At 44.4% G+C, this 263629-nt stretch overlaps 2 protein-coding genes and 1 long non-coding RNA gene across 13 annotated transcripts; 2 read left to right on the top strand and 1 right to left on the bottom strand.

The window, feature by feature from the left end:
- Window positions 1–13312: 13312 nt before the first annotated feature.
- LOC135448408 (uncharacterized) lies at window positions 13313–17920 on the top strand. The gene is made up of 4 exons (XR_010440436.1): window positions 13313–13398; window positions 13880–13927; window positions 16380–16471; window positions 16842–17920. It is a non-coding gene; the product is annotated as an uncharacterized LOC135448408 (long non-coding RNA).
- A 46171-nt stretch (window positions 17921–64091) lies between these two features.
- TSPAN18 (tetraspanin 18) lies at window positions 64092–185321 on the top strand. Of its 9 annotated transcripts, XM_064714393.1 has the most exons (12): window positions 64418–64519; window positions 76005–76078; window positions 89219–89321; window positions 125482–125612; window positions 158311–158400; window positions 163641–163732; window positions 164481–164675; window positions 170148–170222; window positions 176477–176575; window positions 177802–177981; window positions 180826–180909; window positions 181842–185321. In XM_064714393.1, the coding sequence occupies exons 6-12, from the start codon at window positions 163670–163672 to the stop codon at window positions 181887–181889; spliced, it is 744 nt and encodes a 247-aa protein (XP_064570463.1). In that variant the 5' UTR covers window positions 64418–64519; window positions 76005–76078; window positions 89219–89321; window positions 125482–125612; window positions 158311–158400; window positions 163641–163669; the 3' UTR covers window positions 181890–185321. The 9 variants fall into 9 exon arrangements, with proteins under 9 accessions (XP_064570466.1, XP_064570461.1, XP_064570463.1 ...); XM_064714390.1 differs by lacking the exon at window positions 89219–89321; XM_064714395.1 differs by lacking the exons at window positions 64418–64519; window positions 76005–76078 and adding an exon at window positions 64817–65053.
- Window positions 185322–186135: 814 nt separating this feature from the next.
- TP53I11 (tumor protein p53 inducible protein 11) lies at window positions 186136–209199 on the bottom strand. Of its 3 annotated transcripts, XM_064714400.1 has the most exons (8): window positions 209054–209184; window positions 196068–196146; window positions 192441–192809; window positions 191826–191884; window positions 191205–191253; window positions 190677–190773; window positions 190037–190138; window positions 186136–189121 (listed from the first exon to the last, which is right to left on the bottom strand). In XM_064714400.1, the coding sequence occupies exons 3-8, from the start codon at window positions 192567–192569 to the stop codon at window positions 188988–188990; spliced, it is 570 nt and encodes a 189-aa protein (XP_064570470.1). In that variant the 5' UTR covers window positions 192570–192809; window positions 196068–196146; window positions 209054–209184; the 3' UTR covers window positions 186136–188987. The 3 variants fall into 3 exon arrangements, with proteins under 3 accessions (XP_064570470.1, XP_064570469.1, XP_064570471.1); XM_064714399.1 differs by lacking the exon at window positions 196068–196146 and having other exon boundaries at window positions 209054–209199; XM_064714401.1 differs by lacking the exons at window positions 196068–196146; window positions 209054–209184 and adding an exon at window positions 195364–195571.
- Window positions 209200–263629: the final 54430 nt, after the last annotated feature.

Raw genomic sequence — 263629 nt, 5'->3', positions numbered from 1 at the left:
AGAAATGAGTGGATGCCTTTCCTCAAGACCAGTGCATTCCCAGTCACTTGGGAACTGAGCACAGTTTTACACAGGATTTTACTTCAGTGCCTGCATGGCAGCAGGTGTGTCCCTGGTGTCACGTTGGTGCTTGGTGGGAGCTAATGTCTCCTTGTGTGCTGAGAGGCTGGGGAGAGAGGTGGTGGAGAAGCTGAAATGATGCAGCCACTGCTACTGTTGTGTGAGGTTTGGTGGGTGGTTTTGAAGAGGTTTTTTTTGTTTTGTTTGGTTTTTATGTGGAAATGCATGAGTACTAGGTCAGTATGAACCTGTGGAAGTGAGGTGGTGTGGAAGGTGGGCTGGGGCAGCCTCTGGAAGATGAGGTGTACTCTTAGGAATGAACTGCCTAAGGAGGAGGGGGAGGCCTTGGCACATGGTCTGGAGGTGAGGGAGGTGTCTGGGACAGAGAGTGGTGGTGTGGGGCTTGGCCTGACAAGGCAGTGACAGGAGGAGCCCCCCCAGAGCAGTGCCCTGCCCTGAGGAGCCAGCCAGCATGGCCAGGTAGGTTGGTTTGCTGAGAAAGTGCCAGGCTGTGGTATGGCCATGAAGGGTAGCAGGATGAGTTGCAGCCAGCCATGGGGGGGATGCAGGAAGAAAATTTCTCTGGAAGAGTTGTTCTCAGGGGACTGGGACTTACAAGACAGGTAGGCTGCATTTCAGCTGCAGCAGTATTTCAGTACTGAACTACTGTTTTCATTATTTTATCTGCTGTCAGGTGTCAAAGCCACCTGACAGTGAGGTTTGCCACACTGGTTCTTGCCAGCAGTGAGAGATGGATGAACAGAACCTCTGTGCCTGATGTGAGCACTGCAGTGCAGGGCTGCTGTTGTGGAAGGAGCCAGCAGGAAATGCAGAAACCACAGCACCTTTATCCTTAAGCTGCTTGGTTGCCGTTCCCATTAACTTCAGGATCAGTTTGAAACCAGTTGTTTATAAAACAATCTGTGAGGTTGCCAGAGTAGCCTTTTGAGTAGTTCCAAGTATTGGCAGTCTGTCTGTTGCCTTATACACTCTCACCGCAGATGTTATGAAAACAATCTCCTGCCTCCTGTAACACCGAGATTGAACATTGGTTCTCAAGCTTGCTGCCTCTTCCTGGAGTCCCCAGCAGTTCCTGCTTTGGCTAATGAATACCAAAACTTGATGAGAAGGTTTGGCTGCAGGATGCTGTGGGGTCCAGTGTCTTGGCTGTAAGCAATCTCCTAACACTGGTGAGCTGTGAGCAGAAGTGGGAAGATGTCCTTCCAGGGACAGAGGTATGTCTGGGATTTGGGAACCTTCTCTTGCTTTCTCTTAGATTTCCCTCAGTATCCCTATGGTCATTAGTGAGGAGCTTGCACTTTGTTAGAGAGTAGTGAAGCTGGTTACACCAGCTTTTATGTGATGAGAAGATACAGAGGGCACATCACAGTTCAGATGGCTATCATAAAATAAAGTTGGCAGTTTCATGCCTGGCTATAGTGGAAGCTAATTAGCTCAAGTCTCTCTCATCTGAGCAAGGCAACAGCAGGATTATATTGTCTTCCTATTAGGCAATAGTCTTGCCTGACATGAAATGAGATGTCTGGCGATTCTCATAATTGCATACAGCTATTTACTCTTTACCACCACTCAATTGTCTCACTCTTTAATAGGCAGCAAAATTGTAATGAGATCTTCTCTCCTCTTGAATTCCTCACAAGCCATGCTGAAGACTCCTATGCTCCAGTAGCAAAGGGGAGGGTAAAGCAGAGGTAGAGGAGAAAGCAGTCTCTTTGTCTCTACCCTGAAATCAGCTTGGTGGGAAAGGTTTGTCTGCTAGCTTCTGACATAATGATGGAATCTGCTGAGTAACTGCTTCATGCTCAGCCCTTTATTCTCCCAGAACAAGAGAACTGGGCTGGGATTAAGAGTTATCATTCTGTTCTGCCTTTCCTTGCCTAAAGGGCAAGAATAAAGGCTGGTTCCGAGAAGGACCATCGATATATAGGTGCCAGTCAGGACAGCCTTAGGTGAGGCTAGGCTTGGAAAGCATTCAGGAGAGTTTGAGGACTAAAAGGAGTTTTGGAAATTTATCCAGGATTTGTAGTTTTAAGAGAAAGGTTGGTGAAGGTTTTGGTAAATGCATGAGGCTTGATGTAGCAAGTGGTTACTGGACTGGATTTAAAACTAAGATCAAGAAAAAAACTTTGGCATGATCTAAGGCTTCACTTCAGCCACAACCTGGTCTGACCTTGATGTGGAAATCACACCCCAAAAGCTTATATATAGGGTGCTGCAGAGTCATCAGCTGTAGATCTTGTCACCATTATCCTACAGTTTCAAGTTGAAACTGCTTTTCTGTGAGTCACACAATATATGAGTGCTGATTCTACTCCTTGGAAATCTAGAGTCAGGCTGTGTAATAAATGAGAAATATTTGATCCTGCCTTACTCCAATTATACAATTATATTTAATTTCAGTTTTCCATTGTCTAAAATGTCATTGCTTTGTCTTTTAGCACTTTTTCTCCTTTCAGTGCTTTTTCTCCCTCCCTCACCTCCCACAACTCTAATCCTTCTTAAACTAGGGACTTGAAGAAAAAGGAGTCTGAAGGCAGTGTTGTTAATAGGATAAAATATCCCATTTTATCCCATATTTAGTTGCAGACCTAGCAGCTTGAAACATTTTGATTTCTTAAAAATCCAGGGAGTGGAGCTCTTTGGCAGAAATTTATCTTTTCTCATTCCATGAAGGTTTCCAACTCCATTAGGCCTTGGAATGGAAAATGCACTTTGGAGGCCCTTGAGCAAGTTCCTTTGATAGGAAAAGGGCTCAAGTTCCTGTGATCTGTGTGTATGAGGATTTCTTTCTTGGAAGCAGTTCCTCAGACCCATGTTGCAGAATGCCTTGTCATCCTAGTGCTCTAATGCTCCTTTCCAGAATGCTCTGAGGGGGTTGTTTTGTTTAAGGGGAAGAGGAGGCAGAGAAGGGAGTTTCCCTTGTGCTTGCCAAGGTAAGAGGCAAACCTCTTCTGAAGCTACTGCCAGTCCTCATAACCCTCATCACCTGCTATTACCAGAGAGTTTATGAACTTCCTCAAGGGCTCATTTCAAACTAAAGTGTCCATGTTCCTTCTAGAGCCTACTGCTTACCAGCTCCATCCCAAATTCACAGGCACAGGAGAGATTCTCAGAGCTTCTAACTCTTAGCCATAAGCTCTCAGCATACTACATTAAATGCTGCCACCAGCTTCAATCAGAGAATGTAGGGTGCCTCTCAGCAAGAGAAGATGAGGAGCTGGTTTAATTGGGACATTCGAAGATGGGGGCCTAATTAGGTGATTTTGTTCATCTTGCCTGGGGATAGTAGGCTTCACTGCAAATAGCCAAGGGAAAGTGTTATGAGAACAGTTGAATATCTGCTGCATCTTCTTGTTCTTTCCTCTGCAGGCTGGAGCTCCTCAGACTGCTTTCAACTGATTTCAGGATTTTTTATCATTTACAATTGCTGCTCCCATCACCCCTTCAGCAGCCTTGTTCTACTTGGCTATTTCCCAATTGGGAATGTGCGTTCCCCATCTGTGATGCATAGTGGAGAGCAGCAAACCTCTGTTTGGGTCAGATACTTCATCTAAGGGTGAGGTGATTCCCAAACTTTTCTCATCCCAGAAAAACTCTGGTTATGTCATCTTCCAAAGAGGTAGAGAGCTTTGCTTTCTTTTGTGATTTCCTCTTTCTGGCAAAAATCTGTGATCACTTTTTTATGTAAAAGAAGCTGTAGGTTTTTATTCATGTTGAAATGCCTACAGATTTTTCAGTGAAAATTAATAAAATCTGGAATTAAAAGAACAAAGGGGATGTGCACTGAGTATTCTTTCTATTTTTCAGTAAATGAAAAATCTTCAAAAGGAATCTGTTGCACATTGCTCTTTGTGTCTAGAAAAAACAATTTCTTGTCTAGCCCCTGTATGTATGTAAAACACCTTGCCCTTTCCCCTCTCTAATGTTAAGATTTATAGGCCTCCTTTCCAACTGCTCGTCTTTCTTCCACTGAAGGAAAATAAAAACAGCAATAAATTTCCAAATTCAGTTGCCAAAACTAATTCATCATTTGAACATAGGCACCAGCTCTGATAAGATATGGACCTGCAATCATTCAGCCTATTCCATGAATTTTTATTTAGTTACTGCTCTTACTCCATTGGGAAAAAAGTTCAACTGAAGCCAAAAATTGGTGGGTCATTTTCCATCTAGCAGTTCCATATGTTACCTGCCAGACCCCCATGTGACAGAGTTGTGACTATTTGGGAGCACTGTTCTGTTATTCTGTATTTAGCTCCAGTCTCAGTACTGGGTATATAAAATTGAAATGTGTTTCTCCTTTCTTCTCCCTTTTCATTTATAGCTTTATAAAAATCCCCAGCCTATATCCCAAGGCCCACTAAATCTTTAGTGTCTTTTAAATCAAGTACACAAACATTCGTGATAAATAAAATAACACATTTATATGAACTATCTCATTCTCCTAATAGGTCTCCCTAAATTAACTTATGTCACCAGTAATGTGTTAGTACATACATTTGTATTCCTGATTTTCTGTAATATCTTCTCAGGAATTTCAAAGATGCAAGTCTCCAAGTCTATCAAACTTACATACTTATTTTTCTTAAATGTCTCTGTGAAACATAGATGTATAACTTTAATTTTTAGAAGAATTGTATAAGCATGATAGAAGAATTGTGTCACATGGTAACCCTCTTGCTGTATTTAATTTTATTTTTTTTGCTAGAAAAATTTAGCTTCCTTATTTCTGTTCTGACATGACCTGAATGGTATTCACTCTTCAGCAACCATCTATCTTGGCACACTTTGGATTTAACTAAGTGAAGAGACATTTTCTTTCATGCTCATAATGTTTCTGCGAAAATTGGTAAACTAATCCAGTGGTAGTGGGGAGAGAGACAGAAGTAGAGGCAAGACAGGAAGGAGCCATAAAATTCAAAGAACCTTCTTTCAAAGCCAAGTGCTCCCCAAAGCCCGCTTCATCTCTCTAACTTTGGGAGCCCACCTGGGGTGCCTAAACTGACAGCCTAGTCACAGCTGAAAACCTAATCTGAGCTGGGAGGTGAGCCTTCAGTGGCTGAGCCTCAGACCAGAGATCAGAGTCATTACTGCAGGGCCCTTGGTACCTCTCTGCCCCTTGTCTGTGGAATCTAGGCATGGGTGACTCCACTACACTCACCACACACTGTTACCCTGCCCTTTGATTAATGTCAGACTTGGCAGGTTCTTCCAGGTTTCAGATCTTGAGTAAGATCTGGAATGTCTCTTGGGCTAAGCTTGTGGCAAACATATGTAGGGGTGTAGACCACATGTGTGGGGGTGATGGGGGAAAAAAATAGTGTGTGGAAACTTCTCTCTCTCCTCTCCACCCTCTTCGTCACCAATCCATTTCCATGGTTTAACATTTGTGATCTGAGGAATCTGTTCCACAGGCCCTATTTCTGGCTCATTCTGCAAATTATTCTGTTTAACAGGCCTTGCCAAAAGTGGTTGATGATAGCATGAGGAGAACTCTAATGGCTTTCAGCTACACTATTCACATGAAACCCCTGCTACAGAGCTGACATTAAGTGAAATTACTGCTGAAACAGAACGCTCTCATCTCTTTCAGTGAAACCTATTCTTACTGAGGTGTGATATCCTTCCCTCAGTGGCAGTGCATGCCATTAAACTGTTGAAGATCTACAGATCTTCTCAATTTACAGGATTATCTGGCAAATGGTTTTGTTTTGCTGAGTGTACTGGAGATAGGCTCTTTCCACTTCACTGAACTTCACTGATCTCAGGCTTCTAGTTTGGGGTGGGTTTGGGGTTTTTTTCTTTTTGGGATTTGTTTTTTTCTCACTGTAGGTGGCTTGGATCTAGGCACCTCAGGTTAAGTGTTTCTCACATTGCCTGTGATGCCTGAAATCACAGTGTTTCCAGCACTATCAAAAAATGATTGCAAGGAGACTCCAGAATTTCTTGAGGAAAGCAGGCTGCTGGCAATGCTGGTTAAAACTGGGGAAATGTGTGAGAAGGTAATGAGAATTCATTACTGGGAAGCAGAAAGGTAGGAATGGGGACAAGGTCACATAAGCACTGCTAATGTCTCATATCCCTGGCTCCTGAAAGCTTAGGTGCTCCTACTGGAACTCCAATGGGCAGTTTCAGTGCCAATACCTGGTGGGAGTGGGCACCCTATGTCCAAGGAGAGCAGTTTTGCTGCTCTGGTAGGGTCTAGATCTAATCTCCTCACTGCTGACCCATTAAAGGGCAGAAAACTGGAGCTTTTCTTCTGAGATCCTTACCAGACTGCAATTCTGATTAGCTGTGGCTGGGCAAGAATGCCAGGCTTCTTTAGAAATTTCATCCTTTTGAAATTCCCCAGGAGCCAAGCAAGGATAAAAGAAGCATCTACCAAACAGGGGACAATAATGAGCATGTAGGCTGCTGGCAACAGGCTGAGTGAGGTACATCCTGGTGCTGCTCCCTAATATTCTCCATTAACAGCCCACAGGCATCCTGGGGAAGGAAATACAGCAGACCAAAGGCCAGGGAACAGACAAAACAGGAAAGGTACAAGCATTCAAGACCCCTTGCAAATGAATCTGATTTATTAAAATGTATCCCACCTTCAGTCAGAAGCTTTATCAGGTGCCCTCCTGACCCTTTGTCCTTCTGTCTCTTTGCTTTAAGCCTGTTGTCTAGCTGGGAGTTCTGCCTTGGCATTTGTAACCATGTCATTTTATCAAAATTGCTTGTTCTTTGACTAGATCCTTTTCTCATGGCTCTTCAATTTGAGCCAGCTGAATTTTGCTCGGTCTCCAGTAACTATTTCTTTTTCTGTTGTCAGTGAGTATGGGAATGGAGGAGTTTGCCTTCTTTTTGTCATTTCTCTAACTCCTTCCAAGCAGCTGGAATTTATTTTAATAAAGTTCATTTCAATGGAGCCTGGAGCCATAATACATGAGGCTGTGATCTCAGACGAGCTCATAAATTAAGAAGGGTCAGCTCTGGTCGCTGCATGCATAGGAGCCCTCCAAGGACACCCTGTGTGCTGCTCAGCCCATGCCAAGGCTGCAGTGCCTGCCAGGCTGTGCCTGCCCAGGAGGCTGTCTCCTTTGGAATGCTGTCTCTGGCCACTGCCAAATGCTTCAGAGGGAGATACACGATCCCTGCATTTGGGTGGGTCGTTCTGAACTGATGTTAATATCCTTCTAGACCTTTGTGGCACGAAGCTGCTGGTCTGCTGTCTCCTGCGTGCAGGGGTAGCTGGGGGTACTGGGCTCTGGCTGCTCACACAGTGCCTGGGCCACTTGCTGACAGTCATACAAAAGGTGCTTCTGCAGGCTGCTCTGCTGCCAGCCCCACCCCAAGCCTCTCTGAAAGGCTTGAAGGGTGAAGGCACCACAGAGGTATCTTGACTTTGTGAGGGAAGGAGCCAACTTGAACATGCCCTTTGCAGTTTTCCCCCTGAAGCTAGGAAATAATAAATATGTATGTGTTTTTACATACAAAAGATATATAGTCATGTCAAAAAGACTCCAAAAGACACTGACCTCCACTGTTATGCTGTAGTAGTTCTGACTTCCCAGAAATTTCAACTTATTTAAATAAGAAAGAACTTTTCTTGTTGAACTTGCAATTGTTGGTTCACATTATGTCTCCGACAGAAAGACTGAAACGCCTGTCTGCTTGCCTCCTCCGCTCATTAAATGCTTTTCTGTGTGTAAATCCCTATATTCAGCAATTATGTCACCTCTAAAACTTCTCTTCTGTAGGCTGAATTAATTGGATAGAATAAGCCTTACATTTGAAGTCTTATTTTTCAATTCTTGTGGTCCCTACTACAGATAGCCCTGCTCAGCGATAAAGCCTGTGAGCTTTGATATCCAGCAGTGTGTTTTTAATTCAGATTACAATAAAATCCACTGATTAGCAGTAAAATAATCCTTTAGGCAACGCATGACAGTGGTTTTTCTTCATCAGTGAACCTACTAATTTAACCTTTCCCCTCCCAAGTCAAGGAAACTCCCAAAAATACTAGGCATTTTTTCCTGTTAACATTTAATGGCTTTTCTAATACCCTGATCTTGACTTAGTGTTTAAAACAACTATGAGACATAGTCTCTGTTTTCTGGAACAGCACAATGTGGAAAGAGAGGCCCTCAAAGAGCAGGAAGGCCTCCAGGTCAGGAACTTTCAAAAGCTGTCCTGTGACCTTCCCACTGCAGAGGGATGTACCAAGCTCAGGAGAACCCTCTTCCCTTTTTTTATAGTCTCTGGTGGTGTTGAGTGAGATAGGACTATTTGTTTTCCTTCTCTTGTTTTTCTAGTCTCTTTTCCTCTTGCCATAGTGTGCTACTTCACCAGCCATGGAGTCAGAGTTTGCATAGAGATATTATTCACCAAAAGATTAAATTTGTACCACTGCTCTGCTTCCTACTTCTCTTTCTTGGTGCCTTTTCTTTTGCATAGTTTCAAGATTATCTCAAAACTTTGGAAGAAACAAGCTAGAGTCAAACACTGTTTGAGCAGGCATTAGGTGGGTTTTTCCACTGACAAAATTGATAACATTTCTCATTTCTTAAAAGAGATTAATTTTGTGACTGCCTTCAGGTTTTTTTCCTCAGCCTAGAGATCTGCTATCTGTCTGGAGTGCCGAGTGTTTCAGTTTTTATTGCTTTGAATGTGAAACACATCAATAACAGACAGGGAGATGCTAATCTCCGAGTCTCACTTGACTTTGAGTTTGTTTGGTGTCTGAATCTGAGTCTGCAAAGGGACTGTGACGAAACAGTGTTAATGCTTGTCACTAATTAGCTTCCTCACCTTCTCAGTGTCTGTCTGTGCCATCACCTGAGAATATTGCCTGCTTGGTGTCACAGGAGCGGCAGATACTCTGAATCTGGATACCAGTGCTGATGTACACTCCTGAAGTCCTGTCTGGACAATGACAAGGACTCAGCCAGATGGTTTTGCTTGAGAATGACTCGATATACTCTGCAAGGCTTTGTTTTATTTTCTTCCTGCAGCAAAGAAGATACTCCTCAGCTTCCAGCCTGCATTTAGTTATAATCTTTCCCAGGGTCAGTGTCCAGGGCGTATTGCAATATCTCTTGTATTTTGTGGTGTTGGTATCAGGAGGCTGTCCCTGATTTCAGGTGTGCTACAGGAGCTTTCTTAGTAGCTATTAGGTGTCCTGGATGAGTGTGCTGAAGTGGCAGAGACTGTTATGCTGCTTATAAGGTTGATGCAGGAGAAAGGTATACTGAGTTGAGTCAAACCAAATGGAGAGTGGAGGAAGTTGACTCAGAGATTCTAAACATGCATCAAGAAGGAAACTTCACACATTTTTCTCTTTCTCTTTTGCAGAAACAAATAGGATTCTGTAATGACCTCAGATGTGTTGTGTGAATGGGTGTGGATGTGGGTGACTCCATGAGTGTCTCCATAACATGCTACAGATGTTTTTCTGTTTACTTACTTGTTCTGGACATTTTGTTCAGTTCAGCTTTGTATTGTTTTCCAGACTGTTATAAAATAACTCATCCTCAGGCACTGGGCAGGTGTCCGGTTTATCTCGGCTGTTTGAGGGGCCTGGGAGGCCCGGAGGTGGCCCGGAGGTGGCCCGGAGGTGGCCTTGACGCAGCCCGCGTATCAAAGGACGAGAAGAGGCTTCAGTTCTTCTTTCTGGTTTTATGTTTATTAATTGTTTATCTAAAAGATGTTCTTTCAGCTCAACAGAGATCCGCACAGCAGTCAGCCATGGGCACACTGTCCTGCCCTCCGGGGCAGGCACCTATCTTTATACCCATTATGACGTATACAATATTTATCATTTTTCCCCAATACCATCTATTGTTATAACTCGGTGTACTCTCAGTAATAACCAATAGAAAGGTGCCACCGTGGCCAAAGAAGATGGAGGAGAGAAGGAAGAAGAAGGAGGACAGGACACACCCCAATTCCTCCATCTTACTCCTCTAAACCCCCCTGTACATAAATCCTAAACCTTGTGTCTCATCCTCTAATTAGCTAATCCCTTCACCATTCACCCGGTGAAGCCCTCATCCTTGTCGTCTCCTGTGCAGGGTTAAAGTCCAGCTACCAGACACTTCTGGCAACATTCCAGGACTCCCGAGACCCCCAAAGTGGTCTCGGAGGCTCAGAATCTCAGGGCTGAGATTTTGAGATCCGACAGGCAGGCACTAGTTGGTCGAGGTATAGCATCCGCTCATTTCACATTTACCACCTCCTGAGATTAGGAAGAGCTGCCTTCCTGCGCCAGAGTGCACCAACAGGCTCTGTGACACTCCCTGCCCCTAGCGAGGGCTTTGGCTGCCTGTGCCCAGGGGCAGGGCTGCTGTGTGCAGCTGTAACCTGGGGTGAGACGCTGTGAAACAAGCTGTGTGAGATCTGTGTGGAGCCTTGGCAAGGTCCCCCCTGGAGAGGCCTGGGAGAGTGGTGAGAGGCACTGTTAAGCCCAGGCCCCTTGTCCTTGCTGCAGCTGTGTTGCAGATATGCCTGACTACGTTCCTACCCCCTGGTCCCTGACCCGGTGACTGGAATTCACAGCCTGGCTTGAGAGCTGCCTTGCCTTTGTGGACTTGTGTGGCTACTGCTGGCCTGAGTCCAGCCCTGATGAGAGCCACTGGACACGCTCTGCTGCCTGCACTCGTGGGTGGGAGCACTGCCCTGCTGCCACCCTCAGCCTTTGCAGAGCAGCCCCTCCTGCTGCTCTGACATCTTGCATCTGGCAAAGCTACAGCTGAGATATGCAGGGCATCCCAAGCTTGTACTAATAAAACCAACATCCCTCACCACAGTGTAGTTTTGGAATGCATCCAAGGGGTTAAAGGCTTCATTTGGAATACTGATCACCTCCTTTGCACTAAGGCAAGCTTTTTTTGGTGGTGTTCAAGCTTCCAGGCAAAGGAAAACTCTACATCAGAGATGGAGGGAGACATTGGAAAGACAAGATTGGCCTTTCATACGTAATATCACAACTTCAAAGTCCACTAGCTAGCACCAGTAGCACATGATTTATTTCAAAATAGTTCCACGTGATAAAGTATTTTGAGTGATCATATGTGCCTTTTGTGGGGATTGTTTAAATGTATTTGGTTTATGGAAAGTCAGTTAACAGCAGTCCCAGCCTCAATGCATTAATGAGTGATGCAAACTGCATAATAGGTACAGCATCTCACATGCATTCACAGGGTTCTACACATAGAGTGCTTTAAAATAGAACCTCCTTATAGTTTTTATTTCCAAATCACATTGACAGCACTTCAGAGATCTGAAGTTCATGTGAGAGAAACCTTCCAGCAAAAAAAGGGAATTGCTCTGGTTGTCTTTCATGTGAACTGGGCCAAACTTACCACAGCCTTTAGAAAAGTAGTTTTCAGCTGCTTCTGTTTTTCTGACCAAAGAGACTGAAAACAGAGAGTGAAACAAAAGCATCTTACAGGCCACTGGAGGAGATAGAAGGAGGCCATGTGAGGAGGGATTTTCTGGCTGTGATTCCCTTTTTTGCTTCCAAAGCCCTTGTCATATTCTGTATCCCACCTAATCCCCCAGATTCCAGTGCCAGCACCACTGGGGCATCTGTGTGTCCTCTTCCAGTCAGCAAATGGGGTAGCTTCCTACCTGGGGATGACTGACTCCTGCTGCTCAGAGATTCTCTTGATATTTCCCACCATACTGACTGAATGGACTTTGCTTGGAGTAACAGGCCCTGACTGATGAAGCAGGTAAGGAAGGAGGAATACAGCAAATGATCTGATTCCTGACTTTCCCACATGCAAGTATCCTAAACTGTGGGAAAAACTCATCCACACTTCTTGAAGCCTCCACAATCTCTTCTTTGTGTCCTCTTTCACAGCAGAACTGACAGGAACTAAGTGAGACAACAATCAGCCTGTATACTTAATTAGTGCAATTTCCCTCAAGTGGCTTGCTGCTTTCAGGCATAGATATAATCTGCTGTGCATGACATCCATATCATTGATATTTGGAATAAAAGGTGGGAAAATATCTCCTTTTTCTCTGTGCTATCTCATCCATTCCTCATTGGTCACTGGGGATGTCTTCTACAGTCAAAACAGGACTGGGGGAAAGTACTGATGGGAGCTCAAAGGCACAGCCTAATGAATCTTGCCAAAATAAGTACCTGAGGAAAGGCACAGAACTTCTTCAGTCTCTGTGGCCCCCCTTCTATGCAGCAGAATCTGGGTGAGTGGTTCTGTGTGACTGCAATTGTAAGGTCCATGCCTGTATCTACAAGGAAGTTCTAAATACCAAGAACATAAACCTGGGAGAAGCTTGAAGTTCCATGCACATGTGGCAGGACCAGCAACTCAAGAAGCAGTTAGAAGTGCATCACTGAAGAAGAAAGTTTATTATATAGTGAGTGTTGCATTTGTTTAACACTGCAAACAGACACATAGTATTTTCATTCATAGTATGAAATCAGGCACTTGAGCTGCCTCCCAGTTCCCCAGACCCACTGGTTTTACTGCATCCACACTGCTACAGACCCTCAGCTGTCCCCCTGGGCAGCAGAAGAAGTCAGCAGAGTGTGGACATGGATGTTCCCTTGCTGTGGCCTTGCAACACAGGACTAGGTATCAAAGGCCTTGGGTATTTCCTTGCTTTTCCCTGGCTCCTCTTGAAAAGCTGCCACCCACTGAGCTTTGCCCAATGACTGCAGTACAAAGCTATAATTTGTTTTCTGATAATCTCCTTCTTAGCCATTGGGACCATTTTAGAGTGGAGTTATTCACCTGTTCTCCATTATTCTACATGCCTCAAGAGAACTTGTATAGATAAGGCCTTGAGTCTTATCCACAACCTGGGATGTTCCTGCCCATGGCAGGGCGAGACTAGAGGATCCTTGGGGTCCATCCCAGCCTCTTAACACCCTATGATTCTATGATTGTTAAAATTATTTTTTCATGCCATATTCTGGTCCCTTTCTACAAGAAAATCACACCAAGCTTCGTCATCTTCGAGTCTGGGGGTCTGGGATCAAAGCAGCTGAGATTGATCCTGCTCCTATACATTAGCTCTTTTGACCAATGCTCAGAAGAGCCTATGTGGAGGGATAGAATGCAAGAAAATATAGTGCAGAAGGTAGTCTCACACCTGAGGAGTTGCAACTGTACTAATCCCCAAAGATTAGGAGCAGGCCTGCCCTTAATAGACGACAGCTGTGTCCAATAAGAAGATGAGTGCTACAAAAGAGTGAGTTAGCTGGGTGAGGAGAGTGTTGGAGTTTGTTGGTTGTGCTGTTAGGAAGGAGAAGTCATCAGTGCTGTGAGGAGCTGCACATGAGAAATTGCTGGGAAGGTATGGGAGCTTTGCAATAAGATGACAACAAACCTAGTTCATACAGTTTAGCTGTATTTGGACATAGGAAGGTGAGGAGGTAGCTCAGCTCATCCTGACTCAAATGTGACTGTAGTTTGTTATGATTCTACACATCCTGCTGCTACTGTCAGAAATGGCAAATTCTATAATATGGTGTCAATGGCTCCACTTCTTTTCTTATCTAGTACTAGCCACATTTCAAAAACATGGTTTCTTAAACTCTGCTTCCACTTCTCAATTACTGCCATTCCTGTTTCAGAGTGTAACCTGCGTTGTCATAAGGAGCTGTTGAAAACTCCAGGGGAAGATTAATCACAACATTAATTTAGAAACCAGTAAAATATGAGTGATAGTATTGCTTCCCCTGGGGCTGTGGAAGAGTTAACAGTTTGAAGACAGTCAAACACGGATTCTAAATGGGGCTGCAGTCCTTTCAGAATCAACTGTTCTTTTTTGATAGGTTTTGAATGGGAGGACTTAAAGAGGCTTCTAAGCAGCAATTTGGAGGGTAAGTATTAACTAATGGTTGATACTTTATTACAGTGCTAGAGGGCACTGTACTGTTGAAGGTACTGTTTATGGATCAAATATAATAGCTAGAAGCTAGACAGTTTAATGGCTTGAGATTCCTTTGCACGTTTTCTTAAAAAGACATGTTAATCCTGACAGTGTTGTAACTCGTAATAATTGCACTCCCCCTGCCGCAGACACTCTCTCTGTTAAATTCTTTGTTGTCCTGACCCTGTGCACTCCTTTCTTCTGAAAGTGTGCAAGAAAATGCAAAGTGCTGCCATTCTGGATAGAAAAGCGTTCTACATGCAGTTTGCACTGTTGCAAATGTCTGTATGTGATTCAGGCCACGTGAAGTCTGCATTTGCTTTTCTGAGTACAACTTGGGCAGCAGCCCTCCATGAAAATGGTTTTCTATCCAGTTAAATCAGCTTTGGAGTTGATAGATAAGGATGAAATGCACTTCTAACTGCTGTCAGTTTAGATAAACACAACTTAAAGCCCTTTTTACAGAATGCCACCAGTTGTCTTAGAACACTATCAGAAAGCTGGTGTCCATCTCTGTGACTCTAAACAATTCTCACCTTGTGCACTTCAGTGTTACGTGTTTCTCTGGGGAAAATTTGTGTCATCTCTGCTGCTGGACTTTTAAATTGAAAATAGGAAATAGTGACACTATCTGAAAATTCATACCTTGTCCACAAAGTTCTTTTTGAAAGTTTTGTTCATGCTTCTTTCCCTCTAAGATGTGTTTTCATAAACAAAACATTCATGCATTTGTCTAAAATATTAAAATAGTTTTCTTTTTAGATTAGCATTCAATTTCAAAATTAAACAGGAATATTCACTTTTTAAAGCTTGTCTGTTTTTTTCTCTTATTCTCACTTTTATTTTTTCTTACTAAAAACAGAAAAGAGGACGTTGAGGGTTTTACCTGCTTTTTAGAAATATTTGCAGTTATCGAATTTCCTACAAGTATTTATTTTTTTATAAAGTTTTGAAAACCCAATTTCTAAGTTTTTACTTGGAAATTTACTTTAAAGTAACTTGACTAGTTCTCTTTCTGAACTTCAGTCAGTGTTATCGTGTAAGTTCTTCCTGTATAATCAAAACATGAGGAAAAGTATGTTATTGCTGTTTCTGGCCATCACCAAAAATATCAGTCGCAGACAGTGATATCATGACAGCAAAGCAAAACCTTGAATGATGAACAGTCTGTGCTTTTACATGGTTCCAAACAGAAATACACACAGTCAGCAGACCCGTGAAATCTACTGTCCAGAAGATTTGTGGCAATGGTTGGAGTGTCTTAGGAAAGAGTTTTCTGGCGGCAAGTGTGTTGTGGGTTTGGTCTTGGGTCACTGCCCAAGTGCACTGAAGGGACAGCATGCAACTGAAGGTCAGGGAGACCCAAAGCTGTGAGGGTAAGCACCAACAGGGCAGCTGTTCCTATACCAATAATAACTTTTATTGCCATTTTCTTTTACTGCAATTTTCTTTTTCTTTTCCAAATTGTGTGTTTTAACTCGGAAGAAAGAAGATCACACTGAACACCTGAACTGTCTTCAGTAGCCTTTCCTACTTTCCATTTCAGAAAATGACTTCTTTCTTCACCTTGCATGGCTGTGCCTGGAAATCCCATCTTGCACGTTCCCATGAGCCTGTTTACCGTGCAATTTCTGCTTGGCAATTAACTGCTATTTTTTCTGCTTCCCCTCCCATCCCCTGCTCTTGTTCTAAGCAGCTGTGAGGTGGGCTGATCCTTCTCAGGAAAAAATCTAGCTGCTGGTCTGTCAAAGAAAGAGAATGGGCTCTCCACACTGCTCTGCATCCCATGGTCCTTTCTTCTTTCCTTTTCCCTTTCCCTTTTCCCATTCATCTCAGCTTACCTTTTTATTTCCCTGCTGCTGCCTTAGAAACGATGGTGCTCTCTCATTTTATTTTCTCCTCACCCATCTTCGTGAGTTGAAGACATCAGAATCACAAAGGAAATTTTTCCAAGTCCAAATAATTCTTTTGCGAATGACTGGTAATTTTTTACATATTGGGTTTTTCTAGGGAGATACTTTACAAATATGCTGGGTTTGGTTAAAATGGCAGCTCATATCAGAAAAGTGAGAAAGGCACCAGCATTGTCCGACATTTACCTGGAAGACAGACAAGGAACTTGAAGGTGGATTTACAACATTTCAGGGAGTTTCTTCCAAGTCCTATGCATCTCCCTCTCTAAATTACAAGAAATGTCAATGATTCCCACATATTAGAAAATGGTTTCCTTACTAGCTGTTGCACATCTGTGATTAGTTTATAAGGGTTTCATTTTGGTCCTAGCTCTTTATCCTACAGTACACTGAAGTGTTTGAGTTGTTTTGTTTTGTGACACTGCCAGTGGCTACAATCTTTATCCACAAAATCTTTCTTGTAGGAGTTCTCACCATTGTGTTTTGCAGTGGATGGCGCAGTCTTGGGTGCTACAAGAACTTGCAAAACTACAGGACTAAGACAAGGAAGATGAAGATTGATGCTCATTAGAAAGCCTCAGGTAACAGTGACTGCAAATGCTCCTCATTAAGGGATGTGTGTTCCTGGATGTCTGGCTTACTCAGCCCCCTTACAGCACAGTTGTGTGCTCCTGGGTGCCATTTCAGTGCTATGATTTACCCTTTTCTCAAAATGTAGTTTAATAATGGGATGCTGGCCAGCACACAGGGAAGCAGGCTAATGGCCGAGAGCGGGAAATAGCCAATTAAAGGATCAAAGTCAAGGAAATTAAGCCTTGAGAAGAAAGGGCACAAATTAGGGTGGGGTTGGGAAGAGCAGGGCAGTAGTAGCCCTCAGGGGACACACCAGAGTAGGAAATGGGACCAAAATCAAAGCAGCTGAGGGCAAAATGCAACTGCTGTCCCTTGTAGGAATTGTCTTGGAAGGGAGAGAAGCAGCTCAGGAAGAGAGAAACGGAAAAACTGTAATATGTACAACAATTTTGAGAATTGTTTATCTCCTACACCCTCAGGGGCACTCCTGGTGAGCTGGGCTGTGCACACAGGGCTTCCCATGGGGTTCAGCACCTGCATTAGGTGCCTGCAAGCTCCTGCTTCCCTTCTTGGCACTACTCCACTTCCCCTTACTCTCCTTCCCTGCTGCTGGCGCCTGCATCCCTCCCTCACATGGTTCCTCTCTGTCATTTTGCCTCTGCTTTTGAAGTAATACTTACAAACGTCCTTACTGATATTCCCCTGCTTTTGACAAGCTAGTTCCTTCATTTTAAAGCCTTAACTATATGTAGATGTGACCCTACTAAACTAAACCAGCGATTTTCAGCTTGGTTCAGCACGGCAGTGAGAACATTCCTACTTTGGACTAGAGGGAGGCTGCTGAAGCCAACATGAGGTGGCTTGAACAGCACTGAAATAGGACATTCCAAAGAATGTGCTCATATTGTGCACAGAGTGAAGTTACCCGAGAGACACTTCTGTTGTAAAAAGGTTTTTATGGAAAATTAGATGTTTACAAAACAGGGAAAGCACTGAAATATTTGTTTGGGTTGATTTTCCCCCCTGAATCATTTAAATGGCAATATGCAAAGCAAAGTAATTTTTCTTGTATGTCACACTGTTTCATTAAGGCACTAACAGAAGACACTTGATCTAGAAATTAAGATAAGTTGCTTCAATCAGTACTAAGTAGCAGGTGCCCTTAGTGATTAAATGTAATAGAGTATTTCCATTATTCTATTAAGCTTTATGTCAGCAGTTGTCATAGTTCCTCTCATGTACTGAAATACTGTGAAAACACATTCAGAACAATATTTTGAGATCTTGGAATTAATGCTTTCTGAGAGTGTAGATAAATAGGATTTTCTTTGCATGTAAAATTTACAAAATTTTTGTTGGATCTACAGCAGATTAAAAACCAGGAACCAAAATATTTTCTTTTCCTGTGAAGGATGAAGTATTAGGTTTAACAATAGAGTATATTTCTGACACAGTGTAGGGGTTGTTTTGCTTCTTTATTTGCTATATTATTTGTGAAGAGCACAGAAGTGCCTTTCTCTGAGGAGTGTGCTCTGTACCTGTCTCAGGGTAGTGTGCTCTTTCCCTGCTCTTTGGTGCTTCTCACTTGTATGGAGGGTGGTGGGGATAAAACTAAACCTATTACACAGCAAGATAGTCTCTTACTTAGGTTGGAAAAGACCTCTAAGACTACCAAGTTCAACCCAGTCCTGCCAAATCTACCATTAAGCCATGTCCTTTAGTGCCACACCTGCTAAATGCCTCTAGGGATGGAAACTCAGCCACTTTTCTGGGCAGCCTGTTCCAATGCTTGATAACTCATCTGGGAAGATATTTTTCTTGTTATCCAATCTAATCCAAATACAGGGAGACAATCACTGCCCTGGTCCTGCTGGCCACACTGTTGCTGATCCAGGCCAGGATGCCATTGGCCTTCCTGGCCACCTGGGCACTGCTGGCTCACGTTCAGCTGCTGTCAGCCAACTTCCTAGGCCCTGCTCTGCTGGGCAGCCTTCCAGCCCCACTTCCCCCAGCCTGTAGCGCTGCTTGGGGTTGTTGTGACCTAAGGGCAGGACCTGACACTGGGCCTTGTTGAGCTGCACTTGGCCTCAGTCTGTGGATCCAGCCTACCCTGATCTCTCTGCAGAGCCTTCCTATCCTCTGGCAGATTGACACTCCCACACAGCTTGGTGTGATTTGTGAACCAAGGGTACGCTCAATGCCTTTATCCAGGTTGTTGATAAAGGCATTAAACAGGACTGGTCTCACCACTGAGCCCTGGGAACACAACTGTGACTGGCTACCAGATGGATGTAACTGCAGGCATCACCTCTCTATGGGCCTGGCCATCCAAAGAGGTTTGTACCCAGTGACCAGTGCACCCATCCAAGCCAGAAGCAGCCCATTTCTCCAGGAAAATCCTATGGGAAATGGTGTCAAAGGCTTTACTGAAGTCCAGGCAGACAACATCCACAGCCTTTCCCTCTCTTTTTAGATGGTCACCTTTGAAGACCAAGTAAGTCAAACAGGACCTGCCTTAGAGCAGCAGATACAGAAAGAGGGAAGCAATAGAAAAAATACTGATGATTAGGTCAGTACCCTGGGCTTTTAGCTGCCATTTAAATTTAAATATGCGCTGCAATGAAGTAAATAGGCCAACTGGGTCTACAGAGTGCTTTGGTGATGTGCAGCCTGAGACATTCATAGCAACATGTCTTTGCAAATGCCTGTGGTGTGGCTTCTTGTGGCCAGCCACTGGGAGTGAGTGGCCTCACACACACTCCTCTGTAATGTATTGTGTGGAACAAAATGCAGCTGTAAACAATACCGTGAGCTGGGTTGTTGAGGTAACACCAAGGGGGCTCATAGCTGGTGCACTGATCTCCCTCAGCCCCCTGAGTCACATAATGTCTATATTTGATACTGACAATGTCTTTTCAGAAGACATATTGTATTACAGAACCTGACAACTGTAGAATTCCAAGTCTGACCATCTTGTGAGTTAATAATGGACTTTTTTTTTTCTCAAAGTAACAGGAAGGGAGGCATAGACAATAACTTATCTACTTAATTGAAATCTGAGGAGTTCTGGTTTTATTTCTGTCAGCACAATCCCAGGGAAGTCAATCATATGGAACCAAGTGTGCAATTTAATTCTAAAGCATTTGTTATATTCAGGATGCCTGCGTCCACATGGGGTGGGATCCTACTAATTCAAACTGAAACAATTTGATTTCTTTCTCGGCTGAACTTTCACTGATTTAAAAAGCCATATTTTTCCAGACAACTGGTGCAAGACAGGTGAGGTAGCAGTTGTGTAGGAAACAGGGGTGGGATACATACACTCCCACACCCCCCTTGAGAAGTAGGGGAGAAGGGGGAAAGGCTTGTGATAAGACATGAAACTCATTTTGATTCATCTGCTATCAAAACAGTAATGTGATTCTGTTAATTTAGATAAATATCTAAGGGCCTGGTTCTATTCTGGCTTACATCAACTGTTTATTATACTAATGTGTAATACATATACGTGGCCAATTCTGAGATAACAGCTGTAGTTCAGTGTCCTTTCTGGCTGAATTAATGTTTAGAGAAACATGCATTTTCTCAGAAATGTTACTGAAAGAAAGAAATCCACAGGCCAGGGAAAATGGGATTTTTTTTTTTAAATGTTTCTCATATCTCCAGCTAGGCCCATGCTGACTGAATTCAGGTGGACTGATGGGATCCTAACTGCTGTTCCACATATTCAAAACAAAAAAAGCAAATTCAGCAGTCATTTGATGGCAGGAATAAGTTCATATTCCCTTTCCCATACTCCCTCTGAGAAGGCTGGTCCTCTTTCAAGAAATGCCTGACTCAGTTAAATAATTCCCTGGCTGTGGTCAGGACAGAGATCATTGACTGAAATATAGATACCTAAACTGCTGGTTTTGAATGGGATTATCTTGCATCAGCTGAAGAACTTTGACTTTTTATTTCTTGAAACTCCAGTAAGTTCCTCTGGATTCATTATTCTGGCTTGCCAATGTGCCTTTGAGTAATAACCCTGTCCTGTAACACTGAAATTTGGTACCATCCACAAACTTGCTGAGGTGCATTCTGTCCCAAAGTCCATCTTATTAACACAGACAACACCTGACATCAAAAAACATTGTTCTCCATATTGATCCCTAGGGACAACCAGTCACCAGGCACAACCTTTTGAGCCCAGACATTCCTTCTGTTTTTCTCTTCATAGTCTACCTATTCAAACCAAATGTCCTCAGTTTGACTATGAGGATACCATGGAGACCATGTCAAAGATATTTCTGTACTTAAGCTAAAACAGTATTTACCACTGTCCTCTCATACACAAGTAAAGCATACAATTTGCTAAAATAGCGGTCCATTCATAACAAAATCCAGTCCTTGGGGAGAAGCAGTGCCGAGCATGTTCCCAGTATTCCCTGGCTTCTGCCTTCCCTCCAGGGGTCTCCCATGTATGAGATCAGTTCCAGTACATAACTTCATTCTTCCAGTGCCCAAAGCCATACACGAGTTTCCCATGCAGAACTCAGCTTCCTCATGCTTTCCTTCTCTTATTAGCAGGAAGGAAGGATGCCAAGAACATGGGAACGTGTGTCCCAGACCACAGTCACATGTAGGAAGTTTGCTTTTGGCCTCACTTGATAGCATTTTGTTTCCTTTGAGTCTCTGTGCATAAAGTGAAGATGATAATGTTTTAGTGAGCAAAGCATAAATGCTCTGTGTCAACCTGATAATCTCATCTTATTTTGTACACTCAGCTAGGGATGTTTCTGTCCCTCCCTCCCTCCCTTTGTCTCCTAGCATCCTGCTAAGTGTCTCTCCCATTTTTCTCTAATGTACTAATCAGTGTGATCTTTACAGAACACATTCAATTATCATTATTGCTAAGGTGTCTGGATGTGCTGATGAAGTTCATGATGCTGCTATAGCAGGTTGTATCCAAGCGTGCTTTACCCAGAGGTTTTTTAGCTAAGTAAAACAAAATCAGAGCAGTGAAGCAATTTGCACAATATTGTTTAAATCAGGTGCAGAACCAGGATCCACGGATTTAAAATCCGTTTGATCACCTGCAAGATCACAGTTACTGTAAATCCATGTGGTGGTTGTCCACATGCCTGGGTTGCTTGTCCAGGTGACAGAATGTTTTTTATATTCCTTTAATCCTATATCCATGCCCCAAAGTTATTCAGCTCTTCCCAACACCTTCCAAACATAAGGTGATATAATTCACCTCAGAAGAGCACAGGACTTGTGTAAATAAATCTTAATCCCTGTTCTTCCAGCAATTTCTAGAACTCCAGTCCTATGCATACTGAGTTTGACCTCTGAGTGCTTTTGTTTGCCTTCTCAGTCTCCTGTGCTGTGATTCAATGCCATGAATCCCCATGCTATAAATACCATATTCATCCTCTGATCTCAGGAAAAGCTGATGCTGAAAATGTATGGATTCTCTGGTGTTTGGCAGACCAATTCCTCCACTACCTGCAGAAGAATGACTTCTCTTGTTGGTCTTGCCAGTACATTTTTCTTCCCTTCCAAAATTTAAATTGCTATATTGTGCCAAAATTTCTTTCAAGTAAAATTGAAAATATTCATGGTACAGTGTGATGAATCACCGGAGCTTTTTGCTAAGGTGTGCCCTCTGGATATCTTCCTATAATCCCTACAAAATCACCCTTGATGTGGCAATAAATGCAGCCTGCATTCAGCCACTGAACTAGTGTCCATGGAACCCTGAGTAAGGGGAGCTGGAGTGCTGGGGCTGGATGTTTACCCTGAGTTATGGGTTTGGCTTCTGTAGGACCTGGAGGTGGATCCTGGCTGAAGAAAAAAAAGACCCAAGAACATGTCTCTGCTGCTACCACAACCTTGATGGGCAGGAAAACAAAAGTGAGCAGGAGACCAGGCTGGCCTTGAAATGCTGAGCAGGCTTTTGGAAGGAAAGGAGAGGATAAGGTGCTTGGGTTGTTTAAACAGCTGCAATGAATCAGCAGCTCTCTTTCCCCAGTCCTCCCCTTGCTGCACAGCAGCCCCTGCTATGCCAAGGAAAACAAAGCAATCCCAAAAAGTGCAATCTACCTCAGCACAGCCGAATCACACTGTGGGACACAGCCAGCCCTGAAACTAGAGAGTAAGAGAAGAGATGTTTTCAGATGGGGCCTAACAAGAACTGCAAAGACTTGTTGCAGGAGCAAAGGAGAACAGGAGGAAGAATGGAGAGGAAAACACTGAAAAGGAAAGGGCCAAACTTGGCTTTGCTGTAAGCAGAGCCAGCTGGGCTAATCACAATGAAAGTTCCTTTCAGCTGTGGCAGGGTGAGATGTGCTGCTGCTGCCACCTGTAACTCATGGTTCCTGCCATAGCTGGTCAGCACCACCAGATAACAAAGCTGCTGCTAACCAGCAGGGCAGCTTCTTTCTCCCGAGTCTGAACAGCTCTCTGGGACCTTAGAGCCTGTGGAACCATATCCAGGCCACAGCCAGAAGGGTTGAGACCTTGTAAGAACCACATTTGTTACAGAGAGAGCTTGGGGGCTGCTGTCACACGTGGATCAAAACAGTGTTTTCAGGACAATCCCCAATGAGAGGGTCCATAGGAAATCTGCATGAGAAGCAGGTGAGTGAAAGTTGCTCCCACTCAATGCAGCAGCAGCAGCACTCGGGTTATTGTGCAAGGCATCCAATCCTCACCTGCCCCTGCAGCCGCGGGCTGGGCTCTCTGCCTGGCTGGGGTGTTCAGCCAGTGCCCATTTAAGGATAGTTACTGCGGAGTGCAGCCACTGACTTTGTAATTGCTCAGCTGATGCTGTAATGGTCTCTCTGAGGATTCAGCCCAGCAACGGTAATAATACAGCTGGCCTGGCTTGCCTGATGGGATCATTTCCACTTTATTATAACTGTGATTTTCAGCTCAGTAATTCCAGAGTATTTTTAGACCTTTTGAGATGAAAAAAAATCTGCTGAATTTGCAATGTTGGCGCTTTTTTTTGTTTGTTTATTTTGCTTTGTTTTTTGTTTCCTCTTAACTAGTGACCAGAAGAAAAATAATTTTCCAAGGAAAGTCAGGCAGGGACTACCCACTTGAGCTTTCTTTCCCCTCCCTTTCCCAAAACCAAGGGAACTCTCAGTAAGCTGTGGAAAGAGGTCAGTGGAAGGGGTCAGTATGTTTTTTGGGATGAACTGGAGGGCCAAGGCATAAAATGAAGAGGATTTTCAGCCAAGACTACCTTCCATTCTGTTGCATTATGGAAAAAAATCTTTGGAGAGAAGTGAGGTGAACTTCACTTGTCTATTTAAAATTAGACCATAAGAATCTCTGACCAGGAAACCTCAGCAGACAACAGAGTCCTAATTGTCAGCACCAGCACCCATCCCTGTCAGCCTCCAGTTGCTAGAATCACAAATAGCTGTGTCCTTCCTCCAGGCCATTTGTGTCCCATGAGCCCCCAAAAGCAAAAGTGAGCTGTTGTCCTTTGGCAGCTCCCAGGGACACTTCTTCCTTCTGGCACACACCAGGGTACCACAGCTCTAAATTGTTTTTCTTGCACCTGCTTGATGTGGGATAAAGCCATGCCCTGTTACACCTCGGGGAGGGGGGTACAACTGTGAAAGCTGTTTCTCCTTTGTTATGCATGGGTCGGCAAGGGATATCCTGTCAATTGTCATTTCTGTGAACGTCTGCTTCATGTTCTGGTATTAAAGCTCAGAGCCTCAGGCATTTATTGGATTTTGTTTAAATGCTTTATTGGATTTTATGAACCTCTGATACACCAGACAGAGCATAGGAGACATGTCATGGTGCTATCCACAATAACCAATTAAAATCCCAGCCATGTTTTAACTCCATTTTCAGTAAACTATGGAGACACAACCCTCTTCTCTATAGGGTGAACAGAGATCTCATTAACTACATTTAATTGAGAGTGCCAGCTAGTGGATTTTATACGTTAGGGAGCACTTCTGTAGACATTGCATCTTTCAAATGCATACACTGAAAAATTATAATGAATCCCATGATCGATACAGAATCATCTTTCTTGTTTCCAATGTGGTTTCAGTTCCAAGGTTACTTGAATAGATGAGTTTCAGTTAATAAAATTCACATTTTCTTCACCTTACAATATTTTTTACAAACTGACTCCAATTCCTTTCTTTTGGCATCATCTTTTATAAGCTGAGCCTTCAAAATAACTGAAAAAATTTGTCTTTCTCATCTGCTTCATTTTGAGGATTTTAAAGCTCTCAGGATCTGCAGACAAGATTCTTTTTAAGTGTCTGATATGTATGATATTGTGTCTGTGTTAAAGAAAGATTAAGGGAAAGTGAGGTTAGGTGTTTCCCACTGTGGCACACACAAGGGCAGTGGTTAAGCTGTAAACTGAGATGTGAAGCCCCAGGACTTGAGTACAGCACTAATAAGGACTTGTCTTTCCTACATAATTCATTAGAGATTCCAGAGAAGGTGTGTGAGCTTCTTCACGTTATTGAGTGAGAGAACACAGCAAGAATGTCATTTGAGGTCAGTGATCCACTGACTGCAAAGAAAAAGTTGCAGGAAGAGCAGCCATATGGCATGTGTGCTTATGTGGAGACATTCACACACCCATACACCCACTGACTTGCCTTCCCCTACCTTACTGTGACTCAGCCACAGTAATTCCTTGTACCACCTTCCCTGGAAAACTGTATGAGTGGGAAACAATGCAAAAAGAAAGTGTATTAAAGACTGTTTGAGATGGTGCAGCCTTTCTTCAATGGACTGTGCTGACCCACTTAATTCAGTGAGAGGCAATCATGGCTTCGGTCATTTCATGCATGGTCTTTAGAGAATCGTTCACCACTGTAGGTCAGCTTCATCCTGTGGGTTATCTCTTCTTATGGATGTTAATTCCCTTTTGAGTGTGATAGCTTTGTAAAGGTAGTTGCACACTTCCTTCAGGACTTTCTAAGTCCCATTTTGATGTATGTGCAGAGTTTTTTAAACATCTGCTTTTTGACTGAAATGCTTCAGGCTTGGTGTCTGTTTGAAGCTTAATTGTTTTGGAAAGTTTGAAGAAATTTGTTTCTTCTGGTCTTTTTTGTTGTTGTTTTTGGTTTTGGGTTTTTTTAGGTCATGAGAAAATGAATGTCTTCTTGAGAGTCTAGTAATAAGTAATAACAGTATTCCACTGGGGACGTGCAGGTAGCAGATTCCCTCTAGCAGGGGAAGGATTGGGAGCAGGAGAGCCAAATTGCTTCTTCTACCTCTCTTCCTGGTCTTCTGTGTCCTCACTGACTTCCCACCTCGGAGCAGTGACAGGAGGTGCATTTTGTGCTTAGGAAAGCTGGGGCCAGAGAGGCTCCCTGGCAGCAGAGAGGTGTGAAGTAGCTGCCAGGCTCTCATGCCTCAGCTCAGTGCCTAGTTGTTTGTATAGCTTTGCCTTTCCCAGTGATCTTCCCCGTGTCCTGTGTTCCTCATGTGGTTTCCATTAAGGTCAGGGTGTGGGGGAAGGGAAGCATGTGAATTACTGCAGTATTTACTCTCACTTATCATTCCAAAGCTCGGAGTGCTCTGAGCTACAGAGGCTACACAGACAATGCACAGAGGCAGTGTATGGGTGTTAACTGCACCGACTGAAAGGCAGAATCTGCCTCTTCCATCCCTTCAAAAGGCCCCAACCATCTCATTTCTTACTGCAAGCTGCACAGCAATGACTCTAAGGTGCTTGAGGACCAGGTCCTCCATCCACCTGCAGGGAACATGACAAGCTGAACAAATAATAAGTAAGGGTACAATTTCCAGATGGGAGGAATTGAGGCGGACAGCAGAACTGGCATGAGCTCATCCAAAGCAGCTCTGATCTCCCTGTCTCCCCTTTGTGTGCTCTCTGGGGCTGGCCTAAGGACCAAACTGTTCAGTGGATTTCTTCCTGAGAGATGAATTTTCTAGTAATCATGGAATCTCTCGGAGTATCTCAGTTGTCACTCGGCCCCATCTTTTGCACAGTATTAACAATGCCTTTCAAACCTTTACTACTTACAACACTCACTTAAAGTTACTTTCAGGTAGCTCAAGTAGGTTTTCTTTCCCCTCCTTTTCCCTTTCTCCTTTCTATGAGTGAGCATTCCTTGCCTTTAATGCCCGTGGTGTGGGTCACTGGCAGAGTAAATTGGCAACTGGCACTGTGGGGCTGCCGATCAGTCAGTACCTTTGTGTTGGAGGTGGGAGGATAGTCAGTCCTCTCTTGGGATGAAGTCTGATGCTCCTCTTCTTAGATGTGGTTCCCAACGGTGTGCCTCTCCAGGTGTTTTGAATACTCTTTTATTGAGCAGAGTTGAGACTGGAAAGGGTGCTGGATATAGGTCAGAGATGCAGAGCAGCTTGATACTGACAGATGTTAAGAACACAAAAACTTAAAAGAGAGATGGTTTTAGCCTGGCAGATCCAGGTTAGATCCTGGCCTAGACAAAATCCCCATCCTCCTCATGTTTAGTCTTTACTTTGATGGTAGAAAGAGCAGCATAATATGTATGAAGTGATTTTCTTTCTGTTACCTGGAGAAGTTTCTTTCTGGGGGAGGTTCAACAACTTGCAGGAAAGAAAAAACTGCCCAATGTAAAGATGGCAACAAGGAGGGAAAAGTAGATTAACTGGGAGCTTTTCCCTTTGCCAGAGACACCTGAAGAAGTGGTGCAGTCTCTGTGTATGGTACAAGCCTCTGTAACACAGAGGGATTGTTCCTAAAGAGTGAATTGTGCCTCCCTCCTGCCTTCTTGGGCAAAGGTTACCATGGAGCATTTCAGAAATTGGACTATCTCTGCCCAGGCCAGGAAGAGGGAACAAAAATCAAGGAATGGAAGGCAGAAAAGGTCAATTTTTAGTATCTGTACAGACTAGAAATGAGCCATGAGGCAGACACAGCTCCAGTGGTAGCCTATGTATCGACTGTTTTATATAGTGAACTTCACCTTGTGGTGGCAGGAATATCCTGACATTTCCTTTGGAACAGTTATGGAAGTCTTCACACTCTAGGGCTAGAGTGGTGCAGCGTTCTTTGTACAAAGATTAACATAGAAGCTATTCACAAAAATGGCAGCAAGCCCGGAGCAAATTGATGCTCTGGGTCTGGAGTGCATCTGGGACTTGGCACACCAGTGCTTGTACCCGTGAGGCTGCTGTGTGCCAGGGTACCACTGAGGTGGGGTCACAAGTGGCTGCATCACTGGGACTACATTGTACCTGTAGGTGGCAAAGCCAGCAGCAAGCTGAAATGATCTGTCAGTGCTTTCAGCCTATTCATGGTGCTGGTTTCCAACTGGACTGATTTCGTGTTCTTAACATTTTCTGCAGAACTATGGTTCTCTGTGCAATAGCACCCACATGTCTTTAATGTTCTGTGAAAATGACTGTATGTGTAAAAAACAATCAGCTGTAAATAACTTTAGCTGTGAAGGAATGCAGGTGGGTCTCCAACAGGCAGAAAGGACAGTACAAGCTACTGAAGGGATAGAAGCCAGGATGTTTAGGTCTCAGATTCAGATCTGATTCTGCTATTTCTCTGGTTTTTTTCAAGTAAAGATGCTTGCATGCGTCTCTAATAGTTGTAGAACATCAGTCATACAAAAAAAATTATTGCTAAAATTACATTGTTCAGTGAAAATCTGGTTTTAGTTAACATTATAGCTCTGCAAAGCAATCTAATAAAAAAAACTAATAGTCACATTGGGCTAGTGATGCCTGGCTTTCTGCAATTCTCTCAAAATTGACAAGGTTCTCTGATGTGTGATAACAGGCAAGTAGCTTTCAAAGGTGTTCTCATGGTGGGAGCATTTATAACAGTGTTCTCTCCCTCAGAGTCTCTGGTATCTCCTAAGTCCCAAGCTCACACTGCAATTTTATTCAGCACAGGATAGATGCACTTGGCAGGGTTTCTCTCCTACACCCAGACACTGATTTTTTTTTTTTCTGAACTTCCATAAGCTGCATAGCGTGGGGACAAAACCCCCTCTTCAATTTGGCTTAAACTAGCCAGCAGAATCAAAGTTTTGCTGGGATGGTAAATGGACAAAAGGATAACTGTGTTTCTTAATCCTTGTTTCCTTAGTAAACCAGGCTAAAAACAACTTTGAATGAAAAATTCCAGCCAGCTCCAGTCACTACTTGGCAGACCATCAAAAGCTGTTCTGCTGTAGAGAAACAGGACTTCATGGCTTCATGAAGCTTAAAGAATACACTGAAGCCATCACTGTTGTATAGACTATATTGTCTCAGGTTCACATTTTTCAGGGTCACCAACAGTAGAATAAAAAGACAATACCTGATAACAGGTTTTTTTCTGGGAATATTTCTGAGTCTTTATTAGTGTGCTGGCTTGAAGGTGGGAGGGGATGAAGGGTGCAATTTTATTGTTTTTAATATTCCTGGACACATAGGAAGACACCTGCAATTTGTTAGCAAGTCAGTAAAGGTAGACTAGAAGTTTTGACCTTTTCAGTAACGTTAGGAATGAAACCCATAACTAAGCACAGCTTATGGAGAGGATGTGGTGATGGTTTGTCATGGACTGGGCCTGTGCCTTTCAGTATGAGATTCTGCAGAGAGTCCAAATTCCCCAGAAGGCAGCAAAGCCTTGTGTGTGTCTCACACATGATGCATTTTCCTCTCACATCTCCCAATGACGATTTGCTTGGTAAAGGAGAATCTCAGGGATGAGACGTTTGCTTGCAGGTCCAAGCTTTTGTAGGAAAGAGCTGCTTGCACATCATTAGTTTGTGGTGAGCTGAGTGAGCTAAGCCTCATGGTATCCCAGTCCTTGTCCAGGAACCACTTGATACAAAGATGGGATCATTTTGTTATTCACCAAAGCTTTTTGTATGTCTTCTTGCAAGTGAAGGCAGACTCCGTGCCCTGTAAGGGACAGTGCGGCACTACCCCAAGCCTAGGCACCCTGACTAAACACTGATTTGGCCAGGAGGGTCCGAGGTGGCTGTTTCACAGAGTGTGTGGCAGCCTCTTCCCAGCACCTCTGAGCAGCCCCAGACAGGCAGACTGCAGGCAAACAGGGCTCTAACAGGGATGGAAGATTGGTGGCTTGTAGAGAATCAATTACATGCACTCATAGTTGCTATTTGCAGGGGGTAGGCATGCTTGGAAAGATCCTACAACATATTCCTGTTTAAGAAGAATAGAAAGGCTTTATACTGAGCTGATTCTGGCAGGCCTTTGATTTCTGAAGGAAACACTTCACTAAGTCTTTTGTTTGTGGTGGCTGCTGGAATTTTCAAGGATAGTGAACCTTTCAGTGAATTTAGAGATCATCATTATAAGACATAGATCTGTAGAGCATACTTTGCTATACAAAATATATACAATGTGTAAACAGATGCCAGGCAGGTTTCTCACAACCCGACCTTCATCACCACAAGCTGCACAGGAGTTTGTGAGACCCTTGTCAGGTGCTGAAAGCTGAATCAACTGTTCTAGGGCACTCAAAGTTTGTGAGATTTTCCAGCATGTTTTAGTGGTAGTTTTTTAAGCTCTTAAGTTTTTAAAGCTTTTTATAGAACTGAGAAATCTATCCACGTTTTTTTGTTTAAGGGTCTTCTACCTGCCTATTTCATGCAGTAATACTAAGACTTCAGTTATCCTGGGAGGAAATGCTAACTATTTTATTCATTCCTTTTTTGGAAGAAATGCACCCTCACCGGAATTCAGTCTATATGCAATTTCTCTGAATCATGATTTCAGAATTTTCTTGTGTGAGGTTCCTCTATTATAAGTTTGCTTCAAAAAGAAATGAGGATTAAATATCACCAGGGAGAATTAAAGACTTTGAACAGAGTTAAATATCATGTTTCTCTGCATTTCCAAAATGTTCCTGAAAGCATTTCAAGCCTTTCAAATGCAACTTTAATATGTCAGTCCAGGAGAAACAGTAGTTAGGTCATGAGGTGTTTTACACATTGTTGAAAGCAAAGGAAAGGTGTCTTTCTCTGGGTTTTAGAGACTTTGCACATGGGCTGAATTCACCAGCCATTAGAAACTGAAGTTTTAAGCCTCCTGTTTCCAAACCTAAGATGTAACGAAAATTCAGCAGACAGGGAGATAGTGGAAGTGTGAAATAGCATTTCACCTCTGCAGCTTTGGGATTAGGCTTTGACAAGTTCATGGCAGGAGTTTGTTTATCTGATCCTCTCAAAGTGTCCTGCTGCTGCAGACTCCCCCACAGACACTCACGCTGTTTTGCTACAGTCAGTAACTTTCAGTCCACTGAGACTTCGGGCTGGAACAGAAACAAAAGAGCTCAGGACTGGATCTGAAACGAGCCAAGACAAGTCTGGGGTGCAGGAAGTCCAGTCCAAGGGCAGGGTCAGCCTGTGTGCCCTGGCTGAGCTGAGGCACAGGGTGCAGTGGGCTCTGAACTGGAGCAGTGAAAGCTGTAAGGACCCAAGCTGAGCTGCACAGCAGAGCCAGTCTCTGTCTCAGCTGGTTTCAGACCACACTGAAACCACCCTTTCCTTTCATTCATTTGCAATGATGCAAGGTTTTGAATGTGAGTGCAGGGTGCCCCAGCTCCTGGATAGACTTACAGCAGACAGTGGCTCAACCTCTGCATGTGATTTACAGTATTCTGGGCCAAGAAACAGCTGGTTTGCTGCTTGGATGTTAATCTGACGTCTTGGTCATCTGAGGGTTTTGTCTGTGGTTGCCTGCAAGGCTCAGTCTTTAAACTATGGCCACAGCTTGTGCAGCCACTGCCATCTTTTCTTGGTTCAGTTCCCTGCTGCTTCCTCCAAGCCTCCCTCAGCCATCCTGTGATGGACACCACATGCAATCTCATTGCTCTCAACCTTTTTTGCTCCATTAGAATAAATATGCCTCTAAAGGCACTTCCTTCAGAGGAGCCTTCTCTGCAGTTGCCCTCAGCACTTGCAAAGTCTCCCCTCCTCACACAGGACTTCCTTTTCTATAATTTCCTTTATTTGGGGGAACAGCTGGAAACTCCAGCTGTTTCCCTCCATGAGCACTTTGGGAAGTGAGGTGATAACCTCAGCCCTTCTTGAGCCTTGAGGTTAGCTGGGGGAGGGTTGCAGGTTAAATTAACAGTCTGCAAAATATTTGAGGTTAAGGGCAGAGAGGCTGAGAACCAGTGAAATTTTCCATCTCACCTGGGCTGTGTCCCTTTCCCCCTGTGCTTCTTGTCAAGCTTCAAGGGAGCACAGCTTGCCTATTTTTTTCCAATTATTTTAATTCTAACACTACTCCTTTGGTAGTGTTAGAAGGGGAAGCCTCTAATTAAAACAGGGGCTTTGCACCTGAATTATACTTCAGGGGCCAGCAGGATCCACTGTCAGAGGGGCAGCACATTCTGGGGGGAAGGCAATACTGGGAGATGGACTTGCTCAGGTGCAAGGCCTCTGGATTTCTCTCAGAGCACCAGTACTAAGGGAAGGGTCTGCAGGGTTACTTGCTGGATAGGATATGCAAGTTAAAAGAAGTTTCTTTGCCAGTATAGCTCCAAAGTGGAAATAATGTGGATCTGATCCACACTTAGAAAAGACAAAGAGCATTCAACAGCCCATATTAGGGCTTTGAGGCTTCTGCTTAGACTCTTCTTTTGTATGCTAAGAGGTAGTGATTAGCATAATTCAAAGAAAATAATGCTGAGGGTGAAATAAGTGGTTTTGGAAGACACCTTTTATATATCTAAGATGTCACCAAAAGTAGAGGAAGAAGGTGACTTATTGTGTGTTTTGTAGTTTCTGACAGCTGTCAGAAATGTATTTCATCTTCTGGAAGTGTAAGGGATATCATCATCTGTCAGGTGATACTCTGTGGCTCCTCGATATGCAATGTCATTTCTGGAGTGCTGGGAGGTCTGGAAGGAGTCTGGTATGACCTGACCTCATACCCTGCCCCCTTTTAAGGTCATGACCACTGTGCCACTGCTCTCAGGGGGCAGATACTGTGGCAGCATTCTGTGATCCTTGATGGCCTGAGCAGCAGCCACCCCATCTGTCCAGGCTGTTCTTCTTTTGGGAAGCACATGACTCGTGCTGTCAAGAATCTGCCTGGAGCAACATCAGACAGGCTGGAAGTGGCCTGCTTTCTCCATGACTAAGGGTACATGTGAGGGAAGATTACTCTGGTTACTTACTCGTCAAAAAAAGGCTTAACAGGTGGCAGTGTCCAAATGTCCTCTATGGGCACAGTGAATGACATGATAGTGGTTTTCTTGTGGCCTGTCTATCACTGGGTTGTTACTTTTACATGGTCAGTGAAAGGTAACTGAGGAAACAAACCACCTGACTGGCACTCACTATGTAGGGAAATTAGATAGCAGCCTGCAAATTAAATTTCCTTTTCTTTGGCTTTCTGGATTGTTCCTCAATAAAAATTAAGGGGAGAACAAGCCTGTCTGCCATGTCATCCCTCTTACTCCTTTTTTTTGAGAATCTGGGGTAAGTATTTGTGTTCATAAAACAGAATAATGAGGGTTTAGCAGTGATGCCAGCCATGATCGTGTGGAACTACAACACACTACTGCTGAATGCCCCTCACAACAATCTGAAACAGATTATGAGAGTATGAGTTGTTAATGGCCCTATGACTAGGAGCCTGCCTTTGAGTTCAAGCATGACTTGTTTATTTGCAACTGGAAGTTCCCAATGTGTTTGTTGCCACAGACATGAGAGAAGAAAGACACTGGTGAATCCAGGCACCTAAAAATGGGAGCAGAGAGGGTTTTACTGAATCATTGAGAAAGATCTTGCCTTAATTGACGACACTGCTTCTTTCAGGCCAGTGTTATCATTATGTGAATGCAGTCTAGTTCATATTTTTGCCATTAATATAATAATTTTTTAATGAGGGTGATCAGCAGGAGGCAGGACAGCAGAGGAGATTGGGAAGGTTTTATCTGTAACCTGCCATTTCAAATCCAGTTCAGCTCAGCAGTGACTGGTGGTTATTAGTGTCTTATATTTCTTGGTAGGCCCTGCATGAAATAAATTAGGAAATCCTTCATTCAGTTGCCCCTCAGAAAAACATCATCCATAGCTGACACTAATTAGATGCCTTATGGTAGTCTTGCAGGGAGAGCAAAAACTGGTAGAGACCATGCTGTCATTTTCCCTTGAGTTATCAACACCTTCAGGTACAGGGTCCTTGCAGATCAGGTTGGTGACCTGAGCAGTAGTCTGGAAGAGCTTATCCTGATGTAGAGTTAAATGAGATTTAGATTTCCCATGCTGCAGTGAGATTAACACTGCTTGTAATACACCAAATGTTTTGTTTGGCTAGAGAGCTGGCAAGAGGCACAGCATCCTACTGCTGGTGCCAGCTCTCTGGGAGCCTCTTAATCCAGGAGTAAGTATGTAGATGGTGAGCATCTCTTTCTCCTCCAGGAGCCCAGCTGGCTCAGTCTCAGCCAGACCAAAGAACCACCAAATATTTGTTCCATGAATGAGAGTTACGTGATTTCCAAGGGAGATGAGGATTTCCTATAAGGGCACACAAGTACAGACTCAGAGGCTGATAAGAATGCTGCCAGGTTTTGGTTCTTGGAGAATACTCAATGAGGCATGGGAGAGTCCTTCACCTAATAACTGAAAAGGTGGAAGTTTGGAATTAGCTACCAGCAAGTGATAATTTTTTCCTTACAGACACATTTCTCCTCCTGCCTTACCTTGGTGGCTTGCTTATTTCTTTAGTGCCTTTACAGTGCAACTGTGGGATCCCTTGGAAAGTGTCCCACTTACACACCTTTTCCCTAGGATATGAGTCCCAGGGGGAGGCTTCCTGCAGACTGTTTGCTTAGGCACCTGTGTGCTATAATGTATGTCTAATTGAAATTGCATTAATGGTATGATTCCATTACAGCTGAGCAAGATGCTTGCTGCAAGAACACTCCCAGTGGGCCTTGAATCAGTTGCAATAGATAATTTATAAAGTGCTGTGGATCCGCTCAAAGCTCCAGTGTTAAGTACAGGAGACACAGGGCTATTCATTATTAACACGGCATTATGCTTTTTGCTCAGCAAAAAGTCTGGGTCTGGGTTGAGCTGGGCTCTGTCAAAGGTGAGGTTTGGGACTCTCAGTTTGACCAAGCTATTAGACACTGCCTCTAAGTCTGTGACAGCTTTTGAATTCTCATTGAAAGGTAACTCATCTCTGCTCTGCCGTGGTAGTCTAAGTATTTTGTAGGTGGTCTTTAGATTCTCTTGGTTCTCATTGTAATTTTTCTGAAAGGAGCCAACATCTGCTTTGAGGTAGCCTGGTGCACAGCCTCCAGGTACTGCACACCTCAGTTTCTCTCCTCACTTCCACATTTCTGCTTGCATTTCCTAGTCTGCATCCTCCAGAAGCTTTTGCTATCACAAACATAGACTACCAGTGTTCTTACGGCAAGAAAAGGGTGGAGGGAGGAATGGGGTTTTTGCCATGACAGTAGGGTAGGGAAGGGTGTTTACCTTAGCAGTGACTATCCGGACTGAACTATGGTCCCACACTATCAAACTGTCCAAGTGGGAAGAGGGGCAAAAGAAGAGGTGAAAGAAAGAGGATGCCATCTGCTTCTGAATCTTCAGCTTCCTCTTCCTCTTGCTGTCATTCTTTCTCCCCAGAACCTGATGTCATCCATGCCTGGATAACACTGCTCTCTTTGGCAGCTCCCCTGTCTGAAGCAGAGCCCGGCTTCCCTTTGTGGGAAGTTCAAAAACACAGACACAGGCAGCACTTCCTGAAGAGTCAGAGAGTGTGAAGGGGAGACAGACGAAAAAAAAAGCACTAGAGGCAAATTTGCCTCACTATGTCTTGCATCCCTTCTCTCCAAAACTCTGTAAGTGTGCCTGTTCCCCTGCATTTTCTGTTATTATTCATTCTAGTATCCTGTTCTTCAAGACAGCACTGGCAGGAGCTCTTCATATGGATGTACTTTATTGAAGTGTATAAAGGTATATTAGCAACAAGAGCTGCTTCAATTTGGAAATTAAAGCAAAATTCTGTGAAAAAAGGACTTTCCAAAAATGCTTTGTATGCCTTTGTGAGGAAGTTCTGGGTTATTAACCCTTTTCTCAATAGACTGTAGAAAACATTACATGTTTTAATCTTCTAAAGACAAGAATAGTCTTTGCAAAATTCTCACCCTCTTGACCTCTTTGTAATTAGCTGTACTAGCAAGTCATTAGCAGTTATTTTTACAACAAAACTTGAAGTCAGAAGTGGAGAATCAACATGACCTTTTGATTCTCCATTCATCTCTCCCCTCCACTCCACATGTGTAATCAGAGCTACCACCAATGCTTTTAGTAATATTTTATTTTTAACTGTGTGTTTGTGAGGAGAAGAAGGGAGGTTCTTTTGGCACTGAATCCTCCAAGTCTACGCAGAGCTTTGGGTATCTTGGCAGGAAGATGTGCATTTTTAAGGGGTCACAGATTGAAATTGTCAGCAGACAATTTGCCCTCTAAAAGAAAAAAAACTTAGAAAAAAGTTTTGAGGCTTTTAAAATGACTTTTTCTTTATAAATAGAATGAAAGTACAGGCTTCAGAGCTTGAGAACTAAGATCAGACACACACCAGGAAGCATGGCCTTTTCAGTTATTTATTGAGTTGCATTTTTCATTTGTAGTGTTTGATAGTTGCTCATTATGAACTTCTTCCTCTCCTCCCACTGTCTCTTCTTCATCTGCCCTTTACACAGCTTGAATACTTGTGGGAGCAGCTGGATGAGCAGCTCTAGAAACTTGTAGAGAGAAGGGAATGTGTGCATTTGATGACTCCAGCAGCTGAGAGTCTGATGCAAACTCCTCTAGAAGTCAAGGAAAAGAGGAAAGGATTGAAGTAGGGTCAGAGGAGCACAGTGCATACCAGGTCTATCCAGACAAACACCTGCATCTGCAGAACCCTCTCTGCTGGCCTCCTGACTCCCTCAGGAGATCGCTAGGGAGCATGGCTCTATGTCTTTATATTGACTGTCTGATGTTGTCTGCTGCTTGGCTGGCCAGTTGGATGCTCATCACTTTGGATTTTTTTAAGATTATTGGTGTCTTTTGGCTTTCTGCTTTGTTTTTTCACGTAATCTATCAACACCAGTGGAATGAGCAGTGAAAAATCTCTAAGAAGATCAATGTGGCCTTCCTTTACCACCTGACATTGAAAAAAGCCCAGATAGGCTGCTATGAGCACAAACAGGTTCAGAGGCATTTTCACTCCTCCTGCTGAATTGGTCTTGTTTCCTCTCTCCCATTAAAGCGTGAACATGAGCCAACAGGGAAAGAAAGACAGAGGCTTGAGTGTGGGTCTGCCTGCAGCCCAGAATCCCACCCTGGGAAAATGCCAAGCAGCAAAACTCTTTGTCTTCCATTAGATCAAAAGCTGTAACTTCCAGTGGCTCAACTTGAAAAATGCCATCCAAATGCCTTTGAGTTTCTGTTTGTTTGTTTGTTTGTTTCTTTGTTTGTTTGTTTATGAAGCAGACTTGTCCAAGAGGCTCAAAGTTGCCATGAGTTTCCTGTCAGGCCTGCTGCTGCACAGCTGGGATCCTAGTTCTGGTTGCTCTAGCTCAATCAGGGCTCCTTGGCTTCCAGGCTTCCTGCCAGGAAAATCTTTAATATCCCAGCTGGAGCTAGGTTTGCCATGTTCTCAATTCTGCGCACTGATCAGGTAGACAGGAGAACCTGTGAGGAAACAGGCAGATTTCTGCCAGAAAATTCAATTAAGCAAGTACATTCCCATGAAATAGTTTGATTCTGTTAAACTGGCATTTTTCAAATGGAAAACTGTTCTATCTGAAGGCTTATGTCCAGCTTTGCTCATTAGTGCATCCACCCATGAACAAAAGGTAGGTTGTGCTGGAGACCCATAATTGAAATGCTTAAATCCCTTCCATCAAGAGCAGAACAGTAACACTTCAGTGTCCGGTTGCATTTTACCAGTTTAATTTTTTCTGCAGATATTAAATCTTACAAGACCCCTGTTAGACAGGGATTAGTGTTCCCCTTAGCAGACAGAGACAGGACTGAGATAGATAGGGTAAGGTATAACTTGGTCTTTATAGAGAGTCAGTGGAAACTGCAGAAGCATCCAGTCCTGACTGTTTTTAGAAAAAGAGTCCTTTTCTTTAAAAGGTTCTTCAGGAAGACTTCTCAGGACACTAAGATTTTTGGGTTTTTTTTTTTTTTTTTGACGTGGTATTCGGAAGGAGTCTTGCCTCATCCCCTTTACTCAAGGCTGAAATTGTTTGTCACACACTTTCCACGTGAATCACATTTCCATAGTGACTCTCTTGTCTGATTCTCTCAGCTGCCTCTGTCGTTGTTTGCTGTCTTTACACCCTCCAGCGGAACTGGATCACACACTTCTTTGTGATAGGCCCAGGGCAAGAATTGGAATGGGAAACAGGAAAGATTGAGCACGTAGCTCCTGTTGACATCCCACTCAGCACTTCTATCACTGGCTGATTTAAGTGCTTCTTGTTGGAAACTACTGCTTTACACATTACAGCTTTGAGAGATTTCTTAATCCATTTCATCCTGATTGATGGAATATTGCATATGAAGTGGATGCAAGACATGGGAGGAAGGGCATATGAGAAGGGCCTCAAACCAAATTGCATGTGTGTAATGAAACTGGCTTTATCCTGCTACTCAGATTTTGTGCTGCACCAGTTAACAGTGACATATTGATTCCCCACTGCTGCAGAGAACTGAGAGACTGTAGTGTTAAAAGCATCAGGACTCAGCAACGTTGAAGATCTAATTTACCAGGCTCAAAGGTAAAAGGCAAACTCTTCCCTGGGACTGCAAGCAGAGATGAGGAGTGGGACACCTTCATGACTTAACACCTTGTGATTTTTACATCGATGCAAGCTGCTACCGTTGTTACTTAGCATCACCTTACAGTCACTTTGCACCGATGTAAATGACTGCTGACAACTGATAGTCACACCAGCCATCCAAGCATGAGGTTAGTAAGAGTGTGTAGGCAAGTAACAAAAGATTCCCTTTGTTTTCTCCTGTCTGGAGGAGAGTAGAAGATGGACAGAAACACTTCATCTGCAAATAAAATCAGCCTCACTGAACATTTGCTATTGCTCCTTGAGGAAAAAAATCAAAATGGGTTCTGGTGAGAATGATGTTGATTATTTCTAATTAAGATTTATTGGCTGGTTACAAACACACAACTAGAAATCAAGGCATTTAGTTTGGTACAATTGCATTTTAATTTTGCCTTGCTGCATTTTAAGTGCTCTTTAAGTGGCGCATAGGTTTTGAGTTAGGTTGAATTTCCTAAATAGGATATATCAGCTCAATACTTTTTAGCAACAAAGTTCCTGTTTAGGGAACAGGACTCAGCAACATGTTCATAAAGCTTTATTATTCCTTCTAGAGAGAAGGGATAGCCTTCCTTCCCACTTGCTGGTGTTCTTGTACCAAAAGCTGAACAGAAATGTTTTGCCACTCTTTTTTTTTTTTTTTTTTTTTGTTTTTCCCTTTTCCTGCTTACTTTCCAGGGGACTTGCTTTATAAACAATAATATAATAGGGCTGTGAGGCCTTATACACACAGAGATTGGTCCCAGTGAAGACTATCTCCTCCATATGGCAGCATATGTTTCTGTGCATTTCCTGATAGAGCAGCCCTCTCCCTGTGGCATTTAAGCATGGTATAATTAGCTGTGTACAGCAGCAGAGTGTTGATAAGGTTCTGCTGGAAGAGTGCCATCAGCGTGCCTGCTCTCGCTGTTGGTTGCCGTCAGTAACGCTGTCTGCAGAGAACACTCACTGCAGATCTGTGGGCTGCTCCTGCACACCCTGAGCTCTTCCATGATTTTATCATTAGTGCTGCCTAGAGAGCAGTCCTCTGAGTTCTGGATGCTCAACAGGAGAGAGGTTCTGGCCTGTTTGTTTAGCTATGTGTCTTCTTGATTGCAGTTTGACACGATTAAGCCCAACTGCAGATTGGTATCACAACTGGTCTACTCCCTGATCCAACATACTTACTCCCTGTTCTCTCCCAGCTTCTCTTGGCAGTACAAGAGTTGGGAAAAAAGGAAAAGTGAAAAAATCCAGGAATATTTCTCCTTAAAAAGTTCAGTCTCTTGCAGCTCCCTGCTTTCCCTACAATCAAATCTTCCTGTCGTTTTGCCATTCCATGCAGACAGAAACCAGGGATTATGGAGGACCATGCAATAACTACCCAGGGTGAGATATGAAAATAAGATACATGTATGTGAAAATAAGCCTGTCTCAGAGAATACCCAAAAGCAGAGTTCAAAGAAGAATGCAGAAAATGTAGGGTCACCAATCATGACTAGGGCAGGGCAATTTCCATTTTCCTGTAAGCAATTATAGCTTGGTTTATAGGATTAGAACATCTTTATCCATTTTACGCTGTTTACAATAACCTTGCATGTCCCATTATCCATGCAAGCATCCTGTTCTGAGTATTCTCAATCTGTTGACTTCTGTGATAATTGTAGGAGTCAATCCCAACAGCTAATAATCTGATGGTCAAAATATTTTCTGATCATAAATGTGCTGGTTTTGGCTTCCTATTTCTCAATCTGTAAAATTTCCTTCTGTGCTTACACATTGCTCAGCTTTCAGCAAAGCTGCTGAGGCATGTCTGTAACTTCTGTGGGGAAGGAGGCAAAGAGTCACTCCTGAGTTCTGAACGCACAGGTCTGTGCAGCAGAGCACTGTGATGGTTCCCCTGTTTATTCCCTTACCAGTAGCTCTGAGTGCTGGGGCTGTGCTCCTCCTGAACCCCAGCTAATTCACAGCTTTGATGCCTCAGAGTGCTGTGCTCTGGTGTTTTCAGCTCCAAGGCCATCAGGCAAGGTGTGGGCTGGGTGTCCCCATGCCAGGGGGCATTGATGTCCTGCTGGTGGCAGCTTTGTTGGCACCAGTTCCTCAGCTGAATGCTCTTTAGCACCAGAAGTAATGCCAGTTCTATTCTGCAGATAGCAGGGCAATATTATTTCACACACAGCCACAGCAGGCACCCTGCTCAACAGACATTCTTGTGCACTACATTGTCATTGGACAATGCAGATGGATTTTCGGAAGTAACAAAGGAACCAGAACTTTGGACTGGGAAAGGAGTTGTCTCTATTCCCCTCCCTTCACTTGAAATATGTCAGGGCCTCCAAAAGAAAGCTAAAGATCCAAACAGGTAGTTTCAGCTCAGAAAGGCTTACTGAGGCTGAGGAAAGGAAGACTGAGTCCTTGAGGACCAGGTAAAATCTATGCAAAATGTGTTCCATTTTGCAAAATGGTACAGATTTTAGAACAGAGTCCTTAAATGTATTTTGCTGAGGTAGTGGTGACAAAGACAACAGCAGTTCTTGTGTCTGTATGTGTACTGGAAGAGGCTTTTTTTGTGCTATGAGTTTTCTTGTGAGTTTAAAACAAACTGCATCACACCAGAGCTTGATACCCCAAATAGTCTAGATAGTGTATGGAAGAAGAGTGGCAGGGAGCATATGCCTACTTCTCTGTTTTATTTGTAGTCTAATCCTGGGGGAAGCATTTATTTTGACACCTTGCTTGGCTTGAATTTGGAGAAGCTATCGGGTCAAATGGGTGCAGTATTTCAGTTTGTTTTCTGTTTGTTAACATCTTCTGAATAAATCAGCACCCAGGAAGACCAAGTCTTATTGAATATTTTGTCTGTAGATGTAGATAAATTTGGCCTGACCTTTTGTGGTTTTGCAGTATTAATAATGGTTTCTTCGTTGCTGTGCATGCAAATGTGAGTCTGACTGCTTCTGTGTTCTCTGTGGTAGGTACATTTGCTGGTGTTGTATGTTAATCCTGGAGTTTCTGCAATTTTTTTTCACTTTATTCCCCAGCCCTTTTGTAACTCTAGAAGCTGAGAAAATTAACTTTTAGAGAAAGTATGGCTGCAGCCTCTATAACAACAGAACAGAAAAAATAGTTGGAAAGTATAAGATACTTCATTTTCTCAGAGGTAGTCAGTTCCTCAGAAAACCCCAGGGGTGCATAAAATTCTGCCTTTTGCTAGCAAAATCACTAAAGAGATGCCTGGGATTTGTGAAGCCAGAATGAAAAAGCAGTGTTTTGGGGATTTCTGCTGTGACATTGACTGGAAAGCTCAGGAAAGGCAAGGTCAAGTCCTCCGTGTGTTCCGTGTGTCCTGTGAGGCAGGAATGCAGTCTGTGTCCCACCCTGACTTGTGTTGGTCTGGGCTGCTGGTGTGGAACAGCCACGAGTGCCCAGGCACACTCCCCTTCCCTCTGCACTTGTCCAGCACTCTCTGCCCACGCAGCCTTGCCCCAGGTTGGGCTCCCTCTGAGGCACGGTCCTTGGTCCCACCATGGCAGGCACAGAGGTACAAAGAGATTTCCGGCCTTTCTGACCTGCTCTCCTGGCAGGAAATGCAGTGGAGGGAAAGATAAAAACAACAAGGGAGCAAGTGAGGTTTTCTCAAGGCAGGGTTTCTCTGCCTTGAATTGGTGCAGATAGAAGAATGGGAGGAAGCAGCCTTTGAGGGCTGCTGGAGAGGCAGGCTTCTATTAATAACCTTGTTTATGTGATCCCAAGGCATTGTTAGAGGAATTTCTGTAGGCTGCAAGTTTCTTCTCTGGTTGCTGAGGATTTACACACCTCAAGTTTTGACTTTACTCCAAGCAGAGAAATGTTAGAGAGCACTTCTTTGGAAGAGACCGTCTTTATCTCCCCTTTCACCCACAACCTTTGGTGTCCTCTAAATAGGCATGAAAATCCTCACATTGCCTCATACTAAAACCTAAAAGAGCTTCCCTTTTCAGCCCCATTCCCAGCTGAGAAGATTCCCTCCTTTCCGCTGCAGAGCAAAGAATGTTGGCATGGAATTGCACAGCCTTTCCGTGCCAGCTCTTCCCTCACCTGTGCTATTTGCAAGCAGGGTTTCCTTTGAGCCCTCCCTATTTGTTCCCACCATAGCGAGCACTCAGAAAGGAATTGTGGTTGTTTGTTCCACATCCTTGTGAACTGCCATTGTTTGAAGCAGCCTTTGGACAAAGGCTTGGAGAATTAAAAAAGAACATTCTGCCAAGTAATTTTTGGCGGTGCAGTAGAGCTGCTTTTAGGTAGTGATAGTGTTTAGTGGGATATATTCTAAAGTATTGAGTTTGGGCCCTCTTTAGCCCTCTCAAAACAAGGCGTCTGTGATAAACTACCCTGTTATCGCTTTATTTCCCTTTTTCTGCTCTTTCCCCTTCTCAGAACAGTGATATATTCTGCTATTCTGTTATACTCCACTGATTATTACTCTATATGCAAAAAGAAAAATGTCAGTGATACACCACAGGGATGTTCTAAGCAAGTAACAGGGTGTCTCCAAATCACAGCTCCCGAGGAGTCTGTGAGTATCCCTTGTATCTGCTGCTATCAGACCAATCCCTTCACACCAGAGCAGGAGGAGTTTTAACCCTTCCCAGCAAGTGACTGAGGGGATGCAGAGGTGCACAGCTGTACTTGAGCATTTGAATTTGGTAAGAGGTCTGTAATCTTCAAGTTGCTGCTGGAGAACTTTAAACACAGTTGAATGAGTTGGAAAAGACGTTTGGTGCTGCTAGAATGGGAGAGCTCTTCTGCAGGGCTTGGATTTTTGTTTTTAATCTTTGCTTTATATTTTATTGAGATACTTTCTGTATTAAATTAAATGGGCAGCCTCATTTATTCAGACATGCAGCTTCCAGGAGAGGTCCCACAGCCACAGGAGTTTCTCTCTGCATTGATATCTATGTTTAAAGCTAGGCCTTCTCAGCAACTTCTAGAGAAATATACTGTATAATTTAACAGAGAACAGAAATGTCACAAAACAAAGAACTATGGTATGAGAGAGAAAGGAAGGAGAGAATATTAAGAAAATCCTTTAAAATAGTACATTTTCCCCAGAGTGAACTAGAGGAAAAACCCTACAGTATGCTCATAGCCCCAGCAACTATGTAAATTTGTGCCACTTTGAGGTCTGCTGGCAGCAGCTTCTTTTCAGTTTTGAAAAACTCAGAGATCCAAAGGCTGACCCAGCTGTTAGAGAATGTAGGCAGGAGCATGCTTATAGCACAAACTTGCTATATTAACTGCATCTGTTTTCTGGTGACCAGACTTGTACCTGTGGTTTGGTGTAGTATGAAAGGTGAATCCGTGCAATGTGGACTGCAGCCAGACCTACAAAGTTAGAATCATCTGCTAAAGCAATTTTTTTTTCCATGCACCTTTAGCTACAGCCAATGTGAAGGATTTTCAAAGGAAGACAAATATGTCTGAGTGCTGCCCTTGACTCAGTGTAGTGAGTGGGTGGCAGATATCTCAGGAATTCTTCCACGGTAATACTTAAGATTATTTTAGAGTGCACCTGTAAAGATCTGGGATATCAGAAGTCTCATGTGTGTCCTCTCATGTGCCTCCTAGGAATCCCCCATGTCCTAAAGGAGTTGCCTGTCTGAAAGGTTTACAAAAGAGCCCTTCCCCTGCAGCCTCTGCAGGCCTCAGCCAGAGCAATGTTCTGCTGGGTGTGTGCTCTGTGCCTGGGCCCACAGGGAACCTCTAGGAAAATCCTGCCTTCCCCTGCTAGTAATGAGTGAGTGCTGGAGGCACTTTCCTGTATGTATTGATGCCACGTCCTTTGAAGCTGCAGTTCCCACAGTGCATAAAGGCTCTATCCCTCCCTTTGATGCCAAATGAAGGCTAGGGTCACTGTATTTGACCTCAGTAACTCAAGGTTTGAAATGGAACAAAAAAGAGTCAGTAACCACTCGAAGTGGCCCGTGAGGTTTGATCTTGTGTAATGTAATACTCCATGACAAGAGCTTCGACTGTTGCCAGAGGAGAGTGTGACATACCACACAGGCAATCTCAGTTCTTCACAACAGAGAACTGGGGCAAGCATAACTAGAGAGACTCAGAGATAAACATCTCCCCTTATCCCATCTATAAATCCCTTCAATGTGATGAAATTGCCACTACAGGTCCAGTAGCAGAATGTGCAAAGCCATCTGGCAAAATTAATGAGTGGGATTTTCTCCTTTGTGCAAAGAAAATGCCTGTGCACCAAATTCCACAGTGCTGTTTTACTGTTTTACATGGGAGAGGGCTGTAAAGGGCTCCCTCTCCAGCTGAAAGTCTACTAACTGGCAGTGCTGACTTTCATTTCTTGAATAAATCATTCTCATCTGGGTGATGATGCTTCCCTGGACTGTGGCATTATGCCATCTCATTTTCCATAAGCCAGCCTGCAAACACAAAAGCTCTGGATTGCTGGCCAAGTGTTGAACAAGGAGAAAATCAGCAGTATAATGTTGAAATTATTGATATGATTTTAAAGCAGTCTTGTAAATACAGTGGAATTAGTCCTGTCATCTCAGTCAGAGCAATCAAAAGAGTCATTAAAGTTTAATAAAGTTGAGTGATTCATCTTCTGCTGTAATATTTTCAAATAATTATCCTACTTAAGGTTTAAGCTCCTTGATAGTGTAGAATCTAGGCAAATGTGAGAAGGGCTGAGAAACTCTGAATGCAGTGTTACCTCCTGCTACCTATTCTCTTCTAAACTTTGTACCCTTTATTCCTACTAATACTGTTTTGCTGTGCTGAGAGTTACAGGCTTGTACTTGGTGAACGTGTTCAAGAAGCTGCAAAACCCAGATGAGTGCTTGGCCTGAGGAGTCTAGGAGCTCATCTCTGCCAACCCCCCATCACCCCATGCCTCCTTGTGCCCTCCTGGAGGCAAGCATGCAATGCCCAGGACTCCTGGGGAAGTCTGCAGCCCTGTCACAGGCACAGTGGTGCCAAGCAGGCGCTGCCCAGAGCCCTGCAGGTGTGGAAGCCAGCCCAGGGACACCCACAGCCTGGCAGAGGATAGAGCTGCACACCTCAGCTCTCTCTGCAGCAGATGGCAACAGCCACTGCTGTGGTATCTTCAATGGTTGGATGTTTCCAGAGCCTCAGGCTGCTGCTTTGCTCGGCTGAATTCCTCTTTGTGAATGTTTGCTTTTGAAAGAGATTTATTTAGAAGGGGGAAAATATGGCACAAATAACTGTAGTCACCAGAAGAAAGGAGTTTAAAGGCAGGTCCTTATTTCCATCAACAATAAAAAGACTCAGCAGGTTAGCTATTATTTCTGTGTATTAAATAAAGGCATTCTCTGTGAGCAGTGTGCACACTTGCTTCAGTGCAGCTGATAGACACTCATTAAGCTGTAGTGACTGATTTACTTACAATTGTTTCTCCAAGCCCTGAATAAGAGGCTTGCAAATTGCTAATGCCACACCTTCCTTTCCTTGGCCTAGAAAGAAGGGCTAAGACACCAATTTATCAGACACAGGGAAAGCAGCCTTGGCTAAACCTGAGTTAAAAAGCACACCTTAGATCACAACTAGGCTTTTCAGCTTTTTCTCAGCCCAAATAGGAATTGAGTTCATACAAAATTTTGGTCACAGGGTCAAAATGTACTTTCCAAGTTTTCCTCTCTGTGTTATACATACTCCTTGGTGAAGGATCCCTAGAAAATGTCCCCATATCTATTTTGCTCTAATGGAGGCTTCCTCTGGAAGGAACCCCATGTGCTTTTTTTGTGCCCAGGCTGAAATTACATTTGTTGTAAGATGGGCTTTTAAACACTGAAAATCTGTATTGTTTTCTAAGAAATGGCACAAGGCATCTTGATAAAGGCTGGGCAGCTTATCTTGTTCCTCAGCACCCCAGGGTAAGCAAGATTCAGGCACATGCCCAGACCCTGTAGTACAAATCAGCATTGCAGTAATGACTCCAGCTACTTTGATAATGATTGTAACACACAAGGGCTAAGGAGTGACTGAAGAGCAGGTGGAGTGGCTTGTTCAGACCCCATCTCAGCCATTCTGCTGTCACTGAGGCACCAGCCTGGCTGGGTATGATTAACCACTTAGAGCTCTTTCTTCACACTGATGGGAAGTGATTCAGAGCTGCATTTCTCCCCTTTGAGTGAAGTAGAGAAAGTGGGTGGAGAAAACAGGCACCGCCTTGTTGTATTTCCTGATGGCTCCACAAAAATGGAGCTGCCTGTGAAAAATGTTCTACCAAGAATGAGGGAGGATTTGGCTTCAAATCACTCTGGTAAGGTGCTTTAAATCCCTAAACTAGATGGTCAGATATATCTGACACCATGGCAGTCAGATACTCAAATATGAGACGTCTTTCTTTGAGAGCTGTGCATCCACTCTGCTATTCCAGGATTATCTAGTATTATATTGGACTGATAATGCAGGAAAAACACCACTCTCTTACATGGGCCTTGAGCTTGACCCTTAGCTAGAGAATTTTGTTTTTCACCAGGGAGATGGCATCTTTTCAGGTAGAATGGAAAATCCCTTTCTGGGGAAAACTGGTTCCTCAAATGTCAGACCTTTGTGTTAAGACAGAATTAAGACACATCCCTGCAGCTCACACAGAAATTAAGCAGCACTGGATTGCAGTTATCTAGCTTTCCAATGGTGAAAAGCACTGCTTTCAGTGAAAATGGAAGTCTGTAAAGGCAGCCTCTGGACACATGCATTTCTGTATTCCCAGTGCCTAAATATTTGCCATTTCCCACATGGGAATGCTGACATGGCATTAACTTTCTGCAAACATTCCCTGAAATGGCAGTCTGGGGATATTCAGCAAAAGGCTTAGTCTGGGTTATGGAACTGAGTGTGCTGTGGTCTGGTGCTTGAATCAGCAAGAGAAAGGTTTAGGTCCATTGTCCCCACACAATTATTTTTTTCACTTTGTGCAACATGTGATTTTGGCAACTATATGCAAAGGTGAAGCTTTCCAGAGCAGTTTTAGGGTTTTATCTTTATTTTCAAATGTAGGGGGGAAAAGAGCAACAAGCAGCTGAGGATGGTAGTCCAAGATTAAAACTTAGCATCAGCTTCTCAGTTCTTGTTCTGTAAGGGAATTTGCTGGGTAGCTTGTACCCTTGTACCTTGATTTGCTCCTAGCAGCTCCCATAGTTCTGACTTTGATGCTGTCCCAGCATATTTTCCTTTCTTGTCTCTCACCAGGAGGCAGAACATTTTGTCAAATGGAGTTTGGTTTTTTTTACCTCCATTGAGGGATGGGTAGAAAATGCGGAGTTGGAAGATTCAGCAGGAACAGCAGGCACCAAGCCTTTTCCTCCCTGATAAGCACCATGAAAAGGAAGTAATCTTGACCCTGTAGAAGAATGGCTGCACCATAAAAAGTGTCTGGAAATCCTTGGCCCAGCAGCAGCAAGTAGCATAGAAATATTCCTGCTGTTCACTCAGAACTCCTCCCCATGTGTTCAGCTGGCTTTTTCAAAAAGCAGAGACAGCTCGGTGTGGTGCTTGAGAATTTACCCATACAATTCCAAAAGAACAGAGACAATTGTACTAGGAATTGCAGGCCCAATATTTATGTTCCAGGAATAGATGAGAAGAGAGAGTGCTTAGCAGTGCTCCCCATCCCTGCCTCTTGCTGTACCCTTAGCTTCCATATGGTGGTGTCTGTTTATTTGACACAATCCAGAAAATGTAAACAGTTGGTTTAAAATTAGATAGAAATCCTCTAGGGGAATGATGAAATAGAAACATCCTAGATGGCTGCACTTATGATGTATGTTCACTTAGTAAAAGAGGCACAAAGATGAATGCAGTGGCTTGTTTATCACTCACTAAGTGTACGTGAACAACTTGATGAAGTGACACAAGCATGATGTGCCCCTTGCTAGCAGTCAGCTGAGACTGCACCCTCCAGTGTCTCTGCCCAACAGAATGCAGGTTGGAAGTAGATGGTCTTCTTTAATGTCCCATCCCACCCAAATGGTTGTATGATTCAATAACTTTGAGAATTTATTGAATATTAAAATTTAAATTTAATTATTAATTTTGGTAGTGGAAAGCAAAAAATACCAACATTAAAACAACACCTTCACCTGCTCTTGTTCAGGCTCATCCTCACTCTTTCAGTGAAGAAACTGAAGAAGCTGGTGCTGGGACTGAAGTGATGTCTTGGTCATGAGTTTTTTGTGTTGGTTTTTTTCTTCATCCACTAACCACACCAGAGCCACCCTCACTGGTTGCTAGGTGATATTTTCATTATGTGGAGTCATCATTTTGTGTGAGAAGTGGCCTGAGCAGTGAACCTTTGAGAGAAAAAGCACAGGAAGCTGTGTGCAAGGGATGATAAATCCAGGGAAGCGAAGTAGGCTGGAGACAAGAGAAATATGCCAGTATCATGAAGAGAATGATGACTGGCAAACTTTTCCCAAATTGCCTGTTAGCAGATGTGTAGGATGAACACAGGTGTTTGGATCTACTGAAGAAGAAGATTGAAGATTTACTGACATCTGAACCTTGGATTCCTGGTGGGTACAGTTATCCTCTTACCCCTCTTCAATACCCCTTCCTTTTAGCCTGTTTTCAATCCACCCCTCCAAACCTATCACATCCCTGTAACCACCACGATTTCCTTGTCATACTGTATCCCTGTCAGTCTTATCTCTTGACTGATGCTTCAGCTATAAGATAAGATCTTTGGGATAGGAGGACATGGGTTTTATCAGTGTAATGCAGGGAAGGGTGGCACAACCCACAACTTAAGACTTCCAGAGGATGCAGCACTATAAAGACGAGACTGAGTCCAAACTTCCTGTAATTCTGCATCCCCATATCCACTCATTGGGGTCTACCACTCTAGTCCCAAAAAAGCTTGTCATCTTCAACTGAAAAGTCACAAAATCCAAATGTAGTTTCTAAATTGAAAGGTCGTGGAAAAGCAGCACTAAGAAAGCAGCCTGCCGAGCTGTGACTGTGCAGATAATGAGGGAAGTGAACCTGGCCCCTTTGTAGCTCCCTTATGCTCTTCTCTCCATCCAAAACCCAATAATATAATGGCATGTTTGTGGCAAGGAAGTAGTAAATTACTTTTTTTTCCACCCTGAGCTACAAGCTGCAGCAATCAGACCCCTGGGAATTCAGATTTCTTCTCCAACTCAACTGGAAGGATTAATGCAGCAGACTTGAGGGGGTTCCGCTTCAAATCCCAACTCCCTTGCCTGCCTAATTACTTCCATGTGTATTTGTGCAAGGCTGCATGTTGTCTGGGGTCTGCAGGTGGCACAGTGACCTTTGGGCTGTAGGTGAGCTTTCCATACCTTGCCATATGTTTCACGAATGAGCCAAGCAGTGAGAAAGCAATTGCAAGCATCCACGGCCAAGCAATCTCTCTCTGTACAGTGACTGATGGGTTCTGTTCCTCTAGCCTCACTTCTCCTTTATGCTTTCTCCAGCTGTGAAAGAAGGAGGAATTTCTGGCCTTAGTTTATAATGTTTAATTAAAAAGAAAACTTTCATGCAAAGATAGCTTGTTTCCACAGCTTTGATGTTGGTGCCTGTGGGAAATACATGAGTTGGAACTGCATTCTGGGAAACAAAATGCAAATGAGCAGCTTCAAGCATTCTTGTGAGTTTTTCAAATCTCAGAACCCGAAGAGCCAGATCAATATATTTTTCCAGTGAATTCTGTTGTGCTGGTGCACTTGTACTACTGATGGCATTGCTTTCTTCAGCTTTCTTAGAGGCCTTTGCAGAGGGCTCCACAGCTATATTTTAGTTTGTCCTCAGTGAGGCAGCTGCACTCCTGTGTGTGTGCTCTGTAGGGAATGTTGTGTTTGTGGGGAAAAAGAAGCAGCAGTGGGTGGAATTCTGCCCATAAGTGGTCCTAGGGATTACCCTGTCCCTGGGGAAGTATCTAGCTTTGCAATAATTTCCCAGTTATGATGGGGTTGGATAGTGCAACAGAAATTCCTCTTTGGTTTTTGACCTTTTTCATCTTTCGAAGTCTGACAGAGAAAAAAAAAAAAAGGAAAAAAAAAAGGGAACATGTATTTTGGAGAATATGGAAAACCTGTCAAGGGCTTTGGGGGCAAAGGAAGTGGTTCAAAAGAATGGCTCATCTCAGAAGTTTGGAGTGCTGGCTACTGATTCCAGTGGGACAATTCACATCTGCCACACTGGGATATGTATGTCATGCCTTTTAGGCAGCCTGGAATAGAAAACATGATAACTTCTAATTTATGTTTCTCAGCAGTTTCTTCAAATATATTCTGCTAAGATTTCTGGTCTAGCTTCACAGGATTTCTCTTTTCACAGTTTTGTTAAACTCACCTAAGGCATGTTTTATACATGAAAACAGATGTATAAAGGGAATATGTTCACTGCCTTTGACTCTTCCTGGAATTAATAGTTGCCCCTGGTTTGCCTCCTTCCTGCTGTAAGATTGCCTCCAGGAGGGATGGGGCTGAATGAGGAGGACTGCCCAATAGGTCAGAGAGACTGCCCTCAGTGGGCATTGCCACAGGAGACAGTTCAAGTGTCCTCCTGTCTGAATGGCCACATGGAGAAAGTTTTTGGGATGGGCTGTGCTAAGATAGATTATTTTTTTCCTTAGTGTCTTTGCAGCCTCGATAGCTACCTAGTTGCACAGCCCCGATTTGAAACTCCTGTGTGTGTCACTGGTCCTACAGCCTATCTCTGGAAATGTCCTCGGAGCACCACCCAAGAGCTGTCTTCAGGCAAATCACCATCCCCAGATCTGATGGCAGTGCTCTTTGAGCCCTCTCCTTCCTGCACTGGCTCTGATCCTCTTCTGCCAGGCTTTCTCTGGGAACCACCCAAGGAAGGCTGCCTAAGATGTGCTGCCCTCTGTGTCCCAAGGAAAAGGGCATTTCTGATTTCTGCTGGGGACTGCTGGGTCGGGACAGCCACCAGCTTCCCTCTGTGTCCATGTCCTGTGAGCTAGCAGGGATTGTGCCTGGTCTCTTCTGGCTAAGAGAAGGTGGAGGATGGGAAATGTATCTGAATAGGTGTCAGGGGTGCCCAGGAATTACTGACAACCTCAACTCAATGCTTGGTGTTAGAGGAGGGCTCCCAAACAAGTCTGTGCTGTTTATGATGGCAGTAATAGGGGCAGCATCTGTGTCTGTGCCAATCTGCCAGCAAACTCCCTTCTCCTCATCACAGCAGGATTCTTCTTCTGACAAGTCAGATGGGGAATCCCACTTTGATGTGGAATTTCTTTTTGCTAGCATGCATCCTAGGACAGATGTAGCTGACCAGTGGGCCCCAGAAATGGAAGCACTGACAACTTCCCCGTGGTGTAAAGGAAAAATCTTCACATATGGAGTGGCTGAAGTGATTCAGAACCTTCCAGTCAAGGTGCTGTGCTTTCTGCTCTGTGATTTATATAAGTGCTTTAGGTAGTGGGGTTTGTCCAGACTGCAAGTGACAGTATACTGCATCACCTCTGTGCATGGGAAAAATTGAATGATCCAAGGTTACACGAGCTTTTTTCCTAACATTTCAGCTGGGGCGTTCTTCCCCTTTCCTTTAGAGCTCAGCAGTGGAGACAGTCATAAAACTGGCCCCAAAAGCACTGTGGAAGCCCTGTAATGGTCTGTTTGATGCAGGCCCAGGTCAGTGATACTCCTGCTCTGCAGGGTGTCGGGCTCCCCACTCCCCTGCCGACCAGATGGGATCCTGACGATGCCCTGTTTGTGTTTGTGGGCAGGCTGAACTGGAGGGAGCAAGCACAGAGAAAGGACAGGGTCTGACTAGATTAGGGCTGTTTCAATCCATTTGTTTTCAAATGCACCATGTTTGGTTTGGGCCATGTGGGGTTTGTTTGATAAAGGAAGAACCATCCTAATTGAATTCGCTGGGTCAGTGGCAGTTCACCCGAGGGGGAGGGCAGGGACTCTGCTGGAGGGATCTGCTATTTGACAGGAAACTGCACGAGCTTGGCTTTTCATCCTGGCAAAACTCATGGGACTCATCCCCCAGTGAGCCTCGCGTAACAGTGGGAAGCCCAAGACCTCAGAGACTCACTGCATTGCAAAGGCCTTTGCCTGATGCAGGAGGATAAAATGAGCTCAGGTTGAGCCTCTGAACTGCTGGTCCAGTTTTGGTCATGAGGAAAGGACCAAAGGCAGCTGAAGAAAGCTCCTTAGGCATTTCAGGGCCAGTCCCTTCCCCTTGCAAACCTGAACAAAAGGAGTCTGGGGAGCAGCAGCAGCCCCCCTTCCAGACTCCCTTAGCACAAAGGCTCTGTATGCCTGCACCACTTGTGAAGAGAGTAAGGAAATGAATGGAAAAAAAATCAGGAAAATAGGGAAGAAGAAAATAATTTGTCTCTACCACAGACTGGAGATGGGATTACTATGACTAAAAGCAACAAGTGATGCAAATCATTATTTAAAAAACCCAAACAAATGAGAATAGCATCTTTCATTTATCTGCTGGAAATTGCCACAGGCTATGTTCAAAGGCAAAATCTATAACTCTGCGTGTGCATTCTAGTGGGGAATATTCCATCTGCCCCAGTAACCTTTCTTAATAGTCCCCACTGGCTTCAGGGGAGGCTGGCAGCGTTCACTGAGCACAGCTCTTGTCTGATGTGATTGCCCTACAAATGGGAGGCGAGTGGAGAAGCAACGGGGAGTCCCTAATTACTTCCACAGAATATAAATCCATGATGGTTTTGACAGCTTCTGGAGCTGAGGGCAGTATCCCACTGCCTGGCACACCTCGTGTCAGAGAACAGCTGGCTGCAGTCCCACCTTCATCAACAGCACCATCAACACCCCAGGAGGAAAGGGCAAAGCGGGAACATGTGAACAGCGTGACACTTGATGGAGAAATTGCCTATTAGCTATAGCAGTTCTGACCTTATGGATCCTGAGGCTCTGACACTATCTGGATTGCAGTGAATAGCTCTGCCTTTCCTACTTGGCCTGTGATTTGTGCTCAGTTCCCAATGCTTCTGTGAAAGGCATGGCCTCACACGTGTGGAGAGGCTGTCTTGCTATTGTACTATCACACTCAAATGTGAAGATGTTAGTCACCCATTCCTGAGGACTCAGCCTCATTAAAGTGGTGGATAAAATTCATCTTCAGGACAAATCCTGGAAAATGGCATGTCATAAGTCTGTACTCCTTTTCCTCCTCCACAACTGCCCTTTATAGTCATCCTGCTAAAGGAAACAAGCTTTAATGAACACGCCTGATTGATGAGGAAACCCATTGTGAACAGAGAAACAACATTTCCTCCTGCCTGTTTTGGGAGCTGTTACATCTTCCTCAGGTACACTGACGTATTCCAGTGCAAATATGCAGGTAGCAATAAATTGCTTTGCTGTAGTTTTATCTTGAATTCAAGGAATATGTTATGACAAAGCATTTGTGTCACCTAACAGTGTCTGCAAGTCATTGTTGAGACAAACTGCAGTGTTATAGAATCATAGAATAGCTTGGGTTGGAAGGGACATTAAAGATCATCTCATTCCAGCCCTGCTGCCATGGGCAGGGATGCCACCCACTGGACCAGGTTGCTCAAAGCCCCATCCCACTTGGTGTTGCACACTTCAATATGTGCAGCAAATGTAGCTGTATGTAACAGGCCAGTATCTATCACAGAATCATGGAACTGCTTAAGGTGGAAAAGCCTTTTAAGATCATGATGTCCAAACAAGGCAGCAGCATCAGGCTGGTATCTCCTGTTTGGAGGGCACTTCAGTGCTGTCCTAGGAGCTGTTTCCAGGTGATAGGATTAATGGTTGCTGGAATGTGAGATCAGGGTGCTACAGGAAGAGTGTCTTGCATTGTTCTGGGAAAATTATTTTAGTGACATGTACTCTCCAGATACAAACAAGAATGCTCATGTCATCCATGTACGGAACTGATCTCTTGCCTTTTTTCCTGTAATAAAGGATTATTGCTAAATTCACTGACCAAAATTATACTGAACTACTGAATCCATGCAGCTTCTTGAATATGTACATAAATCTCATTTAGAATCACAGAGTTTGGGCACATCTCTAATGTGGTGGAGTTGCTTTAGTCTTCACTGAAATGCGGCTTTTTTTGAGCAAATCACAGTAGACCAGCAAAGCAGTGTTAAATGACACTCTGGCAGGAAGTAAAGAGGATAATATTTCACTGAAGGAAAATTGCAGGAAGTCAGTAGAATGTCTGTTATCTTAGCTGGAGCTGGCATTTGGCCTGGTTACTAAAGATAACACCTTTTTTTCCCTCCAAGACTTGTCACTTGCTGCTTTATGACCAAGTATCTTGATTTGCATCTCACTCAGAACACCTCCAGCTGCAGAGCATCACCAGTGCCAGGGGGTGACTCCAGGCTTCTCCATAGCAAACAGAAAGTTGAATTTTTCAGCCCTCAAGATGAGGGACTAGTGTGAGTCTGCTGTTTCCACAGGCAAGAGAAGAGTAGCAGGAAGGAGTGCAACCATAATTGCAGGCTGAAGAGGTGAGCACAGGAGAGCTGGGATTGCTACAACCACTACTGCCAGACACCTGAGAGAGATCAGGTAGGTGACTGCTGCATCTGCTCTGAATAACCCTGACTTCTGTCTGAGCAGCCACAACCAGCCTGCCTTTGCAGAGCTCCCACAGAGACTGAGCAGGCACCGTGGTGTCCCTGAGCACATTGCTGTCCTAGGCACCTCTGTTTTCTTTTTTCTGTCACTGGCATCACGGTCAAGTTGTGAATTCTCATCTGGCATAAAAGAAAATGTCTCATCTGACTCATAGCAGTTGTTGAGATCTGGATTTATTTTCCAAGGCCTAGTCAAAGGTAGATGCTCCTTGATTTCCAGGATCTAAAGGGACTGCTATCCCCAAAAGACAAGTAGAAAATGTGCACATTGATCAGCTGGATGCTTCTGATAATTTTTAGCAAGAATAGTAAATAGTCAATTTTCTAAATTGTCGATTATGGAAGGAGGTGTATTTTGTGAAATGCACACTGCCTGTCATGCTGAGCACTAAGCAAATACCACTCTTGCTTCATAAATGGTTGATGGGGTTACCAGGAAAAGTTACTTGTCAAGGGACATGCATTTACTCCACAGCTTGGAAAGTAAAAAGGGTCTATCTCCAGCTGATGTTCTTGTAAATCAATTTGTGACCAAGTCCCTGCTGACTTTGACAGGCTGTGATGTGAACCTACAGCTTCTATTGGTGGCTGAGGGAAGTTGCTTCATTTCTACCACAAAAATCTCTACTGACCTTGACAGCAACTGATCTTGGATGACTGATAACAAAGAGTTTAGAACTAGATGTTTTTCTGTTTGTGTATTTTTGTTCACGCTCCTCTTCTGAACTCTTTTCCTCGTTTCCTTGAACTTCTCTCTGTCTGCGAGAGAAGTCATGCCAAAACGTCATGTGTGCATCTGAGAGGCTTTCCAGCTTGCAATTGCAGAAGTGGGTCAGTCCTCATCCCTGCACATTTACAGTCTTTAGCAGATGCCCAGGCACTCAGCACAGCACTGGGAGAACTTCAGCAGTGCTGTCATAGCCTGTTGCTCTCAGAGGTTCACAGTATTGCCAGCCAGCATTAACTCTTACATTTGTTCTCTCTGACTGTCTGTCTACAGAAAGAGATCTTGTAATGATCGCCCGACTAAGGATGAATTATTAATTTGAGATGCTGAAGGAGATTTGTGTCAGAGCCCAGCTTTGGATGGGTGACTTGCACAGAGCTTAAAAGCATCTCTATCTCATCCCTCTGCCTCATTCTGCATTCTGTGCCATTTCTCTCACTGCCTCGGGGCAGAATGCTTCAGAAAGTTGGAGTGGGAATATTTTTATTCATCCTGTTACATGAAGTTAATCTCGTGTAGCAAAGCAGCTGTGTAATGTTTTGTATTAAATCTCATGTCTTCCCTTGGGTATGATTAAAATTCAGGTGAAGGGTTTCTTTAATTTTATTTTATTTACCCCCTCCCAGGATTCTCAAGGGGCCATTAGGCTTCATTCTTAATAGCTTGCCATCCCTTTGCCTCTGCTCGTCCTGCTGCACACACAACTGCACTTGTCTGACTGATGAAGGGTGAAGGCTCTTTAGTGACTTGTGCACATGCTGCACATTAGTGAAGACATTTCTAGCTCAGGTGAAGGGATGGCTGCTCCCTGGCACATGGAATAAAGCCTTGGTTGGCAAGTTCCCTATTTGCTTGATTATAGCCCTGAAACACAGCAAGTCCCAGTTGGAAGGAGACCAGCTGCTCTACCAATACCCTGGGCTCCCCAAAACTATTGCTTCATTTCAGTGGCTGCTTCCAAGAAAGGCAGAGTTCCCATTCTCATCCTTTCTAACATGTCATTATTTTTGCTTGCAACAGAGGGATTTGTCCCCATTTGTCTGTTTAAATAGGCAAACATCTTCTGACTTTTTGTGACCCCCATTCCTCTACTTTCTCTCTGCTTTGTGTCTTTACCTGTAGAACCAAAATGAGACCACCTAGAAGACAACATAGAGACCTGATAGTGAGGGAGGGCTATCACAGGGATACACAAGGGACAGTAAAGAATTCAAGAGCTTCAGAGAACACAGCAGGGCTGGAGACACTGAGAGAAAATGAGCCTAGAGAAGTGGAGATGAAAGCAGGAGAATGACATGCACTGAAAAGGAGGAAGATAGACTGGGTTGTTTAATGCACAGCAAGAGCTAACCTGAGGGCTTGCACTACTTGTTCCACTCTGCACCTCTTCTAGAGCAACTGGAATCATCTTAAAAGCAGTGCTGCAGAAGTGGTTTGGGAAAACTCCTGTTTCCCTCTAAATTCCCTAGTCTTGACTCTGCTGTAGAGGATTTCAGGAAAATCCAGTTAACAAATTCTTCTTAAAGCCTTTAACTTTCACAGCCACATCTGCAATTTGATATATTGTCCAGGAGGATCAGAAAGTGTCAAAACATGGCATGAAATGTTGCATAGAGGGCCTGGTTACATCAAGAGAGAGGTGCAGGAAGCTTTAGAGCCTTTGCCAGGCTTTCCACAATTCTCAGGTTTCAAGGGCTTGGTGGATTCAACCTTTTAGTGGACTGTAAGTCTACAGGACTAGTCTTGCTGATCCTTCAAACAGAATCTGGATTCTGAGTCCTCCACTGAGGGTAGCTCAGAATACAGGAATCAAGAAGATGGTTCTTTCCTCTTGCTTTGCAAGCTTTTGTGATGTATGTACAATAAGTTAAATGCAGTAGGTGGCTGAAGGCTACTTAGCTAAGAGAGTGTGTCCTTGGCATTGTTTCATTGAAATCAGTCCAGTAAAACCAGGGGTGAAATTGCCTCCAACATTTAATAAATCCACAGTTTATCTCTTCCTGATAGGAAACAGCAGCTAATAACTCACAATGTTGTTTAAAACATTCATAGCAGGAATCAGTCAGATAAGTGACTCCCATAGTTCCAACCTGTGTTCCATGGCGGTCTACAAAAATCCACATTTTAAAGCTGCAAAATAACATTATTTGTATAGCAGTTGTTCTGACCAATGAGTGTCTAGCCAATAAAGGATTTGCATCTTCAGATAAAGAAAACTCACATTTGAAGTAACTGACAGAGGTGCAATCAAGTTTTGATCACAGATTAGGAGCCCTAAATTCTAGTAAATCTAATCCTACTGCCCACTTGGCGAAATCACTGCATATTCCTGGCATTCATTTGCTCTCACTTGTAAAAACGGAAGGCTGATTAATTAGTGCCTGGTGAAGGGTTCCCAAGGACCATTAATTTTATGACTACATTTTTAAAAATAACTGATCTTGCCCTAGTACCGAGTCAGCCTCAGTCCCACTATGGAGCATTCAGGAATTCCACAGCTCCCATACCCCGCATGGCTGCTCTGCTCACTTACCAGCTCCCTTTTGTTGACAGAAGAGCAGGGCTGCCTTATGCACAAATGCACAAAAGGACTCTTGAGATCGAGGATAAAAGATGCAAAACTTGTGCAGTTTTGTTCCTGCCCTCACTGTGTGTATGCTTGGAAGGGGTGTGAATGACAAGTGAAAAGAGGTCTGCAGAGAAGTACTATCTTTTATTATAGAAAGTAGCATATCTGAGAAAAACAACAGAAGCCTCAGGAAACAAAAGAAAGCTGTGTAGTTTCTGACAGCTATCCCAATGAGGTTATAGTAGCATCACCATCCCATCATTGCTTTGTGGTCCTGTCAGGATATGTCATCTCCATTTGTCACTAGAGATCAGTTCAGATCTGGAAAGCTACATCCCACTTAGGGCATGGAATGTGATCATGAAAAATTCTGGGATCATGTGTCATGTCCAGCAACCTTCGCACCATGAAAATTGACTGTCACCACTCCAAGTCATGCATTTTACAGCCTGTCTGAAATCATTTTACACAGCCATGAATGTTCATCCCAGTGTTTAGGCATTGGGCAGTCCATTTTTTTGGATGTAATAACATTCTATTTTGTGTGATAGTGGGAAAAACATTAGGTCCTTCCATGCCTGAGGTCATTATTTCAGCAGTCTCCCGGCTAACCTGGTAGTGCCCATGTAAACTGATCTCTGCAGAATGGGGATCAGTTTTGCTGCAGAACCCCGTGCTACCTCCTTCCACCTGAGGAGGGGAATGCCTGCTTTGGAGTTCTGGTGATGTGCTGTTTTATTTTTCTCCTTAACCACGTCACATGTGCTTCAGCAGAATTTAGTTGGATAGGACCTTCTCCCAGTTCCACTTTTCTGGCTAGGGATTCCTTTCTACATATAGACATAGGAATCCTTTTCTTCAGCTGGCTCTCTGGAGGGAGTCATTTGGGGAGAAGGGAAGCAGTGAAATAGTTTGATGAATGGCATCGTCTTACATCCCCCAGGAGGATTCCATATGTTTTTAGCAGATGTTTAACATGTTATGGCAACACAACTGGCTGTGTTGAAACAAATTGCAGGGTGACCATCTAACTGTTGTCAGAAGTGAAATTTTCAACACTTCCAGCTCCCCCCTGGCAGTTACTGCTGCTTTCTGTAGTTACCTGTGAACTACATACCACATTTTTGACAGGAAAATTGTGAAGAACTTTAACTGTCCAACAAGGTGTTATTTAATTGGAACATCTCAAGGAACAATAAACCCTGAAGCTACTTTTGTTTGTTTACCTATATTTTTTTTCTTTTTTAAAGGAGAAAGGTGGTTTGTAAAATCTTCTGAGCATAAAAATAGCTTCTCAATTTTAGTGTCATCTGGAGCTTTAAAAATGCATTTGAGCCTCCTCCCTTAGTGTTACAAGAGAAATGCAAATGCCAAGAAGAGTCAAAACATTTGAGGATAGATATTTGTGTGAGTAAGGCATTTGTCTGTGATCCAGGATCTCCCAGCTCATGTCCTGGAGCTGACACAGACCTCTAGTACTTCTTCAGCATTCATTCTTCCTGCTTCAATTTCCTGTTTGTAAATGGGGATGACTGTTCCTCTGTGTTTGTCTCTCTTGTCATATTTAAACATGTAAAGAACTGCAATTCCTGGTACAATGGGAATCTCCATTTTGCTTTTTTTTAGTGAAAATTACTAAAAAGTCTGTGAGAAACAGTTAGTTTCCATAAGGTTTCAAGGAGCACAGGAAAATCTCAGCTGCACATTTCAGAGGAAATGTGAATGCTGAGAATTTTCTCAAAATATACATAGTTGGAAATGTTGATGTTTTGGTTTAATCTCCATTTTAGAAAACTTCTGGGGAAAAAAACCCCAAAACCAGGATATTTTCTGGGTTTTTTCTTCCCCAGTGATTTACAGCTTTACCTGCTGTTAGCTGTGGAAATGGCTGTCATCTTAAATATGTTCATTTTGCCTTTAAAGTATCTCTTCAATGCTACAGATTAAAATTATTACAAAGAATTCTCTTAATTGAGATTTTTCTGGGCAGAATCCAAGGGTTTGTTCAGTCATTGCTGCTACAGTTTTGAGTTTAGGCACTGCTGCCAGTTCCTTTGTGTAATCTTACAACTTCAAAGACAAGGAAAGAGAGAGGTGAGAAAGCTCACCTCTCTTTTCAGCTCTTTTCATGAGCTTTTCCTAAAAGCTCATGAAAGCTTTTAGGAAAATTATGTCTACCTATTTGAGTATCTCAGTGAGCATAAAGTGTTGTTCATGGGTTGGATAATCTTAAGAATAGCATGTCTCTTGCCATGGAAGCCTGCTTCCAATCTTGTGGTCTGTGGGTCAGAAAGACACGAGGAGGTGATATGTGCAATAAAGACAAAACATGATTTTTCACTTCAGAAAAACATGCATGTATGTTACCATGTGATCAAGGGAATATGAAAACAAAGCTGGGAAAAATAAATCTGTAAATGAATATTCAAAATGCAGCTTAGTTCTTGATTTAAGAAACGAAAACAAAAACAACATGGCAAAGGGAGGGCCTGTGATTTTTTTTTCCTCCAGAATGTTAGCTGTTGCTTGGATAAAAATGATTGGGATATGCTGATATTGACAAAGAAACCAACTCATAAACAATTTAGATTCAGTTTTCCCAGCTGAGCCTGGGAAAACAAAACTGGGTTGAAAAATACACTGGCAAGGTTTTAATTATGATTTTAATAATGAAGCTTGAACAAACCTCTCGCTACCAGTACATCAACTGCCCCCTCATGCTGTTTTCCCAAGCCTGATGGAGGGGTCCTGGAAAAGCAGGCTGATGGCAGATGAGAGAACATACTGATCAGTGTAACTTCAGTCAGCACTATAAGTGCTTGACATTTTGGAAAAACAAGATCTCTGACTTTGCTGTCTTCATCTGGGAGCAGGTGATCAGTTTCAGACAGTCAGTTTGTCATCCTAAGCTCTTTGTGGCTGAGACCTTGTTTGTTTTGTGCTCTCAGAAGTGCCATTCAGTTTCATGGCAGAGTTAATAACACTGTGTGATTTCTACTGAGCACAGATTGCTCCTGGAATGTGCTATGGTTATCTGGAAATAGATTGGCATTCAGGTTCCAGCATGCAGATGCCAGAGAGTTTCCTTCTGCCCATCTGTCTAGGCAATGAGCTGGGCTGTGTGTCAGTCCGGCTCTAGGAATCACAGCCAAGCTGGATCGGGGTTGTATTCCTGCTTTATCTGCCTTCACAGCAAATTGAGAAAGGCATTAGTAGAAATACTGAGAGAATAATAGGAAAAGAAAGAGAACAGTCTGAAGGCAGAGGAAGCAGGAGCAAAGCTGAGGAGGCCAGGGAAGGAAGGAGCAGGGAAACTGTGAAGTTGAGAACTAAGATGTGAATCACAGAGAAGAAAGCTTTCATAAGTAATGGGTGAGTTCTGTAGAGTGAAATTTACCTCGAAATCCATACAGTTACACCTATGACGAACCTGCCATGATTTGTTCATGGTTTCCCAATATTGCACTTTCTGCTGCTGAAACTCAAGCCTATCAGAAGTGTAACAGAGAGGCTGTTTGGATTGTGATGCATATGATGTAATATTCAAGGGACAGATCCTTCAGACAGTTGGAGGGCTGCAGCTCCAAGCTCTTCTGAAATGGGAGAAAGTGACTTTAGTGTTCTGGGCTAAACCATGGAACTCTTTGCTTGTTCTGATTTCCAGTCAATAACCTATTTATCAGAAAACAAGCAAAACAGCCCTCTCACAAGTTGATCTGTCATAAAATTGGCTTTATTCGAGGTTGCTGTTATACTTAAAGTTCACAGAGGATATACTATATTCTTTACACATAACAAAGAATGTAAACCCCAGCTTTAAATGCAAAACTCGGTTCAGTGCTGGCTGGGATTCACAAAGCAATTCCTTCATGACGGTGAAAGTACTATGAACTCGGGAAGCTAATTTTCAATAGTGGCCCCTTAAATTGCACAGTTGAGCATGTAAGAGCACTATTGTGTCTATGCTAGCATGTGGAAGATTTGAAAGCTGGGGTCACATATAGTTGACTTTTGTTCATTTACAAAACAGTTTCATAGAATCAGGATGGAAAACAGAAAACACATACAAGTCTTTGGATACATCACCCTGCACTTTTTTTTTTTCCAAAATATCAGAATAATGATGTCACTGGAGAGGAAAGGGGTGGCAGTTGCTGGAAAAAATGCCAAGAGTGTTCCGTGATGAGGAGAGGATCTTGTCTGTAGAATCTGGGGCTGTTTAAAATGGTGGTGTTCCCATCAGGACTAAGCCCAGCCAGTTTACTGGAAACCCTCCACATGAGGTGTGAGCATTAGGCCCTAAAACAAAAGTAAGTGTTGGACAGCCAGACAGATGCACACACTCTTTCATGGCTTATTCACTGGTACAGCAGAATTTCTTGGCATGTGGGGTCCTGCAGCAGTCCTGGAGGGGTACCCTGCAGGGGTACATATGTGAGATTGTTATGGAGGTTGCAGGGGGAGCACCAATGGACCCAATTTGGCAGGTCTGTAGAGCAAAAATGTAATCTTTGCCTGAAAGAGCTATGATCTGCTGCTTAAGGGGCATGACAAGCCAGCCTCCTGGAAAATAGCACTGTGAGTCCTTTGCAAAGGAATCAAATAAGGAACAAGGCTATTACCTCGTGTCACACTGTGTCTAATAAAGAAATGGAAATCCCCTACTCTGCCACAAAGACCAAGCAGAGCTAGGATCATGCTGTGTGACACAAATAAATGAATAGCAAAACAGAAATGGAAAAACATGGGCCCGAACATTACAAGAAAATATCAGACCCTGAAATGATTGCCTGTCTTAAGCAATAGACTATAACAAAACATACGCTTCAAATACAGTCTGGTTGTGTAATCTAGTTTTGCCATAACACAGAAATAGATTTGGGACCATAACTGTTACATTCTATGTGTATCTCCCTATTTTTATTTCACATCAGGAAATAAAAGAAAGCCACCGCCAACAACTATCTGCACCTGGGGAGCCTTGTAACTGTTCATTACCAGATATATGGGGCATTAGCAGAGATTATGCAGGGATGCTGGCACATCTCTTTTTCCCTTGCATTGCACTGTTAGACATTCCTGTTTTCTCTTGTTCTTCTCCAAAGCTTTGAGGGTGAAAATCTGCATCCCCATCTTGCAAAGCATCATGAGATAAGCAGGGTTATCAGCACCAGGACACATCTGTATATCACTTGCATGATCTGGCCCATGTAGGATTGTTCTCTCTGTTGTTGTATAAGGATATAATGTCCAATTTACCGAAGTCCAATTTACTAATTCTGAGCTATTGATTGTTATTAAGAGTAACAGTGTTACTTCTGCACTCTTTTTACTCTCAGTTTCTTTTGCTCCAACCCGGTAAGGACTTCATAAGTATTAGGAACAGTGAAGAGTAGTTTTCCTAGGGGATAATTGAAATGAACCCCCTTGTGGATTCCCTTGTCACATGCTGTTGGACATGAAATACAGTCACTCTATGTGCAAGAGCAGTAAAAAAGATGACCTTTTCTAGACAGTTATCTATTTCTATGGAATTTGTAGCTGTCAAATGCTATTGAATTTTTTTGACAGGCTCAGAAGTTATTGGTACGCACACACAGCACACACCACACAATGGCACAAGCCTTATTTCCCTAGGCTTTTCCCATGTTGCAAACATAGGCTCTTCCTTTGGTTTGATATGCATTTTGGAAAGGCTTCCCAGTCCCTCAGTGTCATCCTTTGAAGTTTCTCCGGCAGATCTTTGAAGGCATTTCAGCAGCTCTCACTGAGGTACCGGTACACGAGTGACCTCTCTCCCACCTCCCAGGTCTCCTCCTTTTGCGTTCCAAGGATCCGCCCGGAGCATCAGATGTTACCGGGGTCACCCTGCAGAAGAGGAGCAAGAAGCTCTCCTTCCCACCGGCGCCTGCTGCGAGCTCAGCGGGCTCGGGGCTGCTCTGGGGTCCCAGGTTAAGCTGTCCCTGGGCCGGAATTCCTGCACCCCGAGGGGCCGAGACACGGTACGGGAGGGACGAGTCACCCCGGGCTGCCCTTGGCGGCTCCTGCCGAGGGCACCCGGGAAGTTTTCCGGCCAAGGAGAAGGCAGACGAGAGGCACGGGCGGGAGCGGCGTAGCGCGGGCAGGGGCCGAGCCGTGCCGTGCCGGGCCGGGCGGGGGCGGAGGAGGGGGCACGGCCGGGAGGTGGAGCCGGCTGCGCTGGCGGCTCCGGCGCTCCGCGGCTGCGGGCACGGGGCGCGCACGGCAGTGGGAGCCCAGCGCTGCCGGGAGCCGCCGCCGCTCGGTCCGGCCGGTCCGTGCCCGGAGCCGCCGCCGCGGGAGCCGCCAGGTAACGGGCGGGGCTCCCCTGTCGTGCCCGCGGCCCCGGTGCCGCTCCGGCTCGGCGCCCAGCGCCCTGCCGTGCCCCGGGGTGCTCGGGGTGGCACGGGGGGCTGCTCTCCCACCCCGGCGCTGCGCTGTTCCCTCGGGGCGGGAGGGTGTGCGGGGGCGCCGTGACTCCCGGGGTGCTGGGCGTGCAAGTTTGCGGGGCTGAGGAGCCAGCCCAGCCCAGCCCAGCCCAGCCCGCCAGCACCGCCGGCAAGGGGGCCGGGGGAGGGCGCCCCGGCTGCCCCAGCCTGCTGGACTCGCCCCGCTGGTAACACCTCCCCGGGGTCGGGCCTCGGGAGCGTCTTGGGGAGCCTCTGAGCCTGTCCTCGGTGTTTCTGTGTTCTGCTGCCTCCGCCCGGCACCCCTCCCTCCGGGATCCCTCCTACGGGCAAGACGAGCGGAGGAGCCGGGGAGCGCGGAGCTGCGCCCGGAGCGCCCTGCGCCGCGTCTGTCGCGGGCTGGGGTGTGCACCGCCCCCGAAATTCGGATGAGGAAGGTGGGACGGTTCCCCGTGCTTTTCACTTCAGCCCGGGCTGGGAGGAATTTTCTCTTTCACACTTTGCTGATCTTCCATCCCGCTACCCTGGGTCAATGCCCGCTCTTTAATAGAGATTTGTAGCTGCAGCACCATGTTAGCGAGGTACCACATGGGGGTTTGGTAAGCTGAACTAGGCACTTCAAGTTTTGTCTTAACTTTTGTATTTAAAGGTTATAGTGAGTGAATAAATAGCATTTTCATATGTGTTGTACTTGGGCGGTTTTCTGTGAAGTATGTTTGATAATCATAATTTTTTTTTTTCTCTAGCACTTCTCTCAGCAATTAGTAAGCTCGGCCTGATTACTGTTTGTATTTCTATAATAAGAGCAAATTTGGACCCAGTTAATAGACTCTAGGCACATAATTCACTGTGCTACCGAAGCTGGTTGGGCAGAAGTGTGCTGGAGACGATTGTGTGCCTGACAGGGTACATGCTAATTGTGACCATGGGCTCGCCTTGGACTTTTGCTAGTGGGTAAAAAGTTGGAGTTGTTAAAGAGTTGTCTTAATTCAACAGGATGTATGCAAGTGTTTGATGGATTCTACCAGTAAAATGCTTATTTTGATACTCAGTGGTTTTGTAAGGAGCCGCAGTTGTTCTGTCACAAAAGTATAGAAACAGAATAAACGGTAGGGATGTCATTTGGAGAAATGGGTACTTTCTTTGGAGTTTTTTTATAATTTGGGGAGAATCTTTCAAATTCGACTGTGTAGCATAATGTAAATATGCGCTTCTTTATCATCTGCTTTCATTGAAGCATTTTTATAGTATGTTAAAATGATTCGAATGTTTGACCCTCCTTGGAAGGCAGTTAATGTTTCTGTATTTGTTGTGGCCGAGGTACAGCTTTTGTTGGCGCAGGCTAAAATACCATGTGATACAGTTGCCACGAATTCAAGCGTAGCGGGGTGAGGAGAAAGGAAGAGCTTTAACTTCTCTGAGATGTTGCAGACTGCCAGCAAAATCCACACAAAATCCCACCCTTTCTGCAGGGCAGAGCTGTGCCCCGCTCGCTCGGCTCCCCGCGCTGTGTGCTGTGTAAGCCTGCGAGATGCGCAGGTGAGCGCGGAGTTGCTCCTTGGGGCAGAGCCCGGGGGAGCCGCGATCAGTGGGGCTCGGCTGGGAGATGCTGAGGCTTTCCACGAGAGGGCTTTCTCGCCGTGCCCTGCCAGCCCCTCCCCTCGCTCCTCCGCACGGAGGAGCAGGATGGGCTCGGGGGTGGTTTGCGCTCGCAGGGTGTTTCAGATTTCCTTTGTAAATTACGGGGAAATCCCTTTATTGCCCCTGAGGTGTAAGGATAAGACATCCTGGGAAGAACACCAGTCTTCAGTTTCCAGGCTCCCTTAAAAGCCAGAACGATCCCAACAAGTTAATTTCCCCACAGTGGAAACCGAGAAGAGGCTGAGTGTGTTTCTCACAAAAGAGGAGAGGGGTTACAGTGTTTGCATCCTCGTCGCAGATGATGGCAGCGGAGTACTCTATCCTGCCGTGATCTCATTTTTGGCTGCTTTAACTTCTATTCTACTTCTCAGGGTGGAGCTAGGCGAAAGGGAAACGGGAATCATTGTGTGAGTGAGAAAATGCTATCTGTAAATCCTTTGCCAAGTTGTCTGTGTGTTAGTTCAAATAATTTCACACGCACAGCGTTGCAGGTCTGTTTTAAAAGGCAGAAACTGTGTCTGTGACTAGTAATAATATTGCAGTTCATAAAACATGAGAAACATCTGTTACTGTGACTCCAATTTGTTTCTCTCTCCTTGGAATAACGGAGTTGACAGCTCAGTCAGGTTTAATGTCCTGTGCTAAACCTTTGGTCGTGTGTCCCACGGCTAATTGTGACTCACAGAATCAATAAACCCAGCTCCTGCTTCTCTGCAGCGCCTCAGCGGGGGAGTGGGAAGGGCTTCAAATCACAGCAGCAGACCACGGGGGACAAATACGGGTTTTTGCAAAGCTAGGCCTGTCATGTGCCCTTGCCCCTTTCAGGGCAGCAGAGCTGGCTGGGGTCTCACTGTTAGGGGCTGAGCAAGTGAGGGAGAAGGTCTGCACTGCTCTAGGGACAGTGTTTTCCCTCACAGCACCTTTTGTCTTGCCTTAATCTGTCCCAGGTTGGATACTGTAGGCAGTTGAAGCAGAGCCATCTCATGCTTTGATGTGTGTTTATTGGCTTTAGCATCTCATTCCCTTGCCATGTTGTTTTTTGTTGGTTTTTTTGGTTTTTTTTTCGTTTTTTTGGTTTTTTGGTTTTTTGGTTTTTTTTTTAAACTGGGTTGCTCTCTTTCCACCCCAGCCCCCCAAACAAAAAGGATTAGAACAGAGGCAAAATGTGAATGAAGTGACTTTGTACTTTTTTGTGAATGGATTTTCTTGCATTGCCCCTGCCTTCCTTGCTGCCTTCTGCAAGATCATTTCATAATTAAAATATTATGACTGTGCTTATGGTAGCCCTTCACTCATGGCAAGGATCCTAATTTGACGTCAATGAAAAAAATAGTAGTTTCTGGCATAAGGGCAGATGACATTTCATCAGCTAGTGCATGCCCATTTTTTTCAAACCACAGTGCTAAGACCATATGGACAGATAATGAGTTTAAGCTGATAAACAGCTTACAGATTTGCCCAACTAAAGGACTTTCTTCCTAGAAAACACATTTTCCTTTAAAATAAATAATGAAGTTCCTGTGTTTTTATTTAATTATCTTGAGTCCTGTCTGTTCTCACCAGGCTGCAGGAAAACAGGCACAACAGCTCTGGGGACAGAAGCTACTGGATTTATGGGCCTGTAGGTCTTAGAGGAGAGGAAGGACTTGAAAAGAAAAGTTCAGATGCTACAAAATTGAGGCCTAAGGGGCCTGAGGTATCTAAAAAAAGCAAATGGTGGTCCAAGTTGTATTTAGAGAGTTTCCTGAGGTAGTGCATAGTTCTTGACATCTTGAAGATGAGTCATTGCATGAGGTGGTAGTAGGTCTGAGGTCTGTTTGGGAGTTATAATTTAAACAGATGGATATCTATACTCCTTGCTAACCCTGTGAGGCTGCTGAAGCAGTCCTTGTCTGGGAATACTCTTGCGAGACAACCCCTGCTTTTACTTTCTCAAGAATTTCTGACTCATTTCAGTACGGTTTGTTTGTTTGTTTAAATTAATAATTGACAACAATAAAATACATCCATTTTTCTTGGTTTTTTTAGGGGGGAAAACCCCACAAGTGGCACAGCTAGAGTTGAAAGTACCTTGTTTGGGAAGGGGTGGTCTTTAGTTGTCACTTTAAAATAATGACTCAAAAGCAAGCAGTGTATTTGCATGAGAGGGCAAAGCCTGTGTGTTCCTCCCTCAAGAGGCATAGAAATGAGCTGTTTCAGATCTGAAAGTGCTCATTCCCTTTTTAGCTGTTTCTTATGTGTTCTCTCTTTTTCTTCTTCTTTTTTTTCCCCCTGGAAATAATTATTAATTTTAATTGGAAGTGGCAAATGAAGGAAGAAAATAGTTGCACAGAAAAATCAGTACAGACAACTCCATTCTTTCTCATGCTCCTTAGTCCTTCTAAAGCTTTAATGTTTTGTGTTGTTCTTTCCCTTCACACTGTCCACTTCTCGGCACTGGGAAGATGATTGGACTTTAATTGTATTTCATTTGAGGATATATTCCAGATGGCCAGAGCTTAGCTTTCGGATGGTCACTGCTGCCTCACTGGTAACTGATGTGGCAGCCAGGTTCTGTTTGGTCCTACCTTGGCTCATGACTGCACAGTTCAGCATTCCACCTGTGTCCATTCCTTCCCCTACACCTACACTTCTGATTTTCTTTTCACTGTTCTTTCAGTCTTGAGCTTCCAAACTGGTGAATGAGTTAACCCATCCCCTGGGAGTTTCAGGGGACTTGGGTGAATTCAGTGCCCACCAAACAGTCCGTGGGTCTCCTCCCCATCCAATCTCTTGTCTTGGAGCATTTAACAGCTGCTTTGCTGTTTATCATTTCTGCACTGGTAAATATCTGTCATGGGCTAATGCAGTGTAAATCTTCTGAGACTGAAAGAAGTGGCTATAGGAAGGCAGTGCGTTGATCTTTCTGTGTTAACCACACCATCTGCTAAACCAGTTTGTCAGCATGTTTTTATTTATTTTTGCACAGATAAAATTTAAAGAAACAAGCTATTATTAAGATGTTTTGCTCTTACAATGGGATTTGCTTTTGCACCTCTGCCGCATTCTGTTCTTTACCAATGGGCTGCCCTTCACTGGTCTTTCTCAGAGCTAGAGGCAGAGAGTCTCACCACCCTGGTGAGCTGTGTATGTGCAGGGTGTTTTGGATTTGGATTGCCTCTGCAGGTGTCTCGATACAGGAAGCTCTGGGTGACCAAGTGCCTGATCTCAATGCTTCTTTTCTGGTGGACTGATATGCAGCTAATATTGTATTACAATTGGGAGTAGTCATGTGGTGTCAATTTATCCCCACCAAGCTAATTTCAAAGAAAACCATAACCAGTATCTTGTCATTGTCCTCAGAGGTGTTGGAAGTGGGGTTCTGACTGCCTGGATTTTTAGTAAGGATCTTTTTTCTGCACAGGAATCTTCCTGACTGTGTAGCCCTTCCCACAAGGACTCCAATGACTGATAAGTTTCTGGTGGTTCTTGTGTTTTGGGCTTTATTTATTTATTTATTGCTATCAGGATCTTCCCTTTGTTATGTATTTACTAAATAAGCCTGGTCTAAAATGGATTTCCTGTTTCTTGAGAAATAAATTAAAATCACTGTAAAAGAGTCAGTTTTTAAACTCAAATGGAGTTCAGATTTTTTTAGACTAGTCTATCACTTCAGACAGAAAGACAGGATGCTTTTTGATGAAATAAGTTGTGCTGAAACCGAATCTCATCTGTGTGCTTGATATTACTTGGTTATCAAAATGCTACATTATTATGTGAATTAGAGTTTAGGTCTGAATTTGCTTAGTAGCTTAGCTTCTGATCGACCGTGTTTCTTTCATCTCTGTTCCTGCTTTCCTTGCCCTCATTTAGTTGGTGCATGGCTGTGTTGGAGAAGGACTTGGTTGGGTCATATGTGGTGCCAGCGTGATCTGGAGTTTGCCCTGGTTGCTCTTCTGGAAGCAGGATAACCATACCCTCCGTACTGCTGTTGCTGTGGTGTTACTGTCAGGAAATAAACCTTCGAGTGGTTGTTGGTTCCAGGGAAGTGGAACCAAACCAAACTGCTAATGTGAAAAGTTGTGTAGTACAGCAGAGTTAATAACAGCTCTTATATTTTCTCAGGCTCCTCACTTGAGCTGTAAACAGCTTTAAACGCATCTTATGCCATCCCAGATGTCTGGAAAGCCCACAAGACAGAGGACTGGAATGGGGTATGGGATTGTATGGTGACTGTGGGTCAGTGGCACAGCTTGGCAGGAGTTCAGGAGCTTAGAGGCCCTGGCTGCAGCTTGGGTTCTGTATATTGTGCATGATTACTGTACTGACTGTTCCTGCAGCTCTGTGCTGCTCCTAAGGCTCAACACTGAAATTGTAATGCTAGCAGCTTTCTTTTCATGGCCCAATGCCCAGTTTGAAGAAGGGTGATTTTGGTCATGTTGCTAGACATACGTATTTATGGCCCTGTTTCATCTGTTGAATTTAATCTGTTGGGGTATTTTTAACATTATTATGGAAACAGTTACTATATTTACTCCTTACAGAAAGCTCAGTGTAAGACAGTCTATGAGGAGAGTGTTCTAGAGTAATAAATATTGCACTAAATCATTGTGTCTACACTTCTTCAGGAAAATGGCCCAAATGAACTGACTGGCATTTTGCCTGTTCCTGAGACATGGACCTCACAGGGCACTGAACTGGAACACTCTATGCTGGGAAAGCAATGATAGTTTGTTCTTGGCACATCTTGTTTTCTTGTGGAGTGAAAATAAACCAGATCTTGTTGTATAGAGGGATCTTGTGCCTGTACTGGACTGCTTTCTCAGGCCTGCTGAGAACCTGTTTCCCATGGAAATCTTTGGGACTGTGGACATCTTTTAGATTAAGTCCTCAAAACCCGTTGCCAGTATAAATGAGACGATGGGATTTCCACTGAATGGAAATTCTGTGGATTTTGGAGTGGGAGTCACTGTCGCTGTTGATATGTTTATTTCTGTGGTCATTTGAAACCATAACATGTTTTAATGTTGGTCTTGTTGATAAAATTGATGGAGCTTAATGGTGATGATAATGTCGTGGGTACAACATGGACATGTTTGAGAAATGATGGCAAATAAAGGGTTGAATGTCTCAGAATATCATTGAGAGGGGTGAACTTTAGATATGATGTACTTTTAAACTTCTGACTGCCCTTTTTCCCTGTTAATGTCAGAGAGGATTGTCAAAGCTGCTTAAGTTGAGGCGCTTATTTTGTGTTGATCAACAAAACTTCTCTTTCTGATGGGAATATGGCATGTAACATGAATCTTCTAGAGTTACGCTAAGCTGTTTTTTAGAATAAGTTACAGGAAAAACTGAGAGATAATTCTGGAAGTGCTTGAGGCACAATGCGCGAAGCACCAAAAGATCTCTTTGCTTTGGCAGCCTGAGAGTTGACAATGTAATACCTTGCTGATGTGACAAATCACTCTGGGCTCATAGGATTGGAAAAAACCTGCAAAACTGATAAGGATTTCAGCTTACAGTGATGCTTTGTTAATTAAGAACTGTTTTTCTTCTTTTAAATGTTAAGGGAAACATCAGTCAGGAACAGCATTCTGATGCGATTAAGAAAGAAAAATCAGAGAAGACAGAAAACAAAAGAAAAAATCTAGTTAATCCAGCCAGTCTCTTGGAAGTCTTACTCTATCTCCTCACTATGCTGAGGGGAGCAGAAGGTTTCAGGCTTTTCAGTTTATGTGTTCATATTTTGATATTGCAGCGGGGAAGGTTTGGCAGGAGAAGAGTCGGAGTTAGTTTAAAAACATTAATTTTCTTTGTTAATGCTGCTGCAGATAGTTCCAAGTTTCAGTTTATAGAGGATTTCTTACAGTATTTCTGTAATGTGATGCTCTTTGGGAAGTGCTTTGAAGCTCTGCACTAGCCTTGGGGAGCAGAGGGCTTTGGGAGGGGGGTTGGACTCTCTCTCCCAAGCGCTATCACGGATTTTAGTGCTCAGAACTGAGGTGGGTGAATGCCAGCATTCCTAACATCAGCCTGCTGTACACGCTCCTTAGCTGTGGGAAAGTTGCATTGCTTTTCTGAGCATCTGTTTCACCAGCTGTGAAAATGAAGACAGTACCCTCAGCACTGGGTATGATGAACATTCTTGTTAGCTAATCTTGCTAAAGTGCATTGGAACTGTGAAGCGTTGGGGGTTGTTGTTTGAAAGTGTGAAGGTTTAAAATGGTGTAAGCCATGAGCTTGCGTCTTTGTTAGGGAAGAGAACTATCAGCTGGGAGACCTTTGGCAACAGGCAAAAAGGGTTTGTGGAAAAGAGGAGAAATTTGCCTGTAATGGAGGGACATGAGTGAGAATTATGCCTCATTCTAACCATTTACACAAAATCTAAATGGATTTTTTTGGAGCTTTTTTAAAGCACCTGTCCAGGGTTGGATTTTTCCCTACCACCAGTTGCATTTCCTTCTGCTGTTTTTGCAGCCCCCCTCTCCTCCACACACTTGCTTTTTATGATCAAAGCTCCATTCTTTAAAGATATGCCAATGCCTTGTAATAATGCTCAGAAGGTCCCCTATGGACAGCAGTTCTGATTAGACACTGAAGAATTCTTTAATTCTCTTCATACTTATTAATGCTAGGAGCATTGTGCTGATAAAAGGTGTGGCTTTTCTTCCCATTGCTGTTACTACTTTTTCTTTGGCTCCCCTCCTCCCCAGACACTGCACTTATTCTTTAAGCTTTCACATTTTCTTGTCTTGTATAAAGTTGGTTCCTTGGTTCTTGCTTTCAATTCATTCTTTTATCTTCTACAGCACTCAATGAATGCTTAAAAATAATAAATATTAATAATAGGGCCCTTTGAACCAGCAGGTTCTTTGCAGCTTAAACTCACCTTTCCCTGCTGCTTATCCCCTATTAGAAGTTGCTATAATCTGCAGATTGTAGCTGTAATAAGTTCTGAAGCAGTGGCTGGGTTTGTGACAAGCGTAGGATTATAGCTCCAGGTGGGGAAGTGGCAGCAGGAACAGAGAACCTCAAAGGCACAAATATGTTGTTCCAGTTGAAATATTCTTAGCAATAAAGGAAGAGAAGCTAACAAAATTTAGTGTGGGAATAGAGCTATTTATCTAGGTTTCCATGGAGTGTCAGTGACCTATATAGGGTAATCCTGTACTGCACATAAAAAAATGCTGTGTTTAGAAGTAGAAAAACATTTTTTTCTGGAGGACACATTTTAAGAAGACTGCACCTTTGGAGATTCTTTCAAACCATTTCATAGGAAGTGTCTTAAATCAGCAAGACAAACTATGGCATGCATCTGTGGTATTACTGTGTTTGCTTTGAATTCCTTGTAGAGACAGGTTTACTATTCCTTAGAGCTGCAGAAGAAAAAGATGCTGTCTGCCCCTGGTGAGTAAAATTGACTGCATCATGTACAGCCCAGGCTCCAAAGCTTTTGCCACACACACAGGCACATGCTCTTTTGGATATCAGCAACATTTTTACAGCCCCAGACTAAGGAATGAATAAAGTAAACACGAACAGAGAGCGTGAGGTTTTCCCACCATACCTCCTTCCCTCTGTTTAACAAGGCAAGCTACTGGACTAGGAGGAAACAGCAGAATCCTGAGTTGGCAGGGCAAATTTCATGAAGCTTTATTTGCTTCTTCTACACCATGTTGCAGTGGCCCTACTCAGGGGAGACAAGCTGTTCCTAGGCAGAACCTCTGCTGGGTGGGTTAATTCCAGGCTTATGTCTTCAGCAGAAACCACACTGCTTGCTACTTGAGGCTAGGACTTGCTAGGAGTCTTCAAGGAAACAATTTGCCTGCAGAAGATGCTGATTTACTGAAATCATTCTGCTTTGTGGGAAAGGATTGGTCTCCACTCAGTTCTCCTGGGTGAATTTCTTGCATATAGGATAAAATTTCTTAGTCAAAACAGACAGGAGCCAAGTGGTTTGGGGTTTTCACCTATGCTGTCACAAATCCAAAACAGGGTCCTGAAAGCAGCTTTCCTACATGCCAGAAATACCAATGCTAACCACAGAGCTGCTGTTCTAGAGCACATGTGTTTATGTATGAAGGATTCCAAGGTGTATTCCAAATTTTCATCCCTATGTGAAATAAAAAAAAATATTTCAAGTCTCAAAAAATGTTGTTCCCTCTAAAAACTGAGTTCCTATCCAGGTGTCCTTGTGTCTTCTTCAGTGGTCTTACTGTCTTTCCTCACTGGTTCTGCAGGTTTGTGTCTCCCCTGGATGTGCTCTTATGGAGTGGAGCAAAGAATCCCTGGAGACCGTGGCAAAGCAATCAGCTTGTCAGTGACAGGAGAGCAAAGACTGACCCTGAAGCACTGCTGGTGTATTTTGTCAGGGTCAAGGCTGTACAAGGATATATAACTCCTAAACCACTGCTGCCTCTGAGGAATATTATTAGAGACTCAACTTGAGCAGCCAAGGAAAATAGAGCTGAACACTGCTGCTATGTTTGGGCCATTGTTATTGGGCAGGGTAGGAAAAATAATGCTTGGGGCAAGAGAGGAGCTTTTTGGAACAGCATGAAACAATCTTGTGCTGATTTGATTGCAGTGAGCCCAGCAAAGGCAAGGCTAGCACATGGTTTCAGTAATAGGCCTCTTTCTTCCAATTTCTTCTTTCCTTGTGTTTTATAGAGAGGAGGAGAAAGTAGTCCTGTCTTGATGCTTTCTTAATTCTCCTAGGAGAGTAAGGAGATAGCAGGAAGAAAGTCAAGAGGGGATCTCAGCTGAGCTGGGGGTGTGCTTAGTGAGGGTGTTTGTTCTCTGTGGTTGTGCTCAGTTCCACCAAAGACCTGAGTCTGTTTATTCCAGGACAGCTCAGATCCCTGAACCATGACGTGCTCTGTCCTGCTTGGCTGCCAAGGGGACCTTTCAGGGGATCCCTCTGTAATAAGAGGTGGGATTGCAAAATTGAGGTGCACACTCTAGTTCTGACTTTATGGGAATGCTGCTCTGCCTTTACTCTGTATTTTGTTCTTGCCATTTTTAGAAAAAGGAGGGGAGAAGGCTGAAGGTTGAAGCTTCATCGTTGCATAGAGAAAGACAAAACACTTCTCTTAAAGGCAAAAAATTCCAAGCCCTTGCTGTGTTCTTGAGGTTTAAATAATGGAAGTTGCCTGTTTCAGGGAAGCCAAATTCATCCTCAGATGGCCTCCTCTAACCTGTTTTAAGAAAACTTCTGTTCACCTTGTGGTGGATGAGGACTCTGAACTTGCCCTTTTGGTTTCACCCCTTCTTTTCATTCAAGTTAAATGGGGAGGCATAAGGTGTGTTTACAGCACACAGGAGCAGCAGTGGAAGGCCTGACCTGGTGGAAATCAGAACCAGGATTACCACACAGCTTTTTTGGATCCAGCATAGCATTTGGATCCACAACAGCCTGCTCTGGAAATCATATCATGTCAAAGCAGTCCTGGATATGAGATGAGGTCCACTGTGTCTGTCTGCAGAGATGCAGACCCCAGATACACAGTGTTTGAAAGAATAAATTAAAACACCATAAGCCTTGCTTTTATGGTTTGGTGGGGGGTTTTTTGTTTTTGGTCTGTTTGTTTGGGTTTTTTTTGTAATAAACAAGCAATACTTCTTTTAAAATATAAGTTAACAATAATATCTTAATAAGTGTTCACAAAAAAAAATACCTAAGAAAATATTTCTCTTAAATTAATCAAGTCTAGGACTTCTAGGGCTGAAATGACAGCAGATTTTTGGTCTTGCTTTTGGTTACAGTCATCAAAGGAGCCTTTAAAGGAACCTCTAGGAGGCTGATTGCTAAGACTCCATAGATCCCCAGGAAGACAAAGGTAAGCTACTACCTTTCTTCAGAGCCTTCAACTGTGAACCTGTTCTCTCAATGATAGCTGTAATATGAGGCCTTTTCAAGGACTGCATCCTTTGCCCTATAAAGTCAGTTTGCATCTTCTAATCACAGAATGACCTGACTACTTTGCATCCATTTCATGTCTAAATTCTGCCCATTTTTTAAATACACCTAAATTATTGGGAAAAGCAAGCTATTGATGTAAGATTTCACTCTTTTCTTCTGAATCGGGGTTGGTGAATTGAAAAAAATGTAGATTAGTCTGAAGATAGTTCCAGCAAGCTGAGGTCTTGGATGTATGATTGAGCCACACTCTACATTTGTCCTGTTGAAATAAAGTCAGGCTGCACTGGGATAGTGTTGTAAAGGGTTTGCCATAACACAGGGCAGGGCTGCATGCTCCAGCTGTTCCCTGACACGGGCTTGCAAAATCCTTTTTGTGGCTGGAGCTGTGTTCTTGTGGACTTCAATGTCACTGGCTAGGACTTAAATTGAAAGATGAAGGAGCCCAAGAGAAGCCATGCAGTGGATCTGTTTCCCTTAACATCCTACAGGATTACATCTGTAGACTGTGCTTTAACAAGAAACTACAATCTTCACCTGTAATCCTGGATTCTTTATGGAGTGCAGCAGTGTGGAGTAGGAGCAAACACTGATTTTTTTCTAAAGGGAATATGATTAAATGTTAGACTACTTGAATCTGGCTGTCTATAGCTTCATAGGTAACTCTTCATAGACAAGATTTGTTTCTTCCTTTCCCCTTTCTTCTCTACTATCCCTAAGCTTTATTCCTTGAGATGAATTCTGCCTAAGTGAAGCAGAGATTTGTCCAGATACACTGTTGTCTAGCAAGGAGGTGGTGAAACAGATGCAGTTGTTGGAACTGATGATAAGGTAATTTTCTCACCCTTCCAAAAGCTGCAAATGTGTTTTTGAAAGAGGATTTGTGGTGCTGGTAGCATTTGGTGTTGTGTGTGCACCCTGAGATAGAGATCAGAGATTGGCTGCTGGATAATGCAGCAGAGCCCTGTGGCTGCAGGAACAGATTGGGCAGGCATCTGAACTACCCTGGACTGGCCCACCACAATGAGTCAGTTGCTCAGAAATTTTCTGGCAGATGCAGCCTCTCTGTTTCATGTCACAGCAATTATCTACCACTTGTTTATTGAGTGTCTGTGTGGTCCACATTATCTGAACCTCTCACAGTTGCAAATGGCTTGTATCCTTGTAACACCTTTTTGAGGCAGAGAATCCCCATTTTACTGATGTAAGTGAAATCTAAATAACTTGCTGAGGATATTATGGGAAACCTGTAACACACTAGAAAATAACAGAACAACACCTATCCAAATTTTGCTCCTAGGAAAGACAGCTCAGGTTTAAAAAATGGGGAGAGAGTATTTCCTGTGTCATAAGAAGATGTTTCCTAGCTAGATTTATCCCTAATAAATCACTTGCTTTGCTGTGCTCTTGGAGCTAAATGTCCCAAGTAACTCGAGGATATGTTGATAAGGCCTTTTCTTCTTTTTGCTGTCTTAATTGTGCATTTACTAAATTTGGATAGGACAACTTTTTCTCTGTAAATGAAGCTCAATTTGTGAGGTGTTTGGAGTTTTTTTGCAGGGGGAGGTTAGGGGCAAGGCTTGGTTGATTGGTTTTTTCTCATAGAAAATAAAGATGTTCTGAAGTTTTAAGGAAGGAATGGAGTTAGGGGTGGGAAATTTTTACCTCAGCCAAAATAATCAATATTTCATGGTTTGGGATATGCACTAGAGTGTGGGAGACTACAGGTGGTGGCCCTGAGATCTGGACCTTCTTTTCTTCGTAGTACTGCAGTGCATTCACTGCTATTCTTTCTTTCTTTGGAATGTCAACTTCTTGCCTGTTAAACTTCCTTAGAAGTGTGCAGAGGTTCATAACAAGCATTTTCCTTTGAACAGACTGGTTTTTCAGACTGATTTCCCCCAAAAATAGTGTTTGGGAAGAGCATATTATCAGGCCTAATAGCCCTTAACAAGTTAGTGACTCCTTGAGTCCTGTGCTTTAGTGGTATCTGAGGAGTGATGTGGTCCTGCAGCATCTGCCTGTTTTCACTGCAGCAAACCTAATCAAAGGCACAAAGCGAGATGGCCTCTTTCCCTGCCCCAAGGCACTCCCGGGTGCTTCCTTGAGAAAGCAATTTGCTTTGGAGTTATTAAAACAGCACATGCTGTAAAAAAAAATAACATCCCAGGCACAGGTGGGGAGCTGCTGAGTATTAATGCCAGTTGTGCAGTTCAAAATCACAGCTTTGTTCTCGAGATTTTTTAACACTATTAAAAAATTCAGCCTTGATCTTGATGAGAGCTCGAGTCCCCAAGCTTGAGTGGAATCAGGGTCAAGGTTTATAATTTGTTCATTCCTCAGAGATGCTGAGCACCTTCTGTGGCAGCTGAAATTAGTGGGAGCTGTGTGTGCTCAGCATTTTGGAAGGAAAACGGCGTGTGCATGTGTTGTGAGCTGTGATGTACAGAAGCCAGGATCTCTAGGGGTTTGCAGTATCTAATAAGATGCCCCCTACAGTTGTTTCTTAATTAAGCCCCAGACACCTTACATGGCTTCTCTTGAACTTCAGGACTCTGCTTTTCTTGAGCATATATGAGACTTCTAGCCTGGCAACTCCTTGGAGCTTTCTATTAAGGTATTAAGGGGAGGAAAACCAGTTGGTTGCCTCAAGCTGAGGAGGAAATGCTAGACTTGAAGGATTATCTCAGTGCAATGAATTTTAAAAACTTTTTGCTATACATGTGTGGAAAGCTATCAAAATGCTAATGGTTCTGCTGTCTTTTTTAACCCTTTCAATATATGGAGCTGATGGAGGGGAAGTGAGAATGATGACATTCAACTGTAAATGGATGGTTTAATCAGAAATTAAGTTTTAAGTAGCTTTTCATCTGTTAGCCACTTCTCCCAGTGATAAGGAGGACTGTTGCACCCATCATCTGGATAGACTGATTCTGTATGAACAGTTGGGCCCACCTGCAGCTGTTGTGTAGGCCAGGTACTCCCTGCAGCCAGCACCCTACAGGAAAGGCTGAAGAGCTCACACTGGTGCCCCTCCTGCCCCCCACCCGCTTTGCAGGACATGCCTGCACTGCCAAGGACACCTCTGTTGTGGGGCAGGTCTGTCCCTGCCACAGCAACTCATCCAGTCCTGCACATTGCTGAGGGCCCTGGGACAGCACGGATTGATGGCCTCCCTGCACAGATGGACCGCGAGTGTCCTACCGTGGCACAGGACACTGTGTTCCACCGAGGAGACTCTGCTTCTCCTGGGTGCCTTGCCTCACCATCCTAAGGCAGGGAGGACACACGGGTTGGGAGTGTTTTCTCCATGGCTGCCCTGAGCTGGGCAGCAAGGCGTGTCTGAGGCGCTGAGCAGGTGCTGTGTTTGCAGTGGCTCTGCAGTGCTGGGGCTGCCCTGCTGCTGCTGCTGCTGCTGCCATAACTGGCTGGGCTGGTGAGGTCTGTGCAGGAGCTGCTGTTCCCTTTATTTAGGTTTTTGGCTGAAGTTTTTGACCTGTCAGGAATACCTCATTCAACTCTACAGAGATTCTGTTAAAGTTCTGCTTTGGAACCAGGTAAATACTTGGCTAGCCAATAATATAAGTGGCTGAAATTGTGTATTATTAGGCTCATGAGACTCAGTCATTCCTTTAGCAGTCTCGGAAATATTTTAGAGCAATGGATCTGTCTGTGCTTATCTTTTTAATCAGGACTAGCCAGGCAATTTCAGGCCTCAGGAGAGCCCAAATCACTGAGCTGCAGGGATATCTAGGCCATTAAGCTTATGGCTTTCAGTTTTCTGTGAACCTGTAATGTTATTTATTTATTATTTTTAAGGCATATTTACTGTTAAATAAGAGCTGCCAGCTTATTTCAAATCTTCAAAGCATCAGTCTTTTCCATTTTGGTTGCTCCTGGGGGCAGGAGCAAGGGCAGGCAGTATGGAAAGGATTGCTGCAGGGATTTGTTTGGGCTTGGGACCTAGGAGACACTGGATGGAGTAAGGTAAAGAGAGCAGATAGCACTGAGACACTGTGGAATAGGCTTTTCCTTTCTCATTTGCCATGAGTTTGTTGAGGTGTTGTATAGCTTGGGGCATCCTAAAGTAGATTGGATAAGACATTTGGGAAGCCAGCTTTAGGGAAAGCTGTTTTAACATGGATTGTTCTAAATAATGTGAAGATATGGCTGGTGCATAGTGCACTAAGCATCATGTTGACCATGGTTTCCTGTTTGGCTTTCAGCAAATTTATTACTTTAGTCAGTGTGTGTGTGAGAAGAAATAGCTATTCAGCCCATCCCCTTGTGTTTTTCCCCATCATAGACAGTTACAATTCACTTGCCAATCTCATGTATATTAAAAGGCTGTTTTCAGTGGACTCTTTTTTCTTTAATTCTTACATTTCTCAGTGGGTGGCTTTAGAAAATTGCAAACAATATTTTTTTTATGAGAAATGGTTCCCCCTGAAATTTTTGTGATCACTGGGAAAAAAAAAAAGTCTCTACCTTTTTCTAATTCTTATTTCTCACAACATGTGCTTTTCACTTAATCTTGAAAATTTAAGGTTGCATGAATAAACAGGTGTCACCTAATGTGTCCACAGTTGGTTTGCAGACATGAATTTTAAACTGTGCAACTTCTTTGCATTTTCCATTTGGGTTTTTGTGTGTGTGAAGAGAAGGGAGCTTGAGCTGTATTCTTCCACCACAATCCCTCCTTGCATGCTACAAGATGAAGGTGTTGGCAGTGGGAAGAGCAGGATTTACAGGGAGTGTAAGTACGTGGCATGTCAATGTCACTTCTGTGATTAAGTATGCAGGTAATCTCTGCAGATTAAATGCTAAGTACCAATGCAAAACAAAATCCTCTACTACGTCTGAAGGAAAGTGTGATGCAGAGTCAGGCTTTTGGATGAGCCGGTGAAGCAGGTTGCTGGACTAGCCAAAAGGGCAGTGGGATATGCAGGCATGGTCTGTAAAGGGTATTTATTGGAAGGAAATGGGTCACCCTCTTTGATAGATGGCTTCTGACTTTTTTTTTTCTTTTACATGCCTGCTTGGTTCTAAAACCATCATTCTCCTTTCTTTTGACTGCATGAGCAAAGAAGGGGTGTGGAAGGGATGGTTAACAGCAACCAGAGTCTCGATCTTGCAAGTTGCCATCTTTCAGAAGTTGGCTGTGGATCCTCTGCATGTACTAGTCTATGTTTCTGAGGTGAGAAGGGTTGTAGGAGATGCAGCCATGACAGTAAAGAGGCAACGTTCCCTATTTGCTCGTACTGGACATATCTCTGCTCTCTTCTCAGAGAAACTGACGTGGTTTAAAGCATTGGAGTTGTTGTGCTTTGAAAGATTTCAATCTTCAGTGTAGCAATAATTATTTACACCAAGAGTCTTTGTGTTTCCAAATTCCCAAGGCTGAAGATACCTTACCCCAGGACATGTAACAGCATGATGGGTAGAACACCTTCTGGGAAAGAGAAAGTTCTCAGTTCAAATATTGGCTTGAACTTTAGGCAAAAAGTCTATACAAATCAGCCTGCAGTACTCCAGAAGCCAGGCACTCAGTCAAATTACTTGTTGGGTGAGCTATGGTTGTTGTCCATGTGTGTGGTCTTAGCCCATGGCAAATGAAAGGTAATGCAATTTAACTAAGCTCTATCACTGCTAAATTAAACTACGTCACATCATCTTCAGAGGATGAGCATGAACATGGAGAGTTACCACAGCTCAGCTGATGCCCAGCCTGCTGTTACTGCAGTGCACCACAACTTCACAGGGATCTCCACTGGAGAGTCCCAATGGGCAAGCAGCAAGTAATAGCCAGTTGCAAAGAGAAGGAATTATAGCTGTGCCTCCATTTGGAGAATATAGTCCCTAAATCTCATCACATTTTTAGTTTGGGAAGTTCAGGTGGCTTTTTTTTAGAAGTTGATGGAAAGAAAGGTTTTCTTCAATTGCTGTACTCACTAAAAAAAAAAATCATAATTGTTGTTGACTCCCTTGCCTGTTCTTTTGCTTGTAACAGGCAGTGGTGCCAAATACATTTTTTGTTCTCTTGGGAATGTGTTTCCTGAAAGATTCCTTTCATCTGCAATGAATTCTTGTGCTTTAAACACAGGAAATATTAATGGGTTTTTTTTCCAAATATGTGTGAGAACTTCTTTGTAAATGAATTGAAATTGTCCCATTTGATAGCAGATGAAGCAGCAGTCTGTCCTCACTTTCAGTTGCTTTGTCTCTGAGATCAGTATTCTTTGTCTAGGAATACCAAGACACACTGAATAATCTGACCTTGCCATGGATGATCCAGCAAGCTTGGCAGCCTGGAGATGTGTCCAGTTTGGCTGCCAAAATGGGATTTGAAAGGGAATTGCTGTCAAGTGATGTTAGAAAGGACACAGAAATAGTTACTTTGGCTCCTTGGCCTTTACACTGCTGTTTTGGTTTAGGGCAAATTTGGGAGGAAACCTCCAAAGGGATCCTCTAGAAAGCAGATTTAAGCAGCCCTTCCCCTAGCTGGTTTGGGAAAAGATTTCCTTGGAGAAAAGTAGGAAAATACTGTTTATTTAACAGACAAAGCATTCAGCAGCACAAAAAAACCCCAAAAAAACAAACAAAAAACCCCAATATGAAACAATAAAACCTCTTGCCTATCTAAAGAGATGACAAACTCAGAAAGTCCCCTTTGTGGGCTGTAGCTCAGCTCACTCAGTCTGCTCTCAGGTGTGAGCTGCTGGTGCTCCTCTGGGTGTTCTGTCCAGAGTAGGTTTAAACAGTTCCAAGAAAAAAGACAACCACAGTCCACGGAACTTCTCTGCCTCATCTAGCTAAAAACTAACTATAAGAAAAGGAGAGCTCTGTCCTGCTGTCTGTCTGTCTGCAGACAGCACAGCTCAGGAGCAGGATGCAGGGAGCAAGTGCAGTTTCTGACAACAAACTCCGCACTTCTTCTTCCCCACCTTCACTCTCAGGACCAGTCTCAAAGGTGCAAAACTTATTTCTGGGCTAAACAGATGAATGGGGATACAAGCATCATAGAGACACCCCAGGACAGCTAGGAAGAGACAACTTTAGCAGAAGCCTCTGCAGCCAGTCTGTGAACTCAGCCTCAGGAGACCATGGCAGGCAATGCCTTCCTTCTGACCTGACCCCTGGGGCTCATGGTGAGAGGGTGGCAAGGTGGGCTGTGCCAGCTGCAGAACCTCTAAGAGGAGAGGGGAACAAGGGTTTGCTCAGGGGAAATGCTGAGTCTCTTGTCCCCAGAAACTTATTCTGGCATTGACCCTGATCATGGTGATGACGGACAGTGCTTTCTGCAGTCCCAGTGGTGTCATGAGAAGTTTGGTAGTGGTGGGGTGATGCTGGCAGCACCACTGCACCTTGATTATGGAGTCAGGGTCACAGGTGCTTCTGTGTCCTTGTGACCTGCTTGTTCATCCTGTTTTCTTCCAAGCCAGGACTGAAATCTCCTGTTATTGACTGACTAAAACTTTTGTGCTGAAAATTTCCTGTTCATGCAATCTCTCAGAAACCCTCCCAGTGTGACAAACTCTTTCTAGCTCCAGTCTCTCTTTTGCTGTGATTTTCTGTAAACCAAGGCTGCAATGTGTTTCTTAAACATACATGAAGCTTAGGTTGGTGACACAGATCATTGCACATGGAAGAGTGAACGTGCAAGTTCATGTACAGCCTGCTTTCACTGCACAATGAAGATGTGGGTAAATGGGAATTAGGATTAATACTGGATTTAAGATTCTCATAGCTGGCTGGTAAAAGCCTAATCTCCTCAAAGGCTGCAGGCAGGCTGGCAGCATTCAGCTCAAGGCCAATGTTGTTTGCAAGACCTGAAAGAAATTGAATTTTGATTCTTAGAGCACTTTAATCATAGCCTTTCAAGATAGGGATGGGAAGAGCATATACTATCTCAAATGCAGCCTTTTAATTTCTTTAATGTATGACAGTCACCTAGGCTTCTAGGTCTGATGGACGTTTGACAGTAATATTTTTCATTTCCTTTTGTAAAAGCTTAGGGATTCTGATTGATTTTAGAAATGTATAAATTGCATTCTGAAAGTTGATATGCCAAAGTCTCTGTATAGGCAGAGTGAGATAAATCCAAGCAGGGCAGCAAACACTTCCCAGTTTAAAGTGTTGAGAGTGCTAAATGTCTTTCAGGTAAGCAGGCTCAGGAGACCGTAGATGTGTGGAGCTCCTGGGTGTGATGTGGTCAGCTCAGACCAGCCTGGTTTGTCTTTTGCTGTGGTAGAGATGACTGGTGAGAAATGTGAGAAATGCATTGCTGAGTCTGTGCAGGTCCTAAAATGAATCACTACATTTGACATTAAGGCCCATGTTGAAAAATAACATGTTTTAACATGAAGTGTTGATGCTTCTCCTGTTTATTGTGGCTGCAATTCTTCTGTGTACCTAGTCTTTTCTGAAAGTCAGACATTAAGTTATCTAAATAACTTGTTTTTCAGTTAAATCTTAAGGTAGACTTTATGTAGGCTTTGTCCTGCATTGTCGAACAGGACACAGGTGTGTCAAGTTTGCCTGTATAGCTACTCCTGATTCCTTGTTCCCAGCTTTCTCTTTGATAGCAGTTTTGATTGGCTCTGCTGGTGAAAGCCTGGCAAAGTGTGTCTGCTTTTCCTTTGTTTTAAATCAACAGCCCATCCTGTGGATGGGTCCCCTTTATGGGGGTATCAAAGATCTCTTCAGTATAATGATGGATGCCACTGTCAGTCAAGAGGGCTTTGAGCCACTGAGGATGGAAGGAGCAGAGACACATTGACTGGATTTGAGTGGAAAGCTTGAGGAGCGCTGCTGATACAATTCAATATCCATGTTGCTAACAAGAATGACTTTTCTGCAGATGATGCAGAAACATGGTGATGAAGTGCCTTTAACTAGACATGGATCCAGTCTTATCAATTTATTTTTTCTCAAGCCTACATATTCAAACTCCACCTAGATAGATTTCTTTGGATTGCTTCTCTTTCTTTCTGTGCTGGTCTTCCTTGCTTAGGCTGCTTTTCCTCTCACTGATGCCTTGTGCAGAACCTGTTATCAAATAATCCTATTACTCTTTTTAGTAATCTCTAAAACACCATCAAGCAGGACATTTTTTCTGAGGTGTGAAGTTTGCTTGCATACCTTAAGTGACCTGGCTCTCAGCATGTGAAATTGAGAAGTGCACTGAAGGTTGTCCTTTTCAAGGCTCAGGGCCCACATGATGACCTGCCTAAAATTTGAAAAACAGTGACTTTATTTAATTTAATAATGGATGTCTCTGGCCCCATTGTTCTCAGGGAGAACATCTCAGCCATTAGGCCAGATGGAATTCAGGTCTCTACTGGGGCTCCCAAGTCCCTAAAAGCACAAGCTGGTTGGGGTCACACTGATGGGAAAATTTCTGCTCTGTTTTGTAACAGTCAGGAAAGTCTTTGGTCTTTCAGCTCTACTCCCTTTACTCTTCAGTAGAGATTATTGGTAAGGAGCAGTGGATAGAGAGGGAACCTGGGCAAGCCTGGCATCCAGCAGCAAAGGTCAGTAGAGATGCCTGAGCTCTGCCAGCACAAGAAGATTTATTTCAGTCTGCAAAAATCATCCAAGCTTTCGTTGACTGAAAGAGACCTTATCCCTCTGCAGAAGTCAAACAGCTTGGTTTAAAGCATGCAACAATTCATGGAAGTGCCTTGTGAGCATCTTAAAACTGTTGTTTTGTTCAGTATTATAGCTGGCTGGGAGGTTTGGTCTGTGGTGTTTCTGGAGTGCGGTGGGAGTTGGCAAAAACTGCTTGGAACAGCAGTGTGTAATGAGACAGTGCCATGCTGGGTGAAGCTCAGGGATTTTTAAGCCTATAAAAATTCAGGAGAACATGCATTAATGCTATTGCTTGTTGTAGCCTCTAGCAAGCAGATAGGGAGCTATTAAACCTCTCTGAATAGAACTAAGGGTGAGGGGGAATATCTGATAACTTCAGCTTGTATCAGTTGTACAAATTACTTGGAGGAGAGCAAGCACAGGCATAGCGATTTAAAAAAGAAACAAACTACCAAATCAAACCAACAGGAACAGCAAAGCCCTCTCGACACATGTCAGTGTGTGTCTACCAAAAGGATACAGGTTTTCATGCTGGCTGAACTATGCAAGGGGGAAGAAAGTGCCATGCTGGCCTGTAGTTGCATCCTGCCACGTAGGTTAGGCACTATTTGAAGTCAATGAACTTTTGATTGCTGTTTTGGCCAAAGCCTTGTCATTATAAACAAGCAGTTGTGCTGGTAGAGATGAATGGGTGTGAATAAACTTGTGTCTTCTTCCTGGTACCTTAGAGGGCCCAGTGATAGAAATGCACCTTATGATTCCACAGCAGCGATTTCTTATTATCCACCAATGAGTCCCCTCTGTGCTCAGCACTGAGACTGGCAGAGGCCCTTCACCAGCTCTGAAGCTGCACCTCAAAGCTAAATCTGCTCGTAGCAGATCCCACTGGTGATGCTGTGCTTTCCAAAGCGTTTGCAGCCTTGCCTCTGGAAGGCCAGCCAACATCACCACGGCTAGTGCTGCTCCTCCACTTTTTCTCTCAAATTCCCCAGCTGTGGCCAGGAATGCACAGCCCCTGCACCCTGCCAGCCCGGTGTTTTGTTGCAGATGAATGCGGTGGGACGATCTGTAAACACTGCTGTGTGTTCTGATGGTGAATGTTTGCAAGCTGTTTGCACAGCGTTACTCATTTATCCCCCCCTCCCAGCCCCTCCAAGATCAGCCTCGGCTTTATCGCTCCTGATAAGCTGGTGTGTGATCCGAGGCACAGCCACCAGCCAGAGCCGAAGGCAGGCAGGAGTCCCGAGTGCATAGTTTGGGGGCAGCTCGGTTTCTTTCCTGATAAGCCCGAGCCTCTTGCGGCAGTACAGTGCACACTCCTTTTAAACTGTGATCATAATCCTCTTTGCAGCCGGCGCTGCTATCCCCACAGGAAGCATTAGCAATATCACAAAGTGCGGAGACTTCATTGTTTTCCCCTAATCTGCAAAGGGAACTGAGACAGGACAGAGGAAACTTTAACCTATTCCATGCCTCAGTGGCAAATAATTAGTTTCTTACTGAGTGAGAAAACGAGGGAAGCCTCTTAGTTAAGATAAAGTAAGCACAAGGCTCGCAGGCTTATCTTGCTCTGTGGAATTCGGGAAAGGACATGTCCTTGAATTCGCCTGTCTGGCGTGCCCGGATTTTGTATTTGGGAGTAATGAGTCTATGAGAGCTGCCCTAAGTGATTGCTGGGTATGAGACACCTCTTGCCAGGAAATGCATACTTTTGTTTAAGGACCTGAACAAAAGGCTCTGGATGCTTAATAATGTGCAAATTTGGGTGGGTGGGATATGGAGAAGGTTAATAGGGCAGGCTAACAGAGGAGGAGCTGAGTTTGAGAGAGGAGGAGAAGAATGCCGAAGACATGGCAGCAGACAGAGGGAAGCAAAACAGAAAAGGCAGCCCCTTTTTGCCATGTTAAAGTTAACTTAGTCCCCACAGAGATTTTTGGGGTAAGTGTAAGCTGTGTCTGATGAAATAATATTTTCAGCCATGGCTGTGTAAGAGGTCACAGTGCAGCTCCGGGGGCAGTCGGTGTGCAAGTCTGAGTGCTGTGTACGTGCTGTGCAGACCCTGACCCATCACAAGGAGTGACTGGCTGTGAGGATGCTTTTGTGGGTGGGAATTCACTTTGGGTCCATGCTTTACCTTTGCAGAACTCAGCATACTGCCTGTCATGAAATTTTTCTTGTCGTGCTTGGGTCTGAGGCTGGGCTGTGCTTTTGTTGAAAGGAAAAGCTGAAGTGGGGGGAGTTGCCCTGGCCTGGCATGGGGGGCACAGATCTGGAATGGCGAATGGTTTGCTTGCGCATGGGCTGCCTCTGTGAAAGTCCTTTAATCCAAAAGATGACAAGAGCAAAGGAACAAAAGAAAACACTCTCAAAAATAACATAAGATAAGGATCTGGAGAATTTGCTTTTTATTTTGCTCACGAGTCCCTGGAGACTTCTTCTTTTAAGGGAAGAAATGCAGCTTTCAAGGTCGAGCTTTTTTTTTTTTTTTTTTTAATATGCTCCCCCAACCCCTCCCACCCCTCCCTTTTTCTTCAGACTTCAAAGGCAGTCAGCTGAGAGCTTCCTAGGAATGTTACATCTGTTCAGAGTAAACGTGGATTGGTAGAAATCCTTCCTCCAAAGTGTCCGAAATTTGTACACAAATTTTCTTGAGGCTGTGGTAAACAAAACCCAACCTCAGTGGGGTCAGGGCTGAGTGATGTGCAGTAGTGAAGGGTGGAAATCCGGCAAGTGAGAGTAGTGTTCTGCAGAGGCATTTAATTTAGACACAAGTGGGGTATTTTTCTTGATGCCTTAATAGAAAACAGTTTAATGTCTGTTCCTTTTAATAAAATTGTTTCAGAAATTGAAACTGTACAAATGGACTGAAATGTGAACCCATGCTTGGCCACTCCTCCTCAAACCCTGCTTGTGCTAGCTGTGTACCTGCTGGCATACCTGCCTTATCAGTTTGCTTTCAATCTTCATCTGTGTATCAAAGAGTGAAATCAAAATTTTGCTTTTTGTGTCTAGTGCTTGGTCCTTCACCAGCTGATCCAAAACCTATTGGCAGTGGGGGGGTCTTATATCAGGGACTTGATATGACACAGAAAATGTCACTAAGCCTGGAGGATACAGCAGGTGGATGTAGGAACTGGACTTAGTTTAACACTGCTTTGCCTGTTATGGATGGGAATTTATTGCTGATTTTGATGAAAGCTGATGAGTGGCGTTGCTGGGAACGTTTGGAAATCCTCTCCACAGTAGGACTGATGGACACGCTCAGGTCCCAGACAGCCTTGTGCATAACTGCCTCTTCACATCACAAAAGTGTAACTGAACTGTAAATGGTTTTCACACCAATTATTTCCCTCTTGTTTTTGAATAGAACCGGGAGGGGGGTTGTTTATCCCATTTCCCTGGTGCAGCTGAAACTCAGAGCAGCAAGCCTGTGCTGAAGCTGTTGTTTCCTCTGCGTGTTTCCCATAAGGAGGCCAAGGAGTGTGAGATTTGTGATTCAGTGTGTGGCTTTGTCACATGCCTACCCAGGATGAAGATGATAGAAATCTTGGTGCTATCTCACTTCAGGTTGGGTAAGTATATTATGTTTGTTGCTTTTGTGGGATTTTCTTTTAAACTAGGCTTCTTAAATGAAGAGCAGCAATATTTAAGCTTGTGTGTAAATAAGCAGAGAACCCTGGCTTCATCTTGTTTAATCTGTTTAACCTTCATCAACCCAAATATTTACTCTAGGCATTGACTATCCAGGCAGTGTAACTCTGATGCTAAAATTCATGCCCTGAGAATGCTGTAGATTGACTAATCCTGCAGAATTCCCCAAATCCCTGTCTGTATAAATAAACTTCCTATATGAAGGATTATAACTAAATGCTGTGAATTCAGATCAGCAAAGCAGTACAGCAGTTGGCCTATTTCTTCTGCTGCTTACTTATGTATTTTTATAAGGTTATTCATCTTGGTCTAGATAGATGTGTAAAGAAAACTGCAAATACTGAAGCACGATGCTGTCATATACTGGGTGAGGAAAGTTTAACCCTCTGCCTTTTATCAGTTTTCAAATCACCATCAGCTTGATTTACCCGGATTGTTGAAATTGTTATTCCTTTCGGGTATGGCATTTCTGGTGAATCTGTGGGGTGTCTTTTTTGGTCTTTAACCTCTTCCTGCAATTGTGCAATGTAAAGGGTTCATTAAACGGTACCAGCTCCGTTGCTGAGGGTGTCCCCACCCCTCCACAGGCACATTCCCAGCTGCAGAGCAGAGCCTGCAGCATCCGGATTTACCAGCTTAAAGCTGACATCTCAGGGCTGCTGTGCCGTGCCCACTGCAGGCAATACTCACAAGACCCTGTGTAAACCTCTTGGTATAGGCATGGTGCAAGCCACCTTCTGAGCAGCTAGGCTTCTGTCCTGTTACTGTATTAATTATCTGTCTTTGTGAGAATAAAGTGCAGACTTATTTGGGATCCTTATCTCGGAGAAGTTCTCTTAATATCCCATCATGTTGCCCTGTCTATTACTGTTCATTGTTCCAGACGTGTGAAGGCAGTAAACACTCTGGGGACAGGAGTTAATTTGGCTGTTTTAAATGGAATAATTAAAAACAATGAGATCAAGTTACAGAAGTACAATCAAAACCGTTAATGGAGGATTTCACAACAGTATTGGTCATTAGGTTCATGAGAATTTGTACTTTCTGAGAATTTTGAGAGTAGATTTGAAAAAATTAAATAACACAAGAGCCAACAGGATGAAATTGTTCCCTATTGGCAGGGAAGGGTTCCAGCCAGTTTTACTCTGTTTTTTGCTTTCAAGATTCTAACAGTTGGAGACCAGAGGGAACAAGTTGCTCAGCTGCTGCAATATCAGGAACATGTCTAGCCTGGAACCTGTGCTGTTCATGGTCACTGGGTCCTGACAGATAATTCTCTTTGCTGCTCTTCTCTTTGCTTCTCTTTGCTCATCCCTGCCCAAAGGACTCGCAGGGGAAGAATTTCACCTTACTTTACTTGCCAACAGGCTCCATAGAGAAATTCCTTCCTTGTCCCATGCTGGGTTAGTCAGAATTTAACAGTGTATCTGGGTAAGAATCACTGCAGTTAGGCCGCTAATCTCATTTCTGTCCTCAGATAAGATTGTTATCAGAGTAATTGTCTGTTTGCTCCCCCTTCTGAGTCTAATCAGAGTGGATTGTACCAGTGCCTCCTGGGGCAGAGGAACTTGGATGTTGATTACTCTCAAAAGAAAGAGAAAATCCTCAATGTATATTTAATGTAAACTTCAGTTTTGTTAGATGTTCACTGGAAAATCATCTGGAATTAACTTGCTCAGACGTGTCTTGGGCTTTTCACAGCAATATATTTGTTCTGGTTTACAGTCCAAGTTTAGTCAGGCAAGTGCATGTAGTGCATGATGTGGTGAGTTTTTCAACAGATAATGCTGTGCACCAGCAAAACTGGTATTTTCTCAAGCCCTGGGCCAGAGCAAGTTCATGTCTGCAGAGAATGCATACTCTTAGGTGCTGCAGCCAGCAAATAAATCTGAACAATTAGTGCTTTTCCCCTTATTTCAAAGCAAATTGCAGGAGTGGGTGGATTTTGCTGGTGGGTATAAAGGAGACTCAAAGATATTAACTTTTCATATATATCCTTCAAGTTGGGACTAGAACTTGTCTCTTGATGTGCTTACTTGAGGAAATGTGCTGTTTGGTCTCTCTGTGGGAGTGAGCAAGCCACAGGTAACGCAGCACTCCAGTGAGATACAGAAATGGTGTGTGCTGCCCGTGGTACAGGGTGAGAAAACTGAGACTCAGAGGTACCATGGGCTGCTATGGGAGCTGCCAAAGCAGAGCTGTGCACATAAGGTCTGTGCCAGAGCCACACTGCCAGTGGATGCTCCTGATTTCTGGTCTGGATTGCCATCTCCCAGCTCCAATCACCAGCACTGCAGGGAAAACAAGACGTGGAGCTGCCCTTAGTGGTGTTGCTGCTGTGGAGATGATGTCTGGCTTGATCAGACCTGTGTCCCTGGATGGTTTGAAGATTCTCTGGAACTTTTGAGTGTGATGCCTAAAGCAAGCTCAAAGGGCAAGGGCATACAACTGAGGAGTGCTCAGAGCTGCTGAACTTGCATGGCTTGTGTGTGAGAACCATTGAGACTGTCTGATTCAATCAGGTTTAAAGGATGTTGAATGAAGAAGATTCTTTCAGGCACAGGCAAATTTCGTTTTGGGGACCTTGAATTTGGTATGACCACAGCTGCTTCTAGCCTAATGTGTACTTAGTGTGGATATTCTCTGTAAGTTTTACAGCATACTTTGCTGCTTCCTGCTCCATTAGACTTCAAATCACTAATTGTAGTGGTAGTTTCATGGCTACAGTGTCCCTTTCAGCAGAAACTGTAACCACTTTCCATTTGCTGGATGACTTAACTGATGTTGCACTTCTTTCTACAAAAAGAGAAACAGACTTGCAGAAAGAGAGGAAGAGAGATAAAATGAGATGGAAAAGCTGTTTTCATCTTTGCCTATATTGCACTTAAGAGGTGCCAGGGACAGTGTTTAGAAAAGTGCTTCTGCACCTGGAAGTGATACAATGGTATCAGGACAACCAGTAAACAGAGCCTTAGATGTGTAGGGTGCTGTGGCCATCCTACTGCCTCCAGAACTCGAGTTTGCATCTCCACACAAAGCTGCAATATCGACTAACTTGGACCTAGCTGTGGTGTGTTTGACTTGGCCCTGCTGAACATGCCACAGATATCAGTGTCCAACAGTAGTGCTTGTGGTCTTGAGGGCCCCTTTCTATGCTTTGTGTCCTCATGCTAAGGAATTTTATTTTTTTTTCTCTTTTTCCAGTACATGTGTTGCTTATGGTTTTTTTGGGGTTTTGTTGTTTTTTTTTGTTGTGCAGTTATGTTTTGTTTTTTCACTTGAAGCATATTTTTGGCACCCCTTGGTCCTTTAATGGGCTCTCATGTTATCAGACACCGCAGCTCTACATACATTAGCAGTTCTTTGTTATCTGGATTTCTTTGTGAGCCATTCATATTCCAGGATCTTGTCTCCAGCTGTTCTTTCTCTGTAATGATCCTGAAGAGAGTGTTGTAATTTACTCAGCTCCTTCTGCTGGCAGAGCACTCCAGAGCCATCCCTGATTGGATGCATCTCTGCCCATGTTGAGGGTGAAGTTGCACATTAAGGAGCTGTTGGCTGATTTATGAAAAGCATGCTTTTGGAGGCTGGGAGCAGATTTCTCTGGAGGGGCTGGTGAGCTGCAGTCCCTGCCTGCTCCCTTTCTCCAGCGCTGGCCCTGTGCAGTGCCCACAGCTCAGGATATAACCCTGTGTCTGCTCCCTCCCCTCCCTCAGCTCATGGCTCCATCTGCCCTCTTTATTGCTACCTTCCCATCTGGCACCCACTGCTCTGCTTATGCAGTCCATAGTAATGATTTTTGATGCCATAACTTTAAATATCAGTCTATAGCCCCTTCGTGCTGGACCTTGGACTGACCCACCAGTTTTCAGAGTGGGGAATCACAGTTACTCTTTAGCAAAATTACAAGGCTGGGCTTTGAATCTTTTAAGGTACCTGTCCCTGTCTAATCTGGGCATTCTCTAATGGGGTCTACCCTGAAAATTTATGGAAGTACTTCACTAAACCAAACACTAGCAAAATAAGTGGAGCATGAACCTGTCTTAAGTTACTACTATGGCTTCTGTCAGCTACCATAAAAAGCTTTTCTAGACTCTATTAACAAGAGATGTCACCGAGCTGTCAGGCCAGACTGTCAGCCTGGTCTTGCCATGCTCAGGAGTACAGGATGTGACTGAGGAGTTCCTCGGTTGAAGTTGATCTGAGGACAACTCTCTCCCTTGACGCCTCCAACTGCTATGCTGCCTTTCAGCAGCAGTTGGAGATGCTGAGATAGTTGAGAATTCACCATAAACAAGTTCTACTTAGAATAGGCATGCACAGTGTGAATAGGGGTAACAAGTCTTGATAAGCAGGAATTTTAAGAGAGAATACATAGAGAGATTTATTGTTGAGGCCAACAACAAATCCATGTGGGAAGCATAGTATGAAATAGCAGAAAATAAAAGAGTGAGAAGAAATATTTTACTTGTAACCTCTTAGATATGTTGCAGGGAGATTTGTCTTCATTTATCTATGATAATGATCTTTATTTCCTTGAATTAATCCTCAGAGGATCTGTGAGAACTATGGACAAACTTTATATGCATACACACCATTTCAGTTAAGATGGCTCTAGCTTGGAGCTTGGTAGAAGAACTACAGCTGATTTCAGTGAGAGCTTCAGAAGGCTCTAGCCTGCTTTTGAAAGAGAACTTCAGAAGAAAGTATTTTGTGTAGGTGGGCGCTTGAGTCCTACAACACACTTTCTTTACAGAAGTTGCCTTTTCCGCATAAAGGTCAGGAGAGAGGAAATACGTTTTCAACTAATTACAGGGAGGCATCAACAGCACATGGGAAAACACAGGGAACAGAAAACGGCTCAGGTGATCTGGGGAGTCAGGATTCTTTTGAAGTGAAGCCAAATGTAAACTTTCTGGTTACAACGTGTCATGGTCTTTCCAGGTGGAGTTTCTAGCCTTGCTTCCGATTAAGCACATCATGTTGTGAATATTTAAGACTGACTTGTGCCTTTGGGTGTTTCTCAAACGACAGTTGCTAAAGAACCCTCCTTTCTTCTGTTGAATACTAGAAAGGGACCCAGTTTATCTTGTTTTTCCAGATTTATTTCTCTTCCATTGCTTGCAGCAGTTTAGGTCTGTTAGTAGTATCACAGCAGTGGTGGATCACAGCACTGGCAATATTTGCAGCCCCACAGATCACAGTTTGTTCCAAGTGAATGTCTTGGCCACTTGAGCTCTGTTCCAAGAGAATTGTGGCAGAGAAAGTCTTAATGGAGCCCTGTCTTCCTCCTGTGTCCTTCTGCAGGGATCATGATTGCTGCCATTATTATTAGTACTGAAGCCTCCATAGGTTAAACACCACACCTAGAAGTTTCAAGTGAAGCTCTGGCTTCCCAGAGATAGGAGTACTGGTAAAACGTGGCTGTGGGTCCCAAAATCATCCAGCTTTGACTTGGACACAGTTTGTAGGAGAATTCTTCAGTAGTAGGGAGAAGACTGATGCTCTGACAGACTTCTGAATTAGAAATGCTAGACTAGAAGTTCCCCAAGAACCTTTCAGTAAGGTCCCTGATTCCTCCAGTAATTTCTGTGCTCTGTTTTCTGCTCTTGCTGCCTTTGAGACTTGTACCTGAACAAAGACTTTGTTCACCCCATTCAATTGTAAAAATTGGCAGCTCGGTTCCTGATGGCTTTTTGCTTCATATTTGCTGCTGCTTCCCATCAGCAACAACAGTAAAGTGCCATGGGGTGAAAATCAACACTAATTTGGGAGTTAGATTGCCTGTGTAATAAGCTTCTCTGTTATTCTTTGGCAGGAGCAACAGCTAATATAAATTTTTTACTGTCACTTCTGCATGGGCCATGTACCAGCGTCAAAGTTAATCCCTCAAAATTATGTTCCATTATAAATCTCTCTTCACAGATGAAGTGAGTGCAATTAGGCAGAGAGGTACAGAAACATTACCAAACAAAAAAAAGCTCTGAAGGGCAAAAACAGTCTCCCTGTGCATCACAAAATGATGTAACACCTTGCCAGTGACCTCCAGAATACAGAAGCTCCTTGGCCACAGTGTTCTTAGGGCTTGCTTTGGCAGTGAAAATATGTCAGTTTTCTCTTATTTCTTTTCTTGCAGTAACACACAGAATGTTTAATGTCATTATTCCTGCCTGAGCCCTGGGAATTCAGAAAAGATCATCAAGACCTGAGTAATAGGCTGAAAAAATCCCCAGCATATATAATTAGAGATTATTCTTTTGATGTTTGGGTTGATTTTGAGGTTTGTTTTTTATCAGGTAACTCTTGGGTAACCCTCTGTATACAGAACAACTTCCCTGCTTTCATGAATGTCAAAGACTCTCAAGGTTTAAATATACTGGTGTGGTTAAATCACTTTCATTTTTTAAGTTTCATGTTGAATTCTTTTTCATTAGAGAAAATGAAAATATCCCTTTACTGTAACATTCTGAATACTCTGGGCAGGGCTGTACAATGTTGGACTTCTTACACCCAATTTAGAAACCCAGCTTAAAATTTGTGTCTGCTGAAAGATCCTTCTTTCCCCTTTTTATAAGGAGATAAGTGCCTTGGTTCCTGGGGGTGAGGTTTTTTCTCCTTTTTTTCTCTTTTTTTTTCTCTTTTTTTTCTCTTTTTTTTTCTCTTTTTTTTTCTCTTTTTTTCTCTTTTTTTTCTCTTTTTTTTCTCTTTTTCTCTTCTTTTTCTCTCCTTTTTTCTCTCTTTTTTCTCTTCTTTTTTCTCTCTTTTTTTCTCTCTTTTTTCTCTCTCTTTTTTTCTCTTTTTTTCTCTTTTTTTTTCTTTTTTTTCTCTTTTTTTTCTCTTTTTTTTCTTTTTTTCTCTTTTTTTCTCTTTTTTTCTCTTTTTTTTCTCTTTTTTCTCTTTTTTTTTCCTCTTTTTTCCTTTTTTTTTGTTTTGGGAGGATTTTGTTTGTTTGTTTTTTATTTTCCTTATTTGTTTGGATTTTGTGTTGTTTGTTTGGTTTTTGTTATTTTTGTTTGGGTTTTTTTTGTTTTCCCTTCTGGAATAATCCTTAAATATATTAAATTAAGGTCCATTTCTATTCTTAGGGAACACAAGCTCTCTTAGATCCTGATTGGTTTTTTTTTTGAGTGCTGAGCAAATCTATCAAGTTTACATTGAGAATGCACTGTCTGTGCAGAGAAGTGAGAAGTTTGTTCCAAGGTACAGTAGGGAGAGTGCCCTATTAAAAGTCCCACATGTGTGTGGCTACATGTATTATCTACCCTTTTTTAAGTGTGAAGCTTTAGAGACATTGCACATCTGCTATAAAGCCATTGAACTTTACTCAAACTTTTAAGATCAAAAATGATGATAATATTTTGCTGTACTTTCTGTTCGCAGCAAACATTCTGAAAGGTCTTACTTTGAGCAATATTTATTATTTCAGTTTGAATTTGATAGAAATAATTTCAGAAAATCTGCAAAAATGTCTCTGCTTGCATGGCAGTCAAACATGAGTTACAATGCCGAGACAAGGATGAGGTAGACATGAGAAGCTGCATCCAGTTTTTGTCATAAAAAGCTCAACACAATAATCTGGTTTGCCAGAGAAAGCGAGAAAGCTCCTTTATTTTGATCATATCTGGTCTGTTGAGCAAATGTGGGATATAAATTTATAAATGAGAATGGCTTGCACATGAAGTACTTACTATTCTGCACATCAGTCATCTGTCATCTTGTTAAATTCAAGAGTACTAAAGGTTTGCTTGGCGTGCTCTTGGCTCTGTTCTATCCTCCTCCATGGCAAGAGGGTATGTGTGTCCTCCTCTTAACTTACATGACCTCCAGAGGCTCAAGCCTCCTTCAGGCTGCTGTTTTCTCTGAACTGGGCAAGCAATCATCACTGATCCTTCTTGAGAATCCAGTGGCTGCTCACTCCAGAAAAGCCTCCTTGACTCCTCTTGCTGTGTTTTGTCGAGTACCAGGGCGAGCTTGCAGCAAATGATTACAGCCTGCATGTGCTGTTCCTCTCCACTTTGCCTATGAGTTTTCTCAAAGTGTTTTCTCCAAGCATGCTAAAATGTCTAAAGAAAGGGTCAAAGTTCTTTATATTAGAGTAAAATTGGGTTGAAGTTCTTTTTCTGTTAGAGTAAAACAGGGCTGAGGTCACCACCCATTTCTTACTGTTGTCAATTATGACTTACTGCATCTTTTGTCAGCTACATGTGAGAAAAGTGTAGGGAAACTAACTGGGGTTTTTGTAGTTGATAAAATCTCCAACTGTGGCACTGAACTACAGAGTAAAAAGCCGACTAACAATGCACTGACGTCAGGCTGCCTTGATGTGACTGAGAGAGTTTTTGTCTGCGAAGACAAATACTGGAATAAATCACTAACTGGGTTTTAACAACTGTGGTGGTTTTGGCCTGGTTTCTGAACTTGGAGATAGACAAAGGATTGCAACACAGCATCTCATTTTCAATCTCTTTTGACCAACCAGCAACAGGGTCCTGTGTGTGCTGGGAGTCTACCAAGACACAAATCTTGACAAGGTCCAAACCAATTAATTACAGTTGATAGCTGATGCTGGAATATGGGCCATGTCAATCACAGGAATGGTCTCCTCCTGCTGCTGTACCAGAACAACTCCAGGCTGCTATTTGGGGTGGCAGAGAGAGTTCAGCTGCCTTCCACACCAGACAGCTTGAGTGGTGAATAGCTTTTGTACACAGAATCCATCGTCTCTCATGAGGGATGTGACTGTGAAGTAGCTGACTTCTGAAAGCAGATACTTTTTTCCACCCAACAACAAAGGTCTTGTTTGGGAATGCTTTTTGGCTGCAGTCTTTGTGACCCCCCTGGGAAATGCACTGTGCATTTGACTTGCACTCACCAAAGGAAAAAGTGAAAGTAACACAGCTGTAGTGATTTACTATGAAGTTTTGAGGCTAATTGCCTCATATGTTTAATTAATAACTGACACATTCTGTCCCTCAAAGAGCTTGGAGAACTTCCATCTGGACCCCTAGTGATTACAGCCTGGAAGCCATCCCTGTAATTAAGGAGCAGGCTATAGGAGGCCTGTTCCCATTATGGGCAATTATTGTACTTGCTACTTTTCCCCTCCTTTCTTACAAAAGGACTCAGAAAATAGGGCTCAAAGACTAATCTGACATAAAACCCTGACTAAAGAGGTGCTTTGTGCTACACCATGGTAGAATGATGGGTTATGTTTTGGTGCCAGCACTCTTTTTTCCAACAGGCTGTCAGGGGACAGGTTCTCCAAAGAGCAAAATGTGCCTTACACCAAACTGAAGGACATCTTGGTCAATATTAACTGCCAGTGCAGGAGGATTTTTGCAAAGAACCAGGCAACTGAGTATTTCTACTATTACTTCTCTATCTCTCCCTCCCAACTTTAGACTTCCACTAGATTTGACAGCTGCTCATCTGCAGACTCTGGCTAGCTCAGGAGCCCTCAGAGTAGAGGATGCTGTGTCTTTAAGCCTTCCATACAGTGCTGAAATGTTATGACAGAGCATCTCACAGGGGGATGCGGTTTCCATGGCAACCCCACACTGTAAGATAAGCAAACTGGATTATTTTTTTTCCTGAGAGGTTCAAGAGCAAGGAAGGAATGAGGCGATCTGTCAGCAGGCGAGACTTGAAAAGAGGAAACCATGTTCATTAATCCTGTAGCCCTGGCTGCTTTGTGTTTTAATTAGAGAATGTTATTATGGCAGAAAGCATGGGTGCCTCACCCTGTTATGGGGTTTTGAGGACTTTTTTGTTTGAGGACTTTTTTATATCTCCAATTAATAAAGGGCAAGGGGTGGCTGGGGGGAAGGAGGAGTAAAGAAGATTTACTAAGGCATAAAATGAACTTCTGAAATAAAGAGCCTCAGGATCCCTGTTCCACAGCTTGTATCCCAAGCCAGATATAGGAGGCAGTGGGAATGAATCTGCTGTTCTCAAACTGAGAGTACATCTTAAATTTTTTTTTCTGTCTTGCTGCTGTGTGTAGCAAAAATGGAAATCCCCCATACCCTTGCATCCTGCACATGTAACCATGTGAGTGTGGAGTAAAGTAGGGGAGTTGTGAGTTGTTCTTGTCTTCCACAGTCTGCCCAGAGGCATCATACATCAGAGCTATACTGCCTTCCCCTGCCTTGGTTTTGGGGTAGCTGATAACTTTGGGATCACTGGTTACCCCTACATGAGAAATCCTCCACTTCCTGGATGCTGCCACTTGTGAGAATGCAGGGCACTGTGCATGCTGAGAGATGTAAGGACAAGGAGGGGAAATGCTTCAGCCCATCCTGAGAAGGCAAGCTCCCACACAAGCTGCAATGGCATCTTAGTAATCAGATAATATCTTGATAGCAGCTAGTGCACCAGCTGGGTAGGAAACTGTGCTGGTCTTGTACATGTGTTGTGCGTAGGAGTTTATTATGGAAAATATTTTGACAACCTTTGTTATTTTCAAACACTTGTATGTGTCACCAGAAAATTAGAGTTAAAGTAAATGTTAACCCAACAGCAGTCTTGTCTGCATAGTTTCCATGTCCATCCCTTATGGAGTATTCCCTGCTCCTTTGCAGGGAAGAAGAGTTCACTATAAATCTTCATGTGCAATGAAAAGAAAGTTATTCCAAACTTTTAGAAAGCAATATACCAAGAGCATTCCTTTCTACTTTCCTATAAGCAACAGTATCCCAGTCTGGTTTGCAGGGGCTGGTGCTTACGAGGAATTCTTGTAAGTAAATGTAGTTCTCCCAACTTTCCTGTCAATGTCTTCTTCAATGTTCTTGAAGAGTTCAGCAAAACAAGGTGCAGAATCAAGAGGGCCAAAGAGCCTCAGAACCATTGTTCTGGATTTGAGTACCTCCTACCCAAAATAATTTTCGCCTAAGGGAATGATCCATAGGATCCAGCAGGAAGAGTTGTTAGCTAAGTCTGAAGTTGTGGGCCAAGAAAAAGTGATACCTTGTGTGGGAATTTAGGGCTAGGGCAGAATGATACTTAGACCTTTGTTGAATGAGCCATCAAATGCTCTAATTGACAATAAGCAGGGCTGCAGGCAGCTTAATTTCTTTGGAGACTGCTCTCTTTATTCCTTTTTTCTGGCTGCATAGACAAATTCAACACTTTGGTGTTGATATCAGCTTTATTTGATGATTTGAGCTAAGCTGCCCAGAGATGACTTTTTGGTTTTACTAATACAGAACCTGCTTTTGACAGCTTAGGTCAGTCGTGCTTCACTGCCAGCCGGCACCAAGTGTCAGGCTGGGTTTGTGATCCTGGTGGCTGGGGCAGAGCTGGCCAGCACAGCTTTCTCTGCCCCTCAGCCCTCCTCTCAGGACCTGCTGGGCCTGCCTGTGCCCTACCAGAAGAACCCCTCACACATCTGCTGCCTAATGGGGGCTTCTCAATTCACACCGCCCTGTGGTCTTCATAGTTTGCCTTGGCCTGAGTGTTGTTAAACCCTTGAACATTGCTTGGGTTTGTTGTCCCTTGAGGCACTGCCAGATCTGAATCACTGCCAAACAAAATTATTCCACCTGCTTCTTGGCTCTAAGCATTTAATCACCCAAGCCCAGCAGAGTTTTGTTTAGAGAAGAGAAATAATTGCAGTGCTGCACTGGTTCCCAGCAGAGCCAGCGGTGTCCATGTCACCTGAAGAGCTGGGGAGTGAAGCAGTAGCTGCATGCCTTGTTTCTGATGGGAATATTGCTAGGACTGACTCTCCTGGGCCTGCCCCAGCCTTTTTGGTCAAAATTAGTGCCCCTGAGTTTATGGTGGAAGGGAGCAGCTGGAGAGTATTAGGCTCTGCTCCAAGTATGATTTTGAGCAGGCCAGTGCCTCACAGCTAAAGCCAGAGGTTTTAACCGGTTATTTGCTGACTCATCACGTCTCCTGGTTTCTTTCCCACACCATTTTAATGCCACACCCTTCATCCTAGAGATAATGCATTACTTGTGCATCTCAGTAGCTCATTCTTGGATAATTCTTCTAGCTAGTTCTGTTTCACAGTCAAACCTTCTCTCAGTTTTTCTCAGCACCCCAGAGGCACCCAGAAACTGGACGTTTGATGATCCAGATGTATCCCTTCCAATGATTCTAAAGTAGATAGATTTCTGACCATGATTGAAATACAATATCTTTTAAATCAACTAATGTTATCCATCCAAGCTTTTTCTTCCTTGACCTGCTTGCCAGCCAGAATTCCTTAAACAAACTCTACAGGAAGAATGCAGGTCCTTAAATCCCTAAGCCTTTCTTTTTTACCTTCTGCGGATGGTCCTGAATTAAGTGTGTGTACCTGCACATCCTAAGGAGCATAGTGCTGTTTTAGGGTTTATCATAGCTGAGTTGGAGAAATCTTGCTTACTACTATTTGCATGCTATCTTCGCCTGGATGTCATTTAGGCTTAGAAATACAGAATTCTGCTTCTACTAATAAAGAACTGTCTCCAAGAGGCTCGTTAGTGGGGCTGCTGGCAGGCACTGCCCTGGGTACACAGAGACCAAGCATGTGGTTGCAGAGTGGAAGTGCAGGGATTGCTGGGCAGCCAGAGACTTCTGAGCTCTCTGTACTGTCTTCAGTTTTGTAAAAGCATCGCTAAGAGAGAATACACATAAAATACTGTAATCCTGCTGCAGTAAGAGAATGCACAGTCTTGAAGCAAACTTTTCTTTCATATATTTTGTATTTAATTTCAACACATGCCATACTGGTGCATCCTATTTACATTCAGCTCTCTTTTAGATATCCGGCATAATTCAAGAACACTGTAGCTCTGCATGCATGCAATGAAAGTATTTTCATACTCTTTTCTACAAAATAATCCTTGGGTCTGCAGTTTGCCAGTTTGTGGTAGCTTCAAGGCTTTTCCTAGAGTACAGAAGTTTTTGAAAAAGGAAAAATGTCTGGGAGTTGTATTTATGTTCTACAAGTTCTTATAATAAAAGAGCACTAATTTCTTTTAAACCTCTCCAAGCAATTTCCCCAAAAACTTCCCTGTCCACAATAGTTTGTTGAAGTTTGTGTGAATGTATCTATGCTCTTTAACAACACACTGAAGAAATATTTTGGTGCTAGCACAAACTAGGACCACAAATTAAATTAGATGAAAACAACTAGGTTGATATGTTTCATGACATAAATGAAAGATGCTTTGGAAAAAACAGAGAGGCAGTATTCCTTCTGGATAAGGCCTCAGCATGAAAACATGAGCAGCAAATGAGTTTATTATTGAAGACATGTACATCAAAGCCAACTTGACTGAGAAAGTTTTTGGCCTAACCTACAGTTGTTGTCTTTGCTATTATGAAATGTCATGTGTTGGTGAGCAGCTAAGAAACCAGGGTATTTTTCCCATCTAGAGTTTTTAAAATCTGATGTAAATGGTCTTGGTTTCAAAACCCCCTTGATCTTTGCATTAAGCCTGTAAGTCTTCAGTGAACCCCAGACCTCAGGCTGGCCTCTGCCTGGGGTGACTTTCACTCTTACAGGGTGATGGTGCAGAGCCACAGAAAGTGGGGAGGCACCAGCTGGAGGAGAGAATGACCTCAGGGTCTTTGGATTGTAGGTTAGCGAAAAAGAAATAGAGCATTTCCCTAAAACAAATATTTTCTTTTGACTATTCCAGTTGATGGCATTTGTAGGGGGAAAAGGCTTTCTTCAGACAGAGCAGAGATCAAGCGTTTGTCTCTATTGGCCTCTTACTAACATCAGACTGTGGAAGTCTTTGAGACAAGTTTATTTTCTGCAATTAAAAATAATTAAATAAAGCCAGGAACTGATCTTGATTTTCCTGCTGCTAGAGCCTGCCTATGACCCAGACAGAGGTTTTAGATTTAGAAAAATTCTCAGACCTTTTTTCCTCAAAAACTGTTCAACTTGAATTTCAATGTTTTTGGGAGGTGCAGTGAGGAAGGGGGCCTGCCCAGTTTCACGCACATTCATTGATTACAGCACTGTAGTGCTCAGCTCTTCCCAGACGTCTAAAATCATTGTAAGTAATTGAGTTAAAGTCAGAATTTATCATACTTAGTTAGCCCAGATCTAATCGTTCTTTCCAGAATTGTTTGCTGAATCGCTTGGCATGTCTAACCTTATCGGCCCCGTTAACTTCTTATCCCCATTTGACAAATCTAATCTGTCTTTACTTCTGCAAGGAGAGAGACAGGAATCATTAGAGACTTCTGTGGCTTGCTGTGCAGCCTGCCAAGAGGCATCCCAGAAATGATTGGGAAGATGCTTGCAGCTGCTGGAGAAGATTTGGAAAGGTTTAAGGTTTAATGGGCATGGAAATTAGGGTTTCTTGTCAAGATGGTCTACTCATTTACTCATTTTTATCTATTTTAAAAACAGAAAGTCTGCTAAAGTTAACAAATGTCAGCAGTCAGAGATTGCTACACCGAGCCTAGGGTGAAGGGTATAGATGGTGTTTTGTGCCTTTCACAACCCACACCATTGTATCTTGCTTGAAACACTTTCCTCTAAGCTTATAAAATCACTCTTGGCTCTAGTTATTTTCTGAGAGTATGACTGAACCACTTTACAGGAAAACACTTACAGTGTTGTGCCTGAGTTGCACACTGGGGACCTGAGATTTCCCTCCCTCACAAAGCAGAAGTGACACCACCAAAGCAAACGGAGCCACAGGGTTGTGAAACTGAAGTCAGCAAGCAGAAATCCAGCTTATATTCTCTAGTGTATGCTCATTGCTGGCTATTTTTGCTAGGAAAATTTTTTGTGAAAAGGAGGGTAGGGAGGAGATAGGAAAATGCAAGGCCAGAAAGATATTCTTTGAGGATTTTAAGCAGTTTGCAAGCCCATGCTGAAGAGCTAATACCTGCCACAACTGGGAGAAGAAGTTGGATGTCCTCATCCCCTGTGTGTTTGTGTGCATAATTTTACATAATTCATGTTCTGATGCATAGTGCTGTCATTTGCCACCCTGGCTTCTGGTGTGCTTGGTTCAGCTCAGTGAGTTGGAGGATGTTGTTACCCTCAGATGGAAAGGACGCTCACATCTTCTGCACACACTTGGCACCTTTAGAGGATTAGCTGTCCATGTGCTGGGTGTGATGATCATTAAGTACTTGCTTTGCTACACTGCCAGTTGGGACTCCAAATTTCTGTGTGCTTCAGCCTGCTCAGAAAGGCGAGGGCTTAATGGCTGGTTCGGATTTTCCGAAGGGATGTTTGCCCGGATGCGAGCATTTCCCCCGAGATCGCTCGCTCACAATGGAGTTCTGCGTCAGCGCTGGGCTGGAGGCCCCGGGGATGGAGCCTGGCCAGCAGCGCTTGGCCCTTGCCTGCGTGACTTGGCATCCAGAGACACTGCCTGCACCCAAATGTAAACCTGAAATCACAATCTGAAAGTAGCCTTGAGTCCAGCTCTGTGCTGGGCTGCTGACTCTGCTGGTGGCTGTCCTCTCTCCGGCCGCTGTGGCTGGGCTCAGGCAGCACCCTCTGGTATTTCCTCTGCAGAGATATGGGTGGGGCAGAGGCCCAGAAGTCTCTTCTTTCGCTGCCTAGAGGAGAGTAGAAATAGGGAACACAGTGTGTACCTGCTCAGCTACTGCCTATCTCCCCTTTGACTGCACCTATGGAGTGTGCCAGGGCTGGGCTATGTCTCTTTTTAACTTTTAAATTGACAGCTTCACACTGATGTGATGTCACATTGATGTGGCTGCCCACAGGCACCTAAGGGCATACTCCCCTTCCAGAAGATGCTGATGAGGGTAAAAGCCACTACTTCCAGCCTCTCTAAAGTGCCTGGCAGCATCCATGGTGCTTGTGCTAGGAGAGCAGGCAACAAACTCAACTCAGTTCTGCCTAAGCTGGCTAGGTAAAGTGGCATAGAGCTATAGGAGGGACAGGGCAGTCTTTCAAATTCAGAAGCAACATTGGGATGGGATGGGATGGGATGGGATGGGATGGGATGGGATGGGATGGGATGGGATGGGAAGGGAAGGGAAGGGAAGGGAAGGGAAGGGAAGGGAAGGGAAGGGAAGGGAAGGGAGAAGGGAAGGGAAGGGAAGGGAAGGGAAGGGAAGGGAAGGGAAGGGAAGGGAAGGGAAGGGAAGGGAAGGGAAGGGAAGGGAAGGGAAGGGAAGGGAAGGGAAGGGAAGGGAAGGGAAGGGAAGGGAAGGAAGAGAAGAGAAGAGAAGAGAAGAGAAGAGAAGAGAAGAGAAGAGAAGAGAAGAGAAGAGAAGAGAAGAGAAGAGAAGAGAAGAGAAGAGAAGAGAAGAGAAGAGAGAATTGCCCATGGAGTAAACCCAGTGTCTTGTGAGAGAGTAAAAACTTCAGGCTTTTTGAACTTCATCCAGTCTGTCTCTTTTCCTTGATCTGGGCTCTCCTTTACGTATTTGAACAAAGACCACAGGGGGATAAAAATCTCCTTGCATTGCAGCATACTTTCTTTTTAGTTACTCTGCTATCCATTTTTGCTCTCCATGAAATTAAGTCATTAGATGTTTTGCCTCAGAAACAGAGGAATTTCAATATGTGGAGTTCACAGTCAAGTCAATTCAGCATAGCTGTTAGCTACTCCTGAATGACTGAATGATTTCCACAGAATGGGAAAAACTGCTGGCGAAAAGAGCCTTTGTGTTCAGGAGGAACAGGAGGTTGTTTGCATTCTGACAGCACCATACTATGGGTGTTTGTAGCTGTGGTCTGGGCATCCAAAAACTATATGCATAAAGGATAGATATGATTGTTAGAACCAAAGAAGTGATGGAGAAAATTGTAGCAATGTAGTCAGCTGCTGTGGCTGCATACATGGTTGGATCTCTGCTTCCTCCAGCTCCCTTAAGTGGGAATTGAGGCAGGTTTCCTTTCAGTAATGTTTAAAGCACTTCCCTCGGGGTAGATTTCCCCTTGTGTTCATTCTTGTGTACACATTATCACAGACTTAACATCTTGGAGATAAAAACCAGGTGTGTTTATTCCTATCTACCCTATCAGATGAAGGCTTTAGCTCATCCTTATCTGTGGCCAAGAAGAGAGAAGTTTGCTTTTGCAGCATGGCTTGGCGCTGGTGTGGCTCACAAAGTGGAGCAAGTCATTGAGATTGCTGGCTGCCATGGGGGACTGACCTGGCTGCAGCTCAGCACACACAGGCTTGGCACATCAAGGTGTGAGAAGTGCTACTCATTTCCAAAAGTTTAGAAAGGTTTATTACAACCTGTGCTTATCAAAAACACAACAGAAGACTGAATAGAGAAAATGTTACAGTGCCGGGAGCAAAGGATCTTTCTCACCATGTGCTCACCCACACAATGGATGTTTTGACTTTTAGCCCCTCCCAAAGTTCTGGCTGTTGACTCCTTCTTCTCTGTCCAGTGGTGGAGTGTACTTCCTTAAATCTTGATTGGAGTTCCAGTGTTGCCATAGTAGCAAGCTGACCCTCCCAAATGTGCCAAATCCAGGCTGTTCCCTGATAACAACACAAGGGTGGGTAAAACATAAGTCTATAGAACTCCTCTTAACATATATACATTATAATTGCCTTTTAATTGTGAGAGTCAACCATCGCATTACTCGTCCATCACAAAGGTCACTGCCTTGGCTAAGTCAGCACAAAGTTTCTTTCCATTTACCTTATCCTATCCCCATAAATTGAGATACATTTGCAACTAAATCTGCCAAATTTGGAGTGCCTCATGGCAGCCCTGCAGAGGGTTTCCTGTCTCTGCTTCTGTAGCAATCACATTAAAACCAGCACCTCCTTACCAAGTGAGGATCAGAATGCTTCGAGCTCTGCTGGCTCCTCTTAAGCTGTGCTCTGTTAACTCCAAATATTCTTTGAACACTATCTTCTTCAAAGCTGCTTTTCAGGTAGAGTGAGTTGAAAACCAGGAGAGATTACCACAGGGTGTTTTTTCCTCTCTCATTTTGAGAGGAAGTATGAATTCAAAATGTTTTGACCAGCTTTGTTTTCATAAAAGAGTCCCTAAATGTAGCTGTGTTCTCTTTAGTATAAGAAAGGTAAAAAGGATGCAGTGCTTTGACAGTTATCTGTCTGCTGATTGCCACGTGTACCAAGTGTCAGAATGAGATTGATGGCCTTAGAAAATAAATCCACCGAGGCAGGAAGAGTACCTTCCTTTGCTTTTTTACAATACTAAGTGTGTGTATTGTCTGTGCTGAGCCAGTGCTGAATAATAATGAGTGACTACAGTTAGTGTCTAAGCTAAGGGAATCCAGGCCTCCAGCCAGCCTGGGGTTAGGAGCTCTGCTGATTATTCAGTTTAGTTTGAGCCAGTGATATGCATTTTGCCTAAATGCCTGAGTCTTTTCTTCCCAATTATTTTGAGGTCTAGGAGGATACACTCTTTTCTGTGGAATTTCTATGAAGTCAAAATGTTAAAATCTAAAACCTGTAAGATTAGTGTTTTAATGCTTTGAGCATGTTTGTTTGTTTGTTTTTAATCTGAGAAGAATTTTGGCTAAAAAATATCAGTTAGACTTGTGATTGAAAAAAAAGGCAATCACTAAAACAAACAAATAACCTCTCCTCCTTCCAACTTGCTTTGTTTTGAAGGGGATGGAGTGTGACAGGATTTTGAGTCTGTTCAACATCTGAAATTCAGGAACTGAAGGTTTCTTGCAAAGTCTTCTTTCCTGTCCACCTCTGTTTTTCTAGCCCACACAGGTCCTGCTATTGTGCCTGTGTCATAATAGGGCTCATCTGGTCCATCTCTGGGGTGCCAGTGAATTTGCATCCTGTCATCTAAGGAGATGACTCAGGTAAGGAAGTTCTAATTCCACTTCTCAGATCTCATTTTAGACATCCTTGAAAATGGATCTCTGGCAGTCCAGGATCTGACTGGAGTGGATGGAGGAAAAGGATCAGGGACTCTGCCTAATCCAGCTCAAAACTCCTGACAGCACCCAATAAAAATGAGACCCTGGCTGCTTTTGAAGTTTCTTCCCTACTCAAAGGAAGGATTTGTCCTTGGTGGCCACTGTCAAGTACAGAGCTGGAAGTCTGTGTCCCTGAGTGACTCTGTGTTTCATGGCTACTTGGGGCTTTGTTAGTTATGAGCTCTTTATTATCAGTGTTTCATTTTGAAAAGAGGATTGACCCCCTGAAATACAAGGCTCCCGTTTCCTTTGGAGAAGGGTGCTTGGTAGCAGGTGGGTTTTGGCAGCCTGTTTTCCATTCAGATGCTTCTGATTTTGAGCAGGTTCATAGGTGCCTGTTGTAAAATCCTCTTCTCATTAGGTTAAAGCACTTCAGAGTTTCAGGACCTGCTGCCTTCTTCTCTTACCCCTTATGTCTTTTCCTCCCCAAGCATCTCCTGCACTGTGCTGAATGAGCCCTGCTGCTCTTGCCTGCACCTGGGGGCTGCACCTGTTATCAGCACAAAAGCCTCTGGATGGAGGAGCCCCAAGGAGAACAAGCTGGAGCAAAGATGTGGTGGGAATGTTTTGCTGGACAATCCAGCTGGGTCATTTGGCTCATCCTTGCTTGGGGGAGTGAGGTGGCTGTTTCTATTCCTTACCTTGTTGATATCTAATGGGAATTTTTGCTGCTTTGGTTCAAAGGGGAGGCCACCACTCTGAGAGTTTCCTGACTTGGGCACATCAAGCTGTGCTTGCTGGGTGCTGTTTTAGCATGGAAAAACAGGAGAGAAAAATCACCTACCTTCTGTTAAAAATGCAATGTAATATTTAGAGTTTCCTCCTCCATCTTATTTTGAGGATTTTATTAGCTTATAGGAGTTCTGGTGCCCGTTGAAGTTTGGAAATAGGGTATTACGTTCTGAAAATGTAATATTTTGCTCTAAAGCCAGTGTGGATAAAACACAGAAATTAGAAATGAATTTTTGAGAGCTGAATTTCTAGTGGGAAAGGAATTATTTTTGCTTGCTTGCTAGCTATTTCTCCTGGACTAGGAAGACAAATTAAGGTGAGACTAGACCAGCAGAGCTGCAGTGGGAGGAAATGAGAGGACCCTCTTTGATCCCAAATGCTCAATCAAGAGTCATTTGCCTGCACTGTCAAATGAGATTTGTCAAGTCCTAGGTAGAGGCCAGCGGGGCCTAGAACTGAACAAAAGGAGGAGGTTTCATACTATAAATTTGGTTTCAACATATTCAGAGTTAATCTTCCTTTACCTACATAATATGAAGGTTATTAACCTGACTGCAAATGGACCTACTGGGGAGTTAAGTGTCACGTGGACAGGATTACTACGTTTTGAAAAGAATTTGTGCTGGTGACTGTAACATAATAAATGTAATAAGTGCCTCTTTAGATCTTCTATAAGTGGTAAAGAATCATTGATCACCCTGTGGGATGGGGGCTGGGGAGCTTGTTTTTGATGTTTTAGTTCCAAGTCAGAAATGAAAGCTCAGAGTTGTTGATGAAAAGAGCACATAAATTTGTTATTATTATCATTATTATTATTCATTTTTCTGTCTTAAAGAGACCGAGAGGGAGTTGGTGCCAAGGGGTGAGAAATAAATCATTAGCATCTTCACATTTGCACTGCAGATTAATCTGGGGAAATGAGGCTAGTAGTTTTTAAGCCTCTTGCATATTTGCTAGGTGAACTATTTAACTTGATCTCTCCTTTTACTTTTTTTCTAACCAGAGAGATTTCCATGTACAGATTTAAAAGTTCACAAGGTTAAGCAGAAATCAGAAGCTGATTTATTGCATAAGTACCCTTAGCAGGCATTTTGGCCAATGCTGTATTGAAGTTTGTTTTAAATTAGGCTATTTTTTTTTCCTTCCACTGAAATATGTGATTTGGGTTTTTTATATTCCTGCTCCACTTGCCTTGTGCTCACTCTGCTGAACCTGACAAGGTTCTCAGTGCAAGAATGATGTTCTGATTGTTTCCGAGTAAATGCCCAGCTCGGAGGGCTGGTGGTGGCAATTCTGACGTTATTTTATGCTGCCCTCAGTATTCACACTTGATTTCTCCTGCTGGTCAGTATGAAACAGGTGAATCCCAGAGCTGCAGGAGCGGATGGCAGCTCTGAGCAAGGCAAAGGAAAGTGGTGGCTATAGCAATGCAACACAGAGTGAAAGCTCTGGCTGAGGGAGCTGTGTTGGGTATTTAGAAATACATCTTTAAAGGAGACATGAAAAAGAGATCTGACTGCTTGTGAGTACTAGAGATCCCCTAACACGTGTTCCAAAGCAAGAGTCTTAGCCAGAGTATGGGAGGTAATTAGTCAGTCTGCCTGCATTCCTTCTGCAGCCTCAATTCATTATGAGGCTCTTGCTAACTTCTGGATAAAACTATTCTGTAGTGGTGTTAGAGGATGTTAACCAGCTGCCACCTTCAGTTTCCATTGATGCTTTGTAAATATACTGTACAAAGGACTTGAAAGCAAGGCCTCTTGCTTGTGAGAGCCAGCTCAGCTCCTGCTGATTTCTTCCTTCTTGAGCACTTGGTCTAAGAGGAGGAATACACAATTCTACCTGTACTGGTAGAAATACAAATGCTACACCAAGAAAATGCTTTGGTATGCTTCGAGGGGGAAGCTGTTGCTTTTAGTGTTTCATCCTTTATTGACTGAAATATGAACACAGGCCGGAAGAGACATGTAAGCAGATTCAGTGGGAAGAGTTGTACTGCAAGACAACTATCAACGTCAGTGTCTTGGATAAGGTTGACAGGGAAAGTAGGTTGGATCTTTTATTAAGTCTATTGATACTGTTGGGGGAGGTGGTCTTTTAAACATGTAAATGTGGTTTCTCATATCTGAAATAGAAGCATCAGGCTTTTAAACTAAATAAGTACATGTTGAGAACACTTTCCCCAAGTTTAGCAAAGTTATGTTAATCACTTAGACCATCTGCTGGAGAAAATGTAGTTGTGAAGCCAGGATAGGTTAGTGGCACATTAGTGAGAGAGGAGATAATAAAATTGTTTGTTGCTCTACGACAGAGTAAAGTTTTTGAGAATTACTTGCTTTTCCTGGTGGTGTTACAGATCCTTTTTAGAAGTAAAAAAGATGTTTTATTCATTTTTAAAAGATTAATTTTCTGTGAGGCTCCAAAATTGTGGTATATTGGCTTGGTGTTCTCATGACAGCGAAGTTCCTCAGTTTAGCAGCAGGATGAGGTTAGGATCTTCCTTGCTTGTAGCCCTGCCTGGGCTGGGAGATCTCCAAGGGTTCCTGGGCAAACCGTGCCCAGCCTCTGCAGCTGGGGAGTGTGAAACAACTACACTGCTACTTTATCCTGAGAGGCAGGAGGGCAAGAAGTGTACAGAAGAGTTAAAGTCAGTCACCCCAAGAAGTGTGGCTGATTCCTAATGGCCTGAGCTTTTCAGCCTGACAGCATCTCTCCTCCTTAAACACATTGTGACATGTTGAAAAATTATTTGGATGTCTTTATGACAGTGGCATTTGCTCAGGAGGAGCTGTCTGTTTGTTTAAATACAGCCCCAAAGGAGGTGCTTGTTTTCCTAGGATTTCCTCTAACTGCTGACCCAAACAGGAGAAGAGAGTGTCCAGGGAAGGGACATCACTGAAGCCCGGCTGAGTGCTGGCAGAAGTGTGATTAATCTTGACTAGACAAATGTGCCAGAGCCTCTTCCAAAGTGCTGGACTGCAAACCAAACACACAGTATACTTGTGATGACTCTCCTGTCCTTTTCAATTACTTTGTCTCTCTCTCAATTCCAAATACATCAGTCTTGTTTGAAGGCTTCATTACACCCCACTGATGTACTAATGCAAGTTGTAATCTGTCCTTGTTACAACACTTACTGCCAGTAAACCTCATGTGGACAAGGAGAGGTACAATTGCAGGGAAAAGCAGTATCTAGCAAAAAGTAACCATTTTCTGAAGTTGCCCTCCTGCTTTTTGGGAGATATCAAGATACACCTGAGAGCAAGTTCTTCATCTGGTCTACCACCTGACTTGAAGTGAGCAGTACAAATGTTTGAGACCACTTGTAAAACATTTGGGGAAATGCAACAAGTCTCACAGTTGTTACATTTCCCCAAATGTGTAATTCATGGAAGGCTGTGGAGATATGCTGCACTGCTGAGGTGTAACAAGTAGAGATCTAAACGTTTTAGGAGGGGCAGGTGGTAGAACCCCAAATGAATGAGAATACATGACGCAATGTAGAATCCCAAAACCCTCAAACTGTGTGGGAGGGAGGTTGCTTCCGCCCTTCTGCTGCTCTGGTTTCTGTGATTTAGCAAACTGGGTTATTTAGTCAATGTGATTCATTCCTCTCAGACCATCCACTGCAGTGCTCCTAATTTCAGGTCAAGAGGAAGGAAGCAAAGGCTTCTGTGTGAAACAGAGGATGTCACGTACTGATCTCCATTGTTACAGCAGTAGAGGAACTGGTGTAATAACCAAACAAAGATCAAGTGAAATTCAAAATTGATGAGAGAAGCAGAATGATACAATAATTTTAAAATGCTGCAGAATCTCTGCAGCAATGTTGGCTCCTGCATTTTATTACTGAGGTTAAGGAAACCGAGTGTTTTTGCAAGATCTGTGGCTCCAGGAATTCTCCTTCAGAATAAGATCCTTCTAAAAATGTATTTCCTTTTTCTCCTGGAGTAGATCTCATTAAGTTGAACAGGACCAGCTTTCCTTGTATTCCACAACCTGCTGTTTTCCTCATGAACTGGGAGACTCGTGAATTTTCCATCCGGAACTGCTGCCATGAACCTGGGGGACTGAGGCTTATTGGTGACTGCTTGCTGCCTCTCCATATAGTATTGTGGTAAATTCAACAAATAATTGATTTAGCAGTGCAGGAAGGTCACCAAATCTTCTTTTTACAGCTGTCATGTACAGCTTGAGATCCCTGTTCTGCAGCTCTCAGCTCTTGGAAAATACCTCGCTAGGAGGGCTTGTGGTCTTTTTTTTTTTTCCCACATCACAATGGTGGCAAATCAGGTGCTTTAAATTTTTAAAGGATTAAAGAGGGCTGTGCTGTGTATTGAATCACAGGTCATTGCTCTTCTCCAAATCAAGAGAATGAAATTGTTATCTGGTATGGTCACCTGCAGGAATGAAATTGAATAATAACATTAGTACATTCAAGTACAGATTCATTGACGTCAGATTTTGCTTAAATTTGGTGAGAGCGAATCAGATTACTCAGCCATCAAGTTTCATCATCGTGTCTCCATCACACACTAATGGCTTATTCCTTGGGGATCAGCAGAATTATAACTAAAGGTATTATTCCAATGCACCTGATTGGTTATAGAATATAATACAAGAAAGAAAATGCCTTTTCAACCCCTGCTATAATTACTTATGTCTTTTCATGATGAATCATAAATGCTCTTTTGATATCTACATGATAATTTGTAGAATTTTTAAAATACATTTTTATGTGAGTTCTTCTATTGACAAATTGTCTACAAATAACTTACTGACTTTTCAACTGCACAACTTATTTGAAATTATTCATAGATTGCTTCTTGGTTTGCTGATTGTTTACAGGCAATTCCTTTTTAGTATTCAGTGGCTGGTATTCAAGTGTTCAGCTTCCAGCTGCACAATTCAGTTTGTATTTTGACACATAGGTCACACAATAGTATTTCTGCTCCCTGACTAAATGCGTATAATTCATAGGATCTAGCTTCTTGCACGAATATTTGCATTGAATTACAAAATTCTTATTCTGCAGCCATTCTTTACCACTTGATTATCAGCAGAAACTGAAACAATCCTTTTTAATCTTATTTACAGAGTATTTATGGAAATGCTAATGCACAGTGGACATTACCATAAATGAACAAATTTGCTGTAAAGCTTCAGCTATGCGCTCAGCTGCATTTTTATTAATTTCACTGTCTTTGTCCGTCTTCCTGCTATGGTCTCAAAATATTAATCATTTAAATATTTATTTTTTGGCATATGTGAAATTAAATAATTTTATGAAAAATTTATGCATATAAATTGTTGAGTTATGAACATTTCCTGTGGAAACTGTATATAGTGACCTCCACCCTCAGAGATGGTTGCAGAGTGCCCTATATGTGCCCTTCCATCTGATTTTGCAAGACTTTTCCTGTTATACGTTGCTAGAACTCCACAGTTGTGTTTAAAAGCACAATACCATGAATACAATATCAATAGACAAATAAAATCCAACACTAACTGGACCAGCCAGAGCCGTTAAATGAGCAATAGCCAGCTGCTCTTATGGGTCCCAATCTCTGGTTTGTGGTCCCACAGATCCCTTTTACCCCTGCTGTCCCCAATTGCTCCTTGCTCTGTAGAGATAAAATGATTGCAAATGTGGAGACATTTCATTCCAAGGATTGCATTGGAAAGCAGAGAGCATATTTGAAATTCTTGTACACATTTCTAAAATAACATTGAGAAACATATCCTTCTGCTGTTCAGAGATAAAGGAAGACTGCCCTCGAAGAACTAAGGTGTCCAAAATAAAAAATATCATTGCTGTTTCTTAGTATGGTCCATGAACCATTTTGAAAACACTACTATTATTTTTCTTCACATATTAAAATAACCACAGTGCAAGGCATCTGGCCTCTCTGGATTCTGTTTGCTGTGTTTCCTTACACCTCTCACTGGTCCCTGGGGGTCAGGAGGGTGTTTATTACAAATGAATGTTTAATGTCTGCCTTGGAAAGCTTCTTGTCTGGCTTGGAATTTCTGGTTGCAGTGGAGAAAGGCCCTGTGGAGCATTATCCGGGCCCTGAGAGTAGTTCCTGCATCTTGTTATTGCTTTTAGCGAGGCCTTCCTTGTCTTACTAGTTGCCAGCTCATTTGGCAGAGCTGACACTGATTATTTTGTTTGACGTTCTTCATTTCCAGTTAATCCCTAGTACAGGAGTCCACAGCAGTGGGAGTGAGCTGTGGAGACAGGACAGTCAAAGGAAATCCCTGACTCAGCTGCCCTGGTTCCAGCAGGATGCTGTGGCAGCTGTTCAGAGGAGACACTGAGAAAGCAAAGCCCAAAGTGATCCAAATACTTCCTCCATCTGTCTTGCTCCTGAGGTGAGACCCAAGAGGGGAAGAAGTCTTTAGTGTAGACACTTGTGCCGTAGCATGGCTCTGACTGCTTTTACCTGGGATGGCAGCTGGTGACTGAACCTTCGCTTTCCTTCCCACCTGCCTTTAATTTAAGTGCGGCTGGTTTCTGCTGTAGCTAGGAGATGGAGTGTTCTGAATGCTCTAGCAGCATGTAAAAACTCTGGCAACCTCCCTCTGAGGTGTACTTAGGTGAGGGATATGCATGCTACACCTCTCCTTACTGTCTTGAGACTGACATGCTTGTGCCTTGGAGGAGCTGTCTGGTAATTTGTCCGGATGGGCTGGAGCTGTGCAAGTGTTGAGAAAGCTTTCAAAGGCTGTAAATCTTGATTGCACCATCCATCGGTGTGAAAGAGCAGGGTTTCACAGCCTCCCAAGGCTTTGTCATTTCTCCCAGTTGCTGTGCTCACTTTCCATGCTCCAAAATGCATTTTTCTGGTAGATAGCTCGTCCATGTTCCTAGCTTGAGCTCTGTGCAGACTGCTGTGCCTTGCCAGCTGGTAGCTAGACATTAGAGCTGACTTAAGTAATCATCTATTATAAGCAGCAGCTTTCCCTTAGTGAGTCAAAGGGAACAAAAGTTTCCCCATGCAGGAGCTCTCTTTGGCATCTTGCAGCTAAGAGCTGCTTTCTGAGGGCCTTTAAACACCTAACTCCACCCAAAATGAAATGCAGCTGTCTGTCCAGAGCAGCTGTCTTAGGAGCTATGCCACAGCTCATCTGGAATTTTTGTGTGCTTGTGTGGCCCAAGAGACCAAGACAAATAATGCAGGAAAGGGTTTTTGTGCAGTTGTTTCCTTGTCATGTTTTCCTGGTGGCAATGCCTACCTAATTAGTTGGGACGTGTCCTCCTCTAGATTCTTGTGGAATGCTGCAGTAAAAAGCTAAGTACTAGTAAAAGCTCTTGTTGCCAATTGTAAGGCCAATAGGCTTATATTAGTTCACACTGTCTTTGCCAAACTGTTTTACAAGTTGTGTTGGTCTTTTCCCTGTCTCTCAGTTTCCTGGTGCAAAACACTGAATTGCAGATGCGCCCTTTATTGAAGTGCTGAAAAAAAATTGAAGCTGATAGAAAAAAAGCACAAGGGAAGGTCAGGCAAAAGATAAGGCCATAGTTATTTTCAAGACATAGCTTTGCAAGCAGCTCTGTAATAGGAAAAACAGAATGCAGGGTCTTGGTTGGAAGGAATAACCTTGGGTCCCCCTTGTCTGGAGGAAACGTGAGAGTCAGAACCCCTCTCTATTGTTCAGGCTTGTAAAAAGTTGCATTTTGGCTTCTACAGACTATTACATGATCAGGCTTGGAAAGACAGGCATATCAGCATGCGCAGCATTTTGGGAATACTTCTAAAATTGTGGGCTAATGAAAGAGGCAGAAGTCTCACCATTTATGTCAGTGACATCTAAAGTTTTGAGAGGGGGACAGATTATTTTGGTTTCATTTGAAACACTTCCAGAGGGCCAAGTTTTTCAGAAACAGTTAAGTATTTCTTGCCTCAGGAGGCTTGAACACCCAGACTGAAACATTTGTATTGATGCATCCCCAAACCACTGACCACTTCTAAAACTTTGTGAAGCTAGCCTCTATACATCTGTTTGGGATATGTTTATGCTGCTATTGCAGACAGAGTGCTTTGCCCTCAATTTCAATGGAATTGTAGTTTCCCTTGGCATCCCTCCCTCTCTTGTGTTCAAGGCTCAGAATTGCTCCTTCTCTAATTGACTGACTTCTCCAAAAGGGTATTCACTGACTATACAGTGTTTTTAGAACAGAAAACATTGTCTCACATTTTAATAAGTGTATTAATAATTGGGAAAGCTAGAGAAAGATGCTTGTTTGCTGACACACTGTGACAGTGAGCCAAAGAGCTTGATTTCTGCGGCTTTCAAAGGGGTAGCATCCCATTGCTCCAGTTCTGGGAGATCTTTTGGGATTCATCCAGAGTTCTTGCAGAATCTTCAGCATATTGTGCCATGTAATAACAACAATTGTCCTTGATCTAAACTTCATGAGCAACTCCACAATTACAAGTTCCATTACGCTACACTGTTTTTGATTACTAGCTCTTTAAACAGCTGAATGAGAGGACAGAAGAGAAAAACAGTGGGATGGGTTGGGGGGAAAGTTGGTGATGAAAAACATTTGCAAATAGGGAAGATTCCCTTGTAATGAAAGCTGGTATGAGTCCTTAAAAGCACCATCAGCAGAAAATACCAGCAAGAAATTAAAATCTGCCTTCTCCCTAGTCAGTCCATTCTGATGTGCTATAATTCTGCTGAATGCCATGCAACTCAAAATGGCTGTAAGGTGCTCAAACAATTGAGCCTTAACTAAAGAAACAATTACCTCATCCCTATGTTTCTAACATCTGCTGGAGTTGCTAATACATTTACTGATAGTCATGTTGCTTTTGAACCATTGAGAAGTTTTGACCATTTTTAACACTAAATTCTGGAAAAAAATTCTGTCAGATTTGTTCTTTCCTGAAAGATTGGCGGTCAGAAAGAGTATTGTATTGGGGTTTGGGGTGGTTTTTTGTTTTTGTTGTGATTTTTTTTTCTTTGTTGGTTTTTTAGGGGTTTTTTTTAGGTTTTTATTTGTTGGGTTTTTTTAAAACGTACAGAGAGTAGAAGGGAAAAGAAAAACACAGCTCTTATGGCAACTTTTTATTTTTGCTTTCTGGGAGAGGAATAGAATGGATGTATGTCTTTACCTGGCATTAACTTAGAGTTCTTTATCTTGCACAACTCTTTGTTTGGCTGATTCTGTATGTTCTTAATTTCTTCCAGTTACAAGAAGGAATTTCTGTCATTAATAGGTGTCTCTCTCTTGTACAGACAGAACAAACCCTTCTGAGGCCTTTAAGTTGCTAATAGTATTTACATTTTGGCATCTGATTCTTGGTACTTGAAAATCCAGGGGCTATTTCTGTAGGGCTCAGCTCTGCCTTTACCCAGTTTTCTGCCATGGACAGCCCTATTGTTCAATGACAGCATGATTTCCATCCTAGCCAGTTAAACTGTACTTCCATGTGTGGTGTCTGACTTTGCTGGCTTTCATGTTCCAAGGAAGTTTATTCACTGGTAATTTTTAAAGTTGCTCTAATTTTGACTTATGCTGGTGTATTTGCACCGTAGTCTTCCATGATAGCCTTTATTCAGAAGTAAAGTTCAGTAATTTGCAAGAATCAAAACTTTATTGTGGTTGCTTGTACCTGTGCACAGCCAGAGGTACCCCAGACTCCAGGAAGAAGCAGATAAGAACAGTACAAGTTTGGACACTGATATGATGCAGAAATGATGTAACATGTGGGCAAGGAGACCTGACCTGCTCAGTGGGGAATACAGAGAAGAATATGAGGGGAGAGGGTGGTTTCCTCCATGTCTTGGAAAATCAACTTTCTTTTTCTTCGCAGTTGGCAATTTGATTTCATGTGCTCATCACCAGTTTCATTACTTTGAAGGACCAAAACCTTTGAACCATGAGCTAGATGTTGGGAACATGATGAAAATGCCAAGATGTGCTATAGAATGGCTTTGTTGCTGTGGTCAGGAGGATTTAGGTGGAGTAGCAGGCACTGGAATGGAATTTTGCAAGATTTAACTCTTCATTTCAAGAGGATAATGGAACAACATTGCATGTCCTTTTCCATAACTGACTGTGACTTTCTCTTTGGCCTTTATCACTTGATTATTGGGTTTTGTGTACTTTTTCCTCTTGAAATACTCCTGCTAAGCCCTTTAAAATTATTGTGTGTTTCAAGAAAAACAATCGGGACTTAAGAGACATTTTTTTGGGAGTGGGGGAATCTGTAGTTTGTTTAAAGAAAGGGGATCTGAAGAAGATAAAACAGAGATATCAGTTATGCAGAACTAATGACACATTCCAAAGGAGAGTTGAAGAGCTATACAACTCCATGAAGTGCTCCACTCTGTATTAGCTTTTTCACTGGGAAATCTTTTGAAGGACCAGAATCACACACACATGTATTATACATAAAACTCTGTAATACATGAAAGTATATTTGAATCTAACCCTGCACGAGGAAGCCCATGGCATTCTCATGGAGCAAGCAAACTACACTAAATTCCCTAGGCAGGAATCAAAGCCTTTCCAAACTAACCTCATTACCAGCAGATGTTTGAATTGCTATAATAGACATACACCCTTGCTGCACATGCAGTGTGTGCTGCTTTGAATATCTGGGGTTCTTTCTCCCCTTAAATGCTCCTGTAATTCTGGGAACATCCTGCCCAAAATTTTCAGTGTTCCTTCCCAGGTGAATCTGAGGAAAAAGCTACAAGAGATAGATGAGAGCCTTTAAAAAGTAGGAGAGAAAACTGCCAGATTGTAGAGCTAATAGAGCGACAGCTTGAGTGTGAAAACCCAAGTGCTGTGCTGCAGTATCCCAGGGATCAGCCAGCCCTTTATTCAAGGAAAGAGGAGAGAGCTGCAATAGCAAACCTAAATTAACAATTCAGGTTGACAGAAAGCATCATTTCTGAGTCAAACAAGAAAAAAACTTGAAAAACAGTTAGATTGACTGTTGTTTATGCACTACAGATATTTCAAATTCAAGAAAAACTGAAGAAGTACTGATGGTTGTTAAATGATGATTTAAAATTATTTGAAGTAGCTATTAATATTGCAAATACTTCTGTTAGGCAACCTGCTTCCTTGGGGCAGGTAATTTAATTCTATTGCTCAGAAGTGCAGTTGGTTTCTTTTTCCAATAGGTTTAGGGCACAGAGGGCATTTGAATTAATGAGAGGCAGACATAGTGGGGAAATGCTCCATTATCCTTAGCCTTTGGTAAGTCTGGCTAATTAGTAAAACACTTGAAAGAGATGTCTTTCATTTCCATGCAATTTCAAAATATTTTTTTCATCTGGTAGGGTTATCATGTGTGCTGACTGGTAACACATGGGTAATATATGAAACATCTACCTTGGAAGTACCTGCACTAGAGTGGTTCTGAGTTGGTAAACTGAAAGCCCCATGATTAAGTATATTAAAAAACTTCCCAAAACTGCACCTGCTAGCACTTGTTCATTTAAGGGGATGGGGGGCATTTGGCCTCTTTGGGGCAGTATTTGGGTGCCAGCTAAGAATTCCTTGTGACTATTTACATCAGAATCCCTAAATCTCCTCCCCATAAAATGAGAAGCACCAGTAGCCCATCAGCTTTGTTTTTAAGGGTGAACTTTACAAGCTGTAAAAGGAACAAATTTGAGTGAAAACCAGGAGAACAGGAAAGGAAGAAAGAAGTGATCTCCCCATTGAAGGAATAAGCTTCAAGACTGAAGATGTTTTCTTCTCAGTTCATTCACTGGCTTCTTGCCGGATCTTTACAGCCAATGTCTCTCTGGATTTCTGCTTCCCATCTGTAACAAGGGAAATACAATTTTTTTTCCTGCTTTTTATTTGTTTAGTCAGCTAGCTTTTTGGGCAGGGAGCTCTTTTATGCTGCACACATTAAGAAGCTTGGTTCTGTGGGACCAAGGGATTATCACCTCTTGTGATATCAACAGTACCAAAGGTGCAGGAAGATGTGCAAAGGCATGTTTGGGAAAGATGGCTAGTAGTTCACTTTTTTTTTCCCCCCTTTCTCTTTTGGGATGAGGGGACAAATTCCTTTGCCTTAGTTGCCAGGGAAGTTAAAGTATTTCTGAAATGTAGCTTTGAATAGTTTGTCACAGTTCAGCATGGTGCTCAGTAGGCCACATAGCTTCTTTGTGGTAGGAACCCCAGTAGCAGGTGGTTACCATGAATATGATTGCCATTCTTGTAATTGTTCCCAGAGCAGGTAGTTTTTCCATTTCAGGGTATGGGGAAAAAAATCTGTATTATTTTGTTAGCATTAAGAAGTAATTGTGAGTGTTAACAGTTGAGCAGCCAGTGTGTTGGTGGGAAACTCCTGGGTGTGGGGCTCAGTGCAGTGCTGTGGGTAGAGATGCTGGGTTTGGCCAGTGTCTGATCGTGTCATTTGATGTGCACCCATATTTGTGCTGGCTCAACACAGCATGTTGAAGAACTCTCTCACACACTTGACATATCTAAACTCAGGTGTCAGAGGTGAGTCAGATTAACCTGAGGCATTGGATGTTGTGACCTACAGTCCCCCTGGGCATAATTTCTGTGGGAAAAAATTATTGTGTAGGTAGATATGTACCTTTAGTTTTCAGACATTGTCACAAGACTGTTTTCAGCAGGGCAAAATGCATTTTAGTTTGGTCTGTAACTGGAGTTGCATCTGGTGCTCCTGGGAATGCCAAATCTCACATCTGATCTGAAATGCCAATGAGCCCATATTAAGCTGTTAATGTTTGTGTGAGGTTTTTTAGTCCTCATTACCAACCTGATAGAAAGATAATTCCTCAGCTGTTGTTCCAACCTGTGGGATTTTATCCACTTAATTAATTTTCTTTCTTGTTAAGAAAAATCTCTTTATGCAACAATGAGCTGCACTTGACTTGCTTTTCAGAGACCCTTCCCATGTCTGTGTCAAAGGCACAGAGGCCCCAGAAATTGGAGGGTGAGCCCTAGGGGCAACATGCTTGTGGAGGCTGAGCTTGGGAATGCTGCCTTGTGTGCTAAGGGCAAGCTCCTGGAGGGAGTTAAGTCTGCACAATGGAGGGGATCCTGGTTCCTTCCCTGCTCCCCTCTTCTGCTACCACTCAGCAATAAAATGGAAGCTAGTGACATGACCAAAGGATAACAGGCCACTTGCTGAATGCCTGCTGAGGGTTTAAAATGCCAGCCTACACCACCCTCCCCAGCCCTTCAGCATGTCAGCAAGCTGTCTATGTAAATAAATACACATATCAAACAATAAGCAGACGCCTTTTTAATGCATGCACTGTTTCAGGCTGAGATACTCAGTTCTGGTGCAGCTCATCTCAACATCTGTCAAGCTAATGCCAACTCCACAGCTCTCTTTCACTTGTATTTAATGCACAAAGATTTGTGTTGTGTTAAGTAATGAAGAATTGGCTTGCTTTACATCTGTTTTGGTGTTATTTCTGATGCATAAAATGTTAAATGGGAATGCTTTGTGTTCCTCCTGATGTCTGTGTCAGTGTGTAGTGCAAACTCTCGTTGCTTATGCTTGATTAAGTGGCTTAACACAACCATGTGTGTGGTTGTACAAGTACACAAGGAAGAAAAAAAAGTAATTTGCAAAACATGCCACCACTGGGGCCCCAAAGCATAGAAACATTGAGGTGGGGAGAAAGCTGTGACGAGGGTTGGACTTAAAAGAAAACTTTTTTTCAGAAACTAAATTCCAGTAGTTGTGCCCCTTAAATCAAACTCAGGAGCCACACAGTCTAAAGCCTCAAGGGTGTGGGGCTCCGTGCAGTGCTGTGGGAGCAGCACCCGTGAGCTGCTGGCCCAGGTCGGGTCATGTCTAATCCAGGGTCTTGTCTCTGATAGCAGCCAGTGCTGATTAGGGAGAATGTGAGACTGGGGCAACAACTGGGTGAAATTCCACATTGAGCTTTTGTTTATTTTTGTTTTCTTATTAAAAATGTATTGAGCCCAGATGATCCATAGACCTCTATTGAAAATTCACCTGCAGGCTAGAGGAGTGTTGGATGCTCTAGTGCTGCTGTCCATCTCTGTCCCTCCACATCAGCCTTGGAGAAGAAGCCTGCTTTTTATTTCCTTAATTCACATTTCTCTCATGCTACTGCTTTTACTCTGGTGAGATACTAAGGAATCACATTTTTAAAAAAAACAAAGCCAGACAGACGCTTTATGCATGAAACAAGTGTTTAAGACAGCTCTCTATCAGAATTTTTTGGAGTCTGCTGAGAAAAAGAAGAATATTCCTGCTGCCTGAGACACTTTCAATTGGATTAAACAAAGCAGAGGGGAGAGGAGAGGCATGATCCTCCACTGGAGAGGAGGATTTATACGACCTGATATATCTTGTGTTTCTTAATGTTCCTTGAATAGAGATGATTGAAATCTCTCATCTGAGCAAGCACACACAGAAGACAAAATACATTATTAGTGACCCTAAATATATGATAGCTTCTGCTTCTGATCACAGTGGTGCATCAGCAGGAATAGTAATAGGGGATGACTGGGGCTTGCTTACATGGATAGGCCTATCCTTCCATAATGGAAAGGGAAAATTGCTACAAAAATGCCATTGAATCAAAATTTTGATGACTCTTGGTATGCCTGCCTGGGCCACTTTCCATGTTGTGGTTTCAGATCACTTTACAAACTTGAATAAACTTTTCCCCTCACTGTCTTCAAAGGCTGGGAATTAATATTCAGTACCTTATGTCTGAAAGGACTAGGACTGTGTGTAACAGGATATGTTTTTGTTAGGCAGCAGGCACTTTGTCCTGTGTAGAAGTGTATGGATGTGCATTTTCTGCATACAATCACTTGCACTTCACAGATATTTGCCCGTCCCCTTGAAAGAAACCAGGATGTGGCTGGTATGTGTGTATTTGAAATGCCAGGATATACAGAGCAGAGGAGTTTTGTAAACAAACACCCATGGGAGGATGAACCACCCTGAAAGTGCTGAAAGAGTCCACTGGAGACACAGGCACGGAGAACTGCCCAAATACCATTTGGTGGGCCCTTGCTCTGCTCACTAGACCATGCTGCCCCTCTATTGCATGTAGGATGGATGTCCAGGGTGCACAGCACTCCTCACCAACGCCCCTGTGCTCCCACTAAAGTCCCTCTCTCATCCTGGGCGAGTGTGAAATCACACCTTTGTGCTGGGGAGCAGGGAGCTGCTGACAGAGGGCTGATACCCCGTGCGGGGGAGGAATTTCCTTTCATGTGGTCTGCTGTGACATTAGCACTTTCCAGCTGGCTTGTAGGTGGCTTTGTAATCCCTGATTGACAAATGGCAGTTCAGCTCAGTATGGCTGTCATCTTCAGACAGCATGACAGAGACTGGGAGCTTGACATGTCCTCTGCAGCCCTGCCTCAGGGAGGAGTTGCTGTGACAAGACCCTCTCTCCCAGCTTTTCATCTCGATCCTGAAGGAGGTGCTAAGTGTTGTGTGATGCAGAGGGGTTAGAGATGCTACCTGATGTTTCACATGGACAGTTGGTGTTGGCCCCGAGATCTGGAGAGGCAGGGTAAGGCAGAGGATTTGGGCTTCAAAAGAAAGCAAATCAACAAGGTAGACTAGAGAGGAGAGAATTAATATCATGAAATGGATTTACATGGCGCCACCTTCATATCTGAACTGGAGCTGTCAGGGAGAATGAGATCCAGACTCGCTGCTGTTCTCCAGAGAGGAGCTGCTATGGAAGGGTTGCTCAGTTAAAGTGATGGCCCCACCTCTGTGCCCCGTGTCTGGCTGATTTCTGCAAGTAGAAAACAGATGCAATCTGGCATGATCCCTTCTCCTCTCCCACCGCCCTTTCATGCCGTTCTGCAGGCTCTGAATTACCTTCTTTTGCTTGCCTTATTGCTTTCACCCCTTGAGCATCTGTTGGTGTTTTCCTCCCACCCTTACCTGCCTCTTAACTCCATCACCTTTTTTTTTTGATCCTCAATCATTTCTGGCTCCCTCCATTCAGAATAAGTGGTACTTTAGCATCTATCCAGCAGGTGAGCAGATGTGTGCACATTTGTTGCCTACAATATAGAAAGGGTGTGTGTGTGTTAAACTACCAGTGTTTTATCACACACCACTCCATCCCCTGTTCTGGAACTTGCCTTTTGGGACACGCTGCACCTCTTCCTGGGCATGACTCTCCTCTGCTGTGCAGAGGAGTAAGAGGGGAAGATGCAGAGCAACTTCATTGTTTCCTCCTTATGCTGCTAGAAATAGTCCTGTCCTCCTATTGCCTTCCAGTCAAAGCCCTTTTCTGGTCAGCCTTATGAGCTGGAGAGTGGGGAAGAAGATTTTGCCTTTAGTCCTGACCTTGATAGGGTCTTCATGGTCACTAGGAGATGCTTCCCCTCATTTCTTCAGGTGTACAAGAAAGAGTTGGTCTTTCCCAAGCAGGAGGAAGTAAAACAAGGTGGCAGACTTCTCCTCAGGTCCAGTATGTGTCTTATGTATTTTCCTTGCTGTTTCTGACAGGTTGACCGGCCTCGATCACAGTGTTAGAGACCTGAAGCAAGGATCCTGACAGATGCATATGCAGTACAGCCTGACTTCTTGAGGAGAACAAGTATTTCCCTGAAAGTCTGTCCCCTCAAAGCAGCACACAGGTAAGGCAGACAGTGCTTCTGATGCTCAGGCTCACTTGCACTGGATTGAGCAAATTACTTTTTCCATTCATTTGGCTCAAGAAGGGCTTTGTCACCACTGCCTGCCACGTTTTCAGGGATGAAAGCTTACAATGCATTTACAGCATGGGGAACGTTTCTCAGCAAAAATGTACTTTCAGAGGATCAAGACTGCCCATATGGTTGAGATAAATATAGGTTAAAAGCGTGGGAGGAATGTGCTGAAGAAAGAGAAATTTGACATATGAGGGATTAATAAAGTAATACTTAGATTTTGTATTCTAAACTAATTTTGTATTGAAAATACCTTAATTTAAACAGAAAACTTTTTAAGAAAAAGGAATACAGGAATGTATGTTGTGGGGAAAGGGTTTAGTAAGAAATTAATTTAATAATGTTGTTTTCAACTCGGAAAGATGTATCAGGTCATCCGTAAGTCGAAAAAAACAAACACAAAAGCCTTGCAGTTCTAATTGCTATGACTCATGGAAACCAGATCTAGAAAAAATTAGGCCCTTTAGTCCAAACTCTTAATCCCCTACTAGTATGTAACATCATTCCCAGCAGCGTCTACCAGCCCTGATTTAAATGATGGGATTTTCCTTTGTCCCCTTGGGATACTATTGCACAGACTAATAGAATTAATCTGCTTACTTCTCTTTCAACCCCTGACCGCTGCAGATGCAATTAGTAGTAGGTGATGGGGGGATTCTGTTTCCTAGGCTATATTTTGAAGGCTTAGGGCTGTATTGTGTTAAACCAGACATCAGTTGCAAGTGTGTTTGCATGAGCGTGGCTTATCTGTCAGTACTCATTACAGCCCCATAAACGTCTCTGAACTACATTTCTCAGACTTAGGAGCTTTTCTACAGTCGTAATTCAGGATCTGATAAGGTACAGACTAATGTATTTGAATGCCTGTGAGAAAGATAACATGATTGGGAGCTAAAGTGAAATGCAAAGTCATATGCTGCCAGTGCTAGAGACTTGCAGAGGCAATTTACTTCTGTGCTTCTGGAGTATTCTCTGGTCTCTTTGGCTTTTCTCCCAGACAATTTGGTAGGATGAAATTCCTTTTTGCTGTGTGTGGTGCTGCTGGAGGTACTACTGCACCTTTCCATCTGTGAATTTCAGACTTGGCTTAGATGAATGATGTGGGCTTCTTCTAATGTTTACTGAAAGGCTCCAGTGAAATAACCAGATACAGTCAAATAAATTTGAAATGGAAAACCATACCTGGTTGTATTTAGTTAATACAAAGTAGAGCATCTTTCTGTGACATTTCATCCGGGTTTTCTTCCTCATATTTGGAAAAGTTTTATTAGGGAGAACAGTCAGTTTCTAAGACAGATGCATGCTGGAATGCAGATGACCGGGTTACACCTGGAGACTACAGCAACAGCTGAGCTGTACAAATTCCTTGTGTGGATTCATCCACTTCCAAAGTGATTTAAAAACAACATCCTAATAGAAAAAGCAACTGCAATTTAATTGCCATTGGATGTTTGAATGAGGCTTCAATGTGAAATGGAGCCTGGGGGTCCTGAAAAACTGGGCATGTGCCAGCCTTCCACATGGGCTCTGTCCTCTGGCACTCAAAGAAGGAGGTTACAGTCCTGTTCCTCCTCCCTCTCAATAAATCCTGGCTCTAAAATGCCATAGCTTTTCTGGAGTATTTCTTCAAACAGAAAGCCTAAATATAATCTTAGCCACTTAGCCACTGGTGCAATCTTTCATTATCAAGATAAGTTAATTAAACTTATTAAAATCTGACTAAGTTGCCTGTGTTTGTCAGATACAAAATTCTTACACGCTGAAGATTTTAAAGCTTTGATATGCTCAATGATGAGTCCTGCTCTAATTTTCCCATTGTTTTTAATTACTTGAAACTCTTTTCCAGTGTGGTGCTTGGCTGCTTCACGTGGTTTCATAATGTGCTTTAAAGCATGGGGAGGTGGAGACTAAAGCTGGGGGTAATGATCCGTGGCACTCTGGATCATCTGCAGCTTATGTTGCCTGTCCCTGCTTTGCCAGGCAAGCTTTATTCCAGTGAAAGTGTCAGTAAGCCCAAGGCAGATAGGCACTGTTCCTCCTCTCCCCTTCGCTTTTTCTTTACCCTGAAAGTTTATCTTGCGCTCGCCTTTTAAAAGCTTTGCATTAGCTGGGGGGCTGTGAAGTAAAAGGCATGCTTTAAATACAGATGCTGGTGATAGTCCTTTCAAAACTGCATTTCTCAAGCTGAGAGCTATTGACCCCTTTCAGTGCAGTCACAAAGAAATTCAAGAGGAAATGGAGGGTGAGGGCCAGCAGGGAATATATATATATATATATATAATTTTTTTCCCCCAAGTCTTCTTCTTACTCCACCCCCTGCCAAGCTGGCTATTGTTTGTGCCTCTGCATGGGATACCAGTGGCCATATAAGGAAAATGGCATAATGTTACATTCTTTCTAAAAATCGATTTCTTTCAGTTACTTTTTCTTCCCCCCTTGCTGAAAGTTGTTCTGTTTTGATGCAAGCTCTAGGGAAAAGGAACGTACACATGGTAGCTCATGGTACACATGGTGTAGCATCTTGGGTGTGCAAAAAACTGTCTTTGTTATCTCAGTTCAGGTGATGAGTCAAAGCAGCAAAATGGCAAATGATGAGGTCCAGCTACTATGACAGGAGGAGAGTATGTTGCATTGTCCTGCATTTTAAACTCAGTACTAATGAGTAATAATGATGTTCGTTTTCTTGCCTTCTTTTTCTTGCTTAAGAGGATGCTCAGGCCATGGGAGAGAGGCATAGAGCACCCCTCTGCATCCCTTTTCATTCACAGTCTCCCTTCATATTCACAGATGTTTGCAGCTGAAGTGCTGAGCGAGTGGCATGCCCCAGTTTGGGCCAGCAGCTTGCTCTCTGTTGGATGGGCAATCCCACTGCTGGGGATGAGCACAGCCTGATATCCCAGCAGGCAGGTGAAATCCTTGAGCCACAGGAAGCCAGGCTGAGACTAGCAATATTTCAGGGGTGAAGTTCTGTGGGTAGCACGGGTCAGTCTAAACATGCACCAGCTCAGGGAAAGGATTCCTCAAGTTTGGGATTTTTTCCTGGTGCAACTGACACTTGTTGATGAACAGAAGCTGCCTGCTTCTGACTTCAAACACATCCACTTAGCAACTTCTACAAAGGAACAGCTGGAGCAACATGAGCACAAAAAAGGCCGAGTCCCTTGATTCCAGAAAGCAGAGGCAGAGCCTGGGGTGGGAAAAGCATAGGTTTGGGAGCTGGGAAAAAAATAAATCTTGGAGAGGAATGAGTGTGTGCTTGTGCATAAGATTTGGGCACTCTTCCTTTTGCATCCTCTTGTAACCTCATGAATAGAAATGCAGTTTTTAGTTGTGCTTTCTATGGTTGCTATCACTTCTGGTTCCTTGTGATGCTCTGCTGGTTGTCCCCATAAAAATATGTTCAACAACTGATTATGTTTCAAACTTGTTAAAAATTAAAGTAGAAAAAACCCAACTCCTTCTTAGAAGAAGCAACAAATTTTGAGGTTCATTTACCGCAATTATGTCACAATACTCAATATGTGTTTTGCTGAGGTGTGATTACAGAAGTGGAAAAAGGGAAAGTAGTTTCTATAAGCACATTTTTGGGCAGAATATTAATAGTTCAATATTATTATTATGATTATCAGTGTGTGAAGTGACAACATACACTTTTTTTCCTTAATAAAATGTTGAACAGTTTGACACCTTCTAAAGAAACTGTAATTTTGTGAGAATGGAGTAAGAAGTTTTTAAAGGTTCAGAGTTTTTATATAAGCCTGTAAATGGAGGCTGCATTGACCAAAAGAATTGGATATCATACTGAAAAAGTTCTAATTTTCTTTAATTTTTCTTTTGACTGTGAATTAAATTGTTTGGAGAAGCTGTGCTACTCTCCAATACCTACAAAATTAGTCTCCAAGAAAATCTTCCTCTGTCCTAAATTGTATTTATACTAAAGATAAAGCTGGGGAAGCCTTCTGGGCTTTACTTTACTCTGAGCTTGGTAAGCAGGGGAATGAGCTCACATAGCTTTCTCTTCACGCAAGGCAATTTGGTGCCTCCTAAATGCTGTCCACGGTGGTATCAGGAGGAGCTATCACAGCGAGCGGTGTGGAACGATGCCATGCCCCGTGTGCGCGGTTCTCAAATTACCAGTGAAGCGGCAAATGGCTTCTGACGTGTACATGGCTGGCATGGGACGTCTGAGTTCGCTCTGCACAGATAAATGGGATGCTCCTGTTCCATGCTCCCTGCAAGCCCCCAGGCCAGGGGTTTTGGTGGCAGCCTGCTCGCACTGTGACTGTCCCAGGAGCTGCCGTGGCCGACGTTTGCTGTGCGCGCTAAGCAGGGAGAGAGGAGCGTCGAGGGTGAGTGCCAGGTCAGCCATGCATCCTGAGCACCTTCTCTGAGGAGCAGAGCTTGTGGTCTCAGCTGGGACAGACGGAGGTTTCAGCTCTTCTGCTGCAGGAGGTTCTCATCAGGCTGTAAGTGGCTGCTGACAATGTAGCATGGGTTTGCCACTTCTGTGTCTAATGGCTCTAGAGGACTCAAATGTTGCTAGAGCTGATTCTGCCAGCAGTGGGTTGACCTTTTGGGAGGTATTCCCAGGGACTTGGGAGCTAATCCTTCTGATGCTAACAGTGGGGCATGTGGGAACTGGTTTGGACTATGTTGTTTCCCTATGAAGTTGGGAGCTTGTGTAACCTGGAAACAACCATGACGGAAGAGGAAAGAAATTGTCATTAGAAATATAACAGCTCCTGTCACTTACATCGAATGCTACAGAGTAATTTAAAGCTTGTTTGACTAACTCTATCATGGGTAAAGTGCTTTGTCAAGAGAAAAATTAGGTCTACCCAATGTGACAGGACAGGAAAGCAGAGCTGCCTTTCACTGTTGTGCCATGTCCTGGGTGGAGTGGCTGAGATAGGGTGTCCCTGAGAACGGCAGTGAAGGCTTTGCATTGCTTATTTTGAGACCTACAAAAGTACCGTATCTTTTGATTTATGCATTTTGAAAATTATTGAGTAAAGCTGGGACTTAGTTTAAAAGCTGCCAGAACTATTCTCTCACTGTAGAGACTTCTCAGGAAACAGATACATAAGAGGGGTATATGTGCGTGTATTTGAAGCTTTTATTCTTGGGCTTATGAGTAAGAGCTGGGATCAGTGAAAGGTGATAACTACTAAAATCAGTAATAAGGATAGTATTACACTCTAAGTAATGAAGTGGTTTTGGGGAATTTTGCATTCAATTATTAGCTCTGTGCCTAGACTGCATACTGACAGTGGGAAGTAGCTTGATTCCTCTCTGCCTTCCTTCCTCATCTATATAAAGACAGTAAAACAGTTGATAAGATTTTTCTTGTAGGAAATGTATTTTATTTTGTGTAGAAACCAGCTTTGTGGAACTTTGCATTCCCCTTCATAGAAGTCTGATGATGAAAAAGTTTTACTTCTGGAAGGTTTATCTTCCTGTTTTCCCCCATTGTTCTTCCTTTCTGTGACAAAACAGGAACGGGAAGAAAATATTAAAGGACTTATCCAGAAATTCCCTTTCCTCCCTTTTAAAACTGCATATCAAAAAATTCTATTCAGCTTACATGAAAAAGACAATAAATTGAAAACTAGTTGATTTTTAAACTTGCAGAGCATGAAAAAGGTTATTATTACTATCAAGTGCCCTGACCTGTTTTAAAGCTGAGGTTTCTTTCTTGCTTGCATTGATGCATCTATTTAGTCAAAATCTTGAGAGCTCTTTTGAGAGAGGAGCCTACACACAAGTCAGCTGCTGGCCAGGCTTGTGCACTGTAGAGATAATGATAATCTAATGTCTGGTTTGTCCTTAGTAAGATGACTCATGCTCCGGTTACCTTCTAATGGATGGGAGTTGCATCCTTGGCAGACATTACATTTGTTGACAGCTGTTGGCAGATAAAAAAACAGGAGCAGCCTTGGACATGCTTGTGCTGGACATTCAGGGCTGTTCTCCTCAGAAGCAAGGGTCAGCAGAGCTGAGGTGGAGAGGACATGCAGGCATTTAGTGGCTGGATGAGATGGAGGGGGTTGTAAAGGCAGGGCTCTGCCTGTATTTTAGTGTCCAGTGCCCAGCACACAGAGGTCTTGAGCTGAACATTTCTGCAGCTGTTCCTGTCCCAAAAGCATGGAGCAGAGCACGCAAAGGAGTGGACCAACACCTCCAGCAGCATGTACAAATGTATATTTCACAGTATGTTTAAGGAACATAAAATTCCTTTTTTAATCATCTGTGAAAGGTTTATTTTCGAATGTCCAATCACTAACGAGGTGCTAATTTTCAGATGGACTTGTAGCGCTGTCTTGACATTTTAAAGTATCTAGGAGCATTAACAGGCTTAGTCCCTCCCTGCAGCATGGCTGGAGCCAGCCCCTGAGCACAGGAAGCTGGGAGGAAGCTTTTCCTGTGAACTGGCCTTGTATAATTGCCACCTGGCACTTTTCCCTGGTGACTGTTAATGACAGGATATTAGAGTTTGTGGCTATCCAACCCACTGGTTTCCCCACGCTCTGAAGCAGGGTTATCACACTTGGGCATTCTTGCTGTTGTCTAGGTAGCACCTTTCTGTGCTAGAGAGGGAAAGATGGAGACCCAGTGCAGTACAGAGAACATGTTTGGCAAGGCAGAATTTGTCACTGACTCCTCAAACTGACCTGGACCATTTATAGCATTTCTGGCTGCAAAGTATATCCAACAGTACATTCCAAGAAAGCTAAAAATAATATCCTCAGCCTTAACTTATTTCTCCCACAAGGATTCAGTTAACAAGAAGGAAAGAGTTTGTTCTTTTTTCCCCCCATACTAAAGCGCTCAGCTCTCAGAATGGAGCTATAAGTTTATCACAATTATTGGCCTGTGAGTTGGATTCATGTATGGATCACGTTACTGGAAAGTGTGTTTATTTGCCAGGACTGCCTTTGCTTTTCCATTTCCCTTTCCATCTCCCAGTTCTGTATGCTATCTGGTAGCAGCACTGAAGGCCAAAGTCTCTGAACTGATTGGAACCAGGAGTTGGCATTCTGCTATTCTGGGCCCTTCTGCCAAAAGCCAGTGTTCAAAGTAAAGACTGTAAGTACAGACTACTCACATGAGCACAATTTATGGTTGTTTAAAATACCTGAAGATCAGTACAGCAAAGCTCTGATTCTCCTGGAGACTTAGTGTGACCACACGGTAGAAGAAATTGTGTGTATTCCACAAATCATCTCAGGAAATGAGGATAAGTGATGGTGACTTCTAAAAAGCAGTGATGAAATGTTTTCTGTTTTTTGGTTTTTTTGTTTTTCTTTTTTCAAGATATAGTTGGAAAAAGAACTAATTTGGAAAAGTGCAAATTAACTAAATGTAAATCCAGATGTTTAGGACTAGCAATATAAATCCCCAGAGGTACTCAGTAGTCCTGAATGTTAGATGTACAAAGCCAATCTCAAAGTGCTGCCTGATCTCCTTGGGATCTTGGTCTTTTGCTCTGTGTTTTTTCTATTGATCAGTAGTAATGACAATTGATGAAAAGTTTAGTGTTATGATGGTTCTTTTCCTGTGAATAGAAAATCAGCTGTGCATATCAAGTGTGTGAATCACATCTCTGCAGTAGACAATTTTTAAGAAAGACAAAAATTGCTCAAACTTTTATATCCAAGAATCTTCACAGAGACCATACATCTTCATAAAATCAAGTTAAAATTAAGTAAATAGATTCAATCAATAGTAGGGCTACATATATGTATATATGTATATATATATATTTGTTAACATTAAAATATTTACTTCCAGATTTTTTAATGCAATATATTTTTTGTTTAGAAAGGCCGAGGCTGATCTTTTTAATATCGAAAAATGAAACGTACATTTTCCTATTAAAATTAGATCCAAACATTTTATAAAAAGAGGCATTGTGTGGTATTTTGTTTGGGGTAGTTGATGGTTTTTAAGTTAGAAAATGTAAAAACTAAAATTTCATCTTAGATCAAAAAAAAAAAAACTTTGGGGAATTAATGTGAATAATTTGTATTATTTTTGTTTTAGAAAAAAATCTTTACCAGTTCAAACTGAAGCAATTCTTCCCATCTGGTTTGGCCTTTTATTTTTTCTCTTTTTGTCATCCAAAAACCAGAATCTTTTGATCATCTATGTTCCTTCTGAGTATGATGTAGAGTACTCTACTGATGTAGAGTAATTTTCATTTGGTTGGTTTTTTTATGATATAAAATTTCTTTTTGTGCCCCATTTCTGAAAGAGTTTGGGGCTTGTCTGGCAGGAAAATGATGATTAAGGCATTACTCTTCCTTCTGCTGATGAGTTGCTTTTGTCACTCTTAGTGGCAGGGAGACTGCTCTAGGTTTTCCTGTTCCTAATTTCTCGTCCACCTCTGAATTACTGAATACTCTCAGCTGCAAGTCAAGGAATAAGGCACGAATGCTCATTGTTATCATTAAATGTTTTCTTTGCTAATTCTCTTTTATTGTGTCCTGGTGACTTGCAGCTGAGGATTAAAATAACTGCCTTCAGCACCAGCAGTAGGCTCTGTTTGGAACCTCCAAAGGGCATTGTTTATCTTCCCTGTATCCCTTGTACTGTGCCTGCCCAGGATGAGCAGCACTCCCCTCCCCATTCCAAACGGTTCTGTTACTGAGGAATGTTGGACAGATACCATTATACACACAGTAGAGGTGCCCCCAGATTTGGGGTTTGAGCTTGATTTAAAGGGGAGGAGGATGGAAGGGAAGGGAATGTTTGTTTTTTTCAGGAGAGACCCTGGCAGTAGTGCTTTGCAGAACTGTTTTAAATGTGCTCCTCAGGCAGGGAGGTCTGTGGGTGCAGGCGAGCTGTTCAAGTGTTTCCATGCAGTGCTCAGGGCTGCTGTCCCAGGCACGTACTTCATTATTGCTTCAGGGAAAGGCAGTCTGGGAGTCATCAATCAGCATCACTCTGGGCTTCTTCTCCATCAGAGCTCCTCTGATGTGTCTTTCAGTGCTGCTCATTTTGTTTTTAATTTCTGAATGAGGGATCGATTTGCACAAAACAGCACCAGGCAGAAGAGTTGGGTTTGCAGTGGGTGAAAGCATCTGGAGTATTTCCTCCAGAGCACTTAAATGGGTATTTTAAGTTATAGGTCCTCAAGAAGACAGTGGTGGCAGTGCTTTGCTGAGTGTGCTCTGAAGACCTCAGTGGTTTCCTAACGGAAGATGAAGTTGTCCCCTTGAATCTTTGCTGTCATCTCTGATCTGGAGCACATCTTGTCTCAGAAAGGACCCCTGAGCTTCAGCTTTACAGTGGTGCCATATCACTGTCCAGCCCCTTTATTTATCCTTCTGTCCTTCCATTTACCATTCCTCCAGATCCTTTGCTGCAACTCTTCTTGCTTTAGCTGAGGCAGTGTTGCAAAATGGGCATGTCGGGAAAGGGAAAAGCTGTAAAAAAGATTTACGTGGTTCAAGATAGTCTTTATGTACATAAGACTGTGGGGGGAAAAGCTTATCTGATTTAAAAGCTAGAAAGATTTGCCCTTCCTCTGTCAGTGGGTAAACTCAGATTGAAATCCAGGACACCTACCTGGTACACAGGTCCCACCTCACCCTTCAGACTTAAGCAAATTGCTGTAAAATTGGTGTAGCTGGTTGGGAAGCCACACCCTGAACTGCAAAGGATGGGAATGGCATGCCCTGAGTTAATCTCCTCGAGGACATCTGTACAAGGTGCACTTAGGCCATTATTTTCTGATGTTCCATGCCATTGCTCACAAAGGAGAAAAGAAGGACTGTACTTACTTTTCCCCAAAGTTCAACTGGAGTTGAAGGGAGGTAGTTCTTTACCTCCCTTAATGAGTAACTTTATACTGTGCTGTCTCCTACAATAACAGCTGTCAGTGCAAGAAGGAAAATAAGCTATTTGCCAAGACAGTGAGGCTGTAAAAGTTGGTAAGAGAGAAGGAAAGCTATGGGCAAGGAGCTGAGATTGCAGCAGGAGTCATGAGAATTCCCAAGCTCTGAAGAGTGCTCCTGATTTTATCTTTTCATACAGCTCTGGGGGTAGTGTTTGTTTAATGTTTCTAGTCATGGTGAATGAAAGTAAAAATCCTGACTGGACAGTGTATTAGTACTGTGATGATGAGGAAGGTTAGGCTACCTGTTGTGTTTGGTGTGCAGTGTTATTGTGTCACAAATTATGTTTACGGCTAAGAACCTCAAATGCTGACACAGCATCAAGCAAGGTAGGAAAGGGCCATTGTGACCCCTTTTTCATCCTAGACACAAGGTTTCTTTGAATTAATCCTGGTTTGGATCAGATTATTTTCATGCAGCAATTTGTCATACCTTTTTTATTCATGACGATTCTTCCTTGTATATTTTGCAATTACATAATGTCCATATGGCAGGTTGAAGAATTGTTTGAAAGGCAACTGAACACTACAGAAGCTCTCTGAGCATATTTCCAGTTCTTTTTCAAATAGCTTCATCCTCTGCAGTTCATGTTTTGTATATCAGAAGCCTGTAGATTGTCTGAGAATTGAAGATGCTTGGGGACCAGGTTTGTCTATAACTTAGCTCATGTTGTTCTTTGGTCTTTCCTCAAATATGAAATCTTCATCAGACTGTCCCAGTCTCTGTCAACATCAGCTGAAGCTGGAGGCTGAGTGGAACAGTGCATTATGAGTAAACCTGCCCAAGGCACTGTGTATGAAATCTGAATGCCACTGGAGTTGGTGTACATACTCCCACATATCTCTGTGGCCCAGAAGTTTATCCCTTTACTGATGAAGAACTCTTTGTGAATATAAGGATTGATGAATCATCTGTTCTCAGCTGATCTTTTCCTCCCACAAACCATCTCTGAAGCCTGGTAATGTGGGTGCATGTCCATTAATCATGACACTGGTAGGGTCAAAACATGGCTCCAGGAATTGAGACAGCTGCCAATAAGGTGGCTAGTAAATCTGTAAAATTCCTGCAGGAGGAAGAGGTGTACCTAGGTGAGAACATACAGAGCACTGAGAAAGAAAAGAGAAAGTCACAGTAAGTTTTATATCTTCCCAGTGAGCAGTGCTGGGAAAACAGGCAGCCCCAGGGAGACCAGGCAGCCCCAGGGAGACCTTGGAACCTGCTTTCATTGGCAGAAAGTAGTTTGGCAGCTTGTTTTACTCTCTGCTTTTTTCTTTGAAACTGAAAAAGCTCTTTCTATCCCACACTCCATGAAGTCTGGGGAGGCACCTGTCCCAGCTTCTCCTGTTGTGCATTGCAGAGGTTTGCAGAGCCTCAGGGTTGCCTGTTGCCTGGAGACAGGGCAGTCCTGCATCTCAGCACCCCAGCCAGCCCTGCGAAAGCAGAGGTCATGGGGGGAGAGGTGGGCAAAGTAATCCCTGTGCTCTTGGAAGCAAGAGCACAAAGTCCACCTGATGCAGTTTGTAAGCTCAGAGCTTCCCTTTACTTTGCTGCTGTTACTATTATTTATCATCATTATTGATAGGAGGAAAGTGCAGCCCAGCTGCTCGGCGCAGAGATCTGAGGGCTCCCGCAGGGTGAAGTGCTTGGTGCCACTTAGCAAAGCAGCCACTGTGCTGTCTGTGGCGTGTGCACTTTATTTCACATGCTTGTTCTGAGCCTCCTGCTGCTGCTCACACTACAGCTGCTGACAAGTAGCCTCCCTGGCAACACGGAATCACAGCCTGTGGCTTGAGACCCTGTGAGTATAATACGAAGAAGGCACTGACTGCTGAATATTTAAAAATAAATTATTTCATCTTAAACATGAAAATGCTCTTTGCAGCTCATACACATCACTGCTTGGTGACAGTGACTGGCCAAGTCATGCATTATTCTTGTGTTCAGAGGGTACTATGCTGACTGTAGGGCAAAAACCTCCTCTCTCCTTTGCTGAGCACATGAAAGCTTATTGATTGGAGGATGACCTGTTGTTCGGCACATGGGTAAATATCTATAAACTTCACTGACTGAGAGAAACCAAAAATAATTTTTAAGCTCAACTAGTTTAAATTTGGGCTATTTCATATTGCAATGGGTTTTGCTGTATACATCTGTAGAGCATTGTGCTATTTCAAACAGCACTTAGGAACTGTGTCAGTAGTGGTAATTAACCTTTAGACTGAGAGAGCATGAAAGATGTCAAATAATGGATCAGGGTCCTCTTGCTCAAAGTACAGTCAATTTCCATGACAGGAATACTACCTGATCTATGAATATATACTGCCTGATCTACTTTAATATGTGAAAACAAATTAGTGTAATGAAGTGCCTGTGGCAGGGAGATGAACACCTGAGCAAAGTCACATGAAAGATTGGCTCGTCTTCATTGCTGAAGGAGGACAGCACCAAACTTTGAAGTAATATTAGAAACAAAACTGTTCGAAGTCTGAAAACCTGAAGGGTTTTCAAGACAAACAGGAGAAGGTCAGGAAATGTGGAGCAGTTTTTCCTAGGTCTTTAGAAAATCTTATTTATGAAGGTATTTGCATCTCTGCAAAACGGGTGCAGATGATTCATGACACAAGCGCATTGTTCTGAGGTTGCAGTCCACACTTTGTGTTTCTATTTACACATGCATGAAGGGTGTCAGAGGATGAGAGATGGGGCTCACTGAGATTCCTTGTGAGGCAACTGTTGAAAAGCTGGGCTGAAGGTGAATGTGCTTTGTCTTGGCTCTGTGTGTGTGTGTATAAATATATATATATACATACATACATATATATGTATGCAAATATGCACACAAAGCCACTGATTGTCAGTAAATAGCTATTCACAGAAGGCTAGTATCTATTGTAACCCTCTTCTCTCTACTGAAGGTGAAGTTACACATTAAATTGCTATACTTTGGTACAAGGGTGTTGTCATATGAATTGTTTATTGCTCTCTTCCTCCCATCTTCATAAATAAATTTCTTATGTGTTTTACCTGATTATTTATTTAGGTAAACCAAGTATATGCTAACTAGAAAATATGCTCAAGAAAATTCCATCTCCTAATCAAATTTTAGTATTAATATCCCAACAACCTGTTGGATTAAGCACTTTACACCATATAAATATTTTTGTTTAAAATGGAAACCACTCCCCTTTCTCCTCCCCAATTTCTATTTTTAGAACTAGAGAAAACATATGAAAGGCCTGTGTAATTGGAAAATTGAAATGGGAGGAGTGAATGTTCACTCTGGCTCCTGCTGAAGTCAAGAGTGGATTAACATTTTTGGGAACCATATTAGTATCAATTAATTTGAAAAAAACGGTGACCAGAATGGAGGTTGAAATTCTTACCTCTGTACACAGATCTGTGTGACTGACAAGGCTGGGCTGAACACCAGTTTTGTTGAGAGTGTAAGGAATTATCACTACTCAACCACCTCTACTGGGGAAAACAAAAAACATAAATCACAACATGTAGGAGGACAAATAGTTAAAGAAGTGCAAGAAATTCTGATTGAAAAATTTTTTGAAAGTTTCAAATCAGACTTAGGTATGGCACACCACCTCTTCTTCCAGCCAAATAACAGTAGTAACTGGAATAGAAATTAAATTGTACATGTGCAGTATTGAAATACTGAATTTAAAATAAAACCCCAAACCAAAACAGAAATAAAAAAAATCCAAACCTGATTTCAAGTTTTGTTTTAAATAAGTGTTGGGAGGTTGTTTTCCCCACAGCATAGGCAGACAGATCCAAAATCTATAAAAACTTGTAGTCTAGTCTCAGATTTTTTGTTTAGTGAATCAGGTACAGTCTCCACTAAAGAGTTCACCATTGCATTGAGCTTTAAATCCTTTGGGCAACTAAAAAGATGATTTTTTTTTTTTTTAAGGCAGCACCAAAAGAAGCATAATTATTTTTATAAGGTTAAACAATTAACCTCTCCTTCTAAATTTAGCACCGTCCAAAACTGAAAACCTTAACTAATGAAAGGGAAATGGTACAGGATTAGTAAACTGCTGTCTTTCCCTCCAGCTGTGGGACATCAAAGATGTATAAACCTTCATGTTCTGTTGCTTTATTGAAAATTCTCTCGTATCCTTCTGAGTGATGTGGAAGGGATGGGATGTTACAGCTGTGTTTTGACAGAGCCTCAGTGCATTTTGCTGGTCTTTCATGGCATTGCAGAAGTTTCTTTTGTCTCTTTTTGATTTTTATTGTTGTTCTTTTGAGACAATTTTCCTGAAAACAAAAGGTCATGGTGGCCTTCAGTGTGACTTATGTGGCAATGATGAGTTTGCAGCAGAGATATCATGTGCATACATTTGGAGTTGGCTTAAATAAATTAATTTTTTTAATGAGTATGACAATGTATCAGCCTAACAGAACCAAAGTCACCCTCAAACCACTGATTAGAGGAAAATAATTAGGATTGAATGATAAATTTAAATTCAACTGCAATTTACAGGAGTGTTTGTTTAAAGAAGAGCCAACAAAAAGAATCTTGGCTCTGAGGATCACCAGGAAAAAGCCTCTTTATATATTACAGCCATGTAGCAACCAACTCCAGAGATGAATTGCTGGAAGTGACATGTCTGATTTATTGCCTACTGCAGCTTTGAGAGTGTTTGCAAACTGAAGTGTTATGGTTAGGATGATTATAATTGGGGTTTATTTTATTTTAGAGAGAGGAAGAAAATAAATATATCTTTGTGGCTCCTGGATGTAGATGACTTCAGTGGTTACTTTTGGTCCTCGTGTGCCTTTTCCCTGCAAAGGGAGCTGAGGCTGGGCAGTGGGAGGAGAGCCCCAGCACTGACCCCACTGCAGTGGGACAGCAAAGGGGTGCACAGACACGGGGCTTTGCCAGAGACAGGCAGATCTGGTAGGGCGCAAAATGACACTGTTATCCTGGTGTGAAGTTCTGATTGGATTCATGGATTTGTCAGTGCATTGGAGTTGGAGAATAACTCTCAATGTCTGGGCAGAGTGGTCTGTATAAGATGCTAAGATCTAACTAGTTAGTTATTTTATATACTATTCACTGTGTTACTATTGTTCATCCTAAATTCCCCAAATGCTTCCTAACTTGTACACAATGGAATTCCAAGTGGCCTTTTGAGCAAGGACAGTACCAGACTTGAAAGATCAGGACCTTTAATCTGTGTAGTACATTGCAACTTCTGTAAGTTAGGTTTGTGCAGAAAAGTGTGTTTTTCATCTAATTTTAGCTCAATAGCCTGGTTGCTTGTGTTCCCTGATGAGAACTGGGAAGACCAAGAATGTCAACCTGAATCTTCTGTCTCCCACGTTCCTGCCCCATTGACAACACCTCTGGCTAGTTCTAACAGTCTGTCCTGTTTTGATTAGAAGTTCCATCCTAGATTCACAAAGATATCACAAAATTCCTGGGTTTGAGTTTTAAAACAAATCCAAGCAGTAAATGTCTCTTCCAAACCAGAAAGAAATTCTCAGCTCAGACTTAGGCTTCATCTGGAAGGTGCAACAAGCTCTCAGGAAGTCCATGATATTCCATCATGCAGAATGATAGGTGAAAGTGAGTAGCCATCAGAATGCAAAAATACAAAGAATTCAAATTAGAAAATGCCTCTCAGAGATTGTGTTTTCAGCTTCTGGCTAAGCTGTCTTACAGAAAGTATTCAGTTCAAACCTTTTTCAATTGTTTCTGTTTGTGCTGAGAAAAAAGAAAGAAAAATCCAGAGAGAACAAATTCATTCAGACCTGGTTCATCTCTTTGTGCTACCTGTATTGCCAATGTGGGTTTGTGCTTTGCAGAGACCTGGATAAAATTAACTGGATATCCAACACAATCAGGGAACATTCTCACTAAGTAATAATGAAGAGGAGATGAACTATCCTCTCACTTTTCTTGAAACCCTCCTATTTTAATATCCTTCTCATCCTGCTGGCAAGACGCTGAAGCAGCACCAGCCATCCAGTTAAAACACAGAGTAGTCAGATGTTTCAATCAACTCAGATTTCCTTGAACACTTACTCAACATTCACTGCAACTCTTATAAAAATGTCTAGACAAGTCATTGCTTAGGATACCAGCTCATTTTGTAGCTGCTGCTTTACAACATTGTGATTTTAAAATACAATTTTACAAGTGTTACTTTTACTGAGTACATATTCTTTTTCACTGTGCATTTCTACATGCCAAGAGTATGAGCAGGCTGGAAAAGGGACCAGTGTTGTAACAGGTAATACAGAGCTCTGGACATTCTTGATCCTGCTACTCTTAAATATATTTCCTCTGTTTTGGGTGATTGCATATCATAATGCATATCATGAATATTCAAAATATATTGAAAGCAACTCATTCTTTGGGAAGAAACATTCTATGTTTGGTCAGATTGCCTATAGCTAAACTATTTGCTGGTCCGCTAGCTCTGGAAAAGAATATTCTATGTTCCTTTTCTGAGAAAAGTTGTGTGGATACAGCAAAGTATTTCTGGTAAATCAGACCTGCCCAAGAAAATGGGAAAGCTTTTACCCTACTGACACTTTCCCCTTTCACAAAGTTTCTTAGTCTGAGCATCCAGCAGTGAAGTGGGTGCTTCAGTGCAAGTCATGGATGTACTGTCAGCCAAGAGTGGGTGAAATGTGGAACCAGAAGAGGAAGGATGTGGTACAGGCACTGAGTGCCACAAAAAGAGCAATGTGAAGGTGCCCAGAGTGAGACCTGTCCTGGGGATTGTGGGAGATCCTCCCCTTGTTAGAAGTGCTGAGAAAGTCGTGGCAAAGGGGGATGCATCACAAAGGGGGCTGGCTCTGACCCCATTGCAGAGAGCTCAGATAGTGCCTTCTGTGCTTCATATCCCCTGCTTTCCTGAACAATAACTTCCCCAGGCTCCCCCCACAAACCTATGAAGAAAAATAGAGGGGAAAAATTATTTATTTAAAGTCTAGTACTTTAAATAAAAGTACTTTAAATGCAGTGAAGCTGCATTAATAAGCCCGCATGCCTAGTAGAAGAAAAACCTCCCTAAACATGATGAAAAATAAATCCCCCTGAGTCCTCAGCATCCTGCTTGAGTCACTAATTCCCCAGGGCAGAAAACAAAGCAGGCAAAAAAAGTTTGTTTTCACATAGCAAAGCCAAAACATTTCCAGTTCTGATTTAAGATGAGTCGTGGGAGCCGTCTCCTCTTTAATGTAACATGGGGCCAGTATAGGTGAGTTGATAAATATACAAATTGATTTATTTCCTCACCCTATAGAGAGCACCTATTCCTTTCTGTGAGACTCATGTCTGCATGTGTTTTTTTTTTTTTTTCTGAAGCTGCCCCAAAGTGCAGGGGACAGTGACAGCCAGCACTGGGGCACAGGGAGGGCTCAGATGCCTGAGTCACATTTTCCACAAGCACAGCTCCTCATCTGGCTCCAACAGCCAGCTCCAGTGGGATGTTGTCCTGCTCCTTCCTCTCTTCCTGGCTGCCTGCACAGGCTGTCCCATCTCTCCTCTTCTGATGCTTTTTGCCTCTTTGAGACATCTCTGGCAAAGACTTCAACATCCTAAGGTTTCTACAAATAGTACCTGCAGCTCCTGAGGGAAACAACAGAGTACTCCCCTGGTTCCCTGAGGCTTTATAAATACATTCCCAACTAAAGGCAGTTTATAAATCTACTCAGCCACAGAATTGCACGTTTGATGAATATTCTCCACTTATGATGGGATAGGAGGGCAGAGAGTGAGACTTTGTGCTAGCAAATGGTCCCTGGCTGGAAGCAGTCTGCTAATACTTTTTCAATGAACTACTGCTCAGGGCTTGACCCAGAAGCACAATAGAAGGTGCATGATTATAGCTGTTCTGATTAGGGCTGATAATTGTTCTGTTCTCATTCATAAATGTAATGGTTTGTTAATAACATCTGATTTGGGAATATAGTATAGTCTATCAACTAAAGGTGGCATAATGACATTAATAAGGGTAATTGAGGTGCTTCTATGATCTGCTTGCTCTTTGGTTTGTTAATTAGAAATTACTTTTCTTAATATATGATAGAAATGATATTACTTCGCTGTGAGGCCTGGGCATCTTGTAGGAAAAAGTGTTGTGTCAGTCTGCACTGTTAGTATGTTGCTGGAATATCTGTAGGGTGGTGAGCACAGGGACATGAACCAGCCTAGTATGTGTCAGGTATTGTGTGTCTGTGTTTATATTTTGTATAAATACAGCATGTGCTGTTACTTATGGCTGCACGTGTCTCTTGCTGCAAGACTGGGTGTGCAAGGCTGTCTGGGATCCATGGATTGATTAAAGAGCTGTTACAGGAGGAAATGGAAATGAGAGACAGACAGGCTGCTGAGCATTTAACCCTGGAGAAGAACCTTGGCATTTCATCTTCTATCAACGTTTGCCTGTAACTACTATTAGCATTAATTATGGAGATACTTAGTGAACACCCTGTTAGCCCTAATTAGAGCTAATGGAAGATATGTGTGGATGTTAACAGGACAAGAGACAACCAGGCTTCCATTTCTAAGGTTAAATATTCAGTAGCTCCCTCTTAGGCATAACCAGCATCCTATAATCATGCAGTCAGACTCATCCAAAAGTAGAACAGTTTCTCCTGTCTTTTTTTTTTTTTCCTCTCTCTCCAATTATGGCCACCTTACACTATTTTTGCTTAAATTAAAGAGCGAACAACAATGTGGCAGTGACCCCAGTTACCTTTACTAATGTAATTATGCTACCTCTCCTCTATTCATAGTGCATCTCAGAATCAGTCTTTATTAGCAAACCATTTGTTGCCCCTTTTTCTATCCTTTTAATGAAGGCTAGTAGAGGCACTTAAGTGGAGCTGTAAGGACTTGGCTTTGTTCTGAACAGAGACCCTGTGACAAAGAGCTCAGGGCCTGAGTGCTTGAGTAGGTCATGCAATATCCAAGGTCTGTAAAGCTCCTATCGCTGTGTTATTGTTTGAAGCTGTAAACACCTTCTCCTTGCACCCAGTACCTTTGGTATTTTGAAAACCAGTGTTACTGAAGAATTGAGGCTGCAAAATGTAGAGGCTGTGTCATTACCCTGCTGTTGGGAATGATGGCACTTCCCTGCTGCTAATCTCTGCCCAGCAGGTGAGTGTCCTCATGGAAACTGTCTTTTCAGAACTGCCTTGGAAACCTGACTTGGTAACTCTCCCTGAGAGCCCTAAGCCTGCCTTGGGTGGTGTCACTCATTAGGGTAGGGTGTGCTCCTCTGTGGTCCATTTCCTTTGCCATGGACAAATGTGGTGATCTTGGGTAGTGTACTAGGCAAAAAGTGCATTTTTTTTCCAGACAATCTATTATATAGTTCTGGGGTTGCCAGTGCAGTGCCACTTGAATGCTGCATAGTTGCAATCTTATTACCTACAACCTGTAGTTCCCAGGTAGTTGCTGGCTGGAGCATCTAGGAAGAAGTTCCTATCACTAGATTGACTGATATGCTATCAACTGATTTGGAAAATAACATTAGAGCTTTGAGAAGAGAAAGGATAAGTTGTGGTGTGTCCTTGACAAAAAATATCCCATCCTTCCCTGGTGTATTGAATAATACTAAAAATAAACACAAAAACATGTACATATTTCTCTCCTTCTGAACTAACGGCACTACATTTCTCAGTTAACCAATAAAAATGCCAGTGGCTGCCTTCCTGCAGGATGGTGCCCTGTAAAAGGTACGTTGGATAGATGACAGTGCAAGGCACCCTGAACATCTTTAAAAGGTCACTTGGGTTTCAGAAGAGCTTAGTGTTCTAAGGAAACATGTCACAGGTGTTAATGGGTGCAGTGTGTTCTTAAGAGAAAAGCCATAAAGCAGTGTTACCCCAGCTTTCCAGCTTGGTGGCTTTCTCACTTTTGATACATTAAGTGTATCTGGAAGCAGTTCTAAGCATAAGCACATCTGTGCTTGGCCCAGGTGCCACATTTTCCCTTTTGCAGTAAGTTCCCATTGTGAGTGCTGGCTGAGGATCCCACTCCCACCTGGGGCTCATCTGGGGCTCAGACAAGGCACCTGACTTCTGGGGCTGAGTGGGAACTTGGTCTCCACTCATGTTTACCTGGAGGATGAGTTGGGGAAAGGTTAGTAGATTTTGATTTTAGCTATTTTTGGTGTATTTTCTTAATGTTTCTACCTATTTCTCCAGTTGTGTAGTTATAAGAGCCTGTTTCTCTTTGTGGTGGTCACAGAATCTGTTCAGCCTTATAGTTAATGCCATTTTCTTTAATATGTAATGTGTTCACAGGTCAGACCTACATGTACTTCTTTTAGTGGCCATGTAAAGGCTAAAGTTCCTATATTTAAAACAGGGGAGCAAAAAGGCTTTGGTAAAAGGCTGATGGTATTTTTCTTCAGAGTTTGGAGTAAGTTCATTGATTTAGGAGCTCTTGTGCACTGTATGAAGTGGACAGATGCTAAGAAACCTTATGCTATGTTATGCAGGGTCGCTAATTAAACTCTTAGGTGTACAGTTAAAGTGGCAATATCCCTACTACAATATGGCCTACTCCAGTTTTTGGGAAAGAATATTTTTTTTCTGGTGTACCTCCATTTAGATCTTCTAACAAAAAGGATAGATACATCATCTTTAAAAAGGAGAAAAGCACTCACATTATAAAGTTTCTATTAAATTGCTCTCTAAGCCTTAAGGTACAGTAGGAAAAAAACTGATGCTGTAAAGGGAACAGAGTCATGACATATCACTTTATTTCAGCTAGAAAAATGTGTCCTTGCTTGGAGCAGAAGCTGCTTCCCTGATGAGGCCGTGGCCTGCTTGTGTGGTTGGGAAAATGAAACACAGTCTGACTGGAGATCTTGTCAAACCCATCGAGGTTAAGCACCCTTTGCCCCAGGCGAATTCCCTTGTTTATATGAGTCACTGCAGCCAGGCTGGAAAATGCAGGTCTCTAAGCAAAGCTGGGGTAGTAACCACAGGTGGTAACTTAAAGCTGCCTTCATGAACTAAACCCGCATTTTCAATCCTTAAAAAAATGAATGTGTAAAGTAAATTCCTCCCTATCTTGCCTATGACTCATATAAATGTATCATACTTCTTGAAGCAGATATTTAAAGTCTCCAACCAAAACCTTACACATCTGTGCCTTAATTAAAATCAGTTTATTTTGTAGGTTAGTAGCTTATACCATACCCATCAGTGTAATGATTTTTTTTTTATTAAATGGCTGAATGAAATCTGACATTACAGGAATATCCCATCCTAGAATGAATTTTTTTTTAAAAAATCTCTGGACCAAATAATGGTCCAGTTGAAAGGACTAATTTCAGATTCACTGAGCCAAAAGCAAAGTTTAAGTAGTGACAAAATCATTATTCTGGGTGTTTGATATAGATTTAGCAGTATTTCATTGATTTACAGAAATTCTTTCCCGGGGTTGGTACTGATAAGAGGGTAGTTACCTCTGACTGTAGTTTTTTATCAGAAAAATATCCTGGCTTTTACTCCAAAATACTTTGGAGTCACCTAATTTATCTGTAATCTTCCCAGGATAGCAGGGAAAGCTGCACATAAGTATTAGCTGAGACACCTGAGCAGTGTGACCCTGACATAATGGAAAGATAGCATATTATATGAGATGTCATCTCACCAACAAAATGAATTTTAGGAGCTGGTATTTCATACAGGATACATGAAGTGCTTAAATGGAAGCTTAGCTGGCACTCGCTTTTGTTCTCTCATTCTTTTTGACTCACAGATTTGTTAGGATACTTCTGAGCAAAATCAGATTTTCCAAATGACAACTCATACGCAAAAATCAGATGACAAAAAAGATTAATATGGTATTGAGATATGGTAATGATACATGGCTAACAGTGTCAACACCGTGCATTGCAGAAGAGAGGGAAACTTAGGAAATAAAAGGTAAAATAGAGCCTCTCAAAATCTGAAGCACGAGGAAGAGAAATACAGACAAGCCTGTGCTTGGAGGAGAGGAGGGGGGACAGTCCAGTCAGTCAGGGCAAGGTGAGCCCATGCTTGTTTCAGCAGCTGCAAAACTTTGGGGAAAGGTTGCACATCTCTGTGTGCTCACTCTTTGGGGTTCAAGGGGCTGAAAGGGGAGAACTTGGCTCTGCTGGTGGGGAGTGCTCAGCTCCAATGAGTTGCAGCATTTAAACAGTGAAACTGGTGAAGGACAAATGGAGTCAAAGCTATTCTGCAGGGTTTTCCACAGTGGGCCAGCATCATCACCTGCTTTCCCCTGGCCCATAGGGAGTGTGCAGGCTCAGAAAAGGAGCTCAGCCTATCAAAATGATAGATCCCTAAGCACATGTCCTCCTCTCATATTTCTCTGTGCATCTCTGGTACTTCATCTTCCATCTCATCAGAGTCACACTGCACTCACCTCTAGAGCACCTGGGTGCACAGCTTGAAAGGATGGAGGTTAAGAATGGGCTCAGAGCTGGAGGAGGCTGGTGCAAATAAACAGAAATACTGGAAGGCCGATTTACATTAATGCATCCTGTATTCAGATTATTGTGCTTCACCCAAAAGATGTAAGAACAAATCTGTTTTTCCAAGCCATGCAAGTAGCTGATCCCTTACTGGGGGAAGTTTTTCAATGCAGCTTCTGTGCTATGAATATGAGACTATTGGAAGTGCCTGCTTCAAATTCCTGATTGACACTGTGCTGACTGGAAAAATTTAGTTTCTGAGGTACTTCTGAAGGGACTACATTTTCCAAAAATGTCCCCATGCCTTATTAGCAACTGGGGCTTCCAGGACACTGATCCTTGATCCCAAATGCCCTGAAGACTCTCCTATCTCTGCTGGCTCCCTGAAAGAGCTGGTTCACACCACTGTCAATGGGGAACAGCATGGAGGGTGGTGTGTGCCTGTGGTGCTGAACATGGAGTTTCAAAGTGCACTGAGTTGGCAGTGGCCCTGCAGATGTAACCAGGATGCTCAACCCCTGTGATGTGACCTCTCACTGTCTGGGGGCCCTGGTGGTGCTGGTTGGTGTGGGACCTCAGCTGTGTTGTGGACAGTGTCCACTTTTAAGATTACAAAGCTTGCTGTGTATTCATCCGAAGATCCTTGACTTGCGGTTCTCCCAGTGAGAAATTTCCTGGTATGACCTGTAGAGGAAACTTAAAGGGATTGTCTGTTTGAGGGCTGCAGGAGAGCATTTTTGGGGGCATCAGCTCTAAATGTATATTTCTACAGTTTTAAGCACATTGTTGAAAGGAATGTGGAGTACAAACCATCTGACGTTTTGTGGTCCATATGAAGGACCCCACCTGGGGTTTTTGTACTTGAACAGTTTTAAAAAATACTAGCAGTCACTCAAAATACTTGTTTTCATCTAAAAATGACAATATTTTGAATACTGTCTTCTGGGTACATTTTTTCCTGTTTTCAGTAGAGGCAGCCTGGCGCTCTCATAGGATACCAAACTAAATCTCTGAAACCTCATGGGTGACCGATAAGTGTTGCTGTTAATTATCCTAAATACAGGGGGTGGTGGAGGGTGATGAACACCAGCTTGAAATGACTTGCTAACGTCTGTGAGTTTCTGTGAGAGATGTTAGCAGAAGTGGAATATTAAAGTCGTTTGAGCACTAGACAGGAGACCACAGAAGCTGCCCAGGACACCTGCTGGGTATCCTGGAGCAAAGCCACATCAGCTTTATAGAGGACACAGCTTCATAAAGGGCTTTCAGACTAATGTGGAAAGCAATCTAAGGCTTAAATGGTATTAATGTTCTGATGCAAGGTGGTTTGTGCATCAGACATGAGGAATGGTAACCACAAATCTTGTAATGAAATTTGTCATAAAATTTATTGTCAAATGTATTTACATGGCATGACTCCTCAATGTTTTCAGAAAGATTCTTCTCCCCGTGCTGACTGCAGGGATGGGAGAAGAGGCTGTTAAATGCTGTGTTTCTTGAGACAACTTTTCTTGTCCTTAATGCAGAGCAACTCTGCAGCCTGCCTAGGAGATTGTCCCCAAAGGCTTGTCTCTCTGTGCTCAGAATAGTTTGAACATCCTGTTGTTTCCTATGTTTTCTCAGCCTTAATCTAGGCTGCTTTGGCTCTTTGCTCTGCAGAGCAAATATATAAATAGCAAAATGATGTCAAAAGTATCATTCTGATACTTTTAAAATATGGAGGTTTTAGCTGAAATGCAGCATTTCTTTCAAATTGCATGCTGATCAAGAAAAGAGGCATAGAAAAGAGACATAGCAAAGTGTGGGTATAGTGAGCTCTAGCCACTGAAAACTGGTGTGATTTTGCATTCAGAATTCAGCCCAGTCCTGACTGATGTGGAAGTTAGCCTGTGGAGTCCTGTTCCTCATAAGAGATCTGGTTTTGTTCTGCCTAAGAAGGTTGCCTAGACTTTCAAAATCAGAATTGCCCAGTTGGGTCAGAGTGTGTTTGTGCTTCTTTTGGGTGGGAAGAGGAAGGTACTCATCAGTACATCTACAAATTGTTTTTGTTCTAATTTAAGGCCATGGGATCAGCTTGTGCCTTCATCATTCACTGACACATTTGTAATTGTTCCAGCCCTTCTGATTTGAATTAGAAAAGGTTTCATGTCTTTAGTTTGTAAGTCTGACTTCCAGTGGGTAAAATAGAAGTGAAGGCTGAGTAAAGCAACCGGAGTATTTCCATAGTTACATTCGCTGCTTCAGTTTTGAGAGTCATTAGGATGCCCTGTGAGTGCATGCCAGTTTTTATGTGTAGGTTTAGTTTTTATGTTCCAGGCTTTGCCCCAGGCTATACCCAGGGCTCTTGCAAGCCATGCTGGCAGTGAAGTTTCCAGTGCTGCTCTCATGTGTTATTTAGGTTACAATAGAGCTAAAAACCTACTTCACAATCAGAGACTCAATCCTTTCCCCCCAAAGCTCACAAACCTTAAAACAAAGAGTGCCTGGGGAGGCTCTCTGGCACTGTATTAAATATCCTTGACAAGAAAAGGTTTCTTACAATTGTGGCCTTCCTAATAGGCACCGTGGGTAGTATCAACACAAAGATATCTGTATTACATGGTTTGACCTGCTTTAACCTCAGCCAGTCTCCTGGAGATTTAGAAAATATCTGTTCCATACAAAGGTCTTGGCTTTCAGGCAAAGTAGAAGCAGCTTGTTTAGAGTCCCAGCTTTGTGAGAGGAGATGTTATGCTTTTTGTGGGTGAAAGTCACCCCACTGAGGTTGTCTGAAAGCCTCTGGATCCATGTCATCAGCACGTAAACTGCTGATTTTGTTTGCAAAAATAAATTACTCCCCAGTCTCTCCAATTAAGACTTTTACATATACACTGTGCTCAGGGAATAGGGATATTTTGAGAAAGAGGGTATATTGTTCATAGTGTTTCCTTTAGGGGAAAAAAGGTACAGTCTTCTGACTTTTAGTTGCTGTGGAATGCTTGATAAAATCAAAACGAAAACTAGAACCCCAATTTTGCAGGTTTTTACATCCTTTAATTCCCCTTCCCCTGCCCCCCTTTGGAGAAGTTTAAGTCTGTCAGCAATATAAGTGGGATTTAGATCAACCTCAGAGCAGTTAAGTGGTAAGGAGATTTCCATAAGGTTATTTGGGTCCCCTCCCACATGTGGAAGGATGAGGTCACGGAGGGGGAAGTGTTGTAGGGGCAATGGAAGCGAGCTCCCCCATACTGGCACCTCAGCAAGGTAAAGCTCCTGCCTCCTCAGGTGTCCCCAGCCTATGTGGCCCTTGCTGCCCATTGTTCCTGCAGCGTGACAGCTCCGGGCCGCAGGGTGAGGAGTGCAGCCGTGTCTCAGGGCTGTGTGCCCCACACCGTGCCCATGGCAGGGCCCCGGTGGCTGCAGCAGGGCCCTTGGCGAGAGCTGCCCGTGGGGCTGTCGGCGCTGCCTCAGAACCGCGGCTGCCAGCGCAGGCAGCTTCACTGGGTTTCATTCACCTCTTATTTCTTAATTTCTGCCAGAGCTGAAGCCGCTTGCCTGGGCTGAAGGGCTGCCAGGCTCCCTGTGTCTGATGCTGGGAGAGGTGGCTGTGTTGCTATGGCACTGGAGGTGTCTCCAAACCCCACTGCTCTGGCAGCTGAGCCGGCTCCCAGCAGCATGTCCTAATTGCGGCTGTGCAGCAACAAAACAAATATTCGGAGATTTCCATAAAGGCTGTAATCAAAGGAGCATCCCTTGCTTTTTAATATGTGCTGAATGGGTTCATTTGTAAGCTTATTATGACTTCAGAGAGAGAAGCTATTAGGATGATCATTAGCTGCCTGTGCAAATAACAAGGAAAACCGTGGCATGTTCCAGAATAACCCCCTTTTAAAGGTCTGCACTTTCAAATGCATTAACAATAACCAGCCATGCTGTCTTTCATGTTTACCATGCCATGAGTAGGGACAAAAGAGAAAGGAGAAGGGGACAGTGAACTGCATGCTTTCAAAATACATTCAGGTGGAGAGAAAAATGAGGTGTTAAGAGAGCAGCAAACTCACTAGTATGACATTGTGTGTATTGATGCAGTATCTGTTATCCATTGGGAAAGCAAAAGCAGCTGGGAGCCAGCCTTTGAGTCTTGGCTCATATCTCACTTGGTCCCTGTGCTCCTGTCATCTGTGTATGAATTGTGCTTGGGGTCTTTTGTGTGCCTGGAACCTGATGGCTGCTGGAGCACTTAGATTATATGTCTTGTGGAGGAGGAGAGAACATTTAGAAACACGTATGCCAAGATTATGGGATTTATTAACTCTCATTTATTTTCCTGCAGAACATCTGAAGCCCTCTTGTGGGCTGTGGCCATGGTTCACTCTCTTAATCTGAAATCAAAAATATGTGTAGTAAAAGATGTTGAGTGGTTGGGTGTTCATACCTTAATTGGGGCAGGTGTGGTTCAGATCAGTCACATTTACCTTTCAAACCACATTAGCTGCAATTTTATGTGCTAGAGTAAGTTAAAGGTGCTGATTACAGTGAAACTCAGTTTAGATTTGCACATGAAATATTTATGAGATATGTATCAGTTTGACTATAAGCAGGGTAACTTAGACTTCAGGTCTGCCTCTCCTTCCTAGGCCATTTCTCATGTCTTTTGCTGCATTCATGTTTTCCTGCACATATCACACCTATGCATGTATTTCCTACAATATCCTCTTGTGTTTAGAATTCATAACACTTTGGGATGCATTATTATTCTTCTCATTAAAAACATTTAACAGATGACCAGAAGCAGATAAATAAGCTCTCAGATTTCCAGAAATATTATCTTCTGGATTATTTACTATTATTGAGATCCCTCATTTAAGATCTGCTTTTCTTACAGGCCCTTTTTCCTAATCTTTGCTTTTCTAGGCTGACTAAACCGATTGTTTTGTTTTTATATCTGAGTAGGTTGTTAGCTTGAACAGAGAATTTGCTAGCTTTCTGGGGTTTGGGGGGCTTCTGTCTGGTTTTGGTTTGGTGGGGGGTTTGTTTGGGTATTTTTGTTGTTGTTGTTGTGGGGGGTTTTGTTTGTTTGTTTTTTGGGTTTTTTTTGTTAACAATAGTTAATGTGTTCAAAGTTCTGTTTGCGATTTCTTTTTAAAAAGGAATTAAAGTTATTACTTCCCCAGTCAGATGATCCTAAATAGTGGGTTAGTTTTTCCACACCTCTGCCTTATGAGAAAACACTGACAATAAACACAACAAAAAAAAGGTAACCTATTGATCTGCAACTCCGTTCTGCATTAAAACAGATGATACAAGCAGAGATTTCAAATTCCCTTGCCCATGGGCCCTTGCCTCTGCCTCTGCTCAGACAGTCATGGCTTCTTTTTCCTGCTAGGGACATCAACATCATCATCTTTCTGATAGGACAAAATAAGACCTGTGGCTTATAGTAATCCCTTTCGGTACCATCCTTACTTTAAAATATTTTTTCTCCTCTGCCTTATTTCCCTGAAGCCTGCAAGTATTGGGAAAATTCTTAAAATATTGAAAATCATGGTCTGAGGAGGACAAGGTTGCCACAGCAACTGCCCAGTGTTCCTGAGATTTATTCCTGCATCTCTCAAAACCATCACCAATGCCACAAAGTGCTGAGGCACTTGCTGCAAACAAAGCAGGGCTATAGGAAAGGAGAACAGAAAGGAGCACTGAGGAGCCAGTTGTTGTAAAGGTGAGATGTGGCAGGCTCAGGGAAAAGAAAACGTGGCAGGCATTTGGACTTTGTGTTAAATCCCCTCAGTGTCTGCAATGCTGTGCAAGTGCACGGAGTGCTCCAACACGTGTCAGTACCTGACATGACAGTGGGTAATGTCACTTGGCTGTGTTGCAGCTCCGTGATCCACTCTGGAGGGCGACATTGATTCCATCCGGAAGGGAAACACTTTCAGAAAGAGGAGGCCAAAGTTAGCTGCCTCCCTTTGGGCTTGCTAAGTAACAACTCTCTGGGACAGGAGATGCCTGACAAAGAGTGCTGCTTGTCAGCCAGAAGTGATCATCCTTTTCATGGGTTGGGACTGGTCTCAGTATGGACTAATGAGCAGAGAGCTATATTGGGGGTCAGGAGGTTTAGCACATCCATTCCCCTTTTAGCCCTGGTTTTCTCATCTAATAAACAAAACTAATGTTGTTATATTATCAGTATATATAATCTCTGGGTCATCTGTGTAGAAAGGCAGGCAATTGGTACCATATGGTTCCACTGTACTGCAGTTAATACAAGAAAAATCCACCTGTGAGCTATCTGAGGGCTCTTTTAAAAGGAACAGAACTCAAAAGAATTGCAGGCTATCAGATGTTTTGGTTCTGTATGCAGGATCTTCTTTTCTGAGACAGCTGGTTCCTGTGTGTGAGAAGCTGTACGGAAGAGCCAGATGTGCTTACCTATGGAACTTTCCTTGGGAAGGGGCCAAAGTGAGCAAGCAGTTCATGTTTTGAACAGTGCAGTGTGCACATTTGCGCCAGCTGAAATGGAGTGGTCTGTGGCCTGAAGGCATGCTGGCACTTCAAACACATAATCTAGCACTTTTCAAAACATTACAGCATTTAGAATTGGTTCTGCTCTGGGACTTCTGAATTTCCATTCTGAATGTCTCTGCACGTGTGGGAGATTTTACCTCCATATGATCTCATGTATTCTATGCACACATTGTGCAAAGTTGCAAATATAAAACAGAGGGTAAGAGTTGTATTAGTAGCTATGTTGCAAAGTTGGTGTTCTTTATTTGAAAATTTAGAGGGCTTCAGTCCAGCCCTCTTTGTCCTCCTGTGTGAGACTGATGTGCTCTTACACACACAGACTTTTGGTGGCAGAAGTGTGCTCTGTTAGCAGCAATCAGGATGAGATGAGACCCAGCTGCTCTGCTTGTGTAGGAAACTTGGGTAGTTTTGGAGGCAGCTCCGATTCATTTAAACACTGTCACAAGCCTCATATGCTTTTAGTGTTATCAAAGCCAATCAGGTTGCTGTTTGCAGGTATAAGATGCCCCTAAGGGCTTTGCTCACTCAACTGTACCGAGGAACTAAATGCTTTGAGGCAGTGCAACAGGCTCATTCACTCCAGTGCGGCAAGGCAAGGCGGTCATGGCTGGTAAATGGGCCCATGTTGCAGTGATATTAGCATTTTAATGCAACTAAAGAGAAGGTAGATTGACTGTAATTTAGTATCCAGTTGCAAGGCCTTGTGCAGGTCCCCTCATGGCTGCTCCACAGGGGCTGATTACAGCTACACAGTGCACTTTGGGATCTAATTGGATTTACATGAAGTAATGTAGTTGTGTCATAGCAACGATTCTGCTGCACAAGTGCTATGAGATTCCAGAACAAACACTTATTTATGCTGGAGCAATAGTTACAGGGTAACACATGGGGCTGACAGCTTGTGCCAAGGTCCAGCTCTAAATCAAAAAGTGTTTCACCTCTTTTCTGAAGCCACTGCAAGGGAAGGAAATTATTCTGATCCAGCTTCCACAGAGACGTTTCTCCTCACCTTTCACTGTGAAAGCACTGACTTGACACAGAGATCCAGCAGGACATGACTTCTGGATCAGAAGTCATGATCCAGCCATTGATCATGGGGCTGGCATGTGTTTAAGTGTATCTCGACCCTGCAAATGTATTGAACACAGGAGACTGTGGCTAGAAGTCCTTGTGACACACAACAGTTTTAAGGGGTTCATCTGGTGGCCCTTTCCTCTAGTCAACAAGCTGAATTTCTCACAAAGACAGGTCTTGCTTCTTCATCCTGCACACTCCATTAATTTCTCGTTTCACTTGCTGCCTGTTGTCTGTTTCAACCCCTCTCTGTCCCATCCCTCTTTGCTCTGGAGCTCCAGCTGCCTTTCTTGCAGCCTGATACCAGCAGGACACACATGTTTAGCTGCTGTTCTTTCATCAAAGCCGGCTCCTCGATGGGCTGCGCTGTGAATGTGAAGAGAAGGCAATGCCAGCAAGGAGAGCTGATGTGGTGGCTGTGGACAATGTGCCAGCCACAGCTGGCCAGCCCAAGGATGAGGCTTAGCCTCAGCTGTTGCTCCTGCTCCCACTGTGTTTCCCCAGAGACTGTAATTAAAGGCATCAGCTTGCTGGAGTCACAATTAGGCATGGTGGGTTTGCACTTTGTGCAATTCTCCCTAATGACAAAATCGTAGCTATTAACCAAAGAGAATCTGTTTGGCAGGGACTTCCTCTCCTTTAAGGCAACAGTCAGGTGGATCATTGCTGCTGCTTGGCACTAAATGCAGTCTTTCATCCCTTCTGACACGGTACCTGCTGGTACCTACTGAAGCATTTAAACTCTTCTTCTCTGAGGTGCTGTAATGTCTTTAAAATATTGTGACTTATGATGGATAAAAAAATAAAACTCCTCTCCCACGCAGACCTCTGAGGGCTTGTAGGAATGTAATTATATGCACACACAGTAGGAGCAGGAATCCTATCATTCTGGTTATTTTCTTAATGATAGGTTTATATGGCACAGTGTCATCTCTGCTTTAAAGTTAGAACCAAGTTCTCTTGGCAGCATCTATCCCAAGAAAGTGGCATCACAGGACAGGGCAACCAAAGAAATTGTCTCTCAATCACACTTGCACTGCAAAGGATGAAGCTTCCCTGCACACCACAGAAATAGATACAAAGGTCAGCATGGGCACTGAGCTCTGACTGCCAAACAGGGGCTCTCTGCTGTGAGGCATTGTCCCCTGTCCTAGATGTTCCCTCTCTTCAGACCTGCTGAACCTGCTGCAGCCACCTCCCAGGCAGTCCCATGGCACCCTGTGAACTTTGACACTGGTGGAAAAGCTGTACTGATTGGGAGCAGCCCTTGTACCCAGCATTGGGAGGTAGGGCAGCTCAGCCCCTGCTCAGCTCATGCCTCCAGCACTTCCCAGCAGAGACAGGTGGATTGGCACAAGATGTTTGCACCCTCCAGGTTTCCAAGGGGAAGCCATCCCTGTCCTTCATCTAGAGATGTAGGTTTACAGTGACAGAGGAAGGACATTAAATGTGAGGGATTAATGCAAAACAAAAGGTCTATGAATATTCATTGTATGGTTTATATTGTAATAGTTTCAGCCACCTTGAAACTCCTTGTTTGCTCCCTGCCAACAACAAATGATAGACTTTTACTCACAGAAGTCTTAATGGCAGGCAATTTTCAAAGGCACATTTACTAATGTTTGTGGGAAACAGATGTTAAATGCACCCACTCCCAGAAATCATGATGAAATGCTGGCACTGAGAAAGCAGGAAGAGACCCAGGTGACTTATCTGGTGCCTCTCAGGGAACAGCAGCTCCAGCAAAGCTGTGAGAATGCCAAAACCATGTTTGAAGGATGAGTGAGTGAGTTACAGTGCTGGGTCCTAAGTGAATATTAGACTCTTATGGCATGGGGTGCTCTCTGAAGAGTGAAAGACTGCTCCTTCCCCACAGGCCCTGCAGTATGGAGTTTGGGCTGTGTCAGATGTGTGGAAAAAGCAATCTAGGAGCAGGTGCCCTGAGAAAGCAAGAGTCAAACGTGTGTGCCTTGCACATCAGTCTGTAGTCTCACCTCACCTTTGCCTAGTCAAAGGCTCTCTTTAGCATTGTGTGGGCAGAAATTAAAACTTACTGAGAAAACTGTGATTATTGCTTTGAGGACAGTGGCAGTCTGCACCTCAGTCCCTCTGCCTGCACCCCATATCTAATACTTTTGGGTGGCCAGGGCTGTGGCTTTGCTGTTCCTCTGTCGCTGCTTTCCAGGCAGTGACAGTGAGGGAGAGGAAACAGTTTGTTCAACTTGGCGTGACAGCTGGCTGGAAGAACCAGGGATAGCACCCAACGTTTATGCTGCTGCTCCTAATGGCTGGGCTTCCCTAAGATGCATTCCATCTTCCTTCCTGCCTTTTCCATTTTCCCAGTAAATGGGCTGTAAAGTCACAGCAGATTAAAGTTTGTCTAAACCTCCTATAAAATATTGAAGGTGCAGCTGGTATTAATCTAGTCCTCTTGTGGTATGAAGTGCAGGTGTAATGGGACTATACATTTACATGTGGTCTGTGGGCATTTAAAACACCCCCAAAGATTGTTACAGAGATTCTGAGGAATTGAATCCCTCACTGGGTATTAAAAGCTCTTCATTAGTGCTAATGTACACCAAATTAAGGTGGCAATTAGACTGAGCACTTTCATCAGGATGGTGTGTTTTAATAAATTGCGTATTTAACATGACTACATTTTATTGACTTCAGTAATTGTGTATTTTTCTCTTACAGGACAAGCTTGGATAGAAAGAGATACATGGGACACACAGACAATTAAACACTAGAACAGACACTGTGCTTCAAGTCCCAAGATTAGTAAAGGTGAGTGCTGTTAATGGCTTGCTCTTTCTGAATGCCAGGTACTTCCTCTGTATCTCTGTTGGAGCAGCTTAAGGGTGGCTATGGTGTGCTGGAGGCAATAAGAAATACAAACTCATCTGCCACTGTGTCACCATTGAGGTACTGCAGAAAGTCATCCTTCCTTATGAAACTGCCCCTAGTCTCTGTTGCATTTAGAGGAGCAGACAGTGAGAAAATAATGCTCGGAGAGGATTTTCTGGAAGGCTCTTCCTGTTAGGTATGTTCTCTTAGGAGATCCCACCAGAGTTGAATATTGCTTGCGGGTAGTGAACCCAGAAATCCTCTTATGAGAGGTGTACTTGGGAAGGAAGGCAAGCGTGCTGAGGCAAGTCTCCATGCCTGCAAGCCAAAGGGTGGTGATGCCACAGTGCTGGCGAGGGGACACCATGGAGCCATGCCAAGTGGTGGTGATCCTTTGCCACTGGTGTAGCACAGAGCTTCAGGGATTTTTCCAGCAACATCTTATCTGGGACAGCCTCTAGAAATCAATACATTTACTTGAAAGAGATTCTAGTCCATATTTTCTAATACCTTTAAAGGTACCTGGTACTGATTCTGGAGAACTTCAAACACATGCGCTTTTAGCTGGTGCATTGTGAATGACTACAAACGTAGATGTGAGTTGGCATAATTTCCTGCTCAAGCCATAGGCTAATGGCTAATGTTCTGTAGGAAGTACTGCTGAACTGGTTCTGACATTTTAGAGGAAGCAACAGTTCAGCACCGGTTCAGTGGACAAGTTCTTCATGCATGTTGACAGCAAAGAGATATTTATGTTGAGAGAAGATATACACAAATCATGTGATAGAAGAGCAGTGACTAAAACAGTGATTTGCATAAGGGCAAGAGAACCTGTAGACATCTCTCTCAATCTCAGTTATTCTGTGTTTTCTATCAAGTATTTGAGATGGGGAGACTGTGATGAGCAATCAGTCAATCTGTCTGAATTTCTATACTGAAACACAAATTGTCTGCAGTGGCCTGCAAGGAAAATGGTTCACATACTTGATTTCAGTAGAGGGTAGGAGTGACAAAATGCAGAAGATGTGAGGATTGAGACTGGTGGAGATACGGTGCTCTTGAGAATTCTGACAGACTGGCACATCCATGAGATGCTCTTGTTCCATTGTCACCAGGTAACTCAGAGACACCTTGGGCAGCTGTTTTGAATAGTCTTTTTACCAAGGAAAGTCATCAAACATTGGAAGAGGTGTCCAGGGGGATGGGGAGACTCAGCCCTTGGAGATATTAATAATTTAACTAATGTGACCCTGAGCAGCATGCTCTAACTTTGAAGTTGGATCAGATTTGGAACTGGCCCAGGCTGGAGGCAGTGGGTGCTTGTACTCAGTGAAACCCAGAGGTCCTGTCCAACCTAAGTTCTTCAGTGATTCCTTCTTCAAAGCAAAGGTAAAGAAGCAATCTAAGTGAATCCATAGGTTTCAATCCAGTGTTTAAGGAATATGGGGGTTGAGGGAAATGTCAGTGGCAGCAAAGAGAAAAATTGGAGGCCTTTTGGAGGGGTATGGTAGGTCAGCTGCCTTTAGAAATGTGAAGTTCAAGGCAGCTGCAAGGCATGCAAAGCAAATGACAAAAGGAAGGAAGTGGCTGGAGAACAAAAAAATGCATTGACTTAAAAACTAGACTTTATTCCTAACTGATTACAGCAGCTGGGCTGTGTTTCCTGGCTACACTGCTGGGGACTTTTAGCCTCCCATCCCTTTCCAAGATAAAATTAATGGGGGATACAGGGGAGAGAGAAATGTAGAATGATGTGCCTTAGAAAAAGCTGAACATTTATAGCTACATTTCAGACAAAAACAAATGCATCTCATGTGTCTCACAGGTCTGGGATGGGACAAGCCAGGGAGAGCATCTGTCAGCCTCTGTCTTCTGCAGTTCTGACTGTTCGTGTTTGCTTAGCTTTAAATGTCTCCTGCAGAGAAGAACTTAATCTCCCACAGATCTGGGGCCTGAAGGAAGGGGGTAAAGGTATTTTTAAAAGGTAGATTAGCACATAGGCATTCAGTTCTTATCACACTTGTATCAGTGTGTAGTAGGAGTAACTCAGATAATTTGCTCTTTGTGTGTGTGGCTTAAAAAGAAAAGTAGAACGAAAACCCATCTCTGTGAGTCAGGACTGTCCTTTAATGTCAGTTATTTTAGCCATAGCGCCTGTCAACTGGGATTCCAGGTACCTTCAGCTAATTAGCAAAGCTAATTAGAGGCTTGCATTGAGTTCTTCTGATGTGGAAACTGATACGGTTTGTTCTTGGCTTTACCAGCCCAGACCTCACAGTATTGCCTCTGTGCTCCATTTGCTCATCCTGAGTGGAAGAAGTTTGGAATCTGAAAGCCTCAGTGAGTGTGGTCTTGATCTGAAGCACAGCATAATGAGTAAGGTTGTACTTAGTTATTGCTTGGCTGTGAGAAGTGTAGTGGGTTCTGGAGTCACAAATCTGAGCCCAGTACCACTGCTGGGGACAATCTCTTTCCCAAGCAAACAAGAAGGGAGCCCTTGTTTGTCAAAGCTGAGTGTGCATGTGTTCATGCTACTCCCAGGTTTTTGTGACTGACTGGTTTTTCTGGACAGTGAAGTTTCCAGGATCTGATTGCTCATTGGATTTAAAATCTCCCTTCCCTTCTTATGCCTGGAAAACACTTTAACATACTGAGTGGATGGGCAGGCAGGAGAGATGCAAACAATCATAGCCTATGTTTGTCTTTGTAAATAAAAGTCGACCAGTATTCAGCTCATGTAAATCAGAGCAGTCCCAAGGGAGCTTGCTCACCTTACAGAGGAAGCTGTCCTAGACATGGAAAGGAAAGTAAGGCAGGAAACTGATTTATCAACACTACAAAGCAGCAAGACAGTGTTAGGCTTAGAAACTGCTGCTTCTTGCTTGGACCACAGGCATTGTTTTTTGTGTGGGTGACTGTAGTGGGGTGTGTGAATTATGCATAGTGTCGCAACAAGGCTAAACTGTTTTGGGTTTTGTTTTTGTTTTTTTTTTAGCAAAGTCTACTATAATATGGATCACACAGGTGGGTGCTTAAGGCAGCAGGACTTTGAAATTTCTGAGATTACTTTAAGACTTTGGCTAATTTACCAAGATTTAGCCATTCTATGTTTCACTGGAGCATGAATTTTTAGTATGGTGATGGGAACATCTATGTGACACTAATTGTGGGACTCTTGAAATCCCAGTACCCTAGTGATTTGTCTGTATTTTCATATCCCTCTCTAGTGTCCAAGTCATAGTGGAGCTGAAGGCTCACTTTTCCCACAAAACTGAAGAATTCCCTGCCCAGCTCCTTAGCCTTCTGGACTACAAGAACCCCTTTTCTCTGTCAGATTTGCAGACATGGCTTTAAACAGTGTCAGGGAGCTGTGGGCATTTCCTGCAGGCACACATCTGAGCTCTGTGCCCCACCCCATCTCCTGTAGTCACCATCTTGTCCTTGAATTTCTCTGGGCAGAACAATTATGTACCAGGGGTATAAGAAAATAAACTTTATAAAGAAAAAACATTGTCCTCACTCTCAGGTTTAGATTCAGGTTTGTGTTTCTCCAGAGGTAATTCCTCTAGCAAAGAGAGTTCCCTGGGCAGTACCCAGCCAGCAGAGGCACACTGCTGTTCTGCCCCAGGTACAGGCAGCTGCAGAGGGAAAACAGCCCACGTGAGCTCCTATGAAACACCATTTGTGTCTCAGCCTTTCAGCTTTTTCACAAAGAAGGAATAGATTTGCTTATAATCAAGTGAAAGCAGTATATCCAACACACACTGTGTAACAAAAATCTGTCTCTTACCTCAGGCAGCCCCGTGCTGGGAGCTCTGCCTGCCACGGATTATCTCTGCTCTTTGGCTAAAGCAGAGCAGTGCCTATGGTCACAGAGGAAAGCATCTCATGAGGCTCTAGAGCACTCACAGATTTTGTGGTTTAACAAAAACAATGGAGTGAAAGGTAGTTTTATTTCTGGCCTGGAAAAGATCTTGAATAATTTCAGTTTTTTATTTTAAGTGAATTAAATGGACTTTGCTACCATAGCATATCATTAGATACATGTCTGTTAGGGAATGGTATTTGCAGTGGAGAAAGGGAATGAGATGCATTAAGAAGCATGTGGGCTTTGGGAACGCTCCTCTGGGGAGCCAAGCAAACCTGTGTCTCTGTGTTTGCAAATGTATGGCTCCATCTGTGCACAGTGCCATGACTGCGCTGTTTCAGTGGAAGTTTTACTATTTAATGTATTTATTTGTCTGTCCCTCTAGGGTACTTAGTGATGTACTGGCATGTTTGGACACACAGTCACTTCATTACATAAATAGCAAGCATGAACTTTCCTCCAGCGTAGCCTCACCTGGTCCGGATTTATTGCTGCTCTTCCAACAGAAGCGCTGGCCAAGGAGTTTGTTGTCTAAATCAGACACTGAGTTTCAGAACTGGTTAAGATTCCTAAGCATTTTTTCCTGGCCTCAAAAGCTTTCCAGCATCGATCCATGGGTTCTTGCAAAGGACCTGTGCAGTGTGGGGCATAGAGCAGCAGGATCTCCCTGGCAAGGAACATCTCGCACTGCACGGCAAGCAGGTGCTGTGCACACTCTGAGTAACCATGTACGGATGTCCTCCTTGGTCCCTGCCATGTCCTTGCATTGCTGTCATTCCAAGCCCGAGTGTCTACAAGCTTCCCTGAAGCTGTTCATGTTAGTGTGGTGTTCGTTCTCTAGAGGGAGATTGTATGGAGATAGCTGTCCCAAATGTCTTTGTGCATCTTCTAACTGGGCACAGCTTGTTCTGGCTCCTGTTTCAATATGACCTTTTCTCAGCATGAAATAGACAGGTACATCCAGTGATTCTCACACTTGACAAGCTTTAAGGAGTGGGGGAAAAAAATTCTTCATGTGTAGAGGCATATTTTTTCCCCAGTATCTCAGTCTGCAAGTAAAGCTAGACCTTTGGTCTCCTGCAGCCTTCCCCTTCACTTCTGTGTTTGCCTTCTGACCTTAAAGAACGCAAAGGCACCAGGCAGCAATCATTATCTCTTACTAGCCTGTGCTGTGTTCCCCCTTCAGGTAAGAAAAGAGCTCTTCTCTATAATGAACTCCACAGGGTCTTGGGGGAAATACAAATAGATTGGAGATAGGATTGTGTCATTCCAATAAAAATGAGCGTGCTAAGAAAGTGCTGTTGTTTTGCAGGAGGAATTGGACAAAGGACCCTGAAGACCATGGAGGGAGACTGTCTGAGCTGCATGAAATATCTGATGTTTCTTTTCAATTTCTTTATATTTGTAAGTATTTGGAATTCACTTTCTTTTCTGGATCCCCATTTCCAGCAGCCTGCTGTTGCCCAGCAGGATAGGCTATAGTGGTAAAGATGCCACAATACAGAATATCCCCTCTGTTGTGCACTAGCAATCACTGAATGTTTTGCAGCATCCAAAGATGCCCAAACATTCAGCAAGGAAGCACAGTGGTCACTGTTGTCTGAGTTATTGCTGTCCTTGACAGGGGAAACCACAGGGAAAGCTGTAACTAATGATGCACATAGTTCATCCTTGAATGGCAGAATAAATTGTTTTCTAGTCCTGGGTGCCCTGCTGAGGTTTTCACTCAGGAGCTGTAATTTCCCTACCACATATGGAGTCATTCTTAGCTGGTTTTGTTTTTGAAAGGAAGAGTGGGAGTGCCCAGCCACCCTGGCCTCTGTGGCAGGTATGGTTCATGTGAACCCCTTCTCTGTCCTCCACAGATGTGGCAGCAGACCAGGACTGTCTTTCAGCAGTACAGAGGGAGTAAACAGTTGGTAGAGTGGCGTGTCAAGAAAGAAAGGTGTTTTTGCTGCAAATGATTCATTTATTGAGCAAGAGATACAAAGAGCAGCATGTCAGATGTCACCTGCACAGCATGCTTTTGCAGAAACACAAATTCCCCAAATCAACATCTTTGATCAAAAGATAGCAATGAATCCAGTTTTTCTGTAGCTGTTGTTTTGTGTTGACCTGTCTCCCTCTCTCTCCTGTCCTTGTGCTGTGACAGCTGGGAGGAGCATGCCTGCTGGGACTCGGAATCTGGGTCATTGTGGATCCCACAGGTTTTCGAGAGATAGTGGCAGCCAACCCCCTGCTCTTCACGGGAGCGTACATCATGCTGGCCATGGGAGCCATGCTCTTCCTGCTGGGCTTCCTGGGCTGCTGTGGTGCCATCCGTGAGAACAAATGCCTCCTGCTCTTTGTAAGTGCCCTTGCAGTGTCTGTTGGCCTCTTGGTGCTTTCTAGGGGTGACTGGATAGATGATGCTGGGATAAGCACAGGAATGGGTGTCTGCTGTTGTAGCCATTATTCCTTCAGATGATAAGTAGGCTTAGGATACTTTTACACGCTGCTTCTAATACAGATAATTTGCTTTTTCACCTATATAAATTTGAGCCCAGTCTGGGAATGTATTTTAATCCTTTTAAGCTTTCATTCTAATTGACCCCATTTGGTTGTTTGGTCTTTTTCTACATCTATAAAGTGACCAAAAATGATCCTTTCTTGGCTACTCAAAACCCACTGTTCCACTTGTAGATTCTTTCCTTGAGGGTTCACAACAAAGGAGAGAACACTGGGGCACAGCCCTGTGCAAGGGAACCCCCCATGCCAGCAGAAATGCCCAGCCCAGAACTGCATCGCAGCAGTCATTGCTGTCATTGCTGTTCTCAATAGCTGGTCACCCCCTGATACAGCCTGCTCTGCTCCTAAAATGAACCAGATTTGATACCTTTGGACAAATTTTCCCTTGAATAACAGGATTAAATTTCAGCCCGTAGTGGTCATCAATAGTCACAAAGAGCTAAAATAAACCACTTCTGCCCTTGCTCCCCACTCCTCCCAAGTTCTGATGCTGAAAGATTTTCAGCCATTATCTCCTGCTGGAAATTGCCAGTTATGTATTGAAAGACAAAGACCGTTAGTTTTCTTTTTCTTTTCCTTTTCCTTTTTTTTTTCTTTTGGTGTGGTTCTTTTTTCTTTGTAAAATGTGGTCTTTTGTTTCTCCCAATGGGTCTGGTGGCACTTTGGGTTTGTTGTGGGTTTTGGTTTGGTTTTTTTTCTTTTTAAAAAATCTCAGTCTTACTGTATATTCTTAGGCTTGTGTCTTGCACAGCTGCTTCATGGTTCAAAAAAAAGGCCTGTCTCTAACTTTAAACAGGACAGGAAAGTCCTCTTTCTTGACTGCAAACCCATCCTTTCCTAGAGATGAGCGTGGCTTCACTGAGATGAATTCTCTCTGGCCCTTGGCTCCCATATGCCTTGAGTTCATAGCCTGCAAATGAGAGCCCTTTTGGGGAAGCCACTCTGGGTTTGATTTCTAGTGATTCATCTCAGAAGTAAATCAGAAAAACAAATGTATCACCTGTGAAGCCTGTGGAGATCTGCCCAGAGGAACCTAATAAAATGGAAAGGATGAGGCCAAATGAGCCTGAAGTTACTTCAAAGCCTGTCCTTGTCAGATTAAGAAACTAAAAGTGAAGTTTGATGAGAAATGTTGCTGTAAGTGAAGAGGAGAGTAATATTTTCAGTCTGCTGCACACAGACTGGTGACCTGGTTGGAAAAAGGGAGCTCTGGGCCATGCTCTTTCCTGATATACCAGCATTTACAGGTTTGAATGTTTCTCCATGTATTTTAGTTATACTCCAGTACATTCAATTTTGTGGTTATTACTTTTCTTACTCCTAGAGGTAGTTCTGAGCCCTGCTGCTTTATTTATTTACCTTCATTATTATTTTGAATGAAATGTGAGAAAAATATGAGCTGGAAGTAATGCCCCAGACTATGAGAAACTCTAAAATTAATTACTGGATAAGGAATTATTGTTCTATTTTGATCTGTCAGATTTTCAAGGGCTTTTTGTATCAACACCAACTTAGCTAAACAGCCAGCCATCTCATGTTCAGCAGTGTGAAGCACTTGGATGAGGACCTGGGAGAAGAAATATGTTTCTAACTTCTTTTTTGGGGCCACAGCAGCTGATATTAAAATCAGCCAATCTTAAAACATCTGTGAAACACAAAGTCTGATAGGAGTAAGTTTTAGACACTGAATAGGGAAAAGATTCATGACTGTATGCCAGAGGGACTGGGAACACTTGCAAAACAGAGAATGTAAGTCTTTGTGGGTGTAGTACCTGGGGAGAAGTTGCTAGATCAAATCAAGTCCACTTACAAAGTTGTTAAAGAATTGATGAGCCAGAGAGTTGCTTGAGTGAGATTTCAGTGATGCATAATATATGCCTGAAGCTTTTAGTCCAAATGTAAACAGAAGATAGAAGGGACAAGAGAGATTCATGTTCCCTAGGTTCTGGTTTCAGTGTTTGCAAGGACTTTTATTTTTCATTAAGCTGCTTGTATTTTGGTGAAAAGTAACCCCATCACTATGGAACCTAACATGTTGCATTAAGCACAAGGCTGTGAGGATTTCCTGGCATTTGGACCTGACTCACAAAAACAAAAAGGAACAAACAGTGGCCTGCAAATCATACATTGAATGACTTGTGCTGAAGGTCCTCTAACTGCAAAACAACACTGTAAAAATCAGAATCCAAAGTACTATTGAATGTACAACATTGTGTACCAAGGGACTGAATTCAGCTCTGTTAAAAGAAGAGCCCGTGTTAGCTTCATTTGGCTTAGTTTCAAATGCAGACATCCTGTTTTGCACTCCTGTAAAATGGATGTAGTAGCCCCTTGAATTTCTCAGCATGAGAATGCAGGTCCAGGTCCTTTGAGTTAAAGACAGTTGATGCTTTTTTGGAACAGCAGTTCTGAAACTGGAACATAGGATGAGTTATGAAAAATAAACACAAAGCATTAATTTGTGGAAACTTCTGATAGACCACTTCTGTGAAAACTCCTGCAACCATCACTTGGAGCTGAGGCAAAATTTTTGACCAGTATGAGAGATTCCATTTCTCAGGATGTTCACTTTGGATGTGGGGAGTACCCATGTTCAAATGTCAAAAATCAAGCCTGAATTTAAATGTGAGGTTATTGTGTCCCAGGCATTAACCAGCTGGCTCCTTTGTGCTCTCACATATCAGTAATCAATTTAATTTTTGGAAGGAAAACACGTTAAGCAGATTTTGACCCTTCAAATGCAGAATGGGAGCAAGTTCTGAAACACTGATGATCCATCTTCTTCTCATCAACCCTAATGGCTGCTTGTGAGTTTTTTCCTACTGTAACTTACAAATCTGTAATGCAGAGTGCACAATATAAGTGTAAATCAGTTTGGGAATGATAATGAAGCTTATCACAGATAATCGGGGAATGACTGCTTCCACTTCTGCACAGACCTGCGTTGGAGCTTGGGTGAACATGTGCTTCCCAGTAATCAGTAAATGAAATGCAATTAGCAGGGTGACGGGATTAATCACTTGATCACCACCTTAGACCTTAGTGACTATGCTGAGATCCCTTGATGGATGATGATGTGAATTTGCAAAGCATCGTTCATTCTCATCACTTGTTCTTTGCCCTCCTGTGGTGAAATTAAAACAGTCTCTGAGCAGGAAAAAAAAGAAGCCACACAGAAAACTCCAGCATTAAGAATAAATTAGAGAGTTAACTAGTTCAGTAAAATCAAGCAACAGCATGCTGTTAAAACCCAAAAATCCCTGCTCATCTGACTTTTCTTGTTTTGTCATTTGAGCCCAGGCTCCTTTTCCTTTTTTTCCACTGCAGAAGCAGGAAGACAAATGTGATAGGGTGGTGCATGTGCTTTTCCAAATCACTTAAAGCTCTGATAATTGACAACAAAACAACATTTTGCCTATTCCAAGCATAAAGTTTGAATTCTTTCTCCATTATTGAAGTGCACAATGCACAGCCTTTCAGACAGTGTTTATAAATAATTGCTTGGGGATCACAATAGTACTTCTGGCCCTGTCTGCCTGTTTTCTGTTTCAGAAAGACCTTCTATAAACTTCTCTCTCACACACACACACAAATCCAGACTTCTCTTGTGTTTATTTTTACTTGTTGCTTCATCTGTCTTCACTGGTAACATGCACCAAGTTTATTACCCTCTACATGATGTGGTCTTAGAGGGTTCTCCGCTCACTTTTGCCTTTCTCACACAATGCCAAAATCTGAGTTAATGCCTTAACATTTACTCAGTTCTGTAAAATAATCTCAAAGTCTGTGAGCAAATTCTCAGCCTGTTTGAATTTTAGGCAGGCTGATTCAAATGGTAATTTCTCTTTATGGCAATAAGAATGTTAAAATTGTCCACCTAGTTCAGACTTATGGTTACTCAAGTCCATGATTTTCTCTACAAGAATAAATGCCATTTTGGGAGAGAGTATGAATCTATCCACTTTCTTCTCTGTTCCTATAGCTATTCCTCAGCATCAGCATTCATTGTTTTAAGGATGTTAAATGGCACATCCCTGTTGGTTCTTTTTACTGGTTTGTAACGATTGAAGCAGCATCAAATTAGCACAAGGCATCAGTGTCAATGAGAACTGGACACAAGAGCAGGCAGAATCTGAAGTGGAAGCCCACAAGAGTCCCATCACTCTTCCTGGGCTGGAGACACTCCCGAGTACCTGAGTGTTCTGGGTAGACAAGGTCCCAGGAACAGCACCCTCCCAGCAGCATGTCAGTCTCTGGGGATGAGACCTCTGAAGTGCATCTGATTTACTTCTCTGGGGTGGGGGGTGAAGGTACAGTGCATCACCCAGGCTTGGTAGCCTCACCTAAACACGGTGCCTTTGGCAAGACTGAAAACCAAACTTTTAGATTGAAGCAGCAGAAGGTTGCAAAGGCAACAGAATGAAATATAGTTCCAGCTTAGATTGGACAGCCATGTGTCTCTCTATTTTGCTTTCCTTCCCTTTTTGTAAAATTATGATTACATAAGTGTGAAGAGTTTTACTCCAACCTGGAGGCCTGTTTCCTTTTTACTATCTTTTGATGGGCAGGCTGTGCTTTCTGTCAAGTCTGCAGCATGCCCTTATCTTAAGGATGTGAATATGCACACTTTGGATACCATACAAGACAGGGATGATACTTGCATAACCAAATTAAATTATTATGGTGTGTTATCAACTTTCTGTAGAGGTCCTGTGTGGTTAGTACTTCACTCAGTGCAACCCCATTGCGTGGGGAGGATATTAACCAAGGCTAATTTTGTCCTGAAATGAAAACAGTCCATTGTAGGTCATAGGTATAAATATTTGAGGGTGTGTTCCACTTCCTTCTTCCACACAAGAGAAGCTGTGATTATATTACAGTAAAACTGTGTTGTTTGTATTGTAATCAGGGGTGTGTGTGTGCATTGACATGTGATACCTATACTTGTGTCTGGACAGCTTAACCTCTGTGAACATGTCCTCAATTTATGTAGCTTTTCCATCAAAGCAGGCTTTACTGTTTTAACCTGGTGCAGGTTTATCAGGGGATGCTATGGGTTCTGTAACCTTATACACTTTTACTCATTAGAGCCAGGCAAAAGTGTCACAAGCTCCCATGTCCTGTGATGAGGTCAGAGAGGGAATGTCTGCTTCAAGTGACTCTCTCATACAGTTTCTTAATTGTCAGGGGGGAAAAACAAGTTTCCTCAGTTATTTTTTCCATCTATTGGTGATCAGCAAAACTCTGTATTCCTACTACCTATTGCAGACATTTAATGCTATGTTTGTGGTCTTTATCTTCTCTCTTCCAGTTCTTCATGTTTATTTTGCTAATCTTCCTGGCGGAGCTTTCAGCTGCAATCCTGGCTTTTATATTCAGAGAAAATGTAAGTATCTGATGGTGGGCAATCTCTGAACCCCAATGGGTTTATACACAGCTGGAGCAGAGTGTTGACAGTGGCTGATTTGTCTGTAGAGTGGCTGTTTCAAACATATCAGCAAACCTTGTTCATTACTAGCCTGTCTGCAGAACTGCCAGCACGTCAGGGAAAGTCAACTAACCTGGCTGGTGCAGGAGGGGGAGTTTATGGTGACACAGTTATCCCTGAAGTTTTTAGAGTTTTTTAAAGTCTTCCTAACTCTCTTGCAGCCAAACCAACTGCACATTCCATCAGAGAGAAGTTTTATCATAAAGTCACACTGCAATTAAAAGCAATTCTTTTCCTTTTTCAATATAATATGGGTTTAATATTAATTGTTGGAAACGCCTGTTTTCCAGACAGAGCTGATGCTTGCTCTGCAGTGCAAAAAATCTCTTATGAATCTTCTAATCATATTCATTCTTGATCTTCCGTGTTCTGCTGCTCACCACACTCCTACCAATGTTGCTTGTAAGATATCCCCCCAACTAGCCCTAAGCAAGTCCCACCCCACTTATTGCCCTGCTTAGATTTGTCTTTGTCTCCAAAGCTTCATATGATGTAGCCTTTCTCTATTCTTCTGCAATGAATATTGTTATATGGCCATCATCCCTGCCCTGGGCTAGTGGTAAACTTCTATTACAGTAGTAGTAACCACAGTCTCATTTCTTTCTCTAAACAGCAAAGGTCTGTGGACTTTTTTTCATGTTCACAAGTATGCAAAGGAGAGCCTGACTGAAGTAGGTCCATCCTTCTTGGAATGATGGGTGTGAAAAAACATTGGCTGGTAGAAGGGGTCACTAGTGACTGTTAATATTTGTTTTGCTTATTTTGCCTCTGCCAGTAGCAAGAGAACATGCAGCACATATGCTGTACTGAGCGTGAGAGAAATGTGGCAGAAGCAAAGAAGGGCCATGTATAATGATGATTTTCTTAAAGCACTATATGCTTCTAATGGTATTCATTTTTGATAGAAAAGAATCAAAACATGGGAAGCTCACAGCGGGAGAGTGTGGTATTTGTGTAGTAGGATGGGCTTGGGAGGAGGTAGTGAGAGGGCTTTCTTCTATTTATGAGCTGGTGGTCTTTTGTCTTTGCCTCAGATCTGAAGGCAGTGGGGAAGAGATGGCACTCTGCACATAGAATGGGTACCCCATTCCAGTTTAGGCTTTTAGACCATGCTCTTATGGAAACACCTATAAACATATTGCAGTATGCGGTGTCTGGTGGTCATTACAGCTCTGCTGTTGGGAGTTTTTAGAGAATTCCTTTGTGACAGAGATGGAACACGGTCCCTGGGGAGCAGGGGCTGGGCAAGCAGCTCCCAGCTGATGCTCCTACCTCCCCCCTTCTCTGTGGGAAACTGGTAAAAGGTACAAGAAACTGCCCAGGCTTGCTGCAAGTCCTGGGATTGTCCTCCTCCCTTACAGCTTGCTTCTGGGCAAAGCATTGGTACCTTCCACTCCCATGGGAGCCACGGGACATGTAAGATCATGTTATCTTGCAAGATAAGGTCACAGTGGTTATTCTAGACTTCTGTGGCATCTGGCAGTGTTTTGTGAGATAAGACTTGAAGGGGAACAAACTTCTATCTTTCTTGAGCTTGTCTCCTTGTTTGTAGCACCAGCTTCCCACTCTGTCAGAATGATTGACAGGAAGGGCTTAAATGAGAAGGAATGAAGAACGTCAGATCCCAGCATAGCTGGAGATGGCTCTATGCAGAAGTCAAACTTGATCTGCGAGTTCTTGTGGTTTGTTCTCTCCTCAGAGAGAAAAAATGCACCATTGTTTTGGCGTTGCTGTATATCGTGGTGGTAGCTTGTCTGACCTGGAGGCTACTTGGGGCCAATTTAGCTGTCACCTCTGAGTTAGGGTGAGCTATACGGATGTACAGAGGTGGTCTTTCATTGATCCCATGGTGGGAAGAATAATTCACAGTAGCAATTTTAGGCCAAGATCAGATTTGCTTTTCTCTTTCTTGCAAAATATATTACTTTCCGGGCATGTGATGGCAAATGCACACTTAGCCAATTTAAATTTCTTCGAAGCTTACCAAGCAAGATTCTGTGATGGTTGCTGCACCAGTCCTTATGGCTGTGGACTCTATGGGTGTGTAAAATGGGACAAAAGATACACTTTATCTGTTTGCTTTACAGATAATGTTCAGTGCAGCTTTCTCTTGTATACTTTTACTACCAGCTCTTTTACTACTACTCTTGTATAGTTTTACTCAAACCAGCTCCCAAATACTCAGTGGGGTTAAATTATTAACGGCTAAGGGAGTGAGAGAAAGCAAGAGACAAAAATAAGGGAGAAAAGAGATATTTTCCACAGAAATTTGACATGAGAGGAAGAGTCAGTGAAACAGAACGAGGTGGTGGGGTAGGTGAAGGTGGTCACAAAGGTGAACTACTGTGATCTGCAAGTCCAGCTGCACTTCCAAAGAGCTATTTAAAAACAGTCTCTGAAAAGAAGGCTGCTGTTACTTAGCTAGGTGATTACCGGAGTTTATCTTCCTTAGAAAAGGAGGTTTTGGGGGTGGAGAATCCTTTATCATCAAGAAGATTCTCCATAAAATAATGACTTTCATAAACACTAGACAGAGACTCTGAAAGAGCAATAGGAATTGCTCTTTATGTGCCATTGAGAGGTCTGGATGGGAAAAACCTTGGAGGGATATTTGATTCTTAGTGAACTGTCTTAGCAAGCAAGAAAGCAGGATGGTAGTAAAGAGAAGAGCCCAGTGGCAGGCTTTGGGTGGAGTCCAATTGTTTGGATTTTTAGCTCCAGTTCTAACACTTAATAAGAAAGCCGCCTTGGACACTAGTGCCTCTATGTCCTCAGACATAAGGCAAAAGCTAAAGAACGTGAACCTTCCTCAGCTGAGCAGAGATGTCTCAGATGGAAGGCATGGTAGGAGAGGGAAGTGCAGCACTGGTGACTGCACCTCCATGCCCTGTACTGTGCCAGACCCAGCAGAATACTACAGGCTGATGTAGATGGGCAGAGTGTGTCCTGTTACCCCAAGCAGGCACCATGATGGCGGCTTCTTGCACAGCACTCAGTATCCTTGAGGAGGCTGTGACCTTCCTGGGCAGTGCCAGCATGCCTGTGTTGTGCAGAAATGCCCTCCTTTTTCTAAACCCCTTTTATCTGGCTGCACTAATCCCAGCAAAGCTATTTTCTGGCCAGTGTGACAAAGCAGTGTCGCTTCATTCAGTGCCATGTAAATGTATGCGTGCATGTGCTGCACTGGAGGCGCCCCGCCCAAAACACAGCTGAACAGCTCCTTATTGTTCATGGCTGTGGCTGCCACCACTGTCTTGTCAAAGCCTGTGTGAAGCTCTAGTTTTATCAGTAGATCCTGTGCTCCTTTCTGAATGGTTCTTGCCATAAAAGTCCAATGTGCACTGATCTCACCAGGGCCGGTACTTGTTTCAGCTAGAGGAGGGCCCTGGGCATGTCAACAGGACTGTCTTATTTCATCCTCCTTTGTCAGCAATTTTTTAAAACAGGATTTTTTTTCTTTTTGGCCCCATTCTTCTGAACTTGAGATGCTCAGGATAAGCAGTTTAGGACCAACAAAATGGAATCAGTTATTTTCCCGGCAAATGTACTCTTCCAGCACTAGGCTTTGTTTTAGGCCAAGTGTTGTAAAAATCACACACAAACTCTGAACAATTTCCTCTGGGATTGCTGCTGTCAAAATAAAGGTTTCACTTTATATTTAAATTACTCTTTTGTTTTAGACCCCAACAAAGGCAGCCGGCTAGTATTATTACCAGCAGTAATATCAGTTTCAAAGTGTGTGCTTCAGGAACAGATGAGCATGAAAAAAATGTGCTGCTGTCTACAGGGTTGGGTGCTGCCTGGATAAAAGTACTCAGAGAAAGGGAAGGAAAGGAGAATACTGAGGACATATTTCATATTTCAGCATCTTCGAACCTCACCTTCCTTCAGTGCACCAAATTCCCAAAAATGCCATGTCCTCTGGTATTTTAATGTTCAAAAGCAAAAAAATTAGTTAATATCTGTGACTAAAAAGTAATTTAGGAATTAAATGGTATAACTAATTAAAGGTAGTGAGATTGAGCTAACTGCATGATTCAAGCATTTGTGACAAAGTTTTACCCAGTACTGATGTAGTAATTACATCTGGCCTTTGTTTGTATTTGTAAAAGAGATGCCAATATTAGGTGGTATCCAGGGTCTTTTAAGAAGTCACTAAAGTGGGGGTTTTGTCCTTAAATTTTGTAATACAAATGAAACAAACAGTTTTGTGCTTGTGCTTTTGTGCCCACCCATAGAGCTCATACATATGTATGTGTATGTGAGATATTTCACGTTGCATATCAAGAACCTGAAACCAGCTTGTAGCAGTCTCTGTTACTGTGTCAGCAGTGCTGTAAGAACAACAGGGGGGAATAGAAAGGGTATTTTTCAGGCAGCTTAATTCCTGATGCTACCAATATGCAACATCACAGCAGTGCTGCAGCCAGCCAAGGCCAGCCCCCTTCACTGTGGCTTTTGCAGCGGCAGAAGATTTTGTCTGTTTGGATCACAAATCACAAGACATTTTGGAGAAGGGACCACACAAGTCCAGATCTATTGGGAATGTGAAAGAGGATTTCTTGAAGTTTTTGCCCTGAAATGACAAAGGCAACAAGATTGAATTGGGATGTTCAGTTTAACATGATTATTAGGATTTGACATGGTTTAGGGCAAATTTGTTAAAGAATCTGCAAAGGAGGGCCCCTCCAGAAAGCCAAACCCACACGGCCCCTCCCCCCAACTGGTTTGGGAAAAATTCCTTGGAGAGAGGTGGAAAGAACCTGTTTATTTGACAGACACAGCACCCCCCAGCACACAAAATGAACAATACCAGATGACACCGCTTTGAGAAAGATGGCAAAATCAGAAAGTCTCTTTCGGGGGTGGTTGCTCTGTTCTCAGTCCCTCCGGCGCTGGGCCAGCTGCTGCAGCCAAACCTTCGGTGTTCCCGGGTCCCAGTCCGGAGCAGGTTCGAGATGGTCACAGGAACAGGAGAGGAGAAACAGTCCGGGAAGGAATGTGGACTGTTTAGCTAGAACTAGCTAATAAGCAGAGGCCAAAGCAGAGCAGAAGCAAGAGCAGAAAAGGGAGCAAGCAAAGCAGCAAGCTGAAGCAAGAAGTGAAAAACAGCCCTATATACTGCTCATCTCTGTGTCCCTGATAAGAGAAACCCAAACAAAACTTCCACTCTTCAGAGCCGGTCTTAAAGGCACAGAACAGATGAATGGGGATACAAGCATCATAACGTCACCCCAGGACAGGATTGTATGTTCACTATTCCTCCAGAGACTCATACTAAGTAAATGTAATTTCAAGGTGTCTAACTTCTTGAGAAGACTCTGGAACAAATTGTTTGTGCATTTAATCTGTTTCACTGTAAATATAGACAGGGGTAAATGAAATTCCAATAATTTATATTGTTGACTTTTGGAAAAATGTTTACATTATCTAAATATAAAGAGGGGGTTTTTCTTCATGTATACAGATAGTTTAGATAATCAAAAGCATTGTCAAGCAAATAGCATTTTTTTCTGATTCATAAGATGACTTGACTAGTGGCTATTGATGAATTTTTTTTTACTTTTTAATTTCTATAAAGTTTCATGTTAAGACTTCATTCTGCTTTCTCACATATTGAAGTAAATCCAGAGCAGTTCCCCTATTGATAGTAGGAAGTTAACTGGTTTGACTGAAAAGTGGAGGGGAAAATCAAGCTTTGCCTGCAGACCTCATGAAGCACAGCAAGTCAAAATACAGTTTGGATGTGGATTTGACAATCTTTCTAAAATCTGGTTCAGGCCTGTTTCAATTTATTAAATACTTTCAAATAGTGCTGAAAATTAAAAGAAAAAAACAACAACAACAAAAAACCCCAAGAAAAACTAAAACCAACCAACATTTAAGTGTAAATATTATTTTAGAAGTACAGATATAGTTTAGTCTCTGACTTTAATGAGTGACAGTTGTATTGAACAGGTACCCTTTACCCTCTACATAGATATGGCTCAGCCAATGGCTTTTCAAATGTTTCTTCTCTGAAGTTTGCAAAAAAAAAAACAAAAAAACCAAAAAACAAAGAACGCCCATCATTCACAGAAGGGGGCTTTGGGAAATGTTTGGAAAAGGTGTTGGCAATAGCCTTTACATTTCTCCCTGTCTGTGCATTTCAGCTGACCAGAGAGTTCTTCACCAAGGAGCTGAAGAAGCACTACCAGAGGAACAATGACACGGATGTCTTCTCTTCCACCTGGAACTCTGTTATGATCACAGTGAGTCAGACCACACCAGTCCCATTCTGCCGTGGTCAGTGGCCACCAACACACTCCTCAGCCTACACCCTCAGCTCTCCTGGGATCAGCCTGCTTCAACCATCCTGTCATGTCCAGCCTAGCACCAGGGCTTGTGGTTGAAGGGAGGTGAGACTTTGGCTGGCAGTCAATCTCTCTCAAATGGAACTGCCGCCAGTCCTGAGAGAGACACTCCTAGTGACTGCATCAGGGTCACCTGATTTGCCAAAGCCTTAGGCATTGGAGTACCCTCACTTTTCAAATATTGGGCACAGAGAGCAGTGGAGGTGTCTGCAACTGGGTATCACTGCACTTGCTCTGGGCCTTTCACTTTGCAGACTGCTTTGAAATTATTCCCAGCCAACAGCAGCCAAAAGCTGGCATTAACTTGTGTTTTGTAGTTAGCTTAGGCAGGAGTGTGCCTAATTATGTATTTTCACTACAGAAATATTAGCTATCAAAACTGACTTTGCTATTACACCTGTAATTGGGCAGGTTACAGGTCGACTGTCATTGGAACTGCAGTTGTTATTACCTACCACAAGGAATTCAGTCTGTGTGTGCATGTGTGTGTGTGTACACACATGTGTTAGTGCTCTGTACACCCCATGGTGTATACCCTCAGGAGTGAAAAGCAGGATGTCAGCTTCTGCAGATGAAAAGTCAATTTTAATCTTAAAAGGAAAGGATGATTGCTGCCCTTCATGCTGATTCAGGACTTTAATAAAGACATTTCCTTTTGCTGACTGAAAGGAGACGGAGTCAGAGTATGACTTGAATCCTTAAAAAGCATCTGACTGGAATCCTAAAGAGGGACCTTACTCAAATCACCTAGCAATGCCTTTGAGCAGCAACAATTCTGGCCATTAGCTATGAGGAGAAAGGGTGGTTGGGAGCCTGGGTCATACTGCTGGATGATCTCAAGTCATTTTGGATATGCCCCAAAGCCCCGTGTAGTTTGCAGCAATATTCCCAGTAGCACCTTAGAATCTACAGTATGCCATAGAAACATTGGGACTTCATAAAGCTTCATTGAAACAGAAGCTCCAAGGAACAAGCACAACCCAATTCTTTGGAAGCAAAAGCTGTTTTGTCCCTGCTTTGACTAAAACTTCGATCCCTACAGGAACAGGTATTAGATTTCTCAAGTTTGCTTTGAGGGAAAAGTGTCACTTCTGTTTTCCTTTCTTCTCTGTGCCTCTCTCCAGTTTGCCTGCTGTGGGGTGAACGGACCAGAAGATTTTGAAGATATTCGTCACCTGCCATATTCTTCTTTGGAAAAGTCAACACCAGAGGCTTGCTGCCAGCGAGAGCTCCAGAGCCGGGAGGGGATGTTTGTCAACAAGGAAGCTTGTCTAGAAGGCATTGAGAGGTTTCAGAACCGGCAGGTAAGGGAGGCTGAACACTAGAAGAAGGAGCTTCACAGTGGGCAGAGATGGCTGTAGTGGTCTTGGGTAGCTGGTGAATCTGGCAGGTCCTGACTGTACCTCACATCCTAATTACACTCCTGCTGACAGCTTTTGAAGTGATGGCATATGGCTGATTTTGAAAATCTCCTTTCATTGCATACACTGCTAAGTCCATGTTGTCCTCTATCATCAGAAATACAAATATTTTCCTAAGGGATTGAGTGGTAAGGTGGAAATTTATATCAAGTTCTGTTGTGTTTACGAAGGTTAGAACTACCTCTGAGAAGTTAATTAGCAAGCTAGCACAGGTCAGGTAGGATGGGATGGAGTTGGCTCTTGCTGCAGGAATGGTTCCAATTTAGTTCACAAAGACTCCTAATCAATACATACAATCAAAATATCAAGGGTTAAACAGCCACAGAAAACCATGTCTGTTTTCTAAGGAAGAGAATTTGGAAAGCTTCATTTCTCTGCTTCTTTACTCTTTACTGCAGAAAGAGGGCATTTCATATAGCTGTCTTCCAGTACCTGCAGGGGGCCTACAAGAAAGATGGAGAGAATTTTTACAAAGGCATGAAATGATAGACCAAGGAGGAATTGCCTTACACTGAAAGAGTGTAGTTTTAGTCTAGATATTACAGAAGAAATTATTGACTGTGAGGGTGGTGAGATGTGGAGAAAGGTTGTTCAGAGAAGTTGTGGATGCCTCATCATTAGAAATGTTCATGGCCAGGTTGGATGGGGCTTTGAGCATCCTGGTCTACTGGCAGTGGTTTGACTGTAGCAGAGGGGTTGGAACTAGGTGATCTTTAGGGCCTGCCCAACCCAGACCATTCTATAGTTCTAATCTATGATTCTTTTGCCAGGCTTCTCTACTTGGCAATTTTTTGCAGTACTGGATTATGATAATACAGTTCATCCTATTGATGCAGGGTTGAGTTTCTTTCCAATGTCACCAAGACATGATGTTTAAGAAACTTTCCAGCAAAGTTCCTGATTGTGTTCACCACAGCATTAGTTAAACCAAATGAGCTCTGTACTGATCATATGTACAAGCCTCCTTCTCCCTCCAGACTAGGCAGTGGTCCTCTTTTCAGCACTTAAGAGCAGATTGAGAAAGAGAGGAAAGGATTTTGGAAGCAGCATGTGAACTGTTCCCTGACTGGCAGCTGGAAATGGTTGGCAAAGGCACTCTGGGTGAGAGATCATAGCAGACAGCACCATGCTGCTTCTGCCAGGTCTGATTGCTGGGAATAGATGGGGAGGAGAGAGATGACAGACAGCAGGGAGGGAAAGATAAATGCATTGTGAGAAAGGGGGTTAAAGTTTTCCCTGAGTGGTAATGCTGAAGCTTACCGTTTCCATTGAAAGGGAAGGCTTCCTGCAAGCCCATGTCACCAGAGTGTTGGTGGAAGAAGCTGTGTACACAGCAGGTGTCATCAAGCACAGAGTGGTACACTTTGTAAAACAGGAGAGATAATCCTAAGCAACTGAGAGCTGAATTGAGGCATTGCTGGAGTAAAGTCAAGCTCTTGGGCCACCATGCTGGTAGGACAGTGCTGACACATTTGTGCTTGCTCGGGTTTGTAGCCAGCTGAGCAGAGCATGCTGAAGGCTGGGTTAAGGTTGGAGGTCTGGCAAGCACACAAATATTTGTTGCTGAGCTGGATGCTTTTCTCTGAAGATTTGGCTGAAACATGGCTGGAAGAAAGCTGATGCTGAGTGGTCTCATGTTGGCAAGAGCATGGTTTTAACAGCTCAGTTACTGCCCCAGCAGTCTGGGTTCCCTGGGGTAGCCTCATGAATGGATCTTCTCCATGCCCTCCATCACTCTCCACCAGTTGTGCCTCACTCACAGTGAGCAGGGTGTGGCATGGATACAGGTACATAACTATTGTGCTGTCTTTGCAGTTCCAAGACTTTGGTGGAAGGGAAAAAACCAGGTGATTGAAATATCCTAGCAGTATAGATAGGATTAAAATGTATGTGTGAAGTGTATTCTCAGTGGAGAGGAATCTGCTTTTCATATTGGACAAACTCCAATCTGCTTTTATCTTTATGTTTGCAGAATTTTCTTTTTTTTCTTTTTTTTTTTCTTTATGTTTGCAGAAATTTCCCAGTGGGTTGAAATTCTAGGTTGGGAAAACTGAGGCCAGGGTAAGCTGGTGATTTCCAGAAATGTCCTGTAAACTTTGCAAGAAGATCTACCTGCTGTTAATTGTATTAGCAACCATAAATTTAATTAAGGGTGATGGTGGCTATGCTTCATAAATGGAATAATTACCACAGTGCATGGTCCTGAGTTCCTAATGAAATTCTTCTTCTATAGCAAGATTAGCAGGTGTTCAGCCAGCCTCTTTGGGGGGAAACACAGAGAAAAGGTCCTGGGTTGGTAAAGAGCTGCTGGCTGTAAGAGATGAATCAAGAATTTCCTACCTTGGCTTTAAATAAATAGTCCTTTTCTCTAGCCAGTCTGGGATGTCTGTCACCTGCAGTGTGTCCTTCCCTCTGTGCTTAGTCTCTGCCCTTTGCAGATGGAGCTCCTCTCTGTGCTGCTCCTCTCTGGCCTGCAGGAACTCACAGTTCCTCATGGTCAGTGAGGGGTGTGAACCACTCCCAGTACACTACAGCAACACCTTCCTCTTCCCCTGCACTGTCCCGTGGACCTCTGCCTCCTGTGCCTTGGGGCTGGGTGAGGTGGTGAGAGGGGGCCATGCTTGAGGTGCCTGGTCTGAGAGCACCTCGTGTCCTAGCAAGGGCTCTGCTGTGAGAACACCACAATGTGCTGCTCAGGTGTATCTCACCATGTTTTGTCTTCCCTAGGGCTGCTACACCGTGATCCTGAACTCCTTCGAGACATACGTGTACCTGGCAGGAGCTCTTGCCATCGGAGTGCTGGCTATTGAGGTACTGACTGTTGTGTGACTGGAACAAAGCAGTGTCAGTAAGGTGCCGGCAGCAAGGCAAACAGGCAGCTGCTCCCCCTCGCCAGGGAAAGCTGCTCTGGCAAAGTGCAAGCAGGCTATCAACTTGTGGGTTTAATTGCCTGGAAAGAGGCTTCTTGAGCCTTTGACACAAAGGGCAGGGAAATAACGGGTGCCACATGCCTGCAGTGCCACCTCGTGCTGGGCCTGCACAGAGCTCATGCCCTGCCACGCAGGCCGCAGGGGCTTTGGGGACCTGGTGCTCTCCACAGGGCCCTGCACAGCCACTGCTCCCACTGCCACAGTGCCCTGGCCAGCTGACTAATCTGTCACTTGGTTAATGTGCTCAAACCCTGCCTGTGCTTTAAAACCTGTTTAGAGACTGAAAAGATGGGCTCCAGAGCACTTTCATTGTCCTGCATTAGTACCCACTATTTTGGTGATGTCTCTGGAGAACAGGCATCCACCAGACATGATTTTAGCCCAGAAATTATGTCTCTGTGGCATTGTAGAGAAAGGCTGGGTACTTTAAAAGCCCCCCATCTTGGGCAAAGGGGAGATCTGGGCAGAGGCGCAGCAGCCTCCCACAAAGGCTGTGCTGTGCCCATGCCAGGCAGTAGCAGAGATGTGCAGAGCAGGGACTGTGGATCCTGTGCCCCTGTGGCACCAAGGGCAGTTTGGGAATGAAGTCAGGCTGCTGCTGTAGCCACTAACAGTTTGGGGGGCAGGGAGGGGCAGAGGAGTTTTGCCACCGCCTCCTGTGGGTGGTATGGGTCCCCCTCTCTGCATCACTGACTGCTGGGTAGGAGGAAGCAATGGGGGTGGTCCCAGGGCCAGGGAGGGCTTTGCTGATCTTATGGAAGATGCCATTGATGTTTATGGTTCTCTGTTTTGTTTTTGCTCTCTTCTTCCCAGCTGTTTGCCATGATCTTTGCTATGTGTCTCTTTCGAGGGATCCAGTAAGTGGCCCATGAACCACCATGTTCCCCACATGCTCAGAAGAAAGAAGGAAAATCCGAAGAAACAAAGCCTGAAAACGCCCAAAAAAACTTTATTTTTTTTAACAAAATGGGACAGGGATAAAAAAATAAAAAGAAAAAAAGAGGGTTGTAATATATGAATGACCAAAAGGATTGTACTTCAGGGGCTGGAACTTTGAGGTGATGTGCACTACACTGTACACCGGACCCTTGCCCAGAGCCACCCGCAGCAACCGTGGAGCAGGAGCCCAGAGCCGCCGATTGCACTAGAGACGGATGGAGCTGGTGGGGGTCAGGGAGGAGGAGCACAGCTGCCTCTCACACCAGGCTGAGCCTACATTCACCACTTCATCGTGCTTTAGACAACAGAGGACCCAAGAACAGACACGCAGGGGCTGCATAAGGCAACAGGTTGGCCTTGACCAGGTGGGTTTGAAACAAGCAGTGGTGGCTTGTCTAAACAGGTGTAGTCAACATCTGCAAGATTATGGCTTTAATTCCCAGCCACAGGATGAGAACACTCATTCTTCAGTGGAAGCATTGCCCCTGTCGTGTGAAACTTGTCAGAGATATCAAGCACTTCAGTGAGGCTGGCTTTTCTCTGGAACTCCAAGCAGGAGCAACGTGATCTAACTTAACAATGGGACTCAGCTAAGGCTGGCTGAGGGTCAAGAGTTTGGTGCCTACCTTTCGGTTTTTACTAAGATTTATTGTTCACTGTTGTGAAAGAGACCAAATGGTTCCCTGCTGTGTTCCCATCTCCTGTGGAAAAATGGCTCTGGTCAAGCATCGTTGATACCGCTGCCTTCCTGAGAAGGGAGGATATACTATTTAAATCTTGTCAGCCTTTGCCTTTCCTCTGATACTTGCAAAAAAATGGTTTGTGGTGCTCTGTTAGCATAAATATTTGCAGTGGTTTCTGCATGTTTTTCCAGCCTTCAGGAGAGGTCCAGACATGGTGCTGGATTGAAGAGGCTGAAGTTTGTCAACCACTCCCATGCTGGTTTCCTGGACCAGTCTGGTGGAATCATTTCTGGTCAGAGAATTTCCCCTGAGATTCTCCCATGGGCTCATGATGAAAGTAATCAAGTCAGAATTGTTTTAGTTGATAGTGTTTCCTCCCTTGAGATAGTTTGGTATTTAACTAACATGTCACCTGCTCAATCATTTGGAAGTGAACCTGAGAAAGATGGCTGGGACTGGACCTTGGTCAGAGATTAAGCTGGAGCTATTGAGACCCCAGGCATGATCCAAGAACACCCTGTGTGCAGCCACACTGCTCCAGCTGCTGCTGTGGATATTGATTTGCATAGGTGACTAGTTTCTCATCTGGAATCATCAATCCCTGCTGCCTTAATTGTTCATCTGGTCACTTACTCCCTGATTCCAAACTCATTTTACTGGGGAATGACAGAAGGGGATGTGGTTTCTTGTTTAGATTTACAAAATTTTTACAAATTTTATAGGCTCAGATTATGGGAGCACTTTTATATAGGCTCAGACCAGCTCCTCGGAAAGCTGTAATCTCTGGCAAGGAAGGAGCAGAGCATTAAACTTTGTGCCCAGGTTTTGCAGCAGCAGGATGTTCATCCTCTGGCTGTTGCCTTACACCCCTGAGGCTGTGTCCCTTGAGCTCTCCCAGTGGCACTGCACAGACTACAGGCAAGGAAGGAAAGCAGCAGAAAGCTGGGGCCACAATAGACAAAGATCTAAGTATCTAGGTTAGGGAATCAGGATACTAGGGAACAGGAAGGAGGCATTAGGAGCTTTTCCAAGCTTCATTTGAGAACAATTTATTCAATGGCGAGGGCTGGGCAGGTAGAGCTGCAGCCTCCCCATGCTGCAGTCAGCATATTCCAGCAACAAAATATGTTGCCAGGGCTGCTGAGCAGCATCAGATGTTGCATTAAACCTTCTGGAAATCTGTTCAGAACTATTTCCCTCTGGACCTCCTTGTAATGAGGCATTTTAGCATTAATCTCTGGTCTGTTGTTTAATAAAGAAAAACAGTTTTGTTAGCCAAAACCCAGCAGTATTTGTCCTGGACAGCAGGTGCTGCACTTAAGATAAGAAAAATCTGTTCCATCTACCAGTCTTGTAGGGAATCTGCCGAGCAGAAAGCAAGCTTATCTGTTCTCCTTCTGCCTCAGGAGCTGGTGTCAGTGACTGTTCTGGGACAGCAATTCCCAGGGAAGGAACAAAACTGTCAGCAGTGTTGGTAATTTGGCTGGAGGTGATCGAAAGAAGCAGAACTGCCTCCCCCAGTCTCCAGTTTTTTCCTTTCCCATCAGTTTATTATGTAGAGTTCTCAGGTCAGGGCAAATTATCCTCATTTGTGCATGGTGGGTGGCTGAAGGGGAAAAAAGCCTAAAAGCCTTTTCTGCCACCAGTGGCATGGGGAAAAAAAACCTGTTAGAGATGGGGGAACCAGACCAAAGCAGCCAGAGCACTAAGTACTAAATACACATGCCTGAAGTATGATCTTGGCTGGCTTGTTTCTCTTTGGCTTTCCTAATTCTGTACTCATTGCTTTGTCTGTTTTTAGCTTTCTTGCTTTCCCTCTCTCCCTAATGGTAGTCCCCTGTATCTTCAAAAGGATCTCTTCTTCATCTGTTATTCTGGGCTGTGCACAGCTGTTTCTCCTCTTCTACCTTTTTTGATCCCCCACTGCTCTTTGCTGTGCGAAGACTTCAAATCCTCTCTGCAGGCTGGCTCACGTGCCACTGGGAACACAGCTCAAAAGGCCAGGCAGCAATTCCAAACAAGAAATGGAGATAGCTGTAAAGATATGTGCAAGTCCGAGAGGATATTTAGCAGTTGGTAACAGGCAGAAGGAATTTCCTTGGGGGAACTTAATGAACAAGCAAGCCCAGAAAGCAGACTCCCACTCTATGGTAAAGCATGTAAATTTGTTGGTTTTGTCCCTTGGTTTCGTGGCTGTCCCCTCTGTGGTACAGTAGTTTTCAGAACTGTAGGCAGGAGAAGCAGTTGTATTTTTGTATTTGTTTTTAACAGCTCTGGTGAGTATTTTGGGGCCAGGGGCTCAAGCGACTGCTGGCTGGAGAACTCTGGGCAGGCTGGAGAGCAGAAGGAGCTGCTGTCTCCTTTGCTGTAGCACTGTGACCATGGCCCAAGCACCTTGGAGGGAGTAGCAGAGACCAGCCTGGGCCAGCCCCCAGCCCCTCTCAGCATCCCTGCCTCCTGGTTGCTATTTAATGCTCCAATGACTATCACAAATGCCTGGGAAAAGGGCTGCGTGTGAAATAATGTTTGAAATATATTTTAAAAAAATGTAAATGTTCTTTTTATTAGATAGTGGAGCTAATTTATCCTGTATTCCCTACTGTAATCATTTTTTATATTGAAAGGAAAGTTTTTTTTGTAATATAAACCAGAACACAAGCCTGAAGCACTCTCTGCACGGTTTCTGTGTGCATTTCTTAAAAAAAAATCCCAAAAATAAAGAAAGATATTGTGACAGTGAAGTGAAACAGCTTTAATTTTCACTATTTGCTTGGTGTTAAGTACAGTCACTTTCTTACCAGAGGAGAAATAAACTCAGGTACAGCAGCTAAAATGAGGTATAAATTGAAGTGTCCCATCCCCTGCACCACCACTCCCCACCCACACCCTCCCAAGTAAAAACCCTTGACCAGAAAAGAGGCCAGCTTAGGACAGACAGAGCCTCTCCTATGTCACGAGCTCCAGTTTGCCAGATATTGGTTAGATGCAAATAAGATGACGTAGGGAGTTATGTGAATGATGAGTTTTCTTCACCCTCCAAAGTGAGGGCTCTGTGAATGCAATGGTTTGCGTCCATCCCTGGCAGAGAAAGGGGGTCAGCTTTAAGTCCTGGCCTGGGCCTGCTTGGAGCACAATTCTCTGAGGAACAGACCCCCAGTCCTGCACAGCATTGTACAAATGCAGGAAGTTCAACTGCAGTCTCCCTTGGGAGATGACATCGGTCCAAAGCTCTCTCACAATGTAACAGATAAGGAAGCTGAGGCCTCTGGAGATGGAGTTTTTTTGCCAGCAGATCAGTAGTCGAGCCTGAAGTGACACCTCAGGCTTTTTGATCCCAAATTATGTTCTGAACTGCCACCTGCAGCTGTGATGTCAGCACTTCCATTCTTGGGGACACAGTTCTGCACAAAGGTGTGGCATCCTCCTCCCTTTCTCCCCACCCACAACAGCGAAGAGTGAAGACAACCAGGTGCAGCTGGTTTCTGGCAGTGCTCTGCCTGGCCTCCATCCTCACGCCACCCTGAGCAACTCCCTCCCAGGCCTCACCTGCTACACACTCACCACCTCCAGTGGGCCTGGCAATGTTTCTCCTGCAGCTCCTCGCTGCTAAGAAGGGACATGCCAGGAACCACAGCTTAGTTGTAGAGGAGGTGTAGAGCTCTGTATTTTCTACATGGTACACTTATAGCAAGATGGAGAAAGAAGCATCAAAACAACTTCATGTCTCCACTTTCAGGACTAGGTACCAAGTAGCATGAAATCTTTTAAGTGGCCACTCCCCCAGGCATTGCTCTATGGTAGAGCAAAAAAAACACTGACCACCAAACCTAGAAGTGGCTGACCGTTACAAGTTTTGCACAAGCAGCTGCTAATCAGGGAACCAGAGAAATCTAATCTAATCTTACCTTATTTAAAGCTACCCTGGAGACCTGTAACTGCTTCCCCCACCCTCCTACCTGATCTAACCATCAAGAAGTCCTTGGAGTACTGCTCTCACATAGTGCAGTAACTCATTTCTCTCACCTATGGGATGACATTTTAAGGTAGAGTAATCAGACCCGAGTCATAACTAAGTTCATGGGACCTGTGGCCAACACAGATGGGAGGCAGCATGAAGAAGACCTCCCAATTTCTTCTCCTGTAAGACTGCTTTTTTTGCTGTGGTAGGTTCTACTTATCTGTCCTAGAAACATAATTTCCCACCCCCACAAAAACCAACCATCACTCTGTGTATACATTCATGTGACACCCCAAAACACAAAGAATCAAGCTTCACGTACCTATACCCACAACTACAGCCAAAGTGCCACACTGAGGCCACTGCAGCTGCCCATGCAGGTGATGCACAGGGAGAGAGCAACAGCCACAGCATGCCATGCTCCAGCTCCTGCATGCTGCTCCACTTGGTCTAATTTCTGATTCTCTCCATCCTGCATTTGACCATTATCTGCCTCACAGGGAAAGGTTTGCCTCTTAGACCCCAATTCTTCCATCTGAACAGGAACACTCTTCTTAATTAAAAGTTTTAGTTGCTCAGTATCATTTTTGGATGTGCTGAAAGCAGCTTGACAAGCGTGTATTGTTGTGAGGCTCCAGAATTTAGCCTGCTGTTGGATGTTGCCTCTCCCTTTGATTTACTTATTAAGCAAAAAAACTAAGTTACAATTGTGATGTTTCCTGATTTAACAATTTCCAATATTCTTATGTGACAGACATTTTGCATGGCCAGTAAGTACAATGCACACAGTGTCCCAAGCTTATGCAGCTGCTTCTAAATGCCAAAAGCACTAACACAACATACAATAACTACCCACTACCTTCTTCTAACTCTACTAAGATATTAAACAGCAATAGCTGTAGATCCCAGTCTTACCAGTGGCTTGACGACTGTTGTTTACACAAGCAGTCCTGTTTGTGTAGAAATCTTTCTACTGGGATTTTGGAACATCAGCTATATTCCAGGGCGTGCTTTGATCCAGTCAACAGTAGTGCATGAGTAACAAGTCCATATCCTGTACACAGACTTTCTGGCTTTAGTCCCATGGAGAATAAAAAATGCTGCCTCAAGCTGTGGACAGGGATAATCCACAAGGAAAGCACTAGGAAGCAGGGCAGGCAATGCTGTTAAGCCCAGGAAATGTTGGAGAAATTGGCTAGTGAGTACTAAAGCACATTCAGTCTGTCCTTGCCATCATACGCTCCGCTCCTTGCTGTTCTTCATCTCAGTTAAATATTTAATATCTTAATGCTACAAACTTTGGTCTTCTCTTCTCAAGGTCAGAAGAGATGTGATGCAGATATTAGCAGAGTTGGAACACCATCTCCCACAGCCAGAGCCCATATCTAGAGGCTATTCACTGACCCAAGCATCTGTGCAGATGCTCTTACTGTTACAGTCCTCTGCTCTTACCAGTGCTAACCACAACAGCACTCCAGCTCCTGCTCAACTAATCAGATAAAGCTACTGCACACTCACCACTGCTACTACCGTCAGTAAAGCTTCAACTGTAGGAAGTCTTCTGGGGTGAAGGGGACAGGACCCCAGCCTAGAAACTTCATGAAACACCCCAAATGAGGGGATGTCTTTGTGCTCAATGGGCTATTTCCAATAGCTTACTTCAGTTCTCACATCTTGTAATTCAAGTTGCTCCACCGTTCCCAGTGCTGTCCCTGCAGAGGGAACAACGAGGCGTCTCCCTCTTCTTTTGCTGTATCTCCTGCCAAGCCCTACACAGCATCTGGTGCAATACTATGAACTACACAAAAATGCACCTCTGGCAGAGAGGAAAGAAGAGCTGTTTGCAAAGCACTGAACTTGACCCCATCCAGCTCCTGGCTACCTGGACAGTCAGTACTTGCTAAAAGAGGAAAGGGCTATAAACCAGGGGAGGTGCAAGGCTTACCAAGTAGAGTAGCCGGTTCCTTTGTAGGTTGTCTTATTGCCCTGTCTCCTCAGGGATTTGGTTCCAATATGCTGGCCTTATTTTGTGCTTTGTTACAGTGGGTTCAGAGCCTGTGATCCCATCAGCCAGTACCCCCTAGAAAACTGGCTTTTTTCCCTGAGCCTGCCAGGCCCACACACTTCCCTGAGCCTTCCTCCCCACTGTTCCTCACCTCCTGCAGAGGGGCTGGGGGGGTCCCACTGATGTTGCTCCCCCCATTTCACCTGGCAATGCCACCAGCACTGGGTTACACACTGATTCATGCCGGTAAAGAAAGAAACTCCTTTAGAACCAAAAGGGACTAACAAAAAAAAAAAAGTTAAAAAAATTATAATGCAAAATTACCGACACAAACGCCCCCCTCCCACCTTTCCCATAACAAAAAAGCCCAGGAACTAGACTTTCTTGGGACGACGTCCAACTTGGTAATAATAATAAATGCTGATGAGGATGAAGAGGGCTCGGCTGACCAGGAGGAGCACGGCACCTGTGGCTATCCGGCTACTCTCAACCAGGGAGACAGTGGTAACTAGATAAGAAGGAGAGAGACAAGGCAGAGGTTGGTGATGCAAAACCAAAAGGAGACAAATGCACAATGCTGTTTTCTGCTGCCCTCTAACGAAGAGCTTTGGCAGGAACTGCTGAGCCTTGCAAGCGCAGGAGCTTTCAGCACAGGCTCATTCACATGCACAGTGAACCCATGGCAGAGGCTCTTCACTGGCTTCTTGTCACAGCCTTGAGGCTTGCCATGGACCCCAGAGCTCTCCCTTACAGAAGCCCTGCTTTCAAGGCAGCCTCACATTCAGGCAGCCTGAAACAGTCACTCAAGCAGATGTGAGTTTCCATTGTGCTCAGGCATTAATCTGGGAGTCACATCCTCCTGAGTTTGCTTTGTGGCTTGAATGCTTCAGTGCTGATAAACATTTCTCAACTTTAGGAGCATCTACAAAATATGCACAGTCCACACACATTGCCTGTATTGAACACCTCTCTTTTCTGGCCACCAATACATAGCTTGTATCTAAACCAGCTACACACTGAGCTACCGACACACACACAAGAACTCCCTCCATTGTTAAATATAGATAAGCTCCCTAGAAACAAGTTAAATGCTATGCTCTGTTTGGGTAACACTAAACATCCCCCTTTTTAGTGTAGGTTGCAAAAATCTTTTCTTGTTAGACCCTGCATCTAGGCAGCCTGCTCCAGTAATGACTTGTGTTGGTATGAAGCCCAGGACATTTGCAGGGAGAAAAATTAATGAATTGTCAGAGGGTGATGTTCAAGGAGCAGCTCAGGACAGAGGCTATTCCATGGAGGAGAAAAGAGGCAAGCAGCTGGCAGGGAACATGCTCCACCGCTGCCCTGCCCACCGTGGATCCCGCTTCCCATCATGCAGTCTTCACACCTTCCTCCTCGTCCCGACCGACCCGCAGGCACTCACCGAGGAACTGCACGGCGAAGTAGCAGGCCTCGGCCAGCAGGCTCCAGCGGATGATGGCCTTCTCGGCGGTGTACAGGGCGTTCCACATGATGAGCGCGATGCCTGCGGGCAGAGCGGGGCGCGCTGCCCGAGGGCCGGGACAGCTGCCAGGCCGCGCTTCCCGCCCGCCCCGCGCGGTGCCGCTGCAGGACGCGGTTCGGGCCCCTTTCCCTTCCCACACCGCACCTCCGGCTCCCCGCGCCTCCTTGTCCTTCGCCCCCTTATCCTGACCCCTTCCCGGGACGCCGCCGCCTTCCCACGTCCCCTGCCGCTCCCATGGAGCCCCAGCCGCGGCCCAGCGCCCCTCCCCGGGCCCCCCTGCAGGCTCCCTTTGCTGGGGTACACGGGGCGATTCCCCAGGGATTCGGAGCAGGCACAGCCCTTCTTACCCTACCTGCAGCACGCCTGAATCCCTGCTAGGAAAAAGCAGCAGTAGCCAAGCTTTTCAAAATACCCCTCAGCAATTTCTTAGCTAACAGCAAATGTTCTGCTCTCCAGCTGCAGCAGGTGTCCAGCTGGGCACGGACTTTGTCCCCTGCTGCCGTTTTGGCCACCTGTCCCCTTACTCTGTGGGGCAGCAGCATCCCAGTACGGCACTCACTGAGGAGGGCTCCTCCATAGAGCCGGATGGGAGTCTTGCTGCTCACCGATTCCTCCTCAAAGATGGCATCGAAGAGCTGGTCAGGGAAAGCGAGGGCCTGGCAGAGGCGAGAGAGAAGATCAGCAACCTGAACTGGCCGCCAAAACATATCCTCTTGGGCAGCAGCGCTCCAGAATCGGCCCTTGTGGGATTGGAGCCGCTGGCCAGGAAACTGGCAATTAAGGAGGCGCAGAAATATCACCATGTCAACTATCGGTTGCATGGCTGGTTTTTGTGACCAAGGCTGCCATTCCTTGGTTTATGGGCCCTGCTAATGAAAACAGACTCGCAATGGGAACAAACTGCCAAGGACACTGTCGGCAAAGCCCATTACTGAGACACAGCGAGGGCAAAGGCCTTGCAGGAGAAAGTGGTAGGAGCTGCTGGAGGCAGGGGAGGAACAGAAATGCCAGGGACTGAAGGGCCATGCTGGGGCATCCCTTTAGCAGACAGGAGCTGGTTCTTGCCATGACCACGTCCCTCACTCACCATGACAGCAACCCCGGAAAACATGACGGCGGAAACAAGCTGCCAGACCCTGCATGAGAGGGAAGACAGAGGACCCAACATGAGCTTGGAGATGACCCCATCACTCATACTTCACAAAGCATTTCTAGCTGCCTGCTCATTCATCAGCCTTTATCCTTCCCCCATGCACAAGCAAGACAGCCAGAAACCTCCCATGAAAGGACTCAGCTTTCCACATCCCACTAGCTCCAGCCTCAACATGCAGACCAGCCCTGCTAGTGAGACAGACCAGACTCCCCCTCATCCAAGCAAAGAAGAGAAGTGACCCTGCCAAGAGGATGTTGCAGAGCAGGGTCCTCACAGGACACACCACTCCGTCACACAGTAGAACAGAAGCTCCTTCAGCCCAACACAACCCTTGTAGTTCTCTGCACATGCAATGAGACAAGAACTTGAGGGTCTCAGGCTAATTAATGGGGAGAAGAATGCAGAGCTGGTCTGGTTCCACAGCTTGCAAGAAGCCCCTGCAGGGAGCAGTGATGCTGGCACACCAGCAGAGCTGGTGTCTTAAACCAGACCTAGCAGGAATGCTGTGGCCAAGGGGCCTCAGATGACCCAGCTCCAAGGTGATCAGTACCTTACCTGAGTCCCAGTGGTTCCCGGACTGCAAACTTGATTTCATTTCCCAGTACTTGGCTAATCTGAAATTGAATTGAAAGGCACAGGTTAAGCAGATCCTTCCCCAGTCTTTGGGCAGTACTCAGCAGCCCAAAACCATGTAATCTAATCCCATATGGGAGTTTATCTCAGAAGGCTAGAAAGAGGAGGAGGACAAAGGATTCAGCTGTGACTTGTTTGTCCCAACGCCCACCTTGATTTACATGAGGAGCTGCAGCCTCTACTACTCCCCTACTGGGATCAGCTACCTGCAGCATTCAGCTGGGAAAAGGTCAATACTAACTCCTGTTTCCTCTTACCTATGGAAGAGAGGAACTGACTCCTCACACACATCACCTGCATGTTCCATCCTGATGGAGCACAGGTTCCAGCAAAGCCCTCAGTGTGTAACAGTATCTGTCCTGATGTCACGTGCACGCTGCCCAGAGCTGCTCATGTTCATGTGAACATGCTCACAATGCCTGGCTATAAACCACATAAATGCCCCAAACCACATGGATGGGCAAACCCTGGTTTGCCCAGCAGAAGGTCCCTTTTCCACCATTACTGCACATGGGCTTCCTTCTCTGCTGGCCTCACCTTTGAGCGATGGACCTCGCCGTCATCATCCTCCCCGCCGACGCCCAGGATTTTGCGTGTCTTCAGCCTGCTCACCAGGTCGGTCTGGCTGTGCTTCTTCATCAGCGGCGGGGGCTGCTTCGCCGCCATGGTGCTGGCCCTGCCCCACCAGCCCTTGGCTGCCAGGGGGCACAGAGAGGCTGCAGGAAGCGGCTCTGCTGTCACATGAAATTTCACGATGTTTGGGGAAAATAAAACAACCGCTGCCACAAGGTCTTCCTGTTAGGCCGGCAGATGGCTCCTCATCCTTGCAGGGCAGGGAGCCCTGGCAACAAGGCCGGCCCCACTTACAGGTGGCTCATCTCAGAATGATCCTGCTGTCTCCGGGATCTGCCATGGGAGGGGAAAGAAAAAACTCAGAGCACAGTGGCTTTAGCCTGGACATTTAGTTAGAAATGCTTTTGACCTACAAACCATAATCTTGTCTATCCCAGCATGAGGCAGTGCCCAATAGAACCTCTTTGCTGTTTTTCAGATTAGGGGAATTAAGTGTGTCTCAGACTAGGGGAATTAAAATCATTAAGTAATTCTTGGCCTTTTTCCTTTTCCCATTCAATACATCACATTCTTCAGCTGCCATTTCAGGTCAAACCCCAAACAAGTATCAGTTACTTATTTGTGTTTCCCCCCACTCATATGCTGCAGTCACCAGGCTGTGCCAGAACAACATATCAGCCCCTGAGCAGAAGAAGCCAGAGGCACGATTTTCCCTGAAGATTCTCACTTTGCTTTCAGGGAAATTATGGAAATTAGAAATGACAAATACTATCTGGGATAAGTAAATACAGACAACGAGACTTGAAAAAGGTAACTTCTGCCCTGACATGTGTGTAAAGCTACAGGTATTGAGTCCCATGAAGTCACTGTCTCATCCCACAAACATAAAACCCTGGAAACCCTCAGTTCAGAAAGCCTTTTCTTCCAGTTCGTCATAATTTTATCCTGGCTCAGCTGAACACAAACACTTTTTTCTGTTTGCCACTTGGCCCTTCCAGAGACTCACAGAAATTTCCCCCAGGCACCACGCACAGCTAATCCAGCCCAAGCAAGTGTAAGGCTCATGCCCCAGCTGAGCCTTCCCAGAGCTGCCCCAGGAGGAGACAATTTATGCTGATGTCTAAAGATTTCACAAGTCTTTGGAGAGTAATAAAATGAGTACAATTATTTTGGCACTGTGCATGCAAATGTTGTGCTAGTGCCTTGCGAGGGATTTCCCTCTCAAAGGAAAACCTTTCCCTGTGGTTGTTCAGACAAGAACAGCCAGTCCTGTCTGCAAGTGCCCAACGTCACTCTTTCTTTAAGGCAAAGTTAAGAGGTCTTGCTGGGATAGTGCAAAAGGTGAGCCCCATGACCAAGGGTTTAATAAGATCCTTTCAGCAGACCAGGCAAAATGCTTTTCAGTGAGCCAGTTGAGCTACCCAGTGCTTTGGAGGTACTTCTTTTGGATTGTAGCAGGGCTTGTTCGGTCGTGGGTTTTTGCTCTTATTCCACTGAATAACTAAGCCCAGGTTCCTGGAAAGGCAGCACGAAGTCAGATGCAGCAGTCAGGATCTGGAAATATTTCAGAATTGGAACAGTGGAAAACACCGCCACAGGAGGAAGATAGAAGCTGTATACTCAGGCCTACCTTTGAGCACAAGGCAGGAAGCTCAAATGGTAGCTGACAGTAGAAAAGTTTGGAAGATTTATCATGTCTGGGGTTTGCCAACCTAAACTGTCACAATAAATTGTGTGTATTCAAATCTAGATAATCTGCACACAAAATCCAGGCCAAAGCAAGAGTGATGTGTCTAAAAGAAAAGCTCAATGTCTAACTAGCTACAGTTTTTGCAATTTTTTCTGCTCCTGGCTGCTCCTGACTAACAAGGCTGGATGCTGGGTGGTTTCCCACCAGAAGTGCTGAAACCAGAGGAAACATGTTGCTGTGGTATTTCTAGCCCAGCATTTTCTGATCGAAGCCATCCTTTCCAATCATGAAGCAACAGTCTTGTAGTGAATGCTCCTCTCTCTCACTCTGAGGCCATCCCATATCTCTGAAGTTAGGGGGAAAGCCTGGCAGAAGGCCCAAGCAGGAGCATCCTACTGGCTCCCCTCAGGGATAAGAGACCTGAGGCTTGCTGGTCTTGATAGGACTTGGGGCACTGAGTGTGCTGGCCATGCCATCCTGGTACTTCTGGATCGTTCCTGGTTTCTTGCTAGGGGAAGCTTGATGGCCACACCTTCTGCTCTGGCCTAATGGTCAGAAATGCCAGAGGAAGGGAAGATGGGAAGGGGGGTAAAAAAGGAAGGAAAGGGAAAGGAAAAGGAAAAGGGAAAGGGAAAAAAAAAGGAAGAAAAAAGGAAGGAATAAAAAAAAAGAAAAAGGAAGAAAAAAAATGTAATAGATAATTTCTCCTGAGACCAAGAAGCAAAGAAAGGTGGGACTCCATGACTCACCAATGAAGACTGCACTGAATAGCTTTGTGGTTACAGAGGCAGTTTAGCAACTGGCTCAAGGCCAAAAGATCAAAATTTGCCTTCATCATTTGTCTCGCCAGTTACTTTCAGGGCAGGAGTTGGTGGAAATTTATCCACATCATCATTAACACTGCTCTCCCATTAAGAGTTTCCACTAATTTGTGGTAAGCCACTGGCCAAGAGCTGGGACAACACAGGCCAGACACAAATGCCAATAAAACAATCTGGTGCATAAAGCCACACTCCTACAGCACAGCTAAGGCACGGCCCTGCAGCCAGTCCCACATCTTATTACCCCGTGGTCCAGAGACAGAGCCAGCCTAACGGATGCTGAATATTAATGGCTAACGAGATAATGAATGCAATTAGTGCTAATTCAGTGACATTCAGAGAGAAGATGCTGAGGATTTGAAAACATTATACTTACATTAATGTATCCTGACACACTGGCAGTTTAGAGGATCGTTTCTATTAGCCTGTGAGTTTGCAAAGGGAAACCTCCACCTCCTTTTTCTCCTTCGAGTCTCTCCTCCTTAATCCTTTTTCCAAGCATCCCAGGGACTGTGCAGATCAGACACCATAAACAGGCAATTCCTACTCCCTGCCACAGCTCTCTGTGATGGGCAGTGCTTATGTGCAGCTGCAAGAGGGTTTTTTCTTCCTAGATCTCTTTTCTTTGCAGGCTCCTTTCAGTGTCAGCTCTCTTGCTCAGCTGTTTAGCATACTGCATTCAATTTTGATAGCTACTGCTTAGTGGTGCAAAGAAACCTCACTGGTGCCACACCAACGATAGCTCAATCTCTCCCACCTCCACAGCTCTTCCCCCAACGTCTCCGCTTCCCTCCCAGCGTCTGGAGAGGCGAGCTCCGCAGCGTGGGAGAGAGGAGACTCAACTGCACACGCCACGGTGCTGCAGCAGCCAGGGCTGCGCACCCACCGCACAGTGCAGAGCCAGACCCTGCTCCAGCAGCACCCGGAGCTCACTGCCTACAGCTCCTGCCAGCCAGAGCCTGACTGCTCGTGGGTGGAAGCTGCCTGCCTGCGAGGACATGGCTCCCCAGGGCCCTCAGAGCAGGGATGCTGCCCACTGCTAAGCTGGATGGTACTGTCATCCACAGTGCAGCCTTTTACCTGACAAAGCAGTGGTGCTTGAATTAAAGAGGTGGCACTACAGAACTTCTCACTCCAAGGGTTTGATGGCACTTCCAATCTGCAGGCAGAGGAAGAGAGTATGAAACTAGAGCCAAGCTGGGACGATGAAATGTTTATACATATTAGCTGGACACAGTTTGTTCAGCTCTATCACGTTCAGGCCGGGGAGAGGATTCTTGCTCTCTGGTTTTAGAGTTCCCAAGTCAGTATGTCCAAGACAACTCAACATCTTGAGTCCGCTTTGATTTGTTATGCCCAAGAATTATCCAAGAGGATGCAGTGGATGTCTGCACTGGATGTGGATGTCAAGCCCAACAGGGCACTTGCTATGCCTACACTTGCCTTCCCATCTTCTACAGAGCACAGGCTGAGAACCATACTAATACTAAGTAGGAAGCAGAGGCAGTGTCCCTTTCCAACACTGGAGTTCTCTGGGAGCAACCTGGCAGAGCCCAGGGGAGTTCCCCAGCACTGCAGCAGCACAAGGAGATGTGCATATGAGAGGGGCATCCACCATGGTCACTGTGCTGTACCAGCCCTTATAAATGGGCTGACACCCGCAGCATTTCTCTTGCAAGGGCCCAGCAGCTGTAATGGATTTGTCCAGCTCCTCTGGTGTTCCTGCAGGCTGTGTCAGTTCTGTGTCTGCTGCTGAGGACAGTACCAGGTCCCCAGCAGCTGCTCTGGACCCTGTACCTCATCAGCCACAGAGCTGTTGAGAAAGCCTGGGCTCAAACACATGCTCACAGTAAAGAGGAGCGGCTGTGGAAACACAGGTGGATTAAGGACAGGATCCACAGACCTATCAAGTACCTTGGTCCTTGCAAACATTACACTGTTGCCTAATCCCATGGGACCCAAGACTCCTTTTTTCCCACCACACACGAAGGTTCAGTCTGCTCACTTTTATGTTCTTAAAATGTGTTCATAAACAACCTCAGACACTTCAGGACTCTGAAATCCTGAGGCATGAGGTAAATTCTCTGTGTCTAACCCAAAACCACACCTGAGAGTCACAAAACATCTTTGTGCATCCTATCTAAATGGCCTAGAAAGAGTTTCCCCTGGAAGCCCGTGGCACAGCAGACCCTGAGCCAGAACTACCCATGTCACTACCAAAATATAGCTATTTTCATCCTGTATTTCTGCAACTGCACATCCCAAACCCACAGTGACCAAACCAGCTCCCTGCCTAGATTTCTATCAAGCGTGGAGATTTAGACTATTAGAACCTCTCTACCACCAGCCGGCTGGGAATTAAACTTGATCAAGCCAAAAATAACCTGATGCTCAGGCAGTAAAAACAATTAGCACTCAGCCACCACAGCAGCAGAATGCGGCGGCTGCTCCCGCTCTGTCTGGCACAGTCTGTACCCCTAAGCAACAGGGAGACTTCAGATTTCTCACCTGTAACAAGCCAGGTGCACAGGACTCTGTTCCCACATAAACACCAGCCCTTTCAGCACAGAAGGCTCTTTGCAATACCAGCAGGAAGCATGTCTTCACAGAGGCTCATCCCCAGCCCTGCCACAGCCCCTTAAACAACTCTAAAAGACACAGGGAGCTAAGCAACTCTAAAAGGCACAGAGAGATTGTTATCCCTAGGGAATACCCGCAAGCCTGGGCAGTAGGTTCCCTGCCCCTAAATTATGAAAATGCAAAGTAAGATCCTTAGGTCAAACGACATCTTCACTGGTGCCTCCAGACCATCTCCCAAATCATCTGCAATGCACCAAGAGCCTCAGGCAGATCTAAAGCTCAGCCTTCAGGCTGAACACATCTCATGGCCAGACACCATTGGATGGGCTTTCCAAAGCTGTTTGTGAGAGGTGCAGAGCTGCCTGTGACCACAAAGCCTTCACTTGCAAGGCAGTGGCACCCAGTGCCTACAGCAGCTCTGGCAACCTTAGACCTAATGGATATGGCCAGCATCACCCCTCAACAGGGGACAAGGAGTCCTCTGCAGCCTGCTGGGGAGGAAAGAGTTAACTTGTGTTGTTTAGTCAGTCACCACTTCGTGCAAAAAAGGACATCCAAAGTCTGCTCAGCCTTTTCCATGCATCCTCTCCTCTGTCTGCTCCAGAGTTGCTTTAGCCCAAGCAGGCTCAGCCCCTGCACCCCCCTGCACGCTGTTCCTCTGCAGCCCCTGGGTGCAGCAGCTCCTGCCCCCAAGCTCCCTGGGGCTGTACGAACATCCTGCCCCAAGATGAACAACTATTGGCTATATCCCACAGCACCTGGGAGGTACGGCCCATCTCCGGGATTTTATTGCCCACAGGTTTCAAATTTCCTTCTGCAGAGAGCACAGGAAAGTTTCTGTCTGTGCCGCAGGATGTGTTATACAGCAATCAAAACCTGTAAAGTGCTCAGTTCCCCTGAACAGGATAAAAAAGCTCTGTTGCTCTACTAGTTTCTCAGATGGGAACTATAATTAAACACAGCAACCTCTTCCTGCTGGCCTGCCAAGCACCACCTGCAGCAACTCGCTGACCTCTCCATGCAAGCCTGGGCAGCACCTCAGGGAAGAAATGCTTGTCTGCCTCTCACAGCAGCTGGCAGGGCAGCCTGTGACAGGCTGCATGTGCTCAGGCTCCCCACGGGTGCCCAGCTGGACACCTGGCCCCACCGTGGCCCCTCTGTATGTGCTCAGGGGGCTGCTGCCACAGGGGGCAAACAGACTTCACCCTTCAGCTACCACACACGTGCACTCACACCCATGTGCAATCCTGGCCACGCCACCCTGCCTTCTCAAGCAGCCCATCCCTGGCTGCTGAGGTGTGTTTTGGCTGCAAATACAAAGGATTCAAGGTACAAGCACAACGGTGTACAACAGCTGCTTCAGCAGCTCTCATCTGTCTTACTTACATAAAAGTCCACCCCCTGCATCATCCTCTCTCTGCCACCGAGGCTCTCAGCCCAGCCAGCCACAGCAATCCATCACCTCAAAGCTGCCCTTGCTCTCCCCAAAGGCTCTGGCTGCCACATCCCCACCCAGCCCCTTGTTATCTCAACAGATGGCCACAACCAAGCAGTTAAGTTTCCCAGGAAGCTGGGAGGATGGAGAGAGAGATGGGGAAGTAGGACGTATTAGGATCAGGTACTGTTTTTCTTTAAAGGCATTAAAAGAGGAGAATTCCTCTTTGATTCCCAGCTGCTTTAGACAGGTGTTTGTGAGACACAGCCCCAGAAGCTTAAGAGGCCATCTGTCCTGCAGACGATTTCTACAGGGAAACATTAGAAGGAAAAATAAAACCCATATGCACACACACAGAAACACACACACACACACACACAAAAAAAAACCAACCCACCCAAGTAAATCAACCCTTGCTACTGAAAAAGAGCAGCTTAAAAAGCTAGGAAAGCCCTTCAACCAAACAGGGTAATACAAGTCAGTTTTACAGAAACTGTGATGCAACTGCACTTCATCTCCTCTGCCTTGCATCTGAGGTATAGCAGAGGCTCAAAGGAACTCTATGGAAAGACACTGGGAGGAGCAGGAGGAGTCCACACACACTGTGCTTATCCACAACACCACTGGATACTGAACCTTCACAGTAACATGGAGCTTCTTGGCACTTCTTTTCCTGACAACCTCAGACCTCCCCAAATTTTCTTTCTACTGTGCCCCCAAGCACCTGACAAGAGACTTTCATAAATGCTCTGGGAAGCCAATGCTCTCTATTCTCAACAATTCCCTGCACCTCTGTCCTTTTCCAGAACACAAAAGAAAATTGTTAAGAAACTACAATTTGGGACATTAAGTTCCCTGAGACACATACAGGCACAACATCCATCTGTATAATGTCACTGAAATAGTGATTTCAAAGCCATTTTCAATGAATTCCCTCCCCAAAGACAATAATCTACACCTCCAGCAATATTAGTTCTCTATCTGCAATCTTGGAACTTACTCAGCACAATGCAACCACTGTGATTTATACACTCTCAACATGTCTACAGCCATGAAATGGAAGATGAAATGAGCCTGTTCCACTCCAGAACCACAAAAGCAGATTCCCAACCAGTTTCATGGACCAGTTTGCAACCCCAGCCTGAGAACAACTCCTGCAGGACACCCCAACAGCATCAGATTATTTTATTCCATTTGTGTAGAAAACAAAGAGTTTCTCATCTCCATAGTCTGTCATGATATGACCAGATGTGCAGTCTAGGCAAACACAATAGGGAGGAAAAAGGGCAGACGAATAAATTTGCATTTATCAGGAAGATTGCCTTTTGGTCTAGCCAGGATATTTCCTGAGTCCCAGGCACATAGGCACTCATAGGATTCACACCTCTCATTGTACAAGCAATAGTTTCCTTCCATGACACAGAAGTTCTGTAGATCCAGCCTGATATGAAATGGCCCAAGCAACTATTAGTCAACAGATGAGTTGTTAACAGCCCTGTTACAGAGCATTTCCCATACACATGGTTACATCTGCATCCCGGATAAAATAATAAAAGTTTACTATTTATATAAATACATTTAATTCATAAACAACATGTTATATATTAGTAAAGCAAATATAAATGTACATATATACACATATAAATATATGTATTTGTACATGACCATATGTATATAAATATATGTTATATCTACACACAAATAAGAGACATGGGTTGATTTGTATGGACTTACTTTGAGTCCCACTGCACAATCTCTTGTCTGATTAGTAAAGAGAATTCAGACTAACAGACCAACCATGTAATGTTGGCATTCACCTGTATTTTGGTCTCAAGGGTGAGAGAAGCAGCTTGTCTCAGACTCTTTCCTGGGAGATGTCATCTAGAGTCTCAACTCCTGCTTCTAGGTCAACCATTTACTGCCCTAAAGACTGACACCACCTGTGACCTCTCAGCCCTGGACTACCACCTACACATCACTTGGACCCATCACTGCAGCCTGGGAACACCTTCTCACATCTCCCCTAAATAATTTGCCAACATTTCCTGTTCATTCACACATGATTAGAACACTGGGTTTATAGCTCCCTCATGGCTCCTTAGACATTAAATAAACCCAGACATGCAGACAGGCTCAAGGAGTTGCTTAGCAAAAACATGCCGGAGAAGGCCTCCCAACAAAACACATACTTCAACTACTTGGTAGCCTATCCCAACTTGGCAAAAATCTCCCTCTGACACCTTAGCAGTTTCTATAGCAACAGGTTACTGCTAAAAATGTCAGATGCAAAATTCCCCATGTTGGGCAAACAGGAGCTAGGAGGACAGATTTAGAAGAGGAAAACTTCTAAATAGCTGCTGCCAGAGCTAGCACAAGCTCTGCTAATTCACAAGTTGGTGGTGAAACAACTTGAAAGAAACTTCTAGCAACCCACTAGAGGGGGAACACGTGGTGCACAGGGACATGTCTGTGGAGCGCTGTTCCACAGCATCCCTTAGAATGAGGAGGAGCCACAAGTATCCCCCTATACTGCAATGAGGCACTCGAAAGTGAAACCAGCTGTTTTTAGGAACAGAACTACAGCATGCAGAATAGGAAACCTGAAAGCCAAACTATTAGATTATAGGTTTGGCAGTACTGCTGCTCCTTTCATAAAAATCAAGCCTGGGTCATTAAACCTCTGAGAGCTTAGTTTTCCCAGAGGCATATGAAAAGTAAATCTACCACAGATCATACAGCTCATGTACAACAGGTGAGACATCTTACAAACAAGAGCCCAGCCACTGTACCCCACCAGTGCCAGGTCGTGACACCTCAGCCTGCTCTGTGGACTCCTGAGCAGCACTTGGTTCCTTACACACAACACGTCAGAAGCAGAAATGCCCTTCCTGGCCTGACTAACAACCAGTTTAGCATGAAATCGATTTTTTCTTTCTGTCTTCATTCACTGCTGGTGGGAGAAAGTACTGTGGAAAGCTTGGGGTGAACCTCACATGGATACTGCCTTCACACACACCAGAAACTCTCAGAAGATTCTCGTGGTCACATTAAAGCCAGATGCCGAAAATCAAAGCAGCCACAGCTCAGCAGAGAGCTGCACAGAGGAGGAAGGCGGAAGGAAGCCCACCACACTAACAACAAGTGACTTTATTTGCCAGTGAGGTTCTCAAGTCAGAAGCTTGAAGAACTCACAGGCTTTCCCCACGAACACAACACCCACCCCTCTGGAAATCACCCATCCGACTTTGCTTTTATGTGCTGCTGATTCAGGGGAAAACTGCATGCAGCCATGTATGTGGATGTGCACGTGTTTGTTTATGCATGAGCTGTCAAGCCCCCAATTATGCACAGATCAACAAGGCTCTTTGAATTCCCTACTGTGAAGTGCGTGACATTTAATCTGAGCCTTCCTTTTGGATTTCATATCGTGCATTATCAACAATGGCTATTCAGCACACAAGTACCCTTTAGAAAGCTTTCATCAGAAAAAAGGACTCATATAAAGGAGATTGAAAGAGACAATGTCTCTGATGCATGACAGGTTCTCCAGCTTCCGCAAAAGACCAGTGTATGTGTACTGTGAAGAGCACACACAAAGTCAATGTGCCCCCAGCCCAGAGTAAAAGCACTTCATGGGTGGAGAGAATTAAATTTGGAAGCATCAACTATAACCTGAATCTCTGCATCTTCTCACCTCCGTCTTTTAGGCTCCTTTGGAAATAGGCAGGGTGCGCCAACTCCCAGAGATGTCCATTCTAGGACAAGATGCACCATCCCCTGCAATGGTTCACCTCTTTCCACATACCACAGGAAGAGCCTGGATGATGAGCAAGACTAGCTTTTGATTGCTTTTATACGGATGGACAAGATCAAGATCCTTGCAGAGAACTTTTCACTACCTGATCCTAGGCAAACCCTGTATGACTTTTGCCCATCTTACAGCATGGAGCCACACTTTGGGATTATGAAAAAGCTGGACAACAACATGCCAAAAAGGGTATGGAGATGCTATGTCCTATAGTCACAGTCACAAAGGACCCACATCAGCCTAGGGAACTAAATCAAGATTTCTCTTTTCATAGCAGAGAGGAGGCAAAGGGGTAGACACCAGTATGTGGCATGAACAGCCTGCGTGACAAAGGAGATCTTGAGAACTGAGAGGTCCTGCAGGAGCTCTCTCTCCATCTTGCCTGGCACACGCAAGAGAAGTCTTAGGAAAAAAAATGTTACAGGTAGTACTGACTAGTTCTTCTCCCTACTTTTGTTTGATTCTTCTACCCCCAGGGAAAAGGAGGCAAGAGAGATTCAGGCAGCCAAATGATAGCAGCATCAGTGCTGACAAATCAAGGTCTCAAGTAACATGGAAAACACAGCATTGCCAGATGTCCCATCTCTACTATCAAAGGTTGTTTAAGGACCTTCCCTTCTTTTTCAGTTTTAAGTCTCAGACGCTTGGATACAACAAGCTCCAGTAATATCAGGATCATCCATCAGGACTGTGTGTGTGTGTGTGTGTGTGTACACATACAGTGCTTTGCTACTGTGCTTGTGTATAGAAGAGCTCATGACATAGAAGTGTCAGGTTTTAGTCAACACCTTCCCTTGTAATGTCATTTCCATGCAGCCAGGGCTCTGGGAGTTTCAGGTTGGCCTCTTCTCCCACACGTCCTTTGACTAATGACAGGCACTTGGTTTGCATGGTGATGTGATGCCAGGAATAAATTGGCTGGAGGGGATAAGCTCAACTGCTTTATTATTCCTCCATCCATCAACCCTCAATGCGTCCTGCTTGTCCAGAGATTTAAACAGTGGACGTTGTCACAGTTCATGGAAGGGATTGAAGAATTCCTGATGGGTTTTTGCCAGCAGACAAGGCAAGAATACCCCAAGGAGCAGTTGCACTGGGCAGAGCAGTAGGGCAGGAGGGTGGAAGGATGCACCATAGGTGTCTGCTGTTCAGAAGCACACCAGATCTCTGGTTAGCACTTAGAGAGACTCCACCAGCAATGCTGATAATAAAGTCAACTAAATTTTACTCTCACTTCACCATGAAAACAACCTGGGAAAACACAGACTGATGGTCTAAATTCTTTGATCCTGTTCACTGCAACCTTTGACTCCTGGTAGATTTCTGCTTTCTGTGGAGTAATGTTTGGATGCTCTTTATTGCTTGAGCAGCTTCTACATAAACTTTTCTTCCTAGGCCACAAAGAAAATGTTAGGGAAAAGCCAATACCACCCAGCTCCCCTGGATTCAGTATTGTGGTTTTTGAATTTCCCTCTCCCTCTACAAGGAGGCAGCTCATTTTTATGCCTACTTGGAATATGCTAAACATCTACTGTGAATGGCATGCCAGGCAGCTAAAATTAAATGTCCAACAGAAAGACTAAGAGGGACTTAAAACCATGGACCTTTAAGATATCAGAAAATAGCCTGCTTCCTGGAGCTTTGGCTAAGACTGGCAATACAGCCCTCCGTTTCCACAACACAGGGCTTCCTGAGGACCCCATAAAACATGGCAGAGTGTCTGCAGCCAGGCTGTGCTCCAGCATGGCCCACACATCTCTCACAGCTTTGCAGCTACACAGTATAGGGCACTAGTGAGGCTGCTGCCTGGCTGGGTGCATGCCACACACAGCAAGACAGGGCCAGACAGCCAGGAAGGCTGAACTAAAGGCATCTTCTTGGCTGTCAGGAAGGATTGGAAGCACAGATGTCCTTGGGAAACTGCCTGCTCTTTGTCACATCTATCTCCATCTACAGCAGCCCTAGCTGGAAGCCCAGAAAGAAACTGCAGCAACCAACAAGGGCTGGGGTTATTTTAGGGCTCAGCAGTGGAATTCCTGGAACAACATCTGCTGGCTGAAAGAGCTTCTCAAGTCTTTATATGACCAACACCAAAGGTTTGTGTTTCAGTCATAAGATGGCACCACTACAAAAAGTGCTTCTGCTGCCATCATGGGTTACTGAATGAACAGGTACTCAGACGAAAACACCATCTGAGTCACCCATGGAGTTTCCTGAAGACTTGTGGGTTTTCTCTGTAGGTCTCTTTTTTGGCTGCTGACACAGACTCAAACTGTTTACTTTCTCAACCCAGGCAGGATACAGCTAAAAACAAGAGGGTTGCAAGCCTTTGGGTGCTGCTCTGCCTGCACCTGCCCCTCTGGGCCACGTAGTCAAAGTGCTGCTGCCTAATTTTAGCACCAAAAGGAGGGATTCCTCCCTCTCTGGTTTGCAGCAGCAGCAGCTGCAGAGGGGACTGCACATTAATCTCCCTCTAAAATACAGAACCCCTTCAAATAAATAATTAGGTGGCCAGTGTTATCTGACACTCCCCTGTGCACATCTCTCGCTACACCAACTTATCCTATAATGCCACTCCTCAGGAGACCGGACTAGCGAACAGCTTTTCTGCTTTTCTGCTTAACTGCTTTTCTCCCCATGCTCTCCTCTGTGCCTTTGACTTAAATTATGTTAATCCAAATCCCTAACAAAAACATCTAGGAAACTCTGCATCAATGGAGCCAGCTACCAGTCCCTATGCTTAGGCTTCTGATTTTGGCCCCGTAGATTCAGAAAAATGAGCACATAATTCCTGACCACCAACATCAGCAAAAGCTGCTCAACCTTCAGCACTAGACCCAACTACAATGGTTTTGATAATTTCCCTGTTTTGGTGATGGATCTCTCCTCCCTAAAATGACAGCAACAGTCAGTTTCAATCTGGAGCAGAGCTTTCTTACAGACATTGGTCCTTGATTTTGCCCTGTAAGATGAGCTGGATAAGGGTCCAACCAAAGCCTGGTATAAATGAGTCAGGTACAGCCTAGGCAAGGGCTTCCCCATCAAAACCAGAGCACAGATATGCTCAACAAGATCTTACTTTGCATACAGAGGGATAAAAAGACATTTACAGATTTAGGTAATTGGAGCATGTACCTACTGCTCAGAATGAGGATGAGAGACTTATGCACATTGTAAAAGCCAGAAGGAAAGTTTGCTACTGGGGTTTCACCAGAGGCCTCGGAGGCAGAGCTGGGGGGCCAGCACTGTGGTGGGCCTTCCAGTAAAAGCCTGTGCACATCCAAGCCTCTTTTTGTCCATCTGTCATCCAGGGTCAGCCACACTAACCAGCACCACAGATGGGCACTGAAACACATGGGGGTGCACTGAGCCTTGAAGATGACACAACTTCACAAATAGAAGAAGGCCAAGAGAGTCATTTATCATTTGCAAACTCTCAAGAGTGTCTTTGGTTATAGCTGGATTTCTTTTTTAACACCTTTTAGCATCTTGAACAAGAGCTTTTCGAACATGGAGTGAACTCATGCTAGCTTGCAATGTCCAGGACAGCACCAAACCCATATTTTCCAAGGGAAGGCAGAAAGCAATGCAAACAGGGAACACCTGGTCGCCTCTTAAGTGTTATTTTTCCTGCTCTGGAAAAAATCCAAACGTATTTTGTGGCCAGCATTGAGTCCTTTCCTCCCAAGACTTATTTTCACATTCCTAGATCAAAAATACAAAACCCAGAAGATCTACGCTCTATAAATAATGTCCCAATAGCACCAAGGTCACCAAGCCATTCCCTCTGGCACCAGGCCAGAAGTCAAACATAAACAATCTCAACATCTTTCTGGTTCACGTGTGCTTTTATCCTGTGCCAAGGGAAAGCTTGTAGCCAAAAACGTAGCACTAAGAAGACAGACAGCCCACCTCATGCACAGCTCCACCCAGGTCAACACGGAGCCTCCTGGGCAGCCGGGTGGGAAGGCAGCCAGTCCTGCCTGCGTCAGAGGGACATACACTTCGTGTTCTAATGCCATTTAGCAGTTTTCACTAGAAATTTGGGGGCTTACTGGGTGAGGACCAAGCACACTCTTCGCACAGAACATTTCATGATCCAAACAGCTCAAAGTGATATTTGTAACCAGCCTGCGGTATCATCCCTCCCAGCCCCTACTATTCAACATGGTGACCTTCAGAGAGCTGCAGGACAAGTGAACACCAGCTGCAGATGTACTCCTGGTATTTTGCACGCTTCAGCACTCAATGCTCAGTGAGAACAATAGGAAAACGTTTCCCTTTGGATCACACCCCAGCTTCCAAGCAGCTCCAAATGGACTGAAAACCTCAGGGGAGGGCATGTCTGTGGCTTGTTCTCCAAGGGATCAATGGCCACCCCAAGCCTCACCTTGCTGTGCATCTCTGGAGATGCTCTTCTGTTCATATCTTAACAATAAAACCTCTATAAAACTACTACAATAAAAACTACAGGCCCACAAACAGAAAGGACCAACTTCTCTTGAGGCTGTAGAACAGAACCCACCTTCTCAGCCTCCTGGCTGGAGCAACCACCTACCCAGGGAAGATCTTCCTTCACCTTAGTCTGCTCTGCAGTTGAAGAACAAGAACACACATATACTAAAGCAACCAAGTCCCCCCTTTTCTCAGCTGCCATCAGTATCCAGCCCCTCACTGCTGAGGGCATCAGGACACCACAGGTTCATGGTGTCCCTCACACTCTGCTGTGCACTCATCAAGTGCATATTTATGCAACCTAGCTGAGACAAGGCTAGGGCTAGTTGAGGTGCTTTCATGCTGAGCCTTAAGACCTTGTTTATTTTGGGGTTTTGCCAAAACCTTTCTTAGGAGATTTCCTCCCTGGGCAGACTCCCCTGCTTGAACTGTAACTATTTATTTGTTTAAAAATCACTTTCCTCATCCACAGGCCCTGAATGCCATTATTCAGCAGACTGCTTTACTGCAGACAGTTACTGAACAAGTTATTTATGCCAAGTCCAGAATAGCCAGTGCTCTTGCATACTCTGTAGTTTCTCATGGCTCAGCTGTGCTCGTGGTACCCTAATGTCAACAAGGCTTTGGTTGCTGCTGGCATTTGTAACTCCCAGCCTTTGCAGACTGAGGAGATTAAATGGCACCCAGCAGCCCTGATTCTCAGGCAGTTGCAAGAGGGTCAGGTTCCTTGCTCAGGTAAGAAAAAGGCTCACTGAACTCCAACTCCAAGCAGTGCTGAGGCAGGGCAAGGAGCAGGTGCTGAATAAGGCACTGCCTCTTGTTCAGCCTGGTTTACTCAGTCGGAGCTGAACTCAACAGAGAAGCCTAATAGCTGCTGCTCTAGACAAAGCAGTGCACCTGCCCAGATGGGACAGCCGGATCCCGTAAGAGGCACAGTAGACCGCTCAGCACGCAGCAGTGTGCAAGATCTGGCGGGAATGCAGAGCCCGCTGAGAGCTGGATTTTCTCACCTTCCCCTCTGTGATGGCCGGGGGTCTGTCCGGGCTCCCTCCCGCATCGCAGCTCCCGCCTCCTCGCCCTCTCCCTCCATCCCCCCAAGCAGCTCGCCGTCCACCATGGCCATGCCCTCCTTGCGGCCAGGGCTCCCCAGCACACCCACGGGATTACATCCCACGGGGAGCACAGCTGAGCTAGCTTCCCTCATCCCAGCCCCACGCAATGCTCAGCCACCGAGGCTGACCCCCTAGCCTGTGCAGTGGCCAGGACTCAGCCTCCCCTTTCAGGCACCTGAAGTACTCATCTGGGCACCGTGGTTCTCCGGTGACGCTTCCCGAACGGGCGGAAAAGAACGGAGCGCTTCCAGGAAAGAAGTGACATCGGACCCCTGCCTCTGAGTCGAGTAACAGCCAAGGGAAAGCCCTCGTCACAAAGCCAAGGGACCGCTTGCGCGTCACCTCGGCACGGCTGCTGTCCCTCCAACGCTCGGAGCAACCTGCCACCCTCCCACCAGGATACAACGCTCCACCACCTCCTCCTCCACCCATCCTACCCGGAGCGGGCACGGTCCCATCGCAGCCAGCACAAGGGCTGATCCCTCTCCTTAAGCCCCTGTCCGTCCGTCCGTCGGTCCATCCATCCCTCCCCCGTCCGCGCTGATTGCGAAGGGGCAGCGGGGCCGGCTGCCAGCACCGGGTTCCCGCGGGACGCAGCGTCCGCGCTCCCGTTCCCCGGGACCGCGAGGGGCGGCGGGGAAAGTCCGCGGCGCGGGGGGACGCGCACAGCACTCACCGCCCTAGCTCAGGTCCCGGCGGCGGGGGACAGTCCCGAGGGCTCGGCTCGGCTGCCCCATGGGCAGAGCGGTCCGGGGGCGGCAGCGGCACCGCGCAGCCCGCAGGCGGCCAGACTGAGCCCGGCCCCCGCGCGGCGCCGCCTTTACCGCGCCCGCCCGCCCCGCCCGCGCCGGCCCACGGCGGGCGGGACCCGCCACAGCCACCGCCACCGCCAGCGCCCGACGGGGTGGCCCCGCCGCCCGGGCCCGCGCAGGAGCGCTGGGTTACCTGCGGGCTGCGCTGGGTCCCGTGTGCCTCCTGTGCGGCTTACGCGGGGGCCACCTGTGACCGCATCTTGACGCGTGGGAACAAAGAGCGGCGTCCCAGGGCCGGGCTCCTGCGAGGGAAGGAGGGGCGGGGGCATCCATGGAAATAATCCCATGGGAGAAACAAAAGGCTCCTGTCCCACCCGGCCCGTCGGGGAGCTGCCGGAGGGGGTCCCATCGCTTCATGTCCGACGGGTTGGGGCTACCGAGGGTCGGCAGCGGGACTGTCCCGGTTCTTCCCTGCGATACAAGTGGGGCCTCGATCGTGCTGGTCACGGCCGCGTGGTTTCGAGGGCTGCTTTAGGATTCTCTCAGAAAGGCAAAAAGGAATAAACGTGGGCGCAGGGGAGCACGCACAGTTTTTCCAGGTGCAGCGGAACAGGGGAAGAGCCTGGCTGCACAGAGAGCTGCAGGGACAGCTCCCACGGCCAGCCTGGCCAGAGCCTGCTCCGGAGCGAGCCTCACATCACCGGGTCCCTCTGGGAGGATGCTCGGAGACCAAGTCGGGCGTGCCGGCGTTCTAATGTTGCAGTTGTCTCAGAGCAGCTAAGGTTGTAACGAGAGAGAATGACAGCATGGTAAAGGGCATCACCAGGGGCTATTAGACACCAGGGGCTATTAGGCGGGGTGGCAAAGAAGCTGCCGGCACCTCTGTCCCTATCCTGATGCAAACCCTTTTTCCAAGGGAGGTTTCTGGTGTGTTCATTTGACCCAACTCGTTTCACGGGACCAGTTTGAAGGTACAGAGGAGGACCTGTGTGCCTGTGTGAGGAAAAGGGAGAGGGAGGTACAGAGAGTGGGATTGCGTGGGAACCTTTGAACTCACTTTAACCCCATGGATAAGCCCTAATGGAGAACCGCATCCTCAAACATACAATGTGATGAGGTCATCGCAAACACAAGGGCGTCCTTTGAGAAACTGAAGGCTCATCCACTGGGAACTGGGCTGAAATGTACCATTTCACAGAGGCCAAGAAATAATCCTTGGGAAACAGAACATTTCTTCAGAGGGAATATCTGACATTTCAGTATCTGGTTTTGCTGCATAACAGGGGGGGAAAATGCTGATTTTATTTTATTTTTTTTTAAATCATAATTCTAAAACAACTTCAATCCTCCCTTGGAGCTAGTCAAACATTTTACTGTGATAAAGTTCAAAATTTTCAGTATGATTGTGCCAGAACATGTACAAGAGATGAAATATTATACATACTCCATCTGGGCTTTGTGGCATTGAAATATGATAACGAAATACAAAAGCACACAGAGCAAAATGGGAAGGCACAGCCAAAACAATCACGTTTTACATTATTGAGATGAAATAACTATGATATTGTCAAACAAGGAAAGTCAAAATATGTCATGCTGCTTTTTTAAAAGAGAAATTTGCATTCAAAGAGATCTCTCAAAATTGTTTCAAAGAAGTAATGAGCAGTTTTCCGAGGATAGCTCAGGCTGCTGCATCAGGGTGAGAGTTTCAGGAGTAGTAAACATTTATTTTCAATGTTCGTCATTCAAACAATTGTGTCATCTGATGTCTCAAGGAACCATGGGGTTATTTCTGGCACGTATAAATGTGCTTTTGAAAATATTACCCTCCGCCAAGATTTGAATTTATAAACAAGAGCCAGAGGCCTTCTGCAGCAACTGCATTGTTTGAGACTGCCTAGATCACCCACCCACCCACCTTTTATTAATTCAGAAGCCTGGTCAAGCCTTTGTCCTCCCTGCTGGGTGTTTCAATGGCAAGACAACTGCCACAGGATGCGCTTTCAGCTCTGCCCCTCTCCCCTCTCTCTTTGATGCTGTTTGCTCAGAGCAGATCGTCACAGCATTAACCCTGGTCTGTGTGACCACATTTGATAAGTAACCTCAGACTGTGAGGCACATTTTTTTCCTGGCTTCCCCAGCAACAGGCAGATGGATGGGTGCAGGCAGATCTCTCCTGACTCCTTGCAGGCAGGCGTGGGGTGCAGCACAGCTCACAGGGGGACCAGCAGCTCTCTGCAGCAGGAGGCACTTGTGAGATGTACAAAAGGCAGCAGCTGGTCTGCGGGAGCTTTCACCTGCACCACGCTGCTGCTGCTGCGTTACACGGGCCCAGGCAGGCTTTGGTTTCCCTCCCAGCAGCTTTAGTGAGTGCGCAATCAAAGCCTCGCTGAAGCGGCTCTAGCAGGCACCAGTGGCCTGGGGCTGACATTGACGTGCAGCCTTGTTCCGCAGGACCAAGGAAATCAAGAGGCTCAGAGTCACCAGCTCGCTGTGCCCCGGGAGCTTCGGCTAAGGCACTTAATCAGGCAGGAGAGAGGCAAGGATGGAAAACCAACTCCAAGAGGGACCTGGGGGAAGAAGCAAACCAGAGTGGAGAGGGGAGCGAGGAGGGGGCTCCACCTGCCCCTGGATCCCACACAATCCAGCCAGATCCTGGTGTTTGAACAACAGGGGAAAAAAAGTAAAGGAAAAATTTGTGAACTATCATTAAGGAATGTCCTGTGCTTGATAAGAGGCCATGGACAGAGACAGTGACTAACAGAGAGTGGGACACAGAGAGATGGGGGCTCTGGGGCCAGGCAGCAGTGGGGAAGGGAGATGTTGGTCCAGAGTCTCTGCCACACAGTGCTCATGAATATCTGCTGGAGGAGCATCTATAAAGGAGAAGGGTCTAGCAGCCTCCCTCGCTGCGGGGGAGAAAGCCTTTTGTGTAGATCAAAGGCACGACAGAGCCCTGTTTTTCATAGTCCTGGGCTGGAGAAACACCAGCCTGCATTCTGCATCTCCAAATAGGACAGTTTGTTAAACATGATGCCTCTGAAATGTGCTAAGGCAGCTATACCAGCAGGATTTGTTATATGCAGTGCTGAACACATTAAAATACATTCTGAGAGGATGCAAGGCAGGCTGGAGCACAGAGACTCGGTTCTGTTAGACTGAGTGTGGAGCAAGCCCCTGCAATGCTGCCAGGGAGGATTTGGTTTTTCCTCAGGCAATGGTGAGTCCTATTTTTTCTCCCAGGTCAGCTGGAGCCTTGGAGGGGGCAGATAAAGCCAGTGGGTGGCACTGCCCCCTGCTCTTCCCTGGGGGCCTGGCCCCTTCTGTCACCTTCTCTGGGAGAGCCAAATCCAGGAATACCCATGAGGGGTGTGAGTGGGTGTGTCCTGTTAGTAACGCAGGGAGAGGCAAGAGAGAGAGAACAGGCTGCTGTGAGGGGCCAGAGCGGGCAGCAGTGGGGTGTGCTGCCTCCTCAGATAGCCCCTCCTGCACCCCAGCAAGTGAAGGTGGTCCCTGTCCAAGGGGCTGGGGGCTGGAGCCATCTTCAAGCAAACCCCCTGCCTACACAGCACCGGAGGGGTGTGACTTGCTTAGCTCTATTGCAAGGTGTTGGGTGGGAAGGACTTGGAGAGGACAGCGGGTCCCTCTGGGCCCGGGCAAGGGAGGCAGCAGGCTGGCATAGAGCCGGCAGCAGCCTGCAACTTTGAAACAGCCAGAATAATCAATACCCTGTAGGTGTCTCTGGTTTTTTGTTGGCACATCTTGCAGCTCTGGCCACCTGTCCCCTGGTGCCCGCCAGGTGTGACCCCAGCTCTGCAGGTCCTGCAAGGTAGCATGTCCCATTTGGGCGCTTCCATAGGATCACTTCTCATGAGAGGATCTAATTCTGCCCCTGGGGCTGGGCTGGGGCATGAAGATGATGACAGGAAACTTTCTTTACCAGGAACAAGACACAAGCTGCTTTCAGAGCAAGGCAGCCTTTTTGTTTTGGAAGGGTAGCACAGAGATCTGGTGCAGGGTGTGTGTCCCCAGGCTGCTCTTTGATGGTGCTGCATAGTCAGATGGACAGGCTTTCAAGGAAGAAAAAGCTGTTGTGAAAATTGTGTTTTCTGATCTGTGAAAAGTGACAAGGCCTAGAAAGAGGAAAAGTAGGTTCCATATTGGCACAAACTTTTTGCTCTTCTTTCAAGGAAATCTCAAAAACTTGTTTCTGGTCAAGGCATTTTGATTTGAGGCCTGCAAATGGTTGCATTTGAATCTCTGTCTTTTAAATAATTTTGTGTATACACAAAGAAGAAGCAGAAAAATTGTCATTGGAATACAAATTTTAAAAACAATATCTGGACATTTTCTCTGAAGCAGAATCAGACATACACAATGTCTTTGAGAAAATAGCATTTTTAGGAGGAAAAAACCCACCAAGCCCCACAACAAACTAAAACACAAAAATTTAAGTTAAAAAGCTGTCATCGGAAGGAGCCAGAGGGAGCCTTGTGTGTACCCAGTGTCATTGAAAGGGGCTCCAGCTCTTGCACAAGACTCCTGCAGAAGCTTTGCTATCTCAGCAGGTTGGGCACAGACTCCATCCCCTGTAAAAGAAGGTCACATTGGAGCAGAGCAAGATTTTTTTCCCTCTTTTTCATGCTCCTCGGTGGCCTCCCACACCCCTTTGGCTTGCCACCCTTATTTTTCAGAATTCTGAAATGCTTTTTTGCATATAGCTTCTTTTACCCCCAGCTGCTCACCTCAGCAACTGGGCTCCTCTGAGCATCCATGAGAATCCTCTTTTCAGTCCTTTTATTCTACATCTGAGATTGTTTTGTTATCCCTACAGTATGAGATAGTTGCTGACTTCAATTTTCACCCTTTGGGTTGTCATTTTCTCACACTTGAAAATACTTCCTACAGTTTCCTTTGAAAGATGCTACAGAAAATGTGCTGAGTGGTAAATTTATAAGCTATAAGATCAGAGAGGATGGTTAGACTATGTAGTCCAAGCTCTTCTACCCATGACAGCTTCTTGAGTTTCACAGCCATAACACACTTTGCAGAAGAGAAGTCAGGACTAGCTTTTCCCCTAAAGCTGCTTTGCAGTAGTTACCTTCCCGAACGCTGGAGGACTAGAGTCAGCACGCTGTTTGACCCTGTGTCTCAACCCACAGGTCACCTTACTTTCCCCCACACAGCCTTCCGGAAGGCACGAGACGGGCAGGGCCAAAAGCCATCCTGTTGTGCACGTCCTACAGGCAGCACCTTGAAACCAGCAGCAAGTCTACAGGGTGGGCACAAAAACCTGGTACGACAGGCAACTGAGTGCCTCTCCCCTCACAGAAACACGTTGTGATGTTTGATCAGCCTTGCGGGTAAAACATACCTAACTTTGCATTGGGGTTTGCTTGGCATCCATCTCTGGTGAGTAGAGGTTTCTGTACTGATGGCTTCAAGGACATGCACACCTGGAAGCAAAGGGTGACACGCTCTCCTCAGCCATGCTGGGCTTGTGGTGCTGATGCCAATACATGGAGCAGTTGTGTTGGCCAATGTATAATTTGGAGCTGTTGCACTGTCACTGACATATTTTATGAAAATCCTTTTGCTAGGATTTTTCTCCTGAGAAGCTGAGAAGCCTCAGAAAAGAAATGTAAACAATAACTATCTGATGGCTGTGGAATGTGGTGTGGAGATGGTTTACCAATAGGTGCATCTTTGATTGGTCTCATGTAGGTTGTTTTTCCTTGATGACCAATCACAGGTCCAGCTGTTTCAGGACTCTGGTCAGTCATGGGTTTTTTATTATCATTCTTTCCTAGCTTTCTGATGTCTCCTTTCTCTTTCTTTAGTGTAGTTTTAGTATATCATTTTCTTATAATATAATATCATAAAGTAATAAATCAGCCTTCTGAAACATGGAGTCAATATTCTTATCTCTTCCCTTGTCCCGAGGACCCTCAAACACCATCACAGTTGCATCTCAAAGCTTCCCCATGTGTTTTCTTCCTCATGGATTTTTTTTTCTTCTTTTTTTTTTTTTTTGCCAGCTATCATCTTCCTTAACCCCAGGAGTAGCAGCTTTATGGCTACTGTATCTAAAGGTCTTACATTCAGTTTTCACAGGAAGCATACATATTTTACATCTCCTATTAATAGGTGAGACACCACAGGGTCGTCTCTTGGATTGACATTCTGCATTTGTCTCAAGCCTCCCACCCTGGGTAATTTACCTCCCAAACCCTCCTTGGTGCTCAGCAGAAGCAAAGCAGCCTGATTTGCTGCAAGAAAAATGAACAGGCCATGTGTGGATATGAAAGAAGTGTGAATCTTGAATGTAGAGAGCTGGTTTTTGAGAGTTGACTGTTGAAGTGTGGCAATGCTAAGAGTCAGCAGATACCATCCCAGCAGGCTTTGTTGCCTGCTGGCAGCCCCAGGTGCTGTGTCAGTGATAGCAGTGCAGTGATTATACCTGGGATTAGATTTCCACATGACTGCCACTTGTAAATGGTCCATGATTATACTCTGGGCTGTGGTTCTTGTGGTAGTGAGCAGTGCAGACAGGTGAGCAGTGGGCTGTGCTGTGGGGGCTGCAGCTCCTGCCCCTCCATTTCCCTCATGGCCAGAGCCCTGCAGCCACCTCTGGCTCCTCACCCACAGCTGGAAGCCACAATGGCTTTATGGGGACTGCGGCTGCTGCAAAGCAGGAAAAGGCATCTGCCATCCTCTCTCCCTGGTGGGGAATGGCAGCAGGGAGAGGTGTGAGCTGCACTCAGGGGGGGCTGCAGTCCCTCTGACATCTTTGGCACCTGCTGTTGCATTTCCTTGGGGAAAGCAAGCTGAGGGAGAGCTGCCCACAGGAAAAGAGCTGTCTGTGCTTTGTGTTCAGGTACAGGCAAAGGTGAGACAGATGACACAGGCAAGCTGCCTGTCCTTTGATAGCTGAGAGGAGCCTGTCTCACACCCTGCTGAGTGGGTCTGCTGGCCAAAAACAGGAGGCATGGAGCAGTGGGAAATGGAAAGAGGGCTATGCAGACCAGTGTTGCAAAAGTGTCAGAACTAATGTGGCAAAGTGGGATTTCCCCTAAACCTGGGCACCACACTGGGGTCTGGTGATGATCTTGCCCCCTCTAGAAGGTTGTGAATGTTTCTGAGGGGCTGCAACAATAGGAGCTATAGAAGGAACATGCAGAAACAAAGACAGAACTCCCTCCCAGCTCTGTCCTCCTTGATTTGAGCTGGAAAATCAGTGACTAAGCCTTATTTGGAGCCCTTTCTTCCAAGGTCAGCTGTGCTGTCAGTTGTAGCCATTGCATTCTCTCACTGCAGAGTGGCTGTGCTGCCATGCCAATGACACCAAGAGCAAGGAGCTTCTCTCCCTGCCTGGACACCCCCAGCCATCTCCCAACCATTTGCTGCTGAGGGTTTCTAGCAGGGAGAGAAAGCTCAGGTGCCAGCTCAGTGGTGGTGTTATCAAACCGCAGAGGTAGGGAAGGGGAGCTGCCGGCAGTCACGAGCCTCAGCTGCACCCCAGGCCAGCCCCAGTGCTCCCCACACCAGTGCCCTGCATACCCATCTGCCTGTGCCCTTCATCCTAGATACTCCTAGTCCCTTTTCCTCATTAAAGTAAGCTGATTTGGCTAATGATTACAAAATCCTGTGAGAAGGATGGGTAGGTAATCAACATCAGATGTTAGGGTAGGCACTGCAGCAGTTTTCCACCAACAAGTATGAGGCTGCATGAGCTTTTTCCTTCTGAATTCTTGCTTCTGATTATTTGTTGCTTTTTTTTCTTTTCTCACCTTGTGGACTGAGATTTCCTTGGCTTAATCTCTGTCAGAATGTGAGATGCTTCTCCTTTGTGTTAGTTGATTTCCACTGCCGAAGTTCCAGGTCAGAAGGGTGGGAGAAAGAGAGAAGATGCCTTCTTTCTTAAAAGGACATTGCCTGTCTCTTTTCACAAAGCAGGGAAGCAAGATGCTGCTGGGGCCTGGTATGTATGCATAATGCAGATGGAATGTGTGTTCCCCACTTCTTAACAACAGTTAAGCAGCAATTTACTTTTTAAGATGCAAGGTAAAGACTTCAGAGCTTGTTGGTACAAGGGTGAGAACAAAAGATTGCAAGAAGACTGAACCAAGGGCCACTGCCAAGCAGAGGCATTTTAGGAAGGTGTCTCTCATTTTCCCAGGATGCTTTTCCCAAATATGCAGGACACCAGCCCAGGTCCTGATAACCAACCCTCCAACGAGTGACCCCACTACAGCCTCCCTGTAATTCTGCATGGCCCCTTTCTGGAACAGCCCCTAGATCTACTAGTTTTCATCTTTTTGCTAAAAAGTAAGTGTATCCCCAGGATCCAGACCAAGTGCATGCCTCATCTTTGAATCCCACGGTGCTGGTGACTGAGTAGGGGGCTCTGAGTAGCCTCCCACTGGGGTTGACAAGGATGGAGGAAAACACCCATGTGCTCTAACTACAGCTCACCAGCCAGAGAAGCTGTGATGCCCAGGGTTTCCTCCCAAGGAGGGAGGAGGAAAGGCCCCTTAGCAGAGCCTCACAACAGGCTTTCCCCCTGCGACCTTAAATGACTGCACGCAGTGTTTGCAGTGCTGCCCGCTGTTCCCTGCGTGCGCGGCGAGGGCTTTGTAATTAATTTATACGAGATGCACAGCCAACCGTACTTGCACAGCATACTACAGATTAAATTCAACATCAAAGAGCAGCTGGGAATGTTTCTTGGCATATATAGGCCACCTAGTTTAACATTTCAGCTGTTTCTGTAGTTAACTGCTTCAGCCCCTGGACAAAGCCAGGCAGCTGAATGGGCAGAGCATCCACCAGTGACCTCTTTGGCTACGTGGCACTATCAGAGCCACAGCCATGCAGGACAACAACACCCTGCATGACCACAAAGGTAAATATTCAAAGCAGGAACCTCATTAGAGTTGTGGCTGGTGGTTTGCTGCGGGTGCGGCTTCCCTGGTCAGCAGCTGTGCCCTTCTCAGAGGCACTCATGTCACTGGTTGTGGTCTCTGCCACAGCAGTGCTGCTGCCCAGCAAGCTCCTGCCCTCTGCTGAGTTTTTGGCTGGTCATACCAGAAGATCATTGCTGTGTGCCTCTAGCAGCTCCCAGCCTGGATACCAGTGCAGCCAGAGCAGGGTTTGCAGACCCTCACCCAGAGCATGCCCACCTCATCTCCTCATCTTGAAAGCTCAAATTCAGGGCTTCCTGCAGGTGACACTAAAGTTTTCAGTGGGGTCACCTACCAGGACAGTCGCTGCTCCACCACTGCCACTGCAGCAGCACCTCAGAGGAACAGTCTCTGCCGAAGGTGGGTGTCCCCTCCTCAGCCACCACTGCTGGTGTGCATCTCCCTGGCCTGTAGCCATTGCTCTGGGCTATGTAGCTCTTCTCTCCCAGGTTCTCACTGACACCAAACTAACTCCCAGAAGAAATCAGAATGCGTTTATACACCAGTGACAGATTTCCTCCTGATACTAGTGGTTTATTTGACAACAGCATAGAAAAAATTCATAAACAGTGAACTAAAGCCAAGGCTTTTTTAGTAACTTCACTGTGGGAAACAGAGCACCTTTGCTTGTTGGGAGCCAGGATTTACGTTAAAAAGTAAATTACTCTTCAGTGTCCTTTGCTCTCTGCAGTGCACTGGAGCACCTCCCTGCAAGCAAAATGGTGCTTATTAGGGTAGGCTGCAACAGGCTGCCCTGCACCTGACTGTAGTATCAGCAGGAAAGAATCTTTTAGGGAAAACACGACTTGTTCCTAGGAAATAACCTGTCCTTGCACCCTTCCATACCCTAGTGAGTCAATGCGAGCCAGGCAGTGAGGAGCCTCAGGCATCCACAGAAAGCTGCCCACAAGGATTCTGATGCAGGAGAAACCCAAAGAAGAGAAAAGCACATGATAAGAAAAGTAGGAGTTAGCAGGAGCTGCTCAGGGTCAGCAGGATTCAGGGCAGGTCTTGTGCAGCACCACCCTGAGAGTCTGCTGTGTGTGGGGCACATGATGGGGACGCAGAACAATGGCATTCAGCCAGACCCTTGGGAAGAAGAGCCCTGACCTACTGCCCACAGCCTGGTGCCAGGATTTGCAGGGTCCCATGCCCCTGCTTTGTATCAGGCTGAGGTCAGGCAGTGCTGCCTGTGCCAGCTCCCTCTTTCCCTGCTGGCTGGGAATGTTCAGCAGCACTATGGCAGAGAGCATTGTAGCTTAGCACATGGTGGTCACCAAACTGAGGGTGAGGGAGTTGTATGAGCTCAGTCAAGGTAAACAAGGGAAAGCTTAAAAGAGACAAAACATTTACGTAGATCTGCCCTGTGACAGAGCAGGGACAAAATTAAATTCCTCAACCCTTGGTTGATCGGATTGGCATTGGATGAGAGGCAGGATCTGATCTTCACACCAAAGGGACAGACCACTTGGTTCTTCTTCAGTCACTCCTTCCTCTTTCACTGGTAGCCTGGAGGGCCACTTGGGTTTTCTGTCACCAGGATGCTGGCCTGCCCTCTGCCCTGGCCATGGGGCATCCTGCCTGACCTGTTGGACAGTGATGTGTGTGGCTGAGAGCACTTGGTAGCTCATGGTGGGACCCTGAGAACACCCTTCCCTTGGGAAGCAGGGCCTTGGTGACCATCTAGCAGGATGGGAATGTTCCACTGCCTGTTAGTTATATAAATACAACACTTGGCATCTTTGCATATATGCTTTTAATGCCATGAGTGCCTTTGCCAACTCCCACATTTTCCAGTGTGCTGAGTTCTGTTCTCAGTATATTTTGCCAATTTACTAAACATGTTTTCAGTCCCATTAGGGTAAATAGAAAGCTTCCTGCATCTGGCCTCTTCATGTCTCTGGGCGCTCTGACAGCTCCCCTCATGCCAGCAGTGAGGCCAGTTCCCAATGCAGCTGTTCCTGGAGCCTGTTCTCCTCTCAGGGAGCAAGGATAAATAGCAGCATTTCATAGAAGCATGGTGAAGAGAAATGCACCCCTTAAAAGTGGGATTCAAAGTCAGTGATAGGTTTGGGGAGAAGAAACTTCGAAGGAAGGAACAAGAATTAATCCAGATTCTTCATCTGTAAGTGACACAGACTTTGTCCCATCCCTTTTTGTCCCTGCATCAGGGATGTGCAGAAACCTCTGAAGCAGCAGGTGTTAACAGTAAGTGAAGCTGTCCATCACAGCTCTGGACCAAAACTGCACTTTCCTCTGTGCCAAGAGCCAGTCCCAAGCCTATGAACCACTTCCAAGCTAATAGGGGACACAGTAGGATGCTGTCTCCAGCAAGTGCTTCTGCTAAGAGGTTTTAACCTGAAGTGATATAGGAAGTAAACAAGCAGCATAAGTCACCTCGCTTTCTAATAATCAAAATTGAGCTTTAAATGCAAAGCAATAGTAATAACAATAGGCAGGCTTGAAATAAGGCTTAGATGTCACCATGTTTTCATCACCCTCTTTCTGAAATTTCTATCCATAGCCAGGAAGTGTCAGTTTTATCAGGAGGTACTCCATCATAAGAGGCCAAGTCTCTGACAAGGTCTGTTGATCAGGATGAGGTCCAGCTCTCACTTCTAGCCTTGACCTCAGGCAGACTTGGCCTGAATTTTAAGCATCATATTTTTATTCCCCACACAAAAAGCCAGAGAAGTTAAATCTTGTATCAGCTGGCAGCAGGCCCACAGCAAACAGCTTTTCTTTTCAGATCTGGGTCAGCCCCTAGGCCAGGCAGAGCTTGAACATAGTCATGGGTGGCCAGATGTGCAGGGGGCCAGGCAGGGCAAGGCCCCAGCTTCACACACTGCTCCAGTGCACCTTGTCATCAGAGATGCCTCTGACTCTTCTCCAATATTTACCTTGAGAATGAGATGCAAACTGGCCTCAGCCCACACTTCCTGATGAAATTACAATGACATTTTTCCAAAGAAGTGTAAAATATTGTTTCCCTGGGCACTGGGAGATGAATAAGGCCAGGTAGCCAAGGAGACAAAAGGCATGAAATTAAAAAAAAAACGCCAGCACTATCAGACAGATGAAAGCCTACTTTATAGAAAATACTGGGAGCTACTTTGAGTGCAATTAACAGTTTAGAGCTTTACCTTTGTGGGAAGGACATATGGGGAAAAATATGTTCATAATTTCAATTCAACTTTGCTTATTACAAATGTGAATTCCAGCTTGTGTTTGGGCATGGATCTACCAAGGCTGTGCACTTCCAAAGAACATTTTAAGTAAGTAGAAGCCAATGAATGCTTAGTAGATTTTCTAGGGTCATTTCTGACAAATCTCACTCCTTTTATGAAGAAAAGTCTTTCTGGGGAAATAAAAAAGTCCACAATATTCACACTCGATTCCTGAAGTCCAAAGTTGTTTGTTCTGGTAACTTCAGCACAGACTAGTGGAAGAACATTAGCTTGGTGCTGAGGAACCTAAACCCCATGCCAGGCTCCCCCATACCTTTTTAACCCTTATACTGTCCAAGATAATTTTCTGAGAGCTTCTTTACCTACTTTCTGCATTCATGCAGAGCTCTTTTTGGTTATACAAATCATTTCCTCAGCGTGCTTTATTACAGCAAAGCAGCCTCGCACTTCCTTATTCAGCAGAAACAGCTCTTGCAAACAGCCCAAACACCTTCCCTCGGTAAAACTCCACACCTGCATAGCTCTCACTTATCAACAGAGATTTCCTTTGCCCTTTTTGGGTAGCAGCATGTCAGCAGACGTGCAGGCAGGTCTGCACTGTGACAGCAGCAGCATCTGTGCCGTGAGCAGTGCCCAGCGCTGCGGGCACGTGCCCCGTTCCAGCGTTGCTGATGCTCCATGGCTGGCTGCAGAGCGTCCCCTCCCCACAGAAAGGCTGTTGCAGGGTATGCAGGCCACTAAGGTAGTCTTAAAAAATATACTCACAGCAAAAGCCCCTATCTGGAGATCTCAGCCTGAGACACCCCAGATCTAAACAAGATAGGCTTTGGGATAATTGTACCAACTCTTCATCCACTTGAGCAAGCAGAGTTTTGGAGACAGGAGCCCAGCAACAGCACTAACATTGAGGCTGCTGCTCAGGGCAACTCCTGAGAGACATTCCTGCTCTCACTGAAGGATGATTTAAAAAGGAGTGTACAAGTGCATACAGAGGGCACAGAAGGACATGTGCCTCCTCCCCCCAAAACTCTACATTCAATTTTGCAGTTTTGTTTTCCCCTGGTCTTTTAGTAGGTTGTAACAATACCTGTACATAAGCCTTTAGGTGGACTTGTACCAGGCAAATGACCCCTCTGGTTACAAAAAGATCTTTGCTTAATTGGTCAAAAAGCCTCTAGGCTCTCAAGAGAGCCTTTGTCTGTGTTTTAACAAACAGTCACCACGGCATTTTAAGCTATCTAAGGAAATGTGTATCTTAAGGTAAAAAATGAGTGTTTGAACTGGCTTTGTGAGCATTTGCTGTCTCACATTCTCCTGCACAATGTTCCCAGCATAAACGGTGGGCTCCTGTTTTGCAGACGTGAGCTCATTAGGGCTGATCTAAGCCTCCTGGTGCAAGTGACCGCCAGGTTCCCCAAGAGGACAGCCAGGAGAGTGACAATGACTTAGCTAAAGCCTACCTACTTTAATCCTATAAAAGGAGTCTGGGAGGGGTTTAACGAGATCTAATCTCACACGTGTTGTTTTTCTATGGTGTATTGCTTTTGGCAGTGTGGTGTCCAGTATGACGGACCCCCACTGCTGCCACCCTGGCAGAACAGGCTGTAGGGCTGTCCCCTAGGACAAACCACCAAAAAGAGCCTTCTGCTCAAACTAACCTGAGGACAAAGTGCCATTGTATGGACTGAATGGCTCCAGCACCCAGGAGCTGGGCTCATCTTGGAGTCAGACCAAGCAAGGAGGTGGCCAGAGCACACCCCTGGAGCTAGAGCAGAAAGGAGGGGAACAGGGACGTGGCAGGGGAGCGAGGAGGGACTTTTTTCTCAGGGTGGGGAACAGCTGGATTTTCTCTGCTGCACCTCAAACTGTCTCCTGGAGAAACCAGGGCTTGTGGCAAAACCCAGGTGGTGTAGCTGGGCTGGGTATGCTCCAGGGTGTTCACTTTGGGGGACAAGAAGACTTTTTCTCTGAGGAAACAGAGAGTGGGAGACAGGAAGAACAATATAAAACAGCTTGAATTCCAATGGGTCCTTGACTTTTAGAAATAGCATAGGTTACATCAGGTTTTTTCACATAAGACAAGAGAGAAAACCAATTTCATTCCACTTGCAGTGAGGCATAAGATTATATGGGACTAAATATGTGTGTGGGCAGTTTATTAGCAAATGGAACTGAGCAGAGAAGGTAAACAAACAATCTTGTTTTAGGGAGACTTTGTCATTATATCACTGGTCACAGGCTCCCCAGGGAAGGCAGGCAAGCCTCTAATTGGACTTACGCTGCAATCAGCAGCTGGCAAAGATCCCTGCTCAAGTGTAGGAGCATTGTGAAATTTGGCTTGCTTGCAAAAACGTGCCGTTTTGCCTAGTGATGCCAGCATCTACGTGGTTTGCAAGTATTTGCTGAGAATTGGTTACCTTGTGGCCACTGGGACTGCTGCCACAGCCAGGTGGGTCACTGGGTACAGAGGGTTCGGAGAGATGAGCTGGGCAGAATCCTACCCCCATAAAGTTAAAAAAATGATGGTTTCATTTCCAGGCAGTTCAGTTGCTGGCAGAAGAGTGAAAAGGAAACAGTTATTTCTGCAGGGCTGGTGCTTCAGCCACTTGGGCTACACTGTCACCCAAGTGACTCCATGCCAGAGGCTGCACCCCTGTGTGGAAGTGAGAAGGATGGAGGAAGGCAGCCTTAATTTTAGAAAGTTTAGGCTGCCAGGGAGGTTTACTTTTGGGATTTTTTTTTGTTTGGTTTTGGGTTTTGGGTTTTGTTTTGTTTTGTTTTCAGGTATTTAGCCATTGGTTAAAGTGCTCTGACTGGGAGAATGACTTTCCAGACATTTCCCTCTCCACTCCTCTGCACACCAGCCCTGTGGTGACCAGGACACCCATGTGGCTCATGAGCCACTTCTGAGCATCAATGCCTTGCTCCAGCAAAGCAGACTCACTTTCTTTGTCTTAAAAAGTGTATTCATACATCCCAATATGATTTTGATTTTTTCCACCAAAATGTGACTGTGGTCAAAATTCTGCACCTGACTCTTTGTGAGCCCTTTTCCTCCAGCAGATCCACTACCCATCCCACCATCTCCATCTTACATTTAGTAATCTCATTATTCCTTCCTAAGGATACTACTTTGTACTTGTCTTTAATAAAAGTGTCTCCTGTTATTTTCAGACTATTTCTTAAACTTATCAAGAGCACTTTGAATTCTAATCTTATCAAATGTGCCTGCAGTCCCTCCCAGATTAATGCCACCTGCAAATTTAATAAGCTTGTTCTCATTCCATCATCTGAGCCATTAATGAAAACATTGAATAACATCTGCTACAGGAATGATCACTGCAAAATCTCAGCTGATGAATCATTCCAACTTGACAATTAAATGTGAGCAGTTTTAAGCTACCCTTATACTCAGTCTATAGAAACTGCCTTTGGGCCATGTTACCCTAAATTGTTTATGAGGCTGTCATAGAAGTCCAATGTCATAAACCTTACTGAAGACACATGACATTGACTGCTTGCTCCTGCCTCATCCACAAACCCTATTAACCTGTCAGGAAAGAAATTGGATCGGGTTGATACAACCTATTCTTGACATATTCCTATTAACTTAAAAGTTTCTCAGCCTTATAATCTAGGTGCTTCAAAAAATACTTCAATTATTTGTTTTAGGATTTTTTTCCAGAAATAGTTCAGCTCATCGCTTTATAATTTTCTGACTTCAGTCACTCCCTCCCTTTATTCAAATGAAACTCTTCTTCTCTGCCTGTGAGCAGGATTTGCAAAAGCTCTCCACGGTGGCCATTATCTTCAGAGAGCTGCCTCAGGTCAATGTTTGCTTTGGGCTTTTGAAAAATCTCTTCTCTATCTGCACAAAAGACTATGAAAACCAGGGGAGATGTTGTTCCTGCACTGCCTTTCTTTAATGCTACTCATTTTTGGGATACAGGAGGACTTTACCCCTTCCCCATTGCTCTAGCAGGAATAGGGATGCTCTGCTGCAAGGGCAGCAAGCCCACTCATTCACCCACCGCTGTGTTCGGAATGTGTGAGCACATTGGCAGGCTCACCAGCTGCGCTCAGGTTCCGCAGAAGCCCATTAAGCTGATTTTAGACTTACTTTCTTATCACCTAGCTTCTTCTAAAGAGAACTCCGATGCTGAGAATTAGTAATGGATGATGCCATTTGCATCTTTCAGGAGGACAATGAGAGAAGAATTAACAGCACAGAGATACTGCCAGGTATTATGATGCTAATTTTTCAAATAAAGAGTCAGAGGGCTTCAGGCAGTTATGAAAGGAGGTCTCTCTGTTCTCCACCGACCTCCCACTCCCCACTGCATTTTAATTGGCAGTGGAAGCGGAGTACAGGTCGGTGCTGGGGAGCACTGGGAAGAAGCAGCAGGCAGATGTGCCCAGTGGAGAGGTGAGCCTGCTATGTGCATGTGTCCATCCAAACCCTCTCATGACAGATGTACTTGAGGAAAACCAGTTTGCGTGAGGAGCTTCTGTCAGTGGCATATGTGAGCAATTGTCCTGCCGCCCGGCTGAAAGGAGAGCGCTATCAGGCAGCGCTGCTCAGGCACAGCAGCTGAGCAGCTCTGGGCTCAGACACTGAAAAGCCCCCGGCATAAGGGGCGGGCAGCCTCTCCCTTTAACCCCTCCCCAGCCCCACAGATCGGGACATGAAAGGGAGTCGCTGCTGCAGACTGAATTGCCGGAGCAGGCGGTGACTGCCGGCAGCTGTGGGAATGGATAACCAATCCCTCAGGAGGCTTTGTCCTTTGCTGCTAGTGGCACTTCAGGTGGTATGGGGGGATGAAGGTACCACCTCACTGCCGGGCATTCCTGCTGCTGTGCTCGCAGGAACGGGCTTTTCTGCCCCTCTTCTCCAGGTGGGCCTCTTTGGCTCGGCATAAATTATCTGCAAGTGGATAAGAGAGGGAATTATAGTGCTTGAACTTTTAGCAGAGTTCCATCCCCTTCTCCAAACTCCTGGGGGCAGCAAGGAGAGCAGCAGGCATAGGGTTGTAGTGAATGGCGGGCATTTATTTGTCGTGGCAGAGCTTGATACTCACTCTTCACCAGGTAGCAAGGGTGGGTCTCCCTCAACGCTGGTGTAGGTGAAACTGGTCATTTGGGAGGGCTGAATACAGAATGAGAATGGGATGTGCAGGCAATGAAGTGGGAAAGGAAGACTGAGTTTGGAGAGGCACGATGGGTTCAGAGGAATGTCTGACAAGGTGCAAAACTGGGCAAAGCTGGGGCGTCCATAAGGAGCTGAGAAGCAGGGGCTGGAGGAGAAACCCACCTAAAAGGGGGTCACCAGGATGTGGGGAGGGAGGAAAGATGGGGGACAAACATTGTGTTGTTTAGAATTAAACCTTTGTAATACCTTTGTGTTATCCCATTTAGCTTCCAGTGATGCCCATGAAAGCCTTACCCTGTGGCATTGCAGCCCCATCAGTGTCTGCTGAAGGGAGTCACTTTCTAACAGCACTTGCAATTACTGCTGCTGAAAAATGGATTTTCTGCACTCAACTAAAGCCTTATTAAGTTGATATGAATCCGATCCAGTAAATGATTCCAAATTAAGTTGGGCAACAGCCTCTGAATGAAAAGTCCAGTTAATAAGGGAGCATTGTATCCAGAGGGTGAGGGGTGGGTGGAGGAGGGGGCTGTGCCATGCACAACGGTCTCTCAGTGTCATATTCTGCACAGAGGGGATTTTTATTTATTTGTCTCCTTTTCATTCTGGGATGACACAAAGGAGGAGAAAATAACTCCTTTTCTACCCCAAACTGGAAATCAATGTTGCAGCTGTGCAAGCAGCACCCACCCTGATTTGCCTGAGAGAAAAGCCCCAGTTAAATGAGGGGAGGCTCCCAGCAGCCAACAAATTATATTACAGGGGAAGAAAGATTCAAGCCTCTCTTGTCTGATGGCGGTTCATTTACTGAGCAGCATTAACCCTTCTGTCTGCTGCTTTGTTGGTTGGCTTGGAGATATGCCCAGGCAGGCTCCCTATGTGACCCCACTCCCAGGAGAGCTTCCCCTCATGGGCTGTAGGGTCACCCATAACCTCTGAATAACCCCAGCATCTGCCACTCTGCCTCATTAGGGGCTGGGAGTTAATGCTGTATGGCCGGCTCACGTGTGCCCTACACTGGTAATTAGCTTTCCAAGGGGAGGGCTGGGACCAGCTGAGAGGGAAAGAAGATTCATTACTAGCAGTGGGGAGGGAAGGGCTTTCTTTCCGTTGCTAACCATGCTGGCTTCCCATAGGATCTGCCTTTAAAATCTTATTTTTGATTTTCTTTTTCTAAGCGGAAAGCTGAACCATTGAGATAATTTGTCTCCTGATACTTTCAGCTCTGCCTTTGCCGTGCAATGGGGTATGAGACACTTAAGGATTTTTTTGGATGAATCAGTAGACCCTGGTATTTCTGCAGGGGAAAGTGTAAGCAAGGTGAATGTTTCTGACAGGTAGATAGCAGCTCCAAGCTGAGGATACAGAGAGATGTGAGCTCCTGGGCTAGACAACCTCCCACATCTCAGAAAAAATCTCCAAGAACTGGACAAGTAAGAAAGAAAAAGAGTTAAAAAGTGAACTAAAAATAGAAACAACAGAAGTGCTTACAAATGAAAATAAGTGAGGATATTCTGTGGTTTAAAAAAATGAATCAGGATATTGAGAAGTAAAGCACAGAGAGGCATACATTATGGAAATAAACAAAATGAGTCAGGGTTAAAAATAGGTAAATACTGAGAGCAAGCAATGTTTAACATTTACTGACTGCAAGAGCAGGAAGGAACTCAGACCCAAGCAGCAATAAAGTAAGGGCATTTCAGGCAGAGCAATCTCCTGCCACCCCTCCCACTGCCTCCCAGCTAAGCAGCTTTAGCTGCAGAATGAGACAATCGATAACTTGAAAACATGCAAGAAAGAGGAAATGAAAGCAGCCTAACAAGATGAAGGATCAAACACATTTGGACTTGAACTTAAATGTTACTTGAATTAATAAGGTACTTCCAACTCCTATGTCAGACCCTGACACTTTTGTTCTCCATTTTATTCTCCTTGGAGGGCAGTTACACAAATCAGTGCAAGGGTAATGGATTACAAGTCCGAAAGAAGGATCCACGGTCCTCCAGAGGCTGAGATGCTGTGCTCCTCCCTCCTTCCCACCAGGCTGCCTCTAAGCTGGTTGTGTCCCAAGAGGTTCTCTGGACTCTGAGTCGTTCAGAGCTCTTCCTATTTGTCTGTGCACTCTCCAAGCTGCAAGTGGAATGGCAAATCATGAGAATTGCTGAAACAAGCCAACTTGTCCTCTTGGATTGGGGAATGCAAATACATAGCTGCATAAAATGAGGAGGATTAATGGTCATATTTGAAACAGGGAAAACCACAATAACAGGACTGAATTCAAGAAAATTGCTCTGATTTTTGGTTTATGAAAGAAAGAATAGCATTTTTTATCTGCCACTCACTTCAGGGATCCTGAGCCTTCTGTTCTGTATGGTCTGTGAGGGATTAAAAAGCCTTTCCATGATATTGAAGATTATTTTCCTTCTTTAAACAGAATTCAAAAAGAAATAAAATCCAGCTGCATCTTTTCTTACAAGAATGGAATAGGGCACGTTGAGATAGTCCCTGCTATGATTTATATACACCAGTCATGTCTGAGGGGGTGAATGAATAATACCTGCCTTGAAAAGGTTGTGGCACATCCACCTCTCTTGTTATTATTGATCCCAAGGGCAGAAAGGTTTTGTTATTAGTTTCTTTAGTATCATAACCTCTGGCTCAAGATTGGCTTTAGGCAGGGACAGTGCAAGGCAAGGTTGTGATCCCTGAAGGAGGGACCTCTACGATCACCCCAGGCCACTCATCCAGCTGGGTCCAGAAGAAACCTCTCAGTGCATCACAAGCCTCAAAACACCCTGTGACGGATTAGGACCTTCATTGTGCAGGACCAACTTCCTCATGTGTGACAGACAGATTAATTTATTGGTAGAAAGCATCTAGAGAACCCCAAAAGAGGAGCCCCTTATCACCAGTAGACCATTATAACGCACCACAGGAGATTGCTTGTTCCTTCTGATTACCACCAGTTTAAGCACTTAGTGAAACAGTGAATCAAACAAAAACTTAATGTCTATCTGTGGCCTCATCCTTCTAAGGACATGGAAGTGAAGGATCAGATGAAAATTAGAGTTTGTTCCTGGCTGTCATGGTTACAGACCCAACAGTCCAGCAAGGACTGGGGAAACTCAGCTGCACCAGCTCCTTAGCAAGCCCATGGTATGCAGCACCTTGCAGCAATTGCCCCCCATGCTGCCAAACAGGGCTCATGCCCCCAGAATAACACTAGAATCACAGGCAGGTGCCTGAGTGTTCTAGAAACACCAAAAGAAGTACATCTAAAGCATCAATACCTCTTGTTTCTATCCATCCAACCCTTTATACCAATGCTTTCCCCAAAAAACTAGTGACAGGAAAGAGGTGCTCAGGCAAGACTCCACTTAATTTTCCCCCAGCCTGCACTGAAGGACACATTTTTGTTTTAAGAGGTCCAGATTATTCTGACCATGACAGGTGATCTTGCAGCAGCATAGCATACGCTCCATGTCATGAAAATCATCACAGAGAGGCACAGTAGTTCTCCAGCACAAGAAGATGGGATTGATTATCTGCCAGGAACATTATGTGAGTTTTCTTGAAGTGACAGAAGAATCCCCATTTTCAACTCGTTTAATCACAGGCCACTGAGTATTTTCCCCTGAGTCCAGGCCATGGTGCCAGGCCAGGTGACTGTCATTGCTGTATCCACCAAGGTGATTACTGAGTAATGCCCTGAGCTGCCTGGTCTTGCCCATGGTAATAAGCTCCCCGTGGTACAGAACACCTTGATAGGTGCAGCCCCTCAGGGCCAATGAGTGCTTCCAAGGTGTCTGTTAGAAAGCTTAAATCCTGCAAATCTGATGGCATGGCTCCCTTCCCAAGAAACGTTTGATTGCCCAAAGTCATTATTCTCATTGCCTTTTTAACCCTAAGGGAATTTACACAACAGAGTGGCCGCGGTCCTAATCCTGTGTTTGTAACACCCTAGCTGGAAGCCATGGGGATGGCTGTTTTGTCACAAGACAGAGAAGTGTAATACTGAGGTGGAGAGAAAGTGAAAGAGGAGCTGAATGCTGTAGTAACATGAGTCCAGTTGTTTTGAGATCCCTGCTGCCCTGCAAACATGCAGCACATTGTGAGCTGTACTGGGGTGATGTGTTTTCCATAAATTGCTGTACTTCTCTGACTTATGCTTTTGGGGTTATCCAGAAACCCTGCTAGAGACAACAAAACAGAAGGTCCATAGAAAAATAAAAGGTTAGGCAAGACAGTGTGACCTCATTACGATGTTTTTTTTCCCTTCTTTCTGGGCTCTAAATCATCCTAACTCCACTCTCATGCAGTGTGAGAAAGCAGCTTGTTCCCAGGCCTTTGGAGAATATGGGCTTGGAAAGAAAACCCAGTGTAAGTAAGGGTATCTTTGCACAGGCTGGTTAGGATTCAAAAGCTGATGTCAACGTTTGTCTTGAATTTGGCTGCATTTCCCAGACTGCTGGTGAGTAGTCCGGCATGGTCTCTGCCTTGGCAGAGTGTTTAGAGGGAAGGAGATGATCTGGCTGTGTTTCACAGAGATATGACCCAGGCCACCTGGCTCAGCCATTCTGAGGCCCTTTTGCACCCTGTACTGACCATGCAGAGACTGTCACAGGCCAAGAAAGTGGCTCCACCACCCAACCCCAGCACTGCTGCTGCAATCCCTGCAGGGTGTTCACTCCTGGGGATGCAGCCCTGCTGTATTTGAGGACAAGGAACATCAGGACCTTTCTCATGGCTGCTTTCCACTCTCTTAACCAGGCAGTGCCAGTCTGAAACCAGTGATTCTGTTAGGGAAAGGAATAGAGAGAGTGTGGTCAAATACTTGAATAAGGCAGAGGATACAGACAGAGTAGATTTTTGTTTCAGTATCACCTTAGCCAAAAATCTGCCACGCAACATGTTGTCAGTTGCATAATTAGTAAGGAGGAGGTTCAAACGGGATCCTTGCTATTTCCCATCTTGACAAAAAGCCCTCACCAGAACCATGCCTTCAGCTGATCATTGTTTCCTGCCCTGGCAATTTGCTGCCCCCACAGCATATCGTCATTCCAGGGCCAAGAAAGGGGTATTTTGCCCATCTTCCCTCCCAAGCTGAGGAATGCCCTGTGCAGCCTGTGCTTGATTGATTGAGTCAGTTTGATAGTTCATCTCCCATCTTTCCCATAGAATCTTGTTGCTATGCCTCTTATATTTGTGTTTGTTTTCCTGGAGCCACTGCCTTCATTGCCAGTTTCTGTTGGCTACACAAATCTGCTCTGTTGGCTGCCAGATCCCATTTTGGTCCCCACACAAATGCTAGGGAAGAGCTCTGTGCAGCTGCTGTCCCTATGGACTCACCTGCCACACCTGGCAATGCAATGGGTGCAGCCAGCCAGCCTCTGCCCAGGCATGGCACCCACAACGCACAGTGGGAAACCCCACTCCCAGTGCCTCCATCCATCAACACCTGCACAGGAGCTTAAAACAACCAGCCATAGTCAGAGCCAGAGACAAAGATGATTCAGCCTTTTGCAGACATCTGAAGTGTGAAATTGGGATGATCTTTTCCCATATGTGAAGCAATGAGCAAGAGCATTTGTGGAGGGAGAGGTAGTACCTGTCACGAGCATCACTCCTACAGACTGGGGAAAACAGCAATCTTTTGCAGGGAGTCTTAAAATTTGAACTCAGATCTAAAAGGCATGTTCATGAGTATCTATTTCTGTTATTAACAGAGATGTCAGGGGATGACAATTCATTTTGATGGGTCAGGCTTTTTTCTGGGGAGGGGGGGAGGTACAGACTGTAAAATTGTTATAACCTGTCCTTTATGTCATCATCAATGTGCCAAACCACAGTATGTCTGGGTAGCTCCACATAAACACTGCTGAGTCAACCCAGAGATCATATTTGGTCTCTAACAAGTCTGTCTCATTTTCTAATTTTGTGACATAAGCTGGAGGGATGCAGAAGTGGGAAGCAAATATGATGAGTATATAAACAAAACAGGGAATATGAGTCAGTTCCAGCATTCAAGTCACCGAAAACAAACCACTTTCTCTCAGGACTGTGACTTAGGGTTGAGCAAGCTTTGGTGGACCCTGTGCTGGGGATATGGCTGGTAGAGAAGAACATCTGGAAACCTGCATGTTGGTCTAAAGAGCAGTGGGCTCAGGCCAATGCGACATCTTTAAGGCTCTTAGCCCTGCAGTCTGTGCCTACTCTGTGGAAAGAAGGACAAGAAATTCATCACCTTTTCAAAGTGTACTGGATTTTCTTTTTTTTCTCCTCCCACAAAATACTCTTTGTGGAACATATAGTCATGAGCCTCACTAATTGGCTTCGTCTCGAGGATAAAGATTTCCTTTCTGGAACCAGTCAGAAAATATACTCCTGGATTTGCTCCTCTAATTTGGAAAAATGACCTTTCCCTTTTCTCAAATTTCTGAGGATGAAAGTTTTCCTACCTAGTCTTGAGGTTTAACATCTTTCAAAGGCTCTTTCTTCTAAAATGTTATAGGACATTTTAATTAAGAGGAGATAATAATCCAGTAAGAACTAAAGCCGGATCCCACTCTCATCTTCAGACCAGCTAATGACTTGCCACCCCCTTTTGTTCATGCCTGCAGGAAGGAAGTTCTAGTGTCTGGAAACTGGCAGACCTAAGGCCCTGAGTTCACAGTAGTGAGAGCATCATTGGCAAAATAATCTCATTTTCTTGGCTTCCTACTGAAAATTGCAGCCAAAACTTTTAAATATTGTTGCTACTTGGCTGGTTCTTCTCCCTGACAGTTCATTGTCCTTTTATTCTTGTGGTGATCTTTGGTTATGTTTTGGGTTTTTTTCAGGGAGAAATTCTCTGTTGGCAGTTGTTACTATTGCAAAAGCTCCTCAATAACATTTTTTTCTCTAGAGAACTGATCAGGGCAGGTCAATTGGTGTTATTTGTGTAGACCTGCATAAAAAATGCTTGCCATGCCTTGACCCTTTTGAATGATTACAGCTAGAGGTGCACAGATTATTCTTTAACAACTGCACACAAATTCAAATTTGATTAGATAAAGATGATTCCAGACATTTTTCTCATTCAGACGTTGGTGACAGTCCTCTAATTTGTACAAGAAACGGGATAATTTTGTATTAATTTCCTGGTTCCTAATTATATACAGCCTAAATCTGCTATCAGATACAAACCACAAAGCTGAGTGGGTAAGAAGTGTAAATTTGATTGTGCAGGGAAACAGCATATTTAATGGCTTGCAGACAAGTAAGTAGCATGTCCAAATCCCAGTGTGGTTATCAAACATGAACCCTTTAATACAGGAACATTTTGTCCCCTCCCTGCCTTGAGGAATGTAAAAAGGCATTTGTGTGAGTCTTCATCTCCTCCCAAAGCCAAGGGATGCCCTCTGGTTTTCCTGGATTCAGGACAGCAAGTCTCATTCAGTGCCAGGAGCAGAGAAAGCAAAGCTGAATATTATCTGTCATTTCACTGCCTCTATGCTTTGTGGCCTCAATGTCAGAAAGCCCATTTAAAGAAGCACATGGGGATCTCTTGCCCATCACTGCCACCCTTGAGACCTTGTAGGGCTTTATTGCAGAGGAGTCCAAGCAGACATTGAGCCAATCAGCTGCTTCCCCTTGGCTCAGTATACAATTTGTTCATACTGTTCTTTTATTAGTTTGTGGCTGATCCTATCTCTCCACTGAACAGTGCTTCTTTGGTATAAAATTGCTGTCAGCACTGACAGCTAGAATTACCATCCTCCCTTATTTTGGTTATTTGTATTACTCCACAATTTATTCACCTGTCATGGTTTCCTGATAGCATATTCATCTCTGTTTTTTGTAAGTCTGCCTATCTTCAGTCCTTTCCCACAATCATCACAACTTATCTTAAGCCAGACTTGAAATCTCTGATGGAACTTGAAATACTTATTTGAAGTCACTTTAACTGTGTTGATCTGATTCCAAAGGAAAAGAATTTGAAATAAAAAACCCCATACCAAACCCCAGAGCTCACACAATTCCTCTGGTAGTTAGAATTTGAAAGCTAAGCTATCAGAATAACTAACACAGATGTGTCTGACAAAAGTCAGATTGACTCTGTCTGGTGTAGCCCTACAATGCAAAGGGTTAAAAATACACATTCTTGAGTCCAGTGCAAGGGGTTCTAGACAGAGACACTGGCCAGTCCTCTCTCTACTCCAAGGAGGCCGTGTTGTTGTGTTACACAGGGATATGGAGACTAGCAGAGCTATCCAAAGATAAGAGTGAAGAACAGGGTGGGGCTCTTGCAGACCAGATTGTTCCATGATCCTGCTCTTCCATTTCTCTCTCTTTGCAAAACTGTGTGAAAAATTAGTTTGAAAGTGCTAAGAGAGGCAAAGAGAAAATTACCCAGGTGGCAAGAAATTAAGAGAACATGAGGAGAAGAAAAAGCTAGACAAGCATAACCTGAATTGTGCACTGTAGAATGGTTGCTCAGGGTGAGGAGAGAGATTTGATGAGAGAGATGGGAGCGTATAAACACTTCACAACAGCACCACTGAAGGAGGGAATTAGTCACACAAACAGAAGACAGTAAAACAAAACTAAAGAACTGATGCTGAAGAGATTGATTTTGCATGTTTCCACTGCCAGACTCCCCAGGAGCAGGACAGCAGGACAGCAGGACATGTCCCACCAGCCTGTACAGTGTGAAGTGCAAAGGGCCAGCATAGCCCTGAGAAGCTCCTGGCAGTTCTCCTTGCTGGCAGTGCCTCTGGCTCAATTGCTGACTGGGAGCCATTGGAGGCACAGGGACAATCTCACAATAATTGCATTCTGAGTCGCAGGGAAAGCTGCTTTCCTCTCAATAAACCTGTGTGCAGCTGAGTGTAAACAAAGATAAAGGAGATTATCTGCCTCCAGTTTAGGGAATACAGAGTAAATGGGCTCCTTGTATCTACTCAACAGGTCAGTTTATCCACGTTTCATTTACTACTACACCCTTTAAAACAGAGTAGTGGGGCTCCCTAGGACATGCCCTGGCACTCTGCCCAGAGAAGACCAATCCGTCCATCATTTATCTGCAACACCACATGGGGATTCTGCCTTGGCCTGACTTGGTGCATCTGCCTCAGACAAATCCAGCAGTAGCCCAAGTAATCATTTTCTTTCCCTTTGTCAAATAAATATGCTCCAACATCCATGCTGCAAGTAAACTCCAAGCCACAAAGATTGTATCAGGACCATCATCTGCACCAGAGAGCAGCCTTATTTGTAAATCAGCTTGACAATTCTATTAAACCCTTGCTTGCAGTCAGAGAAGTTTCCTAGAAAATCACGGGAGCAGTGTCTGTACCCCGCTCACGTGCTGAGATGGCCCCTTGGTGTGGATGGAATCGGGTGCAATAAAAGCAGGGCAGAGTAGCAGCTGACACCTGCCCTGGGGAACAGAGGGAAGGCGAGGGGTGAAGCCCTCCAAGCCACACTCACTGCTCCACTGGAGGGTTCCCAGCTGAGCTGTGGAACAAGGGGATACCTGTGAGTCACAGTATGGCTGAAACCACCCTGTGCCAGCCCAAAACAGTGATAAAGTGCTTTAATAATCGCTCAGCATCTTCTGTGAATAAGGAAGTGTCAATACATGACTCAAGCCACTCTCCATCCCCCTGGCATGGTTTTATTAGCATTTATTGCATACGCAGAAAAATGCAATTCAATTTATCAGAGAAAAAAAGGATGACGTTGATGGGATGCATTTATGATTGGAATTAGTCAGATAGTTACTTTTAGGCAACACATGTTTTAGTGTTTACACATAAATATTAGTGATTTGGGTTTGCTTTTGTTTTGAGGGGATAAAAAAGTCACCCTTTTTTTTCCACTCTGGTGAGATCCCCACCTGGAGTGCTGCATCCAGTTCCAGGGTCCTCAGTACAGCAACAACTTGGACCTGTTGGATTGAATCCAGGGGAGGGCTTTGAAGATGATCAGATGATGGAGCAACTTTGCTGTGAGGACAGGTCGAGAGAGCTGGGATTGTTCAGCCTGGAGAGGAGAGGGCTCCTGTTAGACCTTATCCAAGCTTTCCAGTACCTAATAAGGACTACAAGAAAGAAGAGGACAAACATTATTTGCAGGGCCTGTTGTGGTAGGACAAGAGCCAATGGTTTTAAATTGAAAGAGAATCAATTTAGATTAGATATAAGGTTGAAGGTTTTTACAATTAGGGTCGTGAAACACTAGAACAAGATGGTCATAGAGGTGGTGAGTGACCTCTCCCTGGAAACATTCAAGGTTGGATGGGGCTCTGAGCCACCTGATGTTAATTGATTTCCCTGCTCATTGCACAGAGCAACAGGGACATTTAAAGGTCCCTACCAACCCAAATCATTCCCATGATTCTATGATTCTCAAGAACACCAAAATCACTGGGTTCCTCTGAAAGCAGATCCTCTCTCTCTACATCTTTGATATTTTAAAAGTGTATACCAAATTCTGTATGTCAAACATTTGCATCCACTGAATGGGGAATTTTGTTCCTGGAAAATGCAGAAGTGTTTCCATTCAGCTGGCAGGGGAAGAGCTCAGCCCCATAGCTGCTCACAGGAGAGCAAAGACAGGTCTGCAAGCAAGACTGTGGCCCCTCCTTTTTCAGCTTATCTATTAATGGCAGTGCAGAGCTGCTCTTCATAGTAACAAAAATTTCTGAAACTTCATAAAAAATCCCAAGTGATCTTTCATGGCAGTTTTGATACATTGCTGCATCAGGTACATCCTATTACCAGACAAGCATGCAGGTAGGAAAAAGACATTTTTGTGCCTTTCCTTGCTTTGTCTTCATCTAAGTGGTCAGTGACAGACGTGTGCTCAAGCTGTATTTAATGAGACTGATCTTTGACTCATCTTGCTCCCCTGGAAAGTTCCTTTCCCATCCCCAAAGCTCTAGGGACGAGAGGTAACGAACCTTAGCCAGTCTGCTACTAAACGGCAGCTGATTTCCACCAGACAGTCCTATTCATACCCTGATTGTATGGGGATTTTTATCCTTTGAATTAGAGTCTGCTCTGAATAAGCAATGGAAAATGTTCCAAGAATAGATCATTTACTGTTTCCCCTTTGTCAAAAACTGCCACATGGGGGACAGAGAAGTTAAAAGTAGCAGCAAATTACTCAAAATGTTTGAACAAGAATTACAAGATGTGCCCAGATAATGATATATTTTTTGGTTTGTGGTCTTATTCAGCTCTAGAGCATTAAAATGAGCCTTCTGTGGTGCTTTCCATTTTGGGATGGGCCTCTGTCGGCATGCTGATGAACCCAGGCCTGCTGTGCTCCACCACAGGGGCCATGATCATCCTCGCCCTGATCTAACCACCTCAGCTCTGGCTGGGGGACAGGGCAGGGAGAAAGAACCTGGGGATTGTTTTGCTTGGACCAAAGATAGTGTGGAGTGTGTTCTCTCATGATTATTATTATTCTCAGTCATGTGTTAGAGATCTGACAGCCAGATCTGATGTTATCTAGTCTGAACCACTTGCACAAAGAACAGATTTCTTTCACATTTGATATGAATGAATTTTAACCCCTGAGGGATCTGGAATTGGCTTGGAGAAAAAAAAAAAGGGAGCAATATCAGAACAGGTGCCATTACAATTAAGATGAATCTCCAGAGGGATAGAGGAAAATTATACACTCCTACAGATAGGGAATGGACAAGGACTTTTATATAAATTTAAGGCAGATAAGAAAAGTGAGCTACAGTCCCATGTTGTTCCTTTAAACAGAGATTCAGCCTGATCCTTCTCCACGGATGTTTGGTAAAAAATGAAATTTGTGTGAAAATAAACTTGCATGCCTGTGTGCGCATTCATGTGTGTCCACATCTGTGTGTACATCTGTGTGTGCACAGAGTTTCAGCTCTGTTCACCTCCACATCAGCCCCTTCATGCCTAAACCACATCCTCTCCTCTCTGTGCTTCCAGAGCCTTGAAAGGCCTGTGATAAATGATGGAGAGTCATACAAGTACTCTAACACTAAAGCATTTCTCTTCCAATGAACCAATTTCTGTTCCCTTGCTGCACTACAAAGTTCCAAGTGTGAACACATGAGAGGCAAGTGTACCAATGTGCAAAAATATACTCTCTCTCACCAGCTTTCATGACCATTTGTTCCAGGAAGGCAGTAAGTTTGCAGGGCTTCCCAGAACAGAAAAGATTTGGGACTGTTCATGGATGTCCAGGAGCTGTTTCACCCTAAGTGAGTGGCTGTACCCCTTCCCATCTTGTGCAGCACTTTTTGATGGTTGTTCAGAGCAGAAACCATACTCCTGATCCAAAGACACAGAGTGCTGGTCCTCTTTACTAACAGTGACTTCATTGGTTTGCTTTGTTTTCTCTAATGGACTCATGAGGCTGCTAGCCCTTCCCTCGCTGTACCTGGCATCTGACAGGACCAGGCCCTGAACTAAGAGCTCTCTCCAGCTGAGGCTTTCTGCTTGCCCTGAATCCTGCTTTCCTTGAGCTGATGTTGGTTTCTGTTCACAACAGAGGAGTTGTTTCCTGTGCCGGAGACCCTAGTGGCAGCCCTGTAGTTCTGTGCATCTCCCTTTTTTAATTATGTCTGAACTTCTGATCTGTATGTTCCAAGCCTGCAACTTCAATGCAAATATGGATGAAATAATCTGTTGTCAAGGTAAGCTGTACCGGATGTGTTAGATGGACTGTACCAGTGCATCTAATACAGTTCTTGCCTTGTTCTACTGATGACCTCCTTTTTGTGGGTGATAGGGAAAAAGGACTGTACAAATGGTACCAGCACAGAGCCACCATTTTGCATTTCACATGTATCACACAGCTTTATTTTGCTTTCACTTTTCAGCTGTTATCACAGGATTTATGGAGGAAAGGAAATGTGTGGATGATTCGTGGAGGAGCAAAATGTGCCTTGAATAGTTATGTGGGTTTCCAATGACTGGGGAGCTGTCAAGAAGTCTATTACATGCTGCATGTGAAGTTCTGTAGGGCAGTCAGGTGTAAGTTTTGCCACTGAGATAGGGCTAGGAGGTCTTGGTACCACTGCCAAGGTGTGCAGGGTTTGTGTGGCAAGGTTTGGGCAGTGGCAGGCCTTCAGGCTGCCTTCTGCTGCCAGAAACTTCCCTTATGTCCAAAAGAGACAATGCCAGCTGGCCAAGGCTGAACCTGTCAGCAATGGTGGTAGTGCCTCTGGATAGCAGAGTTAAGAAGGGAACAAAAACCTGCGCAATTGGAGCTGCAGCAGGGCAGAGGAGCAAGACTGTGTGAGAGGAACAGCCCTGCAAACACCAAGGTCAGTGCAGAAGGAGGGGCAGGAGGTGCTCCAGGCACTGGGACAGAGATTCCCCTGAAGCCCATGGAGCAGCCCATGGAGGTCCATGGTGGAGCACAGACCCACCTCCAGCCCTTGGTGCAGCCCATGGAGGTCCATGGTGGAGCAGAGATCCACCTGCAGCCCCTGGAGGAGCCCCACAGCAGAGCAGTGGATGTGACCAGTGCGGGCTGGGAAGCCTGTGATGGAGCAAACACTGGCAGGGCCTGTGAGTCCATGAAGAGAGGAGTCCATGCTGAACAGGTTTGTTGACAGAACTGTTCCTGAAGGATTGCACCCCATGGAAAGAGACCCATGGTGGAGCAGTTAATGAAGATCTGGACTGCGTCCCATGGGAGAGACTCCACACTGGAACAGGGGAAGAGTGTGAGGAGTCCTCTCCCTGAGGAGGAAGGAGCTGCAGAGACAACATGTGATGAACTGACCCCAGCCCCCATTCCCTGTCTTCCTGTGCTGCTGGTGAGGGGTGCAGGAAAGAAGGGGGTTGTGGGGAGGGGAGAGAGAATCAGGAATAAAGTTAATCAGTCTCAGGAAGAAGGGAGGAGTGGGGCCAAAGTGTTTTAAGATTTATTTTTAATGTCTTATTACCCCACTCTAATTTAATTGGTAATAAATTTAATTAGTTTTCCCAAGTTGAGTCAGTTTTGCCGTGATGGTAACTGGTGAATGACCTCTCCCTATCCTTATCTTGCCCCACAAGCCTTTTGTTGTATTTTCTCTTCCCTGTGCAGCTGAGGAGGGGAATGATAGAACAGTTGTGGTGAGAACCTGGCATCCAGCTGGGTGAACCCACCACACAAGCCTCTTTGAGCTTTGTCTTTTAAGAAAGATATATGGGGCTTTATGATTCTGATGTAACAAAGCAGCCTGACACCAGAATGGTGTAAGGAAGCAAAAAATGTCAAGGCTGCATTTAAAACATGGGATTTCCAATGCTATTCCAGTTACTTTGCAAGTCAGTCTGGGGACATATCTCTCCATGTCAGTCAGCATTCTGACCCATGGACCAGCTCACGGACTTCCTGCAGGGATGTTCAAGAAGACCAGGAAGAAGTGAATATATGAAATAGGAAAGTGTGAGACTGCAGGTTTCAGTCACTTCACAAACTCTTGCTTTTTAAAATGTGTGCTGGATTATGAGAAAGGAACAGTTCAACCCAGTGGGGAAAATATGTGCAAATGATTTGTAATGACTAAGACTTACTTGGGTTGTTTAGTCTTCTCTCCCTTGACTGTGTAGTATCAAGTATTTTTAAATTTTGTTTGGTTTTGTAGGCAAACAGTATTCCCAGCTTTCTCTTTTAAAATCGCCTTGGGCCAATAACAACTCCCTGGAAATTAAGTTGTTTTACTGAGGCTGCTCCAAAAGGCCCACACTGCTCGAGTGTGTTGCTTCTGATATTGATGTTTTGTGACTAAATCGAAAGCTTCTCGTTCACAAACAACTGGGCACGCAGCTCTGACAGTCCTGTTCACAGCCTTCCGTGCCAGAGCAACCATCCTGTGTGAGTACTCAGAGAAAGCAAATCCCATCAGGACAAAACCAGGCTAAGGGAAGTTAATTTAAATGAATATTCAAGAGGCGTTTTTTGGCAGTAGCAGTCTGTCTTTATTCAAAGGTGAAAGGCTAATTGCAGACGATTAGCTTCAAAAAGCCTTGCTTTACACTGGCATTGCTGCTGCCTTTTTTACCACCCCTGCACCACTTCGTGCACCATTCACTTTCATCACTTTTGTACATAAAAGCAGCTACACTAGTCAGGATAAAAGCCCACTTAATGCTGCCACCCTTCCAGCAACTTTAGCAGGAATTCAGAGGAAATGTGTGCAGGAGAGGCCCAAGCTCACAAGGTAGCAGCTTTTAGCTTCATGTAATTTAAGCTGCAGGGACTTCCAGTGCTAGAGGTTGAACACAAATTATTACATTTAATTGCCATTGCTATTTAATTGCTATTGGTATTCCCACAATGGAAATGGCTTTTATCTTTTAAATAATTTCTGCTTTTGATCAGAATGATGTCCAGTGGCAATGAATTTTGAAGTTTAGTTATTATATGGCATTTGTGCATTTTTCTCATCATGGGGAGAATATAGAATCAGAGAATTATTTAGGTCAGAAGGGATGTGTTTAGATTGTCTATCCAATTACCCACCGGAAGCAGAGCCAGCTTGGACCAGGGTACTTGGGCTGCCTGATTCCAGATGAGCTTTGAACAGTTCCAGGGGTGAGAATGGATTTTAGCAGTTCCCAAGGCAAATCTTTCCTATGCAAAAACCGTGGTTGTTCCTCCTTTTTGTACCATTTATATCTAACAGGATGAGCAACAGAAATGCTGGTTTGTGGTTCTCAGATCACCCCTTCAGTTCTGGTTTTGGAAATGGTGCCCTGGTTCCCACACTCTGTTCTTTTATCATCAAAGCAATAATTCTTCAGTAATACAGCAGGAAAATAAACAGCCTTTTTCACATAGTGGCAAGAAAGTAAATAGATAATTTATGAAATAAAGTGTTTTGAAAAGCAGATCTAGACCTCTGTCACACCATAATCAAGGTGTTTATCACAGTATTAAAGCATACCTATGTGGCAAACTCATTATCATTAGGTTACACTGAGTAGAGCAATGTGTGCATCCATAGCATAACAAATTAACAGAGGCACTGCCAGGTTTCTGAGCAGTGAATTCCATGTGATTGCACCCAAAGACCTCCATCAACATCAGATGTGTTATAGGAATGCACATGAGCACCAGAGAACTGAATCAAAAAGAATCAAAAAATGGGGATAATTGCTGCCTTTTTTGTGAGGCAGATTGTGTTTCAGAAAGAGTACAGAGAAAAAAGAAGAGCTCTATTTAGATAAGGCTAATAATACGCTTCCTGGATTTTGGGCAGGAATGCAAGCATGCACCCTGTTCCATAGATCATAAGCGTTTTTGTTATTAATAATGCATTCCAAATTTTTTTGAAAGGACTTCACTGAGCTTGTGTGTACATAAAGGACTATCTAGATACAGGGAATATATTATCCTAGGGATGACATGTCCAACTGTGCAAAAATAATTAGTGTAGGGCATGAAACCTGTTTTCTGTCATCTTGATGGAGGCTACATGACCAAGGTGTTGGACCTGCTCCATGCTATTCACCCATGCTGGGTGACATAGCAGGTTCTTATGTTTCAGAGTTTGGATTATTTCCTCATGAGCAGTGACACTGTAGGGGTACAGAAAGACCTGTTTGGGTTGTCCTGTAACTGATCTGAACACCAGAAGAAATTAAATGTGCTGTACTGGAACGGCATCACCAAAGTGCTTCTGCTAACTGGATGCAGTGCCTTCAAGAGATAGTCATCCCTGAATGGCTTTGTTTATTATAGGTACTCTGTGGGGATATGTCTTGGACAGTTGTCCATAAGGGCTGGACAGAAACCTATCTCACACTTTCATGCATGAAATGCACTTTGGTAGGGCAGCAGAAATATCACTTTCCCTGTCTCCAAAGGTAGAGTGGCTGAGCTAGATGGAAAGGTGAGATCATTGCTCTGGGTAGGAGCAGGCAAGGCAGCCTGTCACAGCTGATAGCCATCTCCATCTCACTCCCTCCAGCTCATGCAATGCCTGCTGTTCCTTCTCCCACTTCCACATCACCAGCACTTGGCATTGCAGTCCAGGAGTGACAAGCTGGTAACACAGAGGCAGGTGTGGATGCTCTGAAAGTTGTAGCTGCAAAACTGTGCCAATATGGCTCAGGGCCCAGAGCTGTTTTCTCCTGAGCTGAAGAGCAGCGAAATCTGACACCCCTCCCAGTGGCTGAGAATTTCAGTACGAGAAAGGATATGGAAACTCTCCCGTAAAAGAGTCTGTTTCATCTTTTCCAGAGGTGACATGAACCTCACATAAATGGAAAGAACCAAACTTTACAGCAAGGTATAGCATAAGCACCCCTGTGGACAGTGGCTCATTCAGGAGGTACCTGATGAGTCCCCCCTTGGTGAGGAGTCACGGTCAGTGACTCCCAGTGCATCCCAGTGCATCCCAGTGCTGCTGCTCCCACTGAGCCTGCGGTGCACTCACAGCTGGCAGAGTCCTCAGGAGGCTCTACAAAGCCATCAGCGGTCCCTAAAAGCTTTGGGCAGAGCTGGAGGAGAAAAGAGGTGCTGAATTTGCAGAGTAACTCACAAGGTCACAGCAGTACCTGCTCCACCATATGCTTGTGATTGCAGCCAAGGAATATCTGTGTTGGAAAGAACCTCTACACCCAGGGGATTCAGTGGGACATCTCTCTGCTCTTGGTGCTCTTAACCCCAGTGACCACAGCTGCATGGCCAAGTATAAAATCTGTGGGTGTCCCAGTGTGGTATAAAGTTGACAAGGCTAAAGATGAGGTGGTTTCCATCCATTTTTATGGGGTGGGTGACCAAACCCTGTGCAGACAAGAATGCTGCAGAGTAGAGCAGTGGTTGAGGAGAGTAGGGCCATCTGACCCATGAAAGTCTGAGGTTAGATTATGAGTATTAAGTAGTGACAGCTCTTGTAGAGGGAGAGGACTGTCTGAGAAAGTTCAGCCCCCAAAATGCCAAATTTCCCCGTCACACTGGGACATGTTGCACAACTGATAAAAGACAAGATATGATGATCAGATTGCACTACAAAATACTCCTTGCTAGCCCCTCAGAGCAAGTTAAAAAGCCCACAAGGCTATCCTGGTTCCCCTGGTTCTGAGCAAGTCAGAACTTTCATCACTATGTCTGGGCTTCATATTAGAAGTCATCATTTAAATTAATGTGGAGAAGGAATTGCTGGTTGTCATCACTGACAAAGACAGATAACCTCTAAAGCTATTATTTGTATCAAATACCATCAGTGGTTAATAATGTTGGTTTTTTCTGTCTGAGACACTGAGTAGCAGACTGCAATATTTAACAAGATACAGCTAATTGAGCAGCATAGCCTGTATAAAGCTTAAATGCTTTCAGAAACAAAAATGAAATTATATTGGCATCTAAATTTGGCTTAATTGCCTTATCATTAGCTAATAATAGCCACAGTGCTTCTAATATATAAAATCCTACATTAGTACCAAGAAATAAGATCATCTTGTGACTGAGTCTGTACTGCAGTGTGTGTTTTCACTGAGGTGCAAGATATGTTGATGCCACCAAGATAAAATAATGAGAATTTTGTTCAGTTACAGCAAAGAGTACTCTGGCTCACAGAAATATATGTAGATGAAACAGAAACAGCATGGAAATTTAACAGACAGGAGAAAAGGAGTTTTAATTCAATTATTCAGAAAAGGTCCAGTTGCTTTTCTAAAACTTATCTTTGACTTAAGCAGGAGTTATTATCCTCACTACAGTCATAAATGAATAAAAGTCCTTCTTATGAAAGTCAAACTGGGCAATGGCATAAATTTAGAGATTCTAAAACATGCTTCATTTTAATACTGCTGGATCAGAGGTCATGCCTGTATTATTCAAGTCTCTCTTGGTTTTGCACGTTCCACTCATCTCTCACCTGCCTTGTGGGATGGGTTTATGCTGGGAACTGCTGGAATCCATGCTGTGTGTGTGGGATGATGCTCCACAGCTGTGCTACCATTCCCAGAAATGAATGTGTGGAGTCCACAGGGGCCTATGGCCCTGAGGGACCCTAGCTGCTGGTGGCATAGCTCTGGTTGCCCCTGGCTCTCAGCAATGCTTCAGGGGTCAGCACAAACAACCTGCAGCAAGCTGTTGTACAAGACATGGCCCAGGTGAATCTTCTGCCTTTACTCTCTATTAGTGATCATCTGATGTCCTGGTACAAAACAGTTTATGTCTCTCCCAGATTCTTGTACTGTTCCAGCTGCAAATTCAACTTTTGCCATAGTACTTGAGAGTATCCTCTTCTGTACAACACACATTCCTTCCTTGGGTTCTGCTGAGCTCCTGGATTAAATCCTGAGTCTCACAAGCTGACTGTGTGCTGTGTGAAAATTAGATTTTTTTTCCTGGGTTTTGAATTTACTGAATATCAGCTCCACTGAACATCTTATTTTTCTTCTGCAAGAAAGCATTAAGGATTTACTGTTTCTAGCCTGTTCATATTTTATGTAGTGTGTCCTTACAGGCTTTCTCTTCAAACTAGACGGATTCTCTCTTTTCAATCTCTCTTCCTATGGAAGTTTCCCTATGCCTCTAACCACTTTTCATCCTGCTCTTCTATTACTCTATATCACAGCAGTAAACAGCCTTATCCTAATTAAGGCTGAAAGTGCTCTTCTGATTTGTAGCTGAATTTTTCAAAGGCTCAGAAATAGATGCTTATGAATTCAGCCCGAGATTTGTCATGAATCACAGGGACACAGGACAGTGCTGGAAGTCCAGGCACACAGTCATTAGAGACAGGGGTCATGAGATCCAGGCCCTCTCTGAAAAAAAGGGTTCTGATTTCCTAAAAAAAGGAGATAAGACCCTTAACTCTTTTCCTCTGAAAATGTCAGGAATGATAGGTCATCTTCCCCTGGAGGTGTTCCTGGAAGGATGCACCCCATGCTTCTAAGCCTGACAAAGACCTGGTTGCTGCTGCATGGAAGGCAAAGGGCACCACTGGCATGCAGGATCATGTGCAGGAGGAAGAGCAGTGTTTTCCTGGTGCTGACTCCTCCACCCTCTAGTGCTTCACAGAGAAGACCAGGGATTGAGGTGGCACAGGCAGGTTTCTGCTGGGGGAGAGCAGAGAGCAGGAGACACCAGGAAAGTGTCTCAGTGTCCACCCAGGGCACTCAGCACCCGCCAGCTGCCTGCAGAACTGCCCACAGCAGCCCTCCCTCTTCAACTCTGGGTGTGCTGGGACATGGTCTGGAGCAGGATGAGATGTGCTCCCACCCTCAGCCTTGCTAGCAGGAAGGGTTTTGGGCAGGGCTGTGCTGAGCAGCCACCACGTAACGCAGTGAAGCAAGGCTGGACAAGCTTGATTTTAAAAACCGCACAGATCAGCCCTGCCTTGGCAGCGGTCTGCATGCCAGCGCTGACCTCAGCGCGGCACAGGACTGCAGTGTGATGTTCACTTGTGCCATGAAGTGGCTCACACCAGCACAGAGCTGACATCAGGTGTTAGGAAAGCCAGAGGCAGCAGGTTGCTTTGGGCGCTGTGTCCATCTCCCAGCGCCGTCACAGTGAGCGGGAGGTGGTGCGCTGGCACAGCCATCAAGGTGCCAGTCTGTTGTGGAAGACTTCAGGAGGCTTTTTAACCTTCTGCTACTCAAACCATTACAAAAAGCATTTTTTGTTAGCTGTGTTGGAAGAGCAGAACTGGAAATAAACTTGCCTTCAGCAGATGCTGGTGTGAAAATGCGGAATGTCAAAGCAGGAATGAGGAGATGCTGGGAGTATCAGTGGTTTATACTAATCTCCATAAAAATGAAATCAGTCTGGTAAGTCAGAAAAGAACATGTTGAAGTCCTTGCCTCTTTTTTCCTTTGCTCAAATAGAAAAATCTCTCCTCACTCCTATTTGAAATGGTTTTAAGTATTTTCTGTGATGTGACATTTCTACTCAAGTTGTAACAAAGCACATTCTTTAATAGCCAGTCTTTGTTGCTTTTGATACATACCGCTTGCAGGGGAACTATTCATTGATTTATTTAGGGTTTTGTCTGAAGAGCAGGAGGAAGAATGACAAATTTTCCCTTTCTCTCCCTCTCCCTGTTTTCAGCCACAATAATGACAAACCCTGAGGTACAAGGAAACTCATTAAGACCAACTTAGCTAATATTTGTGTTTATTCTTTGACTCAGAGTGAAAGGCTTTCATTTAGAAATAATTTCATACATGGTACTGAATAAAGAGAACTCCTCACATCTGCCCTTTGCCGGAATGGTTTCTTTGTGCTGGGATGCTGTGGTTTTTACTTTCTTGGAAAAGCTGGGGTGTATTTCCTCTCAGAGCAAAAGATTATAACATCTTTTGTGAGAAACTGTCTGGGGGACCATCACAAGCAGTAGCAGCAGTTTGTAGCTGTTGGGGCCCTCGGCAGAAGAAGCTGTGGTAGCTGTACATGTGTGTGTACATGTTACACAGTGGGGATCTAAAAAACAGCAGTGCACAAAGCAGGGCCATGTTGGGTCACTCGTTAAAAAGGCAATACCAAGACCATGAGGATATTTCTTCTACGTGTCCCTTGTCACACTGTACCCAGGTTGCTACATGCTTGTCTCTGCAAGCTTGCTGGCTTCTGGCCCCACTGAGACCTACTGGGTAGGGGAACAAGGAATGAGAACTCAGAAATAAGAACTTGTTGCCTGTTACTGCAGGTTACAAGGATTTTCACAGTTACCTTAGTTGCATAAGACAACTAGACCCACATGGAGTTAGGCCATTTCTGTCACTGTTAAGAAAGAACAACAAAGATGAATTTCAACAACGTTTATAAATTTCTGCTGGGTTTCTCCCACCACCCTGGGGTACATGCTTTCTGATCAAAGGTGCGTTTTCCAGTGAAGTGGGGAGCTTTGCTGTGGTTTGCTGTGGCCGGTGTGGCAGTTTTTAACAACCTTGTGTAACCTGGTGTGTTTCTGGGCACAAGAACACATTCTCTGTCACAGGAGCTCTACTTCAGGAAGCCTGAAGAAGGGTCACCTATTTCAGGGTGTATAGATTTCTGCTATCACTCCATATACCTGACTTCTGTGCCTAGATGCAGTACTGCGTAGCTACATCGTGTCCACCAAATGACTTGATCTCCCTTCTACCTTCTGCAGTTAGACAGGAAGTTATTTAGCTCAAGACCTCCTGTTTCCTATGCTTGCATAGAGTATCTTGAACACCTGCAGAGAAAATTGCAATCAAGAATATATACTAAATTAGAGATAAAATGCCTCCTCTGTCACACAAAAGTTAGATGGTGTAGTTGTAAAACAAGAACCTGAAAGCAGTTAATTCTGTTATAAGGAATAACTGCCTTCACTTTAATGTTGATTTCTTTCATCCCTGGGGCTTAGGAATTATTTTTCCCTTCTTGCAAGAGTTACTGTAACCTGTCCTTTTTCAAATGGAAAGGTGAAGTGGCTCCAGCCTTGGACAGAAAGGCTGTGGAGCCATGGCCCTTTCCAGCTGTGCCCATGCACAACGGGCTGCTCTGTCCTCTTTGCTCCAGTTGACAACCTTTCCCATTCTTCTTCTCCAGCAGATCCTGTCTATTTTGATCAAACCAAGCCTGCCTCTTCCTTTTCCTTTAATTGTGCTGAAAAAATGAAAAGCATTTGGCTGGGAAATGTTTCCTCAGAAAGTCAAAAATATGTTTCATAAGCAATACTGAGCTTTTGGCTTCCTGCAGAAAGATCCTGGACAAGATCCTTTTCTCCTGTCTGTCCCCTTAGAGGTGACCCGAGGGTAAGGTGCTGCACATGATTTATCCAAAAGTGAGCCACTTCACTTTTCTCTCACCTAGTGACTGATTTACAACAAGAATTTGAGAAAGGATCATTTTACACAGCACATGTCTAGCACCATAGGTCAGCACCACATCTGACAAATTCTTGTCTCCTCCTCTCCTCTTCAAATAAATTTCATTTTAAGATTTTCTGTAAACAGCACATTGCTGCCTAGTGAAGGGAGGTAATTAGAGTTGTCTCTTAAGGACATTTTCAGGTTTCTTCTTTGTCACTGGAACTGTGTCCATGTAAAGATCAAGAAAGGGTGCCTTGATGTCCAGTGTTAGTGTGTCCCAAGGATTATTTTTGAAACTTGTTTGCCTTTGAGGTTATTTTGCTGAGGAACTGAGACCATAATATTGATAATGTATTCCTGAATGAGTAGTTAGAATAGAATTAGGAGATGAAGCTCTTGCCATCATAGTCACTCACTCCAGTCCAACTCTCCATTGTCTTTCTTTGCCCTAGTGGATGCCACAGGATGCTTTTTGTTGGAGGGTGGACAGAGTAGGGTCACAATGGTGATTCAATGACTGGAGCCCCTCTCCTGTAAAGACAGGCTGAGAGAGATGGGGTTGCTCCTCCTGGAGAAGAGAAGGCTCCCGGGAGACTTTATTGCAGCCTTTCAGTACCTAAAGGGGACTCTTAAGAAAGATGGGGACAGACTTTTTACAGGGTGTGTGCTGATAGGACAAGAGGTAATGGTTTTAAACTAAAAGAGACTAAGTTTACGAAAGATATAAGGAAAACTTTTTTAAAAATGAAGGTGGTGAAACACTGTCACAGGTTGCCCAGAGAGGTGCCACATGCTTGGGAGCACTCAAGGCCGGGTTAGATGGGGCTCTGAGCAACCTGACCTAGTTGAAAATGTCCCTGCTCATGGCAGGGCAGTTGGACTAGATGACCTTTAAGGGTCCCTTCCTATCCAAACTATTCTATGATACTATGGCACAGGGAGAGATATTTCTTCCTTATATGCAACCAAAATTTCCCTTTTTGCAATTTGTCTTCCTTGTTTCCTATATTTCTACACAGAGAGGAGGCTGGCTCTGTCTTGCTGCATGAGTTAGCTACAGTCAGCAGTGAGAAACATCCTGAGGCTACAGCAGCCCAACTTCCTCAACATTTTCTTGCACATCATGCATGGCAGCCTGCCAGTGTCCCCTCAGACGGATCTGCTTTAACTCAAACACACAGCGTTTGATTTCAGTGTTCCCTGATTTGGGAATAGCTGTTCACACATCATCTAATCTGGAAGCTCAGCTGGAGAAGGATGCAAATCTGTCCCTCTGGGTCTGTTTTCCTAACTTGCAATTGTAAGAGAGTACCTGTGACCCTTGAATATCTGTGCTAGTATTTGAGAATTGTTGCCTGGAGCACCTGAGACTTGTTCAAGGACCTGTGTTAATCCTGTGTTTATTTATAGGAAAATCAGATATTACCTCCCCCTGGAAGTGTGGTGTCAGGACAATAACAAGTTAACCGTGTTGCAGGGATGACACTGGGCTACATTATTTTTGACAATGCTAGAAGGTGGACTACAGTGGGATATGAGTAAAATCTGCAGAGAAAAAGTGTAAGAATAAATTTGCAAAACTCCCCTTTTCTCTGATCTTTGTCCTCCTGGACATTTTTGCCTGAAGAACTATTCTCCAGTGCTTGCATTACTGTCCAGAAAATGCTTCCATCCCGTGCTGTCAGCGTAGCCACCCAGGCAATGGCAGCAATACCTGACAGATGGTGAGACCCACTGAAAAAATGGCTTTCCACATGCAAAAAGGAATAAACAGAAGAGTGTGACAACTCACTGAAATGGAAACTAGCTGGAGAAGACAAACCAGGAGGAAAGGCTAACCTGCCTGTGAACCAAGGGCTAAAGGAGAAGCACCAGGGCAGGATGGCTTAGAGAGAAAGCATGCACCTGCATAGCCAGAAAGAGCAAGAAGCCTCTGTCTTCCCTGTTGTAATCAAGTGGTTTGAGAAAGTCCAGACTGAGCACTGGAGCTTCAGCCACCCTTCACAGCCAGTGCAAGGGTAATTAGGGGCGGGAGTGAGGCAAGTGGAGGCAGGGGGAAGGAAGGCTCTGCCTGCCCCGGGTGACAGCAATGCTCCCAGAGGGCAGGCAGAGCCCCTGCTGCCAAAAACAAGTCAAAGGAGGAGAGGGAAATTCTCCAAGGGCTTTTCCAATCCACTGGTGACTTACTGCACTTGATAGCCATGCTAGGTAAGGTGTACCCTGCCCAAAAATGTAATAGGGAAAAGAATCATAGAATCATCATCATAGAACCATAAAATGGTCTGGGTGGGGAGGGTACCTTGAAGATCACCTAGTTCCAAGTCCCCTGCCATGGGCTGGGAGACTTTCCACAGACCAAGCTGCTCAGAGTCCCATGCAGCCTGGCCTTCAAAAGGAGAAATGAATGAAAGTTTCTCTATGGTTTATGAAACAGTCACAATGAAAACCAAGCACATATTTCTGTTTGTGCCATCCTGTGTCTCTTTGCCCTCACCAACAGTGCTCACCAAAAGAGGGTTACTTTGCCTTTCCCTGTAAAATAACCTTGGGGTTATATTTTGCCTTGAATTAGGTGACATAATGAAGGAATCATCTCTCTAGCACAGCCTATTTCCCTTCATGCATCTGAGGATTTCCTGCTGGCTGGGGTTGCATTTCCCTGTTTTGTTTGTTCTGTATAAATGTGCAGTTTTATGGCATAGGGCTATTTCAGGCAGAAAAAGACATGTCTTCTGCAGGATGGCATTTGTAGATGTCATTTGGGAGAACCTTTGTGAGCCTTCATTAGGGCTCATAAAGTACTGTAAATCTACATGGCACTAAACACACATTATCAGTTATACTGCTTCTGGATCTTCCCCTCCCTTCCCCAGATTGTTCCCTACCTTCTGCACACAGGTTTTATATAAACTGCATTTCCATCTGCTTGGCTTTGTGGACATGTGTCAGATTCCCTTTCCCATGCTGAGTTAGAGCTCTCCACTTAGCCCATACACACATCCTGCCTCTTTGTTCTCCATAAGTAAACAACAACAAAAAAGAGTCCTCTGATCCATTGACACACCCTCAAATATTTTACAATTTTTCATTGAAACAAACCTCTGCAATTTCCAAACATTTTCTGCAAATCCAAAAATGCCACCACAAATATAGCTTCATCTACATAGAAATGTTGTGACAACATCAAGTAAGAATAGATTTGATCTTTCCCAGACCAGGAAACAGAGTGATGGCCCATTTGGCTTCTCTCTTTCCTCTGCAATTTGTAGGCAAAGGAGACAGAAGGGCCTGGAGATGCTATTTGCTCACTGTGAGATGTGTTTATTCACTGTTAGTTGATAGATAATTAAGTTAGCTCTGTTTCTCTGCTTCTTCCCTGGGAACTGCCCTGGGAGGTGCTGAGAAAGCTCATATGCTTGAGAGATACAGACAGCCCTGCTAGCAAGAAATCTATCTCCCAGCAAGACTGTTCAAGTCAAACAAAAATTTCCATGCAGACTGGACAAACTCCCCTGAGTCATGTACCAACAAACCATCAAAACCAGAGCACTGTGCTGAGGGAGAGCAGCACCAAACCCCAGAGCCACAGCGGGGAAAGCAGAGCTCCATCCATGCTGTCAGTCAGTTCTGGGGGCACAAAATGCACTTGGTTGTATCCCTGTGAGTTAGGAGGTGGCCTGCTGCCACCAAAAGCCCCTCCAGGGCATCATAGTGTCACCCAAACAGGGCAGGGTCACTGGTGGGTACGATGCCAGTGGAGACTATCAAAACACACATGTGCTTTTCTGAGAGTCACCTTCCCCTACTGCTGTGCTGGGAGGGCTGTGAGGATGACACAGCTGTCTACCCCCTTCCTTCTCTCCCACAAATATTCTTTATTTAAAACATCTCCCACATACACATTTATTTTAACAATTCTCGTATTAGCAATCACGTGTTTACACTGCACTCCTGTTTCACTGGCACTTGAAGAAATGTTAACCATTGCTCCTACCACCAGCTTGTGGAGGGGTGAGTTTTAATACAGGCTTTTTACCATTTTCCCCCCTTGAGGACCACTGCACAGCTCTCCTCACCTGCCCCAGGCTCTCACACAGGAACCAGGTGTTGCCAGCTGGCAGTGAGTGGGAGAAATCTCAGCACACAGTGGTGCTGAGCAAACCCCACCCAAACAGGAACCCAGTGCTGAACATAACCACGGTGACACCAGAGGAGGAGAGTGGCAGATAAACTGCCTCCCTCCAACAATTCATCCAGGATTATATCACCTTCCAAATGTGATCCAAAGAAAGCACATTGCTGATGGCAGGATATTAGTTCTGTGGATATGCACATTATGAGTTGGCCATATGTGGTGTGAAACCACCTGCCATTCCTTGCTCTGGGAATGAGATCATTAAAAAAAGGGGTGGAGGGAGAGGAAAAGTGTATTTCCTGCAGACATAGCATTGCCTTTCTAAGCATACCAGATGTGTATATCCTGCAAAGAGTCCACAACAGACACCTAACTAAGCCTCCTAACATGAGGTTAAAGAGCACAAAGCCCAGCTTTCCTCATTTTTGGGATCAAAGAGGCAGGGAGGGTTTCTCAGCTCACTCCCTTCCAAGCAGCTTCATGGCCACATCACTGGGAGAGCCATAGCCATGCTGAGGAAAAATGAGGGATGCGGTGATCAATGAGATGATCAGATAACAAGGCTACTGAAGCCTTTTCCATATCCCCTGCCTAACTCATGCCTTCTCTCAGTGCTCCAGTTTGTGTTGACAGTGAGCAGGTGTTTTTGATAATAAACCCGGTAGATTTTTCTGTATTATTTGGCATTAAAGAGTGGGCAGCAGCAGCAGTCTGCTTGGGAAGAATTGCTCCATGCTCTGCCCCTATGGCAGCCCCCAGAGAGTGGGCAGGGCCACCCTGAGCACAAGGACCCCCCACCTTGTCCCCAACAGGGCCTTCATTTGTTCCCCACTGGCATTCCTGCTCCAGTCTTGCCTCCTGTTGCTGTGGGTGCTCCAAACAAACCTGGGCACTTGCTCCAGTCACCACAACTGCCTGTGTCTCTTCCAGCTGGGTTATTTTTGCTTTCTTTATCCCTGCCAAGAGTAGGGAACCTGTGGTGCTTTTGAGCTGTGTTCCGAGAAGCTGCTAAACACCAGGAATCTGGTTTCTTGGGGCTGCCTTGGGAAGGCATTTCTTGGGGTACAGGCAGCATTCAGGTAGGTATCTCCAGGCACTTCACCTGGCTCTGGAGCATGGAGTCACTTGTGGCCAAGGAATCACTGCCCAGCAGGAGTCACTGCTCCTAAATCCCATCTGCAGGGGAGCAGCCCAGCCTTGGCTGCCCTTGCCATCCCTGCCACTGCTCCAATGGACTTTATACCTCTCTGGAGGGCTAAAGGATGGTGTTCATCTACTTCCTTCCCTGTTCACAAGCACATGTCCTCCGGGGCTGGGCATCTAGCTGATCCCATAGAAGCAAGATGATGGTCTCTGTTCAGCTTCCAAAGCATCACACAAGGGACAAGTCTGCTCTGTCATGGTAATTAATTCATGGCAGTGACAGCTTCTGCACTGCCATTCTCCTAAGTTTGCAGAGTGGGCCCCTTTGAGGCAGCTACAGACAGCCTCCAGGTCCTCATCACCCACACACATCTGTCTCACAAGATGCTTTGCAATGGACAAACTGAGGGGCAGACTGGAAGCCACCACCACAATGTTCTGTCTGACAGACATTTTGCTGTTTGCTTGTTACCATAGAGCAAGAGCTGAGCTTTTTCAGCCTGAGCCAAGTGCTAACCACTTCATGAATGTCATCAAAGGCACTACTGGAGATCTGCAAACCTGCACCTGCATGACATGGTCTGCACCTCTGGGGACGCTGGTCCTGCATCCAAAGGCTCCCTGCTTCCTTTGCTGGCAGTCACTGCTGCAAAACCAGCCTGGTACAAGCTGGGAGAGCTGGGGGCTGTGCTGGCTTGTGTAGGAGCTGGCTGGTGAGAAAGGGGGTGAGCAAAGTGGGTTTTTCCACTGCCAACCTACATGGAAAATATTTAAAGCAGAGAAAGAAAACCCCAAACCACAAACCAGACTGAAAGGAAACAACATGCCTAACAAGGTGGGCTGTTTTGTTTCTTTTTTTTAAGAAACTGAAACTGCATAAATTCAAGAAGGTTGTGCTTTCCACATTTTTTTAGTGTAAACTGGCTGCATCAGCTAACAATTCCTTCTGTGTGACTTGCCACATTTTCCTGCCTTTTCCTTTATGCTGAACAATGCCACTTCCAATTGCTGATACCACATCTCAGCCATGTGAAGAAAAGACATACTTTTTTTTCAGTAGGTTTGTATTTCTCGTGTGCCTGGTTTCTTTCCTGTTCTAGGGAAAAATATTTTGTTTAAACTTCAGCATTATGAAATAATCCATTACGTGGCAGAGGAGGTTGCCTTCCAAATGCATTTGAAAACAGAAAGTGATTCTATAATGTGTAAGCAAAAGCCTCATCCTGTTGTAATCTGCTTTACCAGTCCTGCGCCTATAGGCTGCAGAAATGAAGAAATGTAAATATTTGAGGGAGAACGGGATGCAGAATATTGGGCTAGAGGTGCAGCTTTCCCAAGGGATTTCCTGCCACATCTTCCCTATCTGAGAGCAGAGAGTGTTCTGTCTCTGGCCACGTTCACACCCCTCTGGCCCACCCAGATCCACCCGCCTTCTCTGGGAAGGGCAGCTCCCGGGGCTCCCCTGGAAGGGCAGCAGACCCCAGGGGTGCTGGAGAGCTGTGCCCTTACCCCTCTGTTCGTGTCCATGGTTTGGGGTGAGCTCAGCTGCTGCCCCGCAGCTGCACAAGGCCCCGGCAGCCCTGAGCCCTCCCCACTGTGCAGCTGGGCCCTGCCCTTAGCACTGCCTGCCACCCCCCAAAACTCAGGCTCCATTCACCCCTGCTCCTCTCAGTGCAAGCAGCAAAAGCCTGTGAGATGGGGTTTTCCCAAATACTGAGCTTGCATGGCTGCCTTTTCTTCTGCTGCCCCTTGGAGAGGCCACGGGAGAGCAGCTTCTCCAGAGAGCAAAATTTCAGTCCATCAGAGTGAACAGGGTCACCAGGGGAACACTGGGGCTGGTTTGAAAGGAAAGCAAGAAGGGAGCATTCCCCCTGCAGGCCGGGCTGGACAATTTCTCTTTTCCAGCTGCACCAATCTTTCCATGGCGAGGAGGCCCTGCCTGGGGCCCATGTGCCACTTTCCAGGTTTGGCCATCACCTCTCCGAAGAGTAGAGCCCTCCTCCAGGATGCTGTGGATGGCTGTGCTGCTCCAGTGGTGCCTGACAGCCCTACCAAGGAGTCAGCAGTGCTGGGAGTTCTGAGGGAAGCTGATTATGCTCTTACTTATTTAGATAAATGTTAAGTAGGCTTGCAGCTGGGGAGAAATGGATGCTGCCTACTGCACAGGCAGTGTCTCTTGACTCTGATTTAAGCAAAGCCCTGGAGGACTTAAGGGATAAATATATTTCTTTGACCTAACTCTTCCTCTAAGAACAGTGTGACAAGTGAGTGGTGATTTGGCCATGACTTATCATAGGACATTTGTGCACAGGACTTGGATATGTCTACCAATAAACGGAGCTGGCTCGTCATCATTTTGACCTTAAGGCTTTCCTAACCAGTTCCCTCATTAATAGACCCTGTTACGGTAGAAAATCCTGTGCAGGTAGGCAGCAGTGTTTTAAAAAATTGCTTGTCTAATGAGACCCAAATGATGTCACAGCAATAGCAGCAGCAATCCTGGACATGGATTCAGACCTGAAATATTAAATCCCTTTGATGCTCATGGTTCAGCAGTCAGCACAGTGAATAAATGTTTTTGCCCAGAGCAATGGAAAGGGATGGGGCTGTGATTCATCATGGCAGCACAGAAGTCTCTGGGAAGCTCCATTTGGCCTCCTCATCCCCCCCACCTGAATCTTTCTGGTCTAAGCACTGATGCTGTCAACTCAGTTTAAATTTAAAATACTTCTGTGCTTCTTTTCATTAAGGGGCCATTTGTGCTACAGGCTAGCAGGCAGCACATAAAAAGCAGCCTGGGAAGGAAAGGGTGGAGGAGAGGAAGTGTGGCAGGCTCTGTTGATGTAACAGAGGCTTCCTGGGCAGCTCTGTCTCCTGGCAAGGTCTTGCAGCAGGTGGGAGTCCAAAAGAAGCTGAAGGAACAAAATAAGCAGGTGAGTAAGTAGGCACATGGACCCTTGGACACAAAGACAGTAAAAGCACAGTGCACTCAGGGATGTCTCTCCTCCTGCTCTCTCAGCCTGTGGCTCTGACACATCAGTACAGCATTACTGCGGGGTATTTTCTCCCGTACTGTTAAACACCTGCTGGGGATTGTTTGATCCACATCTTCTGTGGGTCACTGGAAGAGGCCTGATAATCACAGGAGCAAATAGGGAGCTACTCACAGTAGGACACTCAAGCAAATTGCAGTGTTGACATGCTGCTCACCAAGGAATTGCTCAGGAGCCTCAGGGGAGGAACCAAAACCAGATAAGATGTACCATGAAAATTCAAGGACCTTGTACACATTTTGGGCATGGTGAGGTCATGTGCAGTGACCACACCATGACATAACATGCCTTCACCAGCCTGGTTACTAGTTTAGTTTCAAGATGTCACCTGTTACCTGTTACTATGAGGGTTCTCTTACATTATGGTTTGATGTCACGTTGATAATTGGGAACCAGAGGTGACTCTCAAAGACAGTTTGAATCAGGCATCTTGATCTATCCTTCTCCTCCTTACCTCTTTTGCTTCTGGATCCTCAGATTTCACCTGGACAAGTGACAAGTCTCTTCTGTGGACATAGGGTGTCAGGCAAGTAAATGATCAGTTTGCTCATCTTTCACCACAGGCCGACAGCACTGCTTGTGTGGCAGCCTGGGGCATGGAGGTTTCTGGAACAGCAGCAGATTGCCTCCCATCATGTGTATGAAGTCATGAATAAAAATGTGAGGGTTTTTTCAAAATGAAAAGTTCCCCCCCAAAAGAGATATTGGCAAATGCATTTGTTTCTAGCATGGCAAGTTGGACATGTCCAAACTCTGATCTTGGGATGTGATCTGGGAGTGAATGAATGTACATTGGAGCAGGATGTGTGAGGTACCAGGTTAACAGGCCATGAATTGTGGCTGCAGGGTTCCTGTGGACTAAATTTCTCAGGTGAGGCTATGAATATGAATGAGTCAGTCCCTGGAGCCCTGGAAAAAAAGTTGAAGGTGACCTTGCAGGCACAAAGGACAAAGTGTACTGGCTGCCATTCTGGAGCCGGCTGTTTTGGTACTCCCAGCTTGGTTTGAAGCACAGACTGCCAGAAAGCTGGCAAGAACTTCTCACATAGCACTTCCCAGAGTCAGTTTTAGACTCAGAAAAAGTGAAATAAAGATGATAAGATCTGCTGTCTGCCCTGTTGAGGATCAAAGTCCAACCATGTTCCAACAAGCTTTTCTAATTTTCACAGCTCTGCGGTATCAGAGATGCTTTTCTAAAGCAAACTACTGAACTGTGCCCAGTGCAACCCACTGCCTGATGTGCAAAGTGGATGAAGTAAATGCATATTACATTTCATTCTGTTTGTAATTAACATGACATTTTATGGTGAGTGAAACTAATTGTCTCCAAAGATATTAGATATGGGAAACATAGTTGACAATTTAATGTGGTAGGACATAAAATTAGTGCATTAGAGCAGGCTAGAGAGGCTTTGATGAACTGATGTCCTTATCCAGTCTGGCAGCAGCTAGGACATGTAAGCATATAAACAAATACCTTGCTCTTGTGGGCAGATGCTCCCTCCTGAAATGGTTTAGAGACACAATTTCCCACTGACAATATTATGCAAGGCAGAAATGTGACATGCCAGGGATTTGCAGCTAAGCTGTGCTACCTAGAGCTAGCTGCACATGTTTTTGCCCTTTCTCAGCTGTTTCACAAGCAGGTTGCCAATACAGTCATTCATCACCTGAGTTACTTCCCCCATACACCAATGCAGCCTGCTCATGCTCTACTGCATCATATAATGCAGTGTTGAATGCATGGAAATGGTGAATCTGATTGCCCCACTTATGACTTTGTCCACTACAGCAAGCAACACTGAAAAGTTCTTTAAGATCCACCAGCCACTCTATATTTAGCTTTTTATTATTAAGATCTCTGACAGAAGAACAAATTGCATTGTTCACATGAATAATCCCTCCCATAACGAAGCTCTTTGAACAATGGAGACACAACGAGTGCTGTAATTATATAAACTGCAAACAACCCAATCACATCATATCATTAAATGAAACAATTGTGGCTAAATGACAAAGAGTTGTGTACAGGTGCCTGTACCTCAGCATCTACTGAGCATGTCTTTTTCAGATCTGTTTGAGGTGTTGGAGTCCTGCTTCACACAGCTTGCACCCAATGTTACATCAACCATGTTACATCAACCTTAGATCCCATAAATTGACATTTACAGGGTCTGTCCAGCACGAAGATCAACACAAGATAACCTTGCAGAGATCTATCCACCTTCTTAGTTGGATTTTGCTGGCTGATAGGAATTTAGAGGAGCACGGCTGTTATTTGGGCCTAATTATATAATTTCAAACTGGAGTAGGTGTATCAATGTGCATCATCTCCACACCTTGACCATATATTTTAGAGTTATGCCAGATAACTCTGGCAAGTTCTTTTTAGGAACCTTCTGTACCTAACAGCCCCAAACCCATGTCACCTTGTCTCTATCAGGCTTTGGGATATCCATTGTCTCCTCAAAAATGTTTGTTTCCAGAGTAAACTGATAAATTGTAAGTAGGGAACAGAAGCTCCCATCCATTTAGAGATACTAAATTTGATGCTACCCATCTGTTTGCTCAGAAGAAGCAGGTTTCCTGGGTTATTTGCAGCCCATGAGGAGATAGGATTTGCTGAGACCTGGGACAGGCATTATTTTTACCTGAAAATTGCAGAACCGTGACAGGCAGAGCACCATGACCAGAGCAGAGGATTAAGTAGTTCATTTGTCAAGAACTTGAGCAAGCTTGGCACAGGAATAGGACTCAGCTTTGGGAAGCTACCAGAAAAAAAATGTTTTACTCTGAAGCTTTTTGAGTTGGAGTAACTAGCTACAAAAGTGAGGAGCAGTAGTGCCTTGCAGTGAGACCACAGTCTAGAGCAGATAGACCAGAGTCTAAATAGAGTAACTGTTTCAGTAGGCCTTGCATTGCAGTAAGGGCAATGTATTTTATTTTATTTTATTTTATTTTATTTTATTTTATTTTATTTTATTTTATTTTATTTTAATGCTTGCCTATTGCTAGGGGTGACTCGAGGGAATGGCAAGCTATCATCTTTCCTTTCTGCTGGGAGCAGTGGCTGAAAGGGGGCTAATGCTCCTCTCCCACTGCTCAGTGCTCTGATGCAAGAGCAGAGATCCCCAGGGGCCTGCAGGCTGCTCTCCCACTAATCAGTGAGACCATTTTCTGAGGCATAAATCCCACTGCAAGGTCATCATAAAGCATCTCCAGACTGTAAAGGCCAGTTTCCAGTACTGAGGATGATCAATTTTGCATTCACTGTCGGCCTCATAGGACCTCAGGGTACTCTCTGGGCTGGCTGCTCCTCTAGAAAATCTCTGGGGTGTGAATGCATGCTTCATACATATGTACAAAGATAACAGCTGCTTTTCCCAGGCTTTCTTCCTCTCTTTTGTCTATGTAAAATTATCTATCTTCCTGAAGAACTGCAACAAGGAAGAAAATGGCAAATTTAAGTTTTCTTCACATTTTTTAACCTCAGCATAATATAACTTCCACCAGTGCCTGCTGTGCAGTTGTGAATCTCCTTAATGTGTGTCCTCTGAGTCATGTTAGTTCTTTTGGGATGAATAGAGGAGAATACAGAATTTATACTAATGTGGCCAGGAAATGGGAAAATAATCAATTTCATTTCTAGTTCTCAGATTTTTCCCTGCTCCCTACAAAACCAGGAAGGGCTGTCCTTTAGACCGCACATTGAAGTTCATGGGGTGTGGATGCTGTTCAGATTCAGGCAACAGGGACAGGCAAAGATAAGGGCAGTGAGAAAAGACAGCCCAGCAACAGCTTTCGGAAAGAGTAGATTTATTTGCAGCCTTAGTGTAACACCAGTAGGGAAGATAACTTTTTCTGCAATTCTTAAATATACTCACCTCCTGCCTTGGAAGAAACATCTCAAAGCAGAGGATATGTCCTGCCTTCTCTCACAAACCCAGATGGAAATGCCTGTTCTGGTTTGACAAGGCAGGATGTGTCCCTGCTTTGCAAGAGTTGGATTGCTGGCCACCAAACTCTCTCTGCCTGGGTTAACAGATGGGGCTCTGAGACCATAATTTATTGCTCTTATTTATTCTGAGCTAAATTTGAATGAGCCATCTTTACATCAAAACAAAACTTTGTACTTTGTCCTCTCAACTGCTGCTCTTTAGCATAAAGCCAGGCAATAACACTGCAGTGAGTAGAGCTCAGTCATGCTTTAACTTTGCATAAATCAACAAATCTACAAGGGCCAAGGCTGGCAGCAGACCCAAGGTTTCTCAATATGTGGCTCTCCTTTGCCATTTCCTGCCATTTGAAAATCTTTTAGCTTTTACCCTGGTTACAGATATCTCACAGATCTGGGCTCTGGCTCCAGCAAATGTTCCCCTCTCCCAGCTGCTGTAGTAAGCGAAGGTTTCCTCAGCAGCAGCCAGCACAAGAGCCTGTTTTATAACCCAGCATTAGCTCCAGCAGTCACGGTGCTGTGCAAGAAGACATCCAGCCTGGAGCAGCTCATGTCTCTTAAATTAACTTGCCTCCTGGCTCTCCTCCTTCCTTGCCTGGGCTCTGTGCTTTGCTTTCAGTGTTTCTGTACTCCTGTCCCCAGCCCAAGATGCTCCTTCTTGTCAATCTGTGTGTTTCAGTTTCGGTTCAGCATTAGGCACGCTCTGTTTGTCACTGGGGAAGCCTTTGCAGGACAGGTTGCTTCATTTAGAGGAGTCTCCTGGGAGACAGAGATGAGATTTATTTTTTTTTTTGCTTTCTATATCAAAACTAGCACCACTTGTGCTTTAATTACGTGAAAGCAAGCTGGTGAAGAATTTGATACTGACAGATCACAGTTGAAGGCTCCCATTCCAGGCAGAGAAAGCAGTTCTCTTCAGGTATTTGCCTTTTCTCACCTTTCTCAGTGAGCTCAGAGTGCAGTTGTGAGATGTATATATTAAATACATGTAAATCATAGAGTCACACATATATACATACACACACACACACACACACACACACACACATATATATTTGACAATGTAGCAACATTAGCATCGCCAACCAAAAGAACGTGAATATCTAGAAACATGGGGTACTCAACACATTAAAATTCTGATTTGTGGAAGACAGGTTCGGGGCACTGGGTTGTCTAAATATGAAACCTATTTAAAGTTTTTTGAAACTTTTGAATTCATCTCCTTGGTAGTGGACAGAAAGCTACAAACAGCTCCATGAAGAGCGCCTTTCTTTACTTCTCTCTCCACAAAATCTTCAGCAGACCACCAGGCCATCCCCAGCCAGAACATGGGCTTTGGCTGCTCTCAGCTTGGGCCTCTCAGCTAGAGGCCTCTGAAGACCAGCAATATTCCTACCTGAATTTCTCTTTTTCTCCTTTTCTGCTTCACAGTGACACAAGGAAAAGTGGGATGATAGAAGCAGGGAATGATAAAAAAATAGGTCTTCCCAAAACATCCCAAATAATTCTTCAAGAACACCCCAGATAGGAACGGGGCAACAATTAACAGAGGATATAGTTTTCCTCTGGGGAGGCCCAGCCTAGACAAGGATGGCACTCAGAATGTCTGCAGAGGGTTCTGTGCTAGCTCTGTGCTAAGCCAAGGCTAGCATGGGCTGGCAGCTGGCACCTACCAGCCTGACCCACATTAGCCTTTCTCAGATACATATCAGGGGCTATTTTCAGTTCCCCAAGCACCTGGGTTATATTTACACAGCTGCATTTTGCCTCCTGAATGGGTTTATTTGGAGAAAATCTTGTTTTCCAAAGGCCCCATAGATTGCAAATGCCTGCAGAGAGCAGCTTGCCCAGTACCCTGGCAGCTTTGGCTGTACCTGCAGCAGAGCCCAAAGCTCCTGGCAATGCTTCCTGCAGTGTGCAGGCAGATGAGACCAGTGGGTGCTGGAACCACCACACTGCCTGATGACACTGTGTAGTGCCACCACAGCAGGAAATTATAGACCCTGCCACTTACTCGGAATTTTTAAAAGGATTAAATTTTTGCATGGATAGGATTTGCATATGAAATGATACTCACTAGGAAATAATTATGAGATAAGGCCATCATTGTGCTTCAAGGCGAGGCTGATTTCCATCTGCATC

Source organism: Zonotrichia leucophrys, chromosome 5 (assembly GCF_028769735.1).
Source record: "Zonotrichia leucophrys gambelii isolate GWCS_2022_RI chromosome 5, RI_Zleu_2.0, whole genome shotgun sequence".
Classification (NCBI taxonomy): domain Eukaryota; kingdom Metazoa; phylum Chordata; class Aves; order Passeriformes; family Passerellidae; genus Zonotrichia; species Zonotrichia leucophrys.
Note: the sequence above shows the minus strand (reverse complement) of the source record. Positions and strands in the feature narration are given on the sequence as shown.

Bases quoted from the DNA above. Each gene is read 5' to 3' on its own strand.
- TSPAN18 (XM_064714396.1), top strand. From the start codon at position 163,670: ATGGAGGGAGACTGTCTGAGCTGCATGAAATATCTGATGTTTCTTTTC. The intron at 164,676-170,147 runs GTAAGTGCCCTT...TCTCTCTTCCAG, and splicing joins ACAAATGCCTCCTGCTCTTT to TTCTTCATGTTTATTTTGCT. The intron at 180,910-181,841 runs GTACTGACTGTT...TCTTCTTCCCAG, and splicing joins TCGGAGTGCTGGCTATTGAG to CTGTTTGCCATGATCTTTGC.
- TP53I11 (XM_064714399.1), bottom strand. From the start codon at position 192,569: ATGGCGGCGAAGCAGCCCCCGCCGCTGATGAAGAAGCACAGCCAGACC. The intron at 190,139-190,676 runs GTGAGTGCCGTA...CTCTGCCCGCAG, and splicing joins CTATGGAGGAGCCCTCCTCA to GCATCGCGCTCATCATGTGG. The intron at 189,122-190,036 runs GTGAGTGCCTGC...CTTCTTATCTAG, and splicing joins CTTCGCCGTGCAGTTCCTCG to TTACCACTGTCTCCCTGGTT.